The sequence below is a fragment of the Furipterus horrens genome, unplaced genomic scaffold (genome assembly GCF_987537825.1).
Source record: "Furipterus horrens unplaced genomic scaffold, mFurHor1.1.pri manual_scaffold_11, whole genome shotgun sequence".
Lineage (NCBI taxonomy): Eukaryota > Metazoa > Chordata > Mammalia > Chiroptera > Furipteridae > Furipterus > Furipterus horrens.
In genome coordinates, this window is record NW_028327181.1 from 64,902,674 (window position 1) to 65,183,806 (window position 281,133).

The 281,133-nt window shown below is 45.5% G+C and overlaps 13 protein-coding genes and 1 non-coding gene across 23 annotated transcripts; 8 read left to right on the forward strand and 6 right to left on the reverse strand.

The window, feature by feature from the left end:
- The first annotated feature begins 1,178 nt into the window (after window positions 1-1,178).
- LOC149998077 (DNA repair protein RAD51 homolog 4-like) lies at window positions 1,179-3,083 on the forward strand. The gene is made up of 4 exons (XM_090257543.1): window positions 1,179-1,435; window positions 1,744-1,805; window positions 1,993-2,111; window positions 3,002-3,083. Exons 1-4 carry the CDS (start codon window positions 1,354-1,356, stop codon window positions 3,081-3,083), a joined length of 345 nt encoding a protein of 114 aa, XP_090113669.1. The 5' UTR covers window positions 1,179-1,353.
- A 444-nt stretch (window positions 3,084-3,527) lies between these two features.
- On the reverse strand, window positions 3,528-7,898 carry LOC149998078 (protein unc-45 homolog B-like). Its single transcript, XM_090257544.1, has 5 exons — window positions 7,790-7,898; window positions 7,271-7,444; window positions 6,713-6,749; window positions 4,976-5,151; window positions 3,528-3,674 (listed from the first exon to the last, which is right to left on the reverse strand). The coding sequence occupies exons 2-5, from the start codon at window positions 7,442-7,444 to the stop codon at window positions 3,528-3,530; spliced, it is 534 nt and encodes a 177-aa protein (XP_090113670.1). The 5' UTR covers window positions 7,790-7,898.
- Window positions 7,899-11,578: 3,680 nt separating this feature from the next.
- On the forward strand, window positions 11,579-20,790 carry LOC149998079 (notchless protein homolog 1-like). Its single transcript, XM_090257545.1, has 13 exons — window positions 11,579-11,599; window positions 11,731-11,880; window positions 12,822-13,039; window positions 13,875-13,954; window positions 14,756-14,832; window positions 14,977-15,074; window positions 15,397-15,589; window positions 16,074-16,209; window positions 16,374-16,420; window positions 17,553-17,755; window positions 19,480-19,639; window positions 19,747-19,817; window positions 20,418-20,790. Exons 1-13 carry the CDS (start codon window positions 11,579-11,581, stop codon window positions 20,428-20,430), a joined length of 1,467 nt encoding a protein of 488 aa, XP_090113671.1. The 3' UTR covers window positions 20,431-20,790.
- A 2,082-nt stretch (window positions 20,791-22,872) lies between these two features.
- Window positions 22,873-29,234, reverse strand: LOC149998080 (fibronectin type III domain-containing protein 8-like). Its single transcript, XM_090290898.1, has 4 exons — window positions 29,080-29,234; window positions 25,509-25,878; window positions 23,582-23,818; window positions 22,873-23,025 (listed from the first exon to the last, which is right to left on the reverse strand). The coding sequence occupies exons 1-4, from the start codon at window positions 29,232-29,234 to the stop codon at window positions 22,873-22,875; spliced, it is 915 nt and encodes a 304-aa protein (XP_090147024.1).
- Window positions 29,235-30,683: 1,449 nt separating this feature from the next.
- LOC149998081 (DNA repair protein RAD51 homolog 4-like) lies at window positions 30,684-32,588 on the forward strand. Its single transcript, XM_090257546.1, has 4 exons — window positions 30,684-30,940; window positions 31,249-31,310; window positions 31,498-31,616; window positions 32,507-32,588. The coding sequence occupies exons 1-4, from the start codon at window positions 30,859-30,861 to the stop codon at window positions 32,586-32,588; spliced, it is 345 nt and encodes a 114-aa protein (XP_090113672.1). The 5' UTR covers window positions 30,684-30,858.
- Window positions 32,589-33,032: 444 nt separating this feature from the next.
- LOC149998082 (protein unc-45 homolog B-like) lies at window positions 33,033-37,402 on the reverse strand. Its single transcript, XM_090257547.1, has 5 exons — window positions 37,294-37,402; window positions 36,775-36,948; window positions 36,217-36,253; window positions 34,481-34,656; window positions 33,033-33,179 (listed from the first exon to the last, which is right to left on the reverse strand). The coding sequence occupies exons 2-5, from the start codon at window positions 36,946-36,948 to the stop codon at window positions 33,033-33,035; spliced, it is 534 nt and encodes a 177-aa protein (XP_090113673.1). The 5' UTR covers window positions 37,294-37,402.
- Window positions 37,403-41,084: 3,682 nt separating this feature from the next.
- On the forward strand, window positions 41,085-50,288 carry LOC149998083 (notchless protein homolog 1-like). The gene is made up of 13 exons (XM_090257548.1): window positions 41,085-41,105; window positions 41,237-41,386; window positions 42,328-42,545; window positions 43,373-43,452; window positions 44,254-44,330; window positions 44,475-44,572; window positions 44,895-45,087; window positions 45,572-45,707; window positions 45,872-45,918; window positions 47,051-47,253; window positions 48,978-49,137; window positions 49,245-49,315; window positions 49,916-50,288. The coding sequence occupies exons 1-13, from the start codon at window positions 41,085-41,087 to the stop codon at window positions 49,926-49,928; spliced, it is 1,467 nt and encodes a 488-aa protein (XP_090113674.1). The 3' UTR covers window positions 49,929-50,288.
- A 2,082-nt stretch (window positions 50,289-52,370) lies between these two features.
- LOC149998084 (fibronectin type III domain-containing protein 8-like) lies at window positions 52,371-58,733 on the reverse strand. The gene is made up of 4 exons (XM_090290893.1): window positions 58,579-58,733; window positions 55,007-55,376; window positions 53,080-53,316; window positions 52,371-52,523 (listed from the first exon to the last, which is right to left on the reverse strand). Exons 1-4 carry the CDS (start codon window positions 58,731-58,733, stop codon window positions 52,371-52,373), a joined length of 915 nt encoding a protein of 304 aa, XP_090147019.1.
- Window positions 58,734-60,182: 1,449 nt separating this feature from the next.
- Window positions 60,183-77,670, forward strand: RAD51D (RAD51 paralog D). Of its 2 annotated transcripts, none has more exons than XM_090290862.1 (10): window positions 60,183-60,439; window positions 60,748-60,809; window positions 60,997-61,115; window positions 67,967-68,048; window positions 68,287-68,421; window positions 68,947-69,042; window positions 74,945-75,035; window positions 75,164-75,234; window positions 76,466-76,630; window positions 77,081-77,670. In XM_090290862.1, the coding sequence occupies exons 1-10, from the start codon at window positions 60,358-60,360 to the stop codon at window positions 77,162-77,164; spliced, it is 987 nt and encodes a 328-aa protein (XP_090146988.1). In that variant the 5' UTR covers window positions 60,183-60,357; the 3' UTR covers window positions 77,165-77,670. The 2 variants fall into 2 exon arrangements, with proteins under 2 accessions (XP_090146988.1, XP_090146989.1); XM_090290863.1 differs by lacking the exon at window positions 77,081-77,670 and adding an exon at window positions 76,220-76,328 and having other exon boundaries at window positions 76,466-76,624.
- Window positions 77,671-82,449: 4,779 nt separating this feature from the next.
- Window positions 82,450-148,458, forward strand: RFFL (ring finger and FYVE like domain containing E3 ubiquitin protein ligase). 4 transcript variants are annotated; one of them, XM_090291244.1, is made up of 7 exons: window positions 82,450-82,655; window positions 130,948-131,135; window positions 138,842-139,252; window positions 142,702-142,785; window positions 143,757-143,967; window positions 145,143-145,166; window positions 147,689-148,458. In XM_090291244.1, the coding sequence occupies exons 2-7, from the start codon at window positions 130,956-130,958 to the stop codon at window positions 147,868-147,870; spliced, it is 1,092 nt and encodes a 363-aa protein (XP_090147370.1). In that variant the 5' UTR covers window positions 82,450-82,655; window positions 130,948-130,955; the 3' UTR covers window positions 147,871-148,458. The 4 variants fall into 4 exon arrangements, with proteins under 4 accessions (XP_090147370.1, XP_090147371.1, XP_090147369.1 ...); XM_090291245.1 differs by lacking the exon at window positions 82,450-82,655 and adding an exon at window positions 83,401-83,600; XM_090291243.1 differs by lacking the exon at window positions 82,450-82,655 and adding an exon at window positions 104,270-104,415.
- Window positions 148,459-152,953: 4,495 nt separating this feature from the next.
- On the reverse strand, window positions 152,954-172,558 carry LIG3 (DNA ligase 3). 5 transcript variants are annotated; one of them, XM_090291248.1, is made up of 20 exons: window positions 172,443-172,558; window positions 169,809-170,359; window positions 168,128-168,271; window positions 165,896-166,093; window positions 165,078-165,229; window positions 164,226-164,392; window positions 164,049-164,126; window positions 163,777-163,945; window positions 162,128-162,283; window positions 160,026-160,157; window positions 159,532-159,611; window positions 158,420-158,507; window positions 157,976-158,053; window positions 157,544-157,667; window positions 156,787-156,929; window positions 156,381-156,455; window positions 155,825-155,971; window positions 155,215-155,410; window positions 154,721-154,845; window positions 152,954-153,432 (listed from the first exon to the last, which is right to left on the reverse strand). In XM_090291248.1, the coding sequence occupies exons 2-20, from the start codon at window positions 170,353-170,355 to the stop codon at window positions 153,196-153,198; spliced, it is 3,036 nt and encodes a 1,011-aa protein (XP_090147374.1). In that variant the 5' UTR covers window positions 170,356-170,359; window positions 172,443-172,558; the 3' UTR covers window positions 152,954-153,195. The 5 variants fall into 5 exon arrangements, with proteins under 5 accessions (XP_090147374.1, XP_090147375.1, XP_090147373.1 ...); XM_090291249.1 differs by lacking the exon at window positions 172,443-172,558 and adding an exon at window positions 171,425-171,472 and having other exon boundaries at window positions 165,995-166,093; XM_090291247.1 differs by lacking the exon at window positions 172,443-172,558 and adding an exon at window positions 171,425-171,472.
- A 784-nt stretch (window positions 172,559-173,342) lies between these two features.
- Window positions 173,343-173,444, forward strand: LOC149998088 (U6 spliceosomal RNA). Its single transcript, XR_016507271.1, has one exon. It is a non-coding gene; the product is annotated as a U6 spliceosomal RNA (small nuclear RNA).
- A 10,645-nt stretch (window positions 173,445-184,089) lies between these two features.
- Window positions 184,090-185,424, reverse strand: ZNF830 (zinc finger protein 830). Its single transcript, XM_090291642.1, has one exon. It carries the CDS (start codon window positions 185,392-185,394, stop codon window positions 184,291-184,293), a length of 1,104 nt encoding a protein of 367 aa, XP_090147768.1. The 5' UTR covers window positions 185,395-185,424; the 3' UTR covers window positions 184,090-184,290.
- A 65-nt stretch (window positions 185,425-185,489) lies between these two features.
- Window positions 185,490-209,517, forward strand: CCT6B (chaperonin containing TCP1 subunit 6B). Of its 2 annotated transcripts, XM_090291252.1 has the most exons (14): window positions 185,490-185,708; window positions 187,423-187,486; window positions 188,045-188,179; window positions 192,881-193,054; window positions 194,657-194,760; window positions 198,553-198,663; window positions 198,815-198,974; window positions 200,418-200,500; window positions 200,854-200,950; window positions 201,249-201,396; window positions 205,918-206,051; window positions 207,355-207,457; window positions 208,761-208,833; window positions 209,347-209,517. In XM_090291252.1, the coding sequence occupies exons 1-14, from the start codon at window positions 185,572-185,574 to the stop codon at window positions 209,417-209,419; spliced, it is 1,596 nt and encodes a 531-aa protein (XP_090147378.1). In that variant the 5' UTR covers window positions 185,490-185,571; the 3' UTR covers window positions 209,420-209,517. The 2 variants fall into 2 exon arrangements, with proteins under 2 accessions (XP_090147378.1, XP_090147379.1); XM_090291253.1 differs by lacking the exon at window positions 188,045-188,179.
- Window positions 209,518-281,133: the final 71,616 nt, after the last annotated feature.

The following is a 281,133-nucleotide window of genomic DNA, read 5'->3' on the forward strand; positions in this document are numbered from 1 at the left end:
TGGTGCCCTTTGGCGCTGCTCTGGGAAGGAGGAGAGGATGGTGGGAAGAAGGCACTGGAATGGGTTTCCAGGAGTGGGAGACTGAGGATGCTGAGGCACCATGTCCTGCAATTGTATGCGGCAAAGCCCCACTGTGTCCAGTCTGTAAGTATAGGGAAAGCATGGCTCACATATACCCAGGTCTTACTGCGAACATTCTAAATGTGCCACACTTTTACCCCAAGTGTCCCCATGTGTTGCGTGACAAAGGAGGGTGCTGCAAAGGGATACAGAGATGAACCAGACATTATTTCTGTTCTCAAGGAAACCACTCTACTGTAGGAAAACATACACATTACTTTCGGGGTGGGAAGAGAGGCTGTTAAAGCAGTACTGGCTTTGCATTTAGTTGTGGATTTGTCTGATTTAAGTCCTGTTCTGCCCTTACAGACTCTGTCATCTTTGGCACATGATTTTCCTCCCCTGAGAGCCTCAGCTTCCTCATCTGTGAAACAGGAATAAAAATAGCACTTACCTAATTGCATTGTGAGAAGATAACCCCGTAAGATTGTTACGTTTCTTCCAGAGGATGAGGCAAAGGAAAGGATATTTAAGATACCAAATTCTATATTTTGTGTCCCATATACTCAGCGTTTTTGTTTGTTTTTTAAAATGTTATTGGCCCTGGCTGAGTAGCTCAGTTGGTTAGAGTATCCGCCCTATATGCCAGGGTTGCAGGTTCGATCCCTGTTCAGGACACTATAATAGTCAATCAATAAATGTACAAATTAAGTGGAACAACAAAAATTGATGCCCCGCTCTCCCTCCCTAAAATCAATCAATAAAAAAATGTTATTCATAACAAATGTAAAGTACAGAGAAGCAGTTGCCCTCCATGTGTTCTGTTGTTCTTAGCACCCATCATATAATCTGTAGTATCCTATCTGGTTGATTGGATTCCTCTTTATTGCCTTGCCCTGAGCATGGGGACGATCAGTCTTCTGGAATTTTCTGGCGTTTAGAACAGAGGCTCATGATTAGGTCTGCCTGCTTGTTTGGCTAAGTGGTTAGAGGCTAACGCGCACTCGGAGCGCACGTGGCGCCGGCGGCCTGTTTCCTCCTCAACCAAAGGGTCTCATAAGGTCGTGCAGCCGTCCCTCGCGGCCAGCAGATGGCGCTGCCAGCCCGGCTCTGGAACCTGGAAGCCGGAAGCAGTAGCCAGGCCCGGACTGGCGGGCCCTGGGCGCGGGAGATCCGGCGTGGGGCCACACCCTCCGCGCCGCCTGCCCCCACTCCAGAAAGGGGCGCCGAGCGGCATCTGGAGAGGGCGCTGCGGCTGTCCACGGAACGCGCGGCCCCTGGTCCCCAGGGGACATGGGTGTGCTCAGGGCCGGCCTTTGCCCAGGCCTCACCCAGGACATGATCCAGCTTCTGAAGAGCCACGGAATCAAGACAGGTGACCGCGTGCGCGTGCCACAGAGCTGGTGACACCGGGGAGCCCGGCCCCACGGCCCTGGCATACCCGGGAGGGGCCACTTCCTCCCTCCTCTGCTCCCCACCCTCGGGATGGTGGGCGTGGTCAAGCCAAACCCCAAGCAGGGCAGAACCCCCGAACTGAGTGCCTGGCAGCACGCCAGGCTCCGCGGCTCTGTTAGATGGCCTGCCCCAAGGTAGAATTATCACCCCATTTTACAGATGGGGGAAAAGCCAAGCATGGGAAGTCCCGCCCTTCCTGCCAATCAACCACACCTGTTTTGTTTTCAGTGGTGGACCTGGTTTCCGCAGACTTGGAAGAGGTAGCCCAGAAATGTGGCTTGTCTTATAAGGTGAGCGGATGATCTCGTTCCAAACCTGAGCAAAGGGTTCCCAGAAATTGATAAGGGGGGCTGGTGGCATATGGGACTCTGGGATGCCCTCTCCCTTGCCCGGTCATTGCTCATTCCTGAGTACTCTGGTCCGCTTTGGGTTGAAGTGCCCTGGCTCCATCCTGAGTTGCCCCCACTCCTTCGCCAGGCCCTGGTTGCCTTGAGGCGGGTGCTGCTGGCTCAGTTCTCAGCTTTCCCCTTCAATGGCGCTGACCTCTATGAGGAACTGAAGACCTCCACTGCCATCCTGTCTACTGGCATTGAAAGGTTTGTATGAATGTGTACTTTGGGAAGAAGAGGAGAGGCAAGAGGACATGCGTGCTTCCTGCTCGGCCGTTGATGCTTGAGCCTAGGGAGGGCAGGGTTTTTCAAGCGGGGGTGAGGGCAGTAGGGACTGATGGTCAGGACTTCTGAGTTCTCTTACCTCACAACAGGGTTTCTCGACCTCACAACAGGGTTTCTCGACCTCACACTCCTAACATTTGGGATGCATAATTATTTGATGGTGGGGCGTGGGCATGTCTTGAAGGATGTTTGGCTGCGTTACCTCACCTCTATCCTCTAGATGCCAGTAGCACCTCCCTCCCAGTTAACAGTGTCTCCAGACATTGCCAAATGACCCCTGAGGGACAAAATTGCCCCAGGTTAATAACCCTGTTCTGTAACACAAGATGTCAGTATTTTATTATTATTCAGCAGTTGAGAGCAACCCTTCTCTGGCTCTACGTCCTCATTCACTTACGGACAGGACAAGAAAGAACACTCAGGACTAACATTTATTGAGTGCCTAGTATGTGCCAGCCATTGACTAGGTTATATAATCTCTTCAGTGAGCCCTTTGAGTTAGTGATGATTAACCCCTTGAGTTTAGCCCAAGAGGAGCAAGGGGTGGATTTGGGGCTCAAGCCCTGCAGTACTAGACTCATGCCCCATACTCTGCAGCAGAAGGGGACAAGGGAGCTTTCATAAAGGAGTAGTTCTATTCTGCCGTGTTGTTTGGAGAGGGAGAGAGTTAAAGACAACAGCCACTTTCTGGCTGAGGGAGTCTGACTTCCTTCCTGTCCTATTTCTGTGGAATTTGATGCAGAATTCCTCCACCACAAAGGTCTTTGGATTGGTTTGGCCCTTGCTGCGTTCACAACATATTCTCTTGGCAGGGTTCACACAGCGTGGTGCGTGCTCCTCCTGGTTGGGGATCTGAGTCTGGTAGCCATCAAGCACCGGCTGAGTGCCTACTGATTGCCAAATACGTGCAGTTGGTAGGTGTATGAGTGAGGCAAGGATCCTACACTTAAAGGCGTGTGGGGTAGACAGAAGAGCAGGTGAACCCAGTGTACGAACCTGTGGAGACAGCATAAGGAGGGAGTGATGAACAGGAAGCTGACTTGGCCTTTGGGCTTGGGGAGCTAATAAACCAACATACTCAGAGGAAGCATTCACGGAGCAGTCAGCTGGTAAAAAATTTTAAATATACACGGAATCCAACCCTGCTACAAAACTCTCCTCAGTGGCCTTATCCTGAACGGTTCCCTTCTTACAGTTCATGTGGTTTTCTCAAGTGCTTGACCTTTGGCCTCTTATTGTACATGTTCCCCAAGTGGATGCCCCTCCATCCCTCTCCCCTCTTCCATTCCTGCTTCCCAAACTGTCCAGAGACTGGGGCGGGGCCTGAATGGGGAGTGGTTACACCCCGGGCCCAGAGCGTGTCCTCTGTTGGTCGGCTGCTTGCCCAACACTAACCTTCTCCAGTTTATCAGCTTCACTGTTTTCGTCCAGGAGGATCTCAAACATCTTCTGTACCCTCGAGTCTGTGGAGAACTGCACACGGAGCTAAGGAAGGAGGAGGGAGGAGTGGGGAAGGGAGCAGGCAGAAGTCCACATTTAGTCAGCTCCACGTGAAGTTCATCTCAGTAATATTAGGGTATCTACTCTGGGCCCTCACACTGCCATTCATTCATTCATTCATTCAACAAACGTTTACTGAACAACTACTAGGTGCCAGACACTGCTGTAGATGTTTAGATGCTAGGGATAGAATGGCAAACAAAATCAAGTCCTTGCCCTACAAAGCTTACAGTCAAGTTACATTCCTTATCCCAGTTGGTCATTGCAAGTCTTGGAAGGCAAAGGGATCATCTCCCCAATTTTGGAATCTAGAAAACAGTTAGCTACTAGACATTTAAATACGGGTTAAAACATAAATAGGCCTCCAGGATCAGAAACTGGAAGCAGCTTAAAGTAGCTCCTTAAGCAATTGAAATTACTATGTTTAGATGTGCATCCCTCACAATACCCATCCCAGCCTCAAGGCTCTGAAGCTTTCTTAAAATGACCAAACCGATCATCATCCCCCACCTCACCATCTCTGTCTGTACCTCCCACTACTTTGTTGTGCTGGTCTACACTCCCTCCTATGTCCTTCCAGGCCTTCAGGGAAGGGAGGGGTCTCTCATGCACCTCCCAGTCTTTGACCCTCTTGGGTTGTATTTCCCCAGCCCTGAGTCCGCACTCCAGACAGTGGTCCCACCTTGGGGCTGCCCCAGGCACATAGGAGTTACTGAGTCTTAGAGCCAGAAGCTGAGTGATCAGTTACCCTCCTGCTCCAATAGAGAGGAAACTGACACCCTGGGGGGTCCCTCAGAAAATTGGGAGCTAAGGCAGGACTAGGGTGCAGAATTCCTCACTTCTGGTCCAAGTTCTCCCCACTTTACTCCATTTTCCTAGAAGAGATTTCCTGTTCCTACTGGCTCCTGACTCTCCTCTATCCGCCACCAATAACACCCCCACCCCATTCCTAGGTATCTCACGCTGCCTTTATCCTCCTAGAAAGAGAGGGAGAGGTGAAGACACATTAAGTTGCAATTTTAACAAAAACCTCTATCTGGAACGTAAAAGGCCCCAGCTCTGGTCTGGCTGGCTCCAACACTTACACAAGCATTACAGCATCTCTGTTCCCTCACAGAGAGGTGCACCTGCTCCCCCGTTCTGCGGTACCTGCCTATGCCACTTGCTCACTCCATCCAAGGGAGTGGAGGTAGGACTAGCCTTGCCCTAATGTCCTGCACCTCTACCATGTCCTTGCTAGGAATGGGGGGAGGTAGCCAAGGCTTGTGGGAAGGGGTCTGGCTGACCTTCTCCTGGATGCTTGTATTGAGCTTCCTCAGTGTCTCCTGGAAGTTCTGGTTCCGTGGCTCGAGGGTGGCACAGCGCTGCACATCCTTGAAGGCCTGGTCCAACTTCCCCAGGTGCTCCAGTGCCTGGCATCGCCGATACAGGGCCTTGATGTCCGAGGAGTTGATGTCAATGGCTAGGGGGGACAACAGGCAGGGCCTTAGGGGGCTGGGCTGCAGATCACCTTCCTTCCCCTCCTGCCGCTGCCCCCAATCTCTTCCTTGGAGATTACCCACCCATGTGGACTATCTGGTTCAAGGCTCCCCTTTGTTAAGGAAAGAGGAAAAATCATTGTCTCAAGGTTGGAAGGGAGTTTAAGGGTCACCTTGCCCAATCCCTGATGCTCTAGAATCTGCTACACTGATCCCTGCCAAGTGTGCATCCACCTGGTGCTTGCATACCTCCAGTAGTGGGGAGCTCCCTCATAACGCCCTTCCCCTTTCCTACCTGAAATATGTCCCTCTGTAACTTTGCCCTTTCATCTTAAGTCCAGCTCTGGAACCCCCAAGATGAAATCCAATCTTTCTTCCTCGTGACAGTTTTTGCTTTTTAGGAATTTGAAGGCAGCTCTCCTCCGTCCCACCTGGGAGTTGCTTTTTCTGAGCTAATTATTGCCACTTTCCTTGGCTGCTCATCACAGGGTGTATTTCCAGTCCCCTCTCCAGCTGGTTCCCTCCCTCCTGAACTCATTTCAGGCTATTTGTTTCTCCTAAAAGAATGGCAACTGGATCAAAACCCAAACACAGACCTGCAGCCAAGAGAAGTCTTCCCATTTTAATCATGCTCTTAAGCCAATGTTGACTTATGGTTTTTTTTTTTTTTTGTTTTTTTTTTTTTATGTTTACTTCTCCTAGTGTCCGTGGAACAGGCTGGTGACTCCCTCTTCCCCAGAAGAAGCCCAGCCCCCATGGAGTAGACTGGGCTGATGGACTTGGTCCTGGGGATCCCCCATGAGAATATCCAAATTTACAACAAGGGGTGTGTGCATCATGACCATGGCAAAGATTTTCAGAAGCAATCTCTTTTTTAAAAACATAAATTGCTCATTTATTGTATTCTATTCTGGTTCTTATGTAAAATGCCATTTCCTATAAAACTATTGTTATTTTTATTGTTGTTTCATTACAGTTGTCCCAATTTTTCCCCTGTTACTCTCCACTGCCCCACCCATCCCCCCCCATCCCCCTCTCCCACAGTCAGTCCCCATCCTGTAGTCTATGTCTATGAGTCATTTATATAATACATGTTCCTTGACTAGACCATCCCCTTTCTTCCCCCGCTTCTCCTTCTTCCCTCTCCCCCTCCCCTCTGGTCACTGTCAGTCTGTTCCTTGTTTCCATGCCTCTGGTTCTATTTTGCTCATTTATTTGTTTTGTTCACTAAGTTCCTGTTATAGATGAGATTATATGGTATTTGTTTCTCACTGCCTGGCTTATTTCACTTAGCATAATACTCTCCAGTTCCATCCATGCTGTCACAAAAGGCAGGAGTTCCCTCTTTCTTTCTGATCAGAAGCAATCTCTTAAGAAAAGAAACTTAACATGGAACTCCATTTGCAAAAATGTGACTTAGGGGTGGAAGGCACACCTGAAGCCCCGCCTACGATGCCTAGGTTGGCATTTACACAATTTGTAACTCCCCTTAGACAAAACAGGGATGCTGAGGCAGGTGGGGCAAAGGAGGAAGGGGTGGCTCACCTCTCGAGGCATCTGAAGCTGCCTGAACATAGCTCTCCTGAGAAAGAGAAGGAGACTTAGTTAATGGGGGCCCATTGCAGAGACAGCCTGAGAGGGTCCCCACGGGCATTAGAGGGCACCTGATGGGAGCTGCTGGCCATCAGGGACCCAGAGGAGGGTCCCTGGCTGGTTATGGAAAAGTGAGTGAGATTTGGATTTGAATCTGGGCTCTGCTACTAACAACCTGGGAGATCTCGGACAACTTATTGAACCCTCTGAGCCTTGGGGTTCTTATCTGCAGTATGAACATGACAGCCGCTGCCTCAGCAGGCTGTTATTGAGATGCTACAACATAACATAAAAAGCCCCTGGCTTGATGCAGGTTCCCATTACGCTGGTTTCCATCTGGGGGGAGTTCTGTCTCCCAGGGTAGTGGGTCTAGGAAAGCAGTGAGAGGCGCCCTTCTCCAGCCTGAGGGGCCTTGGGGAGGGGGCTGGGACGATGGAAGACGGATGATGCCTATCAGGAAGGGGAGGCTGCACCCCAGCCCAGCCCTCAACCTCCTGCCCCGCCCCAAACCATTTTCAGGCCACAGGCCGCCCGGTTGCGATAGAGTGTGGCCTTCAGGGCCTTATCCTTGGTCAGCTTCAGGGCCTGGCTGTAGCTCTTTGTCGCGGCCTTGTAGTCCTGGAGCTGGAAGTGCCGGTTCCCTTCCTCCTTCAGCTGCACAGCTTCAGCCTCCGCCTCTGCCATCTGTCGGGACAGGGCAGCTCTGTCTGGCCAGCCACTCACTCCAGACCCAGGGCTGGACTCCCAGCTTGAGGTCTGGAGCTCCAGGGTGAAGGTGAGTGTTCTTACCTGGAAGGGACCTGCGCCCAGCACCCCCAAATCCATTACCCAAAAGGATATTACGGCATGTGCTTGGAGTATAGCCCAAGTTGAGAGGGGCCTCAGGGTCCCTGTGCCTCCCTCTCTGTCCCTCTCTGCTGGGCAGATGAAGCCACCAGGCCAAAGGCCTGAACTCTCAGTGCAGACCTTAAAAGTTCTTGTTGGCTCCCCTTCTCCCTCCCAGTCCCAGGAACATTCCAACTGGCTTACTTTCTCCCAAAGACAATGTGCTTGGGCTGTTCTCCGGTGATGTGAGGTTGCTCCTCTGAGCTCCGGTGTGAACCCCCAGCCAGTCAGCCTCCCTCTGCCCCTCCCAGCCCCAACCCAGGAGACTATCGCCCCTGCCAGTGGCTCCAGACTATATTTGGCCACAGGGGCAGGTGCTCCTGGAGTCTGTCATTGATACTCAGGGCCCTCCCCATCCCCAGACTGGATAGTCAAGTACCACGTGGAGATGCTGACTAACCTCTGCCCCAGCACTCTGCACAGGGGCAGTTCTGGGGGCTCAGGCACTCATACGCTGAAGAGTGAGAGAAAAATCCAGAAGGTACGGGAACCCCCCAGCAGATCTCCTTCCCTAGGCACAGCTATAATGTCCCTTCTCCACCTCCATCCTGGATAAACAACCCTCTCTCCCTCCCCCAACCACAGCTATTTTGGGAGCAGAGTGACAGCTGAGGGGCTGACAGACTTGGATGCAGAGAGCAGCTGCCCACAACTGCCCTCTCCCTGTGGCATTCGCTTGTTAAAAATGTCCTTGCTTTACAGAAAGACCAGCAGACTTGTTAACTCAGTTTAATGGAATTGGGTCTGTTTTGATCCACATGTATTCTGTTCCTCCCCATTTGTAGTGAGTGGATACACTCAGCCTACCTCTCCTGTCCGACTGGGAACTCCCTGAGAATGGGCTCTGTATATCCTACCCCCTCCAGACTGTAGCCTTCTCCTAGGGCATGAGCTGGGTCAGCCTGGGAATTCCTGGAGACCAAGGACTGTGCCCCTTATCTGACTGGGAACTCTCCTCGGACAGCTGAGTCTCCCTCATCAGAAAAGGGTCTTTCTGGGATAAGAACTACGGGTTCACCACTAGAAAGCATCTCCCGGGGGGGGGGGGGGGACAAGAAATGTTTCTCAGGAACTGAGGGTTCCTGAGGTAAACTTATGAGGTTGTCCTGAGATGGACAACTCTCTCGCCTTTCAGTGTCTCCAAGCCTGGGCTGTGCGCTTCCTCTCCGAGGGCAAGCATGGCATCTCATGCATCTTGACTTCCCCTGGGGCAGAGCCTGGCAGAGGCAGTGCCCAGCGTGTGTTTCCTGATTGCATAAATAGATGAATGTGTGGTGTCTACATGCTGATGCTTTGATTCACTTACTACCATGGTGCCCCCTCCCATGTGTCTTCAAACTTGCCTACCCAGGCTGAGAAAGACACTAAAGAAAAAGCATAGGTGGGTTACCGACACCAGATTCTGCTCCTGGCTCTGTGACTTCGAACACACAGCTATGACTTTGGACAAGTTCTACTGCCCTACTGAACACAAGGCCCAGCCCTGATGCATGTTTGTCTAATGTATGTTTGTTGACTACATGAATGGATGGATCGATGGATGGATGGATAGATTGATTCCCTGAGGTCATAGTGTCCCAAATCCTGGGCCTCTTTATGGGGCAAGTTCTCTGTAGCAATGAGGTAATATGATAAAGGATTCTGCCACTGGCAGAGAACTGCAGTTCTGTGATTTTAGGTCCAATGAATCCCAGATTCTAATCTTGATTCATTCATTCCACAGGTATTTCTTAAGCATCTACTGAGGGCCAGGAACTGTGAACGATCATGAAAACAGAGAACACTCATGAGGACAAGGATCTGTGTCTATTTTGTTCATTTACATATGCCAAGTGCCTATAATAGTGTGTGGTATGTAGTAGGTGCTCAACAATATTGAATAAATGAATAAAATAGTTCCATAAATCTGCAACTTCAAATATGAGAAATACCTGGACATTTTGAAAACATGTAATAGGGGAACCTGACATCGTTTTAGAGAAGGTTCCCCTAAGTAAAAGATTAAAGAAGTTAATGCATTGAGAGCTCCTAGAACAATGCCCAGTAGAGAGTAAGTGCTCAGTATACTTGTTAAATGAATGAATGAATAAATATTTAAGGAACGACCTGAAGAGTGAGAAACTTGTATTAGTTTGCTAGAGCTGCCATAACAAAATACCACAGACGAGGGGGCTTAAACATTAGAAATTTACTTTCTCACAATTCTGGAAGATAAAAGTCTAAGATCAAGGTGTCATCAGGGTTGATTTATGATGCAACTTCTCTTCCTGGCATGTAGACAGCCAGCTTCTCACTGTGTCTTTACCTGGCCACTTCTCTGAATGAGTGCAAAACAAGAGACCTCTGGTGTCTTCTCTTCTTATAAGGACACCAGTCCTACGGGATCAGGGTCCCATCCTTATGACCTCCCTTAACCTTTACTACTTCCTTATAGGCCTTATCTTCAAATACAGTCACACAGAGGGTCAGGGCTTCAACATATGAATTGGGGAGGGTGGTACACAATTTAGTCCATAACATTTCCAGACAGGGAAAACTGCATGTGCAAAAGCACTGATGCAGAAAGGGTCATGCCTTGGAAGAACTAACAAAAAGCCAGAAGGATCTGATCTTAAAGAGATAAGAATGGCTGGAGAGGTAAGGCAGGCTGAATGGACCCTTATGAGGAGTTTGAAATTTTTTTTTTCTTGCATGTGATGGGAACCACTGCAGGGTTTTAGGTGGAGAGAAACTGACCAGATTTTTGGTTTGAAATCATCACCCTGGTTGCAGTGTAGAGAATGCATGGGAGGAGGCAAGAATAAAAACAGGGAGGCAAGTGAAGAGGTGGTGTAGGGAACCATGGTGACTCAGAGCACAGTGTGGCAGTGGAGATGGGGAGCACTGATTTAAGACAGGTTACCCAGGCAGAACTGACAGAGCCTGAGACTGCCTGGGTGTGAGGGCTTGAGGGGCGAGGGGGAGGAGGGCTGACAAGGAAAATCCCAGGTTTCTGGTAAGAGCACTCCTGTTCTTTGTTATCTGCTTCAGTTCCTCATCTGTACTATGGGGAGAAAAGGGTTGTTGTGAAGATTAAGAGTACAGCACTTAGAACAATGCTTGACACGTTGCTATCATTGTTATTGCATTACAGTGTTGAGAACGGTAGACATTTTCTGCTTTTGTTCTCATCAAATATTTTTAATTGATTTAATCCATTTTAAAAAGAAAGATAAGGGGAAGAGGGTAGGGGAAGGTTGAAGAGGGTAAAGGAAGTCAACAATATGGTGATGGAAGGAGACTAAACTTTGGGTGGTGAGCACACAATACAATATACAGATGATGTATTATAATGTACACTTGAAACTTATATAATCTTATTAACCAAAGTCATCCCAATAAATTTTTTTTTTTTTTAAATAATGACTTATTTCCGGGTCAGTAAAGTTACAGAAAATTTTTATTCTATTTTATTTTTTATCCATGTATTCTAATTTTTCTAAATAAACGTGTAATAAAAATACAATAAAAGTCATTTTTTCAAATAAAAAATAATAATAATTTTTGCCCTCAACCCAATAGCCTTTGGCTTTGTAAGTAATCCCCTACAGGGATTACTGCTGCCTGGAGCCTATTTAGTCTCTGTCATTTTCTACCTCTGTGGTCTTGGAGAAAATCACAGCTTAAAACCTCGATTTCCCCATACATAAAATGGGCAAGAATCCCCGTTCTAACGAGACAAAAGTTTCTTTGCATCTTGCAAGGCACCGAGCTGTCCAAGGGGAGGTTGTAGAGATGGGTACTATGTGAGGCCATTCCCAAGGCCGAAGGCCTGGCGCGGCGTGACACTTTCCCTCCGCAACACCAGAAGGCAATGTCGCGGGCTGCGGCACCACCCGATCACGGGGGCGGCGCTCTGTCCCCACAGAGTCTTTCTCCACGTGGGAACGCGGGATGGCGGCGGCGGCGGCGGTGGTGGGTGTGCGGGAAAGGGGGCGAGGGCGTCGCGGCAGGGCGCTGGGGCCCGGGGGCCACGATGCGGGAGGGAGGCGGAAATGGAGACCCTTCTGTCCGAGCCGTGTGGCTGACGCCCGCGGTGCTTGTTGGCTCAGGACGAGGCGGCGGCGCGCGACGTGCAGCGGCTGCTAGTGCAGTTCCAGGATGAGGGCGGGCAGCTGCTGGGGTCCCCGTTCGACGTACCGGTGGACATCACTCCGGACAAGCTGCAGCTCATATGCAACGCGCTGCTGGCCCAGGTGAGCAGTGGCCGGTGCCGCCCGGGTCGGGCCCACGGTGGGTCGGGAGACCAAAAGGGCCCCCACCATGCGCCGACACTGGGTAATACACGCGGGTGCGAATCCATGGAGTGCCACTTACCCGGGGGCGGGTCAGAAAGACGCATCAGTGTGAGAGCGCTTTTCACGCCGACCATCGCGGTCCGCAAGCCCTGGGTGCTCTGTCAAATGATTCCTCGCCACAGCCCCTGATTAATTATCGTCATGTTACAGTGTGCCGGGAGGCATTAAGTTATTCGCAGGATGCTACGCAGTAGCTGTTGAATTTGGAATTGGAACCCTAATCTGTCAAAATCAAAGCCCATGTTCTTTTAACTCCTAGTCCGGTGCTTTGGAAGTGTTGCCTTCTGTCGGGGTGGGAGGTGCTTAAAAATGCTGTACTTGGGCTCCACCCCCAGACTTACTATACCAGACCCTGGGGTGAAGCAGAGAATGCATTTCCAAACAGCTTTTTGGATGCTTCTTAACACATTATACAGCATGGTGTGGTGGTTTGAAAAACACTGCTTAATGGTATATACTCATCTTGGACTTAAGTGTTCTTTTTAAAGAACACTAAAGAATCTGAATTAGTCATTAGCAATAGGAGGTTGGGCTAATTACTTGGTTGCTCAGAGCCTCGGGTTTTTTTTTTCATCTGTCAGGTGGGAATATTAATGCCTACCCCCAGGGTTATTGTAGGATGCAGATAAAGGATTTGAAAGTGATATGTAAGCAACTTGCTCTTCAAGGATTAAAAAGGTCGGCCTCGATGGGGAATGATGGGGTGGGTATAACTCAAGCAGGATGGCTGAAAAGAAGGAAGCTTTATCTCCCACAGCTCAGTGAGGGGAGCCTCGCTGGTGCAGGTGGCCCCTGCCCATCTTTTGATGGGGGGGTTGCCCTTTGCCATTGCCCTTCAGGAGGATCCCCTGCCACTGGCATTCTATGTCCACGATGCCGAGATTGTCTCCTCACTGGGGAGGACGCTGGAGTCACAGGCGGTGGAGACGGAGAAAGTTCTTGACATCATTTACCAGCCACAGGCTATCTTCAGGGTCCGCGCTGTGACCCGCTGCACCAGCTCCTTGGAGGGTCACAGTGAGGCAGTCATTTCTGTGGCCTTCAGCCCCACAGGAAAGTAAGGACAGCTGCAGAATTGTGGAGGGGAGTGTGGGGGTGCAGCGTCTGGCTGGAGTGAGGAGGGTACTCCCAAATCATGATCACTGTGACCCATGCTCTAGGCTCAGGTCGAAAGTAAGGGACTTTTCGAGTGAGGTTTAGTCCACAAAGATCAAGGACACCTGCCTTGGAAGAGTCCTTCCTGAACTTGATCTCAGAAGATCTGAGCTGCTAGTTCAACTCTGCCCCTTCTAGCTGTGTGACCTAGGCAAGTCACTTAACCTTTCTGAGTTTTCTTCATCTTCTGTGAAACTGGGACTTTATTTATTTATTTATTTATTTATTTATTTATTTATTTATTTATTTATTTTTAGGGGAAGGGGAAGGGAGGGAGAGAATCATCAATGTGCAAGAGAATCATTGATCAACTAACTGTCTCTCGGATGCTCCCCACCAGGGGACCTGGCCCACAACCCAAGGCATGCGCCCTGACCTGGAATCAAACCAGTGACCTTTTGGTTTGTGGGATGATGCCCAACCCACTGAGCCACACCAGTCAGGGCAGAAACTGTGTTTCTTTGCTTCTCACAGTCCTATGGGCGTAATCAGAAGCTTTACATCTGATTATAGCTGTGGCTGTTCCTTTTAGGAAGGAAGAGAAGAGAAATGGCCTCCTGGGGTCTTCTCCCAGATCACATCAGTGTTACATTTCTTTTCAGGGGAGAGAGAAAAGTCCAGCCCCAGATTCTATTCCCACAAGACAGTTGAAAGGCAGCAGACATGGGCAGTGTTTCAGGGTGAGCCCTACCCCTTGTCCCCACTGCAGAGGTCAGGCAGCGTCTCTTCTTCCCCAGGTACCTGGCCAGTGGCTCCGGAGACACAACTGTGCGCTTCTGGGACCTCAGCACTGAGACACCGCATTTCACATGTCAGGGTCAGTATGCAGTTAGCCATTTAGGGAGTCTTAATGGTGGGTGGGTGATTGACTCATCTCTTTAATTCCTGAGGAGGCCTGGAGCAGATTCCAGCTCCTTCACCTCCCTTTAGTGGCTGCCTGTTCCTAGGTAGAGACTGTACTCTTGAGCCTCGCCAACCATTTATGAACAAGAAGACTAGACCAAAGATTTGAGTGTGGGGTTGTGGGAAGGGACTGACTGGCTAATAGCAAGGAGAACCTGGCTTAAATCCAGCCTATGCCATAGTGGTTCTCAAACTTAAACGTGCATCAGAATCACCTGGGCTTTTGTTAAAATACAGACTGCTGGGTCCCACCCCGAAAGTTTTTGTCTCTCTAGGTCTGGGGTGTTGCCTGAGAATTTGTTTGAAGTTCCTAGGTGGTGTTGGTGCTGCTGGCCAGGGGGCCACACACTAGCTGGGCAAGGACCTTGGGGTGGGGCGTGGATGCTCCCTTTGTAAGCTTCTGTTTTCTCTTCTGGAAAATGGGGGTGATAATTTGTTCTTGACTTCAGACCTTAAAGCTATTGAGAGATTTCTGCGGATGACTTGAAAACACTTTGTACCACATGCCACATAGGGATCATTAGAGGCAGTATGTTATCTGTGCATCAAAAGGCATGGCTTTAGCACTTGCAGTGTATTCTCCCTCTGCCTAGGAAGCCTTATCCCTCCTTTTGTTCAATTGTTTATTCAGCAGCTAGTTTAGAAGTACTTACCATGTGCCAGGCATTGCTAGGAACTGGGGATAAAAAACAGATGTTCCTCCTTTCTTTCTTAGGACACAGACACTGGGTCCTTAGCATATCCTGGTCCCCAGACGGTAAGAAGCTGGCTTCAGGCTGCAAGAATGGCCAGGTAGATGGTGGTCAGGGTAACTAGACAGGGACTCTGGGGTTACCTTTGGGGAGCTGGGTCAGAATCAGGTTCTGGGTCTTCAGGGAGGGTGGGTGAGACAGGGAAAGGTTGGGGAGGGTTATTCCGTGAACTTCTGTCTTTCAGATTCTCCTGTGGGACCCAAGCACAGGGAAGCAGGTGGGTAGGACCCTCGCTGGACATAGCAAGTGGATCACAGGCCTGAGCTGGGAGCCCCTCCATATGTAAGTGACATTGACAGCTGGGGTAATGAAGAACAAGGGGTTCAGAGCTGTCCCCCACCCCACTTAATGCAGAGGGGGCAAGGTGAGCGGTCTGACAGTGACTATGAGGCAGGAAGTGGGGAAGGTCATTGCACCTACGTTGCTGCTCAGGCGGGGGCTGTTCATCACGGGGCCTGAGAGCCACCCAGAGGTGCAGCTGGATCTTGAGGTCAGGAATCTATAGACATTGTCCCTGACTCTTGAACTGGGAACGGGGAGGTGCCGTGGGGAGACAGGCATTACCAGGTCAGAAGTGAGGTCCCATCTCCCACCCCCTCTCCAGGAACCCCGAGTGCCGCTATGTGGCCAGCAGCTCCAAGGATGGCAGCGTGCGGATCTGGGACACGACCTCCGGCCGCTGTGAGAGCATCCTCACCGGGCACACCCAGTCCGTCACCTGTCTTCGGTGGGGAGGAGATGGGCTGCTCTACTCTGCCTCGCAGGACCGCACCATCAAAGTCTGGAGGGCTCACGATGTAAGCACTGGGAGCGTTCGGGAGCCAGTCTGGGGAAACCAGGCATCCAGCACTAGGAGGAACACTGACCGGTGTTCCCTGGGCATGTTCTGGGAGCCAGATCGGGGACACGTTTTGGGGACAGGGGGTCCTGTGATTGGTGCTGCACTGTAGGGGAGGTTCCAGGGTCCATCAGCATTGGCAGGCTCTGGAAATTCCAGCTGTCGGAAGCCTCTAGCTTTATTGAACCTGCCATATTCCAAACTTTATTATACTGGAGCCTGTCTATTCTGATATACTTCCTTCCATGAAACATATTTTCAGAAACATTGATCTGAACTAGTGCCCTCTTTTTACAAATGAGGAGAGATGTAAGGTCATAAGGGTGGTGTGATTAAGGTCACACTGAATCAGGGGCCTGGCTCTGAGTCTCCTGGGGCTAATCTGGGGGTGCAGGTTCCCCAGGTTGGAGAGTGGTGTGTGTCTGACCTCTGTCCTCCCCTAGGGCGTGCTTTGCCGGACTCTGCAAGGCCATGGCCACTGGGTGAATACCATGGCCCTCAGCACTGACTATGCCCTGCGCACAGGGGCCTTTGAGCCAGCCGAGGCCTCCGTTAATGCTCAAGACGTCCAAGGGTCCTGTGAGTGAATAGGAGGTCGAGGGGAGAGCTGCTTGGTAAAGAGCCAGTTCTGTAGCTTAACGTGTGAGAGTCGGACCTAAGCCGGGGGCTTTGCTGTTTGTGTTGGGTTTTCTAATCAGCCCCGTTCCTCATCTCCTTTTCTCCCCTCCGGTGCGTGGACACAGTGCAGGAGTTAAAGGAGAGGGCGCTGAGCCGGTACAACCTGGTGCGGGTGAGTATGTGCCAGCGAGTCCAGCTCTGTACTCTCCCTTGTCTAGTCCCTGCAGCGCTGCGGACAGTCAGCCCCGCTGCCTTCCAGCCCCGCCTGAGAAAGCCCCTTTTCTGGAAAGTTGTTCTTGAAAATCCTAGTTTATACTCCTAAGATCTTAATGTGCCAGAGATCACTTTTATTTCATTTTGTTGTAGTTACTTCTCTATATAGCGTTCCCAAGGTAACTCTCTTTTTTATTTTATTTAGTTTAAGTAACACACTCACATGATCTAAGGTTCAAAGAACACAAAAAAGTAGATAGTGAAATATCTCTCATCTCTGTTGCACATTCATTCATTCCTTCTGGAAACATCTAGTGCCATGAGTATCTTGTTTCTCCTTCCAGAAACTTCATATATACGTGTGTGTGTGTGTGTGCGCGCACACACACTGTATACCATACAGTCATGTGCTACATAATGACATCTCAGTCAACGATGGACCACATATACAAGGGTGGCCCCATAAAATTATAATGAAAAATTCCTGTTGCCTAGCGATGTAGCTGTCCTAACATCCCATCGCACTGCATTATTGTATTGCAGGGTACCCTTTATACTTATAAAGAAGTTTGCTGTAAACCGTGTGCCATGTTATGCTAGCAGCAGCCTCATATGCCTCACGTGTCTGTGATCGCGTCCTTTTCTCTTGCGCTTGATTTACTCTCGTGCTCTCTTGTACGGTAACGTGCTGTGTGGGCTTCTCACCTAGGAGCAATAGGCTGCTCCGCAGAACCTAGCTGGGTCGTAGGCTGTACCCCTTAGGTTGTGTAAGTGCGCTCAGCGAAGTCACAATGACAAAATCGCCAAATGACGCATTTCTTAGAGCACATTCCTGTCATTCAGTGGCACAAACCCACGTGTAAAGTCCATCCCCTTTTTAACATACCATTCTGTCCCTTGCTTCTTCATGTAATTACATATCTTAGAAATTGTCCTGTGTTCATAGTTTCCTTTTGGGGGAGGTAACTCATGAGGTAGTGGCTGGGCCAGGCCTTGTCGCTCATGTTGAGTAATCAGTAGCGTGTTTGCAGCCGAGGTCGGACTCCCCCGCCTGAGACCATACCCAACAGTGTGTGTTCTGCCTCCCCTAGGGCCAGGGCCCGGAGAGGCTGGTGTCTGGCTCAGACGACTTCACCTTATTCCTGTGGTCCCCAGCAGAGGACAAGAAGCCCCTCACACGGATGACGGGACACCAGGCCCTCATCAACCAGGTGCTCTTCTCCCCTGACTCCCGCGTGGTCGCCAGTGCCTCCTTCGACAAGTCCATCAAGCTGTGGGATGGCAGGACGGGCAAGTGAGTGGGGTTGTGGGGAGGGGGCAGAAGGCCACTGTTTCTCTGGAGAGAGCTTGGCTCTGCCGCTTACTAGCTGTGTGGTCTGCGCAAGTGTTTGGGTTTTCTGAGCCTCTGTTTCCTCTTCTGTAATAAGAAGACACCTTAGCCTGTCAGTCTTGTTACAAGATTTGCATGAGATGGCATATTTAGCAGCAGCATTAGTAGGCATGGAGAACGTTAGTTTATTTCACGTCTAAGGAGAGACGGTCCTCAAGCTGGTCTTTCTCAAAGTGTGGCCCACAGACTAGCGGCGGTGGCAGCAGCATCTGGGAGTGCGATAGAAATTCAGAACCTCGGGGCTCACCCAGACCATGTGAATCAGAATCTGCCTTTTAAAAATTTTTATAGTTGACATACAATATTATATTAGTTTCAGGTGTACAACATAGAGATTAAACATTTAGTTACTTTACAAAGTGATCGCCCCAGTAAGTCTAGTACCATCTGACCCCGTGCATGGTTGCCACGGTATCATTGACTCTATTCCCATTGTTGCGCTTTCATCCCCGTGGCTCTTCTGTAACTACCAGTCTGTGCTTCCTAATCCCTTCACCTTTTTCACCCTTCCTGCCAGCCCTCCTTCAGTCTGCCGACCATCGATTTGTTCTCTGTATATATGAGTTTGTTTTTGTTGGTTTGTTGATTTATTTTGACTTTTAAATTCCACATATATGTGAAATGTTATCTTTCTCTGACTTATTTCACTTAGCACAATACCTTCTCGGTCCATCCGTGTTGTCACAGATGGCAAGATTTCATTCTTTTTTATGGCAAATTAATATTCCGTTATATCCATGTGCCACATTTTCTTTATCTATTCACCTATGAGTAGACACTTAGGTTGCTTCCATATCTTGGCTATTGTAAATAATGCTACAGTGAACATGGAGATGAATGTATCTTTTTGAATTAGTGTTCCGGATTTCTTTGGATAAATACTCAGTGGAAATGGTGGGTCATACAGTAGTTTTATTTTTAGTTTTATGAGGAATGGCCATATTGTTTTCCATAGTTATTGCACCAATTTACACTCCCACCAACAGTGCGTGAGGGTTCCCATTTCTCCGCATCCTCACCAACACATGTTGTTTGTTGATTTATTGATGATAACCACAGAATCTGCATTTTAGTAAGGTCACCAGGTGATTCTGCTTGTCATTAAGTCCAAGAGGCACTGGTGTAATGAGGCACAGTGCCCTCGGGGTTAATTAGGTTGGAGGAGCGGCAAAGGCAGGGGCAAGAAGGAGCAAGGGAAACTCTTGGCACCTATGTTTGAACTCATTTTCTTTTTAAGGTAAGACACCTGTGTTTCAGAGATGCCTAATAACTTGTCCCAGTAGACGCAGCCACGCCACCTGTCAGCAGGCGACTGTCATATTGGGAGGATGTCAGGCAGACGGGCTAAGCAGGTGGCTGCATTGGACTCTAAGACATGCAGAGTTGAGTGGGTGTGGGGGCCTGGCAAGAGGCACCCTAGAAGCAACTCATTTGGAGAAGTTTTAATACGCATAATGGGCAGTAATGATTAAATTGGCCTGGGATAGGACCCGGTGGTGGGATTTTGTAAAAGTTCCCAGGTAATTCTAACATGAAGCCGAGGTTGAAAATCACTGCTATAGGGGCATAGAGGACCCTTCAGACATGTTTGAAGATCTAATCTCCATCACCATCTTCCCTTGGCCCAGGTACCTGGCTTCCCTGCGTGGCCACGTGGCTGCTGTGTACCAGATTGCGTGGTCAGCCGACAGCCGGCTCCTGGTCAGTGGCAGCAGTGACAGCACGTTGAAGGTGTGGGACGTGAAGGCCCAGAAGCTGGCCACAGACTTGCCAGGCCACGCGGATGAGGTATGGCTGCCTGTCGTGGGCAAGGAGTGGGTATGGAATTGAAGCCTGGCCCTTCTCCTTCACCCTCCTCGTTACCCCACTTTTCCTCGTCTTCCTCCCCGGTTTAGGTATATGCTGTCGACTGGAGTCCAGATGGCCAGAGGGTGGCAAGTGGCGGGAAGGACAAATGCCTCCGGATGTGAGTTTGGGGGAAGTGGTGGTTGATGTACTTGGCCCCGCTGCCCTGGAGGGGTCACTTTTTGTGACTTTCCCTTCTGGCATAGAATTCTGGGGGCTCGCCGGGTGCCCAAACTTTCCTGAGATGGTGTGTGAAGCCAGGTTCTCAGTGGGCAGTGGGAGGACTATGGGAATTGCAGGGATTGTGGGAGACCCTGACAGTTCTGAGGCCACCCTCCAGAGGACGAGGCCAGGGTCATTCCAGTGCCAGGCAATAGGCTTTTGGTTAGCACTGGGCTTGGGAGTTCCTAAGACCTGGTTCAAATCCTGGTTCTGCCTTTCAGTATAGTCTTGGAGAGCTTGGTTACTTGGAATGCGAGGCATTGTGTACTTGTAGAACTGTCACTGTTCGTCATTGGACAATGTTGGTGGGCATCCCAGGAGGCCAGGCCCTGGTCTGAGGCCCTGGTGAGGCCGGCGGTGGGTGGGCGCCTACTCTGACTGAGACAGTAGCCAGGCTGTGTATGACTGTGGGGAAACCACAGGTTCTCCCCATAGTGGGCCCCTGGGATTACATGACAGCCTCCCTTTCCTGCATTTTGTTCCCTCCCCTTCTCCACAGATGGAGGAGATGAGAATCCCCACAGCTCTCTCTGACGCCCACCTGAACTCAGCCTGTGTCAGCTGCTGCCCCGACAGACCAAGGGCCAGGGTGGTGACCTGGAAAGCAAGTGTGGCTTCCTGGTCCTGCACAGATGCCAGCGGGGCTCCTGCCCAGAGCAGGAGATCGGAGGGCACAGGAAGTTACGTGGAGCTCAGCCCTTGGCCATCACTCTGTATCATGCTGGTGCCATCAGGGTTGGCGGGCGGCCAGGCAGCGATTGGCCCCTGCTGCTGCCCCTGCCTCCTTGCCCTGATGTCAGCTTTATTCAGGGTCAGACCCCAGATTCTGTGACCAAATAAATTATATTTTGTGTGTTTCTGTTACAATCCTTTTTCTAGAATCTGGGCTGAGTCATTTGTTTAGCCTCCTCTGCACTGGGCTACACCAAAAGGATACTGGCCGGGAAGCCGCCTTGCCTCTCTCCACCCTGTGCCTACAAGTGAGAGGCCAGTTGAGGCTGGGGAGTGAAGTGTTGTATGTGTTCAGAGATGCTGAGGTAATTCCAGCAGACAGAATTATTGGACGAACGGAGGGGCTGCTGCACACTCAGGCAAGTCAGCCAAGAGCAGAGCAGAAGACCGTCCTTTTATTGGGTTTAGACATGATACTAAAAATAGATCAATGGGAACAGACTCAAGGTAAAGAATGTTAGAAATTTATAGAACACAATGGTTATCTATAAAAATTCAAACAGGATAACATATGGTTTAAGCTTTAAGTTCTTGAAACTAAACAAAGGTATAAATCCTTAGGTCTGATTTCAAGCAAGATGTTATCTATAAGGCAAGGAGATGGGAGTACTCAGCAAGGTCTCTTTGGTCTCAGTATACACCACGGCTCAGTGGCCTGAAACAGCTTGCAGCTGCAGGCGTCAGCAAGGCCAGCTTGCTTATCTGAGTCACAGGACACCTGGACAGAGAGGCATGGGAACATGTCCTTTCTCAGAGGCCTGATTTCCTCCAAAGGGAGGCTGGCGAGGCTGGCTGAAGCCCCTATCGTTGCGGCCAGAGAGGATAGTGTAAGGCTGTGCTCTGATGTGGTTGCACTAGCCACATGTGGCTATTTCCGTTAACTAGCACTCCATACAGTTAGAAATGCTGTTCTCAGTCACGCCAGCTGAAAACACAGACAACATTGTCACCATCACCGAGTTCTGCTGGCTCGTGCTGCTCTAGGGGTGCCTTCCTCGGCCTCTCAGCACACTTTTTGAGGCCTTGCCATACACTGAACACTGGCAGGTGCTCGGGGTGCATCTGGGAAGGCGACGGCTGTCCGGATGACTTAACAGCATGCGGTGGTGAGAGCTCTAGCAGAAGTGTGTGTGTTGTGACGTGGGAAGAGGGTTCCCTGTCCCGTGAGGATGTCCACAGACCCTTGACCAAGATGTGGCACTCCATGCGTTCTGCTTCACCTTCTCTTCCAGTGCTGAGGTGGATCAACTCAGGTTGCACTTTATTTTTTAATTGATTTTAGAACAAAGGAGAGAGAACATCAATTTGTTGTTTCACTTACTTATGCGTTTATTGGTCGCTTCTGGTATGAGCCTTGACTGGGGATCGAACCCGGTATCTTGGCATATTGGGATGATGCTCAAACCAACAGAGCTACCCAGCCAGGACTGGGTTGAACTTCTAAACCTCCCTTGTATGGCTGCTCAGGGCCACAGCACTTCTAGTCTTGTGTTCTCACCCTCCCCTCCCCACCCCCATCTGCGTTTACAGTTTTACTTGTCACCAGCGGTGGTTCTCAGCTTCCACCTTGCATGTCTGCAGGGAGGCTGCAGGAGGCTGCGGGAGGCAGCAGTTGCTGGGCCCCTATCTGTGCGGGTCCTTTTTCTGTGTGCTCTCCCATGACCGTCAGAGTAACCACACAGCCATACCTGGTATGATCTCATGTTCCCATAGTTTCGATGAGGAAATGGCCCAGGAAGCTTAAATGGTTTGCCTGTGCCCTCACATCCAAGAAGAGCCAAAATTAAGTGGACCCTGCCCCAAAGCTTGTGTAATTTGCACTATGTCCCACCAGAGCTCAAGTCTGATGCTGACAGTGTGTGGGCTGCCACTACTGTCCAACGTCGCTGTTTGTCCTAGCGTGTGTTTTAGTCTGAGTACCATTCTCTTCCTCCCACGGGGGAGAGAGGGTGATGCTGGCAGAATCAGGCAGTAGGTGGGGGTGGCATCTCATTGCCCCACACCCCTGTTTTCCATCCCCCACTCCCCCCGGAATCTTGGTTCTGGCAGAAGCTAGGAAGGCAGACGCCAACGGCCCAGCTGAGGCTGTGCACAGCATGAGGCAGAATTTAGGGGGTCTCAGTGACCTGCAGTTCTTTAATGAGGGACCTGGACTTAGCCCATATCTGGGGAGGGGGTGCCTAGCAGCTGCTCTGGCCTGCAATGTCTTGGACCCCTCCTCCTCAGTAGGGAGATAAGTGTTCCAGATCTTCCAGCCTCCGCATCTCATCTGGCCGGATGGTCACTGTTTTTCGCTGGGGTTTCTTGCGCCGCACGGTGATCTGGATTGGGTTGTTCTCAGGAAAGCTGCTCAGGTCATTGGCAACGGTTGCAAACTGAAATGACACAAGAAAACCCCTCAGACTTCCTTCTCACACCTGACCTCTCTGTCATTGCCGCCTCCTGGTTTGTTTGCTAAATGGGATCTTAGCTGGCTGTACCAACCTACCCATCAACACCAGAAACAGGTACCAGGAGGTATGATTCAAACCTGTGATGCTTCCAACCACAGGGCTGCATACTCAGGCTGCTCCCCCACCCTGTGCCTCTACCTACCCCCAGGCTGCTCCCCTCTTTGTCCCCCTTCAGCCTCTTCCCTGTTTCCATCGATGCCCTTTGCTTCCCCACCTATTCACAATTTTTGGTACCAAGTTGAAAGATGAATATTATAATGATGCTAATGAGTAAGTTAGTTCGTCCCAGTGGGTACCAGAGTGGCTTAATCCTTAAGCCTCCCAGAAGAGAGCAGCCTGGGATTGCTATGTATTTGTGCAGGTGGGAGGAAAGCAAGCAGGGAGATGAGTTGTGGCGGTATGGGGTGGCCCGGCCTCCAGAGCCCCTGGTGCAGGCTTCTCTCCCTGATCCCCTGGGCCCCCTTCTCCCAGGGCTCACTTTGTAGGGCTTGCACCACTTCCCCACCCCCGCTATGTTGACAGCACGGACGATGAGGCAGTAACTGGTGTTAGGCTTCAGCTCCATCAGCTTGACAGTGGTGCCCAAGATCTTGTGGAAGAACCATGGAAGAATCTTTGTCGTGGGAGGCTCATTATCATTTCTCTCGACTACCTCCTGCAGCAAGAGCTGGTAGAAACTGACTGGCTGCTTGCTCAAGGCATAGGTCCAGGAAATCTAGAAGAGAATCCCGGAGGCTTCCTCAGTCCTGGCCCGGCCTGTCCTCCCCTCACCTCGACACCCTGCCCTACCCCACATGGGTGGGAATGCCCATATCCATCCCCTGCCCCCTCCTCCTAGTCCCCCACCCAACCCCCACTCCCATGCCCTGTCCCTGCTGGAGCTGAGGCAAGTCTGATGGAGGTGTCAGGTACTCCAACCGAAAGCGGAATTGCCAGCCTGCAGCATACACTACTCTCCCTGCACAGCCCCACCCACGTTGGAGTGTGCCTTCATTCTGTTTCTTCTAGACCAGTGATTTTCAGCAGGTGTATGGCAAGAATTTTTAAAACATGTAATATCTGACTCTAAATAGTCAACTAGTGTGCCACAGCCGATGCATGTTTTAAATATTCTCGTGGCACACCAGCTGAAAATCGCTGTTCTAGACTATGTCAGTTGAGAGGGACCTTGGAGATTATCTCACCCACCTCACTCACTGCAAGTGGGGTTAAAGGTTCAGAGAGGGTAAGTGGCTGGCCCAGGGTCGCATAAGCAATTAAGTGACAGGGATCAAAGAATAGCTCTGGAGTCTATAGACTATAATAGTGGTTGCCAAGCAAGCCTGACTAAGGATCCAAGGGAGTTTTAATAACATGGCAGATCCCTGGCCTGCTGTCTCCTGTCTGGTCTCCCATGTCCTGTTTCTCCTCCATCTGGACCAGAAGTTTTCAAACTGGTGTATATCAGAATACCCTAGAGACCTTGTTAAAACACAGATTGCTGGCCCCTGCCCCGACAGTTTCCGATTCAGTAGGCCTAAGTTGAGGGTGGGGTGACAGGGGGAACAAAAATGTAAATTTCTAACAAGTTGTCCTCTGATGCTGGCACTGCTGGTGGTCTGGGAAGACACATGGCTCTAGGCCCTCCAACAGTCGGGCTCCCAGATTTATCTTCCTAAAACTCAGCTCAAATTGCATCCATCACCAGATAAAAAGCTCTGAAAAAAGCTGTTTCCTACTGCTTACAGGAAACTCTTATTACGTAGCCTAAAATTGGAGAACTTCGGGAAAATGACCCCAGACTAACTTCCCCGTCCATTACCCTAATACCACTCTAGGACAGTGCTGCTCAGCATGTGGTCCGGGGCCATCAGTGCCACCTGGGAATTTTTTAGCAGTACAAATTCTCAGGCCCCATCCCCCAGACCTACTCCTGAATCAAAACCTCTAGAGATGGGATCTGGAAATCTTGTTTTGAACAAGATGATCAGATCTACAGACACATGAATGTGTGAAAAGCCCTGGGTTGGGGCCTGGGTGTTTCCTCCCCCTCTTTCCCACGTATGAGCCTTTGTTAGTATCAGCTCCTCCAGGGAACACCTTCCCCCCATCTCCAGATGTTTAAATCCTACCTCTATGCCCCAGCTCAAATGTTACCAAGAGCCACCCAGCTAATTCCTGTACCTTGAAGTAATGTTTCTTTCCCTCTGACTCCCTGGTGGTGCTTGATCTGAACTCTTCCTACAGCAATGAGCCCTTTCTAGCTTACGCTGGAGTTTCTTCCAAATATGCCCTCTCTCCTAACCCATGAGTTTGAGGTCAGGATGTAGGTGGTAGGCATCTTCACATTCCCCACAGAGCTCAGCCCAGGGCACACTGGGCGTGACCAGTAAGCCTTTGCCAAATGCGTGAAGAAGAAAACGCACCACTGCCGTGTAGTCGCTGACTGTGTGTTCACAGATGAAGGGCGCCTCTGGCACATCTATGACCACGGAGGACTTCGAGGATGTCGAGGAGGTGTCTGTGTCCTGCTCAGGGTTGTCAAGGTCCAGCAGGCCCCCAGGGGCTATTTGGGACTTAGATTGGTGGAGGCAGAGGGCCAGGTCCTCCTTTTCTGTATTCTTGGCCACTGGGGAGATGCTGAGTTTGTTCAGCTCGCCTTCCGGCAGCCCTGCAAAGAAGCTGCTGTTGGGCTGGGTCACAGCCAATTTGATGGGATTTAACAAGGTGGATGAAATGGGGGAGATGCTGGTGTAATCGGAGCTGCATTCAGATTCCTTCCCTGGCATCTGCTTCCTGGAGGATGAGGGGAGACAGGTGGGTCAGATGGGGGAGGTCACCCCAGCCAGCCCATACAGCCTAGAAGCTCCCGGAGGCCAGGCGTTGGGCCCCCAGCTGCTTCTGAATAGCTCAGAACATCCTCACTGCTGCGCAGCAGTGCATCTACCCACCAGAGCACTTGTTAGTGGGAAATGCAGATTGCTGGTACCCTGTCCTTCATTTGGGTGGGCCTGGGGAAGCTGCTAAAGTTAATAGGATGCTCAGACAATCCTGATACAGGTGTACTAAGAACCACAATTTGAGAAACACTGCTAAAACTTTGTCCTCCCTCCAAAGTGGGGTGCCAATGCCCCAGGGAATGACCACAATGATTTACTAGAGTATAGAAAAGTATCTAAAACTAATAATAAATTAAGCTTTACTAATATTTATTCACTATTTAATATTTATTTATTTTTAAATATCTTACTTATTTTTAGAGAGAGGGGAATGGAGCGAAAGAGGGAGAGAAACATCAATGTGTGAGAGAAACATTGGTTGCCTCTCACATGCCCCCAAGTGGGGACCCGGCCCACAACTGAGGTGTGTGCCCTGAAGGGGAATCCAACTGACATCCTTTTGGTTTGCAGTCCCATGCTCAATCTGCTGAAACACATCAGCCAGAGCTTCACTATTTAATATTTAATGTAATTACTAATGTAGTTACTTAGAATTTATAACATTTAACAATGTTAATATGTGTAGCATGTAAAATTAACAGATAAATATACATATCTTGGAATGAATGCTGAAAACTTTTTTCTTCCATTCTAATTTTTTAAAATCATAAACTATTTTAGACGAATCCAAGATATCAAGAATAATATATTAAGCTTTTAATGAGTCATCACCCAGCTTCAGAACTAAAGCCTCGTCAGTATGATTAAAGCCCCTGAACAATTCTTCCCTCCACCTACTGCTCTCACTCAGAGGTGGCCAGGACAGGAAATGTAAAATTGTGTTTATTCTCCTCGTGTCTTTACACGTTTGTTACATATGTATGTTATTCTTAAGCAAGATCTACTTTGCACATTTTAAAACTTTACATAAATAGCGCCATTTAGTACATTTCTACGGACAGTTTGCTTTTTCACGCAACCTTGTTTATTTCAATCCATCTGCATTATATGTGTACCTCTGCGGATATATGTATCATTACTAACTTTTTGCTATTACAAAGAAAAACCTTGCACATGTTTCCCCACTACTAAATTTTTTTTTTACCAGTGAAGTGCAGAACCCCCCAAAATTGGCTTTCAAATCTTTAAAAAATTTTTTTACCTGACACAAAGTAAGAAATACATATTATATGGCAACCTAGTGTACTCATACATATATATCAAACTAAAACACACTGCACAGACTAGTACTTATTCTGTGTGTGATGTGCTCTGGAATTTTTTATTCTGTTTAAATGCATTTTTATGATACTGGTCTCCACCAACTAGAAGGAGTTCCTGACCCATTAATGGATGGGTCACAACCCACAGTTTGAAGAGCACTTGTCTGGAGACAGCAGTCAAGGTCACATGGTAGGTTGATGGCAGAGTCGGAACTAGAACCCAGATCTCCTGGCCTAAGGGCTGCCCTGCGCTATGCAGCTCCCAGCTGCCCCTGGCACTTTCTGGCTCCTCTCCTCTGTATCCTATCCCGTCTCCCTCAGCTGCTCTGGCCAAGTCCAGCAACCAACACACCCCTCTGAATCCCTTACTCCAGGGCAGGCTCTGGTTTCATGGTTGGTTGATGGGTCAAATTTCTCCTCCCTGAGCTCCAGCCCCATTGACCCCCTCATGAGAAGTCCTCATCAGCCCAAACCTCCAATGCCAGCCCTTGGTCGACATTTAGAATAAATGATTCCCCCACCAAGGTCATTCGTAGGCTGAAGAGTCTGAGTATTGATGCGATTTATACTTCAACTTGTCCTAATGAATCTGTTTTCAAAACACCAGTGCTGAAGTGGGTGTGGAAGGCAGCTAGGCATTGGCTATATACTGGACATATTCTCTTCTGATGTTTACAGTAGTCCTGCTGGATGGGTGTTAGCCACAATTTCCAAATGAGGGACTGACTGAGGAGTCACTGATCTTAATTAACTTGTCCACAGCCATATATCTAAGTGGTAGAACTTGAATTTGAACTTAGACTCATAGTCTTAGACTTTCCCACTGTAGCATGAAGTTTCATGTAAGCATTTATCATTTTAGCTATACCTGCTACTTACAGGTCCCTTAGGAAATGGATACCATATCCCTTTCATATAATCAGGACCAGCTACATAGTTTTTGGGTCCCCTTCAAAAATTATTAAGAATTTCAAAAGAGTGACAGTGAGCATTAAACTAAGGACAGGGCCCTTCTAAGTATGGGCTGTTGTGACTGTAAAGGTCACACACCACAAAACTGCCTTGCAGATAATTTCTTCAGCCTATGTCAACCTCCTCCACCACCCCTTCACTGGCTAACTCCTTCCATTCCTATGACATTCAGCTCACATATCACCTCCTCCAAGAAGCCTCCCTTAACTGCACCGTCTCCCAAGTTATACTAAGCCTCTTCCATTTTCTCAAGGTGTCCTGTCATAGCATAGACCATGCTGTATTATTCTTGATTCTTGACACACACATACACCAGGCTGGGAGGTCTTGAAGGCAAACACTGTGCTTTTTATTGGTACATTCCAGAACTTAACACTGGGCCAGACACCTTGCAGGAGGCCAACAAGTTTTGTGGAATGAATTAAAGGGAACCCAGAATCACTGAGGAGCAGTAAACCTCAGTCTGAACACAGATGGGCTATTGGGGGGGGGAGGGGGGACATAATCAGGAAGGGGAAGACACCAAAAGGGAGGATTAAAAGACAGGAGCCATGGGGAGTGTGGAAGGGGGCATGGGTGTTTGGGGGAAGGGGTGAGGAACCTAACTACACTAAGGAGATGAGAAACACTGTCAATAAGTCTCTGACTAATCCTGGAAGTCCTCCTGGAGTGGGAGGCCTACATTTCTCCAAGAACTGATTTGGGGTCCGGAATCCATGATGCAACCTGCACACATGCTCTTCCCAGGAAATCTGAGGCCCAGGTTGTGATAGGTCCAGGAAGTCCCTCTCCCCACCCCAAGCTCCAGCTCCACCCCTAGCTCGAGGCTTAGAAAGGAGGAAAGGACCAGATTTGTGTCTTACGGTAAATTGATGGTATCTTCCTCCATGAAGTTAATCAAACCGCCCCTTGAGGAAAGTGGGAGTCCTTTGGTAGCAACTGTCCTGTTCATAGACTTGGAGCTTGGAAAGGGCTTTGAGATTTCATTGAAAACATTGAGGGTTTTCTTTTTCATCATGGCTGGCACCATGCAGGACAACCAAGCTGACAGGAAGTAGAGAGAAACTGGAGACAGCAGACACACCCTTAATTTAGCTGGGATGGGGGTGCAATGAGCTGACTTCATAATCATCGCAGAGTGTAACAATTGGGGATGCTGTTGCCTAGGGCCAGGACCGGGGTCTGGAGTGGGATAGAACCAAGAAACGGACTCTATCACCCTTCCATCTCTGATGCTCTGTGGTTCGGCAGCCCTGCCCTTCTCTGAAGATCAAAATGCCTACCACCTGTGGTGCCCTTTGGCGCTGCTCTGGGAAGGAGGAGAGGATGGTGGGAAGAAGGCACTGGAATGGGTTTCCAGGAGTGGGAGACTGAGGATGCTGAGGCACCATGTCCTGCAATTGTATGCGGCAAAGCCCCACTGTGTCCAGTCTGTAAGTATAGGGAAAGCATGGCTCACATATACCCAGGTCTTACTGCGAACATTCTAAATGTGCCACACTTTTACCCCAAGTGTCCCCATGTGTTGCGTGACAAAGGAGGGTGCTGCAAAGGGATACAGAGATGAACCAGACATTATTTCTGTTCTCAAGGAAACCACTCTACTGTAGGAAAACATACACATTACTTTCGGGGTGGGAAGAGAGGCTGTTAAAGCAGTACTGGCTTTGCATTTAGTTGTGGATTTGTCTGATTTAAGTCCTGTTCTGCCCTTACAGACTCTGTCATCTTTGGCACATGATTTTCCTCCCCTGAGAGCCTCAGCTTCCTCATCTGTGAAACAGGAATAAAAATAGCACTTACCTAATTGCATTGTGAGAAGATAACCCCGTAAGATTGTTACGTTTCTTCCAGAGGATGAGGCAAAGGAAAGGATATTTAAGATACCAAATTCTATATTTTGTGTCCCATATACTCAGCGTTTTTGTTTGTTTTTTAAAATGTTATTGGCCCTGGCTGAGTAGCTCAGTTGGTTAGAGTATCCGCCCTATATGCCAGGGTTGCAGGTTCGATCCCTGTTCAGGACACTATAATAGTCAATCAATAAATGTACAAATTAAGTGGAACAACAAAAATTGATGCCCCGCTCTCCCTCCCTAAAATCAATCAATAAAAAAATGTTATTCATAACAAATGTAAAGTACAGAGAAGCAGTTGCCCTCCATGTGTTCTGTTGTTCTTAGCACCCATCATATAATCTGTAGTATCCTATCTGGTTGATTGGATTCCTCTTTATTGCCTTGCCCTGAGCATGGGGACGATCAGTCTTCTGGAATTTTCTGGCGTTTAGAACAGAGGCTCATGATTAGGTCTGCCTGCTTGTTTGGCTAAGTGGTTAGAGGCTAACGCGCACTCGGAGCGCACGTGGCGCCGGCGGCCTGTTTCCTCCTCAACCAAAGGGTCTCATAAGGTCGTGCAGCCGTCCCTCGCGGCCAGCAGATGGCGCTGCCAGCCCGGCTCTGGAACCTGGAAGCCGGAAGCAGTAGCCAGGCCCGGACTGGCGGGCCCTGGGCGCGGGAGATCCGGCGTGGGGCCACACCCTCCGCGCCGCCTGCCCCCACTCCAGAAAGGGGCGCCGAGCGGCATCTGGAGAGGGCGCTGCGGCTGTCCACGGAACGCGCGGCCCCTGGTCCCCAGGGGACATGGGTGTGCTCAGGGCCGGCCTTTGCCCAGGCCTCACCCAGGACATGATCCAGCTTCTGAAGAGCCACGGAATCAAGACAGGTGACCGCGTGCGCGTGCCACAGAGCTGGTGACACCGGGGAGCCCGGCCCCACGGCCCTGGCATACCCGGGAGGGGCCACTTCCTCCCTCCTCTGCTCCCCACCCTCGGGATGGTGGGCGTGGTCAAGCCAAACCCCAAGCAGGGCAGAACCCCCGAACTGAGTGCCTGGCAGCACGCCAGGCTCCGCGGCTCTGTTAGATGGCCTGCCCCAAGGTAGAATTATCACCCCATTTTACAGATGGGGGAAAAGCCAAGCATGGGAAGTCCCGCCCTTCCTGCCAATCAACCACACCTGTTTTGTTTTCAGTGGTGGACCTGGTTTCCGCAGACTTGGAAGAGGTAGCCCAGAAATGTGGCTTGTCTTATAAGGTGAGCGGATGATCTCGTTCCAAACCTGAGCAAAGGGTTCCCAGAAATTGATAAGGGGGGCTGGTGGCATATGGGACTCTGGGATGCCCTCTCCCTTGCCCGGTCATTGCTCATTCCTGAGTACTCTGGTCCGCTTTGGGTTGAAGTGCCCTGGCTCCATCCTGAGTTGCCCCCACTCCTTCGCCAGGCCCTGGTTGCCTTGAGGCGGGTGCTGCTGGCTCAGTTCTCAGCTTTCCCCTTCAATGGCGCTGACCTCTATGAGGAACTGAAGACCTCCACTGCCATCCTGTCTACTGGCATTGAAAGGTTTGTATGAATGTGTACTTTGGGAAGAAGAGGAGAGGCAAGAGGACATGCGTGCTTCCTGCTCGGCCGTTGATGCTTGAGCCTAGGGAGGGCAGGGTTTTTCAAGCGGGGGTGAGGGCAGTAGGGACTGGTGGTCAGGACTTCTGAGTTCTCTTACCTCACAACAGGGTTTCTCGACCTCACAACAGGGTTTCTCGACCTCACACTCCTAACATTTGGGATGCATAATTATTTGATGGTGGGGCGTGGGCATGTCTTGAAGGATGTTTGGCTGCGTTACCTCACCTCTATCCTCTAGATGCCAGTAGCACCTCCCTCCCAGTTAACAGTGTCTCCAGACATTGCCAAATGACCCCTGAGGGACAAAATTGCCCCAGGTTAATAACCCTGTTCTGTAACACAAGATGTCAGTATTTTATTATTATTCAGCAGTTGAGAGCAACCCTTCTCTGGCTCTACGTCCTCATTCACTTACGGACAGGACAAGAAAGAACACTCAGGACTAACATTTATTGAGTGCCTAGTATGTGCCAGCCATTGACTAGGTTATATAATCTCTTCAGTGAGCCCTTTGAGTTAGTGATGATTAACCCCTTGAGTTTAGCCCAAGAGGAGCAAGGGGTGGATTTGGGGCTCAAGCCCTGCAGTACTAGACTCATGCCCCATACTCTGCAGCAGAAGGGGACAAGGGAGCTTTCATAAAGGAGTAGTTCTATTCTGCCGTGTTGTTTGGAGAGGGAGAGAGTTAAAGACAACAGCCACTTTCTGGCTGAGGGAGTCTGACTTCCTTCCTGTCCTATTTCTGTGGAATTTGATGCAGAATTCCTCCACCACAAAGGTCTTTGGATTGGTTTGGCCCTTGCTGCGTTCACAACATATTCTCTTGGCAGGGTTCACACAGCGTGGTGCGTGCTCCTCCTGGTTGGGGATCTGAGTCTGGTAGCCATCAAGCACCGGCTGAGTGCCTACTGATTGCCAAATACGTGCAGTTGGTAGGTGTATGAGTGAGGCAAGGATCCTACACTTAAAGGCGTGTGGGGTAGACAGAAGAGCAGGTGAACCCAGTGTACGAACCTGTGGAGACAGCATAAGGAGGGAGTGATGAACAGGAAGCTGACTTGGCCTTTGGGCTTGGGGAGCTAATAAACCAACATACTCAGAGGAAGCATTCACGGAGCAGTCAGCTGGTAAAAAATTTTAAATATACACGGAATCCAACCCTGCTACAAAACTCTCCTCAGTGGCCTTATCCTGAACGGTTCCCTTCTTACAGTTCATGTGGTTTTCTCAAGTGCTTGACCTTTGGCCTCTTATTGTACATGTTCCCCAAGTGGATGCCCCTCCATCCCTCTCCCCTCTTCCATTCCTGCTTCCCAAACTGTCCAGAGACTGGGGCGGGGCCTGAATGGGGAGTGGTTACACCCCGGGCCCAGAGCGTGTCCTCTGTTGGTCGGCTGCTTGCCCAACACTAACCTTCTCCAGTTTATCAGCTTCACTGTTTTCGTCCAGGAGGATCTCAAACATCTTCTGTACCCTCGAGTCTGTGGAGAACTGCACACGGAGCTAAGGAAGGAGGAGGGAGGAGTGGGGAAGGGAGCAGGCAGAAGTCCACATTTAGTCAGCTCCACGTGAAGTTCATCTCAGTAATATTAGGGTATCTACTCTGGGCCCTCACACTGCCATTCATTCATTCATTCATTCAACAAACGTTTACTGAACAACTACTAGGTGCCAGACACTGCTGTAGATGTTTAGATGCTAGGGATAGAATGGCAAACAAAATCAAGTCCTTGCCCTACAAAGCTTACAGTCAAGTTACATTCCTTATCCCAGTTGGTCATTGCAAGTCTTGGAAGGCAAAGGGATCATCTCCCCAATTTTGGAATCTAGAAAACAGTTAGCTACTAGACATTTAAATACGGGTTAAAACATAAATAGGCCTCCAGGATCAGAAACTGGAAGCAGCTTAAAGTAGCTCCTTAAGCAATTGAAATTACTATGTTTAGATGTGCATCCCTCACAATACCCATCCCAGCCTCAAGGCTCTGAAGCTTTCTTAAAATGACCAAACCGATCATCATCCCCCACCTCACCATCTCTGTCTGTACCTCCCACTACTTTGTTGTGCTGGTCTACACTCCCTCCTATGTCCTTCCAGGCCTTCAGGGAAGGGAGGGGTCTCTCATGCACCTCCCAGTCTTTGACCCTCTTGGGTTGTATTTCCCCAGCCCTGAGTCCGCACTCCAGACAGTGGTCCCACCTTGGGGCTGCCCCAGGCACATAGGAGTTACTGAGTCTTAGAGCCAGAAGCTGAGTGATCAGTTACCCTCCTGCTCCAATAGAGAGGAAACTGACACCCTGGGGGGTCCCTCAGAAAATTGGGAGCTAAGGCAGGACTAGGGTGCAGAATTCCTCACTTCTGGTCCAAGTTCTCCCCACTTTACTCCATTTTCCTAGAAGAGATTTCCTGTTCCTACTGGCTCCTGACTCTCCTCTATCCGCCACCAATAACACCCCCACCCCATTCCTAGGTATCTCACGCTGCCTTTATCCTCCTAGAAAGAGAGGGAGAGGTGAAGACACATTAAGTTGCAATTTTAACAAAAACCTCTATCTGGAACGTAAAAGGCCCCAGCTCTGGTCTGGCTGGCTCCAACACTTACACAAGCATTACAGCATCTCTGTTCCCTCACAGAGAGGTGCACCTGCTCCCCCGTTCTGCGGTACCTGCCTATGCCACTTGCTCACTCCATCCAAGGGAGTGGAGGTAGGACTAGCCTTGCCCTAATGTCCTGCACCTCTACCATGTCCTTGCTAGGAATGGGGGGAGGTAGCCAAGGCTTGTGGGAAGGGGTCTGGCTGACCTTCTCCTGGATGCTTGTATTGAGCTTCCTCAGTGTCTCCTGGAAGTTCTGGTTCCGTGGCTCGAGGGTGGCACAGCGCTGCACATCCTTGAAGGCCTGGTCCAACTTCCCCAGGTGCTCCAGTGCCTGGCATCGCCGATACAGGGCCTTGATGTCCGAGGAGTTGATGTCAATGGCTAGGGGGGACAACAGGCAGGGCCTTAGGGGGCTGGGCTGCAGATCACCTTCCTTCCCCTCCTGCCGCTGCCCCCAATCTCTTCCTTGGAGATTACCCACCCATGTGGACTATCTGGTTCAAGGCTCCCCTTTGTTAAGGAAAGAGGAAAAATCATTGTCTCAAGGTTGGAAGGGAGTTTAAGGGTCACCTTGCCCAATCCCTGATGCTCTAGAATCTGCTACACTGATCCCTGCCAAGTGTGCATCCACCTGGTGCTTGCATACCTCCAGTAGTGGGGAGCTCCCTCATAACGCCCTTCCCCTTTCCTACCTGAAATATGTCCCTCTGTAACTTTGCCCTTTCATCTTAAGTCCAGCTCTGGAACCCCCAAGATGAAATCCAATCTTTCTTCCTCGTGACAGTTTTTGCTTTTTAGGAATTTGAAGGCAGCTCTCCTCCGTCCCACCTGGGAGTTGCTTTTTCTGAGCTAATTATTGCCACTTTCCTTGGCTGCTCATCACAGGGTGTATTTCCAGTCCCCTCTCCAGCTGGTTCCCTCCCTCCTGAACTCATTTCAGGCTATTTGTTTCTCCTAAAAGAATGGCAACTGGATCAAAACCCAAACACAGACCTGCAGCCAAGAGAAGTCTTCCCATTTTAATCATGCTCTTAAGCCAATGTTGACTTATGGTTTTTTTTTTTTTTTTTTTTTTTTTTTTTATGTTTACTTCTCCTAGTGTCCGTGGAACAGGCTGGTGACTCCCTCTTCCCCAGAAGAAGCCCAGCCCCCATGGAGTAGACTGGGCTGATGGACTTGGTCCTGGGGATCCCCCATGAGAATATCCAAATTTACAACAAGGGGTGTGTGCATCATGACCATGGCAAAGATTTTCAGAAGCAATCTCTTTTTTAAAAACATAAATTGCTCATTTATTGTATTCTATTCTGGTTCTTATGTAAAATGCCATTTCCTATAAAACTATTGTTATTTTTATTGTTGTTTCATTACAGTTGTCCCAATTTTTCCCCTGTTACTCTCCACTGCCCCACCCATCCCCCCCATCCCCCTCTCCCACAGTCAGTCCCCATCCTGTAGTCTATGTCTATGAGTCATTTATATAATACATGTTCCTTGACTAGACCATCCCCTTTCTTCCCCCGCTTCTCCTTCTTCCCTCTCCCCCTCCCCTCTGGTCACTGTCAGTCTGTTCCTTGTTTCCATGCCTCTGGTTCTATTTTGCTCATTTATTTGTTTTGTTCACTAAGTTCCTGTTATAGATGAGATTATATGGTATTTGTTTCTCACTGCCTGGCTTATTTCACTTAGCATAATACTCTCCAGTTCCATCCATGCTGTCACAAAAGGCAGGAGTTCCCTCTTTCTTTCTGATCAGAAGCAATCTCTTAAGAAAAGAAACTTAACATGGAACTCCATTTGCAAAAATGTGACTTAGGGGTGGAAGGCACACCTGAAGCCCCGCCTACGATGCCTAGGTTGGCATTTACACAATTTGTAACTCCCCTTAGACAAAACAGGGATGCTGAGGCAGGTGGGGCAAAGGAGGAAGGGGTGGCTCACCTCTCGAGGCATCTGAAGCTGCCTGAACATAGCTCTCCTGAGAAAGAGAAGGAGACTTAGTTAATGGGGGCCCATTGCAGAGACAGCCTGAGAGGGTCCCCACGGGCATTAGAGGGCACCTGATGGGAGCTGCTGGCCATCAGGGACCCAGAGGAGGGTCCCTGGCTGGTTATGGAAAAGTGAGTGAGATTTGGATTTGAATCTGGGCTCTGCTACTAACAACCTGGGAGATCTCGGACAACTTATTGAACCCTCTGAGCCTTGGGGTTCTTATCTGCAGTATGAACATGACAGCCGCTGCCTCAGCAGGCTGTTATTGAGATGCTACAACATAACATAAAAAGCCCCTGGCTTGATGCAGGTTCCCATTACGCTGGTTTCCATCTGGGGGGAGTTCTGTCTCCCAGGGTAGTGGGTCTAGGAAAGCAGTGAGAGGCGCCCTTCTCCAGCCTGAGGGGCCTTGGGGAGGGGGCTGGGACGATGGAAGACGGATGATGCCTATCAGGAAGGGGAGGCTGCACCCCAGCCCAGCCCTCAACCTCCTGCCCCGCCCCAAACCATTTTCAGGCCACAGGCCGCCCGGTTGCGATAGAGTGTGGCCTTCAGGGCCTTATCCTTGGTCAGCTTCAGGGCCTGGCTGTAGCTCTTTGTCGCGGCCTTGTAGTCCTGGAGCTGGAAGTGCCGGTTCCCTTCCTCCTTCAGCTGCACAGCTTCAGCCTCCGCCTCTGCCATCTGTCGGGACAGGGCAGCTCTGTCTGGCCAGCCACTCACTCCAGACCCAGGGCTGGACTCCCAGCTTGAGGTCTGGAGCTCCAGGGTGAAGGTGAGTGTTCTTACCTGGAAGGGACCTGCGCCCAGCACCCCCAAATCCATTACCCAAAAGGATATTACGGCATGTGCTTGGAGTATAGCCCAAGTTGAGAGGGGCCTCAGGGTCCCTGTGCCTCCCTCTCTGTCCCTCTCTGCTGGGCAGATGAAGCCACCAGGCCAAAGGCCTGAACTCTCAGTGCAGACCTTAAAAGTTCTTGTTGGCTCCCCTTCTCCCTCCCAGTCCCAGGAACATTCCAACTGGCTTACTTTCTCCCAAAGACAATGTGCTTGGGCTGTTCTCCGGTGATGTGAGGTTGCTCCTCTGAGCTCCGGTGTGAACCCCCAGCCAGTCAGCCTCCCTCTGCCCCTCCCAGCCCCAACCCAGGAGACTATCGCCCCTGCCAGTGGCTCCAGACTATATTTGGCCACAGGGGCAGGTGCTCCTGGAGTCTGTCATTGATACTCAGGGCCCTCCCCATCCCCAGACTGGATAGTCAAGTACCACGTGGAGATGCTGACTAACCTCTGCCCCAGCACTCTGCACAGGGGCAGTTCTGGGGGCTCAGGCACTCATACGCTGAAGAGTGAGAGAAAAATCCAGAAGGTACGGGAACCCCCCAGCAGATCTCCTTCCCTAGGCACAGCTATAATGTCCCTTCTCCACCTCCATCCTGGATAAACAACCCTCTCTCCCTCCCCCAACCACAGCTATTTTGGGAGCAGAGTGACAGCTGAGGGGCTGACAGACTTGGATGCAGAGAGCAGCTGCCCACAACTCCCCTCTCCCTGTGGCATTCGCTTGTTAAAAATGTCCTTGCTTTACAGAAAGACCAGCAGACTTGTTAACTCAGTTTAATGGAATTGGGTCTGTTTTGATCCACATGTATTCTGTTCCTCCCCATTTGTAGTGAGTGGATACACTCAGCCTACCTCTCCTGTCCGACTGGGAACTCCCTGAGAATGGGCTCTGTATATCCTACCCCCTCCAGACTGTAGCCTTCTCCTAGGGCATGAGCTGGGTCAGCCTGGGAATTCCTGGAGACCAAGGACTGTGCCCCTTATCTGACTGGGAACTCTCCTCGGACAGCTGAGTCTCCCTCATCAGAAAAGGGTCTTTCTGGGATAAGAACTACGGGTTCACCACTAGAAAGCATCTCCCGGGGTGGGGGGGGGGGGACAAGAAATGTTTCTCAGGAACTGAGGGTTCCTGAGGTAAACTTATGAGGTTGTCCTGAGATGGACAACTCTCTCGCCTTTCAGTGTCTCCAAGCCTGGGCTGTGCGCTTCCTCTCCGAGGGCAAGCATGGCATCTCATGCATCTTGACTTCCCCTGGGGCAGAGCCTGGCAGAGGCAGTGCCCAGCGTGTGTTTCCTGATTGCATAAATAGATGAATGTGTGGTGTCTACATGCTGATGCTTTGATTCACTTACTACCATGGTGCCCCCTCCCATGTGTCTTCAAACTTGCCTACCCAGGCTGAGAAAGACACTAAAGAAAAAGCATAGGTGGGTTACCGACACCAGATTCTGCTCCTGGCTCTGTGACTTCGAACACACAGCTATGACTTTGGACAAGTTCTACTGCCCTACTGAACACAAGGCCCAGCCCTGATGCATGTTTGTCTAATGTATGTTTGTTGACTACATGAATGGATGGATCGATGGATGGATGGATAGATTGATTCCCTGAGGTCATAGTGTCCCAAATCCTGGGCCTCTTTATGGGGCAAGTTCTCTGTAGCAATGAGGTAATATGATAAAGGATTCTGCCACTGGCAGAGAACTGCAGTTCTGTGATTTTAGGTCCAATGAATCCCAGATTCTAATCTTGATTCATTCATTCCACAGGTATTTCTTAAGCATCTACTGAGGGCCAGGAACTGTGAACGATCATGAAAACAGAGAACACTCATGAGGACAAGGATCTGTGTCTATTTTGTTCATTTACATATGCCAAGTGCCTATAATAGTGTGTGGTATGTAGTAGGTGCTCAACAATATTGAATAAATGAATAAAATAGTTCCATAAATCTGCAACTTCAAATATGAGAAATACCTGGACATTTTGAAAACATGTAATAGGGGAACCTGACATCGTTTTAGAGAAGGTTCCCCTAAGTAAAAGATTAAAGAAGTTAATGCATTGAGAGCTCCTAGAACAATGCCCAGTAGAGAGTAAGTGCTCAGTATACTTGTTAAATGAATGAATGAATAAATATTTAAGGAACGACCTGAAGAGTGAGAAACTTGTATTAGTTTGCTAGAGCTGCCATAACAAAATACCACAGACGAGGGGGCTTAAACATTAGAAATTTACTTTCTCACAATTCTGGAAGATAAAAGTCTAAGATCAAGGTGTCATCAGGGTTGATTTATGATGCAACTTCTCTTCCTGGCATGTAGACAGCCAGCTTCTCACTGTGTCTTTACCTGGCCACTTCTCTGAATGAGTGCAAAACAAGAGACCTCTGGTGTCTTCTCTTCTTATAAGGACACCAGTCCTACGGGATCAGGGTCCCATCCTTATGACCTCCCTTAACCTTTACTACTTCCTTATAGGCCTTATCTTCAAATACAGTCACACAGAGGGTCAGGGCTTCAACATATGAATTGGGGAGGGTGGTACACAATTTAGTCCATAACATTTCCAGACAGGGAAAACTGCATGTGCAAAAGCACTGATGCAGAAAGGGTCATGCCTTGGAAGAACTAACAAAAAGCCAGAAGGATCTGATCTTAAAGAGATAAGAATGGCTGGAGAGGTAAGGCAGGCTGAATGGACCCTTATGAGGAGTTTGAAATTTTTTTTTTCTTGCATGTGATGGGAACCACTGCAGGGTTTTAGGTGGAGAGAAACTGACCAGATTTTTGGTTTGAAATCATCACCCTGGTTGCAGTGTAGAGAATGCATGGGAGGAGGCAAGAATAAAAACAGGGAGGCAAGTGAAGAGGTGGTGTAGGGAACCATGGTGACTCAGAGCACAGTGTGGCAGTGGAGATGGGGAGCACTGATTTAAGACAGGTTACCCAGGCAGAACTGACAGAGCCTGAGACTGCCTGGGTGTGAGGGCTTGAGGGGCGAGGGGGAGGAGGGCTGACAAGGAAAATCCCAGGTTTCTGGTAAGAGCACTCCTGTTCTTTGTTATCTGCTTCAGTTCCTCATCTGTACTATGGGGAGAAAAGGGTTGTTGTGAAGATTAAGAGTACAGCACTTAGAACAATGCTTGACACGTTGCTATCATTGTTATTGCATTACAGTGTTGAGAACGGTAGACATTTTCTGCTTTTGTTCTCATCAAATATTTTTAATTGATTTAATCCATTTTAAAAAGAATGATAAGGGGAAGAGGGTAGGGGAAGGTTGAAGAGGGTAAAGGAAGTCAACAATATGGTGATGGAAGGAGACTAAACTTTGGGTGGTGAGCACACAATACAATATACAGATGATGTATTATAATGTACACTTGAAACTTATATAATCTTATTAACCAAAGTCATCCCAATAAATTTTTTTTTTTTTTAAATAATGACTTATTTCCGGGTCGGTAAAGTTACAGAAAATTTTTATTCTATTTTATTTTTTATCCATGTATTCTAATTTTTCTAAATAAACGTGTAATAAAAATACAATAAAAGTCATTTTTTCAAATAAAAAATAATAATAATTTTTGCCCTCAACCCAATAGCCTTTGGCTTTGTAAGTAATCCCCTACAGGGATTACTGCTGCCTGGAGCCTATTTAGTCTCTGTCATTTTCTACCTCTGTGGTCTTGGAGAAAATCACAGCTTAAAACCTCGATTTCCCCATACATAAAATGGGCAAGAATCCCCGTTCTAACGAGACAAAAGTTTCTTTGCATCTTGCAAGGCACCGAGCTGTCCAAGGGGAGGTTGTAGAGATGGGTACTATGTGAGGCCATTCCCAAGGCCGAAGGCCTGGCGCGGCGTGACACTTTCCCTCCGCAACACCAGAGGGCAATGTCGCGGGCTGCGGCACCACCCGATCACGGGGGCGGCGCTCTGTCCCCACAGAGTCTTTCTCCACGTGGGAACGCGGGATGGCGGCGGCGGCGGCGGTGGTGGGTGTGCGGGAAAGGGGGCGAGGGCGTCGCGGCAGGGCGCTGGGGCCCGGGGGCCACGATGCGGGAGGGAGGCGGAAATGGAGACCCTTCTGTCCGAGCCGTGTGGCTGACGCCCGCGGTGCTTGTTGGCTCAGGACGAGGCGGCGGCGCGCGACGTGCAGCGGCTGCTAGTGCAGTTCCAGGATGAGGGCGGGCAGCTGCTGGGGTCCCCGTTCGACGTACCGGTGGACATCACTCCGGACAAGCTGCAGCTCATATGCAACGCGCTGCTGGCCCAGGTGAGCAGTGGCCGGTGCCGCCCGGGTCGGGCCCACGGTGGGTCGGGAGACCAAAAGGGCCCCCACCATGCGCCGACACTGGGTAATACACGCGGGTGCGAATCCATGGAGTGCCACTTACCCGGGGGCGGGTCAGAAAGACGCATCAGTGTGAGAGCGCTTTTCACGCCGACCATCGCGGTCCGCAAGCCCTGGGTGCTCTGTCAAATGATTCCTCGCCACAGCCCCTGATTAATTATCGTCATGTTACAGTGTGCCGGGAGGCATTAAGTTATTCGCAGGATGCTACGCAGTAGCTGTTGAATTTGGAATTGGAACCCTAATCTGTCAAAATCAAAGCCCATGTTCTTTTAACTCCTAGTCCGGTGCTTTGGAAGTGTTGCCTTCTGTCGGGGTGGGAGGTGCTTAAAAATGCTGTACTTGGGCTCCACCCCCAGACTTACTATACCAGACCCTGGGGTGAAGCAGAGAATGCATTTCCAAACAGCTTTTTGGATGCTTCTTAACACATTATACAGCATGGTGTGGTGGTTTGAAAAACACTGCTTAATGGTATATACTCATCTTGGACTTAAGTGTTCTTTTTAAAGAACACTAAAGAATCTGAATTAGTCATTAGCAATAGGAGGTTGGGCTAATTACTTGGTTGCTCAGAGCCTCGGGTTTTTTTTTTCATCTGTCAGGTGGGAATATTAATGCCTACCCCCAGGGTTATTGTAGGATGCAGATAAAGGATTTGAAAGTGATATGTAAGCAACTTGCTCTTCAAGGATTAAAAAGGTCGGCCTCGATGGGGAATGATGGGGTGGGTATAACTCAAGCAGGATGGCTGAAAAGAAGGAAGCTTTATCTCCCACAGCTCAGTGAGGGGAGCCTCGCTGGTGCAGGTGGCCCCTGCCCATCTTTTGATGGGGGGGTTGCCCTTTGCCATTGCCCTTCAGGAGGATCCCCTGCCACTGGCATTCTATGTCCACGATGCCGAGATTGTCTCCTCACTGGGGAGGACGCTGGAGTCACAGGCGGTGGAGACGGAGAAAGTTCTTGACATCATTTACCAGCCACAGGCTATCTTCAGGGTCCGCGCTGTGACCCGCTGCACCAGCTCCTTGGAGGGTCACAGTGAGGCAGTCATTTCTGTGGCCTTCAGCCCCACAGGAAAGTAAGGACAGCTGCAGAATTGTGGAGGGGAGTGTGGGGGTGCAGCGTCTGGCTGGAGTGAGGAGGGTACTCCCAAATCATGATCACTGTGACCCATGCTCTAGGCTCAGGTCGAAAGTAAGGGACTTTTCGAGTGAGGTTTAGTCCACAAAGATCAAGGACACCTGCCTTGGAAGAGTCCTTCCTGAACTTGATCTCAGAAGATCTGAGCTGCAAGTTCAACTCTGCCCCTTCTAGCTGTGTGACCTAGGCAAGTCACTTAACCTTTCTGAGTTTTCTTCATCTTCTGTGAAACTGGGACTTTATTTATTTATTTATTTATTTATTTATTTATTTATTTATTTTTAGGGGAAGGGGAAGGGAGGGAGAGAATCATCAATGTGCAAGAGAATCATTGATCAACTAACTGTCTCTCGGATGCTCCCCACCAGGGGACCTGGCCCACAACCCAAGGCATGCGCCCTGACCTGGAATCAAACCAGTGACCTTTTGGTTTGTGGGATGATGCCCAACCCACTGAGCCACACCAGTCAGGGCAGAAACTGTGTTTCTTTGCTTCTCACAGTCCTATGGGCGTAATCAGAAGCTTTACATCTGATTATAGCTGTGGCTGTTCCTTTTAGGAAGGAAGAGAAGAGAAATGGCCTCCTGGGGTCTTCTCCCAGATCACATCAGTGTTACATTTCTTTTCAGGGGAGAGAGAAAAGTCCAGCCCCAGATTCTATTCCCACAAGACAGTTGAAAGGCAGCAGACATGGGCAGTGTTTCAGGGTGAGCCCTACCCCTTGTCCCCACTGCAGAGGTCAGGCAGCGTCTCTTCTTCCCCAGGTACCTGGCCAGTGGCTCCGGAGACACAACTGTGCGCTTCTGGGACCTCAGCACTGAGACACCGCATTTCACATGTCAGGGTCAGTATGCAGTTAGCCATTTAGGGAGTCTTAATGGTGGGTGGGTGATTGACTCATCTCTTTAATTCCTGAGGAGGCCTGGAGCAGATTCCAGCTCCTTCACCTCCCTTTAGTGGCTGCCTGTTCCTAGGTAGAGACTGTACTCTTGAGCCTCGCCAACCATTTATGAACAAGAAGACTAGACCAAAGATTTGAGTGTGGGGTTGTGGGAAGGGACTGACTGGCTAATAGCAAGGAGAACCTGGCTTAAATCCAGCCTATGCCATAGTGGTTCTCAAACTTAAACGTGCATCAGAATCACCTGGGCTTTTGTTAAAATACAGACTGCTGGGTCCCACCCCGAAAGTTTTTGTCTCTCTAGGTCTGGGGTGTTGCCTGAGAATTTGTTTGAAGTTCCTAGGTGGTGTTGGTGCTGCTGGCCAGGGGGCCACACACTAGCTGGGCAAGGACCTTGGGGTGGGGCGTGGATGCTCCCTTTGTAAGCTTCTGTTTTCTCTTCTGGAAAATGGGGGTGATAATTTGTTCTTGACTTCAGACCTTAAAGCTATTGAGAGATTTCTGCGGATGACTTGAAAACACTTTGTACCACATGCCACATAGGGATCATTAGAGGCAGTATGTTATCTGTGCATCAAAAGGCATGGCTTTAGCACTTGCAGTGTATTCTCCCTCTGCCTAGGAAACCTTATCCCTCCTTTTGTTCAATTGTTTATTCAGCAGCTAGTTTAGAAGTACTTACCATGTGCCAGGCATTGCTAGGAACTGGGGATAAAAAACAGATGTTCCTCCTTTCTTTCTTAGGACACAGACACTGGGTCCTTAGCATATCCTGGTCCCCAGACGGTAAGAAGCTGGCTTCAGGCTGCAAGAATGGCCAGGTAGATGGTGGTCAGGGTAACTAGACAGGGACTCTGGGGTTACCTTTGGGGAGCTGGGTCAGAATCAGGTTCTGGGTCTTCAGGGAGGGTGGGTGAGACAGGGAAAGGTTGGGGAGGGTTATTCCGTGAACTTCTGTCTTTCAGATTCTCCTGTGGGACCCAAGCACAGGGAAGCAGGTGGGTAGGACCCTCGCTGGACATAGCAAGTGGATCACAGGCCTGAGCTGGGAGCCCCTCCATATGTAAGTGACATTGACAGCTGGGGTAATGAAGAACAAGGGGTTCAGAGCTGTCCCCCACCCCACTTAATGCAGAGGGGGCAAGGTGAGCGGTCTGACAGTGACTATGAGGCAGGAAGTGGGGAAGGTCATTGCACCTACGTTGCTGCTCAGGCGGGGGCTGTTCATCACGGGGCCTGAGAGCCACCCAGAGGTGCAGCTGGATCTTGAGGTCAGGAATCTATAGACATTGTCCCTGACTCTTGAACTGGGAACGGGGAGGTGCCGTGGGGAGACAGGCATTACCAGGTCAGAAGTGAGGTCCCATCTCCCACCCCCTCTCCAGGAACCCCGAGTGCCGCTATGTGGCCAGCAGCTCCAAGGATGGCAGCGTGCGGATCTGGGACACGACCTCCGGCCGCTGTGAGAGCATCCTCACCGGGCACACCCAGTCCGTCACCTGTCTTCGGTGGGGAGGAGATGGGCTGCTCTACTCTGCCTCGCAGGACCGCACCATCAAAGTCTGGAGGGCTCACGATGTAAGCACTGGGAGCGTTCGGGAGCCAGTCTGGGGAAACCAGGCATCCAGCACTAGGAGGAACACTGACCGGTGTTCCCTGGGCATGTTCTGGGAGCCAGATCGGGGACACGTTTTGGGGACAGGGGGTCCTGTGATTGGTGCTGCACTGTAGGGGAGGTTCCAGGGTCCATCAGCATTGGCAGGCTCTGGAAATTCCAGCTGTCGGAAGCCTCTAGCTTTATTGAACCTGCCATATTCCAAACTTTATTATACTGGAGCCTGTCTATTCTGATATACTTCCTTCCATGAAACATATTTTCAGAAACATTGATCTGAACTAGTGCCCTCTTTTTACAAATGAGGAGAGATGTAAGGTCATAAGGGTGGTGTGATTAAGGTCACACTGAATCAGGGGCCTGGCTCTGAGTCTCCTGGGGCTAATCTGGGGGTGCAGGTTCCCCAGGTTGGAGAGTGGTGTGTGTCTGACCTCTGTCCTCCCCTAGGGCGTGCTTTGCCGGACTCTGCAAGGCCATGGCCACTGGGTGAATACCATGGCCCTCAGCACTGACTATGCCCTGCGCACAGGGGCCTTTGAGCCAGCCGAGGCCTCTGTTAATGCTCAAGACGTCCAAGGGTCCTGTGAGTGAATAGGAGGTCGAGGGGAGAGCTGCTTGGTAAAGAGCCAGTTCTGTAGCTTAACGTGTGAGAGTCGGACCTAAGCCGGGGGCTTTGCTGTTTGTGTTGGGTTTTCTAATCAGCCCCGTTCCTCATCTCCTTTTCTCCCCTCCGGTGCGTGGACACAGTGCAGGAGTTAAAGGAGAGGGCGCTGAGCCGGTACAACCTGGTGCGGGTGAGTATGTGCCAGCGAGTCCAGCTCTGTACTCTCCCTTGTCTAGTCCCTGCAGCGCTGCGGACAGTCAGCCCCGCTGCCTTCCAGCCCCGCCTGAGAAAGCCCCTTTTCTGGAAAGTTGTTCTTGAAAATCCTAGTTTATACTCCTAAGATCTTAATGTGCCAGAGATCACTTTTATTTCATTTTGTTGTAGTTACTTCTCTATATAGCGTTCCCAAGGTAACTCTCTTTTTTATTTTATTTAGTTTAAGTAACACACTCACATGATCTAAGGTTCAAAGAACACAAAAAAGTAGATAGTGAAATATCTCTCATCTCTGTTGCACATTCATTCATTCCTTCTGGAAACATCTAGTGCCATGAGTATCTTGTTTCTCCTTCCAGAAACTTCATATATACGTGTGTGTGTGTGTGTGCGCGCACACACACTGTATACCATACAGTCATGTGCTACATAATGACATCTCAGTCAACGATGGACCACATATACAAGGGTGGCCCCATAAAATTATAATGAAAAATTCCTGTTGCCTAGCGATGTAGCTGTCCTAACATCCCATCGCACTGCATTATTGTATTGCAGGGTACCCTTTATACTTATAAAGAAGTTTGCTGTAAACCGTGTGCCATGTTATGCTAGCAGCAGCCTCATATGCCTCACGTGTCTGTGATCGCGTCCTTTTCTCTTGCGCTTGATTTACTCTCGTGCTCTCTTGTACGGTAACGTGCTGTGTGGGCTTCTCACCTAGGAGCAATAGGCTGCTCCGCAGAACCTAGCTGGGTCGTAGGCTGTACCCCTTAGGTTGTGTAAGTGCGCTCAGCGAAGTCACAATGACAAAATCGCCAAATGACGCATTTCTTAGAGCACATTCCTGTCATTCAGTGGCACAAACCCACGTGTAAAGTCCATCCCCTTTTTAACATACCATTCTGTCCCTTGCTTCTTCATGTAATTACATATCTTAGAAATTGTCCTGTGTTCATAGTTTCCTTTTGGGGGAGGTAACTCATGAGGTAGTGGCTGGGCCAGGCCTTGTCGCTCATGTTGAGTAATCAGTAGCGTGTTTGCAGCCGAGGTCGGACTCCCCCGCCTGAGACCATACCCAACAGTGTGTGTTCTGCCTCCCCTAGGGCCAGGGCCCGGAGAGGCTGGTGTCTGGCTCAGACGACTTCACCTTATTCCTGTGGTCCCCAGCAGAGGACAAGAAGCCCCTCACACGGATGACGGGACACCAGGCCCTCATCAACCAGGTGCTCTTCTCCCCTGACTCCCGCGTGGTCGCCAGTGCCTCCTTCGACAAGTCCATCAAGCTGTGGGATGGCAGGACGGGCAAGTGAGTGGGGTTGTGGGGAGGGGGCAGAAGGCCACTGTTTCTCTGGAGAGAGCTTGGCTCTGCCGCTTACTAGCTGTGTGGTCTGCGCAAGTGTTTGGGTTTTCTGAGCCTCTGTTTCCTCTTCTGTAATAAGAAGACACCTTAGCCTGTCAGTCTTGTTACAAGATTTGCATGAGATGGCATATTTAGCAGCAGCATTAGTAGGCATGGAGAACGTTAGTTTATTTCACGTCTAAGGAGAGACGGTCCTCAAGCTGGTCTTTCTCAAAGTGTGGCCCACAGACTAGCGGCGGTGGCAGCAGCATCTGGGAGTGCGATAGAAATTCAGAACCTCGGGGCTCACCCAGACCATGTGAATCAGAATCTGCCTTTTAAAAATTTTTATAGTTGACATACAATATTATATTAGTTTCAGGTGTACAACATAGAGATTAAACATTTAGTTACTTTACAAAGTGATCGCCCCAGTAAGTCTAGTACCATCTGACCCCGTGCATGGTTGCCACGGTATCATTGACTCTATTCCCATTGTTGCGCTTTCATCCCCGTGGCTCTTCTGTAACTACCAGTCTGTGCTTCCTAATCCCTTCACCTTTTTCACCCTTCCTGCCAGCCCTCCTTCAGTCTGCCGACCATCGATTTGTTCTCTGTATATATGAGTTTGTTTTTGTTGGTTTGTTGATTTATTTTGACTTTTAAATTCCACATATATGTGAAATGTTATCTTTCTCTGACTTATTTCACTTAGCACAATACCTTCTCGGTCCATCCGTGTTGTCACAGATGGCAAGATTTCATTCTTTTTTATGGCAAATTAATATTCCGTTATATCCATGTGCCACATTTTCTTTATCTATTCACCTATGAGTAGACACTTAGGTTGCTTCCATATCTTGGCTATTGTAAATAATGCTACAGTGAACATGGAGATGAATGTATCTTTTTGAATTAGTGTTCCGGATTTCTTTGGATAAATACTCAGTGGAAATGGTGGGTCATACAGTAGTTTTATTTTTAGTTTTATGAGGAATGGCCATATTGTTTTCCATAGTTATTGCACCAATTTACACTCCCACCAACAGTGCGTGAGGGTTCCCATTTCTCCGCATCCTCACCAACACATGTTGTTTGTTGATTTATTGATGATAACCACAGAATCTGCATTTTAGTAAGGTCACCAGGTGATTCTGCTTGTCATTAAGTCCAAGAGGCACTGGTGTAATGAGGCACAGTGCCCTCGGGGTTAATTAGGTTGGAGGAGCGGCAAAGGCAGGGGCAAGAAGGAGCAAGGGAAACTCTTGGCACCTATGTTTGAACTCATTTTCTTTTTAAGGTAAGACACCTGTGTTTCAGAGATGCCTAATAACTTGTCCCAGTAGACGCAGCCACGCCACCTGTCAGCAGGCGACTGTCATATTGGGAGGATGTCAGGCAGACGGGCTAAGCAGGTGGCTGCATTGGACTCTAAGACATGCAGAGTTGAGTGGGTGTGGGGGCCTGGCAAGAGGCACCCTAGAAGCAACTCATTTGGAGAAGTTTTAATACGCATAATGGGCAGTAATGATTAAATTGGCCTGGGATAGGACCCGGTGGTGGGATTTTGTAAAAGTTCCCAGGTAATTCTAACATGAAGCCGAGGTTGAAAATCACTGCTATAGGGGCATAGAGGACCCTTCAGACATGTTTGAAGATCTAATCTCCATCACCATCTTCCCTTGGCCCAGGTACCTGGCTTCCCTGCGTGGCCACGTGGCTGCTGTGTACCAGATTGCGTGGTCAGCCGACAGCCGGCTCCTGGTCAGTGGCAGCAGTGACAGCACGTTGAAGGTGTGGGACGTGAAGGCCCAGAAGCTGGCCACAGACTTGCCAGGCCACGCGGATGAGGTATGGCTGCCTGTCGTGGGCAAGGAGTGGGTATGGAATTGAAGCCTGGCCCTTCTCCTTCACCCTCCTCGTTACCCCACTTTTCCTCGTCTTCCTCCCCGGTTTAGGTATATGCTGTCGACTGGAGTCCAGATGGCCAGAGGGTGGCAAGTGGCGGGAAGGACAAATGCCTCCGGATGTGAGTTTGGGGGAAGTGGTGGTTGATGTACTTGGCCCCGCTGCCCTGGAGGGGTCACTTTTTGTGACTTTCCCTTCTGGCATAGAATTCTGGGGGCTCGCCGGGTGCCCAAACTTTCCTGAGATGGTGTGTGAAGCCAGGTTCTCAGTGGGCAGTGGGAGGACTATGGGAATTGCAGGGATTGTGGGAGACCCTGACAGTTCTGAGGCCACCCTCCAGAGGACGAGGCCAGGGTCATTCCAGTGCCAGGCAATAGGCTTTTGGTTAGCACTGGGCTTGGGAGTTCCTAAGACCTGGTTCAAATCCTGGTTCTGCCTTTCAGTATAGTCTTGGAGAGCTTGGTTACTTGGAATGCGAGGCATTGTGTACTTGTAGAACTGTCACTGTTCGTCATTGGACAATGTTGGTGGGCATCCCAGGAGGCCAGGCCCTGGTCTGAGGCCCTGGTGAGGCCGGCGGTGGGTGGGCGCCTACTCTGACTGAGACAGTAGCCAGGCTGTGTATGACTGTGGGGAAACCACAGGTTCTCCCCATAGTGGGCCCCTGGGATTACATGACAGCCTCCCTTTCCTGCATTTTGTTCCCTCCCCTTCTCCACAGATGGAGGAGATGAGAATCCCCACAGCTCTCTCTGACGCCCACCTGAACTCAGCCTGTGTCAGCTGCTGCCCCGACAGACCAAGGGCCAGGGTGGTGACCTGGAAAGCAAGTGTGGCTTCCTGGTCCTGCACAGATGCCAGCGGGGCTCCTGCCCAGAGCAGGAGATCGGAGGGCACAGGAAGTTACGTGGAGCTCAGCCCTTGGCCATCACTCTGTATCATGCTGGTGCCATCAGGGTTGGCGGGCGGCCAGGCAGCGATTGGCCCCTGCTGCTGCCCCTGCCTCCTTGCCCTGATGTCAGCTTTATTCAGGGTCAGACCCCAGATTCTGTGACCAAATAAATTATATTTTGTGTGTTTCTGTTACAATCCTTTTTCTAGAATCTGGGCTGAGTCATTTGTTTAGCCTCCTCTGCACTGGGCTACACCAAAAGGATACTGGCCGGGAAGCCGCCTTGCCTCTCTCCACCCTGTGCCTACAAGTGAGAGGCCAGTTGAGGCTGGGGAGTGAAGTGTTGTATGTGTTCAGAGATGCTGAGGTAATTCCAGCAGACAGAATTATTGGACGAACGGAGGGGCTGCTGCACACTCAGGCAAGTCAGCCAAGAGCAGAGCAGAAGACCGTCCTTTTATTGGGTTTAGACATGATACTAAAAATAGATCAATGGGAACAGACTCAAGGTAAAGAATGTTAGAAATTTATAGAACACAATGGTTATCTATAAAAATTCAAACAGGATAACATATGGTTTAAGCTTTAAGTTCTTGAAACTAAACAAAGGTATAAATCCTTAGGTCTGATTTCAAGCAAGATGTTATCTATAAGGCAAGGAGATGGGAGTACTCAGCAAGGTCTCTTTGGTCTCAGTATACACCACGGCTCAGTGGCCTGAAACAGCTTGCAGCTGCAGGCGTCAGCAAGGCCAGCTTGCTTATCTGAGTCACAGGACACCTGGACAGAGAGGCATGGGAACATGTCCTTTCTCAGAGGCCTGATTTCCTCCAAAGGGAGGCTGGCGAGGCTGGCTGAAGCCCCTATCGTTGCGGCCAGAGAGGATAGTGTAAGGCTGTGCTCTGATGTGGTTGCACTAGCCACATGTGGCTATTTCCGTTAACTAGCACTCCATACAGTTAGAAATGCTGTTCTCAGTCACGCCAGCTGAAAACACAGACAACATTGTCACCATCACCGAGTTCTGCTGGCTCGTGCTGCTCTAGGGGTGCCTTCCTCGGCCTCTCAGCACACTTTTTGAGGCCTTGCCATACACTGAACACTGGCAGGTGCTCGGGGTGCATCTGGGAAGGCGACGGCTGTCCGGATGACTTAACAGCATGCGGTGGTGAGAGCTCTAGCAGAAGTGTGTGTGTTGTGACGTGGGAAGAGGGTTCCCTGTCCCGTGAGGATGTCCACAGACCCTTGACCAAGATGTGGCACTCCATGCGTTCTGCTTCACCTTCTCTTCCAGTGCTGAGGTGGATCAACTCAGGTTGCACTTTATTTTTTAATTGATTTTAGAACAAAGGAGAGAGAACATCAATTTGTTGTTTCACTTACTTATGCGTTTATTGGTCGCTTCTGGTATGAGCCTTGACTGGGGATCGAACCCAGTATCTTGGCATATTGGGATGATGCTCAAACCAACAGAGCTACCCAGCCAGGACTGGGTTGAACTTCTAAACCTCCCTTGTATGGCTGCTCAGGGCCACAGCACTTCTAGTCTTGTGTTCTCACCCTCCCCTCCCCACCCCCATCTGCGTTTACAGTTTTACTTGTCACCAGCGGTGGTTCTCAGCTTCCACCTTGCATGTCTGCAGGGAGGCTGCAGGAGGCTGCGGGAGGCAGCAGTTGCTGGGCCCCTATCTGTGCGGGTCCTTTTTCTGTGTGCTCTCCCATGACCGTCAGAGTAACCACACAGCCATACCTGGTATGATCTCATGTTCCCATAGTTTCGATGAGGAAATGGCCCAGGAAGCTTAAATGGTTTGCCTGTGCCCTCACATCCAAGAAGAGCCAAAATTAAGTGGACCCTGCCCCAAAGCTTGTGTAATTTGCACTATGTCCCACCAGAGCTCAAGTCTGATGCTGACAGTGTGTGGGCTGCCACTACTGTCCAACGTCGCTGTTTGTCCTAGCGTGTGTTTTAGTCTGAGTACCATTCTCTTCCTCCCACGGGGGAGAGAGGGTGATGCTGGCAGAATCAGGCAGTAGGTGGGGGTGGCATCTCATTGCCCCACACCCCTGTTTTCCATCCCCCACTCCCCCCGGAATCTTGGTTCTGGCAGAAGCTAGGAAGGCAGACGCCAACGGCCCAGCTGAGGCTGTGCACAGCATGAGGCAGAATTTAGGGGGTCTCAGTGACCTGCAGTTCTTTAATGAGGGACCTGGACTTAGCCCATATCTGGGGAGGGGGTGCCTAGCAGCTGCTCTGGCCTGCAATGTCTTGGACCCCTCCTCCTCAGTAGGGAGATAAGTGTTCCAGATCTTCCAGCCTCCGCATCTCATCTGGCCGGATGGTCACTGTTTTTCGCTGGGGTTTCTTGCGCCGCACGGTGATCTGGATTGGGTTGTTCTCAGGAAAGCTGCTCAGGTCATTGGCAACGGTTGCAAACTGAAATGACACAAGAAAACCCCTCAGACTTCCTTCTCACACCTGACCTCTCTGTCATTGCCGCCTCCTGGTTTGTTTGCTAAATGGGATCTTAGCTGGCTGTACCAACCTACCCATCAACACCAGAAACAGGTACCAGGAGGTATGATTCAAACCTGTGATGCTTCCAACCACAGGGCTGCATACTCAGGCTGCTCCCCCACCCTGTGCCTCTACCTACCCCCAGGCTGCTCCCCTCTTTGTCCCCCTTCAGCCTCTTCCCTGTTTCCATCGATGCCCTTTGCTTCCCCACCTATTCACAATTTTTGGTACCAAGTTGAAAGATGAATATTATAATGATGCTAATGAGTAAGTTAGTTCGTCCCAGTGGGTACCAGAGTGGCTTAATCCTTAAGCCTCCCAGAAGAGAGCAGCCTGGGATTGCTATGTATTTGTGCAGGTGGGAGGAAAGCAAGCAGGGAGATGAGTTGTGGCGGTATGGGGTGGCCCGGCCTCCAGAGCCCCTGGTGCAGGCTTCTCTCCCTGATCCCCTGGGCCCCCTTCTCCCAGGGCTCACTTTGTAGGGCTTGCACCACTTCCCCACCCCCGCTATGTTGACAGCACGGACGATGAGGCAGTAACTGGTGTTAGGCTTCAGCTCCATCAGCTTGACAGTGGTGCCCAAGATCTTGTGGAAGAACCATGGAAGAATCTTTGTCGTGGGAGGCTCATTATCATTTCTCTCGACTACCTCCTGCAGCAAGAGCTGGTAGAAACTGACTGGCTGCTTGCTCAAGGCATAGGTCCAGGAAATCTAGAAGAGAATCCCGGAGGCTTCCTCAGTCCTGGCCCGGCCTGTCCTCCCCTCACCTCGACACCCTGCCCTACCCCACATGGGTGGGAATGCCCATATCCATCCCCTGCCCCCTCCTCCTAGTCCCCCACCCAACCCCCACTCCCATGCCCTGTCCCTGCTGGAGCTGAGGCAAGTCTGATGGAGGTGTCAGGTACTCCAACCGAAAGCGGAATTGCCAGCCTGCAGCATACGCTACTCTCCCTGCACAGCCCCACCCACGTTGGAGTGTGCCTTCATTCTGTTTCTTCTAGACCAGTGATTTTCAGCAGGTGTATGGCAAGAATTTTTAAAACATGTAATATCTGACTCTAAATAGTCAACTAGTGTGCCACAGCCGATGCATGTTTTAAATATTCTCGTGGCACACCAGCTGAAAATCGCTGTTCTAGACTATGTCAGTTGAGAGGGACCTTGGAGATTATCTCACCCACCTCACTCACTGCAAGTGGGGTTAAAGGTTCAGAGAGGGTAAGTGGCTGGCCCAGGGTCGCATAAGCAATTAAGTGACAGGGATCAAAGAATAGCTCTGGAGTCTATAGACTATAATAGTGGTTGCCAAGCAAGCCTGACTAAGGATCCAAGGGAGTTTTAATAACATGGCAGATCCCTGGCCTGCTGTCTCCTGTCTGGTCTCCCATTTCCTGTTTCTCCTCCATCTGGACCAGAAGTTTTCAAACTGGTGTATATCAGAATACCCTAGAGACCTTGTTAAAACACAGATTGCTGGCCCCTGCCCCGACAGTTTCCGATTCAGTAGGCCTAAGTTGAGGGTGGGGTGACAGGGGGAACAAAAATGTAAATTTCTAACAAGTTGTCCTCTGATGCTGGCACTGCTGGTGGTCTGGGAAGACACATGGCTCTAGGCCCTCCAACAGTCGGGCTCCCAGATTTATCTTCCTAAAACTCAGCTCAAATTGCATCCATCACCAGATAAAAAGCTCTGAAAAAAGCTGTTTCCTACTGCTTACAGGAAACTCTTATTACGTAGCCTAAAATTGGAGAACTTCGGGAAAATGACCCCAGACTAACTTCCCCGTCCATTACCCTAATACCACTCTAGGACAGTGCTGCTCAGCATGTGGTCCGGGGCCATCAGTGCCACCTGGGAATTTTTTAGCAGTACAAATTCTCAGGCCCCATCCCCCAGACCTACTCCTGAATCAAAACCTCTAGAGATGGGATCTGGAAATCTTGTTTTGAACAAGATGATCAGATCTACAGACACATGAATGTGTGAAAAGCCCTGGGTTGGGGCCTGGGTGTTTCCTCCCCCTCTTTCCCACGTATGAGCCTTTGTTAGTATCAGCTCCTCCAGGGAACACCTTCCCCCCATCTCCAGATGTTTAAATCCTACCTCTATGCCCCAGCTCAAATGTTACCAAGAGCCACCCAGCTAATTCCTGTACCTTGAAGTAATGTTTCTTTCCCTCTGACTCCCTGGTGGTGCTTGATCTGAACTCTTCCTACAGCAATGAGCCCTTTCTAGCTTACGCTGGAGTTTCTTCCAAATATGCCCTCTCTCCTAACCCATGAGTTTGAGGTCAGGATGTAGGTGGTAGGCATCTTCACATTCCCCACAGAGCTCAGCCCAGGGCACACTGGGCGTGACCAGTAAGCCTTTGCCAAATGCGTGAAGAAGAAAACGCACCACTGCCGTGTAGTCGCTGACTGTGTGTTCACAGATGAAGGGCGCCTCTGGCACATCTATGACCACGGAGGACTTCGAGGATGTCGAGGAGGTGTCTGTGTCCTGCTCAGGGTTGTCAAGGTCCAGCAGGCTCCCAGGGGCTATTTGGGACTTAGATTGGTGGAGGCAGAGGGCCAGGTCCTCCTTTTCTGTATTCTTGGCCACTGGGGAGATGCTGAGTTTGTTCAGCTCGCCTTCCGGCAGCCCTGCAAAGAAGCTGCTGTTGGGCTGGGTCACAGCCAATTTGATGGGATTTAACAAGGTGGATGAAATGGGGGAGATGCTGGTGTAATCGGAGCTGCATTCAGATTCCTTCCCTGGCATCTGCTTCCTGGAGGATGAGGGGAGACAGGTGGGTCAGATGGGGGAGGTCACCCCAGCCAGCCCATACAGCCTAGAAGCTCCCGGAGGCCAGGCGTTGGGCCCCCAGCTGCTTCTGAATAGCTCAGAACATCCTCACTGCTGCGCAGCAGTGCATCTACCCACCAGAGCACTTGTTAGTGGGAAATGCAGATTGCTGGTACCCTGTCCTTCATTTGGGTGGGCCTGGGGAAGCTGCTAAAGTTAATAGGATGCTCAGACAATCCTGATACAGGTGTACTAAGAACCACAATTTGAGAAACACTGCTAAAACTTTGTCCTCCCTCCAAAGTGGGGTGCCAATGCCCCAGGGAATGACCACAATGATTTACTAGAGTATAGAAAAGTATCTAAAACTAATAATAAATTAAGCTTTACTAATATTTATTCACTATTTAATATTTATTTATTTTTAAATATCTTACTTATTTTTAGAGAGAGGGGAATGGAGCGAAAGAGGGAGAGAAACATCAATGTGTGAGAGAAACATTGGTTGCCTCTCACATGCCCCCAAGTGGGGACCCGGCCCACAACTGAGGTGTGTGCCCTGAAGGGGAATCCAACTGACATCCTTTTGGTTTGCAGTCCCATGCTCAATCTGCTGAAACACATCAGCCAGAGCTTCACTATTTAATATTTAATGTAATTACTAATGTAGTTACTTAGAATTTATAACATTTAACAATGTTAATATGTGTAGCATGTAAAATTAACAGATAAATATACATATCTTGGAATGAATGCTGAAAACTTTTTTCTTCCATTCTAATTTTTTAAAATCATAAACTATTTTAGACGAATCCAAGATATCAAGAATAATATATTAAGCTTTTAATGAGTCATCACCCAGCTTCAGAACTAAAGCCTCGTCAGTATGATTAAAGCCCCTGAACAATTCTTCCCTCCACCTACTGCTCTCACTCAGAGGTGGCCAGGACAGGAAATGTAAAATTGTGTTTATTCTCCTCGTGTCTTTACACGTTTGTTACATATGTATGTTATTCTTAAGCAAGATCTACTTTGCACATTTTAAAACTTTACATAAATAGCGCCATTTAGTACATTTCTACGGACAGTTTGCTTTTTCACGCAACCTTGTTTATTTCAATCCATCTGCATTATATGTGTACCTCTGCGGATATATGTATCATTACTAACTTTTTGCTATTACAAAGAAAAACCTTGCACATGTTTCCCCACTACTAAATTTTTTTTTTACCAGTGAAGTGCAGAACCCCCCAAAATTGGCTTTCAAATCTTTAAAAAATTTTTTTACCTGACACAAAGTAAGAAATACATATTATATGGCAACCTAGTGTACTCATACATATATATCAAACTAAAACACACTGCACAGACTAGTACTTATTCTGTGTGTGATGTGCTCTGGAATTTTTTATTCTGTTTAAATGCATTTTTATGATACTGGTCTCCACCAACTAGAAGGAGTTCCTGACCCATTAATGGATGGGTCACAACCCACAGTTTGAAGAGCACTTGTCTGGAGACAGCAGTCAAGGTCACATGGTAGGTTGATGGCAGAGTCGGAACTAGAACCCAGATCTCCTGGCCTAAGGGCTGCCCTGCGCTATGCAGCTCCCAGCTGCCCCTGGCACTTTCTGGCTCCTCTCCTCTGTATCCTATCCCGTCTCCCTCAGCTGCTCTGGCCAAGTCCAGCAACCAACACACCCCTCTGAATCCCTTACTCCAGGGCAGGCTCTGGTTTCATGGTTGGTTGATGGGTCAAATTTCTCCTCCCTGAGCTCCAGCCCCATTGACCCCCTCATGAGAAGTCCTCATCAGCCCAAACCTCCAATGCCAGCCCTTGGTCGACATTTAGAATAAATGATTCCCCCACCAAGGTCATTCGTAGGCTGAAGAGTCTGAGTATTGATGCGATTTATACTTCAACTTGTCCTAATGAATCTGTTTTCAAAACACCAGTGCTGAAGTGGGTGTGGAAGGCAGCTAGGCATTGGCTATATACTGGACATATTCTCTTCTGATGTTTACAGTAGTCCTGCTGGATGGGTGTTAGCCACAATTTCCAAATGAGGGACTGACTGAGGAGTCACTGATCTTAATTAACTTGTCCACAGCCATATATCTAAGTGGTAGAACTTGAATTTGAACTTAGACTCATAGTCTTAGACTTTCCCACTGTAGCATGAAGTTTCATGTAAGCATTTATCATTTTAGCTATACCTGCTACTTACAGGTCCCTTAGGAAATGGATACCATATCCCTTTCATATAATCAGGACCAGCTACATAGTTTTTGGGTCCCCTTCAAAAATTATTAAGAATTTCAAAAGAGTGACAGTGAGCATTAAACTAAGGACAGGGCCCTTCTAAGTATGGGCTGTTGTGACTGTAAAGGTCACACACCACAAAACTGCCTTGCAGATAATTTCTTCAGCCTATGTCAACCTCCTCCACCACCCCTTCACTGGCTAACTCCTTCCATTCCTATGACATTCAGCTCACATATCACCTCCTCCAAGAAGCCTCCCTTAACTGCACCGTCTCCCAAGTTATACTAAGCCTCTTCCATTTTCTCAAGGTGTCCTGTCATAGCATAGACCATGCTGTATTATTCTTGATTCTTGACACACACATACACCAGGCTGGGAGGTCTTGAAGGCAAACACTGTGCTTTTTATTGGTACATTCCAGAACTTAACACTGGGCCAGACACCTTGCAGGAGGCCAACAAGTTTTGTGGAATGAATTAAAGGGAACCCAGAATCACTGAGGAGCAGTAAACCTCAGTCTGAACACAGATGGGCTATTGGGGGGGGGGAGGGGGGACATAATCAGGAAGGGGAAGACACCAAAAGGGAGGATTAAAAGACAGGAGCCATGGGGAGTGTGGAAGGGGGCATGGGTGTTTGGGGGAAGGGGTGAGGAACCTAACTACACTAAGGAGATGAGAAACACTGTCAATAAGTCTCTGACTAATCCTGGAAGTCCTCCTGGAGTGGGAGGCCTACATTTCTCCAAGAACTGATTTGGGGTCCGGAATCCATGATGCAACCTGCACACATGCTCTTCCCAGGAAATCTGAGGCCCAGGTTGTGATAGGTCCAGGAAGTCCCTCTCCCCACCCCAAGCTCCAGCTCCACCCCTAGCTCGAGGCTTAGAAAGGAGGAAAGGACCAGATTTGTGTCTTACGGTAAATTGATGGTATCTTCCTCCATGAAGTTAATCAAACCGCCCCTTGAGGAAAGTGGGAGTCCTTTGGTAGCAACTGTCCTGTTCATAGACTTGGAGCTTGGAAAGAGCTTTGAGATTTCATTGAAAACATTGAGGGTTTTCTTTTTCATCATGGCTGGCACCATGCAGGACAACCAAGCTGACAGGAAGTAGAGAGAAACTGGAGACAGCAGACACACCCTTAATTTAGCTGGGATGGGGGTGCAATGAGCTGACTTCATAATCATCGCAGAGTGTAACAATTGGGGATGCTGTTGCCTAGGGCCAGGACCGGGGTCTGGAGTGGGATAGAACCAAGAAACGGACTCTATCACCCTTCCATCTCTGATGCTCTGTGGTTCGGCAGCCCTGCCCTTCTCTGAAGATCAAAATGCCTACCACCTGTGGTGCCCTTTGGCGCTGCTCTGGGAAGGAGGAGAGGATGGTGGGAAGAAGGCACTGGAATGGGTTTCCAGGAGTGGGAGACTGAGGATGCTGAGGCACCATGTCCTGCAATTGTATGCGGCAAAGCCCCACTGTGTCCAGTCTGTAAGTATAGGGAAAGCATGGCTCACATATACCCAGGTCTTACTGCGAACATTCTAAATGTGCCACACTTTTACCCCAAGTGTCCCCATGTGTTGCGTGACAAAGGAGGGTGCTGCAAAGGGATACAGAGATGAACCAGACATTATTTCTGTTCTCAAGGAAACCACTCTACTGTAGGAAAACATACACATTACTTTCGGGGTGGGAAGAGAGGCTGTTAAAGCAGTACTGGCTTTGCATTTAGTTGTGGATTTGTCTGATTTAAGTCCTGTTCTGCCCTTACAGACTCTGTCATCTTTGGCACATGATTTTCCTCCCCTGAGAGCCTCAGCTTCCTCATCTGTGAAACAGGAATAAAAATAGCACTTACCTAATTGCATTGTGAGAAGATAACCCCGTAAGATTGTTACGTTTCTTCCAGAGGATGAGGCAAAGGAAAGGATATTTAAGATACCAAATTCTATATTTTGTGTCCCATATACTCAGCGTTTTTGTTTGTTTTTTAAAATGTTATTGGCCCTGGCTGAGTAGCTCAGTTGGTTAGAGTATCCGCCCTATATGCCAGGGTTGCAGGTTCGATCCCTGTTCAGGACACTATAATAGTCAATCAATAAATGTACAAATTAAGTGGAACAACAAAAATTGATGCCCCGCTCTCCCTCCCTAAAATCAATCAATAAAAAAATGTTATTCATAACAAATGTAAAGTACAGAGAAGCAGTTGCCCTCCATGTGTTCTGTTGTTCTTAGCACCCATCATATAATCTGTAGTATCCTATCTGGTTGATTGGATTCCTCTTTATTGCCTTGCCCTGAGCATGGGGACGATCAGTCTTCTGGAATTTTCTGGCGTTTAGAACAGAGGCTCATGATTAGGTCTGCCTGCTTGTTTGGCTAAGTGGTTAGAGGCTAACGCGCACTCGGAGCGCACGTGGCGCCGGCGGCCTGTTTCCTCCTCAACCAAAGGGTCTCATAAGGTCGTGCAGCCGTCCCTCGCGGCCAGCAGATGGCGCTGCCAGCCCGGCTCTGGAACCTGGAAGCCGGAAGCAGTAGCCAGGCCCGGACTGGCGGGCCCTGGGCGCGGGAGATCCGGCGTGGGGCCACACCCTCCGCGCCGCCTGCCCCCACTCCAGAAAGGGGCGCCGAGCGGCATCTGGAGAGGGCGCTGCGGCTGTCCACGGAACGCGCGGCCCCTGGTCCCCAGGGGACATGGGTGTGCTCAGGGCCGGCCTTTGCCCAGGCCTCACCCAGGACATGATCCAGCTTCTGAAGAGCCACGGAATCAAGACAGGTGACCGCGTGCGCGTGCCACAGAGCTGGTGACACCGGGGAGCCCGGCCCCACGGCCCTGGCATACCCGGGAGGGGCCACTTCCTCCCTCCTCTGCTCCCCACCCTCGGGATGGTGGGCGTGGTCAAGCCAAACCCCAAGCAGGGCAGAACCCCCGAACTGAGTGCCTGGCAGCACGCCAGGCTCCGCGGCTCTGTTAGATGGCCTGCCCCAAGGTAGAATTATCACCCCATTTTACAGATGGGGGAAAAGCCAAGCATGGGAAGTCCCGCCCTTCCTGCCAATCAACCACACCTGTTTTGTTTTCAGTGGTGGACCTGGTTTCCGCAGACTTGGAAGAGGTAGCCCAGAAATGTGGCTTGTCTTATAAGGTGAGCGGATGATCTCGTTCCAAACCTGAGCAAAGGGTTCCCAGAAATTGATAAGGGGGGCTGGTGGCATATGGGACTCTGGGATGCCCTCTCCCTTGCCCGGTCATTGCTCATTCCTGAGTACTCTGGTCCGCTTTGGGTTGAAGTGCCCTGGCTCCATCCTGAGTTGCCCCCACTCCTTCGCCAGGCCCTGGTTGCCTTGAGGCGGGTGCTGCTGGCTCAGTTCTCAGCTTTCCCCTTCAATGGCGCTGACCTCTATGAGGAACTGAAGACCTCCACTGCCATCCTGTCTACTGGCATTGAAAGGTTTGTATGAATGTGTACTTTGGGAAGAAGAGGAGAGGCAAGAGGACATGCGTGCTTCCTGCTCGGCCGTTGATGCTTGAGCCTAGGGAGGGCAGGGTTTTTCAAGCGGGGGTGAGGGCAGTAGGGACTGATGGTCAGGACTTCTGAGTTCTCTTACCTCACAACAGGGTTTCTCGACCTCACAACAGGGTTTCTCGACCTCACACTCCTAACATTTGGGATGCATAATTATTTGATGGTGGGGCGTGGGCATGTCTTGAAGGATGTTTGGCTGCGTTACCTCACCTCTATCCTCTAGATGCCAGTAGCACCTCCCTCCCAGTTAACAGTGTCTCCAGACATTGCCAAATGACCCCTGAGGGACAAAATTGCCCCAGGTTAATAACCCTGTTCTGTAACACAAGATGTCAGTATTTTATTATTATTCAGCAGTTGAGAGCAACCCTTCTCTGGCTCTACGTCCTCATTCACTTACGGACAGGACAAGAAAGAACACTCAGGACTAACATTTATTGAGTGCCTAGTATGTGCCAGCCATTGACTAGGTTATATAATCTCTTCAGTGAGCCCTTTGAGTTAGTGATGATTAACCCCTTGAGTTTAGCCCAAGAGGAGCAAGGGGTGGATTTGGGGCTCAAGCCCTGCAGTACTAGACTCATGCCCCATACTCTGCAGCAGAAGGGGACAAGGGAGCTTTCATAAAGGAGTAGTTCTATTCTGCCGTGTTGTTTGGAGAGGGAGAGAGTTAAAGACAACAGCCACTTTCTGGCTGAGGGAGTCTGACTTCCTTCCTGTCCTATTTCTGTGGAATTTGATGCAGAATTCCTCCACCACAAAGGTCTTTGGATTGGTTTGGCCCTTGCTGCGTTCACAACATATTCTCTTGGCAGGGTTCACACAGCGTGGTGCGTGCTCCTCCTGGTTGGGGATCTGAGTCTGGTAGCCATCAAGCACCGGCTGAGTGCCTACTGATTGCCAAATACGTGCAGTTGGTAGGTGTATGAGTGAGGCAAGGATCCTACACTTAAAGGCGTGTGGGGTAGACAGAAGAGCAGGTGAACCCAGTGTACGAACCTGTGGAGACAGCATAAGGAGGGAGTGATGAACAGGAAGCTGACTTGGCCTTTGGGCTTGGGGAGCTAATAAACCAACATACTCAGAGGAAGCATTCACGGAGCAGTCAGCTGGTAAACTGGCAGAATTGCAACTGCACTGGGTCTCTGCAAGGGGGGATCAGAGTGGTTCAGGAAAGTTCTGTGGAGGAGGCAGGCCTTGGGCATTGAGGAGAGCGTGGGCTTTCTCTGGGTGCTCATCAAGAACCGGGCACTGTGCTTGAATCTCACGGAGTATTTTTTAATTTGTTCTTCACAACCACCAATGAGCATATTACAATGAAAACCACCGTTCTACAGGTGAGAAAACTGGGACTCTGGTTAAGTGGCTTGCTCGAGATCATGCAGAGCAGGCATTGGAAGTCACAACTGTCACACATCTAATCTAAAAACCTAACTAACTAGCCTGCCCTGTTTCCTCCCTCGCCATATCGGGAAAGTAGAGCTGCAGGCAGTGCGGTAGAGGTGTGCAAGGTGGAAGGACCAGGAGGGCCGGCAGGAGAGAGGCCAAGGAGAGGTATGGTGGTGGTGGGGTGTGTGGGTCAGATCCAAGGCAGGTGACAGTGGGAGACGTGTTGAAGAGGAGATGTGACAAGGCCTTACTACCAGGTGGGATATAGGTGTGAAGAATCAAAGATGACTCCCTAGGTTTCTGCCTTCCTCATGATGGGCTGTGAAAAGTTAATGGATATAACTTTAAATTTTTTTAAATTAATTTTTAGAGAGAGAGAGAGGAAGTGGGGAGGGGAGAGAGAGATTGATTTGTTGTTTCACTTATTTATGCATTCATTGGTTGATTCTTGTATGTGCCATGACCAGGGATCAAACCTGCAACCTTGGCATATTGGGACGATGCTCGAACCAACTGAGCTACCCAGCCAGGGCTGGATGTGACTTTTAAAAGGCAAAGGGGAGGGAAGCTCTTTAGTCAAAAATGTGGGAAATGCTCCACTGACCCAAATTAAAGAGGGCCTTTGTCGTGGGCCTTCTCAGAGCCTTTAGTGCTGATGTGCAGCGTGGATCTTTATGAAGGACAATAAAGCATGTAGCGGACCTTAGAAGAAGCTCTGTTGACTGGGGAAATGGGTGGTTCCTTGAGGGCCAGAGCAGTGTCTTGTTTGTCTCTGTATCTCCCTCCTGTTAGCATAAGGCCTTCAGGAAATGTGGGGCATTCAGGCAATGAATGGCTGAAAGAATGACTAAAAACCAAATCAGAGGGAAAGGTGGAGGATAAGTCCCAGCAATCATTTGTATTCGAAACAAGTGGTAAAACCCTGGTGTTCTGCTCCACAAGGCAGGCTGAGGTCTCTCTCCAGGTGGACTTGCCCCGTTAGAGGTGATTGGCAGGAAAGTCCTCCAGGTGGTGGGAGACGTGGACCAAAACACAGGTGAGAAGACGGGGAGGTAGATTTGGGAATTTCTTATGCAGGGTGATCCTCACAGCTAAGAATGTGCTTGATTCTTGACTGGAGAGTCGCGACCAGTGGTTTAGAATCTGCACATTAAAATCATCTGGGAAGCTCAAGAAATATTTATGCCTGGGTCCCATCTGACTTAACTGCCCTAAGCCAGTGGCTCCCAAACTTGTTCTCACATTAGAATAACCTGGGAATTTTTTTTTAATGGATAAACTTTTATGACAGATCTGATTTTTAGCAGAGCATTATAAAAAATGTTTGAATAACATTTAGTGTTTTTCTGATTATAAAAATAATGCATACTCATAACAGACAATTTGCAACACACTGAAACAAAGAAAAAATAAAAACCATCTCAGTCAATAATTTCAGCCTTTTTGTGTTCATACATATATTTATAAGATTCTTGTTGAATAGTGTACACATTATTATCCCTTTTTGCTTAACATTCTCTCCAATGTCTTAACATTTCCCCAATGTCTTTAAAAAGTTTTCAAATCATTTTAATGGTCATATAATATTATGTAATATGTATGAACCACAATTTACCCATAATTATTCACCCTGTCACCAATGTGGAAATTTCCAACTTTTCTCCCATAATTCATTCTTTCAAGAATATCTGTTAAGTGCTTACTTTAAACATACCGTGGCCCAAGCCTCCACAGACAATAGAATCACACTCTCTAGTGTGTCCCAGGCATTAGTATTTTTTGAAGCTCCCAGGTGACTCCAGAGTGCAGGCAAGGCTGATAACCTGCTTTTTTTTAAAACTCCTTTGATGATTTTAATAGGCAGGCAAAATTGAGAATCACTGGCCTAATGGTTTTCCAAGTGAGTATGCATCCAAATGACCTGGAAGCTTTGTTGGAACTCAGATACTGTCTCCACCCCCAGGTGGGGCCTGAGAGTTTACATTTCTAACCAGGTCCCAGTAGATGTTGCTGGTCTGGGGGGCACTGCTGTAATGGGACTGGGGTTCTCTGATCTCAGTGGGAGGAAGGGGATCCAGGTGTTGTGGAGGCTGGATGCCTTTTCAAACAGGTGCTTATTAAGCAGATAGGGTGAACACAGTTGTCCCAAGAAGATACAGGTCTGCAGTGGTAACCAGAGTGTTTTGACTGGCCGGGGCCTGTGGTTGTAATCACAGGGTCCCTTGAATTGAAATAGTTTGGGTGCTTACTAAGGTGCTACTTGGCATAAACAGATGGGATCATGGGAGGTCTTCAAGAACTATTTCAGCCCTGGCTGGTATGGCTCAGTGGATTGAGCTCTGGCCTGCGAACCAAAGGGTTGCTGGTTCGACTCCCAGTCAGGGCACATGCCTGGGTTGTGGGCCAGGTCCCCAGTTGGGAGCATGTGAGAGGCAACCACATATTGCTGTTTCTCTCCATCTTCTCTCTCTCTCCCCCTCTCTCTAAAAGTAAATAAATAAAATATTTTAAAAAATTTTTTTAAAAAAAGAACTATTTCAGAGGGCTGGCACCTGTGAAGGTGAGTGCAGGGTTAGATAAAGGATGCTGTGTTCAGGACGTGGAGGCATCATTATAGGCTCTGGTGTAGGAGGAGGATCTTCACTGTTGGTTGGACAGGGCGTGCAGGGTAGTTAGTTATCTGTTTCATGGTGGTTCAAGGCCAGAACTTGGATTAGGAATTGGCTGTGTCTTGAGTTTTATCCCAAGGCTTCCATAGCCAGAGTGCTGACAATAATAGGAATGAAATAGCACTGTTCTATCGCTCATTTCTCTTAGAACATTTATTGTACGTCTCCTGTGTTTCAGGCACTGTGCCAATGTTGGAGATGTAATAGTGAACAAGGCCTAGTTCTTGCCCCAGGGGGCTCTGGGCCGAATGGGGAAGTCAGACAAAAACAAGCAAATAGAAAATAATTCCAAACTCCTAGAATTAATAAGTGAATTCAGCAAGGTTGCAGGACATAAGAGTAACAAGTAAAAATTAATTGCATTTCTGTGTACTCAAAATGAAAATGAAAAGCACAGTTCCATTTAAAATTACTCCCGAGAAGATGGAATACCTAGGTCTAAATCTAACAAAGTAGGTATAGGATTTGTATGCTGCAACTTAAAAACTGCTGATGGAAGAAATCAAAGAGGACCCAAATAAATGGACGGACATGCGGCATTTGTGGATCGGGAGACTGAACATAGCAAAGATATCAGTTCTCCCCAAAATGATCGCTAGATTTAATGCAGTTCCTACTAAAAATCCCAGCAAGGTTGTTTGTAGAAATAGGCTTATTCTAATAATTTTATGGAAGAGCCAATGGCCTAGAATAGCTAAAACAATTTTGAAAAAGAATAAAAGTGGAGGAATCACTCGACCAAACATTAAGGCTTACTATATAGCTGCAGTAATCAAGACAAACGTGGCATTGGCAAAGAGATAGACATGCAGATCGATGGAGTGGAATAGAGAACCAGAAATAGACCCCAGATATGTCCAACTGAGTTTTGACAAAGATGCAAAAACACTTCAGTGGAGGAGAAATACAGTCTTTTAAATAAATGGTGCCAGAGCTATTGAACAACATAGGTAATAAATAAACCCAAAATTGAAAATGGATCATGGACTTAAATGTAAAGCTTAAAACTATCAATCTTTTAGAACAAAACAGGAGAAAATCTTTAGGAACTAGGACTAGCCAAAGACTTGACATGAAATTATGAGCAGTAAGATTCATAATTTTTTACATAAAAAAGTCAAAATTAAAAACTAATCAAAACTAAAAACTTTTACTCTGCAAAAGAGGGTGAAAAAGACAAGCTATAAAGCGGGGAAAATATTTTAAAGCCACATATTCAACAAAGGACTTGCATCTAGACTATATAGAGAACTTTTAAACCTCAATAGTAACACAAACAATCTAATTAGAAAATGGGCAAAAGGCATGGACAGACATTTTACCAAAGAGGACATACAGGCGGCAAATAATCATATAAAAGGGTGTTCAACGTCATTATTCATTGGGGAGATGCAATTTAAAACCACAATGAGATATTACTACACACCTACCAGAATGGCTAAAATAAAAAATGATGATAATACCAAATGCTGGTAAGGATGTGGAGAAACTGGATTACTCATACATTGCTAGTGGAAAAGTAAAATGGCATAGCCGCTCTGGAAAATAGTGGTTTCGTATAAAATTAATATGTACTTACTATCCCAGCCATGTATTCTTGGGCATTTATTCCAGAGAAATAAAAACTTAGGTTTACACAAAAACCTGTACGCAAATGATCATAGCAGCTTTATTTATAATTGTCCCAAACTGGAAACAGCTAAAATGTTCTCCAGTGGGTGAATTATTAAATAAACTTGGTACATCCATGCCATGGAATACTACTTGGCGATAACACGGAACAAACTGTCAATATACATATGTTGGACGGATCTCAATGGAATGGTGCTGAGTGAAAAAAGCAATCACAGGTTACATATTTTATGATTCTATGTATACAGTAGTCTCTCTATATCGTGGTTCACTTATCGCAGTCTCACTGTATTGCGGGATTTTAAAAATATTTAATTATTTATCGTGGATTTTTTGCTATATCGTGGGATTTTGCGGTACTGCATACATATGTTGTTAAAGTTACGTAGGTTTAAGAGTATAGAATAAATGTAAGGTTCCTACTTTGTGGGGGGGGTCTAGAACGTAATACCCGCAATAAGTGAGGGAATACTGTATAACATTCTTGAAATAACATAAGAGAGATGGAGAACAGGTTAGTGGTTGCCTGGGGGAGGGGGAGGGATGTGGTTATAAGAGGGTAGCACAAGGGAGCCTTGATTGTGGTGGTTACATCATCATAAGTGTAGACGTGTGATAAAATGGCATGAAACTGTACACACAGATGCACACAAAAGTGACACTGTGAAACCTGAGTAAGCTCTACGGACCACATCAATGTCAGTTTATGACAGTGTACCAGCGTACAATTCATCTTATTATGCAAGATGCTACCATTAGGGAAAACTAGGTGAAGGGTACATGGGACCTCCCTGTAGGTTTTTTTTTTGCAACTTCCTGTGAATCTATGATTATTTCAAAGTAAAAATAATGATAAATAATGGGAAATACTATCAAGGAAACCCACAAGAGCTGAGCTGGAGAATGAAAGGAAGACCTGATGGGGCTGCAAAGACCTCTGTGGAGAGTTGGTTTTTAAGCCCCTGAGAATGTCTCCGGACAGAACAGTGCTTGGAAGGAATGTCTTGTTTTTCTTTTTGGCTACTATTTTCCTCCCGTCTCTCCAGTCCCCTGGGTTGATTCTCTTCCTTCCTCTTCTGCCATCAGCCTAGACAGACTGCTTGATGCTGGCCTCTATACTGGAGAAGTGACTGAAATCGTAGGAGTCCCAGGTAGCGGCAAAACCCAGGTACCATGAGCAGCCAGTACCAGGAGGATTGAGGGAGGTGGGTGTATGGTCCTGGATCCCTGGGGAAGCTTCTGCCAGAACCTTGTGGTTCAGAGCTTGGAAGGGAGATGAATGGTGAGAAGTGGACCTTGAACTTGGCCACTTCCTGTCACTGGGATCTAAACTAGATTTGGTGGGAAGCTCACATTCTGGGCAGTCTTTGAGGGATCAGGTTCACCCAATACCTCATCTCTAACAGGTGTGTCTGTGTGTGGCTGCAAATGTGGCCCATAGCCTGCAGCAGAATGTCCTGTACATTGATTCCAACGGAGGGCTGACAGCCTCCCGCATCCTCCAGCTACTTCAGGCGAGAACCCCAGATGAGGAGGAGCAGGTGAGGAGCAGGAGTGTGGGACTCCTTTGAAGCTGGGACACGAAGACCCCATTATCCCTTATATTGTAAGGATTTTGGCCATTTAGATGAATAGTCCTTTCTGGATTTGAAACTTGCTGTTCCATTAATACTTCCTGTATTCTTCAAGCCTTCCTGTTATGACATTGTCCCAGCTCGGATGCTACCCACACTATCCTCCCAGGGAACCCATCTCCTTGCATACCTTAATTCAGGGCTGGCAAACACCCAGCATCAGTGATTCTATCCCACTTCTTGCTCATAGCAGACACCACTAACCTGTCCATTCACTCCTTCCCACTGTGCTCTGACTTGGCTTTGCAGTTCTGCACCCAGGCAGCCACCGCTGTTGAGAACTGGCCCATTAGACAAAGCCTGTTTGCCATCCTGGACCTGAGTCCTTCTATCCAGAAGCCTTTTCCTGCTCAGCCTCAAAATCCCCCTTCACCTAGTTCGACCCTGCTCCCTCTTATCCAAAGCCCCCTCTTCTCTTTCCCACCCCTTCAGGCAGGAGCTCTCTGGAGAATCCAGGTAGTGCGTGCCTTTGACATCTTCCAGATGTTGGATGTCCTGCAGGATCTCCGAGGTGCTGTAGCCCAGCAGGTGAGTCTGCTGTTCTGCCCCTCCCTGCTTCATCCAACTTGCCTGGTGCTATCTGTGTGTGGGCAGGTGTCCTACAACAGACTCTTTGGAGATGCAGATGTGCAATCTGGTGACTCCAGCTGTGCTTGCCACTCCCAGGATGGGATTCTGAATGCTTAATTCATTCCTGAGTGCCTCCTTGTTTACATACTCATCTTGCCTACTAAACAATAAGGCCCTTGAGTGCAAGGAGCATGTCAATTCCATCTCTGCATTTCCCCATTGGATCAATTTTCAGCTGCAAGTAATAGAGTATGGCTAACAGACAATTAAACTTTGAGGACATTTAATTATCTCAGATGAGTCTGGAGCTTGGCAGGGCCACGTTATTAGGACTCTAGGTTGGTGTGTCTGATTCTCTTGCTCTTCCCTCTTGTGATTGCAAAGTGGCTGCTATTGCTGTAAGCCTCATGTTTTTTATACGTCCACATCCATATTCAGGGCAGCGGAAATAAATATTGGGTTGGCCAAAAAGTCTGTTTAGTTTTTTCCATAAAATAAAAGACACATTTTTCATTTTCACCAGTAACTTTATTGATTTGGATATTTTTTAGTATGTTGGCTATCTCCCACTATTGGCTTCTAGTAGAGGCCAGGGGTGCTGCTAAACATCTTCCAATGCATAAGGCAGCCAGCCCCACAGCAAAGAATTATTTGGCCAAAATGTCAGTAGTACCAAGAAACTTTGCAAACCATTTTTGACATATTTGATCAGTCACAGCACCTTCCCCATACACTGCACAAATCTTTTTTGTGTGTTTCAGTTGCATGTTTACCTTTCTTAAAATAATAAAGCATAATATGCCCAAAATGTTGCATATCTTCTTCCATCTTCAATATTAAAATGGGTGCACAAAAATTCACCAATTTTGATGTTTTTTTAAATGCCTGCTGATAGGACAGCTGCCACAATACAGTCTAACAAAATTGTTTTGAATAAAGTTAAAGATAACTAAGCACTACTAGAGCCATCATATGGAAAAAAACGAACTTTTTGGCCAACCCAATACTTCTTAATCCCTTCACTTTTTCTACCAATCCCTGCAACCCTCCACCCCCCATCTAGTAACCGTCAAAATGTTCTCTGTATCTATGAGTCTGTTTTTGATCTGCTTGTTTGTTTATTTTGTGTTTTAAATTCCACATATGAGTGAAATCATATGACGTTTGTCTTTCTCTGTCCGCCCGTGTTGTTGCATATGGCAAGATTTCATTCTTTTTCTTTTTAATGGCTGAGTCATATTTAATTGTATATATGCACAGCTTCTTTATCCATTCCTCTGTTGATGGACACTTAGGTTGCTTCCATATCTTAGCTATCATGAATAATGCTGCAGTGGATATATTATGCATAAGTCTTTTCGATTTAGTGTTTTGGGTTTCTTCAATTGCTGGGTCCTTCATTGTCTCTTGTTACAGCCTTTGTTTTAAAGTCTATTTTATCTGGGATAAGTATTGCTCCCCAAGCTTTTCTGTTTTGTTTTGTTTTCATTTTCATGAAATAATTTTTTCCATCTCTTTACTTTCAGTCTGTGTATGTCTTTCTATCTGATGTGAGTCTCTCATAGACAGCATATGTAAGGGTCTTGTTTTGTTATCCATTTAGCCACCATCAGTCTTTTTTTTTTTTTTTACTGTTCTTTTAGAGAGGGGAAGGGAGGGAGAAAGAGAGGGCGAGAAACATCAATTGACTGCCTCTTGCATGCCCTCAACTGGGGACCCGGCCCGCATCCCAGGCATGTGTCCTGACTGGGAATTGAACTGGCAACCCTTTGGTTCACAGGCCAGTACTCAGTCCACTGAGCCACACCAGCCAGGGCTAGCCTTTTGATTGGACCATTTAACCCATTTGCATTTAAAATAATTATTAATAGATATGCATTTATTGCCATTTTATTCATATTTTTTAAAAAAATTAATTAATTTATTTAGAGAGAGGAGAAGGGAGGAAGAGAGAGGGAGAGAAACATAGAAGTGTGAGATAAACGTTGATTGGTTGCCTCTTGAGTGCCCCCAACTGGGGATCTGACCTGCGACCCTGACTGGGAATTGGACCGTAGACCTTTTGGTTTGTGGGATGACACCCAACCCACTGAGCCACACCAGTCAGGGCTTATTATTCGTATTTTTTATCTTTTTTCCTTTTTTTAAAATCCTCACCCAAGGATATGTTAATTGATTTTAGAGAGAGAGGTAGGGAGAAAGAGAGAGAGAGAGAAGTCAATATGAGAGAGAAACATTGATCAGTTGCCTCCTATACATAGCCACCAGACCTGGGATCGAGCCTGCAACATAGATCTGTGCCCTGACCGGGAATCGAACCCACAACCTTTTCATGTATGGGATGATGCTTCAACAACTAAGCCACCAGGCTAGGGCTTATTAATATATATATTTTTCTTCTTAAAGAATACCCTTTAACATTTCTTATAATACTGGTTTGGTGGTGATGGACACTGTTAGCTTTTTCTGTCTTTTTTTAACTATATTTTATTGATTATGCTGTTACAGTTGTCCTGATTTTTTCCCCACTTTGCTGTCCATCCACCCAGCACCCTCTATTTTCTCAGACTGTCCCCCCACCATTTTCATGTCCATGGGTCATGTGTATAAGTTCTTTGTCTACTTCATTTCCTATGCTGTACTTTACATCCCCATGGCTATTCTGTAACTACCTATTTGTATTCTTAATCCCCTCACCTCTTCACTCATTCCCCCACACTCCCCTACAATCTGACAACCATCAAAATGCTCTCTGTATCCATTATTCTGTTTCTGTTCTTCTTGTTTCCTTTGTTTTTTAGATTCAATTTTTGATAGATTTGTATTTTTTGCCATTTTATTATTCATGGTTTTGATCTTCTTTTTCTTAAATAAGTCCGTTTAACATTTCATTTAATAATGGTTTGGTGATGAATTCCTTTAATTTTTTCTTGTTTGGGAAGCTCTTTATCTGCCCTTCTATTCTAAATGATAGCTTTGCTGGGTAGAGCAATCTTGGCTATAGGTCCCTGCTTTTCATGACTTTGAATATTTCATGCCAATCCCTTCTAGCCTGCAAAGTTTCTTTTGAGAAATCAGCTGACAGTTTCGGATAAGTAACTTATTTTCTCTTGCTGCTTTTAAGATTCTCTCTTTGTCTTTAACCTTTGGCATTTTAATTATGATGTGTCTTGGAGTGGGCTTCTTTGCATCCATCTTGTTTGGGACTCCCTATGCTTCCTGGTCTTGCATGTCTACTTCCTTCACCAAATTAGGGAAGTTTTCTTTCATTATTTTTTCAAACAAATTTCCAATTTCTTGCTCCTTCTCTTCTTCTGGCACCCCTGTGATGCAAATGTTGGACCGCTTGAAGTTATCCCAGAGGCTGCTTGTCTTTCCTCATTTTTTGGATTCTTTTTTTCTTCTTGTTGTGACTGGTTGTTTTTTGCTTCCTTATGTTCCAAATCATTGATTTCATTCTCGGCCTCTTCTATTCTACTGTTGTTTCCCTGTAGATTGTTCTTTATATCAATTAGTGTGCCCTTTGTTTCCAACTAGATCTTTTTTATGCTGTTGAGGTCCTCACCAAGTTCGTTGAGCATCCTTATAACCAGTGTTTTGAACTTTGCATCTGATAGATGGCTTATCTCCATTTTGTTTAGCTCTTTTTCTGGAGTTTTGATCTGCTCTTTCATCTGGGCCATATTCTTTGTCTCCTCATTTTGGCAGCCTCCCTGTGTTTGTTTCTATGTATTAGGTAGAGCTGCTTTGACTCTGTGTCGTGGTGGTGTGGCCTAATGTAGTAGGTGTCCTATAGAATCCAGTAGCATAGCCTCCCCTGTCACCCAAGCTGGGTTCTCAAGTTGTGCCCTTTGTGTGGGCTGAGTATACCCTCCTCTTGTAGTTGAGTCTTGGTTGCTGTTGGCAGATCAATAGGAGGGATTTATCCAGGCCAGTCAGCTGTAAGAATTGTCTGTGACCACTTACCACCAACCTCTGTTCTTCATGGAGGATCAGCTGTGCTGGGTCAGGGTGGTGGTGCTCTGATGTGGTCTGTAGCTTTGCACTCCGTGTGCTGGCCCTGGGGTTTCCTGGGTAATGCAGGCCAACGTCAGCCCCACCTGTGTTCTACCGGGGGCCACGCTACCTGAGCTGTAAAGCTATCTGAGATGGCTGCTACTTGTGTTGGGCTTGGAGATTCCCAGGCAAAACCAAGCTGTGAATCCAGGCTGGCTGCTGCTAGTCCTGGGCGTGGGGCTCACTGAGGCCAGCTGTTCCTTGTTTGAGAGGATTTAGGAAGTTGTGAAGCATAAGCCAAGACCAGCCATTCATACGGAAAAGCAGCTTGGGTGGGTCCATAAGTAGGGTGGGGCATAGTCTCTAGGGTTCTCTAAGGTGGGTCAAACAGTGTGAGCCAGGTTGATGGAGTCTCAGATACGGCACCATCTTGTTGGCTCTGTGAGAATGGTTTAGAAAAGGGACAATGGCCTCTGCTTGCCTTGATGCCAGACACTTCAGTTTCTCCCTGTGTACCACTGGTGCCTTTCAAGCTGCTACCTCAGTGCTGGAGCTCAGAGGGAGTGAGTCTGAGTAGGTGAGTCCATGTGTGGGTTCTTTAATAGGAATTGCTTGGGGCTCCAGCGGTTTCTTCCAGTGACTCAGTCCCCGCTGGTTTTTGCAGCCAGTAGTCGTGGGGACTTATCTTCCTGGCACTGGAACCCTGGGCTGGGAGGGCTTGGTGTGGGGCTGGGGCTCTTTGCCCCTGAGATATACCTCCTGAATTTTTATCTACCACATGTGGTTGAGGGATCAGCCTGTGCCCCTCCTACCAGTCTGGATGGATGTGGTTTCTTTAATTCTGTAGTTGTTAGACTTCCATTCAACTCAGTCTATGATGGTTCTGAATGATGGTTGTTCTGTATTTTAGTTGTAATTTTGTTGTGGTTGTGCAAAGAGGCAAGCTGTGTGTGCCTACACTGCCATCTTGACTGAAAAGTCTAACTTTTTCTTGTCTGGGAAGCCCTCTATTTGTCCTTCTATCCTAAATAATAGCTGGTAGGTAGAGTAATCTTGGTGTAGGTCCTTGCATTTCATCACTTTGAATATTTTGTGCCAGTCCTTCTGGCCTGCAAAATTTCTGTTGAAAAAGTAGCTTACAGTCTTATGGGAGCTCCCTTGTAGGTAACTAACGGCTTTTCTCTTGCTGCTTTTATATTTTCTCTTTGTCTTCAATCTTTGTCATTTTAATTATGATGCATCTTGGTGTGGACCTCTTTGGGTTTATCTTATGTATATATATTTCTTTTACCATGTTAAGGAAGTTTTCTGTCATAATTTTTTCAAATACATTTTCAATTCAATTCCTTGTTCTCTTCTCCTTTTGGTACCTGCATGATGCAAATGTTGGTACACTTGGAATTGCATCTCTCACACATCAATGTTTCTCTCCCTCTCTTTTTCCTTCCCTTCCCCTCTCTCTAAAAATAAATAAATAAAATCTTAAAAAGAAAACAGAAACAAGAAGGGAAAAGAAGGGCCTGACAAGATGGTGGGGGCTGGCCATAAGGAGAAAGATTGCCACGAAGAAAATTCCTGACCAGGGGGCCACAACCCTCTGAACAGGGAATTCTCAAGTTTACAGTAATAACTTTAGGGTATGTGGGATCTTCTGTAATTTAAACCCTCTCAACCCAGGTATTCAGTAAAATCTAATATACATACAAATAGGATTAGAGAAAAAGACGTGGGTGAAATTTAGTGATGCCTGTGCAGCTGTATTTGGTCAGGGAAGGTTCTTACCAGTTTCTGGGAGGAGTAAGCTTGTCCTGTAATGGGAGCCCCAAGAGGTTCACATTGCACCTGCTTCTCCCCAACCCCTTAGGTGAGCGATTCTTCAGGGACTGTGAAGGTGGTAATTGTGGACTCTGTCACAGCTGTGGTCTCCTCACTTCTGGGAGGTCAGCAGAGGGAAGGTGAGTGATGTATGTGGCAGAGCCCAGGGTCAGGGGTGTGATCTTGTGTCCCAGCTCTGGAGTCCAGTCTCCTGCCAGCCCAGTGCCTGCGGCCCTGCTGCCCTCCTCCTCTGCTTCTCCTCCTCCAGGCTTGGCCTTGATGATGCAGCTGGCCCAAGAGCTAAAGACCCTGGCCCGGGACCTTGGCGTGGCAGTGGTGGTGAGGAGTGGGCTGGGCCAGCTGTGCTTGTTTTACCTCTGACCCCTGGGCTTTACCAAGGGGGAAGAGGGACACGATTTCTGGCTGTAGCTAGAAATTTGTTCCCTTTTAATGGCAGCTTCTTTATTTCCCTTAAAGGGCAGTTTCTGAACCCCCAAAGTGGCCTTTTAGAAAAGGGTCACAGCCCAACTTCCCTGGGTCATCTAGAGCTCTGGACTGTGAGGGGACCGGTCCATAAAGAGCCGAGGGATCGGGGCAGTCTTGTTCCTCTTTTTACTTTATTTAGGTAAATTCACATAGAATGACTTTCTTCTTGTTTGAAGTTTGCTTACCATTGTGTCCTATCTTGTTACCCACAGCAATCAAGACAAAGAATATTTATTTTTCACCCCAAAAACCCCAGCTCCAGACAACCACTGATCTTTTTTTCAGCTTCATAGAAAAGGATCCTTTTGCTTTTAAAATTATTGCTGCTTATGGAGTAATTTCTTAAAAGTCTGCATGCTTTTCCTAAAAAGGGTAAAAAAATAGTTAAATGTGAGTCAATCTCTACCTCTGCAGAAAACATTTTTACGTATGTCCATAGAATCTTTTTTCTCTGCATATATACATGTACTTTTAACCAACTTTCCCACTAAACTGTAACTTTGTTTAAAAAATATAATTTACCATTTCATTCCATTTCCCACGTCTTTAAAGATTCTTTAAGAATGCCATTTTTAGCAGTTATATATTATCTTGTTTAATACCTATGTTACAGGGTTTTCTTACCTATGACTAGCCTGGGCAGAGTGGAGCTGACCAACCAGATTAGGAACCCCTTTCCAAAACTCCCCCCAGCCCCATATACACAGATGCACCCCCTGATACGAAGGGCTGGATGGACATGGTCTCAGGATGCCCAGCTGCTGGGTTGGGGGGTATAGGCTTGAGCCCACCACTGGCATCCCTTCAGGAAAGTGCAGACAGCAATGCTTATTCCCAGACACATGCCCCACCACCTTTGCTGGAGTCGAGCCTGAGACATCGTGGTTTAGTGGGAAAAGCTGTGCACAAGTCAGGAACCCAGGGCTCTAGTTCAAGACAGGCTGTGGGTAAGTTATGGAGCCTTGGCGAAGGTGTTTCTCTGCACTAGGCCTCAGCATTCCCATCTGTAAAACGAAGCAGTGGGAACAGATGTCTTCTCTACTAGCATTTTGGGTCTGTAAGTCTTCGGTTCTTTCTGCCGCAGGTGACCAACCACATGACCCGAGACAGGGACAGTGGGAAGCTCAAACCTGCCCTGGGCCGCTCCTGGAGCTTTGTGCCAAGCACCCGGATTGTCCTGGCTATGGGTGAAGGAGCAGGAGCTCGAGGCAGTCAGCGCACAGTGTGTCTGACCAAATCTCCCCGTCTGGTGAGCCAGTCCCCGGGGAAAATGAAACTAATAGTAATCATACTAATAAGTAAAAATAAAACTAATAATAATAAAACTAAGCTGTGGCTGGGTAGCTCAGTTGGTTAGAGCGTCATCCAGATACGCCAAGGTTGTGAGTTCTAGCCCCAGTCAGGGCATAAACAAGGAGCAACAAATGAATGCATAGATAGATGGACCAACAAAGCAATGTCTCTCTCTCTCTGTCTTTCTCTCCCTCTCTCCCTCTCTCTTCCCCTCTCCTTCTAAAAATTAATACATTAGAATAATAATAAAAAGCCTGAAAAAATAATCTGGGCCCATGAGGGTGGTTTCTATGTCCATAGATGTCTTATAGAGAAATTACTGGATGCTGAGGCCTGGCAACCAAAGAGACTACCCACTTGGGTCGCTTAACTCAAAAACTTACCTTTCCCTCCTGCCTTCTTCCAGCCAACAGGTTTCCAGGAGACCATAGATATCGGGACCTGGGGGACTGTGGAGCAGAACCCACCGTTACAGGGAGATCAGATATGACTGTGCTGTTGATCAGGAAGGGGAGAGGCATCGAGGCCCCTGACTCCCGTGCAGGACTGCTGCCTGTTCACTGCACGTGGGACTGCAGGAGAAGCTCTCGGGCTGGGCAGAAGAGACATCTCGGTTCCCTCTGCTTCTCTGTCTGTGGAAACATACAGGGCTGCTGGCGAGAGAGGATGCTGTGGGGGAAGGACCCAGAAATTTATGCTGGAGCCAAATTTTCTTCCCTTGTTTCTACCATGTATGTTTCTAGGGGGAGCCAAGTTCACCCTGGCTTGGGGCATCCCTGAAGAAGCACACGAGTGACTGGATGGATAATAACCCTGTGCATCACTGGTGTACCTACACTCAATTCTAGCACAGTGACTGAACTGTGAAGCTTGCCTTTGCTTCTTCTCTTTTTTTTTTTTTTGCCTTTGTTTTTTCATCTGTAAAATGAGGCCCTCTTCCCCTTAGCTCTCTCTGTCTTTGAGTTACTGAGTTGAAGTAAACTTGTAAATGTAAAACTCTTCTTCTATCTCTGTCCTGCTCTTAAAAATATATAAAGGAAATTCCCCGAGCCCAAGATCCACCTAATTTACCCCCCGAAGGTTGTTTTTCAGTTTCTCCCAGTGAGGCCCCAAAGAACAGTTACTTGTCTTTCACTCTTGCTGGTTTGGTTTCACACACCTGCATGCATTCCCAGGACTAGGTGACACAGGGAGCTCCCTGCAGGCCCAGGGGCATAATCTAAGGAAGGGAGGACAGGACTTGCCCTGCTCCTGGGGAATCCAGCCACTTGTTTAATATGCATGGTACCCTTTGGGGCCTCTCCACAGGATAGAGTAACCAGAGGTGCTGAACCATGGCCTTGCCTGTAAACAGACAGAGGAGAATTTGCTCAGTAAATAGAGCCAGCTGGGAAAATTGATGCTGGTATAAATAATACATGGCAAATCTAGTCTTCATGCAGAAATTCATTGCCAGTGGCTCCGAGATGCAATGTAATTACCCTTTGATTCCTGCCAGCTGTACCACAGCCTAGTGCCCTAGTGTATGAAACAACCCCCCTGTCTGTTACCAGCACTGTGGCCATCCTTCTGAGGGCTGTAACCCTGGCTGGGGGGCGAGGAGGACACCAGGTAAGGGAAAATAAAAGGCAAAGAGAAATGATCAGGTTTACTGAACACATTTTTCTAAAGGAAGGTTGCCTTTCTCAGTTAGCCTGTTGTATAATTAATTAGTTGTGTGTTGGCTGCAGGAAAAGGGGTCAGAATTATAGATGGATGATGTGACATTTAAAGATGATAAACGCAGCAGGGAGAGAAGCAAGAAGCAATGGAGCACTGGAAATGCATGGCACACTGACTCGAGGGCGTCTGCTTCAGTGGGGCCGGGGTTGGTGAGCCTGACTGGGAAACTTGGTGCTGTTACACTCACAGAATGCCCCAGGAGAAACTCACCTTCAGTACCCTTGTACTGTGAATGTTGGCACATCTCTGCAACCATGGTAGGAAACAATACGTTAAGCTAGGAAGGGCAAATCCCTGCCACTCTTACTATTTGGGTATCCTGAGCCGATGAAGACATCACCTACTAGTCATTCTTTTTTGTGGAGCTCATGGTCTTTTCTCCACACAGCCCTCCAATCAATTGGTCTTGGCATTCAGCATGGAGCTGGTTGCTGTCTCTGCCTTGGGGAGATCTGCCATGTTTCCAGGTGCTTAGTTCCTGACTGAGGACCCTAGAACAATGTGATTTGAGAGGCTCAACCTGTCATTTAACAGGGAAGGGAATTGAAGCCTAGGCCCTGGCAGGGTAGTTCAGTTGGTTAGAACATTGTCTCAGTACACCAAGGTTGCAGGTTCCATCCCCGGTCAGGGCACATACAAGAAACAACCAATGAGTGCATAAGTAAGTGGAACAACAAATCGATGTTTCTCTTTTCACCTTCCTCTCTAAAAAATCAACTAAAAAAAAGAAGAAACTGAGGCCCAAAGAAGAGTAATGACAGTCCCAAGTAGTAGAACAGTGCTGGAACCCAGAACTCCTGATTCCTAGGTTAGGACTCTCTGTCCCCACGTTGCCTTTTTTCCAATCTGCACAGTTCTATTCCCACTGGGGCACTTCAGTTGAAGGCACCACAGCCCTCATCCAAGTGGCCTCTCTGACCATGGAAAGGCACCCCATTCACTGCTATGACAGACCACCCAATGATATTACTGCAGGACCTGGCCCCTCACACTTGGCTTCCTCCTGGGGCCTTGCTCTTACTTAGACTAGGGTTTTATCGCCCTGCGTACTGCTACTTCACCTGCTCTGGTCACACCGCACTGGACAGTTCCCCAGGCCGGCTCTTCTACCCAAGTGCCTTTTACTCCCTTAGGTGCTGCCTTTGCCCACCCCCACTCCCCACTGTGGCTCGTGCACCCACCCTGACATCCTCCCTTTCTTATGCCTCAACAGTGGTCCAGATGATTCAGGATTTTGGAATCAAGATCTAGGTTCAAAGCCCTTCTGGACCCTTTATGGCTGAGTCACTTAAGGTAATATCTCTGTCTTAGGGGTTAAAATCTATGTTGCAGGGGAATTACATTTTCATTATTGGTAAAATATATGTCTCAGGGAAGTTAAACAGATGATTGATGTAAGGTACCTTTCACAGGCACATAGTAGGTGCTTGGTCACCATTAATTCTTCCGGCTCTTGCCAGAACAAACAAATATCAGGGCACTAGGACTAACAAGCCATGCTGCTGCTAAAAAGAAATAATATGACTTATTTTTTCACTACTGCTTGGGGAAAGGCATGTGCTTCATAAATATGTATTGGAAAGTACTTAGCAAATGAGTAGAAATAATAAAAATATGTCAAAGTAAACAACTCCTATAAATATGTCAGTTGGTAGACAAATTAGTGTTTTATTACTCCTAAATACTATTGCTTGCAGAAAAGGATTTCAGATTACTAGCACAATGGGTACATTATTGAGTGCCTCTGTGGAAGGGCACGATAAAGATGAAAAATAGTGATGGTGATAATGCTAAAGGTGGAGGAAGGAGGAGTGTGGGTAAACGCGGCTCTGAGATCGCCTTGCTTCAGTGATGTGCACATTATTGAGCGGCATTCCTCTGTTCTGGCTGTAATATGGGCCATAGGGCCCAGAAAAAATGACTTCCACAGGATGTCGTGAATCCAGACTCCAATTATTGGGTTCAACAGTGGATTAAACACTCTCCCTTTAGGAAGTGAGCACTCATTTTGTAAACTTTAAAATTACAAAAGACATCTCTCTTTGGTCCTACCTCATCCTTGTTTTGAACCTATTAACTTTCTATGACTATAATTAACAAGGAGAGGTTGGGTGGAGAATGTTCTTTCTCAATTGCAGATCACACATCTATTTCAGAAATAAGAGAGGATGCACAAGGTCCAGGCATCTTAAGAGACAAGGAACCAGAGGGGACAAGAGGAGACAATAAATGCCTTCATGGGGGGAAATGAAGCCCTGAAGAGAAGCGGGGAGGACAGGGAATTGCATCAAGGAAAGCTAACAAAATAGCCAGGTAGGAAAAAGACGGGCACATTTATTTCCAGTGCAGGAGGCCTCTAGAAGGCCAGTCATTCCATGCTTAATGGAAAGATCCAGTTTCAAATTCCAGGTCGGTCTTTTTCTGTGTGACTTTCAGTGAGTACTTAATCTGCAGATCTTCACGGGTATAAGACTACTCAGTTTGCTGGGTTGTTGGGAAGATTGGAAATAATACTTGTAAAGTGACAATCTGCATGTGTAACTATTTTTACTTCATTTTTCCTTGTGATATTCCTTATTTTAAAATGCAAAAGACAAAACAAGACAAATTGCTCAGAAGAACTCTGAGAGGTCTCCATAGGAACCTAAAGCATAAGAAAATTAAGTGTCAATAGACACCAGTCTAAAGGATTAGAATTTATATTATTTTCATGACTAGGCATTTTCTTAGCCTATGCTGGCTAATGACTCCCCATGCAACCCTGGTGCTTTACAGTTTACTAAACCTTCTAGTGTGTTATCTCATTTAAATCCTCATACCAACCTGCATTTCGGGGGTGAGAAAATCAGTTCAGAAAGGTTAAGTACCCCACTGAAAGGTGCACAGCTGATGAATGGTAAGGATGGGCTCCGCAGCACCCAGCCATTTCATTCTTCCACTGCTTTCCTCTGAACACTTTCCTCACCTTCCTGAAGTGAAAGTAAGCTAGTCCTGGGGGTGTAGACCGGGAAATGCTAGATGAGGGAGGTCCTACATAGTGAGTGGGACAGGCATGGGTTTTGACATTGACAAGAACAACAATTCTGAAATGTTTTAAATTAAATGACAGTGGGCTGGAGAGTAGGAGAGACAGAGCAGTTAGCCTGTTAATAGCTGGGGGCCAGGTGACAGACGGCTCACATTCCTGAATGTGTGCTGCAGTTTTGAATCAACATCCAGGTGGCTACCAGCTCACTACTAGATGAGTCATCGGATCTTGCGCAAGAACTTTCAGGGCTATTGCCTGTAACCAGTCAAAAGTAGTAAATGTTTCTTTTAGACAGTGCTGCTATCATGGAACTGCCCCCGTGGCTTCACCTTATCCCATTCCCTTATCTGTAGCCAATGTAAATACCTTCCAAACAACTTCCATTTTTCTCTCCAGTACATGATAGAGAAAAGAGCCCTGTCCACTCCAGGACAGCGGACATGGTGCCTTTTCCAACCAGTGCTGCTGCTGCTGGTTTAGATTTCTTGCCCTAGGACCTGGTCCTTTCTGGCCCAATAAATTCGTTCTTTTAAAAAAGCTTTCAGCCATGGAAGTTTTTTGTTTAACAATGTCCTACAGGTCTGGCTAATAATAGCGCCCAGCTATGGGACACTGACTAGGCTAGTGAGCTCTGATGGGCCTCACTTTACTCCATTGTAATTTGGGAACCCTCACCTGCTTATAGCATTGTGAGGCAACTTTCAAACTTTTTATTATGAAGCGAGTTCATAGATGTTAAGGGACTCGCCCAAGGTCACCAAGCTGGACCCTTCACCTCCTGGCGCAGAGTTCGGTGATCAACGCTAGGAGGAAAGCGAACACCCTGACACCCGTAACCGACGCCTTGCCTCCGCTCCGGCCCAGCCGGCCCCTCCGCCGGCGGCCTCGGCTCCGCCAGGGGGCGCGCACACAGGCCGCGCGCACCTGGCCCCTCTCTATGGTGGCTCGGGCGCGGCGGGAGCGGAGGCGCACTCCCGAGAGGGGGCAGGTCCCGCTGGGGGTGGGGCCACTCGAGGGGCGGGAGCAGCCCCACCAGCTGGCCGGGGATGGGTAGGGGGGGCCAACTTCCTGGGGCAGCGGGTGAAGATGTCGCGACCGCCCCCCGGCACCCCTCAGCCCCGGAGACGCTGGCGCGGCGGAGTCTGGAGCCCCCCTGCCTGAGGCGTCCGCAGCCTGAATCCGGCCCCTCTCCTCCCCTCCCAGGTGCGGGCCGGACAGGCGGCCGCGGCAGGTGAGGAGGCGGCGGCGGCGCTGGCCCGTGGGGTGCCTGGCCTGTGGTGTGGTCCAAGGGGAGGCCGGGGTGGGGACGCTGCTCGGCCTCGGGTCTCGCCAGGCTCTGTGGTCTGGGGGCGCCTCCTCTGTGCCGGGCGCGGCCTGGGGCTCTCCCTGCCCTACACGGGATGGGGGAAGCCCCTCTATCGCTAGAAGTCTCATTCAGTGTAGTCTGCACCTGTCCCATTAGAAGTCCCCCTCAAAGAAAGCATTCCCCCTGTGGGGGCAGGAACAGGGGCCGTGTGACCTCAGATCTCCCCAAACACCGTCCAGACCGGCAGGTCCAGGTAGCTTGCGGGGAAGGAGACTGCTTTCCACGGAGTAAACTGAATCAGGTGCTCGGTGGCCTGCTTCCCCCACTGGAGGAAATGAGCCCTGCGGGCTTCTTGGAAGAAGAGGCAGGCAGCTGGAGTCTGGAAGCTTGATGGAGAAGTTTGGGCATGTGCTCTTCCCCTCCGGGTCCGTTGTTCCTTCTTTTGCGAGTTGTCCTCTGCGCGTTTGAGATGATGTGTGGGAGACCGCCGGGGCCAAGACAGAGGGAAGTGGGGCTGCCCTTCAGCTGGCTGCCCAGGAGACATTTGACCAGGCTCGGGGCAGCAGGGCCAGAGCGGGGAGCCAGAGCCGCGCAGGCGTCTGTCTGTCCGCTCGGCTTGGTTTCGGACTGGCAGAGGATGAAAACAGTGCATCTTCTCCTTTTCGCTGGTGTGTCACTCGTTCTAGGGAGAAAAAAACTGCTTGTGGAACCCAGGAAGCGCGTACCGCTATCCTCCCAGCCTATCCCAGGGAAGGGACCCTGTTAGCTTGGAAGTAGGGCTTGACCCACAACTGTCACTTTGCACCCTGGCAAAAGGCCAGTGACGTAATGGACCAACATCCCAGGCGCCCGTGGCCTTCTAAGAAAGCAGTAAGTCCTAGATGCATCCATTTTACAGGTGGCGTGGAGGACGGAGACGACCTCCGTCACCCCTTGGGCTGGGCTGCTACATCTGTTTGGAGGAGCCTTGGGGTGTTCCCAGGAACGGTTCAGGTTGCTGAAATGTGCTCAAGGCTGTCCATGTATTGCACCGCTTTTCTGGGACTCGAAGGAGGCAGGAGACAGGGTGCGGTTCTGAGTTTGCATACAGAGCCGGAGGGCGGGGAGCTGGCAGCAGTACTTTTCTGTTCAGGGGATTTCAGGTTGGGCAGCGTATTTATTCTTTTTTCCTGATTGTATTCTCTTTCATGGCCAAGGAAGTAGAGAATGGTGTGCGTATCTGAAACTTGGTCATTTTTCCTAATAATTCTGGACTTAAGAGTACAATTCAAAAATCACAGTTTATTTAGAGGTGTTAAGTTTGAAAGTTTGAAAATTGTGTATAACAGTTGCAGATTGATGTGTCAGGGTTACCTAATAACTTGACTGTGCTTGAAGAAAATTCCCGTGTAATCTAGGACACCCCCCTTTTTAATGTCTGTATCTAATTATGAAGACCAATTCACTAAAAACTTTCATACTGATCAGGTAGGCAGCTGGACTGTTTACACTGGGATCAACAGTTGTAAATTTCTAAGTTGACTTAATTTCGTCGGCTGTCCGTCTCGAGAGACGATGGTGTAGCTTCTTAAGAGTCTATCTGCACCGCCGAGAATGGCTGTGCAGTCCAACTCGGGAGTGACACGGTATCTGTCTCCTCCCATGTTGAATCGACATCTTGTGATGATGCTGGAGTGTCCTCTCCAGTGAAGCTGAAGCTACAGAGCCTGGGCAGGGTGATATGGAGGGTCTGCTGTTGCCCATGCAGCAGACCCCCCCTCTCTTCGCAGCTGAAGGGTCCAAGGGAAAGACAGAGTCAATACAGCTTGGCTTCAGGTGCGCCGCAGGAGTTGCCGGTGTTGACTACAACGTCAAACCGCCTTAGGGACTCCGGCTCCCGATTTTCTGTCGGGGTTTACTCCCTTAGCCTTTCCCCTGAAGAGGTATGCCGCAAGGCAGCGGAGGTTTTTTGGAATCAGAGTTTTCCTTCTCTGATGTGCCCTGACTGGAAGATCGAACCAGCGACACTTAGCTCGCAGGCCGACGCTCAATCCACTGAGCCAAACCAGCCAGGGCTGTGACTTAATTTAACCGGTTGCTAAAATAATACACACAAAATGAGAGAGCCCGTCTTAGAATGCTTAAAGTTAATGTGTTCAAACTTTCCCACAGCCCACGGCAGTTAACATAACTCTGCTTTGCACCATCTAACAAGAAAGGGTTTTTAAAATAGTAGTGGAAAAGGCATTTTTAGTTACCAGCGTTTAAGAAGACAAAACAGCAAAAATAACAAGAAAGGGCAGTTTTCTCTCATTATATGGTCATTGTGATGTTTAGTACAGCCACACCCATCTATAAGAGAGTTGTGCCTCGGACTGTCTGAAAGCACCTGCGGAAACCTGAGGTGTATTAGAGGGACTAATTCCAACTTGGTTTTTTTTTTTTTTTTTTTAATCCATAGTAGAATCTTTAATAATGTTGCTATGGTTTTAATGGTAGATGAGGGACATCAAACTTGTACTAACCATAGTGTATGTTTTGGGCAGAAAGATTAACCTCTGCACCTTGGAGTCTCAGAATCCCTGAAATTCAGAACTAAGGTATAATTTAGAGTTTAATGATTTAAAATACATCGTTTAAATTGCTGCTGAAGTCTCAAGGGATGAGCTGCCTCACCATCATTATTATTGTTTGGAATGGTTACTGGTTATTATTTTTGTTTGGTTACTGCTTGTTGGTAGTAGTTACCTGTGCTTACGTAAGAAAGATTTTGGCAATTGTAAGGACAATATTTTTATATCAAAATGCACAAACTCCCATTTCTTCAGTAGGAAAATGGTCTGGTCACTTTCTTGTTTTGACTGTTATTCATGGAGTTTTAAAAGCCTAAAACCAATTGGGCTCTTAATAGGATATCCTATTATATCTCACGTTCTGAATTGGAGCTAAGCAGTTAGTTAAGAGAATCCTACTTATGTTTTTGAACATTTTCCTTTTTCAAAGCAAGCGTAAAATCTACATTTCCTCTGGGGGGAAACTAGCTCTTTGAATCTCACAGAAAAACAAAAGTTGTTTTTCCCAGCTTTCTACCAATATAAAATCTCAGCTTTTCTTTTCTTTCTGGTTTTGTCAGTACTGTAGGATGAACTGGAGGCATTGAGAGAGCCTGGAGTCTCCTGAATCTTCAAAAGAAGGTTACATTGTATTCAGTGCAGCTTTGAGCATGTTTTATTGCAAGGAATTCCCAAAAGTCAGCGGCCCTTGTATGATTGGTACCCAGCGGTTTGCAGCTGAGGCACTGAGGGGTTCCTTAAAAATACAGAGTTTCTAGTCCCACCTCCTGGAGATTTTGATTGAGTGGGTAAAATCTACATTTTAAAAACTTCTGGCATCAGTCCCAAAAGCTCCCCCGGTGATTCTGATTAGTAGCAGGTTTGGGAGCCACTATTGTATTGCTTTGGAATTCTTTATAAATTGGTCGTCCCTTTAAAAGCGCCCTGCTATTCAGGATGTTTGATTTTCTAGAATAGCCCATTTCCTAGTCATGACAGATAACAAGGGACTTCTATAACTTTTATGTAAATTACTTTACTGAGAGGCTCCCCTTTGCTCTATTATCTCTCTGGAGTCATGAGGGAGGGTTGGTGAAAGGAGCTTCCTTTATTTCCTGGGTGGACAAATGAATGATAATGTGGAAACAACCGGAAGTCAATCTAGTTACAATTGCTGTTGGATTGGAGAGCTGCCTGGGAATTCTCTGTATGTAGCGTTTAAAAATAAGACAACTTTCCAGATATTTCTACATAGTTGAAGCACTTATTGAAAGTAAGAAGATGTTAATAGTAAATAAAATTAGTCACAGGTACTTTGCTGAGTTCATGGAAAGAAGAAAAATAGCTGAAATACAGAACCACCTGAATTAAAACAGAATTGGGGAACTAAATATGTTAGGAAATTAAACTTTGGAGGAACCTCACAATTTAGGAAATAGACAACTGTGGTTTGGAACCCCAGCTCCTCCATCTCCTGACCGAGCTCCCTTAGACGTGTTACTTAACCTCTGAGCTTCACTGTTTTCATCTACCAGGTTCAAATCACCTGGTAGGATTGTTATGTGGATTAAAAGAGAAAAAATACCTTCTCTGTACATTGTAGGCAATTTTTATTCTGTAGGCTTAAGATGTCTTTCTAAATCCAACCTTCTCTGTGAGAATGAATATTTACTCAGACAGCTTTTTTTTTTTTTAATTAAAAATTTTTTTTCAATTAAAATTTACATTCAGCCCTGGCGAGTATGGCTCAGTGGCTTGAACGCCTACCTGTGAAACGAAAGGTTGCTGGTTTGATTTCTGGTCAGGGCATATGCCTGGGTTGCCAACCAGGTCCCCAGTTGGGGGTGTGCAAGAGGCAACTGATGGATGTTTCTCTCTCACACACTGATGTTTCTCTCCCTCCCTTCACCTCTCTCTAAGAATAAATAAATAAAATCTTAAAAAATAAGATTTACACTCAATATTATTTTGTATTAGTTTAAGGTGGATAGCATAGTGATTAGACAGTCATACACTCTACAAAGTGTTCCCCCCTCCAATATTTCCAGTACTCATCTGGCACCATACGTAATTACAATATTATTGACTGTATTCCCCATGCTGTACTTGACAACCCTGTGACTACTCTGTAACTACTAGTTTGTACCTCTTAATCCCTTCACCTTTTTCATCCAGCTCCGCAACCCACCCCTGCCCTCTGGCAACCATCAGGCTGTTCTCTATATCGTGAGTCTTTCAATTTTGTTTATTCGTTTATTTTGTTCTTTCAGTTCCACATACAAGTGAAATCATATGGTATTTGTCTTTCAGTCAGCTCTTTTAGAAGATGTATGGAAAAGTGAGGACTAGAGTTGAGAATTAGAGAATATGGGTAAGAAGAATGAGTCATAGGACACTTAAAATATATTTTTTAGAAGGTGAGAAGGGCAGGCTTATATCCAGAGTTATTGTCTGCGGGAATAACTTAACACTTATCTACATTCTCCCTTATGTGTCCGAGTGTAGCCGGGGAGCTCAGTTCAGGCCAGGAGGTTCTGAGGGTGGCCCCGTTAGAGGTAGCAGCTGACAATCCTTTTTTTCTTCATTTTCCTTTCTCCCTTTTGGTCTCTTGCTTCTTTTCCCTCTCTCTCCTCCTTTTCCTTCTTTCAAATTGTCCTTTCGACTTGCCAGTCATGACGCAGCTATCAAAGGCCAGGGCCCTGGAACTTGAGGCTGAGAGGTTGCTTGTTGCTAACACCTGTCCCCCAGCTAAATGGATTGGCTCTTTTGTGGGCTGGATGTTAACGAAGTTGATTAGTGCAATACTGGTTTGAAGGATCTGTTAATGATACAGCATATGTAAATTATGGAGTGACTTAAAGACATTTTAGAGATTTATTTCTTATACTATGCATTTTTATATTGAATTATGATGGTTGAATTTTTACATCCAAACCATGAATCTGTTTATTGCCAGACTAATTTCTGTCATATTGATTGGGAGTCATTTATATGCTAAAGAAGTTCTACCCTTAGGGCCTTTGTTTTGTTCCCCAAATGTCTTAACTATTGTATAATACAATTAAAGTTTTGTTCCCTGCACTGCTGACATAATTAGTCTAATTTCTGCTCCTTATATATTTTTGTTGGCAGCTGGGAAATTAAAATACTAGATGTTGCAAAGAACTGCTGTTTGGGGGGTGATTTCACTGTCAGTTGAATGGATGTTGGCCCCAGGGTACATTTTAAAAATGTCTTATTCAACTTTCCTATAATAGTCTTTCTCTGTATAGAATTAATGTATTAAGACACATAATTGGCTATTTGAGTATTCAAAAGAGACAGTGTTTGGCCTTTACCCTGTGGTTATATTTTTTTCCTACAGCTCTTGAGGAAATTATGTAATTTTTGGGAACCCCTAACTATATTACAGTTACATGAGCACATGAACTTTTGCAAAGACTGGGGAATGGAGTGGTTTTCTGAGATAAGCTGTGTTATTTAATTCCCTCCCCAAATCGCTGCTCTATTCTTTAGATCATAGCATTTGCAGACTTGATAGGAAAGTGGAAAGGCTGTAATGCCTGGCAAATCCAGCTCACAATTTTTCCATGATACATTTCATAGAAAGGGCTCTAGTCTTCAGGAACAAAAGTTGCTTTCAAGGAGACTTTACATTTAGTTACTGTAATCTGCATTTAATTTACTACAGGATTTTGGACAGATTCTCACCAGGCTGCTGATTTCATGGAGTTGTGACCTACACAAGTTTTTATCTGTTGAGGCTGCTAGCCTTTTTTTCCCCTTTAATGAAAAGTGACCTTGGTCTGGTAATTTCTTCAGTGTCCTCTCTTACAGAATGATAGAGCAAAACCTTGTTCTCTCAGCAGCCTTTTTCAGTGGCTACCACTCGTGCTGAATTTGAATTTAGAAGAGAATCCCATTGAGCAAGAATTACCTGACTTATAAAATCTGTTCCTTTCCAATGCTACAGGTTAGTCTATGTTTCCTAGTTTAACATTTACATGCCTTTTCTAGAATTGCATATGAAAATATGGTTTCTTTATCCCTGGGTTGCGGTGTGGTCAGGGCTCCCTGGGACAGCCCTTTGTTCCCACCAGGCCGGTTCTAAGAAGAGGGGAAGCCCACCCCCAATTGAACTATTTGGAGCCAAAATGATTCTCTTTAAAGAAATGCTGCCTAGTCATCCTGAAAGTCAGGAAGTCTGGCCAATGGAGCCTGTGCTGGCCTCTGAGCAGGTAAATGTAACTGGTTAGTAATCCGAACCACTGTTATTTGTAACTGCTGGATTATGTTAAGAATTGAGGATGGGGGTGGGGAGGAGCTTTTCTGAAGTAAATGGATGGTCCTTGCCCACCTTATTCTCTGCTTGTTTCACTCTTTCCATTTGCTTTGGAAAATCTTTCTGTCTTTGTCCTGGTCTCTTGGTCTTTCGATCTCTCTGTCTCTGTCTCTTATCTTTCTCTCTCTCTCTCTCTCTCTCTCTCTCTCTCACACGCACACAAATCAGTGTATTTTATCCTTAATTATAAGCGCGTTGTCCCCCCAGCATTTTCTTTCAATTTAACTATATATATCGTCGTCGTTGGCAGCTGTCCGTCTTGAGAGACGATGGTGTAGCTTCTTAAGAGTCTATCTGCACCGCCGAGAATGGCTGTGCAGTCCGACTCGGGAGTGACACGGTATCTGTCTCCTCCCGTGTTGAATCGACATCTTGCGATGACGCTGGAGTGTCCTCTCCAGTGAAGCTGAAGCTACAGAGCCTGGGCAGGGTGATATGGAGGGTCTGCTATTGCCCATGCAGCAGACCCCCCCTCTCTTCGCAGCTGAAGGGTCCAAGGGAAAGACGGAGTCAATACAGCTTGGCTTCAGGTGCGCCGCAGGAGTTGCCGGTGTTGACTACAACGTCAAACCGCCTTAGGGACTCCGGCTCCCGATTTTCTGTCGGGGTTTACTCCCCTAGCCTTTCCCCTGAAGAGGTATGCCGCAAGGCAGCGGAGGTTTTTTGGAGTCAGAGTTTTCCTTCTCTGATGTGCCGACTGGAAGATCGAACCAGCGACACTTAGCTCGCAGGCCGATGCTTAATCCACTGAGCCAAACCAGCCAGGGACCAACTATATATATACATATATATATATATAAATAAACTTTCATGATTAAGATGTCTGCGTGAGAAATAACGAAGCCTTACCCCTCCACCAACTACCAACCTTTTCCCATGTCTTGAGTGAGTGGGCCCATAGCCAATTAATTATACCCTTTGTGACCAGGCTAACTTATTTTTTTACATGGAGCGGAGGAAGATTCACTAGAGCATAAGCCTTTATTTGAAAATGCTGGACAAAAGGAGTGTTCTAATTTGGGGAAAGAGGGCAGAATGTTTTTTAGGGCTTTAGCAGGAGTAGTCAGCCGAAGTTCAGCTAGTCTGAAGAATCCTTAGTCAATGATTTTCTGGAAGAGGGAGAGATTATTTTTACAGATTACCAATCATTGTTTGGGCAATTTAGATTTTATAGAGATGGAGAGGAACAGTTAGGGGCTAAGATTTTGTGCATGGGGCACCAGGTAGGAAGGAATAACCAAAGTGACTAACTAGGACTAGTCCCGTCCACAGTGGAAAGTCCCTAGTCCTTCAGGTTCTCTCACATTTGTTTTATCTCTTTTGGGTGGGACTACATTCAGGTACCATTTGTGGTCATTTCCCATATACTGATGGAAGACTGTGCCTGATCTTTTTCTGTCAGAACGGAAGTTTACCTTAGCCAGTGTTTGCGACAGAGCAGGTAGGGAGAGCCATGTCATAATATTCCCAGAGAACTTGTCAAACAGGCACTCCACCTTTCCTACACCCTCCCTGTAAGGGTAGACTCGGCGCTCCAGGTGACTCTGAATTATCATGCCAACGCCCCCTTGATAAAGCTGTTTCCCAGCTCTATTGACACAGTTGTAAACCAGCAGCTTGAATAGTGACGGTAAATCAGCTGATTAACGGGGATATGGAAATGATAGTCCTGCAGCTATAACAGAACCTACGGGCTGCCCCGATTGAAACAGAACCCACGGGCTGTTCAGTTATGAGGGGCCTGATTGCCCGCCACCAAAAGCATAACTCTCGATACCAGAGTTCGGTGAAAATAAAAAGAATTGTTTATTTAATGATTATATAGATTTAAATTATTTGTGGATTTCTGCCATTAAGTCTGATTTTCCTTAAAACACCCACAAACACATAGTTCTGACTCCCCTGTACCAAACCAGGTTGGTTTTAGAAAAGGTTTCCTACTTTCCAGACACAGTTCAGTTTTACCGGCAGCTCCCGATCAATCATTCGAGCCTGACTGGGGACATTTTGCCTGTGTTGCGGGGCCCTCCAGCTCTTAATGCAGAACCACGTGGAGTTCCCAGCCTCCTTGTAAACCGCATGATGTTCTCCAAAATGGCTGCCGCCTTATTTTTAAATCCCCGACTCTGTCCTGTGACGCAGTGAGCAGGGTGACTAATTGCGGCCACTTGTAGAATTTTATGTAGGCCCTGTAAGCTTTTCGTCACTATTTTATGGTTATAGCCCCTCCCATCTCCTTGGGTACCCTGCTCTGTAACACAGCTTCACCTCCAGATGATCTTCATCAGATTCCTAATCTCCATTTATTAAAAAAATTTTCATACAGCACATCAACATCTTGTGTATAACGAAAACTAATATTAAAAACAAAAATATGTGGACAGTTATACCTAATTTGGTTTTTGAGATACTGTACAGACTAGCCATACTTGCACTGTTATTTGAGGGAACACTTGCAAATGGCAGTTTTGTCTCTTATCTTTTTAGAAACAACAATTATAAAAATAGGCCATGAGTTTTGTTTAGGAAAGGTTGGCACAAAATTCAAGAGTTCTGACTGTCATATTAGGAAAGCAGTTTTTGATGCTTTTAAATGTTATGTGTATTTTAATATATGCATTTGATTTTCTCAACCAAACAGTATTTTTAAATGGGGAAAAGTTGAAATTTGCTCTTATATATTATAAATATTATAAAAGCATATTAAAATGTGTTCTGTTTTAATATACTTAAAAACATTTTTTACCTAAAATAATTTCTTTATCAGGGATTACATACAAATGGTGACTTTTTTTAATTCCTAAAGGCATAAGTAAGATTACATTTTACTGCAATAGATGTCAAATTTTAGTGGGTGTAGGAATCTCCTGGGAGCTTATAAAAAAGACAAATTCCTAGTTCCTAGCCAAGACCTGTAGAATCTGTGTTTGAGACTGAAACTGGGATTTTGATGTAGCTTATCTGCAGACCAAACATGGAGAAAGTATTACTATAAGAAGGAACCACACATTAAAAACAATTGTAACACTGGGTTGGCCAAAAAAAGTCCATTTAGTTTTTTCCGTAAAATACAAGACACATTTTTCATTTTCACCAGTAACTATTGATTTGTGTATTTTAAGTATGTTGGCTGTCTCCCATATGGTATAATGTTGATTGTTTTCAATTAATGTCTTGATTTGATTGCTGTCAAATTCAACTGGTCTACCTGACCATGGGGCATCGTCCAGCAAGAAATCTCTAGCCCAAAACTTTGCAGACCACTTTGGACACTTTCCATCAGTTACAGCATCATCTCCATTACACTACACAGGTCTTTTTTTGTGTTTCAGTTGCATTTCTACCTTTTGTGAATTAATAAAGCATAATATGCCAAAAATACTGCGTATTTTCTTCAATACTAAAATGGCTACACAAAAATTCACCAGTTTTGATAAGGTTTTTTAAAAAATGCATGGTGATATTACAGCTGTCAGAATACAATCTAACAAAATTGTTTTGAGTGAAGTTAAAGACAACTGAGCACTACTAGAGCCATCTTATGTGAAAAAACCAAATGAACTTTTTGGCCAACCTAGTAATTAATAAGGTTGAAAAACATGGATATTAGTGGGTTGCCTTTATTTTGCAGACACTCAGATTCCCCCAGGATTTCTAGCTAGTTAGTTGGCTCTTGGAGACAAGCAATGAGGTCTTTTAACTTCTAATTTAGTACTCTTCCCATTAGATTATACCATGGTATCTCTGTATTAGTTTCTGTAATTACCTTCAAATCAGAAGCTATAGAATAGTGAGGGCAAGGGTGCTTTGATAACTTCAGAGCAATAAATGACTGAATTGGTTCTTAATAGTCTGAAAAATTAGTGCTTTTCAGACTATTTGTGGAAGGACCAGCTTTGTAAAGATTTTTCCAATCTATTGCCAACTAATGTAAAAAGTACAAAAAAAATAAATCACCATAGAAATGCTTTTGGAGCTCACAGCAGTGTCAAAAGTGCTATAAAAGTTTCTACATACTTAATATGATTTTTTGTTAGCATGGACCTCTCTGGAGGGTCTGCAGCTGTACACTTTAAATAGTGCTGTTCTAGGTGGTTCTGAGGATATCTTGGGAGCTGGATATCAGTTTCTTCCTTGTGCTACCTGTAACTGAAGCAATCACCTGAGAATTCCCATTCCTTCTTGGGAAGAGAAGTGCCATCACTTGATGATTTGCTAGATCAGAACCACAATTTTAATATTTGGGGATTAGGTGAGAGACACTTATCTTTAATATGTTGAAGAAAAAATTGATAATGCCTGAATTGGGAGATGTTTACTTCTTTTAATTAATCTTATTGTCTTGTAACTTTACTCATAGTTCATAAAGAAGCCTAAAGGTGGGAGACAGAAAATAAAATTTGGGTGTGTGTAGTTTCTTTGAGGCACTTCAGTTTGTATTTGATTTTTAGAAGCCTTTTATAAGCAGTTTAGAAATGAACATTTATTAGTTTGTGTGGCTATAATGTCAAAATGAGTTTTGATTTGGAGCAGGGAGAAAAATCTCTTGCATGCATTGCATCCTGGTTTAATTGCTTAGTTGGATAAAATGTCAAACTTGATAGATTCTTGGAGCTAGTATTTTGGTGGTTAAACAATAATGAAACTGTTCGGATGTTTGCAAGGAACACAGCTCCCTGTGTCTGGACTTTGCACTGGGGAGTTTCAATTGTTTGGAAGCACTACTAGTTAGAAAGGGCAGCTCTGTGGCTCCTAGCACAGCTGTCTAAATTACTAGCTATATGTTGGGGCTTTTGGACAAGCATTGTTTAACACTTTTGGAAACAATTTGTTTCTGATTCCAAAATGTCTGTGGTTGCTCCCCGAATAGCTGGGAAACCTAGAAATGGAGAATGGTGTTGTACGTGTCTAGGTTATTCAAGTCAGGCCTTTTTTCTTTAAGCGTCTCTAGAACTCTATCTTTCTAAGTGGGGCAGGTTGGGATGGGGACTGTTATGGGACTGTTGACTACCAGAGCCTTTTTTTCCCTAGGTAGTGACTATTCAGTAGGATAGCATGTTGTCAGGCTGTGTGCCAACCTACAGAGGACTTTGGTTTTTATAAATTTGTTTCGGAAAGAAGGATGGGAAACATGAGTGAGGGTATAGGTGTTTTTGAAAGTCTCCATGCTTGCTATGGGAAGTCTTGAATTTTCACTTTGAACATTATAGTTGGTGATGGATGTTATAAAACCGTCTTTACAAAACAGTCACCTTCCCTGTTGAAATCATATGTTGTTAACAGAGCTTGGGAAGCATTAAGTGTGCTCGGCAGGATTTATTTTACTCATTGCACTGTGTAAAATGGTACTTTCTTTCTGGATGAAATTTTATGTATTCTTTAGTGGGAGTCAGGGGAAGGCTTATTCGTGTATGAGGATTTTGTGTAAGACTGATCAAAAGACCGATATTTATTTTGCTGTGTGATACTTCTCTTTGTGTTATTATTTTACCCACACAAAACTTACCAGCAGTTAATGTGTGCTTACCATGTGCCAGGGACTATGTGAACTCATTGAATCCTTGCAACAATTCTGAGTTATAGGGTACTATTATCTGACTTCTACAGATGAGAAAGTGCTGCGTGAGGAGTTGAACAGTGGGTCTAAGGCCACATAGTGTTTGCATCCAAATAGTCTGGCTGTAAAGGCCCAGCTCTCAACACCTGGCACAGCTGCCTCACACTCCATCAGTGCGTCTGTTATGATTACTTTTCACAGTAGATCTTTAGAAATAGGTTCCATTTTATATAACATGGGCTTAACATTATTTTATACATGGGCCTTCTTGTGTGGAATGTGATTTTAAAATTATATTAGCAATACTTGGTACTTGTTTTACTAGTTTTAGTTCTGTTAGCACTGAAGCATTGTTTTAGAGTTTGTTCCTAATTCTGAAATTACAATTGTATTTCTTATATAAACTAGTCACCCTTAAAAGTGCATTGAGTTAGAGGAGAATTTATTGGTGGTTTTTGTTTTCTTTCTTTTTTCCTTCTCTTCTTTTTTTCTTTTTCTTTTGGAGTTTCTTGCTTTTTGCCAATTTGTCAATAGGCCTTCTCAGTAAATTGACTTCTACAGAAGATATGTATCTGTTGGTGCCTCATGGGGCCTTATGTTGTAAGTTATAGTGAAATAAATGGTGATAGACTGACTGCTTTTAGCCCTTATTAGTAAGCATCGAAAGTAAAACTTGGTTATCTGGGCCGGAGACACGTGTCCTGCTTTCAGTACTTGTGAGGCCCTGTGAGGGCTGGGTTGAAGAATTACAGAGGAAGCATCATTTAAATTTTTCCACTTACCTCTCTCTCACATTTTGAAGACAGCTGAGAAAAATTATTTGTAGTAAGAAACCCATCACTTATGAGGTGCCCTACCTGGTAACTCGTCTTTCACAATTAATTTGTCTAAATGGTGCAGTTGTTAGATGCTTTTGATTCAAGAACACTTCTGACTGAATGCTGAGCTGAAATGGCAGTGAGAGGTCATTCTGCATGGGTTACTTCTGCTGCCTGTGGCTCACTGTTCATGGCTGTAGGGGAGCCCAGATCGAAATACTGGAGGGACAAGGCACAAGTGGTTAGGCCAGGAACTAATCTGAGATTAAAGGTTTTTTTTTCCATAGGAGGAACTGTAAGGTAATATGAAATGTGCTTTGCTTTACAAAGTTTCCACCTTCCTTAGTTCTCCATAGTGTTTGGACGCTGAATGAATAATTGCATTTTTAGAGTCACACATGTCCCTCTCTTCCCGTTATCCCTAATGCTTGGCAACCTATAATCTGTTCTCTATCTCTGTAGTTTTGTCATTTCTGAAATGTTATGGAAATGGCATCATAATGGTATGTGACCTTGTGAAATGAGCATTGTTTCACTTGTCGCGGGGCCCTCCATCCACGTAGCTGAGTGTAGCAATGATCCGTTCCTCTTTATTTGCGAAGCAGTATTCCCTGGCATGGATGGGCCACAGTTTAACCATTCCCCTACTGAAGGGCATTCTGGTTGTTTCCAGTTTTTGGTTACTAAAGATAAAGCTGTTAAGAACATTTGTGTGGATATAAGTTTTAACCCTCTCTGTTAAGTGCCCAGGAGTGCAATTTCTGCATCTTATGGTAAGTGTATTTAGTTTTTTAAAGAAATTGCCAAACTGTTTTCTAGAGTGGTTATACCATTTAACAGTCCCACCAGCAATGTGTGAGATTGAGTTTCTCTGTATCCTTGCCAGCATTTGATATTGTACCATTTTTTATTTTAGTTTTTCTAATAGGTAGCATATCTGGTTTTTAAGTTTAGTACATCAGCTTACTTAGTAAAACTGATCTGACTGACAAAGAGCAAAGATTTTTGAGTATATTGTTCAGTGGTCTGTTGACTTGCTTTTTAATTTTCTTGCTGTGCTTTCCTTGAGAGGGGAGACGAAGCTGCGGTTCATCCCGCAGCGCCAGTTCTGCTTACCAAACGTGGCCCACTAGGCACTCACGTTCCAAGCCCGGCTCCACGCCAGAGGAAAGCAAGAAGTGAGCACCGGCCTCTCCCTTTATCTGGCAGGACCTAGCACAGCCCTGCTTCTAGCAGAGCGCTGTCAGCGATGGCGAATGAACAAATTGTGAGAAACGCTCACAATAAAAACTGGGACACAGGACTTGAGCAGTAAAGTGAGGCCTTTATTCACGCGTCTGCAGAGCCGGGCGCACCCCCACAGCCAGGAGAATGTGCCCGCCAAGTAGACAAAGGAAACTGGTTTTATAGTCTTAGCTTCCCCACCCTGAAATTGCCACCCTAAAGTGATTATCTTCCTTGCCCTAAAGTGAGAGCGATTAGCTTCCCCTCCCTAACTCAATTAGCTTCCCCTCCCCTCTCCTTCTTCCCCGTTTCTCCATTACTGGTTACTCCGGAGTTACGATCTAACACGGTTATCTAAATGCCCCTTCTGTGGTTTGTAGATATGCCAGTGCTGTCAGCTCCCCTCTCAGAGGCTCTTTAATTTCACTTGCCCTTTGTTATTGCTGATTTTGTACTGGTTTGGGAGTCACTATGTCCTTGTTTCTTACAAAATGAACAAACAATGCTATCCCCAGACTAGGATTTTAAAAAAATCTTCCCTCAAGGATATGTTTAGTGATTTGAGAGAGAGAGAGAGAGAGAGAGAGATCAGCTGCCCCCTGCAGGTGCCCCGACTGGGGATGGAACCATCAACCTAGGTATGTGCCCTGACTGGGAATTGAACCTGCAATCTTTTTGGTGCACAAGAGGATACTTCAACCAACTGAGCTACCCTCCAGGTTCCAAACTATTATTCCTGGTCAGGGCACACTCCTGGGTTGTGGGTTCGGTCCCAATCAGGGTATGTAGGGGAGGCAACTGACTGATGTTCCTCTCTCACATTGATGCTTCTCTCCCTCTCTTTCTCCCTTCCTTACCCTCTCTCAAAAAATAAATAAATAAAATCTTTAAAAAATACTAAAATAGCACAAAAGTATGTATACAAAACAGAATTAACTACTATTAAGTGGTTTTAGACATTTGAACTATATGTGTTTTGTACCTTTCCATGCATATATGGGGTTGGTAATAGTAGGTTAACGGTTGTATGGAAAATAATACAATAATTGATTAATAATAATACAAGAATAAACTCTGTTTTGTGCACTCACAGCTTTAAACCACTTTTGCCTACTCCCGTATGTATGTATGTACTCTGTGTAGATATTTGTGTGTACGTGTATTCATTCACCTCTGGTTCTGCAGTGCCTCCCCGCCCCCCTGTCCCTGGGACAGAGCTTTGGGCTCGCTCCTTCCTTTAACTTTTTTGTTTGTTTTTCTTATAAAAGGGATGAGAGAAATACCTTTGAAAGATCTAATTGAAATATATTTTATTCCTATTACAGGGGTTTGGTTTGAAATAAGGTTGTAGCTTTATTTGCAAGTCGTCGGCAGCCGTCCGTCTCGAGAGACGATGGTGTAGCTTCTTAAGAGTCTATCTGCACCGCCGAGAATGGTTGTGCAGTCCGACTCGGGAGTGACACGGTATCTGTCTCCTCCCGTGTTGAATCGACATCTTACGATGACGCTGGAGTGTCCTCTCCAGTGAAGCTGAAGCTACAGAGCCTGGGCAAGGTGATATGGAGGGTCTGCTGTTGCCCATGCAGCAGACCCCCCCTCTCTTCGCAGCTGAAGGGTCCAAGGGAAAGACGGAGTCAATACAGCTTGGCTTCAGGTGCGCCGCAGGAGTTGCCGGTGTTGACTACAACGTCAAACCGCCTTAGGGACTCCGGCTCCGGATTTTCTGTCGGGGTTTACTCCCTTAGCCTTTCCCCTGAAGAGGTATGCCGCAAGGCAGCGGAGGTTTTTTGGAATCAGAGTTTTCCTTCTCTGATGTGCCCTGACTGGTAGATCGAACCAGCGACACTTAGCTCGCAGGCCGACGCTCAATCCACTGAGCCAAACCAGCCAGGGGTATTTGCAAGTAAATTAGTGGAATTCTGGATGTTAGTATATATCTCCATTAAAAAGAATAATGCAAGTCTGATTTTATGATGTGATCTCTTGCAGAACCTTGAGGGAAGCAAGAACTGAGCACGGTAATCTTTAGAGAATGTGCAGTCCTTTGGGTATTTGTGCATCAGCTGCTTAGTCAGGTAGAATGTTTTCTTAAGTGCTTCTGAAGTACACAGTTCAGTCTTTATATTGAAATCTTTCTGTCTTCTCTCCCTCTTGCATTACTTTGATTACCTTGATGGGACATTCAAGCTGTGCAGTCTTATCCTTTTATTTCCATAGCCTGTAGAAGCCAGTTTAAAGATTAACTGTAGGTGAACAGGTAACCTTATCTACTTGGCGAGACATCACCTGTCAAGATGAAACGCATGTCAACAAAGGCCTCCTAGACTTGAGGACCTGAATGAAGGTAACTTAATCTTGTGGCATTTTTAGTAGAAACCAGGGTGAAAATTTAGGAAGTTGGACTTACTGGAGGCAGGACATGAGTATGGGTGAGGGATTGGAGAGAGAGAATGAGAATATGAATGTGTGTGTATATTTGGGAGGAGAAGAATCCAGAGCTATATAGTATATAGTAAAGAATAATTAGGAATTCAGAAAGTATCGTAAGTGGAATTACAGAGTCTTTGTTTGAGAGGGCTGTTACTGAGGAATAGGACCGGAGCTTGCAAGTCACTTTCTCATGAAGCTGTTGGAGTTGTTATGTGATGGAGTTTGATGGCAGGGGCCTTTTCCCTGCCCTTTTTCTGTATTAAGCAACTCAGGAAAAAAAAGGGAGAAATAGCTCTGTATAGAAAATTACACCCATCAAATGGTTCTAAGATTTCTGTTGCCAGATGTCTAAAGTGAGCTGCCCAAGATAGCAGTTTGGTCACAGTGCTGACTTCTTTTCTCCCGTTCTTGTCATCAGGCCCTCAGACTTTCCTGACAGCTTGGATTTTTCCTTTCCCTGCAGGCTTCCTAGGCCCTCATGCCAGACATTTGGGAATGTAGTATTTCACTGTAGCTGAGGTAGGCAGTTGCTATACCCTTGACATTGGATACCTTTCTGAACTCTGAAGTATTACACCACAGTGGGTAATAAAGTGCGCACACTTCCATTGTAGAAGAGTCTGGTAACTGCATCAGTGGGGACAGACCCGGTTCATGTGTCTTCATGAAGCTTCGGGGTCGTTTTGCAGCAAAGTGCTGCAGAGCGGTTGTGCCTCACCAGTGCCAGCTCCCATATCTGAACGTGAAAGTAGCTCGTTAAAGATTAAGGGACTGCCTGATCCTTCTGGCCCCGAGATGGAATGATTCCTGCCATGGCGACAGTCTTTGTCTCCCAGGAGAGGCCATTTTATACAGCAAGTTTGTGCTTCCAAACGTTACAGTAAGCCTGCAGTGGCCGATGCCATGGCGATAAGGTGACGTTTGGGTGCTCTCAAGACATACGAGCTATATAGCATCCTGTGGTTTGAATTTGTAGGCAAAATGGCCTCATCAGGAATTCAAAAGCCTCTACTTTTCAACCCCTGTCTTTGGGGAGGTCTCCTTTGTTATATTTGACTATTCTGTTGAGTCAAGTACACTTGAGTTTTCAGAGCCGTAAAAATTCCATGAAGCCCCTAGTACTGCATCCGAGGTGTGAGAATGTCTCAGTATAACGCGACTGGCGGTGACAGCTAAAATCCTTAAAAGCAGTATGGATGGACCTGGAGAACATTATGCTAAGTGAAATACACCAGTCAGCGGAAGATGGATACTGTATGATTTCAGTCATATGTAGACTCTAATGAACAAAATAAACAAACAAGGAAAATGGGGACAGACTCATAGATGGAGAGAGCAGGATGATAGTTAATTGCGGGGAGGAGGGATTGATCAAAAAGGAAAAAGGACTCATGGGCATGGACAACAGTGTGGTGATTGCTGTGGGGAGCGGGGGGTATAAGGGGACTAAATGGTTATGGAAAAAAATGTAATAAAGATTGTTTAGAAGGAACATCAAAAGATAAAAATAAAATCCTTAAAAGTAGTGAGAATAATTGTCTCTGGAGGCATTTTACTGAGAATTTTGCTTAGAGAACATAGCTATGACCTGTCTCTCAAAACATGATCCAAGGCCTGTTGGCATCACAGTCACTTGGGACAGGAAGATGTTTACTAAAAATTCTGGCTCTGGAGGCTCCCTCCGCTTCTGCGAATTCGGTGTCTGGAACTGGGATGGGCAATGATCATTTTCAGTAAGGACTCCTGTTGATTCTTAAGTACTCTTAGTGTTGATTCTTGAATATCCTAAAATTTACTTCATTTTTCATGTTAAAATTATGTGATTTATTAGATGACAGATGTTTGATTGACATGCATATTGTCTTTTTTGAAGATGAGGTGCACTAGTTAAAAAAAACAGTGGTTAAAAGATTCCAGAACACCAAAGATTAGAATTTGGCAATGTCCCTAATTTTCAACATGGAGAGACCACCACTTTTTTGGGTTTATCAGTTCACTATCTGTGAATCAGAAAAAGTATGTGGATATAGTTAAGATTAATTTTGTTATAAAGAAGAAATTGCAGTATTATGTAGGATGTTGGGAAAGGGACAGTAGATAGGTGTTGAGAGGAGAGAGTTGGAAGGGGACAAGATTAAAGTAGTTTATAAATGGTAAAAAAAAATTTAAAGTTCAACTGAATTTTAAATTACCAAGTAGTACTTGGCTATATGCTTGTTGTTAAAAACAATTCAAATACTGATAAAGCTAAAAATACCTATTATTGCAGTTATGTGTATCTTCTCATATCTTTTTGTATGTATTTGGTAATTTGTTATGGATTTGGAAAACTACAGAATCTTGAGAAATGAATATTTTTAATTCGTGTGTCACCTGCTTTATAATATTAATGTATATCACAGAAAACACCAAATGTGGGCTATCAATGACATTACATATTCCTGTTCACGTAAAACAATGGGTATGGATGTATGCAAATTATATATATACACAGTTACATACACAAACACATACATACACACACACCTCTAACATATCTTTTGTGACTACCCATAAAAAGTAAACCTCTAGCTTTAGGTGGTAAATTACTTGTGTAACTTTTAAGATAATGTATCAAAAGGACTTAAGTGCAAAGTCACAATTATTTTTTAAATTTCTCACATATTTTTATATTCTCATAGTTTTCATTTAACCTCAAGTGGCTGAAATCACTATTTCAAATTTAGCATTTTTTTTTAAAGCTCTAAATATGTAATTCTCAGCCTTTTTCAGTTTAAAAGAAGAAACTAGGATGGAGTATGGTTATATTTTGGGGAAAATGATTGGAACTGTACAGATTCCCAAACAGAGAAATGATAATCTATTGCTAGCTCATTTCACTTACTAAATGGTATTTATCTTAGCAGAATCAGGAAGTTCTGATGTCCAGTACTGATGTTCTAAAAGGCCCTTGTGTCTCTGCCTGTATAATTTACATGTATTTCCTGGGCACAGTCCGGATTTTCCTTATTTACTGGTACGGAAAGAGTCAGAAGCTTCTAACATGACTATATTTTTTTCCTTTTGGAGGTTCTGTATTCATCTGTATACTGTGTGTGCCTTGAGAGTTGCTCCGTGTTGCAATGTTTGTGACTTATCACCCATTACAGCAATATTTTTTAAAGTGTGGTCAATGAGATAGTGGCTGTTAACTGTTGTAAAGGTATTTTAGCATTTGAATAGGACTAATTAACAGACACTTTAAACACAGCCACTTTCTTTTTAAATTTTTAAATTTATTGTATTTTTTTCCCCCAACACAGACATTTTCTGAAAAGGAAAACACTGAAGATGAAGAACTAAAAGAGGGAACATAAAAAGTAAAATAAATAAAAGAAGGAACATAAAACCTTATACAAGCCCAGTGTGGCTCTCCTACTGTAATAATATAATTAATGGGAATTAAGTGAGTTAGATAAATAACTTCTCTTTTAGACTTGCCCCTTGAAAAGGAATAAAATTAAGTAGCATAGTTTTTTAAACCCAAATTATGATGATCTACATGTATATTTTAATTGACCTAATAACATCATTGAATGACCATTGAGTTGGCAGCTATGTCCAGTTTGTACATATGAGAACTGCCTCGAAGGATGGATGAGGCTAGATGTGGAAGCCTCGAATGACTAGGCTGAGAAATAGCTGACGACCATGAGAAATTTTGAGCAGTGAAGAGGATCTGATGTGAACTTTCGTTTTTTTTGTCAAATGAAAACACATAGAAAACAAGGCCTTAGTTTCTTTTTTGTTTTCCTTGTAGAGCACCAATGTCAATTCTAGCCTGTCAGGGCAAATACAATAATAATTAATTGCTGTTGATGATCCAGTCGTTCTGGAATTGATTTTTAAAAATAAGCTGGCCAATAAATGAGAACCAACATAAATTTAGGGATTTTTTTCTTTTAAAAGTGGGCGTTATTGCAATTTTCACAGATGCCTATATTCCTTAAGCATCTAGTAGGTAGGATGGTGGATAGTTTAGTTTTAGTATAGAGAATGTGACAGTTGATGAAACAAAAAACCTCCAGTATTTCTGTCTTAATTAGAGAACTTGAGTTGTCTAATGAAATAGAAAGGTCAGAGAAGGCCTAGTGGGGGAAAAAAGAACAGCGAGCCTGGTGAGAGCAGACAGGAACTCACCCTAACGATTTAATCAGCCTCTGATGACTGAGCGAGTTCCCCTAGTCTTCTGACCCAGGTGTTCTAATTTGTAAATGCAAAGTGATTTCTTTATCAGTCTCTTGGGGGAAATCTTCAGTGCTGTGACCCAGCTACCGTCAGTAATCTTGCTGTCCTGAGCCCCAGCTGTTCTCAGATGAAATTTCAGAAAGTGACTACTGGAGCTTTCTTGGTAAAGGTTCCAGAGTTCGCCCAGTGGCCAGCATTAGGGGAATGAAGTTTACCTGTCCGTCCCCAGTAATCAGCACTCAATTTTTAAAAAAAAATCTGTGGCGCACCTCTTCTTTTCCAGGTTGTAGTTGATGGTGGTTGGCTCAGGCTGAGTTGTTTGGGAAATGTGTTTTGCCCAGCATGAGTCAGCACTGCCCTGGGTAAACTGCCTGCTCTGTTGCAATCTTGCTTACCAAAGATATGTCCCCAGGCGGCACCATTCACTTTGCCTGAAAGCCACTGCTGTTGGCTCCTGAGATGATCTCATCTGAATATGGCTCCAAGGACCTCAGCAGCAGGAACTGGAGGCAGCTTGCTTTCTGCTGTGGCAATGTTTTGAAACAGGCAAAATCAGGTAACCCCGGATTCTTTCTCTTAGTGGAAAATTCTTAGTATGCAAAAGTGAATCACCACCTTATCTTTGGCTATCATAGAGTTAATTCTTCAACTCTTTGGGGCTTAAGGAGAGAGAATTTCATTCATTTGGCATCTTGGATGTGGTTTTAGACCTAATTAGACTGTTTATTATGTAAACCTCAGAGAAGTCAAACAGATTTACAGCTTTATCCATTTTTGCTCTTGTTTTCTGTTCTTTTTTGTCTTGTGAGAAATAATTTAGTCAAACTATCTTTTAAAAAATATTTATTAATTTGAGAGAAAGAGAAACATCAACTTCTTGTTTCACTTATTGATGCACTCATTGGTTGATTCTTATATGTGCCCTGACTGTAGAGCAAACCTTGACGTATCAGGACGAAGCTCTAACCAAGTGATCTACCCGGTTTGGGTGAAACTAAACTATTGCTAAAGGAAGAGAGAGGCTAACATTTTGCTCATCTATCTAATAATCATGAGTATTGAATTTTAGAGAATACTTTGTTTACCGGTGAGTTTCCATATTTCTTTCTGAGGTATTATGAAGAACCTACTCTCATCCCTAATTCTGTTGAGGCTACTGTCCTAGCCCCCTCCTCTTCGCATCTAAACTTTTTAAGTCTTCAGCCTCAATACTAGGTAATTGCCCTCTTCATAGTTTTCTTCTGCTCCTTACAATTACCCCAAATATCCATGTTCTCTTTTGCCTCAGGCCTTTGCACAAATAAGCCTTCTCTGAATTGCCTTGCTCCAAATTAACCCTAGCAAACAGGCACGAGCCTAGAAGTCACTTCTTTCATGAAGTCTCTTTATTCACCAAGACTGAATTGGTACTCAGGAGAACCCTGCGTTTACTCTGATCATAGGATAGATTGAGAATCTGTTTTTTGTTAGAATTATATTGATGGTGTTCGGCACATAGTAGGTTTTCAGTTAGGATGGAATGAGGAAGAGCCTGTATACTCCCACAACTCTGATCCTCTTAGCAACCCTTTATTTTGCTTCTACCCCCATTATCCTGCTCACGTTTTCCTGAAGGTCGCCAGTAAACTCCTAATTACAGAACCCAATGCCCTAGTTTCAGCCTTCATTTTACTTAATCTCTGCCAAGCACTTAGCACTATAGAATCATTCTTCTCTTCTCCAACAACCCTCTTCGTTTGGCTTTGAGGCCACCTTGTCTTTTCTGAGTTTCCAGAGTATCCTATTATTCTCATTCTCTTTTGATTATCCCATAAATGTTGATGATTCAAGGTTCTGCGTTGAGTATGTTTTGATTCTTCCCCCAGCCCATATGCATCCAGACTGGGGATTAAACCTGAAAGTGAAACCAGAAAAGCTGGTACTCATGCTGCTTGTCAACTACAAGACACAATAAGCAAAGACCGGGATTGAATCTTTGTGGGGGCTTTATTCAGATGGTTGGGATCTGAGAAGACAGTGGGTGTGTACCCGAACAGATTGTCTTAAATCCCATTATAAACAGCCCCTTTTTATAAGGAGAAGAAACTGTGTAGGTAAGGAGATTGGAATTCAGGGAAAAGGTTAATCAGATAAAAGCTGCAGCTTTCTTTTGTCTGTCTCCTGGGTGGTGGACTTTGTGTCCTGGGCGGTGGTCATCTGACCTTGGAGTCCAATGGCTCAGATACTGTCTTGATTGCTTGCAGTCCTCCTGAGTCACAAAGGTGGAACTGTTTATGGTCCCCTGGAATCAAGGTGGGTCATACATCCAGTTCCTGAAACAGTAGCTTTTTACATACATTGATTACTAAGCTTATTAAGCTGTTACCTGAAACTAAAATTTTCCAACATTTGAGTTCCCCCATCACAACTAGGTATGTGCCCTGACTGGGAGTTAAACCTACAACCTTTTGGTGTATGGGATGATGCTCCAACCAACTGAGCCATCTGGCCAGGGCCAGGGCCCTATTTCCAACTTCACAAATCTTGACAAACTTTGTCTAACTTGACAAACCTACCAGGATGTTCAAAAAGCCTTTCAATTTAACACATAGGTAAAAGCTCATTATCTCCCCTACCCAGTGTCTGTTATCTGCTGCTAGTGCTGTGTGTTTGAACTCTGTTAATTATACCCACCAGATCTTCTGTTTACTCTTTTTATGCCTCACATCCTCTAAATGTGCTAAATCTACGGTTACTAAACCCTTTTGATTACTACTGTAGTGGAATACTGATTGATGTGTCTTTTCTTAATTCCCACCGTTATTGTCTAAGTTCACCAGAGGTCAAAAACTAGACATTTTGTTTAATGAGCCCAATGGCTAAACATTCTTTGTGCGAATACTTTTAGGCAGGGCCTATACTCTTCAAAGGTTACAGATACCACAGGTCTCGCAGATCTTACACACTGAAGATTTTACTCACTTTTCCCCTACGAATTTGAGTTTCTAACTCCTGGTTCAGTCCTTATCAAAGCTTGACCGGGCTTTTGCCTCTCCATAGGTCTTTCTCAGCTCCACCTTCATCTTGTTACCAGTTATTTTCCTGAAGGCCAAATCTAGCTTTTTTATGCCCAGGTTTTCCAAGTGGCATTGGGTCCTTATTTCCTGCTTAACTTTGATTGGTAAAGTCCTTCACAATATGACCCTATCCTACCTATCTTATCTCTATTACTGTTTTTTCTAGTTCCTGGTTATACAGTGTCCTTTCCGGACTCTTGTTGGTTTCCTAGTGGCTTCCCCTTCTCTGACTGGCAAAGTATTCATCCCCTAGGAGACTGAATTCATATGTTTCACCTTCTCTGATGTTCTCATGTAGAGTTTTGTTTCTTTTTATTTACTTATTTATTGATTGATTTTTAGAGCAAGAGATGGGGGACAGGAGACTTCAATTTGCTGTTTCACTTATTTACTCATTCCCTGGTTGATTCTTGTATGTACCCTGACTGGGGATCGAACCCGTAACCTTAGTGTAGTGGGATGATGCTCTAACCAAAGGAGCTACCCAGTCAGGGCTTATTCTTATTTAGACTTCTGCAGCACTGTGTGACCCTTCCATTAGTCTGTTGATTTCTTTGACTGGACCTGGTCCCTGAAGTAGTTCCATCAGAGAGTGGCTGAAGTGGATCTCCAAAGTCAAATCACTAGTTCATATGTCTTGATTACTCTTGGCAGTATGTCTTATAAGATGGCGTGTTTTTGGTTACTGTTTGATGAACTTGAGCCCTTGGTATATGTCACTTGAAACCATAAGGTAACCATTCAAAGTTAAGTTTGAAGATTTATTTAGGCTTTGCTGAAACCAAGTTCTATAATGTCACCTAACATTTTTATAGTATCAGTACTTTACAAAATTATTCCCTTGTATCATTTTATTTGATACCTACAATACCCTGTGTTGGGTAGCTTTATTATCCCTATTTACTGGTGGTTATAAAGCTACTTCTGACATCAAAACAAATTCAGGTAAGACTCACAGAGAACATGTGTTTTTACATTGCGTTTAGCAACTGGTTTGTTTCTCTGTAGTTACATATACCTTATTGGGTTCTACAGCAAAGGTAGCTTTGCTCAGTATGCAAGTGCTAAAGATCTTGGCTTTTACAAGGCCCCTTTTTCTTGAGGTGGAAGGAGGAGATACCCAGAGCCTGCCTGACTTATGGAAAGGCCTTGACGATGTTAAGAGACCTTGATTGAAATTAATAGTGTGCCCACTCTAACCTCTCAAGCTTTTCTGTTGTGCTTCAAATGTGTAGAATTTGTTAAAACCTAATGCAAAAGTGGAGTGTCAAACCAAGTTGATGAGTGAAGGGAGTCATCACAAAATAGAGTAAGTTGAGTGTTAAGAGCAGAAAGATTTCACAGTGATTCTAGTAAGTGATTAAGTTTGTAGGGTAGTTCACAATTCCGGGGGTGCTAATCGGCCATATTTGGGGCTATGTGGAATTTGATTATAGAAAGATGAACCATAAGGGCTAGAAAATAAACTCTGTTTAGATACTGGTATCTAATTTTGGTCCCCAAATACTTAAGAGAGGATAAAGAGGATTAAAAAGTCTTAAAGAATAAGTCATTATTAAAAGTTTTTTTAAGAAGGAAAGGTTTTAGCCTGGAGAAGGAAAAGCTAAGGGATGGATTGATTACTATCTTCAAGTTCAAGAATAGTTTCTGCCAGGGGGATTTTGATTAATTGTTCTTCCTATACTTCAAAGACTTAAAAGGAAATGGGTTTAAATTGAAGAAGGAATAATTTTAATGAATATGAGGAAGAGTTTGATCTTCAAAGTTGAGAAACATTTGAATGACTGCTTAAAGTGTTGAATTTCTGACTGTTTGACTCATCTATTACTGAGTAACAAATTGCTCCAAAACTTAGTGGCTTCAAATGACAGCCATTTTATTGCTCATAATTTTGTGGGTAATTCGGTTAGCACATCGTCAAAGGAGTGTTTCTTGATGCTTCACTTATTTTCTTCTCATAGTTTCTAGCACTTTTTTCCTTCATAGTATTTTTTAGTTTATAATTAAATATTTGTTATGATTATTTGACGGATGTGTATTAGACAAAATATGTTTGCTTTGCTTTGCAGTATCTAACATAGTGCCTGCCTCATAAAAGGTACTCAGTATTTGTTGGATGAATAAGTGGCTGATTGAATGCATCAATGAATGAAGTGATAGTTTAATTCAGGTTGAAAGGGTGATTAGAATTTTGGACAGGTGGAGCAAATGAATGGGAAAATCATGGTTCTGAAGCAGATTGCGTGGATTATAGTGCTCATATAATTTCAGAATATTGGAGGAACTGGTTTGGGAAGGGATGAATAGCTTTGTTTTGAGTGTACTTGGTATGCTAAACTTGGGGTCAGGCTATGTAGCAGGCCTTTAGAAATGAGGTACTGAAATTGAAGGGTGAGGTTGACTCCAGATATTTAGATTTGGAGTTATTTGAATGAAGACTGTGGAATCTATTCACTCAGCAAATTGGAGCTTCCATTGTGTGCTAGTCAAATGCATTGTAGGGAAGGTGAACTGAAGTCTTGACTGCTAAGGAACCAGCATCTTGAAAAGAGCTGTGGAGAATGTTCCTGGGTGAAAAGGAACCACAGTGTGTAGGTTTGGGGGCAATAAATAATTTATAATTTTTGAGGAACTGAAAGCAAACCACCAAGAGCTTTGAGTGAGGTGAAGACCGAGGGAGAGCAGCATGAGGTAAAGTGAGGAAGGTGGGCAGGGCCCATGTGGGGAGTCTGGGCTGTAGAAAGAAACATGGTGAGAAACCATTGAAGGCTTTAAAGGAGGAGGGTAACAAGCAGAGTATATATTTAAAAAAATGTTTTTTATTCTTTATTCTGTTACAGTTGTCCCAATTTTTATCCCTAGAGTATATATATATATATATATATATATATATATATATTATAAATAAAAGTTTGCCCTGACTACTGTGTAGAGAATAGAATGTCAAAGAGGGGACTGCTAGGAAGGTGTTTGCTATAGTTCTTGAGAAAGGAAGTGGCCTATAAGGCAGGGTATGGCAGCGGACATGGTGAGAATGGGATATTTTCAGGATGTATTTAAAACACAGAACCAATAGAATTCACTAGAGAAGGAAAAGAAGAATGGTTAGTACAGAGCCCAGGGGGATATTAGGGGGCAAAAGGAGGAACCAGGGAAGGACGGGGAGGAAGACGGGTCTTTGAAGTCAAAGGAGAGTCAAGCTGCTGTGCTCTCAGTGGGAACTGAAGGGGCAGAAGAAGCCTGTGAGAAAGGCTGAAGGAAGAACAGGGATAGGTCATTGGTGTTCGGGGAGGTCAGGATAGTTAAGGACTTAGGAAAAAGCCATGCATTTAGCCATCAGACTATTATAGGTGACCTTGGAGAAAGGGCTTTCAGTAGAGTGGAGTGGAGTGGAGTTAGTGAACAAGTGTGGGATGTGAAAGTGAAACAGTATGGTACTCCCTCACTTATCATGGGTATTACGTTCTAGACACCCCCACCCCTGCGATAGGTGAAAATCCGCAAAGTAGGAACTTTGCATTTATTTTAGTATTTATATGTATTTTAAGGCTTTATAAACGCTTCCCACACACTTATAAACCGTTCCCAGTCCCTTACTAACCTTTTCCACACTTTTATAAACACCACTTATGTTCTGAAACATATTCTACACTCTTAAACATACGTAACTTTAACAACATATGTATACAGTACTGCAAAATTCCGCGATGTAGCGAAAAATCCGCAATAAATAATTAAATATAATATTTTAAACAATCCCGTGATACAGTGAAGTCGCGTTAAGTGAACCGCGATATGGAGAGGGACTACTGTACCAGCTACTCTGTTAGGGAAGTTGGGAATTAAAGAGAAAGGGAGGTGGAGCAGAGAGTTCACTTTGTGCAAACTTGCACAGAGAAGTATGTGTGAAGGCAGGTTTTCCAAAACTGAAATGGGCCAATATTAACTGAGCATCTACTATGTGCCAGTCATTGTGCTAGGATCTATTCCAAGTGTATTCTGTCTATCTTTGTCTGTGAACACTTTGCCTAATAGTGTAGTGACCTCCAAAATGAATTTCCAAATTCTAGGGGTAGGTAAGACCTTCCTTTGGACTATGGGAAGGAAATCTTAGAAGTAAGTGTTTATATATTTTTATCTTACCCTTTGAAATTTCTTTTTAGTGTTGTATTTTTGATAGAACACAGTGTATTTGTATAGTAGTACTCATCTAATTTGCTGTTACATGTAGATATATTGGAGATGTGCTGATTTAAAAAAAATTAAACTGATGGTCAAAAATGATGGATTCCGTTGGTCTCGTGAGTAAAGTGGAGTTTTTGAGATGGATAGAAAAGAAGAGGCAGGGAGAAGGATGGGAAATCAACATGCAAAATAGTTTGCACATTGCTTTAAACAACTTAACCCTGTGAAGTCTTTTCCCCCATTTTACAGACAATAAACTGAGGACTGGAGAATTTAACTTGCCCACCAGCCCAAGGTCAGACAACTAGTTAGATGGTAGAATTGGAATTTGAAAACTAGTCACCTTTGAAAGCCTTATCACTTCACTTATTCTTTTCCCTCTTTATCTGCTTAATGGTTTTTCATCGTTTTCCATCTAATTCTCACAATGATTCTTCTATAAGGAACATACTGAAATCCTCATCTTGCAGTTGAGGAATCTGAGGCACAGACGAAACAATCAGTGCAAGGCCACGTGTCTAGTATATGGTAACCACTAGGCTCCTGACTTCAGTGTTCTTTCCACTGTACCATCGTTGCCTCAGAAGAAGCAGGTGGAACTTGGTTGTTTTGGTCAAGGAGGTGAGAAGGTTTCTAGTTATCTGACAAAGGAGTGGAAGGAGGGGATAGGGGTTGCAAGGTTACTTAGACTAAGTAGAAAACAGTAATAGTTCCCATTTTTGGAGCACTTTGGTGTTGTTAGGGGTTTGCATTTAGGTACTCAGCTTTACAGATATGGAGAATGAAGTTTAGGTAAGTCAAGCACCCATGACCAAGGTCACACAGGAAGACTGAGTTCTGACTCCAGGTCCCATGTCTGTAAACCCTGCACAACAAGAGTTCTCTTTGGAAAGTTGATGTGGAGACATCAGCTAGAGGTGACTAACAGATTTCTAAGCCCAATGATTGCTTGGTCCCAGTGTGTGAATTTGTTGGGGACCCCGTAAGTAAAGTCTTCTAACTGTTCTGTAATACTTGGTAGTTCAGTTGGAGTTGGGGAGTGAAGGGGAAGAAAAACATAGAATAAGAGTTAAATAAATTAGAAAAGGGCCCTAGGGTACAGGAATGGCAGATAGCAATGGATTGTGTTTGTAAGAAAATTTGTTTGAAGTTCATTCTTTCAGTAAATTTATTGTGGTTCTGCTTGATGCAAGGTATATTGGGATATGGAGGAAAGAATGCAAAGATGAATCAGATGGGATCTTTGACCTCTAGAAAGGTTAGAGAGGGAGATAATGTGCTTCATCATAGCACGTGATCGAAGGGTTTGAGAGAGGTGGAAGGCTGAGCAGTATTAACCCATGTCGGCTTGTTGTAGATTGAGAGTGGCATTATGTAGGGCTGGCTGGTGGGTGCCATCTAGCTTCTCGGGAAGACTGCTGAGGATTTTGGTCGCTATGCTTTAGGTCTGGTTCTCAGGTCACAAAGTGTATTTTGTCTTGCACCTGAAAATGATCAGTCTTTTGGAGACATGATTCTATTTAGACTTGAGTGACTTGTGCCCAGAAAGGAGTGTCAATTTATTATTTTAGAGTGAGGGATTCCTTTCCTGTTATTAGGACTCTAGATTTTACCAGGATATTGGTTTTCAAGAGCAAGAGATCTAAGAAGTGAAATTTAATGACATCAAGCTTGCTTTGTGAAGTTGGAATAATATGATAAAATAGTTTGTGGGGAAGGATACAGTTACAAAAAGCTAAGATTATTGATTGCTTACTGTATGCCAGGTATTGTACTAAGTGCTTTGCATATAGTAGGACATTTAATTCTCCCAGTAGTCCTCCCGAAAAGTAGGCACAATTACCCTCAGTTTACACACGAGGAAACCAAGGCTGTCTCCACGCTGGTAAGAGACTGCACTGAGATGGGAACCAAGTCCTCAGAGCCCATACCCCTAACTGCTGCTGTGTGCTGTTCCCTGTAAAGCTTCATAAAGAGCCTTACCTCACTGCACAGAAGATGGTGTGTCCCCTAACCCCAGTGTTTCTCTGCACTGGCGCTGGGTGATTCTGGAGTTAAAATGGCCTCCTCTATATCCTCTTCTTCGTCATCCCCCTCCCCCCCCGCCCACCCCCAATTTTCTTTGTTGACCACAGTTTGATGTGGTCACATTCTTTGGTTAAATATATTAACACTATCATGCAAACCATTTTGTCTTCCTCTCTTCATATTTTTTAAAAACGTTTATTTTCAGAGAGAAGGGACGAGAGGGAGAAAGAGAGACATCAATGTGGTTGCCTCTTGCACGTCCCCAACTGGGGACCCAGGCGTGTGCCCTGCCGGTGCCCTTTTGGTTTGCAGGCCGGTGCTCAGTCCACTGAGCCACACCAGCCAGGGCTCTTCTTATTTTTGGTTTGGAAGACAATGTATCTCCTTAGAGGGACTTTACATATTTGCACACATTGTTTTTGTGTTGATTTTATTATCTTAATTTTATGGATTAAGTTATAGATTTCTCCATCTCCTAACTTGTCAACCTTGACCCGTTTCTCCCTTCCTTTTCTGTTGAATTTAAATTGAAATTCTGAGTCCGATTTTGAAATGCTTAGTCTGGCTCCAATACAGTTCCTCGATTTAGCCATGGCTCTCCGGATCACTAGTTGTTCCTGTTAACATCCCTCCTTTTGTGCCCTCTCATGTCTCAAATCAAATCCAGTTATTCATTGCACCTGTATGTCCTTAATGTCCTTCTTGGTTGTCCGTGGTTTTGTTGTGTTTTTGACTTTGATTGTCATTCTTTCTATGAAGCCTTCATGACTGATCTCTCCTTGGGAGTAATCACACCCTCCTTTGAGTCTCGTAGCAAAGGATTCTTTTATGTCTCCTTCATGGCACAATACACTTTGTGCCATACATTTCAGTTGTTTGTGAACATGCCTTTATCTCTTACTAGACTGTTGCCTCGTTGTGCAGATCTATCTGGTTGACCTTTGTATTTCCTCTTGTGTCTAGTTCAGTTCCCTTGCACATAGTGGGCATTTGATAGCTGCTGAATGAATGAATGAATGAATAAGCAGAATTTCAGATTTAATTTTCTGTTCATTGCTTTAGATTTCTTACCCCTTCTTTGCTTTTCTTCCTTTTCTTTTAAACTTGCTGTGTTTTCCCTTGCACTGACTCACAGAGCTTGTCCTCACCACTCCCTTTTCTTACCCAGATTTTGCCTCATTTTTTCATTAGCAGTCACTGTGGGAGAGCCACATGCTGCTGGTCAGATTTTCTCCATCCTTTTGCGGCTCTGTTCTCTCTAGGAATCATATGACCGGTGTGATTGCATTAAGATCCTAATAAAAAGACCATGTGTAAACAACAGTTGCTAAGGTTTGCTAATCCACTGGTTTTGAGTGGGAAACTTTATGATCCACATTTCAAGGGAAAGGGAAAAATATCATTGGGTACTTGGGAGGTAGTAGATGAATGCATGTATTTACACTGTGGCATGTGAGATGTTAGAGGCATCCCGTTTGACCAGAGAAATAATGCAGAAAGCCACAGAAGCTTCTGTTGAGTCTGAACTTTTTCTACAGCTGGAAGAAACATTAGAGATTGGTATAGCCCAGCCCTCTATTTTCCAGATGAGAAAACAGACCCACAGAGGCTAAATGACAAATCCATAAAAACTGGGATATTTGTTGTCTAGTGTTTAATCCCAGTGCCGAATGTGACTGGGGTGAACCATTAGCTCTTTGAAAGCAATGGAAACTTCACTTGAGATGAAGGCTTCAGGTCTCTAAAACTGAAGGCTTTTGCAGTGCTGAAAAGTAGACTCAGGTTGGTAGCAGGATGGATTGGGCACAGAGTTCACCGGAAGAGCCTTTTTAACTGTCGCAATCACTCGGGGTGGTTCACTTCTGGGAATTGGCTCAGTGGGGACTGGCTGGCAGAAATCTGTTCCTTCTACATTTGAAAAGAGGCCAACATTTAATAATAAAAATATATCTAATTTTTCTTGCTCTTTTTCCCAGCCCTCATATTCTAAATTTTATTTTTCCAGACTTAATTTTCTTATCTCAGCACTTTCTGTGTTTTTATTGTTTACCCCAGCTCAGATGTCAGTACAAAGCATGGGAAATCCAGAAACTGCCTTAGAGGCCCATGGTCGGTGTTTGGTGCTTTGTGGGTGACTCTTTTACCTGACGTGTACAATAATGTGTTTTATTGTCATGGAAGTGCTGTCCAGTGAACAAGTTGTTGACAAATGTGAAAGTTTACCTGTTTGTGGCCAGGGAACAGCATCGTAAAGAGCCCAGAACAGGAAGTCAAGTGCAAACAGGATGTGCTTGTCTTGACTGTAACTTGTGTGCCTGTGTTTTGAAACTTGCTGTGGTTAAAAAGACTTCAAATATTTGAGTGTGGTTGAAGAATTCTGTTTCTGGTTTGAAAAGGAGCTACGGCAACTAGTCCTTTCTGCTCTTGCCTGTATACAGGTTCACGTCTTTCTTTTAGGGCTCAGCCTCCCTTTTTTCCTGACGCATGATGGTTTTTCTAAGCCTTCACCATTATTACACCCATATGTTTTATAAAATGAAACCACTGAATTGACTGCTGATCTGGTTACTTTTGGTAGCTGTGGGATTCAAGCTGTGTTTGGCTATTAAAAAAAACAAAACCAATAGACGATCTTAGCCTAGAATTCACCAGCCTTTTAAATTATAGAATCCTTTTGTTGGATTCCAGGATTTCTAGCACATCTTTTGAGTGTTTCCTAAGTTCCTGAGCCTAGGTAGTTCACAAATTACTACTATTTTAGTCTTTGAATTGAAAATTTCCTTGAGGGTTGAAGGCTGGATCTACTCCTAACTGCTGAACTGGTTTACCCTTAGGCAAGGCAAGTTTTTGGAGCAGAGATTAAACTAGTAATTTGCTTGCAAGTCATTCAGCTGGTAAACTCTTAGGAACCCCTATTTTCTGAACCCCCTCCCATTCCTCATTGTTTCCCACTGTGAAATCTGCTTTATTATGTTCATTGGGCTGGATTGACTATGGAATAACTATCTGTGGGGAGTAATCTTGGGATCTTTGTGGGTTATTTTAACTGCTCGAGTTATTTCAAACAGGTCCCTCTGATGGTCTCCAACCATAAGCTAATGAATATGGGGCAGATAAAGGTCTGGGTCCTGGGTCCTTGCCACATTGCAAAGAATGCTATTTTTTCACTCTTAATTCCAGTAGTGAATGGGTAAAGTAGTAGTAGCACATCTCAGTATTGGTGAGGATAGCATATCAGCACAGGTGTTTTTATTTTATTTTATTTTTTAACAAGTGTCTTTTCTCAGGAAAAAGGAGTGGAAAAGATGCGCCAGTCTGCACTTTGTCGTGGAACATCTCGGCAGAGTAAAAGCTGGAGACCGTGTTAAGCACGTGTGTTGACAAAGGGGGCATGGGGAGAAGACTGAGGTTTTCTTGGTGGTCACCAGGCAAACTAGAAATCTTCTGTGTAGGCTTCTTGGGATGGGAACTGGACATCATACAGCGCGGCAGGAGCAGAAAACATTTTAGAAAGTCAGCATCATTTTCTGATAGACATCAGACATCACACCAAGCCAAAGGTCTATGGGAGGAAAGGGGTGGGTAGTCTGAATTCACCCTGGATAGATCACTAAATTCCATGTAACTTCATTTCAGTGCAGTCAGTTATGGAACACCGGATGAGAGGCAGAGGTATATTTGTTCAATTCTCTGAGTTTGGTCAAGAAGGGTTGAGGAGCTAAGGGAGAACGCTTAGATTGGCTGGACTGTGGGAAAAGTGACAGACTCCTTAGCAGGGGAGTAGAATTGGGAGGAAGTGTAACAGCCCAGGGCTGTATCGAGGATAAACCACTTCTGACCAGATGAGAAAATGAAGAGCCGATGGGAGAGGCCTGGAGTCATTTAGTTCTGGGAATATCATTGGAAAACTCTGTTGAGTCTGATTAAAGTTATCAGCATGTCTAACAAAACGGTGGATAGTGGGTAGAGCAGATACATTTTGTCACTTTAAAGAACCATGAAAAAAGATGTTCTTGAAATTATTTATAGACAACTTTTCTTGAGCATCCATTATCTTCTAGGCTTTAGATACTGCCAGAATCTAGAGCCTTTGTTCATTCTCTGCATCACAGTGTATTTGGCTACAGCAACTTTTGCAGTGCACTGTGGAAAGGTAAAATGCCTAATACAGATTCTAGACAGGATGCCTGTCTTAAAGTGCTACCTTTCCCTAGGGCATAGGAGTGCCAGAAATCCTCTCACCTGGTCCCTGGCTTTGTGACATTTTTTATCCTGGTTACCCATTAGTTGGTCACTGATATCTTGTGAAAGCAGATACTTCAGTCAGAAGGCCCAGAAAAGCTTATCTGGTAAGTCCTGTTTCCTGCACAAGAGAGCACGAGGGGATCAGAGTCTCTATTTTTATTTATTTATTTTAAATATTTTGATTTACTTATTGTTTTTCTATTACAGTTGTCCCACCTTCCCCCCCCCATTGCTCCCCCCCCACCAGCCCACCCCTTCTCCCACAGGAGTCTCTTTATTCTTGATGAATTTGTCATCAGTTTTGATGGAAGAAGGATCCTGTGGTAATTCAACTGCAGGTCCTTTTATTCTGTTTTCAGTGTTGTTAGAAGATTTTACTCTGAACTGCTCTCTTTTCTTGATTGACTCACCCTTTGGGGCAAAATGCCTGTGCTGAAATGAAATGTGTAGGTTTCTCTGCTGCAGTGCTCAATCTGTCGTCTCTCCTAAACTTTACACTAAGAAGCAGCCATTTAATTGGTCAGACCCCGAGGGTGATATTTTGGCTCAACTCCATTGGTTACAATTTTCCCTGAACTTCATAGCAGATGCTGAGGTCCCTCTGCAGATATTTGTCATAGACTAGTTGAAACCAGGGAGTTCCCAAGAACATTTATAACTTGTGATTATTATGTATGTTTTTCAGTTGTTTACAGCAGTTACCACTTCAGGAAAAAGCTCATTTATTACTAGTGGCAAGTGAAATTTCTCTCCTTTCCTTCCCCTTATTCATGTTGTCATTTTTAACACTTTGTGCTCCAAGACCCTCTGCTGTTCTGTTCCGTGCATCCTTTTGTCCTGTTTCCCTTTCCACTGTGCTTGTGCTGTGCGTGTCAAGAGCTCTGCTTAGGCCTGGGTGCGTCTGGTTGAGGTCTCTCTCTGATTTCTAGCATTTCTTTTCTCTGTTATTTTACTTCACCATTTGTTTTTTGTGCATTTTTATTTATATTCTTTGCAATTCTCATCACAGCATTTTTCCAAGCCCAAGCCCCTTGAGAGCCCTGAAGCCTTCTGGAAGTGTTTTGATATAGGGAAGGCGGGGAGCCAAGGAGCCCATGAGCCTTTTCATGTGGGAAAGGGGTGGAAATGATGGTGTTGTTGCTCATCTTCGAGGTTCTCCCTTTCTGGTTTTCTAATGCTATATTAACTGTCAATTTAAATATTTTCTGTTAATTTTAGAAGGTAGTCTATTACCTTTCATATTTTTCAAGTATTCTTAGCAGACATTTAAAAATTGTTTTCTGCCCTGGCCGGTTGGCTCAGTGGATTGAGCGTCAGCCTGGAAACCAAAGAGTTACCGGTTTGGTTCCCAGACAGGGCACATGCCTGGGTTGCGGGCCAGGTCCCCAGCTGGGGACGTGCGAGAGGCAACTACACATTGATTTCTTCCCCCCTTCCCCTCTCTCTAAAAATAAATAAATAATCTTTAAAAAAAAAAAATGTCTTCAGCATGTATGAGGTAGTCATTACTATTAGGCTTTTCCTTACAGATATTTGTGTGGTTATATGGGTATAAATCCCTTAATTGGCTCATCATTCTGGAATCATGATTATGAATTTTTCAAGCATGAATTTCTGCCCCCCACCCCTACCCCAAAGAAAACCTCTACTGCTGTTACCATTAGTAATACTTCAACAAATACTGGGTGATCACATTACCTGGCATTAAGGCTGTGACTAACATTGCAGAATAGACTCACTCTTGTTTCCTGTTTCACTTTCCACACACCACCCATGGTCAGGCAGTTGCTAAATACAGTGCGACTTGAATGCTCATTCCCTCAGAATGTACAAAATCACCATGCAATGCAGAGACCCTGCCTGTGTTTGTTCCTCTTGGAATCTGCAGCAACTGGAAGAGGGTTTGGCTGACAGTATTGCTAAATAACATAGATAATCAGATGAATGAATTAAAGTTATCAGGAGGTGTACTAGATGCACAGAAAGAGTGAGAGGTTTCCCTGAGGAAATAAATGCCATGTGTGGAGCAGGTTGGGACCAGTGGTGAAGGCTGAGAAAATAGCTTGAGAGAGGTTCCTAAAGGCAAAATGAGCTTGGCGTTTGAGGGACTGAAAGAATCATAGGGTGGCTGGTGCTAAGAGCACGGAGAGGGAGGTCCTGACCTCTTAAGGATTTACGTTCATTATTATTTAATGGTTACCAGTGAAAAATTTATTAAAAAGAAGGTAATAGAGCATTAGTTGACACAGTTAAGTCAAAAACCCCCACTCAGGCTCTGACTGGTGTGGCTCAGTTGGTTGGAGAGTTGTCCTGCAGAGCAGAAGGTTGCAGGTTCAATTCCCACGCAGGGCACATATCTGGGTTGCTGGTTCAGTCCCAATCTGGGAATGTACGAGGGGCAACTGATCAGTGTTTCTCTCTCACATCTACGTTTCTCTCCCTCTCTTTTTCCATCCCTTCCCCTCTCTCTAAAAAAAAAAAAAATTAAAAAAAAAATAAATAAATAAATAAATAAATAAAAAATAATAAATAATAAATAATAAATAATAAATAATAAATAAATAAATAAAAAATAATAAATAATAAATAAAAAAAAAAAAAAAAAAAAAAAAAAAAACAAACTCAGCTGGAACAAAGCTGGGCCAGAATAGAAAACAGACACAGCTTAAATATCAATTTAATGACTTTCTTTTTAGAAAATTGGGGTCTATGTATAGCACTACTACCCTGAAGTTGTAGTAAGTAGGAAATGCAGATGACTTAGTGGATGTATAAATTAAAATGTTAGATTCCCAGGAATGGTTTTCCTGTCTGCTGTACCTTTTACAAAATCCTCAAGTGTTGAAGGGTTAGCTTGGTGAGTAGGTGTCCCTTGAAGAAAGTAGAAACTAGTATTAAGTATTTCTTCCCTGCTAGCCACTTAAGGTGATACATCTGTTGTCTTCTCCCTCAGTCAGTCCATTAATCTTGCTCTCCCATTGCACAGGTCCTTGAATTTCTAGTACTAAGTGTAGGAGTATGGATGGTTAAAGAAGATCCCCTCTTTCTGTAGGACTACAAATTAAGGAACATGGACTTAACATCCTTTCACTCTTTAGCTGTGTGACCTTAGTCCAGTTATCCAACCCTCTTCATTTACAAAATGAGCATTTAAATTTTGATGTTTGCAGGATTATTGTATTAAATGAGACAATGGATGCACACATCACAGTCACCTGGTACATGTTAGGTGTTTTGTAGTGTACTTTTTCCTTAAAAAAAAAAAAAGTTTCTAGGATAATCTGAGAAAGGACTTCTGGACCCTTAGGTCTGAATAACTCCCCCGATTTTCCTCTTGTCTGCTGCTTGAAATAACAGCACAAGAGATTCTCTCTCATCTAAAGCTTCTAAAGCTTTGATCACTTTTATTAAAGTATTACTGGGGAAGTGGAGAGAGGAGGCTCAGCTTGATAGCTAGTGTCTTTGAAATCTTTACCACGTCAGTGTGAATAGAGAGGCTCTAGAAGCTGGTTTGGAGAGAGGCAAATATTTAACTCTAGTCCCATGCCTTTATGATAATGCCTGTCATTTACTGAATGTGTCATACTGCCTTCCTCTCTTTCTGTAAGATTGAAAGCTTGGTAACTTGCCTAGTACTACTTGCCTCATACCTTGGACAGTAAAGGTAAGCTCTCTCTTTATACTGAGCACCTACCAGATCTATCCAGAAGAAGTCCAGCCATTGTTAATATTACAAGAACGGTTTGTGCGACATTGATGTAACCTGGCAGCCAAGGAGAGTGGACTGGAATGCGCATGTGTGAACAATGGCAACTTCACTGTACTAGTCAGTGGGGGCGGTAGATGCTGTTGCGTGAGCATGTGTACTAAGTGAGTAGAGCAACGGATCTGCATCAAATTTTGCAGTAAGCTTGAACATTCCTCTGGGGAAACTATTTGGATGATTCAGAAGGCCACGGCTACTGGTTGATTGGTAGCTTCACATGACAACGTGCCCGCTCATGTATCATGGCATTTCATGCAGTTTTTTTGTGAAACAGCAAATCACCCAGGTAACTTAGTTTGGTGCCCTGCAACTTCTGGCTTTTCCCAAAACTAAAATCATCTTTGAAAGGAAAGAGATTTTAGACCGTTGATGAGATTCAGAAAAATATGATGGGGCAGCTGATGGTGATTGAAAGAACTGTATGAGGTCCCAAGGTGCCTACACTGAAGGGGGCTGAGATGTCATTGTCCCATGTACAGTGTTTCTTGTATCTTGTATCTTTTTCAATAAATGTCTCCATTTTTCATATTACATGGCTGGATACCTTCTAGACAGACCTTTTACTCTGTCTCCAGCCTGTGAAGTTTACGTATGTTCATTCCTGTTATACTGAAGCTCAGAGAGGCAACTTTCTCAAGCTCATTCAGTTGCTCTGTGTTAGAGCCAGGATTTAAGCTCAGATCTGTCTGACTGAGTCTAAAACCAAAGTAAAATATTTGGGAACTTTTTTTTTTTTTACTGCCCTGTTTTCTAAAAATTTAGCCCTAAAATTAAATTCTTATCTAGGAAACATGCATTATCCATTACCCACATCCAGAGGACTGCCTTGGAGGGTGGAAAAGTCCACTGGGTTTCAGAGCCTTCGGGAATGCCTTCCTCTGCTGTGTTCCAGCCTGGTGAATTGTGAAATATCCGTTTCTGTCCAGCCCTGTACCACTTCAGCAGGGCTGTTGATATAATTTAGGCCGTGGGTTCTAAAGTCCCACGTTGTACGTGTCTCCTCTGTGACTCAGGTGTTCTAAATTCTTTATTCTCAAATAAATAGCTCAGAAATAATCTCAGTGTCACGAAGAACAGGCTTCCTCAGCCCGCACCCACAAGTGAGGCCAGCCTGTAACGTGGTCTCCTCTGTGGGTGGCTTGCTTACAAATGCAGCAGCCTGCCTGTTTGGTGCTCACTGTGCTGTCACCAGCTTTGTGAGTCTTCCCCTTCTGAGGTAGACGCCTCAGGCAGGTTTACTGGAAAATTCCAACTGTAATTCTGAGATTCCGTTTTGAAGTAAATAGTTTCAAGGGAGTTCAAGTTTCTTTTTAGATTAGCTGATTTTTAAAAGTAAGCAGCCTTCCAAGTTGAGGGATGATTTTAAATTTCAGGTGAGTTCTCAGAAGAATGACTGATTCTTGAGTGTGTGGGTGATGTGATCAGCTGTGCCAGAGCCCCTACCCAGCCCAGTCCCTTGGGTGGTAGGAACCTGAAGCTTTGGGTGAGCAGAGAGAGAGGGATATTGGGCTTTCCAGCTAGTTGTCACCTTTTGAGCATCTAGGCCAGTGGATCTCAACCTTCCTAATGCCGCGACCCTTTAATACAGTCCCTCATGTTGTGGTGACCCCCAACCATAAAATTATTTTCGTTGCTACTTCATAACTGTAATTTTGCTTCTGTTATGAATCGTAATGTAAATATCTGATATGCAGGATGTATTTTCATTGTTACAAATGGAACATAATTAAAGCATAGTGATTAATCACAAAAACAATATGTAATTATATATGTGTTTTCCGATGGTCTTCGGCGACCCCTGTGAAAGGGTTGTTCAACCCCCAAAGGGGTCGCGACCCACAGGTTGAGAACCGCTGATCTAGGCTGATGCCAGTTTAGAATTGTAACTTAAAAACCAAAAAACAAACAAAAAACCAAACGTAACTTACTTTAATGTGCTATTTATGGAGCACTTAACTATAGGTTAGGCACTTTATAAACGTTACTGCTCCTCCGTACAATTACCTTCCGACCGGGGAGGTATTTTCTCTCCTATGCAGGTGAGGAAACAGACTTAAAAAGCTTAAGTAACCTGCCCAAGGTCAGCTACCCTTTGTTTTTGATAAAGGACTTTTTCTTTTTCATAGTCACTTTATGTTACTATAAATATTGATAAAATGCTTTGGGCCCTCAGGAGAGAGAACTAGTACCTGCTTCATCGTCTGTATTGATAAAATACTGTCCGCTCCTTTGGCCCCCGTCTGTTCATTCCGCAGAATGTTTGGGGGTCTCCAGTGGAGCGGCAGTGCGCCAGATGGTGCGGGTAAGAGAGTCAAGACAGAGGAGGTTCCTACCCTCAGACTGTGAACAGATCCATGTAACTACAGGTTGTGACAGAAGGAAACTAAAAGGGCGACGAGGGAGCGTGTGTGACTGAGGAGGACTCCTCTAACCAGGTAATATTTGAGTCGAGACCTGAAGGATGACAAGAAGCAGGGAGAACGAGAGCAGAGACCCTGAGGCAGGAAGGAGCTGTCACTGAAGGACTGAGAGGATACCGTGGCTTCAAGTTCAGTGAGTGATGAGGAAGGCCAGTAGCAGGACGTGCATTGGAGAAGTAGGCAGGGGCTGAGGGCACACGCGGGGTCTTCTACTCATGTCAGGGGTTCGAAAGTTTATTCTAAAATGCAGTGGGAGTCCATTAAAAAGCTTCTAGTGTGTGATCTGAGGAGAGGAGGGATGTGGATGATGCTGTGGAGAAAGAATTGGAGAGGGACAAGCACTGCGGCTGGGACTCTACTTAGGAGGCTGTTCTAGAAATATAGCAGAGCACCAAGTCTCTGCCTCCATGGTTTTTTAAATTTCAGTTAGGTGGTACAGTTAACAACTATGCAAATAATAGTAGCTAGTACCGAGTATCATTTTTGAGATTAGAAAGTGCCATTTAAACTGAGGGGTGAACGACAAGAAGGAGCCAAGAATGAGATGTTCTGGAGAGGAGGCCAGGCAGAAGGAACAAATAGCAAATTCAGAGGGACTAAGGAGGGAAATGCGGGTAATAGATGAGACATGGGGATTTAGATGGAGAAGGGGAATTTATGAATCTCCAGCTTAAGGAAGAGTATTTAAAGCCACCAATTGGGGTCTCCTTGGGATGGCAAGGGCAGCAAAGACAGCCTAGGTTCTCCCAACATTTAAGAACAGAGGGAGGGGGAAGAATCAGCACCGAAGCTTTGAGGTAGGAGGGAAACCAAGGGTACAGAGTTCTGGAAACTAGGAAACGATTAGAGTGTTCTAGGGAGGAGGGAAGAAGGGTCGGTGTGTCCAGCGCTGCTGGGAGGTTGAGAAAGATGGAGATAGAGCAGTAGCACTTGGAATGCCTTGGGGATCTTGCAGAGAGATCAGGCGGAATGGTTAGGGCATGCTAGACTGGAGAAGTCTGGAGAGTGAATTAAGAGGTTGAGGAAGTGGAGCCAGATATTTGGAGAAATTCTGGTGTAGAGGAGAGCAGAGAAAAGGGCCTTTACTGAGGAGCCGGGGAACATGGGGTCAAAATGGTTTTCTTTGTTGTTTTTTACAAATTACAGATATTATTGGATGCTTTAAAAGCCTCTCGTATAAACTTCTGACTGAAATATAACTAGAGAAGTTCAGAAATTGTAAGTTAGGATTTGATGAATTAATAAGCTTCACTGTCTAAGCAACTTATGTTCAAATCCTGACTTCCTTCCCTTTAGCTATGACCTTTTACAAGTCATTTAACTTCTCTGCACCTTGGTGTTTTCACCTGAGATGGGAAGAACTAATCTGCCTCACCCAAATTGTGAGGATCACATGAAATAACGCTAGGTAGTACCTAGCTCAGTGCCTGGCAGATAAGCATTCTTCCAATGAATGGCTACTTTCTTCTTTACTTATTAAAATATGTAATTATCAATTATTTCAGAGAGGCATAGCTAAGCCATGTTGATAGGCTTTTCATAGCATTTCCATTCAAAGCTATTGCAGTTATACTTTAATTGCTTTTTAAGGATAATACACAAGACAAAGCAAAGCCCATTCTGTGTTAGTGTTCCATTATGTGCGCTACTTTTCTTTATGCACTTACTGCACAGATGCTTTTAATAATTGCTGGAATATGGTCGTGACAGTAGGCATCCCAGTCTCAGTATACTGGAGGTGATTCTGAAAGGCTTGCCATCCAGCCGTTTTCTGATTTGTCATGTCAGAAAGGTACTACTTTGAGGGTTGGGGGCATGTTCATTGGGTATTTTTAAAGTATTTTTATATAGTAGATTCACCGGAAGTATGTTAATTCCAGAATGTTGCTGTGTCTGCATTGGTGTGAAGCCTGTTGTTGCAGAAGTACCTTGGCACACAGACCAGTTAATTAAAATCACAACAGATTGGATGAGAACCCTGGGGACTTGGCTTGACTGCCGTAGATTTGGGTGATTAGCAAGGTGGTTTTGGAATTGCACTGCATGCTAGCACTAATTTTACTGGGGCACTGACATTCTGACCCCTCTATGCCATGGGTCAGACTCTTCTCTCCTCCATGGGAAAGCCCATGACAACCACTGATCCACCTAAAATTATTTGACTTGGTCAGATGAGCAAGTGAAGAAATCTCATTATCTCCCCTCGTCTACAGTGCTGACTGTACTCACGCTGCGTGGGTTCTCTTACCTTGGGGTTAACACTGTAATTTTCCTGTTCAGTAGGGCTCAGTCTCCCAAGAAATACCAGCATACTTATCAAGCTGACAAATCCCTACGCGCTAGCCAGCATTCTTGCCTCGTATCACAGGATTCTTCCACAGGGAACAGTAAACTTTCTCGGTCACCCCAGCCCTGTGTCTCTCATCCTTCTTCCCTGTAGGCAAAGTGGACGTTTTCAAACAAACTCAGTAGGAGAGCAGTCAGAGACTCTGTTTGGGGATTAAATCTCCAAGTGCCTTTTTTCTGAAGAAGGTGAGGGGAATTGGAGAAGGAATTTTCAGTCACTCAGTGAAGATTTGATAATGTTTTTTCAAGATCAGAAGATTTGCAGATCAGAGAGGGCAGTTTTTCAAAGTTCTCAACATAAGGAGAATTGTTTATACTCCTCACAATTGGTTCCACCTTCAGTCCTTTAAGTAACATCATCAGATGCCAGGTATGTGCATCTGTTTAGGTCTGAGGAATGAAAAAATAGTCCCAAGAGGAAAGTGTTTAGTTTGTATGACAATGTTAAAATTATGAACTCTTTCCTTTCACTTCCTGAAATAACCCCAAATATAGTTATTATTCAGGCTTAGGGCTTTCCAGTTTGGCAAGGGAGTCCTTTTAACTGACCGCATTAGGAAATGTGTCTTTTTGGTATTTAAATATATGTCAAAGAGTAAGACCCTAGTCTGCTGACTTTGGTGAGCAGGCTCTGTTAGAGCGAGCAGGTGTGAGGTCCTTCGGCACTGGCAATCTTCCCAACTAGCCCTTTCCATAATAACCCTTCCCCGCATACACGTATCCCCAGGATAGGAAGACTGTTCCTCACCTAAGCGTGGGGCCTATGGAATGACAGTGGCAAATTTCAAGTCTTCTTGCCAGCCGAGTCCTTGTTCCAGGAGCCAAATACTTGAACAGGCCAAGGGCTTTTCTTTCAGAGCTCTCCAGAGGAGGCAGTTAAGATTAGAAACAAAGTTGGGAGAATGAAAATAGGGCACATTGTCTCAACTCCCAGCTAAGGAAGAGCTTTCTTAGCTTTTGTATCAGGATGAGGTACTGGGCGGAAGTCCCCTGGGCTCAGGGACGTTGTCAGAATCACTTTTGGTAACCCTGGTGCCCAGCACATAGCTGGTGCTTCCTAAGTGCTTATGAAGCACATGAGTTGAAACTATACAGCTGGCCCGCTTCCCAGTATTTTCCTATGGTCTATGCCTTACCAAGTGGGTCTCCCCATTGTAGCAAAGTCCTTATCTCTTAGGAAAGAACAGCAATGCGTATATTCCTAGTGTGGAAGAAAAGTCTGTTTCTTCTGGTTAAATACCATCCCTACCCCATCCCTATTCCTTTTTATTTCATTCTTTCACCTTTCTCTGCTAATGCTGTTAGCTTATCTTTGGTTGTATCTGTCTTCACTTCTGTTCCACTGTCTGGTGAAAGAGAAGACCTTTTTCCTGCCCAGAAGTAGTCTACTCAGAATCTCTGTATCACTAGGTCACTTTTCTTTCTACTCCTGGCCATTACTCCCATTATTTATTGCTAGCTTCCTTCTTCTCTAATCCCTTAGTCTTTGGGGGTTTCCTCTGCAGTCTTTAAATATGTCTACATTTCTCTTAGTGACCTGGATCCTCTTCGACTACTGCCTTCTCTCCTATTCACATTCAAAAGTTTCTTAAAGAAGAATTTATCCTTAGAGTCTTGGCTAATCCTTACTTCGTATTCACTTTCCAACTTACAGTTAACTTCCTAAACTGCTCAGGTAAAGAAGCATACCCACATTTTCCTAAAACCAGATCCATAGGGCATTTTGCATTTTTAATTGTAGTCTCTCTGGGTCATTTGATAGCGTGGATAATTTCTTCTTGAATCTCCTGACACTTTTAGTTTTCCACCTTTGAGCATTCTTCCTTTCTAAGTTCTGGTGGTTGATTTTCTTCTGCTTGCCCTTTAGGTCAGGTCTTCCCGAGGGTTCTCCCAGACCTACCTCTCTTCTGACCCAGACTCTCTGTCAGTCTTCTGTTCCACCTTGGGTTTACATACTTGCAGAAGTTTGAAGATTCCCAAACCTTCATCTTTAACTGAGATCAAACCCCTTTGTGCTGTGTATACCATCAGCATTTCCCACAGGTCTAAAACCAAATCCTCATCTTCACCTGCCTCCCTCCTTCACACACAGACAATGCCTCCTCCCGGGGGCTTTATCCCAGTTAATGATTCCATTGTCTATCCTGTTGTGTAAATCAGAGACCCTGGGATTTATCCAAGACTGTTTTATTTCTATCTTCCCCCCACCTCTTCAGTTCATTGACACAGACGGCTAATTTTGGCAAATATCTTGGGGCAAGCCCAGGAAGCTAAATGGTAATTGTGGTGAAAATGTCTGGTTTTGCTTTTTGCCTGTGTCTTCCCAGAGAAACCGTGGTTAGAGAGTTGTTATCCTAGTAGCAACAACTAATGTTATTTAGTGCTTCACAGACAGAATGTTCAGATGAGAAAAATGAAGTACTGAAAGGTTATGACTTGTTAGAGGCAGGTCGTCGGCAGCCGTCCGTCTCGAGAGACGATGGTGTAGCTTCTTAAGAGTCCATCTGCACCGCCAAGAATGGCTGTGCAGTCCGACTCGGGAGTGACATGGTAGTATCTGTCTCCTCCCGTGTTGAATCGACATCTTGCGATGACGCTGAAGCTACAGAGCCTGGGCAGGGTGATATGGAGGGTCTGCTGTTGCCCATGCAGCAGACCCCCCCCCTCTTCGCAGCTGAAGGGTCCAAGGGAAAGACAGAGTCAATACAGCTTGGCTTCAGGTGCGCCGCAGGAGTTGCCGGTGTTGACTACAACGTCAAACCGCCTTAGGGACTCCGGCTCCGGATTTTCTGTCAGGGTTTACTCCCTTAGCCTTTCCCCTGAAGAGGTATGCCGCAAGGCAGCGGAGGTTTTTTGGAGTCAGAGTTTTCCTTCTCTGATGTACCCTGACTGGAAGATCGAACCAGCGACACTTAGCTCGCAGGCCGACGCTCAATCCACTGAGCTAAACCAGCCAGGGCTAGAGGCAGGTAACGTAACCCATAAGTAGTAAAACAGGACTTGGGACCTACGTTTTACTCAGATCCAATGTTCTTTGTATTATTACACACTGTTTCAGATGCCCCTACAACAGATGATTTAAAGAAAACAGAATCCCTCCTTCAGAGGGCTACCACTGCTCTGTTGTCTCCACTCTCTTACCAAGAAAGAACTCACTTAATTAACTGCTCTTTACTTCATTGCTCTATGTGAACTGTTAATTGCCAGTATGGCAGACTACACCCTTGTCTTCTGGAAACTTCATCTCCACTCAAGTAATAGTCAGAAATGTTTTTGATGTGTAGGAAATGGAACAAGTGTGTGCTTAGTTGAGATTCAAATACTGTATGTGATTCATTCATTCACTGGTCCTTGTTGAGCCACGTATCTGCTGGGTGCTGTATGACTGTAACGGTCCCCGTTCACAAGGGGGTCACAGGCAAGGGGGGGGGGCAGGTGTTACTCGGACCTGCCTATGAAAGTGAATGAATTATATTGCATGGATAGATATTGGCAGCCTTGTTGGGAAGCTAAAAAGGTCCTGGAATAGTCAGAGCCCTAGGTTCTATCTGTGCGAACCAGGAAGTTACTCTCTCCTGTGCCTCTTTCTTTTCCTTTATAAAATGACCGAGGCTGAAACTGTTGTCTTCTTAGTATCTTCCAGCTTATCACATCTTTTCTCTATGATTTAACAAAGACATTTTCAACAAGTTAGGAGGCAGAGCAGAAAGTATTCTTTTGTGTGACCTGACTGTTGAGTAATAACACGAAGTGTCCCATTTATTATCTCTGTAAACAGCAAGTTCAGGCCCAAAATGTCCACATTAACTGCCTTGGTCTACTGACAAAAGCACACTCTTACTTTATCACGGCAATATTTAGCATTTTGGTGGACTGTCTTACAACTTTTGGGTAATTCTGACATTTGAGAGGTTAGCACCTTTTTGTTTTGGGATCTTAAAAAAAATCATCAGTCCCCTTGCCCCCCAGTGCTTGTATTTGGTATATAAAATAGAAATAATGATCCTGAACTTTTTAAAAACAGATTATTTATTGATAGGGAGAAAGAGAGGGAGAGAAACATAAACTGGTTGCCTCTCGCTCGCCCGCAGCACACCCGCCACCGGGGACCAGGCCCGTCACTAAGGCATGTGTGCCCTGACTCGGAATTGAACGGGTGACCTTTCAGTTTGCCATGTGACGCCCAACCAACTGAGCCATGCAGGCCAGGGCCCAAACTTTTAAATGAACTGACAGAGGCACTGATTCAGGAAGGAGGCTGAATTTTACTTGTTGAGTGCCTGCTATGTGCATAACACTGTTAGGGAAGGTACAGATGTGAAAAAGAAGTGGCCGCTGCTCTCAAGGAATTTGTGGTTTAGTGGTAGAACACAAAGGGTGAGCGTGCGTGTGCAGCCAGCTGTTAGAGGTGCTGAGGTGGGAGTTTGTGTAGGTTTGCAGGTCCAAGTGTAAGAGTAGTTAGCTCTGCTGGCTGGTGGGGGTGGGGCTGGAACGGGGTGTGGCTGACAGCACAGTCCAAAGACACGCATTTTCTGAATCTCAGCTTTCTGTGTGGTATAAGCTGTGTGACCTGGACTTCTTTTAACCTTGGTTGCCTCACCTATATACAGGAAACACTACCGCCTCACATGGTCAATGTGAGTGTGGAATTATGCAGTATGTGTGTGCATGATCAAGTTCTGCGTATGAGCTCGAAGGGCAAGATTATGCTCCTGAATAAAGTGGATGTTAGGCCACTTGCAAAAGATCTTACTTGAAGTTAGATCTCAGATTAAACCCAAACAGGGATCAGCAACCTTTCAAAGGTAGTGTGTCCGCTTGGTAGCCCGTGCTGCCCTGGCAGATTAGGTGTCCGCAGTCGCCTCTTACGGGCAAAGGCAGCTGTGGTGGTGGAGGAGGTGGCAGGAAACCTGTGGCACAACAGGTTCTCACCTTGACTGCGGCAGCAGGAGGGGGTCTCAGCTCACCTGCGCCCTCATGAACGGGAACGCAATAGAGGTATGTCTTCATTCTGACCTTTTTCCTTTCCTCCCTTTTTCCAGATTTTATCATGTGGGCAACCTGCTGCAACTGGTTCTGCCTGGATGGACAGCCTGAGGAGGCCCCACCACAGCAGGGAGCCAGGGCGCAGGCCTATTCCAACCCTGGGTACAGCTCCTTTCCTTCTCCAACAGGCTTAGAACCAAGCTGCAAGGCCTGTGGGGCCCACTTCGCAAACATGGCCAGGAAGGTAAGTGTTGGCTTCTCAGCCTGCTACAGGCTCCGGCCCTTCTTCCTCTTGTGCCTTCTGCCTTGCCTTTGCTTATGCACTGCCAGCAACCCGGGCCTGTTCCTTTCACAAAAGTAATAAAGGAAAGACTAACCAAGCAAAATCAAAGCGTGGCAGCATAGATTTGGAGCTGGCTAGACCTGAGCTTAGATATTGGCTGTGCCACGTACTAGCTGTATGACTTAACCTTTCTTGAGATTCATTTCCGCATCTCACAGTGTTGTGAGAGTGACATGAAATAAGCTACAAAGGGTGTCCAGTACTCTGCCTGGAATGTAGCAGGCACTCTGTTATTTACTTTGTTAGCTGCTATCACAGAGAGCCTGACTGCAGATTGACGTGTTCATTTTATTGAAAGCAATGTCAAGGACGTCTCGGGTACATCAAGACCCTAACAACACAGACTGGAGCTTATGTACTGTGGCGATTTCATTTGAAATGCATGGTGGCCATGTTTTCCAGATTAGCGAGCAGGAAGGACACTTACTGGCTGGGTAATGGTGTGTGGGTGTGGGCCCTTCCTCTGTCAGCTCCCAGAGGCAGCGTGTTCTCTTCTGGTCAGGTGCCGCTAGGACTGATGGTGAACTCTCACCTGGAGAAGGAACTCCTGCATTCTGCATTCTTCTGTAGAATGAGAGTTTTGCAGCCCAGAATGGTGATGTTAAGATGGTGATAATAGGAAATTTGAGAGGAAAAAAATCATTTTTATACCATCTGCTATATGCCAGGGACTGTTTTAAGCAATTTAGATTTGTTTCATTTAATCCTCACAATAACTTTGTGATGTAGATTTTAGGGTCCCTTAACTTTCATTTTATGAGAAACTAAGGCATAGAGTTTAACAGTTAAATGGAAACTGTATGTGTCAAGTTCCTGACAAATGGCATAAGAGACATTAAAGTACTCATTCTCTCACTTCTCCTTAGATAGCATCTCAGGATCACATAGCTATTAAATGGCAGAGTCAGGATTCAAACCCAGATCTTTGACTTAAAAGCTCTCCCAGAAGACATTCAGCATGTCAGAATTTCTGCAGCTTACCCTGTTGACCCACCTTTCCCTTTTCATCTGTGAGATGGTGGAGGGTTGGCATTTTACCCTGTGGGTTGTATTTTGCCTGCACTTCACTGTAGTGCAGCAGAGGTGGGCACATGGCAGAGCTTTGTTGTGATTTGCTTGGCTGCCCCGGGCACTGTGAGAACTCAACCAGAGAGGCTGCTGCAGACGGTCAGGGAGGGCCAGGGAGCGGTGGCTTGGAGGGCAGAGGTGCCCCTCCTTTTATACTTAGACTGGAAAATTCAGTCAATAGGCAATAGATTGGGACTGAAGGGGAGAAGAGAAGGAACATGCTGCCACATGGCCTCAGTCTTCTCAGTGATGGAGATGGTGTTGTGGAGTTAGGATCTGAGTTAAAATGGAAGGAGGGCTTTTGGGTGATTGTCACATGACCAGCACTGAAGCTGGCATTTCAAGTACCTTATCTTCATTGAATCCTTACAACGGCCTACGAAATCTGCGCTATTTATTATATGTTCCTATTTTGTAGATGAAGAAATTGTTCGCTTTACCTAAGGTAGTGGTTTCAAGAACTCCTCAGGCACGTCAAGGGTATGTTGGGTAGCCAGAGACCTTGATGTTTTCACAGTTACACAGGGAGACATGTTAGGAGCAACTGCTGGCAGAAGTGGTGAAGTAATTGGGAAGAAGGAATAGGGAAAACGCTTGTTTAAACGAGCAGCATAAATTTGTAATAGGCTTATTTGAACCTTCAAAACTATTGTTTTCAACAATTTCAAAAATTGTCATAGTTCTTTAAGTATACAACTTACAGAGTCAAGTTGTTCAACAAAGTTTGTTACAAACAATGGGAGCCCCGTTTTCGTTTTGCTCACCTCAGAGCAACTCCTTTCAATTCTTTCGGCTGATTCTTTTGGTAGTTACCTCCACATTACCGATGTGTGTGTCCACACTTATTGTTGACGCTTGAACAATGTGGGGGCTAGGAGCACTGACCGCCCCCGCCCCGCACAGTCATAAATCCATGTATAACTTTTGACTCCCCGAAAACTTAGCTATAGTTTCTCAGTATTCACAGGGGATTGTGGACGTGCCCCCCCCCTCCCACCTTTTTTTTAATTGTCAGTTATACTCTATGGAGTGGAAATGGAGCAAGAAAGAGCAAAGAAGACAGTGGTGGTGATTCAAGCTCAGGGATCAGCATGTCAGGAATGTTGAAAACTTGGGAGAACAAGGGGATCTAGTGAGTTCTTGACATATCTCAGCCGGAGGAGAAAACGTGAATGAGCGAGGAAGCCCCCCTCAAGAAAGGAGAATGACGGTTAGGTGAGGAAGGGGAGGTGCTTTATTTTCCTTTATAGTGGTTGTCACTGCCTGACGTAAATATGTTTGGATTGCCTGTCTTCTCAGATGCTACATAGGAACAGAGATTTGGTCAATTTTGTTCACAGGTTTTTATTCCCAGTGTTTAGAACAGTGACCGACACATCATAGGTAGGCAATAAAAATTCTTAAATGAATGAACGAATGAATGGACAATTGAGTGGAGAACAATTTTGAAAAGAGGAAGCAGACCAGAGAGCGTCTATTTCCCTTATAGTACTTGGTGGCTGATAATTCCATGCTGACGAGTTTCGTTGAGGGCCCCCTCCTGTACCAGCAGCCTGCAGCAGCCAGAGGTTCTAGATTTGTGAGGACGGAGCTGAGGGGGACCCAGGCCTTTTCCTCAGCATGCTTGCTGTCTGGTTAATGGATCATCCTAGCTGATAATTCTGAGAAGCAGTAGCTAAAGTGAAGGCACCGGATGTGGGGCAAGTCCAAGGCTTATCTGGGAATAGTGAGTGACCTATTTGGCCAGAGAGCAGGGAACTTTGGGATTTAGGGTAGAATGAAGTTGGGATTAGGTGGTGAAGGGCCACGACTGCCATAGTAAGGCACTTGATACCACCAGAAAACAAGGAACCATCAGAAAGATTTTAAACAAAGGAATGACCTCTTCAGTCCTGTTGGGTAGTAGATGGGGTGTCATTTGTGGTAGGAGCAGCACTTAGGAAGCTCTTGCACACTTGACATTGGGTGGGAAATTATCAGAGTCTGGTCTAGGCTGGTGCCTGAGACGGATTGCTATAGCTGCCATTTATGACCAACTCTTAGTGAGGTAGTGGCTGTTAACCTATTTTACAGATGAAACTGAGTTACTTGGCCACTGAGATAAGAGTATGCGTAGCATACGAAGACAGATGAAATGTAGTGGGAGAAGGTCAAATTGAAGATGATAGGATATTGCCATGGGTCTCTAGGAGCATGGTACTTGAAGAAAATAAGGAACTTTCCATCTGTTTATGGGAAAATAAATTATTGAATATCTATTGTGTGTCAGGCATTGCCTGGGATAGGATGGCAGAGATGAAGTCGTGGTCCCTGCTTAACAGAGAGCTTGTAGTCTGACAGGGAGTTGGGGGCAAATAACATCACCATACAAAGAGATAAGAAGAACACTTCTATAGCAAGAAGGGCTTTTGTGGAGGGAAAGCCAAGCTCCAGTTCAGGTAGGTAAAGATGGTTATCGGTACAGTATTTTCTTGCTACAAAAGTACAATAATTTTGTGTAATTCACGATGGGTTTTTGTGAATATTATGGATGTTTTTCTTCTGTTAGAATTTTTCATTTGTAATTTTATGCTTAAGTGGATCAGCAGTCTCCTCCGAAGGACTTGGCATTTAACAGCCACAGGCTTTTTAACACATTGCTTTCGGTGGCGGGTGGCGAGAATTCTTGTCATTTCTAAAAGGCATTTAAATACCCCGGTATGCAACGTGTTAAAGTGTCTTTTCTAAAAGTGGTTGAATTGAAATGATTACATGGATCCTACTATCTTTTTTTCTCTTTTCTTCATTGTGGTCAGTATTTTATGAATGCTCCCTTGGTACTAGGCACAGATCACATTCAGGACTGTACGGAGGGAACATAAGTAAGATGTGTTTCCTGCCTTCCTAGAGTTTCCAGTCTTACAGAGAAATGGCAGGCTGTTTTTGCTACAAGCCTCATATCCCATCGGTATTGGCAGCGCCTACCCGTGCTTTAACAGCAGCCCTGACAACTGTGTAGCGAGTTTGGTGTTCGGCCTCTTTAGTTGGACCGATTAGGGAAGAGGAGGAGGAATTTGCTTTTGGAAACATGGAAGAGGTAGTTCATATCTCAGAGCAGAAAGAGAGGGGTTGGTTCTTAGGTACTGGCAAAAGCTCAGACGAAACCAGGGGAAAGAATAAAAGATGACTGTGTTACCTATTTGCGAGTATATCCCCTTATGCTAAGGTTTAACATACATTCTCATGTGATATGTCCACTAGTCCTTTGAATGGCTGGCCACCTGACTTTACAGGGGGGGAACTTTTTTTGCACAAGTTCCCTTAGCTAGGAAGTGGCCAGCCATGACTTAACCCTGATATGTCATTCCTCTGGCTGCCCTTTTTCCTCTCAGTGGGCTGCAGGGAGACATGTCTATAGCAAGGATGGTGAGGAAGAGGGGCTGGTAGGGTGAGAAACTGGGCTTCACCTGTGCTAGGGAATATGGGTGGGGAGGGGATAGGAATAAGCGAAGGGCAGAATCGGAAAGGAGAGCAACCTTTCCTTTTTTGATGCTGGATGCTTGCGTGTGACTCTTGGCATTTATGCAGGAATGTTGGCTCCACTAATTCATCTTTCACGCTACCTTGTTATTCAGTTGGTTTGCATCATTTGCTGGAATTTGTACCTGCCTGATTCCTTTGCTCATTCTGCCCACGTTTGTTGACAGCCGGTTTTCCTTTTCCTTTGTTCTCTCCTGCCTCTGCAAACTGGGATTTAGCCCCGAGCACTGTCTTTCTCCTTTAGAATGTGTTTCAGATGCAGGCTGACTTCAGAGTCCTTCTTGGGGGGCAGGTGGGCATAGAAGCTGGGTTGCTGTCTTTGCATTCTGGTCTTGTACCCAATAAACTACACACATTTGAAGAAAGAATAGTGTTGTTTAGATCTGGGTGATTGAGTAACTCGGGGCTTTTTAATTGTGTCAGGCTAGGTCTTGTCAAACTACACTGACTTAAGCAATGTTCCACGTCAGGACCCACAGCGTTATGGCATTGAAGACTCTTCATTTCACTATCAGGCATCCTAAACACATTTTATTTTCCAGTAGAAAAACTCCAGATATGAATGAACCCTCAAAACCCCAAAACATCCTTTTTCTACCTGAGTGGCTTTTGGTCCCAGAACTGTTATGATGCTTGTGCAGCCGTGTGTCCTTTGAAGACAGTCCCCGAACGTTTTCTTGTCTGGTGTCATTGCGTAGAAAATAAGGGAGCTTGATATGCCTCCCAAGTATATTTATATTCAAAACTGGGCGGTAAACATTATGCCCGTTTCCCTTTACTATGTGAATGACACTTAGACAAAACTAAATGTGGCTCTCAGTTATGCTGGGTTGTACTTCAGCCCCACACAGAGTCTGTGATTTTGACTGCGAGAGTCAGTCTCTTGGGCATTCTTGCTGGCTTGAATAGCTTTCTATACTTAGAAAAGAGGGAGCAAAAATATTTAGGTTAATACTTAAGTCACCATAGGATGAAAAGTTTTATTTCTTTAAGCGCTTAGTGAGTGTGTCCCCCAGGATCACCCCAGTGTGCTCAGGAGTTAGCTCTCTCGTGGGAGTGTGACCTGCTCTTGGCTGCAGCAGAGCTCAGTCACATGTCACTGTGCTCACTCAGCCTGTGGGGCAAGAGGCTAGGGATTGCTTCCTGTGAGTTGAGCAAGACGTCATGTATTGTGCCCTGACTGGTGTGGGTGTTATCGTCCCACAAACCAAGAGGTTGCTGCTTAGATTCAGGTCAGGGTCAGGGTACATGCCTGAGTTGCGGGCCAGGTCCCCAGATGGGGGTGTACAAGAGGCAACTGGTAGATGTGTGTCTCTCTCTCTCTCTTTCTCCCTCCCTTCCCTTCTATCTAAAAATAAATTTTTAAAAAAATCTTAAAAGAGAAAAAAAAAGACATAATGTATTGTGTTGTCTGCAATAGTGGGAGTCGCTGCTGCCAGGCAGTACCAGCTTGCCTAGCAGGCCCTCTTGTTGCCCTTCTGAGACACTCTGTACTTTCACAAACAAGAGCTCCATCATGCTCAGAGGGCCTCCTATAGCTGTCTAAATATTGTTCTTGGATGTGTTCTTCTGCACCACTGAATTCCCAGCACTCTTGAGTGGGCCTCCAGGGTTGGGGGCGGGCACCAACCTCTGGGTGGGGCACTGGGTTAGGAGTTTGGAGATGGAAAGCCAGGCCCCTGACTCAGCAGTGCTGTCAGCTTGATTGGGACCGAATTAGGCAACATGGCCTGGTGGAAAGAGCATGATTGTGGGCATTAAACTCAGACCTTGAGAACGAATCCTAGCTCTGCTGTTTACTGCCTGCCCTTGAGTGTGATGTTTACAACTCTAGGCTTCGGTTGCTTTATCTGTGAAACTAGGAGGTACATGAATACCTACTTGGCGGGCTTGCTTTGAGAATTAAATGACAAGCTAGGCCTTGACTCGTGTGGCTCAGTGGATTGAGCGCCGGCCTGCAAACCTAAAGGTCACTGGTTTAATTCCCAGTCAGGGCACATGCCTGGGTTGCAGGCCAGATCCCCCAGTTGGAGACGTGTGAGAGGCACTTGTCCATGTTTTTCTTGTACATGACATTTCTCTCCCTCTCTTTCTCCCTCCCTTCCCCTCTCTCTAAAAATAAAGAAGTAAAATCTTTAAAAGAAAATGACAGACTAGGTATAGTTCTAGCACATAGTGATCCCTCAATAAATTTAATTAGTAATACTGATAGCAGCCACCACCACAACAACTTTTATACATTTGCTTTCTTTTTTTTTTTTTTTTTTTTACTGTGTGGTTGCCTCTCACTCGTGCCCCTAACTGGGGACCTGACGTGCGACCTAGTAATGTGCCCTGACTGGGAATCGAAACAGCGACACTTGGCTCGCAGGCCAATGCTCAATCCACTGAGCCACGCAGCCAGGGCTTACATTTGCTTTCTTATTTCAGCAATAAAGGACAGAGCATCAGTTCAGGATTTGAATCCTACCTCTCATCATTAGCTCGTTATTTCCTAGCCATTATAATTAAAACAGTTACACTTACTGTGGACTCCTGTGTGAACTGTGTTAAATGCATTATCTGTTCACATTACAACAATCCTATGAGGTAGATACTGCTATCACCCCCATTCTGTAGATGAGGAAACTGAGGGCCAGGGAGGCTAAGTTACACACCCAAGGTGATACCATAAGAGATGGAGGAGGCAGACAATAAAAATGTAGGGATTTTTTATTCCAGACCTGGTAGTCTTAATAGCTTCCATTTCCCTATCAGTAAGATAAATAAAGCCTCACGTGGGATAATAAATGTTGTATCCTGTACATGGATACACAGATGTATACAGAGGGTCTGCCACCTCTGGTGGCTTTTAACCTGAAATTTGCAAGTTGGCTTACATCCTTAGGTATAGGACATAGAGAGAGCTTAGTTAAAGAGTGATTGGTGGTCTTGCTAGGCTTGGCAGCCCTAAGCTCCCACCCCACTCTGATTTATTCTCACAATCTGATGTGGTTTCCTTTGCCTCTTGCTCTATGCAGCAGACCTGCCTGGACTGCAAGAAAAATTTCTGCATGACCTGTTCGAGCCAAGTGGGGAATGGGCCCCGCCTCTGCCTTCTATGCCAACGATTCCAAGCAACAGCCTTTCAGCGGGAGGAGCTCATGAAGATGAAGGTGAAGGACCTGAGGGACTATCTCAACCTTCATGACATCTCTACTGAAATGTGCCGGGAAAAAGAGGAGCTAGTGTTCTTGGTGCTTGGCCAGCAGCCTGTCATCTCCCAGGAGGGCAGGACTCGTGCCCCCACCTTTTCCCCAGACTTCCCTGAGCAGCAGGCCTTCCTGACCCAGCCGCACCCCAGCACAATACCTCCTACCTCATCCAGCCTCCCTTCTTCATCCACACAAGCCACTTCTGTTCCCTCAGCCCAGGCTCAGGAAAACCAGCAGGTATGGCGCTGTTGCAGGTTCTGCCAGGTTGAGGGCTCATTTACCCTCCTGCCTGTGTTGTGGGAGTGGGTTGTGAGCTTAAGTGTCTTAATCATGTGAAACCTTTCTGCCTACAGATGCATGAGTGATATTTCCTTGACATCACACTCAGGTTTTGGCTTTTTTTAGAGATGATAACGCATGGTACTGGGTTGTTTTTATTCTTTATTTTGTGTCTGTGTGTGTGTGTTAATCTTCCCCTGAGGATATGTTTATTGATTTGAGGGTGGGGGCTTGGAGGGTGGGAAGAGAAAGAAAGGAGGGAAGGAAGATCGATGCGAGAGAGAAACATTGATTGGTTGCTTCCTGTGTGTGCCCTGCCTGGGAATCAAACCCACAACCTAAGTAGGTGCCTTAACCGGGGCTTGAACCCACAACCCTTTGGTGCATGGGACAATGCTGCAACTAACTGAGCCACCCGGCCAGGGCTGTGTTTTTGTTTACTACATACATATATCCCAGTTAGACATTAAAAAATTTCATTGTTCCAGAAATATGTTTTTAAAAATATATTTTATTTATTTCTAGAGAAAGAGGAAGGGAAGGAAAAGAGAGGGAGAGAAATAACGCTGTGAGAGAGAAACAGTGATGGGTTGCCTCTTGCACGTGCCCTGACCTGGGACCGAACCCGTAACCCAGGTGTATGCGCTGACCAGGAGTCGAACCAGCAACCTTCAGCTCTGTGGGATGACACCCAACCAACTGAGCCACACCAGTCAGGGCCCAGAAATATTTTGAGAAAATTCATTTAACTCTCCAAATTTAGTTCCATTAAGTTGCCCTCCCACTTGGTCACCTTGGTTGTGGTCTTTCTTAGCTGGATGGGGATCTCAGTTCCTTAGTAATCATCCCAAGGCACATAGGGAAAAAACAACGTGTAGAGGGAAGGGAGAGTAAGGAAGCATAGTGATCACGACAAGGACACTGCTTCTTTTGCCAGTCACTGTTTGGGCAGGGGAGTGGTTGGCATCGTATTGAAAGTAAGCTGCCTTATCATCATCATCCCAGCGGGGCCTAGGAAAGGTCAGCAGAGAGCAGCACGTGGACTGAATTGTGAACCAGGCATGGGAAGTAAAAAACGAAGAAGTAATAGCCTCTGTCCTCAGAAAGCCTAGGGGGACGGCAGACCCGCAAACCACTATGGGGCGAGAGTGCGGCCAGCGGACTAAAGCCTTGTGTAGGGAGGGGTGGTGCCTTGTGGGTGTACTTAAGTGCCTCAATGGGGGGTGAGGACCTAGCAGAGCCACCCAGTTTCCACATCGTTTGTCACTGGCTCTTTGGTCACCTGGGTGGACTTTGAGCCTTCACCAGTGAAATGAGGTTGGTAATCCCAGGCCAGTTTCGTACTCGCCAGCGTGTTGGGAGCACTGACTGGTGTGCTGTTATGTCCGAAGAGCTCTGAGCTGCTCAGAGCTGGCATAGTACTCGCATGGTCAGTTCCCTCCCAGATGTGGATGGTTGCTGCCTCTGCTTGACGATCACCTGATTCAGCTCTGATGGGCACTGAGGCATAAAGGCCACTGTGACAGCAAACTTCACCTGCAGTTCATTCCCTTGCTGGCTTGAGCATGCTTTCTTTCCACCTGCAGTTTAACTCTTTCCTGAGCTCTGGCCCTCAGTCTGCGGGACAGGTTTTATCTCCTGCTGTGACTTCTTCCTTTGCTTGGTTGAACACTCCTCTCTGTTCCTGGGCAGCTAGGAGACTTAACTGAGGAAATTGCTTTTCTCTAAAGAATCTTCAGGTGGTTTTTTTTTTTTTTTTTTTTTTTTTTTTTTTTTTTTTTTATGAAAGGAGTAGGTTTTAAGCTTCCTGTCTTAACCAGAAACCAGATCTAATTGGGTGCTTCTCTGATCTCTGAGGTTTTCAGAGGGGCTTCAGGTCAGCTACACATTCCTTTTTCTGGTGAGATGTACATTTTGCAAGCCAGAAAACAGAAAGGGGGGAAGCTAGTTAAGTACCTTGTGCAAGGCCACCTGACAGTGCCATGAAGTGAGCTGTAGCTGGAATGCAAGTCTCTTAGTGCTGCTATGCCAGGGCTCTTCCCTTTTCGTTGGTGCCCTGGTTGCTAGGGGAGGAAGTGTGTGAAATAAGCAAAACTGGACAGATCCTAGTTGTAGACTCTGATTTAGCCTGTGGACAAAAGACAACATGCTTTGCAACATGAGATCCAGTTTCTCTTTCTAAGAAAAAAAGGGCCTACAAAAGCTCTCTGTTTAGGAACGGGTTAGGCCTTGAAAGATTTTTTTGTAATTCCAAGTCCATACCACATCTGTGTAAAGCTAAGAAAACGAGAGGTGTTTATAAAGACGTTATTGTGGGTGCCTCCCCATACCTGTTAGGCTGTACATGTGATCTTGTTCTCACTTGGCATTTTGGGGGTGGGTGGCTATTTCTACTTTCATTCCTGCTGTAGCTGCTTGCCTCTTCTGACTTAGCTCCATGTGTGTGTTCTCATCAGGGATGGGCGGCTGGGCCAGTGGGCAACTGGTGTCCTAGGCTGTTCGTTTACAGGTGCTTCAGAGACACTACCGGCCAAGGCCTGTGCGCTCAGACACCCGTCTGCTCCGGGCTCACAGGAGGCCCTTTGCCTCGGGGAAGCAGTGGGTGTAGAGGATCTAGTTAAGGGATTTGTGGCTTAAATGGTGATGGGAATTGGCAAAATGTGAAGGAGTTCACACCTAGGAGGAACGTTTTGAGAGGTTAGAATTCTAAGTAGAATGAAATTTTTTAAGCATTGGCATTTATCTTATGTAGTCTTAGGCTAGTAGACTCTAAGATGCTTTAAAATAAATTTTGGACCAGGTTTCAAAGCAGCTCTTACTAAGAATATGCCCTGCTGGTTGGGCACGTTTCCAGAAGGAGAGTGGTGACTGGCCAGAGAGAGGGGCTAGGGCAGTGAGGGCTTGGAAGTTTTGTTTCAGCTGGGCCCGTTGAGGAAGCCAAGCAGATACAGTGTGGAGGACATGATAGGAACAGTCTGGAAGAAAATGGTGGGCATTGGTCCAAGGGGCCGAATCAAGGATGGTGGGTGGAAGTTACAGGAAGGGCGGTTTAGGGTCAGGGTCAAGAAAAACTTCAGTGACAGAGAGCGGTCTCCTGCAGTGGACATGTGATCTTCCTTTCATGTGGTGTGTCCAGCTGAGGGTAAACTGACGGTGAGTGAGCTACTGTCACCTGATGGTGGGCAGAATTAACGCGCTCTTGTTCTAGAGCTGAAATCTGTTAGCATAGTTTCTCTGCCTAATAAGGTCGGTATTAGAGAGCAGGCTTTTGTCATGCTGTTGTGCAGGACTCCAGATTGCTGGGGGAGATAGGAGTGCATTTGGGACGTGCTGAGAGCTCAGAAGGGCCAGTGCTATGCAAATTGCTGGGATGTTTCTGGATGTGATGACACTTTCTCTTCCCACAGGCCAATGGCCATGTGTCTCAGGACCAAGGAGAAGCCGTCTACCCGGAGAGCACAACCAGAGCGCCTGCTGAGGATGAGACCCAGGTGGGGCTCTTTGGGGTCTGGGCCTTTGCCTTTGCTCTTCTCCTGGTGTTCTTAGGTGTTTATTAGGAACCTCTCAACAGACTCTGAAGTGGAGAGGAAGGAATCAGTCTGTGATGATGGTCCTGAAATTCTGTCTTCAGGGGTGGAGTTTAGTGGTAGTACTTTTTGGAACCTATTAGTTCGTTAGTGTAGAGTTGTGAAGTCACAGTGCTTACTGGGGAGCCTCATGGCCCATTAGTTTCCGGTCTCTAGACTTTGTGAGAGCTGCCAGAGTGCAGGTCCTGGGGCTGTTGCGCAGAGCTTGCTGCTCTGCTTCTAGCACACAGTAGCCATTGTCAGGGGAAGGAGGCCAGATCATCAGGAGGAAAGCTGAGAAGGGGGTTCAGGCCTCAGTCATGGTGGGTGGGGCCAGTCCGGAGGGCACAACATCAGGGCCCTGGAGCTGTGGTCAAGGTCACCTGCAGAGCAGTGCTTGCCAGGGAGGTCTTCCTCTTCGTGGGAAAGCAGAACGCTCTGTACTGCAAAGCGAGGAAGGCCAGCACCGGGCGTGGTGGTTTCTTGTGCTGCCACACCGAACCTTCACAGGAGCCCTGCTGCTAGCACTGCCATCTGCTTCATGAGGGCACACGGGCTCAGAGAGGGGAGCATCTGGCCGGATAGTATTTAACATTAGTCAGTGGAGGAGTTAAGATTCAAAATTAGGGTCATCTGACTCAAATTGCTGGTTCTCTTATATCCACTGCTTGGTTTGTGGCTGGTTACGCCTGAGCACAGAGCTTGGGTCAGGAAGAGATGGGATTCTTATTTTGCGATGCAGAGCACCATGCCAGGTACTCTCCCTGCCTTTGTTCCTGCTTCTCTTCTTGAGGTCAGTTACGAAAAGTACGGTGTGGTGAGTGCTTTGGGGTCCTCGGAGAGAGAGTGTGAGGAGTTAAGACCTGAACGAACCAATCTCATCTTTGCCTTTTTAGTCCGTCGACTCAGAGGACAGCTTCGTCCCGGGCCGGAGGGCTTCCCTGTCTGACTTGACCGACCTGGAAGACATTGAAGGTCTGACTGTGCGGCAGCTGAAAGAGATCCTGGCTCGTAACTTCGTCAACTACAAGGGCTGCTGCGAGAAGTGGGAGCTGATGGAGAGGGTGACGCGGCTGTACAAGGATCAGAAAGGCCTCCAGCACCTGGGTGAGGACCTGGCGTGTGGCAGCCGCACAGATTCCGGAGCTCTTGCTCTCACTCCAAAGCACGACAGCATCTTCCAAGGAGAAGGAGCCCCTGTACTCCTTGCGCCGTCTAGTGAAAGCCGTCGTTCGGAGCCGAGTGCCGGGACTGGGCTAGGCGTCGTGTACTTTTATTTAATCCTCAGAGCAGCCCGTGAAGTAGCATTAGTCATCCCCCGTCTGTTGTAGAACCCAGGTTTGAGGAGCTCCTGCTCTGCGTCCATGGCCTTCCCACTGTGTGTCACCGCCACCATACTCACTGCTACCTCCAACAAGACTTACTTAAACAGTAGGGGGATGAGGAAGCAGATCTTGGCACGCGTGGCGTGAGGACGGTGTCTGTTATGCCAGCACTCGGGCTTTTCCTTGTATTCGTTTCCCAAAGCATTCTCGTGCTGTCGTTTTCAGGTAATTCCCAGTAAAATACCGAGGTTTATGGTCAAACGAGTTTGGGAAAGAATACTTTCCATTATGTCCCCCTGTTTCTGATCGATGGTAGACACTGTATTAGTAAAGGCAGAAAGTCCTGCAGAAGAGAAGGGTGTTGAGCTGTTTCAAACTCTGAATTTCCTGAAATGATTTCACTTAGCACCCCCTCCCCTCCCTACCCTTCCCCAACTGATTTAGTTCCTGCAGACCAGCATTTAGATTCCTTACTAACAGTGGAAGTCAGATATCAGGCTCTGGTCTCCCAGTAGCTCAAAGTCATCAGTTAGGGGGCATCTGAACGGTCACCTGATGAGACTCATTCTTTCCTTTGGGATTGTCCCCCAGAATCTCCCTGGAGTTGTGAGTACACAGGAACGGGAGGTGGCTCCCCCTGGGAACGTCATCCGGAGGCCCTGGCAGACTGCAGCAGTACTCCCTCTTTAATGCTAGCCTCAGGGTGCTGGGCTTATTATCAGTCCTACTTGGCAGTTTTGTTCACCCACACCAGTGGGCTACCTTTTCTAAGGCTAGACTGACATACCAGCAGGAGCTCTCTGTCTGTTCTCAGCATGTGGAGTAAGCGAGGAGGGCGGGTGTCTGGGCTCTCGGCCGTCCTGGTTCCCAGCAGGGAGACAGTCCGAGGTCAGGGCAGCTGCAGACTTTCCTCAAACCATCACAAATTTAGACAACTTTTTTCTCTTTCTTTTCTAGTATGTGGTGCCGAAGACCAAAACGGTATGTAATTGTTTCTGTTTGGGAATGGGCTCAGGCTCAGCTTTTCTGTCCTCCCCTCCTTCAACCCCAATCCCTACTACCAGTCTAAGGATTCTGAGCATATCAGCCTTGGACAAGGGTGTGGAGGAAAACTCACTGAGAACCAGGGCTTCTCGGGTCCTTAGACGTTCTCACTCTCCCCTCCCTGAGAAGGGACAAAAGGGGCAGCACACCTGGGGGCAGACTGATCTCCACGTCCTGGGGTTGCCAGAGCTCAGAAGCCAGCATCTGTAAAATACTGAATAAAGCGAGTGGTGGCACATGTCCCACTTGGTTCATTTTTCATACTCCTGGTCCTAAGGCACTTCTTCCCCTCCAGTGTCCACTCAGTTCCGGTCTGTGTGCGCTTTCAGGGAAATCACTTGGGGTGTTTAACAGCTTGTGGTACCAACCAAGAAGAAAGGGTGGTGACCTGAGAGAGCCTTGTTTGTACAAGGCTGGGCAGTGGCTAGAGCTGCTCTGGAGACAGATCAGGAAAGGTCCCACATGGTACTCTCTAGGCACAAGATGCATAACTCACCTCAGCTGCCACGCACCCACCTGTGTGTTAAAGACCATCACTGACCCTTTGGGTGGTCCCAGAAAAGCACTGTAGGAATCTGACTGGATCTGGACAGTATTCTGAAATGCTATGCTATACCTTTTTGAAAGCCTCAAGGCTATGTGGTTATGAGCTCTCCCCGAAAAGAGAATGTTCTCAGAGTAGTGTAGGAGTTTGCAAAGCATTTTTAAACTTTCAGAAGACTCCAAATTTGTTATTTAGTAAAATGGCCTTTTGCTCAGAATGAGATAGAATCTTTTGGCTGATAAATGAGCAGGGGTTGAGTTCTTTTCAGTTCCAAACCATTTGGAGTTCTAGATCCACTCCTCACCTTGATGCCAAGATCGTGCTAATCCACTTGGGTGTCTTCCTTTCCTTTTCTGATTCCCTGGGAGAACATTGGCATCTGAGTTGATGAGTTTCTTGTTATTCCTGAGAGAAGTAATCATTAATGAAATTGTGTAAATTATTCCTGCTCACTTTAGGTATTTGTATAGCTTAGTCCTTTCCAAACCTTCCCTGTTGCGGCTGGCAGCTCCGCAGAGGGGTGGGTAGGCTTCAGGACCTTTCACAGCCAGCTTACCTCAGGTGTTTCCTGACTTTGAATATAGTCCAGGAAATAGGAAAAGAAAGTGCAACAGAATATGGAGAATTCCCCTGTGGAATGGTAGTGGTGACCGGTACAGTCCAGTTCCCTATGTATGGCTACCTGGTTCAGGCTGCTGTTTAAAACATGCTAGCTGGGATGGCAGGGTTTTTGGACATGAAGGTTTTTCTGTTTGTGCAGCTAAACTAGGATACTGGTCATGCCCACTGTATGTCACCCCTGAAGAGAGTGAGCTGTTATTAAGAACTCTGTGCACTGAGCAATACTATCTTGATAGTTGCTGCCCTTAGGCTACTTGCCCAGAAAGCCCTCTGCCTGGATTTGAATCCTGGCTTCTCTGCTTAGCCGCCGTGTGCCGTAGGCAAGCCACATAACTCTTTGGTTTCCGTTGCCTTATCTATAAGATGAACAGTAAGAGCATATAATTCATAGTTTTTGTGAGGATTCAATGAGGTAAAATATGCAAAGCTCTGAGGACCCTGCTGGTACCTGAAAGCATTCAGTAAGTGTGAGCTGTTATCATTCCCTTGGGAGATGTTCACTTATTCGACATTTAGAGAACACCTACCACATGGCTGGCTGGTGTTTTAGGGACTCAAAGATGAATATCCGATCTCAGAGCACACGGCAGATGCTAAGTATATAATTGTAGAAATTGTATGAATTTGTTGAATAAAGGAACTCATGGTGTAGTGGGGGAGATGAGTAGGTGGACTCAAAGATTCCAGTCCAGGGTGGTAAGCAGTCATGGAGGTATGGGTCTAGTTCTCTGGGGTTAGCACAGAAGAGGGAGCTGTCTAATGTTGTTGAGCTCTCCCACCAGGAAGTTTCTGAGGAAGCCCTGGGGATGTTGGTGGGATAGCAAGGGGAGCCCCTGGTCCTTGGCTTTATTAAATTGGAGATATGTTCAAAGATAAACCTTGCGGTCCTTAATCACGCATTACAGTTAAATTTATATCTAAACTTGTCTGACCCATTTTTATCTTTTCAGCATGTTCTGCCTCGGGGGATAATGAGTCCCTAAGTGCCATTCACTCACTGTATTACAGTGGCAACCGTCTGAAAATTATTTCTTTTAAGCTTTGAAGACTTTTCCCCTATTCAATTCTCATATTCTGGGATATGTTTAATATACAGGTGCTTTATTCTTCAAATCTATAACCTGACCTGTAGAGGTGCAGATTAAGGAAGCAACTGGAATTGGTTACTGGGAAAATGTTTTCCTGGAGTTATATTTTTGGGGGAAGTATGTGGATTTGGGGGTTTGTTCACAGTACCTGTTTCTCCCACCTCCATACACTCACACCGCCCCCTTTCTGCCTTGTATTTGTGCAGGGGGAGCGATGCCGGCCAGCGTGGAGGAGAACCTGTGTAGGATCTGCATGGACTCACCCATTGACTGTGTCCTGCTAGAGTGTGGCCACATGGTAACCTGCACCAAGTGTGGCAAGCGCATGAATGAGTGTCCCATCTGCCGGCAGTATGTGATCCGAGCCGTGCACGTCTTCAGATCCTGAGGGCTTGGTACCGGCTTCTTCAGTGCCTTACAGGGACACAGTGTGAGGTGTCTGGGCTCAGGGTTAGCCAGCTTGCAGAGGGGCAGGCTGAAGAGAAATCTGCAGTGTTCCCAAGACCAGGCCAAGCAAAGACGCTGTGTCACCTCGGACCATGCCTGCCCTGCCACGGAGGTATACCTCTTGGCTGGCAGAGCCCGCCGCAGTGAGAACTGGTATATACGACTGCTTGGGCAAGTCCCTGTTTCCATAATCTTGGGTGATGATGGTAACTGATGGAGAGAGAACTTTCCAGAACTTGGATATCTTCCTCCTTTCCTCCTGTACCCCACCCAGTTCCCTGAGCTGCTTGCCTGTGTTTCAATCAGAAGTCCTGGTAGAAATGGTTCTCTTCTTCCACAGCACATTTGGATTTATTTCTGGTTTCACTGGCTTTTGTGCTCTAACCTACCTTTGCTAAAGTTGCTTGCTACATCACCTAAAATCCATTTGTTTCTTCAGACCAAAAAGATGTTAGCCTTACCAGACCAATAACGTTCCTCCTTAGGACAGAATTTGGACCAGTAAACTTACCTCTGGTGAGAAATGAAACACAGATGCTATTCAGAGTCATTAAGAGTTGCTTCCCTCAGTGCTGGGATTAGAAACTATCAGTCTCCTAACCTGACCTTGGAAGTCAACAAAGCACCCGGTTCCCAGCGGCTGGGAAGTTTCAGTGTCTGCGTGCGAGAAAGGGTGCATGGATCATCTCTGCTGTTGTCTTGGGGCCTGACTTAGCGCCATCCTTAACTTTAGTTTATGAGAAAAGGAAAAGTTTTGGGTGGAAACAATGGATTTTTGCTTAACTTTGACTTCTCCAACAGACAAAAGTTTTAAACCCCTTTCCCCTGAGAATGAAGTCTCTCTGTTTCTCATGGAGGTTTAGACATGATCTCACTCAAGGCATTGAGACTTAGGCAAAAAACCTGGCTCTTCCTTCCCTAGCCAGCTTCTCCTAAGTTCCCAGAGACCAAATGTGTAAGACAGAGCTCCTAAGAGGTACCAGAAGGTGCTGGATGAGGCTGGTTTCAACCCTTGAGCAGACAGCTGGAAGTCTTGATTCCCTGGGTTGGTGGGACTCCATCTCCTATTTCCTTTGTGATTTGGAGATAGGTGAGGAAGACACATTCTCTAGGCTCTTTAGGAAAGATTGTGCAATGAGTAGGGCGTGTTCTTGAGCCTTCTTCGCGTCTCCAAATCACTGGGAGAGCCAAAGGGCTAAAGAAAAGTTTGCTGGGGTGGCTTGGTCAAGCAGAAACATACATCTTTCCGAGGAGCTGTGTGTGCTGCCATTACCATTGGATGAACCATATGCAAACCCTGAACACCTGAGGGCCTTGGCAGGATCCCCCTCCCCCACCCCCCATGCAGCCAAGATAACCCCATCATGACTCTGGAAAGCAATGGGAAACCTCTTAAGAGGACCTGTTTATTGGCACAGACATACTTAGGCTTTCCCTCCATTCAAGTACTAGTCCTGCTTTGGGGAAATCAAATTTCATCAAGTAGTTTGTCAGCTAAACACTAGGCCACTTACCTCAACGTTATACCAAGTCCTGAATGATTCGATTCCTTTGTAGGAACTAGGGGAATTGAGGTTTCCCTGTGAAGACATGTTTCTGCTGGACAGTAAATACTATAGTTTACAATGCCTACTGGTTTAGCAAAAGATTCAGCTGCTCCTCAATTCCACTGTGAAACAGGTCTGTGTATACGCAACTCAGTTAAGATCTAGCAATAACTTCAGAGTAGAAGCTTGCTCTTTTCCTACTTAAAATTTGCTTTCTCTGCTGAGGCCTTACCTCCCCCTACTTCCTAATTTCCCTCCTTGACATTAAAAATAATACCCTAATGGTTGGTTAGTAACCTCATTAAGAATTAGAACTACTATCATTTATTCATTTTGGAGAAAGAACTTGCCTTTAAGTCTTCTAACCTCTTTGGTGAAGGTTTTCATTTGAGAAAAAAGGTGTCAAGCATCCCTGAATTTTTTTTTTCTTTTTAATCTTTATTACACCAAAAGAAAAAAAAAGGTTGGGAATTCCAAGATCCCATTGCAGTTACTATCTAACCAAGGTAGAAAACTTGATTTTTATCTTTGAATGCTCCTTCCTGCCCATCATGGATCTTTGGTCTTAATTATCATGGAAACATCTAATTCTTCCAATTATTCCTTGGCTTTTGCCATGATTGTTCAGAAACTTCAATTGAGACTTTAAAAAAAGACTTGGAGAGCTGACTGTTTAATAATGTTGGAATATTTGGATCCAAAGTAGAAAGAATAAGTGTACAGGAATTAGTGCTCAATATATATTGTATAAATTTGTTGAAAAATTTTGGATGTGAATGTGTTACTTCAAGTGGCTTATATTGATTCTCTCAGACTGACTTGGGTGTTAAACCCAAATGTGTATTTTTTTGTCTCACAGCTCTGCTTTATCATTTTGTAATAAAGTTTCAGTATAGATGCCTGTCTGATCTAGTGTGAGGCTGCCAGAGGTCTGATAGTAAAGATTGACAAAAGTTGATAAACCACAGGCTAAGCCCAGGCGTGTGTGCACAGCTATGCTATTGAGTTATTTTTGGACATGCGTGGGTCATGTCATGTGGCTTTGGTCAAGATAACCATGTTCAACAGATGAAACTGAAGCTTAGTGTTGTGACTAAGATCTCACTAGTATGTGGGAGAGGCCATGGAACAGCCTAGAAGAGGATGGGAGCTGGGTAGAAAAAGGACTAACTGTAAGACTGAATAGATAGAAGCACTGAGTTCAGACATTGACAATGATTTGGTAAGAGGCCTTAGAGATGTGTGTAGAGAGGAGTCTGAGGATAGCTAGTGGCCGAGATAGATGGTAGCTTTTGGATACCGCTGTGGCAGTTGGAGTGACTCGGAGGTTGGCCCAGCCTTGTGCAGACTGCTCTGTGCACAGGCCCACACACACCTCCTAAGTGCCCAGGGGAGGGGATGCCTGAGAATGCAGCCTTTGGGAGAGCTAGATTATGTGCAGATCTACCCTTTGACTGAGGAGAGACTTCTCTAAAGTGAATAAAGGCTGAGCCTGAGCCTCAGCCCTTTGTCCTCATTGTTCTGGGCCACTGACCCGAGTACCCAGGAGAACCGGTATGTTGCCAAGCAACCGCACTTTAACAAAGGCTCAAGTTCTGTGGAAATACACTGAAGGATACCAAGATTTTATATATGACATAATCTTAGCAGCCAAGAATGCATCAGAAACACTAAAAGGAAATGGGCAAACCCCCTTGAACAGTGAATTGAAGGGAGCACTCGGCAAAGCACTCCCCTTTGCTGTGAGGTTGCACCTCGAGTGTAAACGCCCAGTAAGGACAGGTGGGGCTGGATCTAAATCATTCAGGCCAAAGGACAGTGTAAGTGGCTTTTGGCAGAACACCGAAGGGAGGGCTTTGTTCTGCTGCTCTGTCCAGTTGCGTGCCCTTAGAAGGCTGGAGAAGGGGGTGGAAATTTATGTAGGTCAGTGCTCAACAGAGCAGCTTGTCTCCATTGACGATAGAATAAAAAAGGTGTCTTATTCTCAGTACTGAAGCCAGACTGAATGGTGCCTATTCAAAACCACCCAGTGTTCTGAGCTAGAGACAGGGCAGTACATCCTCCTCCTCCCCTTTTCTCCCAACACATTTTAACCTGCAGGTGGAAACCCAGGTCAATCAGGTTAAAGTTGGCCTCCAAGCTGACTGGCAAGCAGCCTCCCAGCAGAGTATATTATTATACCTTAGTTGAGCATACCATAGGGCTCTGGTGGGAGGTAGTGGTCCTCGATCTTATAGGCCCAGACACTCAAGATTATATTCCAGAAGTTGTCACATTTACCTAACTCGGAAGGACAATTTGTTGGTAAGAAATCAAGAGAACTAACCCTTGGGAGTCAGCAGGCCTGAGAACGTGGGAGCCAGTGTATTACCAGATGGCCAGCTGAAGAGCCCGCATTTCAGGCCCAAGGGTGACCTGTGACATTCAGACGGAGGCCGGGGAAGTGGCCTGACAGAGTTGGTTAGAAACCAGGCTTCTCCCTGGGTAGTGTCTGAATATGCATGTCATTGTTGATTTTCCCAACTCTGCTAGGCAGTGCTAAGTGCTTTACAGAACTTACCTTGAGTTCATTTAACCTTCACAGCAACCCTATGAATTAGGTTCAATTCCTATCCCCATTCCTTTTGGAGGAACAGAGGCTTAGGTGTTGAGTAACTTGTGTAAGGTTATAGTTATTAAATTTCAGTACTTGGATTTGAACCAGGTCTATCTATACCTGCACTATCCAATGTCATAGCCACTAGCGATCACTTAAATTTGAGTTAGAATAAAGCTTCAGTTCCTCAGTTGCGTTAGCCACATTTCAGATGCTCAGCGGCCAGATGTTGGCTAGCTTGTACTGTAAGATGCGCATGATATTCCCATTGCTGCAAAAAGTTCTATTGAACAGCACTCGTCTGCACTAAATTGTTTTCTTTTTATTCAAGTAAATCAGCCTTGGGGTGGCACAGGAAGGAGCCTTTCTTTGTAACCAGACTGTGTAGATTTGTCCAGTTTTACTTCCAAATTTCTGGGGAGGCAGGTCCTCCCGGAGCCTTATGTCCCCCAGAGGAGTAGCCCAAGCAGTCTCCCTTTTCTGCATCAAGACCCCACTGTCCTCCCTTCAGAGCAGACCCACACCCTGTGACAGGAGACCACAATCAAGTCATGAAATTCATTTTGTGTTCTTCCAAATGAGGCTTCATTCCTGGGGAAAAGGGCCAGGCTGAATGAATACAAGGTTTGCCAAATAAAAGCATTTGGAGGGAGGGCAGTCTCTGAAATACAACTTTAAAATGCATCTGGAAGTATAAGGGGCAGGTGAGGAGGGGAGAAGACCACCACTGGGGTGGGCTTTGTGGAGTACCTTCAGTATAGCCCAGCCTCACTTCACTCCGTAATCACTACGGAAACTACAGGAGGTGGAAGGGGGGCGGGGGGAGGACAGAGGTAACTGCAAGGTATTTTATTTAAAAAAAGGAATAAAAGCTTCTTTTTAAAGAAAACAAAAATGACAAAACCAGCACCCAGATCTGGAAGATCTATATAAACCAGCAGGAGAAAATGACTTGACTGGTGGAACCCAGGGCACCTGACTCCTGGTTGGGGAGAGACCAGTCGCGGTGGTGGGTTTTGGAAGACGCACTGCTTGGAGGAGAGTCAGCCCCCACCGGGTTCTCTGCCCCAGCCACAGCCTGTGGGGGAAGGGCAGGCCAGGGGGGAGAGGGAAGGCAGCAATCCTAGCAGGGAGCTACTAGTCTCCGTTTCCGAATACATGCCCAAATCCACTCTGGGGAGACCTGCTGGGCCTCAGGGTTCCTGTCCCTGCTACCCAGCACATGTGTGGCTGAGGCCATGTCAAATTCCTGTACCAGGTCCCCATCGAATGCCACAAAGTAGCGTCTGAGACGGCTGAAGTCTGGTGTGGAGGGCGGCAGGTAGAGCCGCACCCCAGTGAAGATGTCCAGCAGCAGCACCTGCAAATGCACAGGGGTCAGGGTGGGGTTGGAAGTGGGGCCAATTCTGTGCTGGGGGAGCAGGTGGGTCTCCAAGTAGATGAGTGTAAACCAGAGAGTAAGTAGGGTTAGAATAAGAGCTGGAGTCCTGGCTGATGTGGCTCAGTGGACTGAGCACTGGCCTGTGAACCAGAGTCTCTAGTTCGATTCCCAGTCAGGGCACATGCCTGGGCTGTTGGCCAGATCCCCAGTTGGGGGCGTGCGAGAAGCAAACACACATTGATGTTTCTTTCCCTCTTCCTTCCCCTAAAAATAAATAAAACCTTTAAAAAAAAGAATAAGCTGGAGGTATAGGGACTCCAGCTAGCAGTTGGGGCATGAATAAAGTTTACTGGAGAAAAGGCACAGGCTTAAAAACCCCCCATCCTCCAGTTACTTCAGATTAGACAGGACTGATAACTCCCATCCCTGCCTAGGGGGAAGAGGGGAGGGGTCCCAGCACTGGCGACCTGGAGAAGGGAAAAGTGCATGTCTCCAAGAACCATTCAGTGGCTAAGGGGCAGTGATGTTGCTCAATCAAGCAGTCTACTGTGCACAAACAGACTGGGGGGCGAGGAGCCCAGGCCATTACTGTGGATGGCTTCAAGGGGTTCAGGTAGGGAAAGGGGCAAAGTGTCTACAGGTCTGCTGGGGACCGGGTTCAGGACCTGAGCTGCAAGACATCTGTGTTTACTCCTGGCTGGTGGGGTGTGGGGTGGCGTGATCGCACTTCCTAGTGACCAAATGTTTACTTTTCTAACTGCCCTTTGGCCAGCAGCTCCCCCAGGATTGAGCCTAGTCACTGGCCTCAATAGGTGCTTGGTAGCTGTGGTCAAAGACTGACAAGGATACAAAAGGGAAAAGGCTTCTCAGGTGAGGGGACAGTTACTAAGCCAGTTTGTGCCCTCCTGCCCTCACTTGGCGAGCCCTGCTCCCGTCCTGAGCACAGACTCACACTGCTGTGCTCGCACACCCACACTGGGCTTTCACCCCTTTAATGTAAATTGTGCCTTGGGATCAGCAGTTGGGTGGGTCCCTGCAGCCTCTCCTGGCTAGGCTGGGCTGTCTACCTCCTGCCTGCAGACATAGCTCTCCTTCCTCTCTGCTCACTGGCCAGCCGCCTCTGCAAGGCAATGAGAGAGCACAGGGTAGAGCAGCTGCAGGAGGGAAGGGGGTTTAAGGCCATTAGTTCCCCAAACACCTTTGCTCTTCTCAAAGTTCAAGTGCAGAGTGTTGGGAACATGAGGCCTGGATGCACTCCTTTGCTTACCCTCATCTTTGCTTGGCATGGTGTCTCATCAGAAGCCTTCCGCTTCTCTCCCACTTTCACAGAAGTCTTCATGACCAGCTTCTCTCCCACTTTCACAGGCGAAGGCTTTGCAGTTAGCTTGTGACCTGCAGGAGAGAGCTCGGGGTAAGAACTAAGGGTAGGGGGAGCTGACACTGGTCCCTGAAATCAGGGCAGCAAAGAGAGGGTCAGGCCTTGCTCTGCTATGAGCGTGGGTGAGAAGGGGAGCTCAGAGGTAGTTAATCCCCAGGTCAGATGTGCTCTCCTGGGGTCCTGTCATCAGGTTTACTGAGCAGATGGAGAGTGCCCAACAGAATGGCTTCTGGCTCATGGCTGGACACACAACAGGAATGCAGTCAATGTCAGCTGCTTGGACAGAGAATCACATGATCTGACAGCTGGAATGGGAGACTAGTTCCTGTCCTTTGATCTCTCCCCCACCCTGCACTCATCATCCCAGCCCCCTCCCTTCTTACCACCTTTGCTGCTGGAGTGACTCAGTTTCCCTCCAGCCTTGGCACTGGTAGAAGGCTGCTTGGGAGAGGCCTTTTGAGACATAGCAGGCCCCGAGGTGCCCTCATTCTCTCCGCTGCTGCCCCCTGTGGTGGAGCTCCCCTCATCTCCAGCTACCACAGTGAAGTCGGCCCTCTCCTTGGACAGCTGGTACAGTTCCTGTGGAGGGGGAGGGCAATGGCAGGTGGTATCATACCCTTCCCAGCCACTGGCCTCAGAGGCGGTCTGTGCAGTCTGTTAGGCACATGTGGCTGGGGGACAAAAAAGGAAGGACAAATAAGGAAAAGAAGCTGGCTTCCTTGGTGTTTTTCTAAGCTTTGGCCGTTTCCTTGATTCTTTGGTACAGATCGTAGCCTGTGGCCCAGCCCTCAGCAGGAGGCTGTGAGAGCCGGAGCTCCCACCCCAGGGCCCGGGACCCAGCGGGGCCTGATGTCTAGAGCTGTCGCTCCTGGCCCTGCGGCAGACAGGTCTCCCTAACTGTCCTCCTTGCCCTGTCTCAGTGGACAGGGGAAGGGAAGACAGGACATGTGAGCAGGCCAGGACAGTAGAGTAGAGGACTCATGCAGCTGGCACCTTGAGTTGGGGGAGGTTAGTGGCAGATTTCCAGTCCTTATCATCCCGGATTCGGGTGCAGCGTGGGAATCGGATGGAGATGCCATCGGCTGTGTGAGCCTCCGATTTGGAGAATTCAGCCCCTGTGATCTCCCACACGGCAGCTTTCTGTTGGGAGTAAGTCAGGTCACTTACTGGTTGAGAGGCAAACATCTCCCAACCAGCTAGAAGCAAGAGAGAACAGTGGAAACCAAATCAGCATTGGCTAACGGGGAGGAGATGGTTTGAGTCTCACTGTGGCTGCTGATGCCATGTGACCTTAGGGAAGTACTGTTGCTTTGTTGGGCCTCAGTTTCTCTTACTGCAAGAAGGGTCACTTCTAGAGCAGACCCTCTGTGACTAGGGACAGGTAGTCTCTTTCCCTCTCTGTTGAAGATGATGACTCATTATTGATGGGTGCCTGTCACTTGGCTGAACAGTCCAGATCCCTGTCTCTGGGTGGACTGTCAATGAGTTGAGATGGCATCTCTGTGGCCCTCCAGAATTCTGAAGCTAAAGGACCGCTAAAGGTTGATACCTTTGGGTCTGGGACGATGAAGTCAGGATAGTAGATCTTGTTGATTTTCAGCCAGCTGGGCATCTTGCTCGGATCCTGGAGGAAAAGATGCTGTGCTGGGCCACCCCGCCCTACCAGACCTAAGCCTCTCTTGATCACGGGGCTACAGGACGAGGTGGCCCAGCTCAGAAGGCTGACCCTCACCCCATGGGGTCTCCCTGCCCACAGAGGGGATGGCCCAAGGCACGCAGCCCAGTTTCCGCACGGTGGGCACTCAGAGACTTTGAAGGCCTGATACAGCTCCCATGGTGAAGCAGCAGCTCTCCCTTCTGCAGAGACGGGTGAACGATGCCTGCCGTCCCCCAAGCGCAGGCTGTCTCAGTAACGATGGCCAGCGCAGAGGCCGGGGCCAGCCAGGTCTCCTCACCTTGCTGATCTTCACCATGTCCAGCTCCTTCTGCAGGCGGGCGAGTGTAGCGTCATCGTGGCCTCCCGAACACTTGGTGACTGTGCACCACTTCTGGCTGCTTGGGTCGTAGCAGCCCATGAGGAAGATGGACATCATGCCACCTGGGAGGGGGGATGGGCTCAGTTACGGTAGAGAAAGCCATCTCTGCCAGCCACACTGGTCCCGTGAGAGGCAGCCTGCTGGAGAGAGAAGGGCCTGGGCCTGGGCCTCTGTGTGCCAGAGCGCACCTCTTGGGTCTACCTCCTACTGGCTGTGCAAGTTTAACCTTTATGAGCCCCGATTCCCTCTTCAGCAAATCGGGGATAACCACACATCATTTGTTGGGCTCTGGTGAGGAGTAAAAGGAGTTGGACAGTGCCTGGGACCGAGTAGACAGCCTGAAAGGACTAGTTCCTCAGACCCTGGCTTTCCCTCCAGGCAGGAAATGGAGCAGTTCCTAAAGGAGAAAGCTACCAGGCCCTGACTAGTTGGTGAATTTCTTTGTGTCAGGCCAGCACAGGGTGTTCTTGCCTGACTTCTCTCTGCCCAAGTCTTCAGCTCTCATATGTTGCTGACTGCCTGAGGTGACACAGACCAGGTTGGGGGCCCCTGATCCCAGAACTTTGGAAGTCACGACTGGCCTTGCTGGCAGATCAAGCCAGTAAAAAGGCCAGCCTGTACCTTGAATGGTGCCTTTCAAAGCAGCATCATCCCAGGGGCCAGAGGCCACCCTTACCTTTGCTCCCTTGCCCATAGAAGGCCCCAAGGACCACCAGGTCAGCCGTGTCAGCCATGGCCCCCTCATTCAAATAGTCTTTCTTCACTTTCAGCCAATGCCGCTTTCCAGGCTCATATGTACCCTGAGGGGAAGCAAGAGAGACATGAACAAGAATGACAACTCCAGGAGGGTGGGATTTACCTCTTCCCACAATATACCGCTTTCCCATGCCCATCCCACTCTAGGCAAGAGCCCTTAGGCTCCCAGCACCACAGAAGGCATACACCAACCCATTTTCTAGATACAGCATAGAGCTGTCCAAACCCTGGAAAGAGGCCCCCTCAGCGCCCATCCCCAAACACCTCAGGCCACCACTGCCATCTCCTGGCCAGAGCTGGACAGGCTCAGTGGACGGGCTCAGTCTACAGGAGCAAGCAAAGACCATCTTACCTGCACATCCTTCAGCACCAGCCCTTCCAACCCCTCTCGGATCACTCGGTTTATCATGTCCACCAAGTCTGAAGCTTTCTGATAACAGGAGAGATGTTGAGAATAGAGAGGGTGTGGGACTTGAGAGGGTGCCAAGAGCGTGAGGGTTCCTTTCCGCACACTAGTAAAATGCCCACTGGAAGCACCCTGACTGAATACAAACAACGGGCTTGCAAAGCAGGGACCCTCCCAAGCAGAGAGCTGCTGTGGCTTTGGGACACAGGGAGCCCAGGTAGATGTTTCATGCCTTGCCCTCCTAGGTGGAGACTAGCACACAACACATACACATCAGCAGCCCCCCTAAGAAAATAGTCAAGACTCATTCTCAGTCATATCTGGCCCAAGGGGTTCTCTACCCTGCTCTCAAGACTCTAGGATGCTGTTTATGGGAGGGTCTTCACTCACTGCAACTCGCTTCATTTCTGAGAACATGATCCGGTTGGGAATTTCAACCATGTTATCATGAAGAAACTTCCGCCGCTCACACAGAGGCCTAAGGGGTACGCAAGAGCTGAGGTCAGGTCAGGATCCCCTCCCCCTCAAGCCCCCCACGCATTAGGAGTTCTAAAGAGGGAAGGGACACGATGATATACTGCTTCATGAGAGGGCTCGTCATGGCTCAGAGCCCGTATCTACCACTGCTGCCCATCAAGGGCTCCAAGGGCTCCATCGTGACCAAAGATGGACAATGGTGACTGTGGCATAGGGCCACTTCCTCCTTGTAGTTCCCGTTTCTCCTTTACTGAGTCATGGGGTGACTGGCCTCTAGACAGAACAGATTGTATGAATCCTGGTCCCACCTGAAAAGTGGCTTGACTCTTGTTTTTTATCCCTGGCACCCTGCCTCATCCCAGGCCCAAGGCTGGCTGGTTCTTGAGCCAGCAGGCCTGTAGGCCTCAGGACCGAAAACCCAAACCCCAACTCCTATCCCCAAATTCTTTCTCCCTTCCACTTCCTTTCCTTTCCACACTCAAAGATCTGGGCCAGTGTGGGAGGGGTAGTAGCAGGGATACACTTTCTCAGTGTGGAAGAGGCCAGTGCTCGTTTCTTGGGCCTAAGAATTGGGAGGTGGCTAAGTCAAGACTGCTGATTCTCCCTAAGACGGTCCTGCCTGTAGTTCCCCCATAACCATGAGCTTCCTGCTGTCAGCCTCTTCTGAAAGCAAAACCTCTGAGCTGAAACCCATCTGCCTTATGTCCCCGTGGGTGCTGTTGGAGAAATAAACTGAAACCCTACTGTGCTCACAGTTTATTTATTGTCACCAGTCTGTTTTGCTGTAGCAGAGAAATGTGAGGGTTGTGTGTGACTTAAGCTCTCAGAGATGAGAACCAGTCACTACATCTTTTCCTACTCTGTCACCTGTGTAGCGGGTGCGCTCTCAGCTCCCTCCTGCTGCTGCCCCTGGCCCTGCCCAGCTCCTGGGCACAAAGGGGCATATGATCTAGTCCCTTCCCCACCCTCCTTTCCAATCTGAACCCCCCACCTGCCCACCCAGGAACCAAAAATAGATTCCCCACCTGTCCATCAAGCTGACATCATTGAAGTAGATACAATCAAAAACAAACAGGCAGACGTTAGCATCCTGGAAGGCAGCTTTCTGGAAGGGAAAAGGAGGTAGTAGGTACATGAGGGAAAAAATAAGAGGGCACAAAAAATGGGTAATACCAGTCTACTTCTGGAGACCCTCTGAAGCACCTGATAGAAAAGTCCCATTTGGGTTTTGAAGCCCCTGGTCCATGAGGGTACTTAGCAGATGGTCCTGAATAGAAATCAACCCAATTATAGTTAGTTCCCAATACTAGCTCCTTTTTATGCAGAAAATATAAAACAAAAACACACATAAACTCTGGGTTAATTCAAAAACAGTTCAGAAATGAAGAATACGCCCATCCCTAAGTGAGCGACTGATTCCTCCCCTTTCTGACCAGACCGATGCACACACACACACACACACACACACACACGTATGCACACATGCACTCATTCTTGCACATCTGCCCTGAGCCACTACCTTGTGCACTCCCAGAGTCCCAAAGGGGAGTGGTTTGCCTGTCTTGTTGTCGATCAGGAGCACCTCAGAGTCCAAGATCATGCTGTGGCCCCCAGGGAAAGCCTGGGGGATGTAGTCCTTAAAGTGGGCCACCTGGAGACAGAAGGGTCGCTTAGGTGAAGGAGAAACAGGCAGCAGGGACCTGAAGCCAAGCCACAGGGAGCAAACCCAGGCCCCAGCAGGGACACAGGACACCAACATGTGGAAGCCCAGCTAATGTGCAAAACAGACCTAGGCCTTGTCAGCCACCTGAACAAGAGGAATAGGGTGCATTTCAGAACCTCCGTCCAAACCCAGGGAGAGGTTGGCCCGTGTTGAGTCCCTTTCTACAGGCTACAGAGGAGAGTTTGGAGGAAAAGGAAGAAAGAGAGAATACATGGGGGCTGGTCAACATGGAAAGGAGGGAGGAGAGGTGGGAAGGCAGAGATCTGTGGGGAAAAACAGACTGGATGGAAAAAAGATAGAAAGAAGGAATGACCCCCCTTAGGAACAGCAAGCAAACATGAGAAGTCTCTGGGTGGGAGTTCTGAACCCACTGCAATCTTCAAAATGAGTAAGAAAGGATGTTTGGAATGGACGTTTCCTGATCGAGGCAGAGCCTGGTCTCTGACAGTACCAGACAGGGAGAAGTCCCACTGCGGTCGTGGCAGCCCCCACTGGCTGATGCCGGCCACGGGGTCCAGAAAGCAGGACTGTGGTCCAGTGCTCCCCTGGGCAGGGCGCACAGGCCACAGATACACGTGATGTGTAGACCGGGGACAGGAACGGCCTGCACATCCACCCCACCGTTTCCATCCCCTTAGGAGCCAAAACCGCGGGAGAAATAAGGAATGCATGAAACTGGTGAGGGAGAGCAGGGAAGGGGCTCTAGTTCTGAACACTGTGCTCCAACTTCTTCCTGGGTAACAGGAGGAGCCCATTGAGCCACCTCTCCAAGAGCAGTTTCATAACAGTGTTTTTTTTTTTTTAAGTTTTATTTATTTATTTATTTAGAGGGGAAGGTAGGGAGAAAGAGAGGGAGAGAAACATACATATGCAAGAGAAGCATTGATCGGTGGTTTTTCATACACGCCCTGCCCGGGGACAGAACTTACAACCCAGGCATGTGCCCTGACTGGGGATTGAACTGTGACTTTTCAGTTTACGGGACAAAGCCCAACCAACTGAGCCACACCAGAGGGCCCTCAGCAGTTCTACTGTACACCCCAGTGCAAGTGAGCCCGCACTGATGCTCTACAGGGAAGCCACTGCTTGGCTGTCCTCTGGGACACCTGAAATAAAGAGCCTGACTGCTCAGTGATCCAGTAGGAAGGCCAGGCTGAGGCAAGGATGGGAACCACACACCACGACCTCTTCACCCCAGGGGCTCTGAGCTAGAAAGGAAGGGGTAACAAGGAAGTTCATATACTCACAAGCTACTGGCACCAGATGTTCCAGCTGCTTTTCTTTGATGATACCCCTCCTAGAGGCCCTGAGGGCTGAGGAGGGCTGAGGAATGAGGTTCTCAATGCCCCAATACAGGGCAGCATTCTAGGTGGGCTCCCAGACGCCCACCATGTGGCTTTGTTTACCATGTAAGCTGATGGAGGGCCAGAGCTTTTCTTTTTTTTACTGCTATATGTCTACCACCTAGAATACTGCCTAGCACAGATGAAGCACTTGATAAATGTTTGTTGAACCAATTCATGAATGACAACCCAGCGGCCCCTCTGTACATGAGCCATGACTTACCTTAGCGGGGAGCACATGGAAACGGAAACACAAAAGACAAGCACTACCAGTCACATGCAGATAAGCTCACTGTCCCAGTGTCCCTGTGCGCAGAGGAAGCGTCACTGCCTCTGGGGCTCTGTGCTGACCTACCCCGGTCTGGGCTCTTGGGCTGTGCCTCCTGAGCCACCCGTCAGTATTAGCAAGAGTCCAAAAATGAATAAATGAACTCACTCATTCACTCAACAAATGCAAAACCTACTGCGCGCCAGAGCTGGAATGGCTATGGAATGCTGGTGCTGAGGTTCTTAGAGCAGAAGGGAAAGAGTCCTGGTAGGAAGGAAGGCCGTTACCTTGTGAGGTAGGACAGGCTTGAGACTGCGGCTGAAGTAGCTGAAGTGGTCTCCGTCCTTATGCACCTGCACTCGCTCCCCATCGTATTTGATTTCAGAGAACATGCCATTAGGACACTTCTTCATGGCGTGCTCAATGGACTTGCAGGCCTCGGCCTGGGGGTGGGGAAAGAAAGGCCTGGAGATTTACAGGGGCTCTTCCAGTGAGGGGCTGCTCAGCAGGGACAGCCCAAGGGCCTTGGGCATACCCTCAGGGCAGGACCCTGAGGAGGTTATGGGAATGGAAAGGCTGGGCAGCGTCCTATCTGGAGGTGACACAGGAGCTTACGTTTTGAGGAGAGTGAATGCAGTTCCCTGTAGAGCTAATGAAATTCCCCTGAAAGAGCATTTCATATTTTCCCCAATAATTTAAGATCTTGCAGGGCCTCTCGCTTATTAGTAAACACATTGGCTATCTTAGCACAGGAGGTACCTAGAGGTAAGATTACTGTCACTGGTGACAGTAAGGCTGGCAGGGTGGCAATAACCAAGCATCCCTAGGAAAGGGCTTGACACAGGAGTGCTTATCAGACACCTGTGCCAACCTGACTCCAACAACTATGGGTACCACCTGGGGGGTATTTATATATCAAACCGTATTCATAATTTCATGTCATCCTCAGTGTGGCATCTTATAGGACAGATATTGTTTTCATTTTATGAATGAGAAAACTGAAGTTCAAAGGAGTTAAGCCCTCACTTAAAATTATGTAGCTGGTAAATGGCAGGAATGATGTTTGAATCTAGGCCCAACTCCAAAGGTTGTGTGGTTAACTGCTAAGCTATGTAACCCATGCCACTCTTTAAATGACAGGTTGTAGAAAAGACTCCAGAAGAATTCTTATGAAAGTCAGGAAGGCCACTACTGCACAGGACCAGGGTCCTGGCCCTAGGATGGACATCTCACTATTTCGGTGCTGGCTGTCCCACACTCCTAGGCAGGAAAGAACACTTCCCTACCCCAAACATAAAACCCTAAAACCAGGGCTTCAGTGTAACACACCAGTTTCATGAAAAGCACCACACATCGCTGGAACAACCCAGAAGCTCTTGTAGTAAGCATGCAGCACACGTGGAGGGGAAACCAAGGCCAGAGGCCCAAGGTGAGCTGTCAGAGTTGGTCTTCACACCTTAAGCTTCCTCCTTCCAGAAGAGAATGACGTCCAAGTCACCCTGTCACAGGAAGCCTGGTTCTGCCACCAACTCTCAGAGCTACTTTGGGACAGGTCACAGAACCTCAGGAGCTACTTACACATCATCTGTCTTCAGGAAAGATGATAGAAAAACCATTTTTGGAAGATGCTTCAGAAGGTTTCATACATCATTCACACAAGAAAACTAAACACCAAGAGAGGCTAAGTAACTCATCTAAAGTTCTGTAGCTGGTTGGTGGCACAGGTGGGCCTAGAGTTCAGGTAGTTCCACTAGATCATGCTGTCTTCTCTTTTGCCTTTACCTCCCCATTGAGAAACACCCTCTGCATCTCCACTCTTCCTTCCCCAATGTCCTGTAATCAACTTGCAAGGGCTGTCAGCACTCACACACTCTCAGATCTCACATGGAAGGAGAGGACACCTGGAGAGAAGACAGGGCCAGAGCAGCATCCTTACCAGCATGGGCTGTACTGGCGTCATCAGTGAGGCCTGGACGCTTAGAGTTAGTCTCCTGCCTGGCTCCTTCTCCACCTCCTGCTTGTTGCGGAGGACCCGTTCCACCACGTCCTGCAAGTTGCGTGAGGCTTTGAAGGCTTCATAGGCATTGGGGTCAAGGGCGTCTAACCTGCCAATGGAGACAGGAGCATGGAAACAAAAACCACTGCCTTAGACCTTATTGCTTTGGATAGCAGTTTGTCCTCACGGAGAGGATGGGAGCTGGTACTTACACGTGCTTTGCGCCTGAGTTCATCTTCAGATCATGCTTGATCAACCTGATGATGCACTTAAGGTCATTGGCTGTACACCTAGGGGATGAGGCACATTCAACTTGCCCTCTGAAGAGCTCTGAACCCCCAAATCTTTCCATCTCCCCAAGTCCACCCCTCACTGGGCAGCTCCCCAACCTGGAGGCAATGTCCTGCAGAGCCTGTTGCTGCTCATCCTCCTTGGTAAGCTTGGAGAGCCGCAGGAGGAATTCGTCCACCTCCTGGATGGTAAGAAGGCTCTTGGCAGCTGGGGGGAAAGACTTGCTCTGCTCAAAGAAGATTCTGATTGTCTCTGACACGTCACCCTGTCTCCAAAAACCAAAATGCCACTGCTGCAACCCCAAAATGGCCAAGTGTGTCCCCTGCTCTCCCAGGGCTGGAATCAGATTTCAATCATTGCTCCTATCCCCAGCTCACACATACGGGACCTCCCTTCTCGGAGATCCTATCCCACCCACAGTTCCTGGAAAAGAGTGCCTCCATTCACCAAAGGGTGTGGCCACCTGCCTTAGCTGAGAAGTGACACAAGGACTAATTCAGGGCTGAGCCAATTTCATTCCTGTTAGAATTTGAACTCGGAGACAAATATGATCATCGGATAATGGGGGTGCTTAGACAGAAACTTTCTATGGTGCCATGGCTGGAATTGTAAGCAAACCAAAGCTGAATGGTAAGCCCAAATTATAGGGGGCAAAAGTAATAAAAAAAATAGGGTCCAGAAAGAGCCCCAGGAGAGAGAGCAGGAAGCCTCAAATCCTGACCCTCGAGAGCTAGGCTTCCGTGGCTTAGCAGTAATGTGATTTTAATCCACGGAACCTTATGAAAGTAACAGCTGTAGCCTCACCTTCAGTTCCTCTCACAATGGGGACTTACTGAAATGGGTTTCAGTTCCCTAAAACGGCATGCACCCCAGCCAGAAAAAAGAGCCTGCAGGTGCTTGGCTTGGCAGCACCCTGCCTGGACTGCCGCCCACCCTCCCCTTCCTCTGACCTGCTCTAGGTCTCGGGCCATATCATCTGAGTTGCAGTTAAAAATGCGGCTGAAAAGCTTCACAATCTGCTTATCATTCAAGTTGTAAACACTCTTAATAACACCCGGCAGCAGCAGCTTCACTGTTAGGTACACGTCACCGTGGAAACCATCTGGAGACAGAAAAAAGGAACCCTTCTTGAGAAATGGAGCTTAAACAAATAAATACAAAAATGCAAGAACTGAAAGAGATGTCTATCTACATCGCTGCCTGTGCTGCTACAGTGCCCTGCGCAATCATGACAGCAGTAGAGAGTCGGTGTTTGGTGGCTGGTGGTTTATATGTCTGCCTCCCCTAATTCAGGTCCTGGATGCACTCCTGTAGGGCAGAGCCATGGCTCCCATTTTATTGTCCCCAGTGATGGGCACATTATAGACATTCAGTGGTGACTTGTTAGATGAATGAAAGGAGCAGAGCTGGAAGACTATTTCAGGCTGTGCATATGATTCACAAAAACCTAATCAAACACGCAGGACAGCGTTTTCCTCTTGGTCAAATGGGATAGATTCTTCTGGCCTCCTGGGGGCAGAATAAGGGCAGAGGAAGAAAGATGCCAATGTGCTTGGAGCAGAATTGGCCATATGCTTTGCTGGGGCCCAGTACAAAAGGAAAATAAGGGACTCTTTTCAAAATTATTAAGAATTTCAAGCCAGCAATAGCAGAGCATTAAACCAAGTACGGGGCTCCATGCAGCTGTCCAGAGCACAGGCCCATGAATCCGGCGATGGCTCTGAGCTCTTTAGAGGAAAACTGCCCCCAAGGGTGCTGCAGTCCCCACCTCCTGCTGAGCCTTTCCGAAGGAAGTCCTGGATGATCTGGGTCTTTGTGTTGTAGCTAGGATTTTCAGCCACCATGGTGCATAACTTCCGAAACTCACGTAACAGACAGTCCTTGTGCTTGGGGTCACATTTGCTTGAGGACAGACTTGTCTTACGGGTAGGGCTTGAGCAGGCTTCCCCAGAGTTGTTGGGTTTAGCTGTGGGGGCGGGAGGAGGAAGAGAAATAGCAGAGATGATTCGTTTTGGCTTCCTGAGAAGGAAGGGAAACTAACAGGCCCTCTGTGGGGGCTCTATATGTAGCTCCACCTAATCCCCAAGATAGCTCTTTGGGATAGATATGTTACACACATCTTCCAGGTAGAGAAATGAAGGTCAAGTAATTCCCCCCAATCTCACAGCTATTAATGGTAAAGAAACAGTGGCCTCACACCCAAGCAGAAGACGAGGTAATGAGCATCTCTGAGTGTTTCACAGAGGAACAAAGGCCACCTCCATGCCAAGACTGGTCGGGAGGATCTCAGAGCAATTATAAAGCTGACCCCACAGGAGCTGGGATGAGGAAGGGGTAAGAAATCAAAGGACACGTTGGTCAATGTGAAACCACTGCTATGGCACACTGTCAGAGCTGGAAGAAGCCATAATGATTATCTAGCTCTATCTCTTCTTACTGAGAGGAGACCTAGGCCTGAGAAGAGATGTTTCTAGCCCTTTGCCACTCCCACTCACCTCCATTACCACTTTCTTTTCTTCCTTCATGGCTGTCAACGAGCAGGGCTTCTCTCCAGACACCCCCAAATAACTGCACAACTCTTACGTCCATGTGACAATTTATAAAGCAAATTTCACTCTGCAAGCTTGCAGCAGAGCCAACAGCAAGCAGGCTGCTGATGTAAGCTCCTCATCTGGACTTTGTAAATTATAAATGCTAAAGAGGCTTTTTAGTGGACAGAATCTCCAAAGCACTGATGTTCAGCGAGTTGCAAGAACCAGAACGTGTTTCACTCAACTGCTCTCAAATTCCCTCCCCACAGTCCTTCTAGAAACATGTTGTCCTTATTGTCACCTGGACTCTTCTGTACTCTATCTTTAACCCACCATTAAACAAACAAACAAACAAAAAAATCTCAGAATTTTAAATTAATAAGAATCCCATATAATCAGGCACCATTTTTACAACCGTTATCTCCTTCAGTCTCGTGAGAATACTGTGGGATGAAGAAGGCAGGTGTTGCCATTCCCACTTCACAGATGAGGCCACAGAGGCTCAGAGGGGCAGTGACTTGTTCCCCTGAACAAGCCATCAGGTCACAGTGCTGGAACCAGGACCCAGGTCTCCTGACCTCAAGTCTAGGCTTCTTTCACTCACATAAAGCTACCACCCTAAGCAGTTTCTGAGCCCATGTGTTTTGTCCTCATTCTCTTTACCTGAGTTAGTCACAGCATGTTTCCAAATACAGACACAACAGGATGGAGGGTAAAAGAGCTCAGGTGTTGGAGTTAAACAGACTCCAGTGTAAATACTAATTCCATAATGAACCCGAACATCAACTTTCTCACTCATAAAATAGACCGGATAAAAGTACTTCCCAAGGTTAACTGAAGAACAAACAAAACTGCATATGTACAAGCCCCTACCTAGCCCAATGCTATTTGTTACACAAGGCATGTCTGACGCCCGCCTTCTCCCATACTTTCATCTCTGGTTTGGGCAAGTTTAGGGATGCAATTTCTCAAAATTCTTTCATTATCAAAAAAAACCCCAAGGAAGTAAAGGGCAGGTTATAATAATCTGTCTGACCCAGGTACTATTTCAAAGAGAAAAGTATTGACAAAACAAACATCTTTTTGCTACAACAGAGATTAAAGTATTCAAAGAGCCCTAGCAGGGTGGCTCAGTTGGTTGGAGCGCTGTTCTGTAGACCAAAAGGCTATGGGTTCGCTTTTCCGGTCAGGGTGTGTATGGGAGGCAACTGATTGGTGTTTCTCTCTGTCTCTCTTTCCTTCCTTCTCTCTAAAATCAATAAAAACATTTCCTCAAGTGAAGATTTAAAAGAAATGCTATACAGGTGGAGCACTGAGAATTAGCCATTATCTGCCTCTGCTCAGACAGAAACAAATTATTAATGAGACTAGAGAGCACAGAATTTTCACTCTTATCCACAGTCCGAAATAGGATGCCAAATTAAAAAAGGAGGACCGTAACAGCTGAAGTAGCCCCTAACCTATCTTACCTGAAAAGCCAGAAAATTTCCGGGGATTGTTATTGGTAACAAATGAAGCACCTTTCACTGGAGATGTCACCTGGCCAGTGGTTGTCAGCCTAGCCTGCACAACGGCTTTCTTCTTTGGTGTTCCTGCTGCCTTAGAAGACAGATCTGTAGGACCCCAAAAGAAAGGAAAAGATTCTTCAGTGAAAGGTCTCCGAGAAGGCTTCCAAAGGGTCCATCAGCTGCTCCCACAGCCTTGCTTGGTAAGTTAGTACCATGGTAAGTTACCCGAGGTACCTGCTAATATGGTACTGGGAAATAGAATGTTCTAGGGACAAAAGACCCAGTCACCATTTATTAGTCAACTTCAATTTCCATCACTACTTTCTACCTCTTATCCCACATACAATAATCCCCAGATTATTTGGGGGAAATCAGAAATTATATCTCAACAGACAGACCTTAGGAACCCAGCTCCATGGAATTAACAGAGCAGGTCAGTTTGTCAGACAGGAAAGCTTCCAGCTGCTGAGTTATTTGAGCTATGGGACAATTTAACTCTACCGTGTATTTCCCTTCCTCTGAATGAGATGGGTCAAGAAAGAACAAGGCTGAGGCCAGCGGCTAAGGCTGGGTAGGGGAAGATGGAGAGCTTGAGAAAGGAATATATGACAAGTAGTTTTCTCTCCCGGGTGTCTTTTTCCTTTCAAGAAACAAGGATAGACATTCATTTTTAGAGCCACTGTAAGAGTCCTCCTACGGTGACAAAAACTATACTTAATTGAAGATACGACTCGTTAAAGATGAGGACACCGATGATCATAAAGGACTAATGGGAATTGGAAGTATCCGTATAAGATTTCTAAAGTAGGCATAAATATAAATATGCATGTATATGTGCTCATATACTATATATATCTGTGAATGTATGTATGTGTGTTTTGTGTATATACATATATTTTCTAGTTCTAGCCTGCCGGAAGGGCTTAAAAGCAAAGACACCTCATGGCAACAAGGACACGTAGCATTCAGATTTTGGTTTCTTATGCCATTCCTTATGGACAGGAACCAGGACTTTTCAAAGAAATGGCTGATTCCAGGGCAGGGAGGGGATATATAGAAGGTAAGTCTAATAGCATACTACTAGGCCAGAGAGTAAGGGAGTACTTTAGAACACTTTGAAAAACAAGATGGGGGTATTTAGGACATAGAAACCAGCTCAAAGGGTCTCCGAACTGGCCAAGTATGGGACATTAAAGTACCAAATTAATAAAGTACAGTAAAAATATAAACCACCAAGAAAAAGAAGTAATCTATGAGTCCAAACAGATAAGTTGATAGATCAATAAATATTTTGCTCTTCAAAAATGTCAATGTAACAAAAAAAAGACTATGGAACTATTCCAGAGGCCAAAGAGATATGACTATTAAATGAAACACCTGATCTTAATATAGGGATTCTATATTGGAGGGGGTACATAAACACAAATGGTAAAACAAAAGAGAAATGTTAACAAAAAGTAAATCTGGGTAAAGGAAACATAAGTGTTCTTTGTACTATTTTTATTCTTGCAACTCTTTTGTGAGTTTAAAATTATTTCCAAATAAAAAGTTAAAAGAAGAAAAAGCAGCACTGAACTCTACTCTCCTTATCACTGTTTTTCTCAGCACCAGTAAGATGAGAAAGCAGTATTCTTCACCCCACCTGCAATGTGCTGGCTTATCTGCTCCTTCTCATTATCTTCCAGCTCTTCCCAGCCTTCCAGCTCTGTGAGGTCTTCAATTCTTTTTGTGGCAGCCCGGGCCCGCTCCAGTTTCTCAAACATGCATTTTATGTGGTACCACTCTTTCATATCACCCCCCGATTCTGAGAAGGGATTGGGTACCACTTTGCCGATGCGGCATACGCCCTTCACAATCTTTTCCTTGCATTTTTTGCAGCCAGCTGTGCCACGCTTAGCATAGTCCACACAGAACCGTTGCTCAGCCATCTCACAGGGCTCACTGCAGAGTCCCACATGCGACCCTGGCAAGAAGACAAGGCAGGTGGCACGTGGTCTTAGATTGCCTTTTTGGAATGACAGAATGGGCTTTCTTATCTGGAGGAGGCAGCGCCCATGGAGCCGATCTGTTTCTGACCACTGGCTGAACTGTTTTATGTCTGGCCAGAGATGTTCTCGGAACAGGCACGGTTCTTTTCGGCTGAGTGCACGGAAGGTTGGTGGGAAGAGGATCTTGAAAACCAAAGTCATACAGCTGCACAAACAGTGAGAGGCAGAAAAGGTGAGATATAAATGAGGAGCGAGGCTTTCAATTTCCTCAAAGGCCAAGGTATTCTATAGTCCCTGCTAACTAACATAGTCACTTTCTAACATAGTAACGTTTTAATGACTACAGATGAAGAAGAGTTCCAATGCAGGAAAATTCAAAAGGGTGTACAATTATCTAATGTATGCATATATAATTAGTAAATCACAATCAAGAGAACCCAAATTAACATAAAGGCTTTTCTCAGGCCATCAGTAATACCAGATACTCAAAATGATGACCCTTCAGTATTACAAGACCTGAAGTTCTTTTTAATTGCCAACAAAAATTCCATTATGTCCATGAAAATTTTAATGGGAAGTATACATACATGCTATCCTTGGCAACCAATTAAGCCACACTACAGATCTGTGATTTAATTAGAAGTGCTATTTTGAGAAATGTGATTTCTGATTTATCCCAAATAATCTGGAGAACCAGACTGCTTGGGCTCAAATGCTGGCTCATCAGCTGTGTGACCTTGGTAGATTACTTAACCGCTCTATTCCTCAATTTCCTCAACTGTAAAATGTGGATGAAAATTGTATGGAACTCAAGGGGTTGCCATTCAAAGAGTCAAGGCTTTAGAACAGAGCTGAGCACACAGCAGAGGCTCAACAAATGTTAGCTCTTACAATCAGCGAAGCAGCTATCCTGCAAGCAGAGGCTCCCTATGAGCCCTGAGCCTGTTTGTATTTCAGCAGCTTCAATCAGGGAATGCTGAAATACCTGGATGGCGAGAAGCAAAGGAACTGATCAATCAATCCCAGGGGAAACAGGGATCACACGTGCATGGTATCCCCCCACCTTCTTAGGCTCCTATTTTCTGAAGTGGCTTCCTAGTTCCGATTTACTTCGGCCTGCACACCGCTTTGTGTGAAGTTGCTGTTGGGCTACACAGAATGAAAAGCAGGCTTCCCTCAGTGTACTGCAACACGATGCAGAGGCCAACAGGTGCACGGGAATCCGGGATGGGCGTGCAAGGGTGACCCTACAGTTTAGGGACTACGTTACCTTTGAGAAATTCCTGGGTCGCCGTTTTGTTTTCTTATTTCTGGAACAGGGAAAATCATATCTACCTCACGGAATGGTTGGGGAAATTAAAATGAGTTTATGGATGGGCTGCTGTGTTGTGTGGCTCTGAACTCCTTGAAAATGTATACAAAAGGTGCGTATTCATAAACGTACCCCTCCTCCCCCCCAGGATTGGTGTATGATTTCCATGAAATTTCACAAGGGGCTCTATAACCCCCATTAGTTTAAGAACCGCAAAGACGAAGTATATGAAAGTATGGCAGGCCCATGGGAGGAGCTCAGAACAAACTGGGTTTCCACATCTTCCTCAGAAGAACGATTTGCGAAGCGGGGCCCCTCCATCCCCACCGACTTCAGGATCCCCCGCAGCGCCCTGCCCTCAGCCGGCCTGGCCGCGAGGAAGCACGGTGCTGCTCGAAGGAAACCCGTGGGTCCCACAGTCCTCGCGGCCGCTGCCCTGCTCTTCGGCAAAGGCAGTCGATAGGGAAGCCGTTGAGGCCTGAACGCGGCCCCGGCCGCCTCGGCTCAGTGAGCTGCACCGGGCCGGGAAGTGAAAGCCCTGCAGCCGCTTTTCCTGGAGGGCCTTCCCGCGATGCTTTCGGGGGGCAGTGGGCAGGGGCAGCTGCTGGGTGAGCACTGAAACGCCGGGGGGCGGGGGGAGCGGGGAAGCGAGTCCCTCGGCCTGAGGACACAGCCCAGAGCCGGGCAAAGAGATGCTACGGGTACAGAAAGGCTCCAGTGTGCAGAGCCGGCCGGGGCCAGAGCAGTCCCCGCGGGGGGAACCTCCTTGGCGTGGACCCGTGAGGGTCCGAGGGAGTCGGGAGCCAACCCCCACAGGATCCCGGGGGGCCGCCACGTCACGGAGGGTGTGCCCCTGGGCTCCGCGGGCGGGCGGGCGGGGGAGGAGCCGGTGGGGCTGGCTCCCCGGCCGCGCCAAGCACCGGGGCCCCGGGCCGTCTCCCTCCCCACTGCCTGGATCCGCCGAGCCCCTTCTCACCTGCCTTCCCAGCGCCGGCGCTCACCGCAGGCCTCGGACCAGGAGCGCCCACAGGCCAAGCTCAACCACCACCGTTGTACCCTGTCTCTTTAAATCCGGGTCCTAGAGCCGGCCTCAACGCGCAGGCGCAAAGATCTTGGCCCTTGCTCCGCCAGGCGTCCCCGCCCCCGCCTGCCACGGCCACGTGGGCGATGGTAAGGTTCGGACCAGTGTGGCTCTGGGCTCTGTGTGGCGGGGGTACGCGCGCGGGGAAGTGGTTCGCGACCTGTGATGGGGCCGGGGAAAGCAGAAGGTACGGGACGTGGTGGCGCCCGGGGGCGCAGCCCGGCCTGAATTTGTGAGGACTTCTGATTTGCTGATAATACGAGAGAATTTTCAGTCCTTAAAGATACCGGTTGGGAAACTATATAGTAATGAGCAACAATCACGTCATTCATCCTCCTTTTCTGTATGCCCTCTGTCTTGTTTCCACACACTGCCCAGCGCCTAGTAAGTGTCCTACAAATAATACTGAATTGAAAAGAGGCACTAGACAGAGATATAAAATGTAAAGGAGTGATGAGGAGAGTAATCTCGATTGTGTGTCGTTTAAAGTGTATTAATCTCTTTTAAACCTCAGGTCAACTTTTTGAGAGATCAGGATAGCTCTTTTTACAAAAGAGTAGCAGGCTCAGAGGAGGTAAGTGAACTTGTTCAGGATCCAAGAAAGGCAAGCTACTGGGCATTGTTAAAGAGGTAAACCAGGATGAGATCCTGAGGGAATTCTGTGTTAGGTGAAAAAGAGCTTGGCCTTTATTACCTAGGGAATGGAGAGCCATGGAGAGCTGTATGAAGTAGTAACTACTGTTGAAGCTGGGTAGGGGAGAGACTGAACTAAAGGAACTAATTAAAAAGTTCTTGGTGCTGGCTTTGGCAGCATGTACGAATTGGAACAATACACAGAAGATTAGGTGGCCCTTGTGCAAGGATGACATGCAAATTCGTGAAGTGGTCCATAATTTTAAAGGAAAAATTTTTTTTTCTTTTTATTATACCTGGAGGCTCAAGTACTAACTGACAGTTGAGTGATCCTGAACATTTCTCTGTCATTGCATTTACTGTATAGAATTAAGATGTTGGACCCTGGCCGGTGTGGTTCAGTGGATTGAGCACCGGCCTGTAAACCAAGGGGTCGCTGGTTTGATTCACAGTCAGGGCACGTGTGGGCCAGGTCCCCAGTTGGGGGCATGTGAGAGGCAACTGCACATTGATGTTTCTCTCTCCCTCTCTTTGTCCCTCCCTTCCCATCTCTCTAAAAATAAATAAAATTAAAAAGAAAAAGATGTTTGATACTAACTAAACATTGTGGTAATTATTTCACAATTTTGTAAGTCAAACCATTATGCTGTATACCAACTTACGCAGTGATGTATTCAATGATATCTTAATAGAACATGGGGGAAAAAGGTTCTTGTGACTGAGGAAGGTGGCCTGAACAAGTTCATTTAGTTGGGGTGAAGGGAAAGGTGCATTTTTTGATGAACATTTAGATTTTAAATGATCTTCTAGACAAAGTGCTCACTTACCTAAAGATGAAATGAGGAAAACTTGAGTGAACAGGTAGATAATGGTGCCATCAACTGAAACAGGAAGTAAGAGGAGAGGAGGAGGCACTAAAAGTGAAAGGATGAGTTTTGTTTTGGATATTTTGTTTGGTTAGCAGAGGCCAACTCCGATTCCATTGTCTGAAGTAGGGTAGAGCCTCTAATGTGTCACAGAATGAACAAGGTCTTGGGATTGCAAGGTCACTGGCGGCTCAAGTCCTGACTCTGGCAATTGAGCCATCCTGAGCATACCTCTATCACTGCATTCACTGTGTTGTTTTGAAAATCCCCATGACTGATCTTTTTCCTTAGCCCTGTGCTGTCACTTGCTGTCATCACTAGCCACATGTGGCTCTTGAGCTCTTGAAACGTACTCCGCTGAATAGAGATGTGCTGTAAGGGTAAAGTCCACACAGATTTCAAAGATGTGTTCAAACAAAAAAAGACTGCAAAATATCTCATCAGTAATTTATTTATGTTGATTACATGTTGAAGTGATTATTTTGTATGTGTTAGGTTAAATAAAAGTGTATTATTAGAATTTATTTCAACTTTATCTTTTTTGAAAATGTGGTGACTAAAACATACAAAACCACATACTTAGCTCACAGTATATTTCTATTGAACAGCATTGCCCTAGACTTCAAACCTGTTTGTGGAAAGTGGCATCTGTATCTTAAGCACCTTCTTATCTTCAGTGCCTAGAGTAGTATTGGGCACATAGTAGACACTCAGCAAATATTTATGAATAAATGAATGAAACCCGTGAGTGAATGGAATGAATGAATGAAGCTCTGAAAGTGCTAAGCTCCCTCAGAAGGATGTTCATTGCATCTTGTCTTTGTGTTTGACATAAATGTGCCAAAAAGACTCAGGTTCTAACTGTTTTGCCTAATTAGCTCTCTTTCACTCAGGTCCCTGAGGCAAAACATAACTAGATAGCAGTTGCATTTCATTACAGAAGTGGGAGCTGCTTCATAAGAGAATGAGCTAATGTGTGGTGGGAACCACACAGGCTTACATTTGAATTATGATCTACCATTGGCTATGCAACCTTCATCTGTTCTCTTAACTTCTCTGGGCCTCAGTTTTTGTGGTAAAATGACAAATGAGATGATTTATATTAGCTTGCAAACTGCTTGGCACTTAGGGTTATTTCAGTAAGTGTACATTCCCTCTACTCCCCAGCCTGGATACATTCATTCCACTGCAGAGTTTTATCACTCAGTTGGTCATCATCAGTCAATTATTTATTGAGTGCCTACTCTGTGTTAGGCACTATAATAGGAACTGGAGCACAGCAGTGAAACAAAACACAAAAGTCCTTACCCTCGTGAACCTAACAGGTCAGTGTGGGAGATAACGCAATAAACAGTGCGTAAAATGCATAGTATGTAAGATGATGTGGGGGCTATGGAGAAAAAGAAAGAGGAAGATAGGAGGTCCCAGGCAGGGCAGAATGGGGTTGCAGTTTTAAATACAGTGGTCAGGAAGGCCTCACCAACAAAGTGACAATTGAGTCAAGACTGGAAGGAATGAAGGAGAGAGCCATGTGGAGTTCTAAGGCAGCAGAAGCAGCAAGTAAAGCCCAGGATGTACTCTGTTGCATTGGGAGATAGCAAGTGTGTGGCTAGAGTAGCTGGGGTCAAGGTTGAGAAAAGTTGGAGATGAAGTTAGCAGGGTATCCCAACACAAATCCTGAAGGGTCTTGTAAACTACTCTAAAGATGTTGGCTTTTATTGGGTGTCTGTGGGTAGGCTCTGGGGTGTCCTTGAACCTCCTGAAATTTTTATGTAAGTATTTGTGTGTAAGTGTATTTTTGAAGGGAGAGTTTGATTGGATGGAGTCTCAGGATCCAAATCAAAAACTACCTTGGTGGCAAATAAGTAGGATGCCTCCTGCCAGTTCCTAGTTATTCAAAGTTCCAAGGTGTTTTAAGTCCTTCCCTCAGACCTTGATCCCAAATCCTCCAGGGCACTGATCCTGTCTGTGAGCCTGTCAGAGCTTCTGCCATCCCTTTTAAGAACGTAGCCTGACCTGTCAGTTTAGACTTTCAGGGCTGTTAAGGAAAAAAAAAAAAAAATCACAGGGAAATGGATAGATTCTGTTCTTTTTTTTTTTTACCGTACTATGGAAGCTTGGCAGCCATAGGCAGGAATAGGGAAAAGGCTTCACACCTTCAGAGAGACAATGTGGGGCATTTGTGAGGCTAGTTTGCACTCAGTGGATTCCTTCTTCAATAAACTCTGGTCGATGAGTCATGTAAATCTCGGCACTGAGAGCCGATTTTACGGTTTGGTTTGCTTAGTAGTCACACAATTAAAATAAGTTGTAAAAAACAGTGGTGGTGTTTGCCAGGATAAATATTAAAGGGAAACAGCTGTGGTAAGATGTAATCATTCAGATCAGCCCATGGCATTCCTAATAAAGGCTATGGAGGCTTGTTCTTAGGCAGAGGGGCTTCTTGGCCTCTCCTTTGAATGAATACCTTGGTGCCGCAGCTGCCAGTTTGAAGTAGGACAGAGCAAAGAGGAGTCCATTGGTCAAGTGTGCCTTTGGGAATAGCTGACCTATGACACAGGGATGGGCTTCTAGGGCAGGGATGAGGATACGGAGTGCGAAAGACTCAAAGTTGCTACCATCTTTCCTGAACTTCTAGGTTGGGTTTTCTGATGTGAAGTCCCAGTGGTCGTTTTTTAGGAGGCAAGTTAATAATTTTCAAAGGGCAAATGTATTTTACAAAGGGATGAGTCTATTTGGGAAGCAAACTTAAGTTCTGTCTCTTCCACTGGACCCTGGGCTGGTTGATAGGTAGCATTTGATGACAGTTGGTTTTCTAGCTTTAATATGGTGGCAGAGGTTGAAGACAAAGTTGAACACTTCCTTCCTCTCTTGCTCCTGGTGCCATTTCCTTTATACCAGGAAAGCCCTTAGCCTTCTCTCCTCTGGGAGCTTCCACCCAAGCCCTCTTACCAAAGCCTTCCAGCCATGCCTTCAGCTCTAGGCTTGGTCTTGGTCATTGTAAAGGAAAAACTCTTGTTTCCACTTCCATTAAACACAGCACTCTCTGAATACTACTTAACTTCTGACATCAGACATGGGGTTTTCTACACCAAGCAGTTCTGTGGCAAGCTGCGTGTCCTACAATATAATTAAATTCTGATACTATCTACCTGGAGTTACTATCAGACTCCATAGGTTAAGAGCTCAGTTGCACAAGACTGCCCCTTCCCAGCACTTGAGACTATAATCAAGTACAGGATGTTGTTACCGGTTCTGACCGATGGACTATATAGATCAGAGGTTCCCACAGCAGCCTCCTCCGGTTCTACTAATTTGCTAGAAAAGCTCACAGAATTCAGGGAAACAGTATACTTAGTAGATTACCAGTTTATTATGAAAGGATGTAACTCAGGAACAAGCAGATGGAAGAGATGCAGATGGCAGGGTATGTGGGAAGGGGAAAGCACCTCCGTGTTCACCAACCCAGAAGCTCTCGAACCCCATCCTTTTGGGTTTTTATGGAGGCGCCATCACAAAGATTAATCATCACATGATTGTTGAAATCATTAGCCATTGGAGATAGAACTCAATCTCCAGCTCCCTTCCCTCCCAGAGGAGTAGGGGCTGAAAGCTGTAACCCTGTAATCACACAGTTGGCTCCACAGGCAATCAGCACCCATCCTTAGGAGCTTTCCAACTGTCACCTAATTAACATAAACTCCACTGTGATTGAAAGGGCTTGTTTTAAATAACAAATGACACCTTTATCACCCTGACCACTAATCATTTAGGAAATTCCAAGGGTTTTAGGACCTCTTTGACAGAAACCAGAGGAAGGTCAAGATATATACAGGTATATTTTATTATAAATCACAATATCAGTTATGCACCGGTGAGAGGGTTGTAAGGGAGTACCCAGATAGCAAAATATCCTGAGAAGATAAAATTAAGACTCAGAGAATAAACTGAGTAGGTAGATATCAAATGGCTAGTGAGTGGGAAAAGTCAGACTCTAGACTTCATCAACTCTATTTAATAATAGTAAATAATTGGGTCCTGCCCAAGTTCGTATACTGTTACATACAACCAGATTGTAGTTTTCTTGAAGATAGGCCATATCTTCATTCACTTATTCAACTAGTATTATCTGAGTGTCTGTACTAAAGCCACTTGCATTCATTTAACTCATTTAATCCTCTCAGTAGTCCCAGAAGACAGAAACCATTACTCTTCCTGTTTTGTAGGTGGAGAACTGAGGGTGAAGTTAAGTACCCAAAGTCACATAGTTAAAAAGTGGTGGACCACAGGGCACAGTGTAACTGTTGTTTCCCAGTTGGAATGTCTGGGAATTGAAGCCATTATTCTTGTTTCCATCAGAGACTACTAAGGAGTTAAATTTATTACTGGTGAAACGGGAAAGCAAGGCAGTGTAGAGTCTGATAAAATTTAAAAAAATATGGCTTCCCAACCCAGGTCAAGTCTCTGAACAGCACCCTTGAACTTGACAGTAAATGTCTCTAATCTTAATTCTTGCTGTTTTGGGGAACCCTCTCCCATTTTCCACATTTTAGTAGAATATTGGACTGGGAATTGACTTACATCTTGTTAGGTTTGTGCCCGGAAGGAGGGAGGAGTCAGGTGGACCAGTTAGTTCAAAGCCTTTATTGAAGGATGTTCAAGCAGGCGGCTGAGTCCGAGCTGACTGCAGCACCAAGGGAAGGGGTAGAGGGATTTTTAGGAGCTTGGAGCAGACCCTCAGGGGGATGGGTCACCCTGCTGGTGGTTCCAGAGTCCAGAGTATAGGTGTTTGCGAAAGAACGATGTCCTCTGATTAGGGATGGCTGTCAGGAGCCTTATGCCGTTGTTTCTGGGAAATAATTAAGGCAGAGGGGAAGGGGCAATAGGGGTATAACTAGTTCTCAGCAGGATGCTCGCTATGCCTTAGTTGCCTTTGTTAATAGGGAACCTCGTGATGGGGTGTATGGCCCGTGATGCAGACCCTCTTTGTTTCAGCACAGGTGGCGGCTCAGGTCCTGCGTGACGCAGGCCATGGTTCCTGAGAACCTAGTGACCGCTGGCCATGGCCTGTTTTGCAAGGCCTGACGCAGGTGGCAGGTTATGGGGCAGGCAACATCAACATCTAGCCCTAACACATCTTACTCCTACTTTAGCAATGAACTTGCTGAGTGACCTTGGACAAGATGTCCAAATGGAGGTGATAATTGTTTTACTCATCTGGGAATGTTGAGACTTGAAAATGTGAGGTAATGTTAAATAATAATGGCATTGTTGCCTTGAACAAGTTCCTTCACTTCTGAGCATGTTTCCTCATCTGTAAAACGAAGATATTATATACCTTACAAGATTGCTGTGAGGATGGGATGGTGTATGTCAAGTCTCAGCACTCTGCCAGACACATGTCGGAATCCAGTAAATGGTAACTATTATTAATAACCCGACAGCCTAGCTTGGTCAACAGTCTTATAACCACACTTGGCAGAACAACAAACAAACAACACACACACACACACAATGAAAACAGTAACCACCACCACCAAGCACCCGATCAGTGTGGTCCTGTGAACTACCCTAAAGGTGACCGCTGGCTCCCCAGCGTGCTTGTAGCCTGCCAAATGCTGTTAGTAAAACGAGGTGCAGCCAGATGGAACTGCTTTCCTCTGAGACTGGGAGTGCGTTCAGTGGAGGGTGGCTGGTGCAGACACTCTGAAATAGCTTTGACTGCCAAGTGACAGGCAAAATGAGCCAAACAAAATGGTGATGGCAGAAAAGGGCACTGAGGACTGAGCGCAACTGAGAGCAGCTGGGAGGCAGTACTTGCTGACTCTGATCCCACACTGCCATTGATTCACTTTATTCCTCCTTTTCGCCACTTACGATGCCTCTAGGCAATCAGGACTGCCCTATAGTTCCTGCTGACAAATGGACATCCCTCTTTTCTTGTCTAATGCCATGAAGAACTTTTTTTTAAAATCCTTACCCAAAGATGTGGTTTATTGATATGAGAAAGAGAGGGAGAGGGAGGGAGGAGGAGGGGGAAGAGAGAGAACAGCACCCTGACTAGGGTAGAACATGCAACCTAGGTGTGTGCCCTGACCAGGAATGGAACCTGCAACCTTTTGGTGTTTGAGATGCTGCTCCAACCGAGCCACCCAACCAGGGTGCAACACTTAATTAAAAAAAAATTTTTTTAAAAAGCTTATTTTTAGAGAGAGGGCTGAAGGAAGGATGAAAGAGAAACATATAAACATGTGGCTGTCTCTCGCACGCCCCTAAATGGGGACCTGGCCCAAAACCCAGGCGTGTTCCCTGCCTGGGAATTGAACCTGCAACCTTTCAGTTCACAGGCTGGTACTCAATTCACTGAGCCATACCAGCCAGGGCACAACACTTTAAAACCCCTTTCATATGTCATTTCACTCTCACCACACCCTGTAACATTTTACAGTAAATTAAACTAAGGTTCAGAGAGGACTTGCCCAAGATCACTAGCCATTAAAAAGTAGAATGGGCTCCACCCTGGCTGGTGTGGCTCAGTGGGTTGAGCACCAGCCTGTGAACCAAAAGGTCATAGGTTCAATTACTGGTCAGAGCATATGCCTGGGTTGTGGGCCAGGTCCTGTCCCTAGTTGGGGGTGTATGAAAGGCAACTGGTCCATGTTTCTCTCCCTGCTTTCCCCTTTAAAAAATAAATAAAATCTTTAAAAAAAAAAAAAAAGAGTGGGAACTTTAACCTGCCTTCTTTTCTCTTGCCAATTCCCTTGTTCTTTTTGTTACTCCATACTAATCTAGTGGTTGTTACTATTAAAGGTTTAGGTCTAAATTGTTTATTTTTCCTGCAACTTTAATTCTAGTCTCTTATTTTGTTCCTTGGAATGTAAAAAGTAGTCATTACTTCCATCAGTAAATGAAATATATGTGAAAGCATTTTGTAGATTTTAAGGTACTGGGCAAATGTACATTTGAAGGCTAGTTAGGAAATCAGCAGTTTTCTTCTCCAAGGTAGGAGGACTGTATTAAATTGGTAAGTAGGTGAGAGGATTATTTTTGTAGCATTTACAATAATTTTAATATATTGCTGGCTGAATTATGAGGTTCTCTAAAAGGAGAACAAGAGACTGGAGAAATCCTTGGGACTAATTCTTACAATTTGGGAACACTGGTAGCATTCAGTCTAATGCCAAAACCTACTTGACCCAGCTCAAAGAGGTGTAAAGGAGCTCTCCAATGTATGGGGGATCAGGAAGGATCCACTAACTCCTGAAGCTGTTTATTTGGATCTCCAATCTAACAAGGGTTCACTTGATTTGGGTCAGGGCCCTGTCACTCATGCTCTGGGATACAGAGCACTGGGAGACTTTTTTTTTTTTAAATTTCATTTATTTTCAGAGGGTGGGTGAGGGAGGGAGAAACATCGGCATGCGAGAGGAAAAAAACATCAATTTGTTGCTTCTTGAACGCCCCGAACTGGGAACCTGGTCTGCAACCCAGGCATGTGCCCTGACCGGGAATCGAACCTGCCACCTTTCAGTTTGCAGGATGACACCCAGCCTACTGAGCCACACTAGTTAGGGCTGGGAGCAGATTTTGAGAGCTTTTTGGACTTCCTAAAAACCTCAATGGGGTGTAAGTGTGTAGTAAGATAGAGGGCAGTACTTAAGCTCTTTAACCGTGTTACAATTGAGGACTAAACAACCTCAAGGATATGCAATTGTTAACTCAGAGAAAGATCCAACTCTTTAGAGCATGGCAGTCAAGGTCCCTCACAATGGTTCATAATCTAGCTTTTTAAGAACTCACATTGTCAGGAATGAACACTGCTCTAGTTAAATTGTTCTGCCCACTACCCTCTGAGCATGTTTTATTTTTCCAGTTCTATACCTTTCTCTTTAAATCTGCACTACTATTGGTAGCCACTAGTCACATATGGCTAGTGAGTACTTGAAATGTGGCCATTCTAAACTGATTTGCAGTTAGATATATCCAGATTAAAAAAATGTAGAACCTCAAAATGTAAAATGTTTCACTAATATTTAAATATTAGTTACATATTGAAACATACATATTTTGGATATACTGGATTAAATTCATTAAAAATAATTTCACATTTTTTACTTTTCCATGCGGCTACTAGAAAATTTAAAAAATGTATGTGGCTTGCAGTATATTTTTAAATGGACAGTGCTGCTCTCAATCATTAGCCTAGCCTCTTAAGCCAACATAGAATTGGACCTGCCCTTTCAAGCCCATCTTTGTACTTTTTCATCTTATGAAATAATAAAGCAATGAATGACACAAAACTCTGAGTGTAGTTTCTTTCATACAGTTCAGGCAAGCATGCCCTCTGTATGTTATCAAGCTGAAGCTGCTATCACCAGTCAATCAACTGACAGCACAAGAAAGCAAAGACTTTTTGCCATAGACAAGATAATATTCTCAGTAAGTGTTAGATGATTTCTTTTAGGCATCCACACTAAAAAATACCCTTCAATTCCATCTTTACCTCTCCTATTTTTCTTCTACTTCTAGTCACTAAAATGTTAGCTTTTCCTGTGAAATTCTTTCAATTCTATTTCTTTTCTCTTAATCCATACCTAATCAGTCTTGGTTACCCTGTTTTTAAAATCTAGTTTCCAAGTAAGTCTACCAGCTTCCTTTCTCCCATGTTCATTCCATTCTATTTAGAACATATATTCCATGCTATATAGTATATACTGCAACTAAAGTCATCTGCCCTTTTTTTTAAGATACATATTTTTGCTCAAGAACTTTTCCTACATTGCCTAGAGAAGAAGTCTTTCATCTAGTATTCAAGGGTTTTTCAAACCTAATCTCTTGGTACTCTCCTCCATAAAATCTGAGCTTTAGGGAAGCTAGACTGAGTTTATGTAAATCACTTAAAATCCTGCCTCACCTATATTGTAAGGACTATATAAATCCTGGTTATTATTAGTACTCACTTTTATTTGAATATGCTGTATGCATTTCTATCTCCACAGCACTGCTAATTCCTTTTTCCTATTTGAATACCTCTATCTACAAAGGAAGAAGTAACAATTTAAACTAACAATGAATAGCACAAGCTATTTGTTACTCATGGAGAAAAACTGTATTGCAGGTCCCTGAATAATGTTGTTGTTTGCTCAGTATTCTTTTGTTATAACAGTTGTGGTGAAATGCCATACGAATTTGACTCATTTATATTAATTACCTATGATAAAATTGGTTTCAAAGTTAAGTAATTTCGCTGCGCTTCCAAGAACCTATTAATGACCTTAAGTGAGGACTTACTGTATGTTCTTCCTACAATAGACAAACCAGTAACTCTGAACCCTAATTTGCCACAAAATGTAATAAAATTTAAGACTGGACAGAACATAAATAACCGGTAGCATTTCTTTTATACAATACACAGTAACCTATGGAATGTTATTTAAAAAATAAAAAGCTTGAAAAAATATAAATAGCTTCTGGATTTATGGCAGTGGCTCTCCAACTTCGGTGTAATTAGAATTGGGAAGCTTTCAAAATGCAAATGCCTGGGCCCCACTTCAGATTTATTGAATCTAACTGGGGCTTGGGCACATGAATTTTTAATAAGCTTCATAGTTGATTCATGTGCATCTTTTAAAAAGATATTTAAGTGATTTTCATGTTCACCTATACCCAAGAATCATTGGTTTAATCAAGAGAAACTTTGGGTTTAGGAGGCTGGTCATGTTTGGCATATATTTTTCACCATGTTCTCCTACAGCATGTTTTTGAAAGAGAAACAATACAGAGAACTGACTAACTCTGAATACCTTATGAATCGATGAGCAGTGTTCTTAGAGACAAAAACCCAAAGCTTCCCCACCCTCGTTTGATCTAGGGGGGTCAGGAAAAAAAGGCACATAAATCCCAATATATTTGGTATTCATCTAAAAGCTTGTCTCTTGGTTTCCTATTTATAGATTTCAAAACTGAACCACGTAAATATGTATTAACTATGTACAATATTTACAGCTATTTTCCAACCCCAAATCATAATTTAAACCCATAAATATGTGAAAAAGTTGGCATTTTAATACAATACTTACAAAACTTCAAAATAACTTTACCTCAAAAATATTTTACACCAAAGTGCTATTTTCACAGGCTTATATTGTACCACAACAACCGAGTCCAGGTATGGAGTAACCGATATCTTCCGGAGTGACAGCACGTTATACAATCGCAGTGTTAGAAACACGGTACTTGAAAACTTATAATAAAGCCCCTTTCACCCTCCAATCCTGAGACAACAAATCCTGTAGTTCTCCCTCATCGTCGCTGTCAACATTCTCCTCGTCCTTTTTCTGCAGTTCTTTTATGGTCAGGACCTCTTTCAGCTTATTTTTTAATTCATCCTGGCGATTCCGCAGGTTTTCCACCCGACGGTAACATTCTATCTGCTCATCGATCTCCCCAATCTGCCGGTCCAGCCGTCCCTCCTCATCCTCTTCAGCAACTATAGCTTCGGAAATAGTGTTGACCTGTCGCATGGCTTTTTGAAATTCGTCCCACTCTTTGTCCATCTGATCCTTTGGGGCATCAACCTTTCGTACCCTGGCATCTATCTCAGGGTCGTCAAAAAAACCTTCTGGTAATGCTTCCGCAGTGTTTTCTTTCCTTTCCACTACTTTTTCATGTATTTCTGCTTTCTCAATGGACCCTGAATGAGGAATTAAAGGGGCCTTGGGAGGATTTGTATTCGAGAAATCGCCTGGCAGCACACTACTTGTTGCCTCCCGCGGGGAGGAAAGTAAGTGTTCCTTGCCCTGTACTTCGGGCGGCTGCTTGCCGGCGTCCCCCTCTCGTCTTTCTCCTACCTCCTCTTCCTCCTCATCTTCATAATCAGGAAGTAAACCAAGTCCCGAAGCCTTACCGAGGGTCGCTCTAGCGGACTCCTTTCCTGCTTTGTCAACGCTGGTGAGCAAAGCGGACGTGGAGGGCTGTACCTGAGGCACCTCGGAGGCCTTCGCTCGTTTAGCATCTTGGCTATCGGCGTCCAGCGCCTTCCTCTTGGCGGGTTGAGGCACTGCGCTGGCGGACGGCCCCGGGGTGGCTTCCTTCGCGCCTTTCAGCTCGGCCACTTTTTCTCGGTGCTGCTTTCCCAGGACGTGAGTCTGCCACAGCAGCTCGCTCTTAACCGGGGTGTTACACAGGGCACAACTCAGCTGCCCCAAACGGTTGTACTTGGCAAATGGAGATTCTATACGTTTCCTGTTGGTGCTCAGACGCTGCTTCTCCTTCATCAACCGCCGCAGCTCGTCCTGACTCACCACTCGCTTCCCGGCCGAAGACCGAGCCGAAGCGGAGGACGCCATCTCTGCGCCTTCCCCACGGCGCTTCTGGCTTCCAGCTCGGCGATGCCTGATAACGTCACTTCCTGTCTGGGCGAGGATTGGTTGAGGCTCCGGAGCGTGGGCCTTGGCGCCGGGTTTTACTTAGAACCGCGGTTCTAGCTGTTTTCGCTGGTTAGGTGGTTTTTCAACTGTTCTGCTATGACCGCGATAAAGGCATTAAACTCCAAGGCGGAGGTGGCGAGGGCCCAGGCAGCCTTGGCGGTCAATACATGCGCCGCCCGAGGGCTGCAGGATGTGTTACGGACCAACTTGGGTCCTAAGGGCACCATGAAAATGTGAGACAGCGGTTGGAGCGGCGGTTAGGGCGCCGGGGGTTTGTTAGGTGTAGTAACAGGCAAACGTTCCTCCAAGAGCCATGTGAACAAACTTGTGGGCCTGGTTTCCCTCATTTTCATCACTGCCCTTAGGTCATCTCTAGCCCGGTGGAGGAAAGCCTCCCCAAGGAAAAGGCCCCACGAATGAAGGCGCTTTTATTCCTTATCCCGCTCTACCTGCTCCACCCGCCCCACCAAACTGTTCGTTAAGGTTCATCTGCAGGTATAAAGTTAATGTAGTATTTCTTACGAAACGTAAGCCATCTAAGTCCCCTGCCCTTTAAGACTATATGTCTATATACCATGCCTTTCGTTTTGGTTTTGTTTAGTAGTGTGTTGTCGTGGAAAGGGCATGGGCTTTGGAGCCTAGCAGGCATGGGTTCAAATCCAAGTCCCTGCACTAGCTGTGAGTCCTTAGCAAGTTACTTGGACGTTCTGTGCCTAAGGTTCTTAATATCTGTTCACCCTTTCAATATGTATTTATTTAGCGCCATTATATTCTTTAGGAGAGAGTGAGGGAAAGAGACTAGTGAGAGCAAAAAGGCGTAAGAGGGATACAGTCGCAGAGGAATGAGCAAGATAAATTTACAGTAAGAGGGTGCTTATTATGTACTAACTGGGATGCTGAGAACACAGAGAAGGCCAAGATAATATTTCAGTTTTGGTAGTAATGAATGTGATATATGCATATATACTATATAATATGTATTATACATTTTAAAGTATGTGGCTTGCATTATATTTTTAAACTATATAACATGATTATACCGAGGAAAGGGATTAATTAGTGGGAGAAGGAAAAGACTCAAATAACAGTTGACTTTTGATCATAGTCTTGAAAGGTGAGTTAGAGTTCACTAGTTGAAGTAGTGAGTAAAGTCTTATAGATAGAGCAATTTCAAGAACAAGAAAGTCAATTGGTGTAAATACAACAGAAATAAAAACAAACAATGTATTAAAGGAACCACAAGATTTCATTTGGTAGATGAGACATTTGAAATAGATATAAGCCAGATTGGGAAAGATCAATTATGTCATTGCTAACTAGTTTGGATTTTTCCCTTGAAAATGATGGAGAACATGAAAACCATTGAAGGAGTTTTGACCAGAGAACTGACTGAAGTCTTACTGCCTTTTAGAAAGATAAATGGAGGGTAAATTCAAATTCAGAGCATCTGGATGCTAAATAGTCCAGACTGCAGATGGTGATGATAGTGGAAATGGATAGGAGGGAGTAGTTTGAAGAGGCTTTTAGGTTGTAGGATTGACAGAATTTGATGATCTAATAAATATGAGGGTTGAAGAAAGAAACTAAATTGAGCAAATGAATGGTAATATTTCATCAAAATAAAAAACCTGCAAGAAATTCACAAACTTGAGACTTGTAGACCTCCAAGTACTCGTCTTGACCAAACCACTGTCATAACTCACCAGCTACTCTTACTGTTAACTTGTTAATGTTCCTTTTGGAATGAAATTGCCATAGCAGTCCATCTGGGGGAAAGTGATTCTGTGGGCTGCAAATGGTGGTACTTACTGTGATATCTCCCCACGGTACAATGGACATTTTCCAAGCCCGCTTCTCTATATTAAGAGTAATGGAGTGGCAAGCACTAGAAGTGTCTTGTTTGATTCTTGCCATATAATGTTAATAACATCAATGTTTTCTGAACAGGCTTGTTTCTGGTGCAGGTGACATCAAACTCACCAAAGATGGCAATGTGCTGCTTCATGAGATGGTGAGGTGATGCTGCTGACTTTAATAAACCGTAATAAGACTTAATTGTGAATTTAATACAATTTGTATATCTTTAAACCAAGGCTGTCAACTAAATATTACAACCACGAGGTGTATTTGTTGGATTACACTGCAAAAAAGTTTTTTTGCTGTTTTCAAATCTTTGTATAGTTCAAGTAATAGCTTAGGGATACTTCCAAATTAATTGCATTTTTAAAAGACACTGCATTATGTTCTTCATAATCATGGAAAAGTAAAAAAATTCTTCACAATTTTAGTAATCCATCTTCGAGAGTGAAGGATTTAATAATCTGATTTTGGAAATGTCATTGCATTCTGAAGCAAAGATTTTTTTAAATGTTCAAATCTCATTAGATCTCAACTTTTAACTTTTGGTCTTGACATTTATTAACTATTGATAATACGAAACTTATGAACTTGTAGAATGAAGCTTATTTTATTTCTTAATTTTACTATTGGTGCTTAGGTTGTCTTGTTTTCGATGGACTAGTTCTTACTCTTATTCTCTCTTTTTAAATCTGTTGCTTGATTTTTCCAGCAAATTCAACATCCAACAGCTTCACTGATAGCAAAAGTAGCAACAGCCCAGGATGATATTACAGGAGATGGTACTACTTCAAATGTTCTAATTATTGGGGAGTTACTAAAACAAGCTGATCTTTACGTTTCCGAGGTATTAGAATTTCATAGAATTCACATTTATGTGGCACTTTATTTTGAATGTAAAGTTAATATTTTTACACTAATAAAATTTTAATTTTGGAGGGCAAAGGTTAATATTTATGCAAATATTTTTGATGTTATAAATGAAAATAATGATGAAATTTTTTTTGCCAAACCAATGCCTTTTATTGGCATTAGATACCTCTTTTTAAAATGAAAAAAATTTCCCTGGCTGTTGTGGCTCAGTGGGTTGAGTGCTGGCCTGGGAACCAAAAGTTGCTGGTTCAATTCTCAGTCAGGGGACACGCCTGGGTTGCGGAATAGGTCTCAAGTAGGGGGCGTGTGAGAGGCACACATCGATGTTTCTTTCTCTCTCTCTCCCCCTCTCTAAAAATAAATAAATAAAATCTAAAAAAGTAAAATAAAATAATGACAAAAAATAAAATGAAAAATTTAAGATATTTAAAAAGGTAAAAAATTAGCATGTACCCATGACTAATTGCCTAAGAAAGAAAACATCACTGATAAAACCAAATTATGGTTTTTAAAAAATAACTGGAAAAAACATTATTTTAAAAATTAAATTTATTGAGGTGAGATTGGTTAATACATTGTATGTTTCAAGTGTACAGTTCTCTAATACGTCATCTATCTATTGCATGTGTGCTCACCACCCAAAGTCTAGTCTTCTTCTGTCACTATATATTTCGCCCCCCTTTTACCCTCCTCATCCTCTCTGTACCCCACTTCCCCTCTGGTAACCACCATACTGTTGTCTATGTCTGTGGGTTTTTTTGTTTTGCTTTGTTTGTTGCTTTCTGTTTTATATCTCACATATGATTGAAGTCATATGGTTGTTGTCCTTTTCCATCTGACTTATTTAGTATGATAACTCTCAAGATCCATCCATGTGGTTGCAAATGGCAGTATTTTATCCGTTCTTATGGCCGAGTAGTATTCATTGTCTATATCTACCACACCTTCTTTTCCAGTCACCACTGTGTTATTTTCAAGTCTTGGCTACTGTGAATAATGCTGCAGTGAACATAGGGGTACATATATATTTAAGAATAAATGTTTTTATGTTTTTGGGGTAGATACCTAGAAGAGGGATTGCTGGGTCATATGGGAGATCTATTCTTAATTTTTTGAGGAACCTCCATATTATTTTCCATAGTGTCTATACAGGTTTACGTTCTCATCACATCTTTTTTTCCATGTGTTTTCTAACACTTGTTATTTCTTGTTTTATTGATAATAGCCATTCTAACAGGTGTGAGGTGGTATCTCACTGTTTTGATTTGCATTTCCCTATAGCTAGCAAAGTTGAGCCTCTTTTCATGGCCATTTGTATGTCTTCTTGGGAAAAATGTTCCGGTCCTCTGCCCATTTTTAATTGGATTGTTTGTTTTTTTGTTGTTCAGTTGTATGAGTTCTTTATATATTTTGAATGTTAGCCCCTTATCGGAGATATTGTTTGCAAATATCTTCTCCCATTTGGTTAGTTGCCTTTTTGTTTTGTTGTGGTTTCTTTTCCTGTGCAGAAGCTTTTTAGATATAGTCCCATTTATTTATTTTTGCTTTTACTTCCCTTGCCTTTGGGGTCAGGTTCATAAAAGCCTCTCTGAGTCAAAGGTTTGTAAGTTTAGTGCCTACGTTTTCTTCTACATGTTTTATTGTTTCAAATCTTATATTTAAGTGTTCAATCCATTTTGAGTTAATTTTTGTGTATGGCGTCACATAGCAGTCTAGTTTCATTCTTTTGCGTATGGCTTTCCAGTTTTCCTAACACTATTTATTGAAGAGGCTTTGCTTCTGGAGAAAAATTATTGAAGACTTTCTACATTGTGAATTTGCCTACCTTTCTAGTTTTATTTTCCTTTATAAACTGTCTGCTGTGGCCAGATACCTCCATACACTAGCCTCTGAAATCATTATAGTAATTTCTAGTTCTGTGCCTTTGTTCAGTGTATTCTTGGCTTTACTTATCTGTCTTCTCTAATTAAGTATTTGAATTTTCCTCTTTCAAGGAGCATTTCAGCAAAAACATAACCTGGTCAAAGTGCTAAAATTATTACTTCTTTGTGTTTCATTTAGTATTGGGAATTGCCTATCAATTTAGTATTTTCAGCATATTTCAGTAAGGATGCTTTTGCCTGTTAGCAGTAAACACCTGACTAAAAGTCACTTAAACAAGAAAGAAATTATCTGCCAACAGAACACAGAGAAATAGGCCAGGCTTCCAGGGCCAGTTGTTTAAAAAAATTCAGTCAGTTATCAAATACCCATGTCCTTTCTGTTTCTTAGCTCTTCTACTTATAATGCTGTTTCATCATAAGGCTTATTTTCATCCTGACTGTAAGACTGTCAGAGGAAATCTTCCCTTAGTAACAACTCAGCAGGAGAGGGTAAGAGAATACCGCTCTCCCAACTATAGAACACAAGTCCTTACTTTATGTGATTGGGCCAACTTTGGTCTATGTCATCCCAAACCGGTAACCATTTTTAGGGGAATGGACTTAATCTAATCAGGATCCACCCCTTAAACTAGGGATAGGGTCAGCTTCCTCTGAATCACCGGAGGAAGAGGGATAGCTAAACAAAATTAGGGTCCGGTTAGGAAGAAAGAAGTTCAGGAAGGGGGAGACGCTGACAGACATTGACATAATTATGAAACGGTGTGGCCATACAGCAGTAGAGCTAGGCATAGGTCATAATAGAAACACTGAAGGAGGGATGTCCTAAACTAGCCTGAGGTAGTCACGAAGCACTTTCTGAAGGAAATAAGACCTTGGCTAAATCTTTCAGGTGAGAAAGAGTGAGCCAGATGAAAGAGCGAGAATAAGGAGAATGGCATTCCAGGCAGAAGGAACAACGGGAGCAGAGGCACAGAGAAGACGAGCAGCATGATACGTGTATAGAGCTACAAGAAGTTTGGTGTTGGGGGAGCTTCAAGTGATGTGGACAGTAGTGAACAGGCTGGAGAAGTTGGCGGGAGCCAGATCATGGAAGGCATATAGTACACTAACCAAGAAGAATACTATTCATATTAACATACTACTGAGTGATATGGTCAGAATAGCATTTTAAATGTTTGAGGAACAGTTTTAAGGGAGCCAAGACTGGAGATTTTCAGAGTAGTCTGGGTGAGGAATTGTAAGGTCCTAGACAGAGGAAATGTTTTGAAAATGGTTAATAACAGGCTCTGGAGTTAGGCCTGTGGGTTTCAATCCTGGCTCCACCTCTTATTTGCCTACTGATCTAAGGCAAATTACATTATCCCTTTAAGCTTCAATTTCCTCATCTGTGAAACAGGAATAATAATAGCAACTCATACTTCATAGTGCTGAGAGGACTGAATTAAATTATACATGTAAAGCTCTTTAGAATAGTGCCTGACACAAATGCTCAATAAATGTCAGCTTTCAGAAATTGTTACAAGACTGATATAAAGGAATGGAGGTAATAAATTAGACCTAGTTCCAGCCTCAATAAGTTTGTATATTACTTTTCAGAATAAACATACTGTTTTTTCCAACAAATATTTTTGTTATAATGTCAGACCTGTAGAAAAGTTGCAAGAATATTCCAAAGAATAACATTTTTCTCTCTCAGATAAGTAAATAAGTGTATATATGTATTTATACATGTGGTAATGTACATATTTTTTTTTCTGAATGGTATAAAAATAAGTTACAGAGGCCCTGGCCAGGTAGCTCAGTTGGTTAGAGCATTGTTCCAATATGCCAAATTTGGCAGGTTCAATCCCTGGTCAGGGTACATACAGGAATCAACCAATGAATGTATTTGTAAATAAGTGGAACAACAAATCAGTCTCTCTCTCTCTTCTTTCCTCTCTCTAGAATAAATAAATAAATCTTAAAAAAAAAGAATATGTTATAGATATGACAATCTAAATATTTAAGTGTATATTTCCTAAAACCAGGGAATTCTCTTATATAATTCAGTATAATGATTAAAAATAGGAAATTAATATTAACACTGACACATTGATACAGGATTTTATTCAAATTTCATCATTTGCCCCAATAGTGTCCTTTATAGAAGAAGAAAACCTAGGTTCATGCATTACATTCATTTTTCATGTCTCTTTAGTCTCCTTTAAGCTGAGCCATGTTTGTGTTTCATGATAGTGTTATTTTTAGAGTACAGGCCAGTTGTTTTGTAGAAAGTCCCTCAATTTGGATTTGTTTGTTGCCTCAGATTAGACTCAGGTTATAAACTTTTGGCAGGAATGCCATGTAAGAGCTGTAATGTTCTGCATTCATTGTATCATAATCATGTGTCTATTTGCCCCATTACTGTGATGTTAACTTGGAACATTTAATGCAGGTAATGTCTGTCTGCCAGTTTTCTCTAAGTCGGTGATGGTTCTTTTCCTCTGCATTAAATGGACTTCTTTTGTGCCTGCTCTAAGGGGCACCACATGATAACACTATCATAATTTTTGGAAATAAAAAGAACTTATGTAGTTTTTTTGTACTGGACTTAGAATTTTTCTGTAAGTTTGAGATTGTTTTAAATGTGAAGCAATGAAAAACTACTTTTATAAATTCTATACATACTCATATTTAGTGGCATTGGTATGAGTAATACTACTTTTTTTAGACATACCTACCAATAGGAGAGGGTGGTTACTTTCCTTTGGATGACTTACTTTATAATTTATAGTTTTATGTTGTTTTAATAGGGTCTGCACCCTAGAATAATAATTGAAGGATTTGAAGCTGCAAAAAAAAAAGCACTTGAAGTTTTAGAAGAAATTAAAATTGAAAAAGAGATGAAAAGAGACATCCTCTTAGATGTGGCTAGAACATCTCTACAAACTAAAGTTCATGCTAAACTGGCTGATGTGTTAACAGAGGTATGTGATTAAATTTTTGTATTCAGAAAAGTATAGCCTGCTACATGACATTTTTCTTTTTTCTATAAGGTAATCAACTATTGCTTGTGGTTCTTTTGAATGTAAAATAAAATATAAAATATGGAAGACAAATATTTATAGGCTCGCTTACTGACTAGATTTGATTGGTCAGAACAGTAGGTATAGTTTTGTTCAAAAGTATCACATGGAGTGATGTATTGGTCTCTTAAACCTAGAGATCCGCACTTGCTATGTGAGGTGCACCTTGGGAAATTGTTTTGGCAGTGTGCTTTGTAGTTAAAGTTACCACTTTAATGAAGCATGATTGATCTTATAATACTCATATCTGGTAATTACATAATTTGTTTTGATTACTTCTAAACATAGAGTGTATGTAATATAAGGACAAGATTAGGTACTTTGGGAAGACTTTTTATCAGAGGGCTATAATTTGGTGATATCATTGCTTCATAGCATTGCAGTTTCTGAAACTTGAATATATTAATGTATCAGGAGTGATGAGTCCATAACCAAATTCACAAGACATATAGATCGGAATGCTATCATGATAATTTATTTAGAGAAATATAAATACCAAATGGACTGGAATGCCTGAGTTGTTTCTGGTCAATTCTTCTTACCAATAGGAAAACCTAGTTGGGAAATCAGATTAAAATCAGACAATTTCTTACCGAGTAGAGTCCAAATAAAGATCCTGCCGTATTTTCTGCTTTTGGAATACATTTATCAAGTGTCTGAGAATCTTAATGCTCTCTGGTTAGGCCTCCACTCTCCTTTGGAGTTGTGGAAACACTGATTCTTTCACTATCCAATATTTTTTTGTCATTATCCCCTAGTAGACTCCAAAACCAAACATTCTGTTACATCAAGTAAACTTTTATAAGATACTTCTTTTTTTGGCTTTATTTATATCTTAGGCTGGTTATACTCTAGCATTTAATTTCTGTAGTCATTTTTATATTACTTTCTGAGCTAAGTAATAGGGTATATTGTGTTATGCTTCTCAAATTGCATATCCCTGGGGATATTTGGCAGAATAAGTGAGACACATCTTTCTGAAGTGTCAATTTTTACTTTACATTTTTTTGGGGGGAAAGCATTTTTTTCACATTAAAACATACATGTATATATAATGGTATGACATAGAAAGTTTTCATGATAAAACAAGTCTTAAAAATTTCATATTGCTATGGTCAGCGAATTTGAGCTCTACCCTTATGTTACATGTCCTTCTTTTCTCTTAAGGCGTCTGTTGGTGGAAAAAGTTGAGCAGTGTTGGTATAGTAGAAAGAGCAGTGGCCTGGCAGTTCCAGAGACCTGAATTCTAGTCCTGGTCCTGCTTTTGCCGTTTAGACCTTGTTTTAAGACCGTAACTTCTTCAAGTCTTGTATTGGTTTTCTTATCTGCAAAATAAAGGGTTTGGACCTGAAGAACTCTTAAGTCCCTTAGGTTATAATTACTAGTGTCCACGACCAACTGGCACTTTTTGGCCTTGCTTAGTCTGGTGATAGGTTACTTGGGCCAGTGGTTTTTTTTTTAGTAAACCAAATAATTTACTGTTCTCATTCACTTCTTTTTCAGGCTGTGGTGGATTCTGTTTTGGCTATAAGAAGACCGGGCTATCCTATTGATCTCTTCATGGTAGAAATCATGGAGATGAAGCACAAGTCAGAAACAGATACAAAGTAAATTACATAAACTTGGGCAATAGATAGATTCTAGAATATTTGGTTATCTTCAGATATTCTTTCATTAATTTCATTGGTTGTTCATTCACCATATGTTAATTGCATACTTGCCAGAGCCAGTCACGGTTTTAGGTGCAAGGAATGAAAAGTAAACAAAACAGAATTTCTTTAAGAAGCTTAAACAGCTAGTTGGAGATAGTAGACAAATAAATGATAATAAATGCTGTGAAGAGGCTAGAGTAACTGTGTGTGTGAGCATGTGTGTGATTTTAGAGTGACATGAAACTAAACTAGAGAACTAAGAAGGTCTCTGTAGAAATAAGGGAGCTAGCCATGTGAATACCTGGAAGAAGAGTCTTCTAGGCAGAGGGAATAATAGTTGAAAAGGCTCTGAGGCGGAAATGTGCTGGAGGGTTACATTGTGTCAGAGCAGTCACAGGGAGTAATAGGAGATGAGGTCAGAGAGGTAGGGGAAGCCATGCAGTTAACATTGCCTGAATGTGTGTGTACTCAGGGTATGTAGCTTCTTGTTGATTTTGGACTTAACTCATTTTAAATTTTCTGTCATGGAAAAGCCTAAACATATATAACAGTAAAGAGAATAGAATAGTGAACTCCTACATACCTGTCACTCATCTTTATCCAATTTCAGTATATAGCTAATTTTATTTCCCTTTATATACTCCTTTTTCCTTTCCCCTGCCCCAAACTGAAATCAGTAAATACTTTATATATATATATATATATATATATATATATATATATAGTGTATTTTATTGATTATGTTGTTTATATGTATATATTTTTACTTATTTATAGAAGTTCTATTTGGCTCTTTCTTAAATTTGCCATATCACTGTTTATGGTTTCCTATTCCCTGCATATCTTCTCAGACTTACATTTTATTTCTTTAAACATATAGTTTATGTCTGATAATTATAATATTCAAAGTCTGTCTTGTCTATTTATGGTGTTCATTGTAGTTTGCTGGTTCTCACTCATCATACTTTGTTTCTGTATGTGCCATTCATTGTGTTTGAAAAAGTATTTGTAGAAATAACTTTTAACCTAGGATGAAGGTGCTTTTCTGAACAGAGGATTTAAATTTGCTGCTGCAACGATTCCAGAGACTACTTTAAATTAAATCTACAGCTTGAGGCTTTTTGGGGAGTATCTAGTTGTTGTGGATTCTAACTGCAAGTCCATGTGAGGACTTCTTGCTTCTAGTTCATCCTTCTGGTTTATACCCTGAGTATATAGCCCATTGGGGCTCCCACTTAATGTGATGAGGGCCTTCTATTAGACTCTGTACCTTGGATGAACTCTGAACTTCTAATTCTGTCCCCTTCTCCTTGTGCAGAGAATACACTGTAGAATAGGGTGGGAGGCGCAAGGACAGAAGCAGGAGACCAATTGGTAATCTGTTGTGATATAGGTGAGAAATGAAAATGGTTTAGATCAGGATATACTTAGAAGGGGCAAGAGGATTTCTTGATGGTTTGACATGAACTATGACAGAGACAAAGGAGTCAGGGATGTCTCTTGGGTTTCTGCATGAGCAGCCGGAAAAGTGGAGGTGCTATTTCCTGGGATGGGGAAGATTGGGAGGAGCAGGTTTGGGGACATAAATCAAGAGTTCAGTTTGGAGAGTGTTGTATTTTGGATGCTCATTAGGGATCTGTGTGAAGTTGAGTAGAGAGTTGGAGAGATGTGTCTGGAGTTCAGAATAATGGCCTGGACTGGAGATACGTGTTTGGAAGTCATCAGTGAATGGATGACGAAAGCTCTGAGAGTTGATGGGATCATCTGGGAAGTAAATGTAGATAGAGAAAAAAAGGGTATTTAAGGTTTGGGAACTGTGGGAAACTCCACTGTTTAGAATTAAAAAGATAAGGAGCATTCAGCAAAGGAGACTGAGAAGGGGTCAGTGAGACAGAAGGAAAGCCAAGAGAGAGGTGTCCTGGAAACTAAGAGGAGAAAGTATTTCAAGAAGGAGAGAATAATCAGCTGTGTCATATGCTGCTGAAAGTTTGAGCAACTTGTTGTAAACTGAGAACTGACCATTAGATTTGGAGAACGTTTGTGGGTGGTGTTTCTTGTTTTTTGTTTTTGGTAGCTTTAATGAAAGTTGGTTTAGTAAAGGGCTCGGTGTGAAAGTCAGATCGAAGGTGGGCTCAAGAGAGAATGGTTTGGGAAGAAGTGCGGATGCGAATGTAGACAACTCAGAGGAGTTAAGCTATAAAAGGGAGCAGAGAAATGGGGCAGCAGCTAGAAGGGAATATGAGAATGGGGTTCAAAGTAAAGAATCCTTTGTTTTAAAGATGGGAATTATTATGGCCAGTTTGCATCCTGAGGAGCATGCTCCCGCAGGCAGGAAGACTTGATGGAGGGGATTAGGGAACAATGCAGGAGCAGAAAGGGGAGACGGAGTATATATAGTAGGCAGTGGAGGGGTTAACCTTAGAAGCGTAGACAGCTCCTTCCTAATCACAGGAGGTTCAGCTTCAAGTGCAGGCGGGTTGGTACAGGTAGTGTACCAGGGAGTGGACAGGTAGTTTCTTTTTCTTAAAGAAACGAGGTCATTTGCTGAGAGTGAGGAGGGGGGAAGAATGAAGAATATTGAACATGTGGTTTGTTTGTTTCTTCCTAAATAAAATATCTTTATGTTAAGTTAGGAGTTAAGAGTAATCTAGTTAGATTACAACTTTGAAAACTTCCTTATAATTATATTTATTTAAAATTATTTTTAATGCATAACAAATATTGGTTATAAAAGATTCATAAGTAGAAATACCATTCCCTAATTGGGCATAAATAAATTTTAAAGAGTTATAAAGATACTTACTCTTGAAAGAACAGTTAGAAAACAGGAAAAAAAGACCTCCCAACATTAGCTATACTTTTATATTCCTAACCACTCAAGCATAATCCTACTTTTTAAGTTTCCTTTCATTTTTTTTCTTTTCAATGCCAGGGTACTATTTAAAAAAAATCCTGATCTGAGGATATGTTTATTGATTTTGGAGAGAGAGGAAGAGAGAGAGAGGGTGAGGGAGAGAGAGAGAGGGAGAGAGAAAGAGAGAGAGAGAGAGAGAGAGAGAGAGAGAGAGAGAGAGAAACATCGATGAGAGAGAGAAACATGGATAGGTTGCCTCCTGTACGTGCTCCAACCAACCAGGTATCAAACCTGCAACCTAGGTATGTGCCCTGACCAGGAATTGAACCTGCAACTATTTGGTATATGGGATGATGCTCCAACCAACTTAGCCACCTGGCCAGGGCAAGGTGCTTATTTATTTATTTTTAAGAACAGTTATTATCATGTTTTATATGCCTTTTGTCATCAAGTGTTTATCAGCTACCCCTGTAAATATTTTTCTGTGTTATTACATAGTTTTCATGACTGTGAAATAGTTGGGCCATTGTTTGCTGAATGATACTTTATTGTTGGACATTTAGGTTAACATTTTAGTTGTTTCATATAAGTATTTTGAACAACTGTTCCTAAGAAACTCATTACCTTTTATTACTTGATCAGCTGTGTCATTTGTGTGAGCCACATAATTGAGAAGATAATTCTGGGTTGATTTCACTGAGACTTAACAGTCACAGTGTGTCAGAGTAGGTTATCATTTCTAATTCTCCTAATTATGTGTTAGGATTAAAGTTGGTGCAAGGAAACAGTATGTGCCCTGACAGTTCTGTTACAACTTTAAGAGTATAATTCTAATTTTATACCAAATTTTAGAGTGTGTATTCAAAGAAAGAAACATTAAATATTTTTAATAGGTTGATAAGAGGATTAGTTTTGGATCATGGTGCCCGTCATCCAGAAATGAAGAAGCGAGTAGAAGATGCATTTATCCTTACTTGCAATGTATCGCTAGAATATGAAAAAACGTATGTATGTCATTTACTCTATAACTTTTGAAATTGTTTTTTTCTAAAAGTGTTTTTAAATTTTTCTTCCCTCCCAAACGTTTAGTGTAAACTCCTACCTTTTCCTCTTCCTCGCACTGCCATTACTAGCTTGTTTTTATTAATCTTTTAGAGAGGTAAGCTCTGGTTTCTTTTATAAGACTGCAGAAGAAAAAGAGACATTGGTAAAAGCTGAAAGGAAATTTATTGACGATAGAGTACAAAAAATAATAGACCTGAAAGACAAAGTCTGTGCTCAGTCCAGCAGAGGATTTGTTGTCATTAATCAAAAGGTGAGAAAAAGGTTTAGATTTTAACTATTTGTAAGTGTTCTTCATTGTTTTTTAAAGTGTGGTCTATGGACCCCCAGGAGTCCCTAATACCATTTTAGCAAGTTTGTGAGGTCAAGACTACTTTTGTAATATTAATTAGAATGCTTTCTATATTGTGCTGACATTTGCAATGATGATGCAAAAGCCATGGCAGGCAAAACGGCTGGTGCCTTACCACAAATCAGAGCGGCAGCACCGAACGCTACCGGTAGCCTTCATACTCTCCATCGCCACACCACCACACACTGGCAGTTTCAGGGGAAAAGGGCAGTTTCATTTAAGAATGTCTTAACGAAGTGGTAAAACTTACTAATTGTATTAAATTTTGATCCTTAAATAATTCTGTGTGATGAAGTATGAAGTATGCACAAAACACACGTGGTATGTGTAATTGAGTTTTAAGCTAAACTAGCCACTTTTTAAATGCAATGCCATTTTTACTTGAAAGAATGACTGGCAGACAAACTGTATTTAGACATGGGTATTTGGTAGGTTTTTCTAAAAAATGAATATAGCAATCTTGTCACTTCAAGGAAAACAACTGACAGTATTTGTTGCCAATGATAACATCAGAATTTTGGAAAACTTGTATCTGCCACTGTGAGCTTGACAGCTTTCCAATATTTAAAAGGTTTTTCTGATAAGATTAGTGATGATATTAGCAAAGGTGATATTTTTGATATTGTATAACCGTGAAATGTGTCAACATTTGGAAGCTCTGCCTAACTTAGTGAACCATTATTTTTTAAATGCCTAAAAAATGCATGATTTTACAAAATATGCTCAACTAAATAATCAATTCAAAGTGGAAGATGGACAAATGGATTTTAATGTGAGACAGTATGGAAAGCTTATTGATATGGTTTCATATTCCACATTGAAACTAACCACTTGTTGAGTTTTCATAACAAAGAAGAGTATCCACACTTATTTGAAAAGGCTAACAAAATATTCCTCCTTTTTCCGATTCATATGTCTGTGAAGCCAGGTTTTCTTCTTGTATTTTAGCCACAACAACATATTTCACCACATTGAATGCAGAAGCAGATATGAGAATCAAGCTGTCTTCTGTTAAAACAGACATTAAAAAGATTTGCAGAAATGTAAAACAATGCCACTACTCTCACTGTATTTTTTGTTTGTTTAGGAAAATATCATAAGTTTTCATTTAAAAATGTTATCTATGTTAACATAAATGGGCTTCTTATTATATTAAATGGATTAACATTTTTAAAGTTCCTCAATTTTAATTTATAATATGATAAATATTATAGATACAGCTCATGTAAACAAAAACTCTTTGGGCTCTTAATTTTTAAAAGTGTGAAACAGTGCTGAGATCGAAAAGTTTTAGAACTGTTGGCTTAAAACATGCTTGTAACTTTGGTGTTAATTTGATTATAGGGAATTGATCCACTTTCCTTAGATACACTTGCAAAACATGGTATAGTAGCTCTTCGCAGAGCAAAAAGAAGAAATATGGAAAGGTAAGCTTGCAGATAGTTATATGTCCTAAGTTTATTAAGAGATTAAATTGAAATTATCCCATGTGTATTCCTTTTAGTTTGTATGTAAACATTGTTGAGCAGAATAGTAGCATGCAAATTTCAAATTTTGTTTTTAATTTCAGTAAATAATGGAACTGTTTAAAAATTAAGATTAACCTATCTCAGAACTTTCTTGAAATACAAGGGAGGTTTTCATCTTCTTAAAATACATTTTAAAACTAATATAATATAATGACATTGTAGTCTTCCATGTTAGGTATCTTTTCACCTTTAAGAAATTAGTCTTGATGTTTTCCATAACCAAAGCTATGTTGACATATATGTAATTTCAGACTCTCTCTTGCTTGTGGTGGAATAGCTGTGAATTCTCTTGAAGACCTCAGTGTAGATTGTTTGGGACATGCTGGTCTTGTACATGAATATACATTGGTGAGTATTTCTGGGGACAGTGGTTATAAAGTGAACAGTAAAACTTTAAAAAAAATACTAAACCTTTTTATTTATGTTTTACATTTTGCGGTCTGAATAATCCACAGGATAGTTTTTACAAACTATTTACCTAGATGTTTGTTAAGAGTTCAAATATAACTTAAGTACTTTTAACATGTATTTAGTTATGCTTGACAAGAAAAATTCCCATGAAGATTGGATTCTAGTGTAAATTAAAGCTCTTAACTGCATAATGACATTACATATTAAAGTTATATCTTTTTGTATCATCCTTTAGGGTGAAGAAAAGTTCACTTTTATTGAGGACTGTGTTAACCCTCGCTCCATCACCTTGTTGGTTAAGGGCCCAAATAAGCACACTCTCACCCAAATCAAGGATGCTGTGAGGGATGGACTTCGTGCCATCAAAAATGCCATCGAAGACGGTAAGTTCTTTTTTGTGATGGATAGGAACCTTTCATATTTTTAAAGTGGTAATAAATCTATGATGGTATGTATGATATTTTAAAAGTTATTAGTGATAACTATTCTTTCACTTCACTTTGGACAATTTATAGTTTGGATTGTGAAGCTTTTTCCCTTTGGGATAGTCTTAATAGTATGCTGCTTTTTAAATTATCTTCTGTTTATGAAATGAAAAAGCACTCAATTTAATGCTATAATGTAATTTTTATTTTTAAAACTGTTAAAAAGCTTTCATTGCTTGGAACTCAGTCCATTACCTGAGGTGCAGTATAAAGTATGTGATTGTCTAATCACTATGCTGATACAAAATAATACTGAATGTAAACTGTAGTTGAAAAAATTTAAAAAAAGAAAGATTGGGAAAGAATATTAGTATTTATTATTTATTGATAATTTATAATCAGCTTCCTTCTGGAAGGAGTTGGAATAGATAAACAGTAAAAACACATGTTTAAAATAGAATAATAAGCACATGAAAAGATGCTCAACATCACTGGTCATTAGGGAAATGAAAATCAAAACCATAAACAGATACTACTTCACATTAGGATGGCTGTTGTCAAAGAGCTGGACAATAAGAAATGTTGGAGCCGTCATATGTACAGTTGCTGTGGGAACTGGTGAAAATAGTTAGGGAGTTCCTCAAAAAGTTTAACATAGAGTTACTGTATGACCAGCAAATCAACTATCAGATATGCACAGGAGAGTTGAAACCATATGTCCACACAAAAAAACTTGTACACGAATGTTCACAGCAGCACTATTCATAATAACCAAATAGTAGAATCAATCCAAATATCCATTAGGTAGCGAATAGATAAATAAAATGTGGTATATCCGTACAATGGAGTATTATTCAACCACAAAAAGGGATAAATACTGAGATGTGCTACAGCCTCATGACTTTGAAAACATTATGATAAGAGTCTGGACACAAAAGGCTGTATATTATATGATTCCATTGATATGAAATTTCCAGGAGAGGCAAAGCCATACAGACAAAAAATAGGTTTGTGGTTGTCAGGGGCTAGGGAAGAGGGAAATAGGGAATGACTGCTAATGGATACAGGTTTTTTTGTTTTTGTTTTTAAATGTTTTGGAATTAGATAGGGGTGAAGATTGCATAGCCATGTAAATATACTAAAAACTACAGAACAGTATAACGTTAAAAGGCTGAATTTTATTGTATGTGAATTATACCTCAAAAAATAGAGTAATAAACTTTATAAACAATAGGCCAGATTTATCTGATAAGTAAAAACATAGATGTGAAATAATGGTAGAATGAAAGCTGAAATGGAAAATTAGAACTTAGGAAAAAAGCATATAAATACTCTATAGCAAACATAATAGTCACTATAAATATTTAAGCTTCCAGAATATAAAAGAAACAGTTATATAGGTTTCATTATTGAAAAGGAGGAAACACATTCATTCCTACGTTGAAAAAATATGGACTTTCTATAAGGGCCACTGCCTCTTTTTTGTAGTCATTTTTGATAAAAGCTAGCAGCGTTTTTACAAGGTCAACATACATGATTTAGGCATGTAGTCTTTGGTAGTTCCACCTGATTCTTAGAATTTAGAATACACACAAAAAATAAGTTGACTACTTTTAAAAAATGCCTTCAAACACTTAGTTTATAATAAATGATTTCATTGAGGTATAGTCGACATATAATGAACTACATTTATTTAAAGTATATGCCCATGAAACTATCCCCTCTATCAAGGTAATGAACATATTTATCATTTTAAAAAGTTACTTCATTGCTCCTTGGTAATCCTTCCCTTCTGCCCCTCCCCTTGTCACCCTATCCTCAGGCAAACACCAGTCTACTTTCTGTTGCTATAGATTAGTTTGCATTTTCTAGAATTTCATGTGAATGGAATAATACATTCATCTGTTGATGGACATTTGGTTGTTTACAGTTCTTGACAATTACAAGTAAAGCTACTATGAACATTTGAGTACAAGTCTTTGTATGGATGTATGCTCTCATTTCTCTTGGGTAAATACCTAGGAATGCAGTGGCTACGGAAGGCATAAGCTTAATATTTTAGAAACTGCCAATCTGTTTTCCAAGAACCATTTTACATTACCACCAGCAGTGTAAGAGTGTTTTAGTTGTTGGCATACTTACTCATACTCATTTTAATTTTAGTCATTCTAAAATTAAAAAAATAACTGTGCTTTTAATTAGCATTTTTCTAATAATCATTAATGTTGAGCATCTTTTCGTGTGCTTTTTAAATTTTTGCCCTTAAAGAAAAATGAAGTTGTGTTCTTACTGTTGAATTTGAGAGTTCTTTTTTATTCTGGACACAGATACTTTTTCAGATATATGATCTGCAAATATTTTCTTCTCTGTGACTTGTTCTGTTTTTCTCTCAGCAGTGTCTTTAATTTTTAAATTTTATTTATTTATTTTTAGAAAGAGGGGAAGGGAGGGACAAAGAGAGGGAAAGAAACATCAATGTGTGGTTGCACCTTGCGCATCCCCAACTGGGGACCTGGCCCACAACCCAGGCATGTGCCCTGACTAGGAATCGAACCTGCAACCCTTTGGTTCGCAGGCCGGTGCTCAGTCACTGAGCCACATGAACCAGGGCTCCATTTGTTCAAAAGACTATTCTTTCACCCACTGAGTTGCCTTTGCATCTTTGTTGAAAATCAGTTGTCCATATTTGTGTGGGTGTGTTTTTTCTGGGTTCTTTATTCTGTTCCATTGATCTGTTTGTCTTTCTCAATGTTACTATCATATTGTCTTGATTATATGCCCCTTCAGTCTTGAAATCAGTAGAGTTAATCCTTCCATTCTGTTTTTTTTTCGAGTTATTTGGTCTTTTGCATTTTCATAGGAATTTTAGAATCAGCTTCACAGTTTCTACCAAAAAGGCTGCTGAGATTTTGATTGGAATTTCACTGAATCTATAGATCAGTTTGGGAATAATTGATATCTTAACAATAGTGAGTCATGGTATAATTTCTGTTTATTTGAGCCTTCTTGAATCTATTTAAGTAGTATTTTATAATTTTTAGTATATAAGTCTTGCTCATCTTTTTTTTTTCAGATTTAGCCTATATCATTTTTTAAATTCTATTTTACATGGTATTTATAAAATTTCAATTTCTGATTGTTAGTTGTTAACATATAGAAACTTTGCCAATTCCTGATCTAAGTTTTCAAGTTGAATGGCATAAAGTTGCCCATAATATTCCCTTATTATTCTTTTAATATCTATAGAATCTGTAGTGATATTACCTTTTTCATTTCTGACATTGGTCATTTTTGTTTCATTGATTTTCACTCTGATCTTTACTATTTTCTTCTTACATCAGGTTTAATTTGCCCTTTTTTTTAGTTTATTAAGGTTGAAGCTGAGGCCATTGGTTTGAGACCCTTTTTATTTTCTAATATAGGTGTTTAGTAATGCACGTTTCTCTTCAGGTACCACTTTAGTAGCATCCCACACATTTTGATATATTGTATTTTCTCAGGAGAATGAGGTCAGGAAAGTTTTCAAGTTTAGGGATAATGTTCTATTTTTAAGCTGGGTGGTAGGTAGATGGGTATGTTCATGTGTACATTTATTCTTTATATCTTATACATATAAATATTTTTGTGTGTATTTAGTATTTAATAAGGAACTTTTAAAAAGTGTCAGTGGGAGGTGAGGATGTCATCGCCATTGGGTAGACAATTCTTTTGAGCAGTTACGTTGTACAGTGAAGCAGAGAAAGTGGATAGTAATTAAAAAATGATGTGGGATAAAAGGAGAGATATCTGTATGTGTGTTGTTCTGTTTTAAAGATGGGTGATTTCAAAGCAAGTTTTTGTGAAAGGAGGAGTCATGAACTTTATAAAACCATACAAACAGGTATAAATGTCATATCCTGATACAAAAATGTGTTTAACTAGAGCGGTTGCCTTAGAATAATAAGAACAGGTAGTTTTCTTTTTTTCTCAGAGAGCAGTTTGAATTCTGCTCCAGTACAGAAAACAAACGCTTCATTGAGTCCCAAGAATGCCTACCAAAAACTGTGGCCTAATTATCTTGCCCCCTAAAAATGTTCAAATTAGGTATTACACTTAGTTACCTGCCACTGTAAGTTATAAATAACTGCATTTAAAATGTAGTCATAAAGGAATATGGTGAAGGTCGAAGAAATGTCTGCTTTCATTTGCCAGAGGATAAACGATGAAATAAGCTGTTTGTAGCCAGTTGTCTGTACCATGCTTAATTATTTAATGCTGTTTAACTTCAGGATGCTTCATAAGGCATCTGAGCAATCACTGGGCTGCGCAACTTCTTTTACTTCTGTATATATTTAAATATATTTTAGATATGGACAAGATAATAAAACACACTCGAATAGCTAGTTGCAAGGTAATAAAACACACTTGAATAGCTAGTTGCATTTTTATCCTGTGTTTCTGTACGGCGTGTTTTGCCATTCATTCCTTCTCCTCTAATAGGTTGTGTGGTTCCAGGAGCGGGTGCAGCTGAAGTGGCAATGGCTGAAGCCCTTACTACGTACAAGCACAGTGTAAAAGGAAGAGCTCGTTTTGGAGTCCAGGCTTTTGCTGATGCCTTACTCATTATTCCTAAGGTACAACTATTCTAATGGCCAGAGAACAGCTGGTGAGACATCAGGTGTTTATAAATTGCTCATACTGTCTAACAGTGAACAGAGTAGAAGACAGATATTTATTTGCATTTCCTTACTTATTTTTGTCTGAGATGTTTTACAGCCAAGGCAGGGAAACTTTTGGAATAACAGCTTCAGAATCCTTGTAGGAGTTTAATGAAATAGCCAAATATCCCCTTGCTAAATTTTTTGAATTCCGAAAGTTGAAGTAACTCCAAAATTTTTCTTTAAAAATGCTTCTTGATTAACTTATTATGAAGAAAAAGTTTAGAATTTAAGATTTACTTAGATTTTAGTGTAGACCTTTCTTTAATTGGTGGTATTCAAAGTATTATCTCTTTAATTTGTGCAAATGAGAACTTCTGTCTGTTTAACACTCCCAAATACTAGCTTGCATTTCACTGTCATTGTAATTCCTAGAAAAGAAGAGAAACCAGATTTTTTTCATGTTTCAGCAGAAGGACAGAGAAGTGCCATTTCTTTCCCTTTGCCTTGATCTGGTTGTGAACCACTCAGAAGCACAGAAAAACTGTTTCAGATATGCTATTACCATGAATTAAAACATTGTTAGCAATGCCAGCGAAGTCTCTTTGATAATTACTTTAAAATTATTTATAATTTGTAGAATCTTTGTGATTCAGAAACCTATTTCTTTCTTTCCTCAAAGCAACAAACTCAGTAAGTAATGATCTTACAGTTGACACAAACTGGTAAACCTACTATACACTTTTCATACCTTTTACCTGTCAGCTGTTGGTTTGGGACCACTTGCAAATAAATAAACCTGATTTGGAGTGCAGGTATCTCCATCCCCGTTGTGACTCTCCTCATGCTGATGAGAGGCTCAAAGATGCTGCAAATATGTCGGCTTCCCTTTGCAAGTGCCCAGAAAAGAACTGGAAGACAGGTGGCTGGAGGGACTAGAGGAAACAAGGATACCATTTTATTTCCTTTCATGTTTTTGTTTTAAAAATCTTTTGCAAGGAGGAAAATTAATTTAATGGGGTAAGGGCAGGGGACCTCTAATGCCCTCCTCAGAATTTAGTGTGATGTACATAGGAAAAATGTTTAAGTAAGTATAAAAAAATGCTAGATATGCAAAATAATAATTTTAGATTAAGAATAGATTCTTCGAAAGGAGGTGATTAGTATATTATGAATGTGTTTTCACAAGACTAGAAAGCAGTGCCTTTTTTATATTTGATATTCAAATATATGTGAAGGTATTTCACACATACATTTATTATACTTTTGATTTCTAAAGGTTCTTGCTCAGAATTCTGGTTTTGACCTGCAGGAAACACTAGTAAAAATTCAGGCTGCGCATTTAGAATCAAAACAACCTGTTGGCATCGATTTGAATACAGGTAAGAAAGGGAAGAAAAATTGGCTGCTTAGTAAAGAAAGAGGTTATACTACAGTAATCCAGAACTTAGAGTAAGTAGGGGGAGATTGTGGTGATGTTAATATTTAAAATTTGGGTGCCTTTTAGTTTACTTTTGAACTTTTTATAGTATTCATCCATTTAAGAAATTGTCATTGAGTGCTTGTTATTTGACTCCTGGGATTCACACAGAACAAAACAGGCAAAAATCCCTGCCCTTGTGAGCTTATGTTGTAGTGGGGAAGGATAGACAATAAAAAAGTACCTTAATAATAAGTTATTTTTAGCATTTTTAAAAGTAATAAATTCTATGAAAAATAAAATAACGGTATAAGGATGATTGTGAATGCTAGCTCAGGGGGGTGGGGAGTGGGTTTCAATTTAAAGAGGATGATCAGGGCAGGCCTCATTATGAATAAGCCTGTTGAAAAAAAAGAAGCGGGGAAGTTAGCCATGTGGGGCACTTGGGGAAAGGTACCAGGCAGAGGGAAAGACCCAGTGGAAAAGTCACCGTTTGCTAATTTTGAGGAGGAGGAGGAAGGAGGTGAGGGAGGTAGTAGGAGGTAAGATTATACAGGCATATGGGTCAGTCTAAGGACTTTGGCTTTTACTGTGGTGGAATAGGAAGGAATTTTGAGCAGAAGTGTGACATGAACTAATTATGTTTAAAAGAATCACTGGCTACTCTGTGCAGAGGAGTTAATTGAATGACTGGAAGGTTAGAATTGCCATTGGAGAAGACTGTGGGCAAGCAGGTTTTAGTGGGGGATGGTGATCAGCACTGAGTTTTGGCAAATTAAGTGTGAAGCACCTGTAGACTCCCAAGTTAAATAGGCAGTTGGACGTATGAGTCTGGAACCCAAGAAGGAGGTCTGGGTTGGAAATAAAAGCTTGAGAGTGTATGGTTTAGATCCAGGAGGCTGGATGGGATCACCTACAGTGAGTGTAGAGGGAAGAATGAAGGACTGAGCCCTTGGGTACTCTTAACAGTAAGAGCTCAGGGAGGAAAAGGAAGAACCAGCAAAGCAGACAGAAGAGGAGCCGGGTGAGTGTGCTGTCCTGGAAAACAGGTAAAGGGAGAATGGTCAGGAGGGTGTGATCGATTGTGTTAAGTGCTGCTGATAGATGAGGCCTGAGGATCGACCTTTGGATTTCACAAAATTTAGGTCATTGGTGACCGTGATGGCAGTAGTTTTGGCGGTATATTAAATATTTTTAGAATATACAACAAATATTAACAACATAACAACATTGTAGTATTAGAATAGTTTGTGTTTACTTTGTAGGTGAGCCAATGGTAGCAGCAGATGCAGGAGTTTGGGATAATTACTGTGTGAAAAAACAGCTTCTTCACTCTTGGTAAGTTTGTATTAATAAAAGAAAGACTTTTGGGGACATAATTGATAAATTTTATTCTGTTATTTTTGCCACCCTATAGTGGAAAAACGGTTAAGCGTATGAAAAGGCATGGTATCCAGTTATTAAGACTGGCTTCTGTCATTTTACAATCCCTTTAATGGTTTAGTTCTGGTGGTGTAAGTTATAGGAGATGTTACTCTTACTGTTTATTTGGGGGGAAAGGAGAAGAAAAGACTTTACTGAAATAGTACCACTTGCATAATAGGAAGAATCAAATGATGTGCTAAAAATGAGGTCAGTTTTGCTGGAAAATACAATCAGGCTTCTACTCTATCAGCAGAAGAATTGAAATTATTATATAAGGGTGCTGTTTGTATTTATAATAGCTCTGTCTCATAAAATCTCACAGCAACATCATTGAAAAACAAAGTACATTTAATAGCTGAAGATTGCTAGGGGGGAAAATAAGAGTGAGCTGGTAGGTTTTACTCACCCTGTCATCTTTTTCTTCAGCACAGTGATTGCTGTGAACATTCTCCTGGTTGATGAAATCATGCGGGCTGGTATGTCTTCTCTCAAAGGGTGACTGAGTTCAAAATCAACTCTTCTAGAAGCTGAGATTGAACACATCTTACATCCAACTACCATTGTATAGCCTGAGCCATTCTTAATTTTACACAATAAATACAGTTTATATTCGTTGGTCTTAGTCTTAAAAATATTTTTTGAAGGTATAAAGAACACAAGAATTAAAAAAAAGATTTTACATTATTTATTTTTAGAGAGGGGAAGGGGAAGGAGAAAGGGAGAGATGGAAACATGGACGTGAGAGAGAAACATTGATGGGTTGCCTCTCGCACACACCCCGACTGGGGCTGGCCTGCCACCCAGGCATGTACCCCGACTAGGAATTGAACCAGTCACCTTTTGCTTTTTGAAGTGAAGCTCAATCAACTGAGCCACACCAGTCAGGGCCACAAGAAATATTTTTAAAATCAAGGGATAATAATGAAAATGTTTTCCCTTAAGAGTTCTAACTCTCCACCCTTTATTGTATGTGTGATATTATGATGTAATAAGATATATACTTTGTGTGCCCGATGCTTCAAAAAGAGAGACCAGTGTTCAATAGACCAAAGCCTTGAAGTAAGGAAATGTTTATTGATCAAGGTCTAACTCAAGGAGATGGGAGACTAATTCTCAAATCCATCTTAAGAGACTGGATTCAGGCGTCTTCTATTGTTAAGGGAAGGGAGGAGGGGCGAGGCAAGGGGTGGATGCAGGCTGTAAAGTTGGCATCGAAAGAGGTCCAAGGAAGAGAGAGACATTTCTCCGTCCCTTTGTTCTGGTTGGTCTGTTGATCTTCTGCTGATCTGCGTCTGGTTGTGGAGACTCCTGTGAATCTTTAAAAAATAGTCATTACTTCGTGCTTCTTTGAGGGCTAGAGGGCTGCCAAAGCCTCAAGCAGAATTCCTCTAATTAGCATATCTATTTCAGAAGCTTGAGCCCACAGGCCACCAGAGAGAAGAAGCATTTCAGTCACAATTGGGGTTGATAGGAGGTGCTATTACTACATTTTTTTGTTGTAATATTTGGTCTTAGTTCTCAATTCCTTACATAAGATCTTCTAAGACCCTGGGATCTCTGGAATTAATGAGAGTGTCTTTTTGTATGCTAATGAGGTGACTCTTGATGGACCCCTAGATAGCTTCAGGATGGGGGCTGGTCGTCAGAGGAACCAAGCTATGACTAGAGGGTTAGAACTTTCTGCTTTCTTCCAGGGAAGGGAGAAGGACTGGAGACTGACTTACTAATCAATCATGCCTACATGATGACGCCTCCATAAAAATTCCTGAACTATAGTGTTCAGAGAGCATGTGCTGGAAGGGTGGTGTCCTCCAGCCTTCCTGGGGACAGAAGCTCCAGTGTTCAGGACCCTCTGGACCTCGTTTTATGTACCTCCTTATCTGGCTTTTCATCTATATATATCCTTTATAATATCCATTATAATAAATGATTAATATAAGTTTAGTGTCACCCCGAGTTCCATGAGCTGTTATAGCAAGTTATTGAACATGAGGGAAGGAGTCACGGAACCTGGTTTATAGCCAAGTTGGAAAGAAGTATGAGTAACATGGGGACTCTGAACTGTCCTTTGAAGTGAGTGGTAGTCCTGTGGGACTGAACCCTTAATCTGTGGGGTCTGCACTAAGTCTAGGTAGTTAGCATCACAATTGAATTGTAGGACACCCAGCTAATATCTGGGGAGTTGGAGAACTGGTTGGTGTGGGAAAACCCCCACACATTTAGTGTCAAAAGTGTTGTGAGTAGAAGAAACAGTTTTTCTTTGGTAAGCTATTGAAGTTTACATAAAACATAATTCTTGGACGTTTTGGACAACGTTAATGAACAAAATAATGGAGGACAGGCTTTAGAGGACCCAAGTCAATTCCTAATTTATCAGAGGTTATAAATGTAACAAGACAAAATGTTTTATTCTCTCTGAGGATTCCTTCAGTAACTTCCTGCTGCCGTTCTTTCCTTTTATAAATAGGACATCACTTTTTGAGTATTGCTTTAGGTTTCATGGATACCTGACAGTTTATTTTATATATAGTTTATTATATTTTACCTGGCTTTTTGGTATATATGATTAACAACTTATGCTACTGTGCTAGCTCTGGTAACTCTCTTCCTGGACGGTTAGATAGAGCAGGACTCATCTGGAAAGGTGGTGATTGTTGGCACCAACACTGGAAATAATTGTTTTTGGCTTCAAATGCAGCTGTTCCATATCAATATTATAACAATATCTTTCTTATTTGAAACACTAGAATTGATCTGTTGTACTTTTTACTGTTATTAGTCTGCTTGTAATTCTTTCCATGGATTCAGATTGATAAGAGATGAAAATATGGCAGGTGCATGAATGGAACTTTGGCCTGGTTAGTGCAGACAGGAGCCAGTTTGTTTAACCATTTAATGCTTTAGTTGAAAAGCTATAATTTTATGGCCTTCCCCCGGCCACCACATAATATGTTTGTCAGCAGCTTTCCAAGTTAATAACCATGCTTCTGAACTATAATTTTCTATGGTTACATGACATTTCATTATATGACTTATTTTGCAAGGTAGTTAACTAATTCTATATTCAGTTTTTTCCATTGCAAACAAACATTTCCTTTTTTAGCCTCTATCCTGATTTTATAGGCTAAGCCTTTTAAAACAGGCATATCATGCATATTGCCAGACCTTTCCTGTGTAAAATGTTTAAACTATGAAACATTTTCGATAAACTGAAAGGACAGAAAAAATATAATAAACATCTTTGTACCCTCCACCTAGCTTAAACAAATGGTAACGTTTGTCATGCTTGCTTCAGATTTTCTTTAAAGAAATTAAAGAGCACAGGTGTTGTTAAATTGCCACCCTCCCCCAGGCGTTTCCCGAAGTATTCTTTTCCCAGCCTTTCTCTCCTAGAGGTAGTCTTGGATCTTTGATGTGTATTATCCCATGCACTTAAAAAAGCTTTTTAGTATATATGCATATGCCTGTAAAAATGTAAAATGTATTTTTTTGGGGGGTTTTGAAAATGTATAAAAAACATGTACTTTTGCTGCTTTTATTTCCTTCTAAACATAGAGTCTTGAGGTTTACCATTCATTCATTTTAGCTGTTTTTGAGTATTCCAGTATCTTTCTATACTGTATTTATTCATCGGTGGATCTTTTGGTTATTAATTTTACATCATTTTATTTATTTATACCATGTTATTGACTATATTACCTATTCTGTACTTTACATCCCTGTAACTATTTGTAACTACCAATTTGTACCTCTTAATCCCTCACCTTTTCTACCCATCTCCCCAGCCCCTCCTCCCACTGGCTACTGTCAAAATGCTCTCTGTATCTATGAGTCTTTCTCTGTTCTGTTCTGTTTGTTTATTTTGTTTTTTAGAGTCCACATATAAATGAATCATATGACCTTTGTTTTCCTTTGTTTGACTTATTTCACTCAGCACAATACCCTTCATGTCCATCCATGTTGTTGCAGATGGCAAGATTTCATCATTTAAAGTAATTGTTGATAGATATTTATTTATTGCCATTTTATTATTCATACTTTTGATTTTTTTCTTCTTGAATAAGACCCTTTAATATTTCTTGTAATATTGGTCTGGTGGTGATGAACTCCTTTAGCTTTTTTTGTGTATGGTGTGTGTTGATCTAATTTTTTCCTCATATTGCTAACCAAGTGTTCTCATACCCACTGATCTGTGATCTCACCTCTATCGTACACCGAATTCTACTGCATTCCACTGGATTGATCACATTTTCTTTATTCGGGTTTGTTTCTGGTTTAAATATTGTTCTGTTGGTTTGGTATATTGTTATTACATCAATATCACATTGTTTTAATTCTAAAAACTTTATACAAAGACTTGATATGTGGTAGGATGATTCCCCCAACCCTGTTTTTATTTACTTCAAAATTGTTTTGGCTAATTCTGGATATCATTTTATCTCTCTTTTATATAAATTTTAGGATCAGCTTGTTGAGTTACATGTTTTCTTAAGAATTGCAGCGATTTTATAGATTATTTTAGGTAGAAATGACTATATATAGATATTCATATATATATATGTATTTATTCCTCCCACTCATAAATATTTTATATCACTTCATTTATGTCTTACTGAGTACCTCAGTTTCTTTTTAGTAGTAAATGGTTTGTTTTCCTAAAACTTTAAACATTTCCTGTAAAAATGCAATACATCTTTGGTTAGATTTATTTCTATATATCTTGATTTAGAAGCTATTAGGAATAGGATTTTTTAATAAAACTTATTTTAAAAATTATTTGTTGCTGTACTATAGACCCTCTAATGGAATTTTATATATTGACTTTTGTATTCTACAGCCTTGCTGAACTCTCTTACAGTGCAGTGTTTTGTCTGTGGCTTATTTTAGAATACATGGGTTGATAATAGTTTAGTTCTTTTTTCTTGTACTACCTCTACTGTTTTCCTATTTTACTGAGTTGGCTATGATTTTGTGTATAGTATTGAGTAGAAGCAATGATGGCAGTCACCTTTGTCCTGTTCTTGCCTTTAAAGGGGATGTTTCTAGTATTTTACTGTTTTTTTTCTCTTTTTTTTCTAGTGAAATGTTGGCAGATAGCTACATAAGGTTGCTTGCACTTTTCTCTTTCTGTTTTGCTAAGAGTTTTTTAAAAAAGTTGTGATTGTTGAATTTTATCAAATGCTTTTCTTCATACGTTGAGATTTTTTCTTTAGTCTGTTAATGTGATGACCTACTTTAATATTTTCTAATGTTAAATTATTCTTGCCTTCCAGAGCTGGGACTATAAAAGTGAAGATCTTATTTGTTTTGCTTGTGTTTTCCTTATTATGAATGCATAAGAATGATAGTTGATTAACAATTTGTGTGTAAGTCAGTCTAAAAATCTTCTTCAATAACTATATAATAAAATAAAATGTATGTGTGGTAAGAAAGCATTATGTTATGGTTGAAGTGACAGCATTTTTCTTTCTCAGTATATAAAGTAATGGTGTATCTTATCAGTGACATTTTCAGTTTGATAAAATATATTAATTCTTTATATTCAATACATTGCTGGACTAGATGCTAATATTTATTTAGTTTTTTGCATGAGTTTGTAAGTGGGATTGGTCTTACAATTTTACTCGTTCTATTATCCTTGTGTAATTTTAGTCAGTGACATCCTAGCCTTATAGAATGAATTGGGGGGAGGGGCATTAATCTCTTTTTCTTTTCTTTGGAGCAGTTTGAGTCAGTAAGATGATGGGTTATATCTTCCTTACAGCTTCATCTTGGCCTCATACTTTTTAAATAGGAGAGATAGATTTATGACTACTGATTCATTTTTCTGCATTGCTTAGATCTTGAGGTTTCTATTCCTTTTTGAGTCTTTTTTGATAATTTATATTTTTCTAGAAGCCCTCTATAAAATGCTGCTTTTCCCCTTAAATTCAAAGTTTTGTATTACTCTAGTGATGCTGCCTCTTTTTGGTATGGTGGGGCTGATGGGGTGGGGGTTGAGAGAGGATAATATATCTCTAGTGTATCTTTTCGCATCCTTTTATGTTTGTTTTTAGGTTTTACATATGTCTTTAAAAACAGTCTATAGTTAGATTTTTATTATTTTTAAAAATCCAGTCAAACATTTCTTTTAACTGGCAAATTTAATTTTTTAATGAGTCCCGATGTAGAGAATTTATTTCTACCATATAATTTTGATAATTTGTTTAGCCCTCTTTTTTATGCTTTTTCTCCTTTCACTACTTTCTATTGGATTGATGCAATAATAAAATTTAGTCCATTACCCCTCTTTTTTATCTGCTAGTTTGGAAATGGTTTATTTTATTACTATTTAAAAATTTTTTTTTTCAGATTTAATGTGTTTTATTGATTAAAATATTACATTTGTGCCAATTTCCCTTCCCTCTGCTCCCCTCCACCCGGTGGCCCCCCTCCCTCCAGTTGTCCCCCCCTTTTAGATTATGTCCATTAGTTGTGCATACAGTTCCTCCCAACCTCTCTCCGTCTATTTCATTCCCTCCTACCTTGATCCCCAATTCCTATATCATCTCCCTCCCTTTCCCCATTCCCCCTCCCTGTTGACCTCCCCCCAATATGCTTCCCGTACCCACAGTTCCTTTTCCACTCTCGTTGCCTATTTAGTTTGCCTTTGTTTCATCTCCCTAGCTTCTGTTTTTTTAAACCAGTCCCTTTAACATCTCATATAACAGTGGTTTGGATCTAATGAACTCTTTCAGTTTTATTTTGTCCTGGAAACACTTTCTCTGTCCTTCTATTCTGAATGACAATTTCGCTGGATAGAGTATTCGTGGTTGTAGGTTTTGGATTTTCATTACTTTGTATATTTCTTGCCAGTCCCTTCTTGCCTGTAGGGTCTCCCTTGAGAAGTCAGCTGATAGTCTAATTGGGACCCCTTTGTACATAATTCTTTTCTTCTCTCTTGCTGCTTTTAAGATTCTCTCTTTATCTTTAATTTTTGACATTTTGATTATAATGTGTCTTGGAGTGGTTCTCCCTGGGTCCAGTCTCTTGGGAACTCTCCTTGCTTCCTGGACCTGCAAGTCTATTCCCTTCCCCAAGTCTGGGAAGTTCTCCTTTATTATATTTTCACTCAATTTTTCAAGTTCTAGTTCATCTTCCTCATTCTCTGGCAAACCAATGATTCTTATGTTGGGCCTTTTATAGCTGTCCCAGAGGTTTCTGATCCTCTCATTGTTGCTTCCCATTTCCTCTCTCTGCATTGGTTGACTGCTTGTTCCTTCTCCATATTCCAGTTTGTTGAAATGAACTCTGGATTTTTTCTCACCTTCTATCTCGTATGCGGTTTTGTTCCTTTCGTTATGAAATTTTTTCGCTTCTTTCTTATCTTTTTCCTGCTCTTTTGTGAATTCTGTAAGCCACCTGATAACAATGGCCCAGAACTGAGCCTCTGACAGGTTTCTTATCTGTTCATCTGTCAGGTTCTCTATCTGCTGTCTGGTGAGTTGTGTCACCGGTATTTCTATAGTTGTCTGCCTCATTTTGACAGATGCGTTTTGTTTTCTTGGGCCGGTTGTCGGGGGCAGTGCCTGTGTACTCGTAATGACCCAGCGACCGGCGGGCGCCGTTTGGCGTCACAAATCAGCGACCGGCGTCTGCATGTCCGCGACCTATTTCGCAGCCCTGTGGTGCTTTCTTTGGGGGCGGGGGTCCAAGATGGATTCACACAGTTATTCAGCTAGGAGACCGGGATCCGTCCTCCCGTCCCCCTGGGCCTCACTGTTCAAGGCGATGCGGCGGCCGCTCTCCCCAGCGCCGGAGTCGCGCACCGCCAGGGGCTTGCGCAGCCGGGACTCCTCGCCGCCCGCCGCTCCGGGTGCGACCGCAAACAGCACTGCCCTCTTTAACTCTTACCTGCCCAAATGGCACCGCTGGTTTATAACTTCATATGTTGGACTTCCGTGTAGTTTTATTTTCTGGAATTTCTAGTTATCCTTTGTTTTGAAGTAGTTGTATTCCTCTCTAGTTGTAGAGGGAGACCTAGCGTGTCCGTCTAAGCCTCCATCTTGGCCGGAAGTCTATTTTAAAATTTTTAACTTGCATACTTAATATAGTTAATTACTCTCTGCTCCTCCCTAACAATAATCTTTAAAACAGTTTAAAGATAATCATTCTCTTTTGTTTTATGTTTTCTTCAATATTTTAGTTTCATTTTAAGTTTTACATCCCCTAAATTAGTCATAATAATAATTATTATTGTTTTATATAGCTAGTTTCTGTTTACATTTTCCATATGTTTATCCATTTGTTCATCATTCTTTCTTGCTACTGTCTTCTTCTAACTGGGTTCGCTTTCTTTCTCAAGTCTATCTTCAGTCCTAGTGCATAGTAATAATCTGCGTTTTGCTTCCCTCAAAAAGTCTTACCTGCGCCCTACTGAGTGGTCATTTAGCTAGGTAGAGAATTCTAAGATAACTGTTATTTTCTCTTAGCACTTTGAAATATCATTCTATTGTTTTCTACTTTTGTATATACTTTGTAATTTTGACAGTAGTATTGCCCAATTCCCCTGCATGGGGGCGGGGCAGTGTATACCAGTTTGTACTCTCATCAACAATTTATAGAGCATAGGACCCATTTCTACCTTTTAAAAAACTCAGGTAATATAAACTACTTTTCTGCACCTGAGCATGGTTCAGCTTTTGGGCTGAACAGAGCAAGTTTCCTGACTGCTCCACTTGGCCGGTGGGTAGAGTTTGTCTAACATCATGGAGAGGCGCCTTTTCAAGGCTCCTGCGTCACGTAGGGGCCTAGTGTCAGCGCCTTCCTCAGTGTGGCTGTTCCTGTGTGGGCGCTAAAAGCTGACACTAGATCAGATCTTATGTCTAGTTCCTTATTTTCCCAGTCTTCTACAGTTCACCTGGGGAGTTTATCGTTCTGTTTTGTTTTCCTCTTGAGGAAAATCTTCCTCTCTCTCTTTCAAGTTCAGCCATGTAATTTTTTTTGGTATTTATTGGTTTATTTAAATTGCATAAAATGTACATTACATAAAGTTTACCTTTTAAGCGTTGAAAGCGTACAGTTTAGTGGCCTGAAGTACATGCATGTTGCTGTGCAACGATTACCACCTTCTGTTTCAAGAACTTTTTTTCTTTCAAAACTGAAACTTTTACTTATTAAACAATAACACCCCATTCGCCTCTCCCTGCATTTTCTGGCAACTGACATTCTGTTTTCTGTTTCTGTGAGTTTGACTACTGAGTAGAAGCATAATATTTGCCCTTTTGTGACTGGCTTATTTTACTTAGCATAACAACTTCAAGATTCATCCATGTTATGGCAAGTATTTGAATTTCCTTCCTTTTTAAGACTGGGTAATATTCCATTGTATGTATAAGAACCACATTTTGTTTCTGTATTCATCTGTTGATGGGTACTTGGGTCGCTTCTACTTTTTGTCAATTGTGAATAATGCTGCTATGAACCTGTGTATATAAATATCTGTTTGTGTCCCTGCTTTTACTTTTTAAAAATATATACCCAGAATTGGAATTGTTATAACATATGGTAATCTGTGTTAAATTTTTAAAGAAACCACCATACATATAATTTATATACCTATTGGCAGTGCATAAAGGTTCTAATTTCTCTGCATCCTTACCAACACTTATTGTGTGTGAGTATGTGTGTGTGTGTTTTATAATAGCTATTCAAATGAGTGTGAAGTAATATTTCATCATGAGCCATGTAGTTTCAAATATGCTGCATTTTATCTGGTATTTTTCTGTGTTTAGGAATTGAGGGTGAAGTGGAGGGTTTTCCACATTAGCTAAATCTACCATGTGCCGTAACTGCCAGATTATTTTTTTAAATTCTCATCTGAGGACATTTTTTTTCTTGCTCTTTTATTTTTATTTTTTAGAGAGAAGGAGGAAGGGAGAGAGAGAAACACTGGTGTGAAAGAGAGGCATCAACTGATTGCCTTCCCTACGTGCCCAGACCGGGGATTGTACATGCCCTGACGGGGCATCGAACCTGCAACCTTTTGGTCACAGGATAATGCTCCAATCTACTGAGCCACTCTAGCCAGGGGCAGACCTATCTATTTTTAATGTAAATTGTTTAATTTTTTTTCTTTTGAAGAGTAGCCAATTTTTAAGTATGTAAAAACTTCATGACAGCTCCCTTAAAAATAAAAAAATACTTTATCTTAAGTTTGTTTAATAAATCTCTCAGTTTCGGTTAATGTATCATGAGTCAAGAATCCTTATTCCTCTGTCTGCTATTCTCCTAACAGTCTGTTTCTTACCTGCCCTTTTAAATTAGTCCTTTCCATATAATAACTGTTTCTTTGAGATCATTTTATTGGTGCCATCACTATCGTTTTATGTTTTGATTTTGTCTGATAGTCATACATTACTGCCCTTCCAGTCTCCTACAATACTACTACAATCTCAGGGTTTTGGCTTGTGAACATAATTCACTTTAATATCTCTAAGTATGAAGGCCTTGTAACAATTCATTCACTCTTCTTTACAGCTGCCTGTATAATTGTCAAAGAGATCTAGGGAAATAAGGATACGGTCATTAAGGACATCACCACTGACTCTATAAATAGTCTTGCTTTCCTAATCCTATTCTAGATTGTGTCTTTAAGCTTATTAACGAGGAAATCAAGTGCCTCAGGAATTAGATTTAATCTTCAATCATACTTTTCCTGGCCAGATATTCAGGCTATATAGGAAAGGCATAGGGGTGAGAAATGGGAGGATCAGTGATTTAGTGTTTCAGAAATCATTGGTGTAGTGTTTTGGTGCAAAACAAACGTATGCTGCTACACTATTTATGAAGGTTGCCTTGCAACATAGACTTGATTATTGATTCTTGACTGCACTGCTGTTTAGTTATTTCATAAATATTAGCCTTTCTTTAGAAAGGAGATTTGGTGCCCAGAGTTGGAGCCTTTACTGAGGGGCATATGTTTGAGGACAGAGAGAGAAGGGAAATACCAGGGTGCAGATATTTTCCCAGAGACCACAGAATGGTTTTCCCACGACCTGACTTGCCATCTTCTCCATGCTCAGCAGAGTCCTTGGCACTACAGAACTGAGTTGAGCTGATGACAGTTGCCATGAGCAATGACCACAGTTTCTTTCCTTCTGAGACTTTCTCAACATTTCTCAATCGCTTAGTCCAAGAATCTGCTGGCATAGCCCTGTGTCTGCTCATTGCCTGGGCCAGGATGTAGCCAAGTGTCTTGTTGGACAAATAGCCTGTGGGCCTGAATCTGGCTCCTGTCCATGCCTTGGAGATTAATCTAGATGTGGAGGTTGAGCAACAGGTTTGGGCCATATGCTTGCCTGGCAGGTGCTTCACAAAAGCTCAAGATTTATAAAGTGAGGCTTCGAAAGCAGTGAGCTTAAAATGGTCTTTCCTATTGCCTCTTGCTTCTGCAGCCCTGGAGCTGTATAAAGGGTCAGTTTGTTACGTAGTGTTTGTCAGTGGGGGTGCTGTTGACACAATGAGGCACCATTCACTGTGTAGGCTGTTCTGTCCATTGTAGGATAGTTAACATTCCTGGCACCCAGCCCTGAAGGCCAGTGCACCCCCATTCCTTGAGACAGCCAGGAATGCCACAGCATTTTGAGATGTCCTCTGGAAGATGGTACCCCTGAAGGAAACTTTGTTCAGAAATCCACTCACTTTTATATTATTGTTTGTATTACCTGGTTCTTTGTCTTCACTAAACTTCAGCCTCAAGAAGTGTTCTGTTCTACCTCCAGCCCACTACGGGTCAGAGAATGTGATGGGCTCTCCTGGGGCAAGGGAAGCCCCTGCTGTCATGGAGTCGTCTTTGTGGAGTGGGGTTGTGCTGGCAGTTAAGGATGCTGGCTCTGGAGCCATAGTGCATGGGGTCACATTCCCTCTCTGACATCTCTTAGCTGTGTGACCTTAGCCTATGTTAGAGGATTGTTGGGAGGGTAACTTAGTATGTGAAATTGCTTCACACAGTGCTTGGTCCCTACTTTGTGCTCAACGAGCATTTAGCTATTATTATTTTTATTATCATTATGGTATGCATCAGAGGTTAGGGGCACAGTCTGTGACAGAAGTCGAGGAAAATCAACTAGTGACAATAACCCTGCAAGCTCCTGGCTCAAGCTGGGGAGCTAAAGAAGTGTCAACAGTGCTTGGATTGTGGGACCAGGGCTGATCTGCCTGGAGGCCGATTGGATGCTTGAGACTGTGCCAATGAGTGCGTGCTTGCCTGTCCTCACCTTTGACACACTCGTAGTGTCTGCCCCTGATGGAACTTGTGCAGTTTTGATGGGGTGGGGGGCAGCTAATGTTGCTGCAAAGTCTAAAGGCTTGTAAAAGCCATTTTCCCTACAGTGTAGGGAAAACATTTCTGCTTAAGCACTGCATGACGTGAACTGAAAGGCCTTTTCTGTCACTCCGAATTAAACTCCTCAGAGATTCAGGCGTGACCTTACATACACATGTGGGTAAGCTAAAGGAGTATGGTTTTAGGGCACTCAGGATATCCTGACTGTCAAACCTTCCTCCCTCCTGTGGCTAAAATTCCAACATTAGCATTTAATTTTTTAAAAGTATGTTTTATTGAGTGTGCTGTTACAGTTGTCCCAATTTTTTCCCCTTTTGCCCCCCTCTGCCCGGTACCCTCATTCGCTCCAGCAACCCCGCCCCTTAGTTCATGTCTGGCCTGCATCTGGGATCGCTCCCCAGGTGTCCCTCCTGGCTTTTATGTGGGACTGGGCCGCAGCACCTGCCGGGCCACCGCTGCCCTGCCTGCGCCACACCATGTTCTCTCCACCCCGGCTCCCTGTCTCTGCCCCTCCACCTGTCTGGATGAATGTTTCTTCTTCAAATCCTTGGTGGTGGACTTACATATAGTTCAATTTTCTGGCAGTTCTGGTTGTTTTTTTGTTTTGAGGTTGTAATTCTTCCTATGGTTGTGTGAGGAGGTAAAGCATGTCTACCTACGCCTCCATCTTGGCCAGGAGTCAGCATTTAACTTTTTTGTATGAAGCGCTATTTGCTGGGATTTTGTTTTAAAAGCAAGTGTGCAGAAAAGAGTTAACATAGAAGCACTGACTCCTACCCTTTGAAAAGACCGTTTGCAAGGCTGATCCTTGGTGGTATCTGGTAAGTTGGAGTTTGGGAATGTTCCCACTACCCTAAGTGATAAAAGTGGCTCACTGTGCCTAAGCTAAGCTGGCGACAATATGGTTTATGTTAAATATTTACTTTCCTTTTGGAAATCTGGAATTGGGGTATGTGTCAGGCATAGGGTGTTTACGTGATCTGCCTCTCAATAAAAACCCTGGGCACTGAGTCTCTTAACGAGCTCCCCTGGTCAGACGCATCTCACGCGTGCTGTCTCAGTTTGTTCCTGGGCAAAGTAAGAGCATCCTGTCTGACTCCACTGAGAGGGGCCCCAGAAAACTTGCACTTGGTTTCCTCTGGACTTAGTCCCACGCACCTTTCCCAGTGCTGATTTTACTTTTTATCTTCTCTGTAGTAAATTATCACCATGAGTATGACTATATGCTGGGTCCTTTGAGACTTCTAGTGAATCATCGAACTGGGGGTGGTCTTGGGGATCTCCAACACAGTATTATTATTATTATTTTTTTTAATTTTAATTTTTTGGTTTTTCAATTACAGTTGTCCCATTTTTCCCCCATTTCTGTCCCCCACCCAACCCACCCCTTCTTCCACAATCATATCCCTCCCCGTTGTCCATGTCCATGAGTCATTTATACATGTTCCTTGACTAAACCCTTCCCTTACTTATCCCCTTTCTCTCCCTACCCCCTCTCCCCATTGACTGCTATTCTGCTCTTTGTTCTGTTTAATTCTTTTGCTTGTGTTGTTATTTAGTTTCCTGTATTAGCTGATATCATATGGTATTTTTCTTTCTTTGCCTGGCTTATTTCACTAAGCATAATTCTCTCTAGTTCCATCCATGTTGTTGCAAATGGCAGGAGTTCCTTCTTTCTTTCTGCTACATAGTATTCCATTGTGTAAATGTACCACAGTTTTTTGATCCACTCGTCTACAGATGGGCACTTAGGCTGTTTCCAGCACTTGGCTATTGTAAACAGTGCTGCAATGAACATAGGGGTGCATAAGTTCTTTTGAATTAGGGTTTTAGGATTTTTCAGGTATAGTCCTAGTAGTGGAATCGCTGGTTCAAAAGGTAGTTCCATTTTTAATCTTTTGAGGTAATTCCATACTGTTTTCCATAGTGGCTGCACCAGTCTGCATTCCCACCAACAGTGCAGTAGGGTTCCCGTTTCTCCACATCCTCACCAGCACTTGTTGCTTGTTGATTTGTTAATGATGGCAGTTCTGACAGGTATGAGGTGGTATCTCATTGTGGTTTTTATTTCATCTCCCTGATGGCTAATGATGTTGAGCATTTTTTCATGTGTCTATAGACCTTCTGTATGTCCTCTTCGGAGAAGTGTTTGTTCAGGTCCTTTGCCCATTTTTTAATTGGGTTGTTTGTTTTCTTGATGTTGAGTCGTATAAGCTCTTTATATATTTTGGAAATCAGTCCCCTGTCTGTGATGTCATTGGCAAATATGTTTTCCCATATGGTTGGTTTCCTTTTCATCTTGCTGATGTTTTCTTTTGCTGAGCAGAAACTCTTTAGTTTGATGTAGTCCCATTTGTTTATTTTTTCCTTTATTTCTCTTGCCTTAGGAGATGTATCCGTGAAGATATTGTTATGTTTAGTGAATCCTTGAACTGGGGGTGGTCTTGGGGATCTCCAACACAGTATTATTTTTGATATCACAAGAAAACTACAGAACAATATCTAAGCAAAAATCCTCAATGAAATATTAGCAAGCCAGATCCAACATCATATAAAAAGATTATACACTATGACCAAGTAGGATTTATTTCAAGAATGAAAGGTTGTTTTAACATCCAAAAATCAATTAGGTACTTCCAGTCAAATGGCAGCATAGGTAAACACAGCTACCCTCCTTGTACAACCACATCAAAATTACAAATAAAATATAAAACAACCATCACTCAGAAGTCTGACAACTATGGAATTAAAGAAACCACATCCATCCAGACTGGTAGGAAGGGTGCAGATGTGAAACAGACTGGTCCCACACCCACGTGTGGTGGGTAAAAATTTGGGAGGAATATCTCAGGAGTGAGGAGCCCCAGCCCCACACCAGGCCCCCAAGCTCAAGGTGCCAGTGCCAGGAAGATAAGTCCCCACAACTTCTGGCTACGAAAACCATAACATAAGGAAGGAAAAACAACCAATGAGAACAAGAAGAAGAAAGAATTTAAAAAAAATGCAGATAGTGTAAGCAGCCTCTGGGACAACTTCAAGAGGTCCAACATTCACATCACAGGTGTCCCAGAAGGAGAAGAGAAAGAGCAAGAAATCGGAAATCTATTTGAAAAAATAAAGAAAACGTCCCTAATTTGGTGAAGGAAATAGACATGCAGGTCCAGGAAGCACAGAGAGTCCCAGACAAGATGAATGCAAAGAAACACATCATAATTAAAATGCCAAAGGTTAAAGGAAAAGAGAGAATCTGAAAAGCAGCAAGAAGATAGAAACTGGTTACCTACAGGGGAGTTCCCATAAGACTGTCAGCTGATTTCTCAAAAGAAACTTTGCAGGCTAGAAGGGATTGTCAAGAAATATTCAAAGTCATAAAAAGCAGGGACCTACAGGCAAGATTGCTCTACACAGCAAAGCTATCATTTAGAATTGAAGGGCAGATAAAGAGCTTTCCAGACAAGAAAAAGCTAAAGGAGTTCATCATCACCAAGCCATTGTTAGATGAAATGTTAAAGGGACTTATTTAAAAAAAAGAAGATCAAAACTATAAACCATAAAATGGCAATTAATACATATCTATCAACAATTGAATCTAAAAAGCAAAATAAGCAAACAAGAAGATCAGAGACAGAATGGTGGATACTGATAGTGTTTTGATGGTTGCCAGATGGGAGGGGGGTGTGGGGGAATGGGTGAAGAGGTGAGGGGATTAAGAAGCACAGATAGGTAGTTATATAATAGCCATGGGGATGTAAACTACAGCATAGGAAATGGAGTAGCCAAAGAACTTATACGCATGACCTGTGGGCAGGGACAGTGGTTGGGGATGGCCTGAAGAAGTGGTGGGATGCTGGGTGGAGGAGGGCAAAGAGGGAAAAACCGTGACAACTGTAACAGCATAATCAATAAAACGTAATTAAAAAAACCCAAAATCAATTAATGTAATATACATTAGTATAATAAAGGATGAAAACCACACAATCATCTCAATAGATACACACAAAAATTATTTACAAAATTTATGATACAGTTCAATAAACTTGGAGTAGAAGGCAGCTTCCCTTAACCTGATGAAAGGCATGAAGAAAAAACCCACAGGAAGCATTGTACTTGATGGTGAAAGCCTGAATGCTTTCCCTGTAGGATCAGGAGCAAAACAAGATTGTTTACTCACCTCTGTGATTCAACATTGAGTACTAGGCAGAGGTTTTAGCTAGTGCTGTCAAAGGAGAAAATGAAACGTTGGAAAGGAAGAAGTATTGTAGAACTGTTTATTTACAAATACCGTTATCTGGTATCTAGAAAAATGTAAGGAATTAATAAACACAAATTTTCGCTAGAGAAAAGTACAGTGTGAAGTTTGCATGGGAATGAATTTCGGGACTTCCTTCTGGGAGTCTGGAAAGAGCCTGGCACCGCGGGACGTGGACAGAGGAGATGTTAAATGGGAAATTAAAAATCTGTCTGCTGCCTGCCATGTGGTTAATTTATCTGCTAGAGAGCACAGGCAAGGAGGAAGACAATCTGCTCTGATGTGCGTCCCTAAGATAAGAACGAGATGAAGATTTTGTTGGCTGTTTTGTACGCTCCTGGAAAGCCTGCACCTTCTCATGAATTGCTGAGAATAAACAAGGCTCTTCCAAAGGGGTGGGAGGAGCAGGAATTTTGGAATTAGATTCAAGTTCGAATCCTCCTTTGCTTTCTTAGCTGTGGGGTTTGGGGCAAACTGTCAGCCTCAGTGTCCAAATGGAGATGATGGTCATGACTCCTGTTATCTATGAAGACATGCATTTCACTGCGAGCGACTGAGATTAGGAGGAATAATAGTAAGTTAAGCATTATAGAAGTTTATTTCTTGCTCATATTCAGAAGCAGGAAGATCAAGGCTTCCTCGGCATCATCTGACACCCAGGACCCTAATTTATTTTTTGTTCTGCTATTCTGAGCACATGATTTTCATTCTTAGTCTCCTTTATGATCCATGATGTCTGTTTTAACTTCAGCCATTATGTCTGAGTTCCAAGCAGGAGAAAGGGCCCAAAGGGCCCACTGCAGGAGTCTCTTCCATTTTTGCAGTTTTTTCAGAAGTCCTTCTCAATGATTTCCTCTATGTTTTGTTAAATACAGCTTAGTCTTATGCTTACACCTAATTGCAATAGAGGATTTAAAATGTTGTCTTTAGCAGGTACTTTGGCACTCAAGATCAAATCAGGATTCTCATGCTGCAGAGGTAGGAAATCATGTCACTCGATAGGCAAAGCAGTCTCAGCCACATGACCCTGCTGAGCCGATGGAAGGGCTCAGTCTTGCAGAGCATGGACATACCATGCACAGAGCAGGAGCTCAGGGGTCCTTCCCCACTCCTCCCACCGGCTCTCTCACATGCTTTAAGCAGGAGTAAATGAATGTGCCTTTTGGGGCTGGCTGAGTATAGAATGTAGGTGACAGGGGCAGTAACCAAGGGATCTTTCCAAGGCTAGTGACTTTTCTATGTTTATTTAAAAAAATATTTTATTTATTTTTAGAGAGAGGGGCAGGGAGGGAGAAAGTGGAGGAGAGAAACATGGATGTGAGAAAGAAACATTGATCAGTCCCCTTTTGTACACGTCCTGACCAGGGACCCAATTCTCAATCCAGGCATGTGCCCTGCCTGGGAATTGAACTGGCAACCTTTGCTTTGCAGAATGATGCCCAACTAACCGAAGCTCACCATTCAGGGCAACTTTCCTATGTTTGAATACTTGATTCAGTGCCTGCCACTTCATTCGTTGCCCATAAGTGCTTTTTGAATGAATGAAAAAGCATGGGATTTGGAGTCAGGCAAACATTGTATTTATCACATCCTAATAAGGTTACTTAACCCCTTGAGTCTCAGTGGTTAATGAATTGGGAGCAATGATAGCATCTACTTTAGTCATTTGAAAGGATCAAGCAGGAAAGCATTTTGTAAACTTCTCAAGTACCAAATGGATGACCATTGAATTATATGGAGAGAAAAAATAGTATGGGACGCAAACATTGTTCCCTGAGCTTCCCTCCCCCCTGCTCAGTCTGCTTCTCTTCACGTCATCTTCGTCCAGGTTCCTGTCCCAAGCGTCCTACGGAGCTATGACATTGGATGCTGAAGCCAGCCTGCCTGGGTTGAGTCTCAGCTCTGTCACTTAACTGGTAGACTCTAAGTAATTATCTACCTGCCATGTGCCTCAGTTTCCTCATTTATAAAGGGGGGATCATAACAGTACTCACCCTCATAGGGTTGTTAGGAAGCTGGAGAGATTTAGTATGAAGTTTGAAGGACAGTGTCTGGCACGTGGTGTTAGCTGCTGTCACTGTTCGGCATTCTCCTCCTCTCCGCCTCTTTGTCTACATTCTTGTTCTTTTCTCCCGCGCCGTTGAAATTCAGGAACAATGAAGCGCCTGGTCCTCACTCCTCACAGCCACCCAGTCAGCCTTCCCTCGCCACCCCGCTTCTCTTCGGTGGTGTCCCAGGGAATGACAAGTAGTTTGCTACCCACTTGTCCTCGTGGAACCTTAGGTAGCAGCAGAGCACAGGCTTGGGGCTACGGTGCTGCTGCGGTGGGAATGGGAGGAAAACTGTGAGAAGCGTCCCCTGTATCTCTGGCCCGGCCCCACCCATCTCAATGGCCTAAGAGGCCCTCCATTGTGTCACTCATGCCCTTCTCTCCAGCCACATTGGGCTCCCTGCTGTCCAGCTTGTTTCTGTCCAGCTTGTTTCTGTCTTGGGGACTTTGCTTTCCTCTCAGCCTAGGACACTTTCCCCAGATCCTGACGCGCCTTACTTCCTCACTTAGTTTACATTTCCCTTTTTAAAAATTACCCTCCCATGTTCGGTGTCCTCTGCTTTATTTTTCTTCAGAGCACTCATCACCACCTGAGATTTAAAGAATAAAATTCGGACTTGTTAATTGTTCATCTCCCCTGAACTAAAATGGAGGATGCTTTCTGTCCCCAGCTGAATCGTCCGTGTCTAGAACAGTCCCTGGCACATGATGGGGTCTCCAGGGGCTTTTGTTGATTGAGTGAATGCTGGTTAATGCTGACCTTGGGACACTTTCTCTGACCATTTTTCCCTTGTTGAGCCCAGCAGGTGAGGGTGAACCTGAGTGGGATAGGGTAGGGGAAGCTGCTTGTCACCTGCTGGGCTTCAACAGCAAGGATTGGGGTGTTGTTCTGGGACCCTCTCTTGGCTGATCCCCACTTTTTCCTCTCCTGGTCCTAGGTCATCTGCTCACGTAATTAAAGAAGATAATTACATCAGTTTACAAAGCAACTTCGTATACATTATCTCCTTAATTTTTCAGTGATCATACTTAATTCTGGGAGGCAAAGTCCACTTGATTCGAACTCTAGCAGAGTTGATTGCAGGTAAAACTGGCCGCTTTGTGACTCTGAAGAGCAGTGAGGCCTCTGGCCTTGGAGACCAGACCACCTCTTGGCAGGAGAGTTTTTGGTAGGTGTTCAAGCCCTGGTGGCTGAATTACATGGATTTTACGATCCTTTCAAGCCTACACGTTTATGATTCTTCAATTCTTATCCTCCCCATGAGTATACTAGGCTCAGAGATGTTGAAAGACTTGCTCAAGGTGGAGATCTGGGGAAAGGGAGCATTTGGATGTGAGATACAGAAAATATCCTAAAGCAGGGTCCACAGAGGCCCTTAGACCCATCTGATTTGTACAGAGAGGCTTGCCCTTCTGGACCCCAGTGCCCATGTGGCGGCACAGGGCTCAGGATCCGGGGTACAAGCTGCCTCATCCTCAGGGCTGGCCCGGGGCTCCCTGCCAGCCCGGCTGTGGCGGAGACAGGGCGGAAGGCTCCCTTCTCCAGCTCAGGCAGCCAGCATCTCCTGGGCTGGCACTGGCTCAGGCCAGGTCCGCTCCCCTCCTCCCCAGCCCCTACATTTTGCTGCAGGCTATTAAGGGCCCCCATCTGCACATCTCTCATTAATTAAAAATGCTACAAACCATCTGTTTGAGAGGAAGCTTCAGAGAGGGGCTGCTTGCCTGAGGCAGCATTCTTTCATACCTCTCAACTTTAATTGAAAACTTATTTTTAGAATAAAACCCGGACTCATAAACCCTTCTTGCTGCTGGTGGCAGTGAGGCTGGAGGGGGTGAACCTAGTGAGCCCACAGGTGACCAAGGCTCTGGAGTCAGGGACAGTGCTGTTGGGCAGAGTTGAGGAAGATTGCTTTAGCCAGCTTGTCAGAGAGGGTGAGGGCACAGAGGCTGTGGGGCACAGGGCGAGGGGGCACACACAGAGGCTGGCAGCTAGAGGCACAGGGCAGAGGCGCGGGGTGGCCCAGCACAGAGGAGTACCCTGTAGGCCTGGAGTAGCCAGGGGGCCCAGGTTCTCTCCTAACTACGATGACTTGGTGTGGGCCAGGGTCACTCCCCCAACTCAGTAACTTCCCCTCCTTGGGATACTGGAGTCAGGATGGGCTCTTGCTTTCTACAATGAATGGGAAGTTTCAGAGATGAGAATATACTTGGGGACACAGGCCCGCTACTGAAGGCCCCCCTACAGGGAGTGGGGCAGACCCTTGGTCTTCATCCTGGTTCTGCCTTTGTCCCCACCCTGCCCATAGCCCTGGGAATATTTTAAAAGTTTTGTGGTTGCTGTCACTTATGAGGTGAAGACAGAGGGTGGTGAAGATTTCAGCCAAGGCCTGGCACCCTGGGTGCTCTGCCCCATGGCAGGATTTCTTAGAGATGGGCAGGGCAGCTCCATGGCAACTGAAAAGATAGCAATTCTTCTCCCCCTCACTAATGACATTCAACTACTCCCTCGCCAGTACAGAACAGCAAGTGTCATCCCTCCCTGGTTTCCAGAGGAGGAAACTGAAGGCTAGAAATAGAAGGTGATTTGCCCATGGTCACACAGCAATTAGAGCCGGAGCTGGTTCCAGAACACAGGCTTTTTGGCACCAAAGCCAATCCTTTTTCTGTTCCACCTCACTGCCTCTTCTGGTTCTCCCGCTCCTCTGGGGCTTGGAGAGGAGGGGATGACGGAGGCAGGGCCAGTGCAGTCTGAACCTTATAGCAAGCTGCCCCAGCTGGCCTTCGATTTTCCTGAGGGTGACTGTGGGCCAGCCAGAAGCAGCTAATTCATATCTGTCCCCGGTGCCTACTGCAAAGCCTTCTATAGGCCCTCAATTATGTGTATTGAGTGAATGAATGGATGAGGGAAAGGAGGAAGGAGGGAAGCTCGTCCCTTCTAAGGCAAGCTGTTCTGCCAGCCTCTGAGACTCAGAAATCAGAGTAATTCAAGCCAGTAGAAACCATCCAGTGATTCCAGACTAGCCGAACCTGCTCGTTTTAAAGAAGAGGCCCGGACAGGAAGTGACAGGCCTGAGGTCACAAGCCCACTGTAGGAGAGTCCGGCCTGGAATCCAGGTCTCCTGACTTTTACTCTTTCCTCTTGCCCTGGGCAGGGATCAAGGACAGGAAGATCTGAGCCACTTAGAATGGACTTCACGTCAAGTCACGCCAGCTTCTACCTAATCTCCCCAAATCAATTTGCAGAACTTCCATTAATACTGTCAGGAAATCTGCAAGCTGTTTAAAGCCCAGGCACCACAGTAACTGCCTGCATAATGGCTACCTGGGGGAAGGCAGACATTAACAGCATAATTGAAGATTAGCGTGGCCTTGGGCAGTTCAACAAAATTTACTTTTCTCAGCAGCTGCTGGTGGAAGAACTTCAAACTGGAAGAGCCTCACACTCACTAAGGGGTCGGCCAGGTGGCTCTGTACCTTTCTTATTAACAGTCTGCTTGCCCCCAGGAGTCGGGTCTTCTGGGAGAGGGACAGTGGAGCAGCAACTTATTTGCCAGGTAGAGGAAGTCTGCTTCAAAGTCATACTGTAGAGCAGGGCTTCTCAAGCGGTAGTGGGCAGCCACCTCACTGGGCTTTCGTGAATGCAGGTTCTGGTTTAGGAAGGATGGGTCTGAGGCTCTGGGTTTCTAAGCAGCTCCCAGGTGACACCGAAGCTGCTAGTTCTTAGAACACACAGTGAGTGGCAAAGCTGCAGAGGGAAGTCTGGAGGTGGGGACGGGAGCTGTGGCTCAAACACGAGGGGCACAGGAAGAAGAGGCCCGCCCCCAGGCGGTTTCAGTGCCCTTTCCGGGCCAGCCTGGACAGGGCGCTCTTTCTTCCTCATGCAGGGGTGTGTGGCACAGGGATCAAGACAGGCAGCTCTGAAATTCCAGCCGCCCAGTTCAGAACCCCGTCTTCAGCATCCAGCGCCCAGAGATGAAGACAATAACACACTGTTGGCGCACAGTCTGTGCTCCGGGATTTGTGTCCCTTCATTGCTTAAGGTCTTCACCAACTAAAGAGATAACAGTACTTTACAGAGTAGTTGTAAGGACTAAATGAGATCATTCATTTAAAGCATCAGTGCTGAGAATGTAGGTCGTGCTCTGTGTCAAGACAGTTTATATGCACAGAAAAAATATTCGGAAGATACTTTGGTTTTTGAAAGGAATATTTAATTTATAAATCTAGTTCTTACGTTTTAAGATTTATCTTATAATTTTTCTTTGTATAAGCCTACTAAAATTTAGCAGTATTTCAGGGAAATTTTGGATGATGATTGTTTCATTTACAAAGTTAATCAACCACCTTCAAATATTTAAAATGTCACTTGATAAATTTACTATATTTTATTTTAATTTTAAGTACTATGCTTTATTCCTTCTTGGTAAACCTTACCAAGTCGTTAAGTAATTCTTATAAATCCAGGAGAATCTTAATTATCTTAAATGTTCTAACGCTGAAGATAAATTTAATCTGATTTTTAAAAATCAAAATCACAAGTCTAACTAAATCATTAAATTAAATTTTAGATTGGAATTGAAGGTTGACTTGCTACTCAGAGAGGCCAAATTCTCAAACATTACAAGTACTTAAGGTACCAATATGCACAGACCCTTTAACCTCTAAAATCTTTCGTCCTTTGGGTTTGAGTTTCTCAAAGAGTTCTATATTTGAGGATGAAAGGTCTTCACCAACTAAAGAGATAATTATACCTTCCCGGTAGTTTTGGGAGTCGCCTTCTCAGACTGTTCAGGTTGCATAATCATTGGTGTAATAGGCCACAGTGCTGACCGGATTCTTATCACTGGGATTGACAGAACCCACTAAGCTCCATGTTTAGATGCTCAGTCGGGGACTCTGTAAATTAAAGAAGGAAGTGGGTACACGGTCTGTGCCCCAGGATTCGTGTCCCTTCATTGCTTAATTCTTCAGTTCACTACAGAAATCAGCAGCCTCCTCCTAGGCCACCACAACACATGATCAGACTTTGCATTTTCTGGCCTCTTGAAATACTGAAATATCCTCCTGTCTCCAGGCTTCAAACACCTTTGACCTTGAGGAGATGCTGCAGTTCTGTTTTTGTTTTTCTGTTTCTTAGTCATGCTTCCACAGTTATAACATGGCTTCCCTTGGAATTCTAGTTCTCTCTTGTAGTTTGGTTTAACTTTGTGGTCACAACTCACAGGGTTGTGACTTATCACTCTGATAAGTCAGTGTTATTATTGACACTGATCACCTTAAAATGAACATGAAATGATTCTGTACAGACTCCTGGGACATCCAAGAGAATGCCACATGGTGACCCTTAGGCTTCTCAGGTCCTCATGACCCCTGGTTACTCCTTTTTTGGACATTTACAGTACAAAAGAATGAACAATGGCATGGATCAGGCCAGAGGCCTTGGGCAAGTAGCTCCACCTTTCTGAGCCTCAGTTTACTCATCTGTATAATGGGGTTGTAGTATTTCGCTTGATAGTGTTGTCAGAAGGAGCTAATGGGATGGACAATAGAGCACAGCACCTGGTACATTGTTAAGTGCTACAAAAGTTATGTCCTTGTTACTTTTCTTTCAATTCACTTAAAAATAGCAGCTGATTACTTATCTATCTATCTATCTATCTATCTATCTATCTATCTCCTTAATTACAGGGTAAGAGCAAATCTAAGCCAACAGACTAGATTTTGTAAAAAAAACCAACCATGTCTACTCTCTCCTATGGCTGTCCCATTGAGTGAGAACATCTGCCTGAGGGCAGGGGCTCTCTCAGCACAGACCTAGCAATGTGTGTGGATTGGCTGAGGTCTCCTGGGGTTATAACTATCTGGTTTTGGCCCTGGCTGGTTTGGCTCAGTGGATTGAGCGTCGGCCTGCGAGCTAAGTGTCGCTGGTTCGATCTTCCAGTCAGGGCACATCAGAGAAGGAAAACTCTGATTCCAAAAAACCTCCGCTGCCTTGCGGCATACCTCTTCAGGGGAAAGGCTAAGGGAGTAAACCCCGACAGAAAATCCGGAGCCGGAGTCCCTAAGGCGGTTTGACGTTGTAGTCAACACCGGCAACTCCTGCGGCGCACCTGAAGCCAAGCTGTATTGACTCCGTCTTTCCCTTGGATCCTTCAGCTGCGAAGAGAGGGCGGGTCTGCTGCATGGGCAACAGCAGACCCTCCATATCACCCTGCCCAGGCTCTGTAGCTTCAGCTCCACTGGAGAGGACACTCCAGCGTCATCGCAAGATGTCGATTCAACACGGGAGGAGACAGATACCGTGTCACTCCCAAGTCGGACTGCACAGCCATTCTCGGCGGTGCAGATAGACTCTTAAGAAGCTACACCATCGTCTCTCGAGACGGACGGCTGCCGACGACGAAAGGGGCTACAAGGAAGTCGTGCTCTTACTTCGCACCTCTCCCCAGTGTTGACCTCTTTTTTATTGGGGAGGTAGTTAGCTGGGGCAGCTGGCAGCCCACCTGTGTCTGCCTTGTACACGAGTGAGGGGATGGGGCTCAATGGCCTTCAATGAAGTCCCTGGTTCTACTCAGGGCCTCTTGTCATCATACACATGCAAGGGGCATTCACCTGACCTGCTGTCCCAGCCCTTGCCTGGGTTTTTTAGTCATTAAGGGGCCATGGAGAGATGCAGTAGGAAGGAGACGGGGTGACCTGGTTCTGTCATTGCTGGCTGTGCCACCCGGAGCTAGTTTCCCTCTCTGAAAATAAGAAGAAGGACAGAAAAGTGGGCCTCACATGGGCTGGCTGGGTCCCATGACCTAGCCCATGGCCTCCTAGGCTCCAAATCCCAATTTTGTCCTTGTCTTCAGAGAGGTTTTGCCTTTGGGGCCGATTCACACTGACAGATATTATACCTATAAGAAGCAGATGCCTACCAGCTAGGATGCTGCACTGTGGTTTATACAGAGACATACCGCTGCCAGGTAGATGAATGCCCACCTTAGCGAGGCTGACACAACAGGGACCCGGGCCCAAATGTGGGCTCTGCTCCTTACTTGCTATGTGAATCTCTCCAAGTTGGACCTCAGTTTCCTCTTTTGTAAAATGGGAAGAATAATAATACCTACCCAACACAGTTGTATGAGGAATAATGAACTATTGTATGTTAAATGCTTAGCTCTGTTTGGTATTTAGAAAACACATCACAAAGCATTATCTGCTATTATTAGTTAGTCCTAGTTAAGCAGGGCTTTCACCCACCACTTGAGTAGTTTATCTAAGAAACGAGGAATGGTCCAATGCCCTTAGCCAAAATGTTCCCTCCCAGAAGGGGAGCTGGGATGGGCACCGGCAAGGCTTGCTTCCGGGGGAGCCCAAACTTCACAGGCTTCAAACACAACACAATGACTGGGTTTCTACTCAGTTACAGTTGTGATCTCGTCTTGCCTCCTCGAGGGTCCTCCTTAAAGGAAGGGAGGGGTGACTCGGCTACTCCCAGACTCCTCACTCACATGATCAGCACCAGTCTCTAGGCTGGGTCCCACTGGTGGTGACATTAATTATAATAACGATATGAACAGCGACACTTGCTAAGCACTTAACAGCAGGTGATTGTTCAAAGGGCTTCATATACATGCATGACACAATAACCTCGGAGGCATGTTTCGTTATTATCCCTGGTTTACGTAGGAGGAAACGGAGGCCCAGACAGGTTAAGTAACTTTGTTCAAGGTCTCATATTTGGCTAATTATCCTGTGGGTGTGAGATTTATTATGTAACAATGATATTCTTGTCAACAAGTCCTGTGGCATGTGTGGAAAGGTAACGGTAGGATGCGTTCCTGAAAGTGCAAAAACTGGGTCAAATTTTGCCAAATTGCCCTTCATATACATCTTGTCAGTTCATATCCCCACCAGCAAAGTGTGGGACTTCCTGTTTCTCCAAAAGAGTATTATCAAGCTTTAAAATTAAACTTTTTTTTCACAAGCTTTATGAAACTATGTAATGGATAATTTTTACTCAGAGACAGATGAAAAGCCATAGGTGTCCTGCTCAGGATATTATCATGTGTTTGAGAGCTATTTTTGCTTTCCTTTTCTGTGATCATCTGGCCATGTTCTTTATCCATTTTTAAAACTGGGTCTTTGGTATTTTTAAATTTATTTCCAGTTCTTTTTTTAAGAAATTAGGCCTTTTCCTGAAATATGTATTAAAGTATATATTCCTTGACCTTATCATTGTCTTTTAATTTGTTTATAATTTTTTCACGTAAAATAAACAATTTTATACATTTATGCATCTTTTATGGTTTCTGGGTTTTGTGTCCTACTTAGAAAGGTATTTTGCCTACTTTAAGATTAATATTTTTTTTTTTAGTACATGGTTTAGTACATTGTTTATGTTTAAATCTGAGATCCAGCTGGAATTTATTTTGGTGTGTGGAGTGAGGTAAAGATCTAACTTAAAGTTTTTCCCGGATGGCTATTTCTTAAATATGAAACATGGAAGTCCTTTGTATTTGAAATCAAACCCAGCCTAATCAGAGCTGTGAGTTGTTTGGGTTCTCGCAGACCCTAGGACCCTCAATAATCCTGGGTCACCCTGAGCACTGAGAAGCGTTAGTAATGTACCTGTCCATACAGTCATGCCCCAGGACCTAGTTGAGGGACAGGCACTTGCTACAGGAATTTTTCTGGGCGTAGACAAATGATGAATCGATTAAACACCCATAGGAACTAATGATAGTTAACATTTACTGAATGCTTACCACAGGCCAGGCAATGTTTTAAGTTATGTTGGGGATATTGACTCATTTAATCCTCCCAGCACCACTAGGAACTATTATTATTCCCATGTTCCTGACTGAGGTTTGGAGAGAAGTAACTTCCCCAGGCTCCAGCTGCAGAGGGGTGCCCCTAACATAGGCTCTCCTGCCTTTCATAGGGTGTGAGCAATGACAGCACCCAAGGGACTGTGCCCAGAGCGTCCCAACCCAATGCAGCGGGGTGAGTGGCGGAGGCCTGTCCTCTCGCCCCCTCTCGCACCCTGGAGCCTTCTGGGACCGGGGAGGAGTCAGCGCATGAAAAGGAAATAAACCTTCTCTTTGGAAAGCAGAAATTTGTTTTGGGAAAACAAAAAGTCCTTTATGTTTTTCATAATGCAGATGACAGAAAGGGTATAAGATTTTCATATTGCTTAAACAAGGGTATGTATTTAAAAGTATATATTAAGAAACATTGATTCAAACCAACTTGAAGATGAAAATTTAAGGTCTAATGAGGTGCCCAGGGTCTCTGGGTGGTGACTGGGGAGCATGCCAGCTTTAGAGTCAGGCAGGGGAGAGGTTCCATGTCATGTCCTGCTACAATGTCCCCTTTCAGAGTGGGAGGGCGAGGAATAAATGAGATTTTGTAAATGAAGTGGCCCGGCTTGTGATGCACTGTGGGCTCTGTTACTTTTGTTCCTGTTTATTTGAAGCAGAGCCTGTCCTTCAGCCTGTCCCAGGACTCACTGTGGGGTGCTCCGTCTGACCTTGACTGAAGAGGTGTGGCTGAGCGAACCTTCAGGGACTGGCTCCCTGGTTCTCTGTTCTGTCTCCTGCTCTTGCTCTGCCCTCTGCCCTCTGTAAGACCCCTGCTCCTAGTAAAGATGGGGAGTGCCTCCCTCCTCTGCAGGGGTGGAAGGACAGATGAGTGGGGGGTGGCTGGGGACCTGACTGGGCTTAGGAGCTGCAGCTTCTGTTTGCAAACATAAATTGCAGCAAATTTGTCATCTCTGGAGAGAAATTGTGTTTGGCAATTTCAATGTTTTTCGCGCTTTGATGCTCCCGTCTGTTTAAGGGGAGAGGAGAGGGCTCAGAGGGAATCAAACTGGGCCTCCGTGAGAGGGAATGAAGGTGAAAAGTGAGCAGGAAAAGCAACCAGGATGCTGTGGTCGCTGTGATGTTTCGAAAAGGCTCCTCTCCTAATACTGGTGGGGTGGGTGTGCACTCTGGGGCTGAGGTCTGTTGTGTGGGCTCTCCCCCAGCCCTGGTTGTGGCTGGGTGTGGTCTGGGCACCCCACTGCTGTGTTTACAAAAACATCGTCAGGCTTGGACCAGGGGCCAGCTGGCAGAAGTTCAGGCTGGTCGTGGTCCCTGGCTGGTGGCCTTGCCCACAGGTGGCGGCTTAGGCCAGATGCTCTAGGAAAGTAATGCATCAGGCTTTAAAGTCCTTAAGTCCAGTAGTTAATCTTCCCTCCCTTGATAGCTAAGAAACACTTCTCGTAATGACACTTACTCTGTGCCTGGTGCTACTTTAAGGTCTTAGGTCTATTAACTCATTCTTTACAGCAATTCTATTATTTTCCTCATTTTATAGATGGGAAACCTTAGACACAGAGAGGTTAAGTGACTGGCCCAGGGTCGAACAGGGAAGTGGTAGCAAGAACTCAAGTCTCTTAACTCTTAGTTCTGAATTTGTTCCCAAGTGTCATCTGAAGTTAGTTCAATGCTGACCCTCCAAGACCAGGTGTTGGAAAAGTAGCCAGGGTGTTCTAAATCAAGGAGAATTGTTGGGTCTACCTGGCTAACTGGGGGAGCTTCCTGGAGCATTAGAGGTTTCTGGAGCAGTTGGAAAGATCTGAGAGGTTTACCCCTGTTGGTGTGGTGGGTACCCCTCTCATATGACACTGTATAGACAAAAGGTGGGCTGGTGGGGGCTGGTTAGGCAATTCAGCAATCTGGGAGGCCTGTCTGAGGAAGAAGAGGAAGAGACGTCAGTGGGCAGAGCATTAGTGCCTGGGTTTCTTCATTCATTTATCTACTCACTCACCAAACATTTCAGAAGCCTCTTCTTCATGGCAGGGTGACGGGGATATAGAAATGAATGAGACCCAGTTCTGGCCCTAGAGCTGATCATAGGCTTTGCAAAATAGGCTTGTAATCAAGTCAATTCTAGTACTATGTTATAAGGTTTTGATAGTTAGAGCTATCAGGGGACCTTGAGTTCAGAGGAGGGGCATCCAGCCCAGATCGGGAATGGAGGGACACTGAGGGAAGGCTTCCTAGAAGAGCTGACTGCTGAGCTGAGGTACAATGAGAAACAGCACTTCTGTCAGAGGTCCCCAAGTTGGCACTGCAGAAAGCCCTGGAGAGCTTTTAAAAATGCTGGTGCCAGGGGCCTTCCCAGACTCATTGAATCAGAATCTCCGCTGGTTATTCTAATATGCAGCCAACAAGACGAACCGCTGAATTGAAGGAAGAAAGGAGGAGCTGTTGGAGAAGGGGATACCAGGGTGTGACAAGGATGGCTTGGAGGCCAAAGGCCGGAGTGTCCAGGGGGCTGCAGGCGCTGGGGAGCAGTGGGTCCTGGGTCAGTGCCCGAAGAGTTGTGAGGGCTGCAGGTTTGGGGGAGCAGGCACACACCCAACAACCCGGGCCTTGGCGGTCCTGGGAAGGGACTCTTCATGCTGCCAACCCTCCCCCGGCCCTGCAGCTGGGGTGCTGGCTGGACAGGAATTCAGCTGACACTTGTGTTCCCATCACTGCTTCTCCGTGGAGTGGGCAGCCACACTGTCAGCTGTGTGCCAAGCCTGCTGCCAGGGGTGGTGGTGGGTCAGTAATCAAGAGCCTTTGGCGCTCAGAGGCAGCTTTGGGCTGCAAGGAGGCCATGGAGGCCTCAGGGATGGAAGGACATTGCCTTCCAGAGACCCTAGAACTTAGAGGAAACTTGGGAGGGGTCTGATGGCAGCCCAGAGCCCAGGGTAACTGGGACGTAGAGGCCACGCCCCGGGAGGGCGAAGGCGGGAAAGGGCTCACTGACTGGTTATGCCCTGGTCCAGGCAGGCGCTCTCACGTGGCAGCGGCACCGTGAGTGCTGTGCTCTCTGCAAAGGCCTCTCCTTGAGCAGAGGCTGCCTCACAGGCTGCTGGCCCAGCCCTGAGGCCCCAGTGTCTTGGGGTCAGACAGACCTAAATTTTGCCCCCATGGCTGCCACACATCTGCTGTCTGACTGTGGGCCGCTGGGCCTTGGCTGCTTTGCTGGCACTGAGGATTGTAATCCTTGATGGGCTTTGTGGGTTTTTCCAGTTGTGCCTTCTGAAAAGCGATCTCAGATGGCTGAGAGTAGCCTCTCTCCCTTCCCCCTTCCCAGGGCAGGGCTGTGGGCCCCTTCTAGGTCCTGACCCTGCCTGGCGCAGGCTGGCTGTCCCTCCCCTCCACATGACACAGCTCATCATCAAGGTCTCAGCAACGCTTTCTACATTCTCCTGGCCTGGAAGTGGGTCCAGAGGACGTGTGAAGTATGATTTCCGGGTGAGGGCGGCTCATGCCTGGAGAAGGTAATGGGGAGTTATGGGGGGCACTGCTGAGAGCACCTTAGGAAGGATTCTGGAGAGATACTTGTTGCTAGGTGACCAGCAGGGGCTGGTCAGGAGAGGTGGGTGGGACTGCTATGGAAAACCAGGGGCTTTTTACAGTTAGCTTCTCAGCAAATTCCTTCCACTTCTAAGGTCCTCCTGCTTCCCCTTCTCCCTCTCCTCTGTCTCCTCTGACCCAGTGCCATCAAAGTCAAGTGTGTACAGGAATGGGACAGAGTTCCAGGTTGTTGGCTTGGTGCTTTTATTTTCTTCTTCTTCATTAATATTTGCAGTATGTATCGTGTATGTATATGTTTGAGTGGGTGTGTGTTTGTGCATGTGAGTGTGTGTGCATGTGTGCACACACGTGTATATGTGTGAATATAAGAAGATAGTTCCCAGAGGGGTGGCATGGCAACCGTTTCCGCATTACTGCACGCTCATCTTGTGCCAAGTACTTGCTGTATTCTTTTACCTAATTTCCACCATCTCCCTGAATCCTCACAGCCACCATGGGAAGTAAGCAATTATGCCCTTGTGTCACAGATAACAAACAGGTTCAGAGAGCTTAAGTGGGTTTGCCTGAGGGGCCCCAGCCAAGGAGTGGGAGAGTCAGGCTGTGCATTTGAGAACCAAGTAGAGTTCTGTAGAGACAAGGTTCCCTAGCTCAGTGAAGCCACTCCCAGCCTCAGGAGAAAGGCAGGTGCAGGGGAGGCACCCTCAGGCGCCCACCTGAGGTCTGTTCTCTCATTTGTTGCTGACGACTCACTCTTTGACTCTCAACCTTCTGTGGGCCTCATCATCCTAACCTGTGAGTGGTGCTGTTGAATTGATGCCTTGTGGCTGTTCCTTAGGAATGGATCGTGTCCCCAGCCATGGCCTGATTCCTGTAGACAGAGGTGGGGTGGGGGGCTCAGGTGGACTCTCTTAGCCAAGGTCAGGCAGCTCTGGTGGGTTCCCAGGACAGGGCCCCAAACAGAGGCAGAAGCCCACCCCTCCTCTCCCCCAGGTGGTCCCTGGGCTCAAGCAGACAGGTGTAGAGTATGGTTGATGCACGGGGACTGAGAGCTGGGGCTTGGAGGGGGGCCAGACCCTGTGCTGAGGGGCTGAGGTGCGGCCAGGGAGCTGACTTGTCCACGAGAGACTGGAGAAACCACTGGTGACGTCACCAATCCTTGAGCACATCTTCTTGCTGCTGCTTCTGATGAGGGGTCAAGGGCTCTGTCCCTGGAATCCAGGCCCTGAAACATGGTGGGTATGACTCTTTGGATAGGGAGACTCAAGATTGGAGGCACCTTCAGGCAGCCCCTCAGATGGCTTCAGAATTCCCTGCAAAATGTCAGGGTTCCCACTCTGGACAATGATCGGTTGGTGGCATCTGGTGACCAATAATTCTGACTCAGCACAGACTTACTATGTTCTGGGAGCTTTTACGCATGCTGCCTTATTTGAGTGTAATTGCATCCCTGTGGCGGGTATCATTAATCCCTGCTCTACAGACAAGGATGGAGGCACAGAAATGGTAAGTCGTTTTCCAAGAATCGTTGATAATTTGGCTGAGATGGTTTGCAACCCATTCAAGGCCATCCTTACTTTTGATGTGTATGGAGCACTGGATATGTGCCTAGCTTTGTGTTAACACCTTCTGAAGCAATATCTTATTTAAATCCTTTCAATTACCAATTGAGGCAAGAATTATTCATCCTCCTTTACAGATGAAGAAACTGTGGCTCAGAGAGGAAGGGGCACAGCAGGGATTCAAACCAGGCCAAGCTAAGAAGAAGCTGCCCCGTCAAGGCCTTGGCCCGGCCAGTGGGGTGGGCCACGCTAGCCCCTGCTCTCGCCAGCTTTGAAGTGCTGGTTAGTGGTGTTTCCGTTGGCGAGGGTGCATGTTCCCTCGCTGCAGACATGTTCCAATTAGGTGAAAGAGCAGTGAGGATAATGTCTTTATGGAAATGGGGCTCTGGGCTGAAGGCAGCAGAGACATTTGTCTTCAGGAGAAGCTCGCTCTGTTCTCCGCTTTGCTGCTCTTGGCTTGAAGATTTCCCTGGGGGCTACCCCCTCCCCACTGGCTCCCATTCAATACTTGCTCTGCCCACTTCTCCATTCCAGTCGGCCCTGAGAGCACAATGGTGTGTCTGCTCCCTCATCTTCCCCACCCCAGACCAACCAGGACTGGAGCATTTGGAGCTGGGTGGGCTTCACTTGCAGCAGGAGGAATTCTGGTTGGATCCTAGGAAGCACTTCCAGACAATTAAGGATTGTGGGAGGGCTCATATAGGATGGTTTTTAAGGCCCAGAGCCAGCAGTAGGGACAGTGAAAAGGGCCAAGGTGGAGGGCTGGTGGTACATGCCCTCTAACCTTATGCTTGGGGAGCGTTCTGACTCAGGTTATCTCTGCCTCCTGGTTCCACATCTATTATACATGCTGGGTTTAGAAGTCCTCCCACCCCCACCCCCACCCCATTCTGACCCTGCTCCTGATATCCTTTGAACAGATTTCTTCCAGCCTCAGGGTTTGGGGGTGAGGTTCAGGATCCCAGAGACAATCCAGCAAAGAGACTCTGACTCCCCCAAACACCCCCACCTCCTCGGTGCTTAGATTTCGGGAATTTTGAGCGAAGCAACCTCCTCCCCTGACTGCCTGTTGGGGGCAGCCTTACCCCACGCACCCTCCGCAGAACCCCGTGGAGCCCTTTGGCTCTAGGTTAGGAGGGGGCTCAGGGAGGGAGAGGCAGGAGAGCGCAGTCCCGCCTTCTTTCCCCTGGGCCCGTGGAAGGGGAGAGGAGGGAAATGGTGGCTTGAGGATAGCTTGAGGGGCACAGCTGGGTATGTGGGTGGAAGCATCTGGGGGTTCTGAGGGCCACCTCGGGCTGATCCAGGGTAAGGTCCTCACCCTTATTCCAGAGCTCTCCAGTGCTGGACTGTGGCCACACGAGGCCCCCCTCTGCAGGGCCCTGGTGGGCTCCCTGGATAGGCAGCTTGGATGTGGCAATGGGGAGCTCGGCAGCTGGCTACCCGGGCGGGGAGGGGTGGAAACCCTGTGGCAGGAAGTATAAGGCAGGGAGCGTCCAGCCTCTGGTCACCTCACTGCCCGTCTCCCAGGGTGCTCAGGGAGGCAGGGGGTTTGGGCTCAGGAAGACAAGGCTGGGCTGGAGTGGAAGTAATAGGGAGAGGGGAACGAGAAGACATGGCTCAAATCCCTGCTGGCAGGGAGACCTTGGGCTTTCTGGTCCTCAGTCCCCGATGTGCCATCAGGGATGAGGATGCCTGTTCCCGGGTGCTGCTGAATTAAGCGAGAGGTGAGGACACTGCTTGGCACATGGTCGGTGCTCACGCAGGGGCAGCTCCCACTGGCCGTCTCCTGGTCCCCTTTCTTCCCCTCACACTGCAGAGGCAGCATGGCCCAATGGCTAGAGCAGAGCCTAGTGCTAGACTGTCCTGCTCCACAGCCTGCCACAGCCGCGTGCGAGCTGGTGTCCTCAGGCAACGTAGCTCACCTCCCTGCGCCTCACTTTTCTGGTCTGTAAAATGGGGTAATAATAGCCCCCACTTCAGAGGGTTGGTCTGAGGATAAAATGTGTTAGCATACATCCAGCGCTTAGAGTGGTACCTGCTGCCTGTGAGCACTCTGTGACAGTGTGGACCATTGTCATTACTGTCACAATCTCATACACCTACACTACCCTGGGCTCCTTACAAAGCTTCCCCTCCAGTGAGCTGTTGGAATTCCCAAAGCAGCCTCTGAGATGGGGCCCCCAGAAGTCTCACCCATTTTACAGGTGAGCACGTGGGGGTTCATAAGATGAGGTGACTTGCTTAAGGTCACACCAACTCCTTTTAAAAGTGACTCTTAAGATCTTTTCAGTGTGTGCGTGGCCCTGAGTACCTCACTGCTCGCTTGCAGCCTGGGGCCCCCAGCGAGCCCGGCCCTGAGCCCAGGACAGTGAGAGTGGCCCCTGCCTCTCCAGGTTGCCCAGCGGGGACACCATGGAGCCTGTGGGTTTGGTGAAATAAAGGAAGTTGGTTCAAGCTCCCTGTTCATTGAGAGGACTGGGGGCCTGGGTGGCAGGAGCAAGGGGAGGGCAGGAGAAGGGGTACCTGCCGCCTGAGTTGGGAGTGTCAGGTGCCTCAGAGGCCCTGGGCTTCCCTTTAATTATCATTTGCAGGAGGTGGGCGCCCAGGGCAAGGCTTTCATCTAACAGGTGAGGCTTATTTCCTGGAGCCCGAGGATTGACTCTGTAATTGACCAGGATGTTTTACCTTTGATGGTGTCCCCTGGCAGTTTGATCCAAGCATGCAGGGGCAGGGGGCGGTGCTGTCAGTCTCAGCCAAGCCTCCGGTCCCCTCAGGGGTGGGCTCACATAGAGACTCCGGCCCAAACAACAAGGGGGCACTGTGGGCGGAGGTGGGGTACGAATGCCCAAGGGGCAGCGTGGCGTACAGGAGAGCCTGCACTCCCCCCCAACCCCCCAGAGAAAGGGCACATCGCTTCTCCACCCAGACCTTACTGAGTGCCTACTGTGTGCGGACAGTGCGTGAGTCACACTGAGCGAGATTCTGCCCTGCTGTCAAGGAGCTCAGCCTGCTGAGTCCACACTTACAACAGGGTGACGGGGGTGGTCAAAGGAGGTGTGTTGTGGTGAGCACTGAGCAGGGAATGGTGGCCTGGGAGGTGGCTCCGGGGGTGACGGTGGGTGAAGCCATCCACATTTGCACTGTGCACTGAAGCACAAGAATGGTTGGGGCAGGTGGGCGCAGTGGTTTCTGAACAAACAGCGTTTACGAAGGCTGCAGGTAGTGCCGGCAACTCCCAACTTCCAAGGACATTCAGAAAGCCTCCAGCTACGGCGAAGGGACGCATCCCAGAGTTGGGGGGGCATGTTCAGGGGATGCCACCTTTCTTTCAGGATGCAGCAGGAGGCCAGTTTTGACAGGACTGGTGACGGGGTGGGAAGCTTGGGAGGCGACTCTTCTGTTTGCTGGAAGGAGGTTTATTTAAACAAAACAAACAGGAGGGTGAGGGTGGAGGAGGAAAGCAAGACTGGTCTTGGCTCTCTCTTTCCTCCTGTGCTGGGCTCAGAGGGTTAAGGGGACATACCCAGCCCTGGGGATGAGGGTGGGGAAGATGCTGAAGGGAAACTCACCCCACGTGGCAGAGGGGCACCTGCCAGCCCGAGGCCACAGCCTGGTGTTCAGGGTAGTGAAGGACCCACTCGCTGAGCTTGGAGGGCCTTTTAATTAGTCTTACAAGAGGCCTCCACCTCTGCAAGATTCCCCAGGAAGGAAGAGGGTGGAGGGGAGGAGGGTCCAGCCATTCAGAGAATTTCCCCAAATCCTCATGCCTGCAGCTTTTGCCTGGGCCCTGCTATTTCTTCTTGTTTCTCCTGGAACAGAGACCCCCAAGACCAGAGCTGTGGGGAGGGGGGAATGGTATGGGTGGGGTGCCTACCTGCCAATTGCGGGTGCTGGATGTTTGTGTGGAGGGGATGCTGGGTGGCAGAACGCATGAGGACAGGGTGCCATACACTTTCTGGTTTGGCCACTTACCAGCTGGGTGAAACTGAGCATGTCCATCAGGCCTCTGAGCCTCGGTATTGGGATCTGCAAAATGGGGCAGTAATTCTTACCACGCGGAGTCATTCTAAGGATGATGTCTAGGAGAAATGTCAGATGAGGAGTTGGCCTTGGAGAGGTCTGTTAGCAGGTGGGTGGTTACCAGATAAAGCCATCAGCCTTTGGAGTCAATGCCTCAGTTTTAAAATATGCAAAATTGGGTTAATAGTGCTTACCTTACAAGGCTGTATGAAGATTAAATGAATTACATGTAATTGTTTGGCTCATAGTGCTTAATAAATATAAGCCATTATTACTGGTTTTATTACTGTTGGTTAGCTATTGAGGCAAGCTCTCAAGCCCAAGGATTTGGTCACAGATATCAGAATGGGGCTCTAGAATGGGACTTGGCCTCAAGAAGGAGGGTAGAGGCCACAGAAACCATCAACTGGAACCTGGGCCCAGGTTAAAGTTGGAAACTCCAAGTGGTGCAGAGACCTGGACATATTATCATGTCTGAGGTGTGTATGTACAGGTCTGGCCTATAGATCACCGTAACACTCTCTGCATACCCCAGCGCATTTCCTGCTCACCTTAGCCTCTAGCCGGAAGGGCCTGATTAAGGTGCCCACGCCAGGGGCACCTGCATCCCAGGCACCTCCACACTGGTCTCCCATGTGGCCAGGCTCAGTGAGGGGCAGGCCGAGCCCTGAGGGGACAGGTGATGTCATCCCATCAGGGCTTTTGAGGCTTTTTCCCACTCGAGGCTGCTCCCTTTCTCACAGAAAGCACTGTGCTGGGAGAGGCCTCTGGGGCTGCTAGTCATGACTGGGGAGGGAGACAGCAGCCTCCAGGCCAGCTGAGGCTCTGCTCTAGCTGGCAAGTGCAGTAACAGCCCTTCTTACTCCAAGCATCTATTTGCATTCATTGATTCATGGGAGAGTAAGACTTAGTTGGTGGGAAACCCAAACCCTTAACTCTGTCCACAATTGGGGTGACATATTCACAGCAGGGTCTGCTGGGCCTGCAGAACACAGGAGGCTGGGGGACTGTTGGAGCCCTGAGAATTCATCACAGGAGCCTGAAGTGGTCTGGCCTTGAGGTTTGGCGGCTGTAGCATGCCTGGGGACTGGAGAGGAAGTAGTCCTGGGAACAGGCGTGTGGCTGGTCCTCAAACCCATCTGAACCCAGTGACATTGGTAGACTGAGTAGCCCCAGAAAGAAAAAAACTGTTTGTGTGCGCGCGTGCATGCGTGAACATCATTTCATTTACTCTCTACCCTTTGGGGCCCAAGCAACACTGGGGTAGGACTCCCCTGCCAGCACCTGAATGTAAGCTGGATTTAGAGAACTGTCTCCGCACCCTGCAAGGGAATGCTGAGTTCTTAGTACAGTGCCTGCTAAAAGTTGGTGCTCAAATATATTTGGTACAAGTAATAAGATTAAAAAAAACCTACTTCATTTAGTGAAGGGTTTTGTAATAGCAAATTTGCAGAGCAATTGAGAGTGGAAACCCGGACTTAATCATGAGTGAGATACCCCTTAGGAGAGTGCTTGCAAAGGATTGAAATCCCTGAGTGGGCAGATAGGTGCTTGGGGCTAGCAATATTTGGGTGTTTTTAGTGCCATTCATCCCCACAGGCAGGTGAAGAAACGGCTAGTTCAATGTTTTCTGAATGAAGGAAAGAGTGGCTTGTCAGCAGGAGAGACAGGATCTAAGTGGATGACATGGAAGTCACTTAGCAATGCTGGTAAAAGCATGACACTTATATGACTCACATGTTCATTAACTTTTCCTTTCTCTTTCCGGCTAGGCTTAATTGATGCACCAGCTCAAACATGTCCACATGGTTCTTGATATCTGGGGGCATGGTCCCCCAGTGAGGAAGGATCAGCAGGCCACCAGTGTCCAGACTACGGGAATTGTCTCTGAGGAAGACTTGACAGTCCAGACAGGCCAGAGAAAGGTTATTTCCTATCCAAGAGGCGGGTTAAGATCTGTTGAGGCCCCGGGCGCAGAAGAAAATATTGGGCCCCTTAAAAAAAGTGAGAGACAGGGAAAATAAAAACATTTATTAATATGCACAGAAAACGATTTTTAAAACCGTAAATGAAACAAATGCATATCCACAAACTAACTTGCGGGGCCCTTCAGAAGTCGGGGCCCAGAGTGTGCGCCCCGTGCGCCTGCCGTTAAATCCGTCTCTGTCCTATCCTCCTTTCTCATGTTCTGGTACCCAGTGCCTTCCTGGTCTCCTCCCTCTCCTTTCAAAGTCAGGGCTGCTGGGCATCTTGGCTCAGAGTTGCCCACGCGAAGGCCCACCCTTTTGGGCCCACTGGCTCAGCAAGTCACAGCTCTGAGTTCCTCCCTGACTTTTCCCTGTTCAGATTTCCTGCCTCACCTTACGCCAGAGGAAGCCGAGTGTCAGTGTTACCGCCTCCTGGCCATGCGGTCATGGCTGTGGGCTTCAGGGCTACTGTTGCCCAGAAGGACCCCTGGGCTGTCCTTCTGCTGGGACGGGAAGCCCGCACAGTGGAGGGGAGTGCCTAAGATGCGCCAAGTGCGGGGCGAGCAACTGTGCTCACAGCCCCGCAGCAGACACTGGCCGCGTGCGCTCCATGAGTCAGGCACCCTGCTCAGCACTTTGCACGCACTGTCCCGTCAAACTCCACAGCAACCCTAGGGGCAGGGACTGGTTCTGTTCTCATTTCACAGGTGAGGAGACTGAAGTTCAGAGAGGCCACATGACTTACTCAAGGCCACACAGTTCCAAGGAGCCAAGCTGGGATTTGAGTACAAATAGTCTAATGCCCAAATCTGCACAAAGTGCCGCTCTGCTGAAACATGCTAGTACATTTATCCTTACAATGACCCCATGTACAGATGGGGAAACTAAGGCCTTGAGTGACTCATTCCAGATCATGCAGCTAGTGAACAGCAGAGCCAAGATTTGAATCCAATGCATGCTGATTTGGAATCTACATTCTTTCTACCACCTGCCCGGAGACTGAGGGACAAGCTGACATTCTAGACACCCTTACAAAAGGAGGGATGGAAGAGACACTTGCAGGTCCCGGGAGCCTTAGTCTGTGTATGTGGGTGGGTGAGTGGACAACGGGGAGCCCAGCCTGGTGGATCCAGGGTTCTTGGAATTCCCTGAGGATGAACTTCAGTCCATATGTCTGTGATACAGATTCAATCTAATGCCACCACTATCTAATGATTCAGAACTGACAAAGGAGAAAAACAAACGCTTCCTCTCTGAGCTGTTGCTTACCATTAAGAGTTTATTCCTAAGTAGCAGAATAATCATAACACATAGCACCCATGTGGGGCTGATTAGCTTTGCTGTCAGTTTTATTTCAGTACAACGTGAAAGGCTGTTCATGACTTGGGATGCAGCGATAACAGCCGCTTATACCTGAAAAGTAGAAGTAGAGGAACCTGTAGGGCCCAGGAGCATCGGATGATGAGTTTGGTGCTTTAAGAGCATGTTAATCAACAGAGACCATTTGTGCAGCCCCTTGCAGTGTGTAAAGCCACGGCTTTCTTCCCGTGGGGGCGATGGTCAATAGTTTTGGCCATTCCCAGAGGGTGGGGAGGAAGGGGAGTAGGACAGACAGTGTTCAGTTTACATAGAAGCTGTGAATATGGGGGTAGGAGGGCATGCATTTCATTTTTAAGACAAATTAAAACACCCGATCTTGTCTCATGCCTGAACCTGTATAATACTAATCTGATGTGTTTTTAAACAAAATGCTTACTGGAGGCTGGGCAATGTTCCAAGTGATTAGAGAGCAAACTTATCAAGTAGAGAAAATCAGTTACCTCATTTTACAGATGAGGAAAGTGAAGCTGGGAGAGGCGAAGTGAGCTGCCCCAGTAGTAGAGCTAGAAAGGGAAGGAGCTGGTGTGGAGTCGGGCAGTCTGATTCTGGAGCCTGTGCCTTTCTTGCTAGGCCGTTCTTCAGGAGAGCATCTCTCGGTGACCCTGCCCCCCACCCAACACACACAAGGGCCCGGCTTCTTTGGAGTCTCCAGGGGATGGCAAAAGTTACAGACTCTAGAGGGAGGAGGTCTGGCTTGTCCCAGGTTATGTTACCCAGTGTCTCTAAGCTGCATTTTCCTCATCTCTTAAGATAATGTTTCTTGATCCACCTCACAAGGTGGTTATGGGTAACTCCTTGTCAGTTGTGAAGGGCTGCTTGCCCACTCGTGGCTGAGGGGTTGTGGTGAGCAGGGAGAGGGGAACCCACCCAGGAAGAGACAGGTTGGGGCTAAGTGGGGAGCCAGCCACTGAGACCTGTGGCCCAGGCTCAGGACCTTTGCACATGCCGATCCCTCTGCTGGGAGAGCTCTCCCCTCCCCTTTCCCCCTGATTGGGTCTTTTAAAACTCAGCTCTCAGCTTTAATGTTATCTTCTCAGAGAGACTCTCCTCTCCCATCCCTGGTAGACTGGCTTGAGCCCTACCTCTGTCAGCCCTGGGTGCTTTGCCTGGCTCCATTGCATCCCAAACCTGCCTCCAACCCAGCCCTACCTGTGTATGAATTATTCAGGTGGAGGCTAAGGGCTCATTATGGGGACAAATGTTCCAGCAAAAGCTGTCTGGCTGGAGAAGAGAGAGAGAGAGAGAGAGAGAGAGAGAGAGAGAGAGAGAGAGAGAGAGAGAGAGAGAGAGAGAAGAGTGGCATTTACTGTCAGAAAGTGATTTCCCATGGTAATTAAATGCTCACATGTGTACATGTGTGTATGTGTGCATGCATATGTGTGTGTTGGGGAGATGTATTTTATCACTGTCCCCCTGCCAGGGTCTAACCTAGCCTGTGTCACACCAAAGCTGGGGGTCTAAACAGAGCACCATCCCTCCCTGACATGGGGGAGGAGGGATGGTGTCGATCGATGTTTTTGATTAAAATAAAAAATTAAAATGAATCAGGGCCTCAGTGAGGTTTCATGAGAAATGGTCAGAGCAGCGGGATCGAAGGGAGCTGATACAGATGCATTTAAACTCTCAGTTGGGGGTGGATCGTTTCCATAAACCCACGGGGCACTGAGACGCCCCCGCCCCCCCAGCCCACTGTGTTTGCGGGCTCAGGTGCGGTGGGGGCCGCTTCTCAGGCTCAGAGAGGAAAGGGATGGACAAGGGCTCAGGGTGAGAGGCTGCCTGTCTGGTGGGGGCCTGTGGGGTGCGGCGGAATTGTGGGAGGGGCCCCTCCTCTTCTGCAGCACACACTCGGCCTCTGTCCCCACAGGAGTTGAGTCTGCCTCTGGGTGACGCTTGGTTGGACAAACTCTAACCTGGCCTGTGCTGCAGACATGCTACGTGGCCCGGAGCCAGTACTTTTGTTTCTCTGAACTTGGGTCTTAAGTCTGGAAAATCAGGTGAAGCTCTGGAGAGAGATGGTAGTGATGGTTGTGCCACGCTGCTAATGTATTTAATGCCACTGAACTGCATGTACACTTAAACATGGTTAAAATGGTAAATGTCTAAATGGCTATTTTACTATAAAAAAAAAAAAACAAACCCTAAAAAATATTCAGGTGAATCTAAAGTTTGCTTCCAGCCTTAATGCTCTGTGGATTGATGATCCTGGATTCAAAGAAGTACCAGGGAACTTATCATTATTTCAAGAACAGGCTGTGTGACCTCTGCCAAGTCAGTTTCCCTCTCTGATTCCACTTCCTTTGGTGGTGGCAGAGTGGATTCTCCAGACCTAGCCAGTTGCTTTCCCTCTTTTCTGTAAGTTTCCTGCTGTGTCCCTGAAATTTTCCCCTTGCCAGGGCTGGGCCCTCCCCGCTCCCCCCCCACCTCTCCCTCTTTGGGGCCTCCGCCATCACTTGTCTTGGCCTCTGGTGGCTTCTATTAAGCGCTGAGGGGGACCTCTGCTTGGCTGTTTACTGGGCTATTGGAAACTTCATGGATAATTAGGAACACAAATCAAACAGGAGGCTGGAAGCTCTGGATTTATGAACAAAATGAGCCAAACCTGACAATTCATGAGCAGTTCAGAATGGCAGCATGGCGGGGCAGGGTGAGGCCAGTGGACTGGTCTGAAGGGCTGGGGGCACAGCTGGGGGAGGCGAGGGTGAGAGTGGGGCGGGAGGAAGTGTGCGGGCCCTGGGCCTCAGCACTCAGACCGCTAGCTTTGTGGGAAGTTTTCTGCGTCCTGGACAAGTGGGGCAAGTGGAGTCCAGGAGGGGCAGGGACTCCTAAGCCTTCAGAACCAGAGGGAGGGGGGCCAGTCCACAAATCCTATTTTGGTCTCCCTGTGGTTTGTGGCTTGGCTGGGTACCAAGGGGAAGGGAGGTGAGGGCAGAGGGGTGAGGCACATTCTCCACCTTTGGGGGTGGGGCATGACAGTGGAATTGAGAAGCTTGATTGGCCTTCCAGAGTGATAGGAAGAGATAGAGAGAAAGACCCTCACTTGTCCAAGAGGCCTCTTTTTGAGCCTTTTCCAAGGTCTTCCAGGGGGAACCCTCAGTCTTAGGGTGGTGAGATACTCCATATAACACCAATCCTAGAGGCCCAGAGGGACATCCCAAAGGCCATCCCTAAGGTCAAAGGGTGGGGGTTTGCTACTTTTTCTTAATCTCATCTGGGGCCCTACTGAAGTTGTGGTTAGATGTGTGCATTCTAGTCACTTAAACGAGCGGGTTGTCCCTTAGAATATAGCGGAAAGATTTCCCCAGAACCTGTGTCATGCAGTGCAAACATTCCCATTTTCAGAACTGAAGGGGGTGAAATGTCCAGGGGCTTAAAGACCCCTGAGGTAGGGCCAGGGATGTACTGTTGACTTGGGAATCATTAGTTAGAGTCAACAAATAGATATGGAGCTCAGACTACATACCAAATTCTGTTCCAGGCACTTTCATATGCATTATTTCCTTCGGTTCTGTATTAACAATGGGAGGAAGATGGTGTTACCCTCTTTTGGAAGATGAGAAAACGGAGGTTCAGAGAGGTAAAGGAACTGTTCGAGGTCACACGCTGGGAGGGGTGGCTCTCGGACAAAAACCCAGGCCTATCTGATTTCAGAGTCAGAGCTTCCCCTGAAAAGTGATTTCTTATCCTAGGCCGTTAAAGCCACAATGTCACCTCACCATTGGTCTCCATTGATTTCTCTTTAAGCATGACCACCTTTTTCTATTTTTCCATATGTCTAGTAATTCTGGATTGAATCCTGGAAGAGACTCTGGATTCTATTGTATTCCTCTAAAGAGTGTTGATATCTTGTTTTTAATTTGGCTGAAATCAAAGTTCAAACTCTGTGTCCCCTCTGAAGGGTGGCAGCTGAAATCTCAATTCAGTTCTTTTAATCTTAGCTGAGCTTTTTGGAGTCTTCCCTGTGTATGTATGTGAAAGGATCAGCCAGAGATTTGGGCAGAGTTAACACAGAGGAGTTGGGGTTACTCTCCGCGACTTTCTCCCTTCTGGGGTTGCTGCCATCACTTTTCAGCTGCTGTGTTCACCCACATTTTCTCTGAGTCTTTAAGCCACCAAGGTTTGGGGTTTCCTTGAAATTTAGCTATCCCGTAAGAGACTGACTATGGTCTACATTTAGGAGAAATGCTTTATACACATCAAATATACCCATTGTAGTTTTTCCAAGTGTTAATTCCCCTCTGATTTCTGCCTGATTTTTGCCTTACTAGTGCCTGTAGGTAGTTTTAAAATATTTTATCCAGAGTTAATGGTTGTTATCTGCAGCGGACAGGTCTGAGAGTAGCCACTTGACCATGGTTGAAAGCCTTGTTCCATTGCTGAGCATGTGCTTCCTCTTCTGGCTCTTACTAGGCAGGGTCCGTCCCTAAAGCCAGGTCTAGCAGAGTCGCCAGGAAACTGGCCTTCAACTCGTAATAGGAGTCACGTATACCGAGACAATGACATGTTGTAACTGGCTCCTGGGAAGGCCGTGAAACTGTGTCCATGTCAGTCTTCCGGGTGGCTTTGCCTCATGTGCGTGTTCCCTCGAACATTACCTTCCTTGGGAAGGATTGTGTCGCGCCTGTGAGGGGCACGCGTCAGGTCACGCGGGGAGGTAGAAGGGCAGGTTTTGTCCTCCCAAGCCACTTTGGACAGAGTCTCCATTGGGAGGAGAAGGGGGGTCAGGAGGGAGAAGGAGGCAGATTCTCCAACTTGCCAATGTCACCCAAGTGTATACCTCTTTAAAATCTGCCTTAGGGAGCTTGTCAGATGGCCGCAGCCTGCTCAGGTTCCCCTAGGCACCGCTGGAACTGCGGCTGTGTGCCAGGGGCTGGGGAGAACTGGCTCTTCCCCAAAGTTTCTTTTCTCTTTTGTTGGCGATATCAGAAAGGCCAGACCATAGTGGCAAATCCATGTGCTTTTAAAAATGTTCCTGCTTTGTAGGGGTTGAATTCCTCCCCGTTTGCTTCCTAAAAAATTCTCTTGTGTGTCAGAGAGATGAAGCCAGGAGAGAAACGTCTCTTTGATGGCTGAGAATTATTGTTTTAAAGGCTTTATTTAAGCTGCTCTCAACAGAACTCAAACATCTGGCTTGTGGCGCCCGTGTGCTAACTTCCAGCTGAACAGAATGCATGGAGATGGCAGGCTCCCAGGCCGGGTGGGGGTGTGTTGGGGGGAAGCAGGGAGAAGGCAAAGCCTGCGGTGGCCGCTCTCTGTGCTGCGCCTCCTCCGTGGGGCAGGTGCAGAGGAAGAAGAGCATGTCTGTAGGCTAGAGGTATTCTGCTAAGGTGACTATCCATTCCCATTGCTCAGGGTTTAAAATCTAAGAGAGCCAGAAATTGAGCCTAAGAGAAGCAGGGGTGGGAGCAGAGAGGGTTGTATGAATCCAAGACATATTCTGTGCCAGGTATTTTCATATCCATTGTCGGGTTCCGTTCTTATAAACGCTCCGCAAGGTAGAGGTTGATGTCTTTTCATTCCAGATAAGAAACCTGAGATTGTAACTTGCTGACATTTACCCCAATGGCAAGTGGCAGGGGCAGGAGTCAATCTCTAGGCTGGTGCCCCTAGAGTCTGGGTTTCTTCCATTATCTCTGGCTGCTTCTCACAGGAGCCCTGAGACCTGGCTTCTAAGAGCAACGTGTCCTCCTCTCCTAACATGGGCAGGGCTGTCCTCAGACTGGCGGGGAGAGTGGGAGGGAACTCTCTGCAGGTGACTTCCCTGATGATGCAAAGGCACCACACACTGCTCCAGGCTGGAATTCTGGCCTTTCCCACTGAGATCTGTGGATGCTGAGCAAGTTCTTACTATCTCTGCACCTTAGATGTCTCAGGTAAAGATAAGACACCTTACCGTAGGGTGTGTAAATGTGTGTAAGAGCCCATAGCTCTGTGTCTGGCACAGAAGAGGTGCTCAGCAAGTGTTGCTGGTCGCTCTTTTCCTTGTTTGTAGCTGGGAGAGGTCCAGGGCCTGGCCCTGCAGCCAGAAGCTGAGATGCAGAGAGCCCCAGGAAAGGAAGCAGACACCTTGAGGGGCCCCAGCTTTTTAAATTGACTTGGTGGAGGAGGCCAGTGTCTAACCTGGTAAGGGAACCTGGGAGAGACAATGGGAGGCTCAATGTAGGGTTGTCCACCCGTGTCTCTTACCTGACGGGCCCTAGAACCTAGAGGTCTACCTGCTGGAAAGATCCCTCAGAAATCATCATGTTTACTTTCACATTTTATAAACAGGGAAATGGAGGCCAGAGGATGGAAGGGCCTTGGCCAAAGCTCCATAGCACGTAGGAGGCAGAGCTGCTGCTTGGCCTCAGTTCTTCAGCTCTGAAGGCAGGGCGGCATGGGGGAGGGGGAAGACAGAGGGGCACAGCCTGAGGATGGCAGGGCTGCAGTCCCCCAGAAACTGAAGCTCCTGGGGCCCAGGGACTCTTACCTAAAGGTAGGTGTCAGGGTGGGGGTAGGAGAGAATTCTGGAGCGGCTCCCACTCCTGCTGGTGTACCTCTGATCTCTCTGCGGGCATCCGTTCTCCTGCTCTCTGATCACTGCATGGGTGGTACCTGTCCGTTTGTATTTCACACCAAGGGGTTCAGCACAGCCAGGCGATTAGGATGCCCAAGATCCCAATGTCTTGTGGCTGCCTCTAAATGCACTTGGGAAAGCTTTCTTTTTTCCTAGGGTGTCAGTGTTTTCAGGTGTAAGATGGAGGCAAGAATCTGCCGTGGAAGATAGGAGTGATGGAGAAATCCCTAAATGATGCTTTGGAGGCCCTAGAAGTTAAACCAGATAAATATAAGACATCCCTATCATGATTCAGCCATTTGATCTTTTCCTCTCCACTCTCCTTTCCCTTTCCTTCCCTACTCTCTCCCTCCCTTTCATGACATTTGTTGAACATCTAAGACTGGTGTAGCGGCAAAAGGCAAGACTGGGAGGTGGGACTGGGCAATGGAAAGAGTGAGTATGTTTGGATAATTTCTTGAGACTCTCCCAAACTAGGGGAGACATAGGAAAAAATGAAAAGAAACAGAGACAAGATAAAAGTGGCCTTTAGGTCAGAGCCAAGCCCCAGGAGGGGCCATAGGAGGGGAGTTTAGGGAGATATTTGATCCTCACTCTGCTGAGAACCAAGCTGAACTTGGAGAGTCCTCAGCCAGGGATGGGCAGTTCTGTTCTTGGCCATCAAAACAAGATACCTCAGTACTTTTGTCCAGATTTGCTCCAAGGAACCCAGATAGTAATGGCTGCTCTAGGTACTGCCTGCTGGGATCCTCCATGAGGCGGCAAGGTCTATGACCCGAGCCCGGGGAAGCAGCCTGTCCTGTTCAGATTTGGCCAGAGTGTTTTCGTGCCTTAGATCGCAAGGCAGCCTGTCCCAGTGGGGCTGCCCCTGGGTTCCTCCAGCACCTGGGCCACTCTTCCCTTGGTGCGCTGTTCCCACCGTGGGGCTTTCGGAAGAGTGGAGCTCAAACCTTTATCAGAGAGAAAATAACTGAGCCTGGGGAGGTGAAGTGACTTGGACAAAGTCACCCCCTGTGCCAGCGACAGTGCTGGGGTTAGTATTTGTGAACTGCTCTTTGGAAGGCAAGTCTTTAATGGTGATCTGATTTGTGTTGCCTTATGTGAGGTGTTTTTTTTTTTTTTTTTTTAATTAAAAAGACAAAATTCAAAGACAAGAAGAATACACTCAAGGCTGGATGGACTTGCACACAAATAAAGGATTTGACTGGAAAACTGGTCATAAAATAGTAATAATCGAAAGATGGGTTTGGAGTATATCTTCCTAGGCAGGATGTTGGACTGCCAGGTCCTTTCTGAAACTCTGGAACTATCACGTTGTTTCAGCAGAATGGGCAGAAGAAATAGTTGCTGTGAGACCCATCTGTGGCTGCCTTTGTGTTCTTGGGCTTGGGTAAGACTTCTCTAATGGGTGAGTCCCATTCTTAAACGGGAAACTCAACCTTGAGTTTGGCCCCCTTGACTAATGTTCATTGTGGTATAGACAGAGACTGGACAGAGGGCCCAGATGTGAGCCCTATGAGGTCACCATTGTCTGATTTTTGTCACCCTGGTCAAGTTATACATGGTGCCTCAATTTCCTCGTCTTTAGACCAGAGACAGTAGTTTCTGCCCTTTCCCAGAGTGATCTAGAGAAAAACACTTTATCTTCCAGTTTCTCAGCTCAGTGCTTTTTATAGCATAGGTGCCTGATACATATTTGTTGAAGGAATGACTATTTATTAGAGTAAAATGAAGTGATGAATGGGAAATATTAGAGTGGTGCATGAAATACTTTGTAAGAATCTCTTAATACCACCGGGTGAGCTTCTGGTCTCTGGTGAGTGGGTGGTCCCACACCAAGAGGTCCTTTTTCTACAGACCACACTGTATAGAAACTCTCCAGGGTGGAGAACTGCTTTTCTGTGCGTCGTGGCCCTTTGAGGCAGGCTTGCTGAGCAGGGCTTCAGGTGTCTGCATCTGTGACAGGGTAGTGGTATTTCATTGCCAGGGCCGGATGCTGTGGCCATTCCTGACTCCCATAGATGGGGATAGGAGTAAGCCTTCTCCCAGGGCTTGGGAACCTGTACCAGTTCAGGCAGGACCCCAGGAGCCACTGACTTCCTCCGGCTCTCAAAAGGAGCTTTGGTGTCTGTAGACCTGGGATTGAATCAGCTCTCTCAGTTACTATTATGTGTTCTTGGGAAAGTTGCTAAAAATCTTCTTTTTTCACATGTAGAACAAAAATAATAAATTGGACTTCATCAAAATTAAAGGCCTTTAAAAAAAGATTTTATGTATTTTTAGAGAAAGGGGAAGGGAGGGGGAGAGAGAGAGAAAGAGAGAGAGAGAGAGAGAGAGAGAGAGAGAGAAAGAGAGAGAGAGAGAGCTGCAACCCAGGCCTGTGCCCAGACCTAGAATCCAACGGGCGACCTTTTGCTTTGCAGGGTGAAGACCAACCAACTGAGCCACACCAGTCAGGGCTCAAAATTAAAAACCTCTGTGCTTCAGGAGACTATCAAGAAAATGAATCCCAGTCAGGGCACGTGACTAGGTTGCACATCAGGTCCCCAGTTGGGGGCACGAGTGAGAGGCAACCACACAGTGATGTTTCTCTCCCTCTCTTTCTCCTTTCCCCTCTCACTAAAAATGAAATAAATAAATAAATACATAAATTATTAAAAAAAAAAGAAAATGAAAAGACAACCTATGGGATGGGAAAAAATATTGTCAAGTTATATAACTGATAAAGGTAAAGATAATGGTATGTAGAATATAAGAAAAGCTCTTACAACTCAATAATAAAAAGACAAATAACCCAATTAAAAATGGGCAAAGGATTTGAATAAACATTTCTCCAAAGAAGATGTACAAATGGCTAGTAAGCACATGAAGAGATGCTCAATATCATCAGCTATTAGGGAAATGCAAATTAAAACCACAATAAGATACCACTTCACAATAGTAGGATGACTATGACTATAATTAATAACAAGTGTTGGTGAGGATGTGGAGAAGTTGAAGCCCTCATACACTGGTGGTGAGAATATAAAATGGTGCAGGCACTTTGGAAAAGAGTTTGGCACTTCTTTAGAAAGTTAAACGTAAGTTACCACATGATCCTGTAATTCCACTCCTATGTATCTGCACAAGAGAAATGAAAACATATGTCCACACATATTCATGATATCCAAAAAGTAGAAACAAACTAAATGGCCATCAACTGATGAATGGATAAACAAAATGTGGTGCATCCATGCAAAGAAATATCCATAAAAGGAAATGAAGTATTGATACAGGTTACATCATGGATTAACCTTGAAAACATTATGTTAAATTAAAAAAGCCAGTCATAAAAGACTACATATTGTATGATCCATTTAGATGAAATATCTAGAGAGGCAAATCTATAAATATAGAAAGTGGATAAGTGGTTGTCTAGGGGTAGGGGGGTGGGGGGTTGGGGGAGTAGGGTGTGGGTCTTTTTGGGGCGTGATAAAATATTCTAAAATTGATTGTTATGATGGTTGTACAACTCTGAGAATATACCAAAAACCATTCAATTGTGTACTCTTTTTAACTTTTTTATTTTTTATTAAGTAATTATTTATTTATTCGTTTGTTTATTTATTTATTTTTAGAGAGAGTGGAAAGGAGAAAGTGAGGGAGAGAAGCATCACTGTGTGGTTGCCTCTCACTTGCGCCCCCAACTGGGGACCTGATGTGCAACCTAGTAATGTGCCCTGACTGGGAATCGAACCAGTGACACTTGGCTTGCAGGCCGACGCTCAATCCACTGAGCCACAGCAGCCAGGGCTTCAATTGTGTACTTTAATGAGTGAATCATATAGTATGTGAATTATATCTCAAGAAAGTTGTTACCAAATAGAAATGTGGCTATTAATAGGTCTATTTCTCAGTTTTGTTGTGAGGGTCAGTACAATAAAGCAGAACATCTAGTATATAATGAGCTCCCAGTAAATGATAATTATTTCATTATTAACATTATCACTGGACCACTGGAGATTGTAGGTGTTAAGGGACAAAATCACTAGCACAGTTCCTGACACATAACTGGTGACTGAAATATTAGTGCCATCTTGTTCCTTTACTGGCATATCGGAGAGGTGCAGGGAGACTCCCACTGAGTCCAGGACTTGGGAGGGATCGCTCTGATGACCCTCTGGAAGGGATCTTCACAGCTCCAGTTGGGAAACTTACATGGGAAGCAGCCAGTGGGGGTTTGATCTGGCCCTGCCACAGGGTTTATTAAAACCACAGACCTTCATGTTTCTCTGGAGAAACTCAAAGGGGCATTTGTGCTTCTTTCCCAGTCTGTCAAGCTGTCCCAGTTTCACTCCTCTTGTCCCCCACTTCTCACTCAGATAGGGACTCAGCAATTTTTTCTCTTTGTTCTGGGATTGCCCAGTAAGGAGATGAATTATTGTTTTTATTAATGGACCCCTGAGAATTTTCAATATGAATCCTTTCTTGTAGCCTAAGTCTCTCCTCCCAATTTATCTTTGTAGTGCAGATTAGCTACTTGTACGGATATTTTTACATGATTTTGCTCCCAGGAGGGGTGGGGAAGACAGGGCTGAGCTGGGGGCTGTAGTGGGAGGCTTTGGAGCAGTGGTGCTAGTTTTAGTGGTTTTAGTTCTATCCCCCAGCTCTGGTTTAGGATGGACAGAGTCCTGTCACTCACCCTCCTTCTCCCATTCTCCGGCGCCAAATGGTAGGCGCAGGTGTAGCTGGAGGGGTGTTAATTCCTTTATTTCTAGTACAGAGTGGGAGTTTCAGGGTCCTTGTTTCACATGGGGCATGTGTGCAATTGAGAGAGAGAGAGAGAGAGAGAGAGAGAGAGAGAGAGAGAGAGAGAGAGAAGGAGAGAGAGAGAGAGAGAGAGAGAGAGAGAGAGAGAGAGAGAGAGAGAGAGAGAGGGATTGATGCTGTAGTATATTGTGCTGCCCAGCTTCCCCTTCTGTGCTGAGTCATTTTTACCCCCAGCTAATGGCTCTCCATTGACTTGTTCTCTGGCATAGCTCCAGCCACAGAAGGGCTGCCTCACCCAAGGCCTCATCCCCTCCCAGATACCTCTGTATCCAACGACTGCTCACTGTGGGGAGGGAGCCCCTTCTTCAGAGCAGGACAGCCTGATTGAGGTGAATGACTGGAGAGCCATTCCCACGCCAGAGCTGTCTCTGGGATCAGGGGAAGTCTTGGCTGTAATTGCATTGCAGTTCATCCCCTCCCTCTGTGCATTTCTCCTGCCTTCACCCTCAGGGTTGATCCGGGGGAACTCCCATAAATTTCTTGAGTGTGAATTTCTGTTTCAGAGTTTGTCTCCCAAGAGAATCTGACCGTAGATAATAAGAAAGAGATTGAGAAGAAAGAAGATGTGAAAAGCAGGACTAACGGAGGAAAAAAGATGGAATCTTCGAAGATACGGGTCTGTGTCTGGCACTCCAGCTAAAGCTAATGATTCATCTCCCCATTGCAGTGCAGAGGGCCCTATCGGGAGGGAGAATGAGCCACATAAAGGGCAGGTCTGCCTTAACAACTAGAAGGGCAGATCCATGGAGTAAGAATAATGGGGAAACAAGATAGAATACTTGGAAATAAAAAATATTATTGCTGAAATAAAATTCAATACCAGGTTTGGAAGGTAAAGGTAAGGAAAGTTCTCAGAAAGTAAAACAAAAAAGGAAAAAGGGCAAGAAAAATGAGAGAGAAAAAGAAGAGGCCAGAGAAGCGTTCCAGGAGGTCTAACACCTGAGTGGTAGAAATTCCAAGACAGAGAAAACAGAGGGGTGAAGGTGATCAAGAAACAATGCAAGATAATGTCCTCAAGCCAGGGCACCTGAAGCGACCTAGTCACAGGCCCACTAATACTAGGCAATGGGATTGCCGTATGAAAAAGAAATGAACCTTAATCTGGATCACGTACCGTACACAACAATTAATTCAAGATCTACTGTAGATCTAAATGTGAAACATTTAGAAAAGTTAAACAGTGAAATTTCAAGAAAAAACAAAACAAAACATTCCACGAAGTATACCTTCATGTCTTTCCAATGGGCAAAGATTTCTTAAATAGAATACAAAAACCACTATCTATAAAAGAAAGTATTTCTAAGTTTAAGCTCTCTTAAAGTTAAAAACTCCTCTTCAGTATAAAAATGATATTAAGAGAGTGAGAAAACAGATCAAAGACTTGGATAACTATTTGTAATACACATACCAACAAAGAGGATACATCTAGAATGCATATAGAAATCCTACAAATCCATAAAGTAAGAAACTTTTGCTTTTAAGAATGAGCAAAAGACTTACAGAATCAGTCAATAAAACAAAATAAGTCAATAAAAAAGTACAAATGGTCAGTAAACATAGTCAAAGGTGCTCAATAGGATTAGTCATTGGGGGAATGCTAATTAAAACCACAACAAAAGACCACTATACCCCTATTAGAACTCCAGAAATAAGAGATCTGAAGATACTGGTGAGAATGTGGAGCAACTAGAACTCTCAGACATTGCCACTGGTAGTTTAAATTTGTAAAACCACTTTGGAAAGCTCTTTGGCAGCACCTACAAAAGCTAATTATATGTCTACTCTGTGGTCCAACAGTTCCACCTTTAAATGAAAACTGAAGGACCATGAATACTTATTTCCACCAATAGACATATACATGAATGTTACAGAGGCATTGTTCATAATAGTTCAGAACTGGGGGCTATTCCAAATGTCCATCACTTTTTGTATAAATTGTGATATAGGTACACAATAGAATATTATACATGAGTGAAAAAGAACCATCAACCTCTAAATGGAAGAGACATAGTGTTAAGCAAAAGAAGCCAGACACAGAGGGTGCATACTGTAAAAGCCCATTTATATGAAACTCAAAAAGGCAAAACTAGTCTATAGTGAGAACATTTGTGTAGTTTACAACATGTAAGTTACAAAGTGCCATGTAAGTTCCAATTAAACAAAATAAGAAGGGGCCTATTCAGTGCCCAACACAATAAATGAAAAGAGGCCACACCAATTTTATACATCATTGTGAGTCAGAAGAGTAACATGAGAAAAGAATATTATAAAGATTTCAAGAAGGAAATCAGGTCACTTACAAAGCAATAGGAATCAGACTGGCATCAGACTTTCCTCTGCAACATAAGATACCTTCAAAATTCTGAAGGAAAGGATTTTCAATCTAGAATTTCCACATCCAGCCAAACTGTCATTCAAGTTGTGAGGACTCCGCAAATTTATCTCCTGTAAATGCTTTTGAAGGGAGCAACTTGGCAATGGGTTACAATGTGTTAGAGAGTAAACTAGGGAAAAGGGAAGACAAGAAGTTGTACTCAGAAGAGCAGGGCAGAGCTCCAGGGCAGAACTCCAGGGCCGGAGAGCAGCTAGACCAGACTGGAGCAAGAGGACAGAGGGTCCCAGTGGGTGAGGGTTGTGGGGTGCCCCCTTGTGAAAAGGGAGACTGGATAGAATGTGCTTTACAAAGACTTTGAAAGAAAATTGGGAATGTGATAAAGACAACTAGGACATATGAATAAAAAAAGGCAGCTTGAGACTTATAAACACACACACACGCATGCGCGTGCACACACACACACAGCTGTACATGAAAGAAAACTGTAGTCATAGTACACTACTTGGCCTTGCTGTGAAGAGTCTTTACCAAAGCACGCTAATGTCAATACTTTTTAGTGGCTTTCAACTCTCAGAATCAATCTGAAAGATCTATTTTAGTTACAGAGTAAATGTAAATATTATCAACTTACCAACATAAAAACATGGATGACAGAGGTTAGGAGGTGAAAGTTGGGGAAGTGAGGTGAAGGGAAAGATAGAAGTATTAATATCTTTTTTTTCCCAGAGTGCAGATTCTCTTTTTGCAAAGTACAACCTGAGTAGATAGATGATCACAGAGGTAACCCATGGAAGAACTAAAAATAGAGATATGGCAGGAGGGGGTGCAGGTGGTGTGAGGGAGATAAATCCTCTTCTATTACAGTAGTAAATCAATAGATTGTGTCTAAAATTGATGAAACAAGAAATATCAGCAGAAACATATTATTTAGAAAAATGGAGGTAAATATAAGAAGAGACATTTTTAAAAGTTAGGCATGGCTGCCTAAGGGGAACAGAACGGGAGCAGTTTAGCAGGATACTGTATTTAACCTTGTGCTTATATTACTTCAAATAAAACCAGGTTTTTGTTTTTTTAAAAAAGACAGACACGGGTCAGATCCAGGAGGACAGTCAAGTCTGTAAGGCGTCCTGGGGTGTCCCCAACCCAGATCAGGGCCTGTGGTCACGCTTTGACACCTGGGGACTGAACTCCTTCAGTCTGTATAGGAGCAGGGATTTGGGAACTTTGAAATGTCACAAATCCTTGCCAAGCCTTCTCTGTGATAAACTCCATCCCTCCCCTTCTCCCCCCTCAAAAATATAATTTTCAATAAATAGCAAGCTCATAAATAATATGGGGCACCGTGGCTCCTAATGAAACAGTGACAAATGTTGTATCTTCATGAGATCAGGAGAAATAAAAAAGGGGAGCATGGGGAGGAGCCTGGAGCCCCCAGAGCTCATGAGATTTTATTAAAATTATTTGTTTCATGCAGCCCATTAAAGTGACTCTATTGCGAAGTAATTAAACATCATTCAGAGACGTGGCTGCTTTATTAGGATGTAGCACCTAAGCTTCTGTGAGTGACGGGCGGGTTTCAAGTCTGCCCGAGGAAAGTGGCAAAGGGGCTGGCCTGGGTCCTCGCTCTGGCTCCCGGGCTGGGGAGCTGTACCGTCTGGAGGAGTCTCTGCTGCCACTTAGGTCTCGGTCTCTTCATCTGCAAAATGGGAGAGTTGGACTGGATCCGTGGTCCCAGTCTGTGTCGGGTGGTGGACAGATTTCTCTCCTTCCACAAAATGCACAGCCACGCATGCAGTTTGTAAATAATTTCAGAGGTCCCTGGCTCTCTGACACCCATCTGTAGTCCTCTACGTCCTTTTTACTTGGATACCCGAGGACTCTTCTTTTCCTTCTCTATGACTTACAGCCTACGACAACAGGCTCTAGTTTTAATCAGTTAGGCACTCTAACAGGGTGAAGCAGAGCTCTTCAAGAACGTCCTCATCCTCCACAGGGACCACCTGTCACCAAGTACGTGCTGGTGGTACCTGCAGGCTGCCCTGACTTGCAAATGTGACCAGCCAGCAGGCCAGTGCTGGCCCAGCACTTGTTCCCATCAGATGCCCTTGGAGGAGCCCAGCTCCTTAGGACTCCACGCCCGTGCTTCTGAGGGAGCAGCGCTCGCCTTGCTCCTGAAGCTGTGCCTTGAAGGGGAGCTCCGTGTGGCGCACTCTCAGGGATCCAGGTCCGTGATCTGCAGGTTCCCTGGTTATCCCGGGCCCCGAATGCTCTCTGTTACTCTGCCTCTGCAGTCCAGCTAAGCAAAGAATTTCTTCTGCTTCACAAGCCAATCTTTCCTGCCACCAGACTGGGAAGGCCCACATTGGGTAGTATCCCCACATTGTGTCCTGATCCACCTGTCTCCTGTGTCTGCCTGGCTGCTCAGCTGCCCGACGCGCCTCTCCCAGCCTCCCAGTCTATCAATAGCACTTAGAGGAAAAATAGCCATCATTTCTTGAGCACCTTTTCCATGCTTGGTGCTGAGTACAGTATCCCCATCCTTATGGTGACACAGAAGGAACATGATACTTAGAGAGGTTAAGGAATGTGGCCAAGGACATGCAGCTTGCAGTCTGTGGTCGGCAGACTTACAAGACGGCCTCGTGTAATCCTCTCCCCTTCCATGTGGGCTGGACCTGGGGACTTGATTCTAACCCACAGCATATGGCAAAGACGATAGGATGTCATGGTTATTATGATGTTTCCAGAGCTTGTGACTTCCTCCCTGCTAGCACTCTCTGTGCTCCTGGTTTGCACAGTTGGATGAAGCAAGCTGCCCTGTGGAAGAGGCCACTGTAGCAAAGCATTGAGGCTCTTCATTGCAACAGCCTGTGAGAACCTGCATCCTGCCAGTAGCCACGTGAATGAGCTTGGGAGTGGATTCTTCCCCAATCAGAGCATCAGGTGAGACTGCAGATGCTGGGCTGGCACCTCGATGGCAGCCTGGTGAGAAGCCATGGCTTGCAGAGGACCCAGCTAGGCTGTACCCAAATGCCTGACCCACAGAACCTGTGAGATAATAAATGTGTAGTTTTGAGCTGCTAAGGCCTGGGGTATTGCTGTTCAGCAGCAGGTAACTGACGTGACGCCGCACTGGGCCGTGAAGTGAGGTCGGTCTTGTGCTAATGCTCTGGGTTGGTTCTATTGTACCGGCTGCCTCTCTCCGCCTTTGCCCTGCAGCCCCGTGTGGAGGAGCTATTTGCTGGCGGTTGGCAGGCCCCGTAGCACCTCAGCTTCCAGATCCAGGGCTGGAGTGGGGGATTATGCAGGACTCAGGGGACAATGAAATAACTCAGCCTGGAGGGATGGTTAGTAGGAGGGCACTGGATCAGGGGCCAGGAGATTTAGTTTTCATCTGAGCTCTCTCTTAACGACCTTTGTGACCTGGGACGAGCCTTCCACTCTTCTCTGTGTGTCCACGAGCTTGGTGGATGAGAACACCATTAAGTTCATCGCCACCTGGCTCTTCTGAGCTCGAGGTGGATCCTCTGGTTGCAGGAGGCACTTTGGAGCCCCCCACCTCCAGGGTGAGTGTGACCTCAGTGGGAGGGTCTTGAGGGTTGGACAGAGGCCGTGAGACCTGCTCTGTTTGCCTTTGGGGAGGGGGCAGTTGTGACTCGAGTTCCTGGTGGGAGTCCTGCCTTGGTCCCCGAAATTCCTATCTAATTACCACTTCCTGGGCGTCTTTCAGTGACTTGTGGGAGGAAGCCCCCTGGAGTGGAGGCTTTGTTCCCAGAGCAAAGGGCAGGGCCAGTGGAACTGTGCGTGGTGTTGAAAGGGGTGCTAAATCATTGGGCTTCAATAGGGGGCATTTATTACGTGCAAGGGGCGTGATAAATGGGGGCCCATCCTTTTTATTTCAGCTCCCCAGCCCTGGTGATTTATGCAGCTGCACTTACGGTCCTGGGAGGTTAAAACAGAAAAGTTATTTAACTTCTTTTTTCCTTTTCCTCCCTTGCCCTTTTCCATGTCTAGGCGAGGGGCAAGGGTGAGAAGACTTTTTTTATCATCTCCTATATGACAGCTGTGGGTGCTCACGTAGGCTTCTCTGCTGTCTTTGAGCTGCTAAAGTCCCTGGGCTCAGGAAGACAGAGGCAGAAATGCGGAGGGCGGCCTAAGGGCTCAGGATTGTTGTTGGAATCCTGGCTCCACTACTTAAGAGAGCCAGTAACCTCAGGCAAGTTACTTGCTTAACCCATCTGAGCCTCAGTTTCCTCGTAGAGTTGTAAGTACTGAGTGTGACAGTATGTGAGAGGATTAGCATAGTGCTGGCACAGGGAAAGAGGTCACTCAGTGCTGGTGATGATGACTGCTCACAGTCCAGAGGTGTGGCTAGCCTTTTGTCTGCTGACCTTTAACTCTGCTTCTTTGTGTTACCAGCTGTCTCTCTGGCGAGTTCTGTCGCTCCTCTGAAGGTGGCACTTTGGTTCCAATTCGACCTTGGTTTCCTGTTGCTTCTTGAATGTGTTCTTTAGTCCTTTCTTGGAGGCAGCAGAGATGGGAGGTGGAGGAGGGGGAGAGAAGAGAGTACATTCTGGAACCCAGACGGAGGAGGTCTGGCTTCTAAAGCCCATCTTTGTAAAACTGTTTATAATTCACCACTGGTTTTCATTTTCATCACCTTCTCTGCCACCCCAACCCCTACAGAATGGGGTTGTCAGCATGTGTAAGGTTTTATTCTCACTTGACAAAGAGAAAAACCAAGACTCAGAGAGATAAAGTGACTTGCCCAGGGTCACACAACTAGAAAGTAGAGCTGACTTCAAATCCTGATATTCAGACCCTGTCTAGGACTTTAACCACTTTCCCAGGGCTTCAGGCTCCAGGTGACCCTGGGTGAGCCCCCCTCTCTGGCCCCCAGTTCTTTTGCCTGGAAATGAGGTGCTGGACCCAGATCATCCTTGACGGCCCTGATGACCTGGGTTTTTCTTGTCCCAGGTAGAGCCCAGGTCTGTCTGGTCCTCAGAGAGGAGGAACAACTTTTCGAAATTCCTCTGGCTCAGTTGCTGATGGAAAATTTCTGCCTGTGCTTTGCTGTGCCTTTTGGAGTCTTGGGCCCTGGAAGCTGAGTGTTGTACTTAATTATTCACAAACCCATATATCCTCTGTCAGCAAGAAATCCACTTCGACAGGCGAGAAATGCCACAAATTGTTTATTACTCTTTGCTTGAAATTTGGAAAGGGAAGCAAGGTTTGGGGGGCATCTCTAGCTCCTGAAGGCAAACCCCTGTTCATTTTTGGGTGTAAATGCTGTGTTAGGGGCAGGGTAGCCCATGAGTCGGGGGGGGGAAGCAGGCCCGTGACCCAGGTCCCCATTCTCTCATACACCTGCTGAGTGGCTTTTGGAGAGCTATCATCTCCATGGAGCTTCGGCTTTCTCATCCGAAAAGTGGGTGCGCAGGCGCCCTGTTCCATAAGCACAGTGGGGTTGTGAGGACCACTCAGGACCTGAGAGAATTCCTGAATCCATGGAGTTAAATAACGTTGGTGATGGGATTCATCAGGTCCCTTTTCTGACCTGGGGGCCAGGCTGGGTGTGGAGTGTAGAAAGCAGCAGGAGAACTGACCGAGATTGCTCATCTCCGAAGTGTTCAGGGAATCAGGATGCTCGGCCACCTCCCCCAGGACTTCCAAGATTTCTTCTTGTGTGGGCTCTTAGTGGTCTTTGGCTCAAGATGGTAGGAATTCACCATCAACTCTCCAGGCCGGACAGAAAGTGAGGAGAAAAATAGGCATCTGCTACACGCTGGTCACTGGGCTGTGGACTTTGTCTGGGTGTATCTGTTCTCTTTCTGCAGCTTTGTGGGTTATGGAACATTTTGTCCATTTTACAGATAAAAAATACCCTGAGACTTAGCAAAAATGTCACTTGTACTGGGTCACATAGTGGTGAGTCACAGAACAAGGATTTGAACTAAAGTATGTGTGCTCCCTAGTGCCCCTTCCCATCACATCAGGGGCATCATCAGGAAAGTCAGCTTTCCAGATAGAAAACACGGAACTGTCCTCCCAGAGCATGGCTCTCTGCACGGATGCTGCTCTGTCAGAGTGGGCTGATGGTCCTTGGCCAGTCATCCCTGTCTTGGTCCCTTGTCTCTGCAGTTGGCCATGGGTCAGGTCATAGGTCTGGGAGCCAGAGCTCTAGGAGGTGGTGTGTGCATACCATGCAGCCTCTCACCATTGTAGAAACCTCTGCTATATATTTCCCCTTCAGGCCAGCAGACTTCTGGCCATGTGAGGCAAGACCAAGACAGGGAGACCAGTTAGGTGACTACTGTATTTGTCCAGGCACGTGGCGACAGGGGTTCAGGCTGGGGCCTGAGCAGGAAGGCAGATGCTGCCGGTGCTCTGCCCACACCCCCTTGGCACTCACCATTTCCATGTACACAGACCCAGTGGCTGCCCACTGCCCCCTGACAACCCAGAGTTAGCCCTAAGGCTTCCCCTGGCTATGGAACCCGCTCAGCCATCTTAGCAGGGAGGAGGAACTTCCTCCACTAGTGACTGATGGGAACGGGTGGGGATAAACCCTGGCTCCCTCACTCACTGGGCAGGATTACCCTGAGTCATGCTCTGTATAGTTCCCAGAGTCCCTTGGTTGTCCTCTGTGGTGGCCTGCTCATAACACACTCTGTATTGGCTTCATTCCTTTCCCATTCCCCTGCTGATGCTTCCTGGGATCACCTCCTAAATAAACACCGTGCACTCCGATGCTTGCCCCAGGCTCTGCTTCTGGGGGAGCCCGACCTCAGACGCATACCCATGAAGGCAGTGGAAGGTACAGCCAGCCAGATCCGGGCTGAGGTCTGATGCCACCGTGTAATTACAATGCAATCCTGGGCAAGTCGCTCAACCCTGTGAGTGTCTGGCCTTTCCTGTGAGCTGGGGGTAGTGATAACGCTGTGGAGGTTTTGAGAATTAAATGAGCAGGTGCTCCCGACTCATGGTAGATACAGAATAAATGGGAGCTATGATCTAATTGTGAAAAATTGGAAAACAACCCAAATATCCAGTTATGAGCTCAGTGTCAGCAGGTATGGGAAGAAGGAGTTGAACAGGGAGGGCTGGGGGTGGGCAGCTCTTTAAGACAAGTCTGAGAGGGCCAGATGTGAGAGTGGAGGAAGAGGACATCTACCTGGACACTTGGATCCAGGTGCCATTGGCCTTTGCGGGGATTTGGCTCCAGGAGGCACGCTTTCGATGTCCCAGATATGCTGGTAAGTCGGGTGGGAGAGCTGAGGTGCCACACGGGTTGATAATCCCCAAGGAGTTTCCCCTGACATTGTGAGCATCCCTGGCCCCAGGGTTCTGGGTCCCTGAGACTTAGGTTTGTCCAGCCTCGAGTCCACCTGTGGTGGACCTGAACCCCAACACTTAGTCACAGAGCCTCATCTGATGATTGCTCACCCCCCTTCTGTGCCCAAGCTTCACTGGGAAGTATTTATTACATGTCAGTGTGATAAATGAAAAGTCATATTTTACTGTGAATTATCCCCAGCCCATGCAAAGCCAGATCTATAGCCTGGAGAGTTATTAAGTGCTTACCACAAAATGCTATAAAAACCTCATCATTTTCCCCGAGGGCCTCTCCCACCAGGGAATGGGGAGAGAAGGAGACCGGGGAGAAGAAGGGGCAGCTGTCTCAGTTGTGGGAGGGGGCAGGTTGGATTGCTGTGCTCAGGGAAAGCACCCTGGGTTGGGATCCTGGGGTTCCTGGCTTCCTGTTTTGTCTGGGACCTCAGGCAAGGTTCTGGGAGGCCTCAGTTTCCCTTTTTGTAGGCAAGTGGGCATGGGGAGCAGTGGTTTTGGAAGCTGTGAGCTGCAGTCACCTCTGATATGGCCAATAACATAACGTTTAGTACTATAATGAAATAAAGCCAAAGACAAAATGGGTGACTCACATTTCATGGAACTGCTGAATTAATTGTATGCTGTGGAGAGGTCATATAGTTTAATTTTTTGTCTGATTAGGACCCTGCATATCAGCCAGGATCCCAGCAGGAAACAGATGGCTTACTCATAGGAGGATGATTCCAGGACGGTTTTAAAAAAGGAACAGTTTACAGAGGTGCGGGCAGGGTGTAGGGAAACCACAAGGGGCAGTGCAGAACCTCGGGCTTAGTAACAGCTATTCCCAGGCTGTGCCCCTCCTCGGGCCGTGAGGGTGGGAAGGGAGGGGAAACCAGAAGTCAGGGGTGGCCAGGGCTGTGTGGTGCAGACTGCCCAAGGGAGGCTGTGACCTTCAGTCCCGAGGTCCTGAGGCCCAGGGTGGCTCTGTAGGGAGGGAGTCTGGGAAATATGTATTCTTCTCTCTCCTATGCCCTGCTAGGGCTCTCGCTGGCCAACCCAAGCAGAGGGCCGAGGGAGTGGGGCCAGTGTCAAGGTCCGTGCTGGCCAGCCTCCCCTGGGCAGGAGCAGGCTGCGGATGGAGAGCGGGCCTGAGAGGCAAACCAAGGGACCCAGCCCGCCCGCCCTCGTGGCCCCTCTGCTTGAATATTTCAGGACTGGGAGCTTGTCGCCTCCCAGAGCAATGGGTCGGTCCCACTGCTGGGCAGCCCCAGTTACTGGAGAATTCTCCCTCTGAGTGAGCCTAAGTCTGCTTCCCTATAAATCCTCCCCACTTAACAGCAAGTACAGTAGTTATTAGGCTGCATAACAAAGGTAAATGGTAAACAGTCAGTGTGACTACAGTTAGTATTGGTTGTTCACTTTGTATGACATACCCATGTTTGTATAGCTTTTAATCTTTATCTTCGTTGACTCTCCTGTGTCTGTGAACAACAGTGATGGTTGCACTAATTCTGTGTACCACTAAGTGCTCACTGGACATCCGTGTCACCTTGATGAGCTCTCTGAAAGACTAATAGAATGGGTTCGATATTTCTATTTGCAGAGCTCCCTGTGGTCTGGTAAACTTCCGCTTTGCTGTCTGCATTTTCTCCTGGGCCCTCTGCCTGAGGGGCTCATCCAGCATGGCAGACTGGATACCCACTTCCTCCAAAGCAGGGGGCGCAGCACAGGGGAAGGGGACCTTTTCCAGAGCCCGGCATGCCTGCTGGTCACACCTGCAGACAGTGTCCTTCAGACTCTGGTCTGTGAGGCCTGGGGGAAGGCTTGGTGAATGCCTTCACCAATTTCTTTGTAGCTAGGCAACTTCTCCCCAGCCACTGCCCCTAAAACCCTACTTTCATTGACTCAGAGGGTCTCAGGGATGAGAGGGACCTCAGAGGTCTGATTCTCTTTCTGGTGCATAGCCCTGGAGAGCAGGCCAGGATGGTGGCCTGGCTTCTGTTGGAATACCTCCAGGACAGGAACCTCACTACCTGTAAAGGCAGGCTATGGATGTTTTAGGAGTTCTGCTAGTTATCTAGTCAGGGCGAGTGCTGTCTGTACTGCAGAGGCCGAGAGGGAAACGGACAGGGCGGAAAGGAAAACCCAGGCTGTCCTCACCGCGCTTCTGCTCAGTCTCTCCTAGTCTTGCTTTCAGAGAAGGCCAGGAAGCCCGGCTCACCTTCTACTTCCTCCCAGCCTGAGGCTCCTCGAATTTCCCTTCTTCCCATCAGATCAAGAGCTCCACAGGCCCCCCCCCCCCCCCCCCCCCGCCTCAGCAAACTCTACTGCTATGCTTGGGGTGCAGCCCGTGGTGGGAACCGGGACTGACCCCCTAGGCTGCCCCTCCCATCACCCCGGGCTCCTGCCCGGTGCCAGGACCACTTCTGTCCTTAAGGCCTGTCTTCCTCTCAAAAGGTCCGTGCTTAGACACCATCCCTCCTCTTCTGACCCCTGTTAGGCAGCTGTGGGTTTCCAGACCAGACCCTTCACTTCTCGGGGCTGGTGAGACCTCTGGACCCTGAGGACACTGGGGGTACAGAGGAGGGAGGGCATAGGACCTCACAAGCTAATCTTCATAATAGGTCCTTTGTCCTGTCAGGGAAGCACCCTCTCCCTTCCCTCCCCTCATCCTGCCTGAGCTCCCCGATCCTCGCCCACTCCTGTCCTGCCTGAGCTGTCTCACCCTCCATCCTCCCTGCGCCCTGCGCTCAGGTGCTTGGCCCATTCTTCTTCCATCTATAGTCACTCTACCAAAACCCTTGATTTATTTACCTTATTCTAAAAAAGAACCTTAAAAAAAACCCCAAACAGATAATGCCTATTATTGTAGAAGAATTAGAAAATATAGATAAGTGTAAAAGATATAAAAGTCATCCACAGCCCTGGCCGGTGGCTCCGTTGGTTGGACCGTCATCCCATACACCAAAAGGTTGTGAGTTCAATCCCCAGTCAGAACACATACAGGAGACACCTGATCAATCTTTCTCTCTCACATCAATCTTTCTCTCTCACATCAATCTTTCTCTCTGTCTCTCTCTCCTTCTCTGTTCCCTACCTCTCTCTCTAAAATTAATAAACATATTCTTGGGTGAGAACTAAAAAACAAAAAGTCATCCACAATCTACTGCCCTGAAGATATTCCACTGTTGAAAATTTGGGTGTATATTCTTCTAGACATATATAAGAATCTTCCCTCCTTTGCCAAAATGGCATCATACCATACATATTATTTTGAAACTTGCCTTTTCACTCAAAATACCTACTTGTCACTCATCCTTCATCCTCCATCAGTGCTGCTGTTTGGAGTCCAGCCTGGGTTCTGCTGCTCTCTTGGGGCCATGGCTGGTGTTTTGGCAGAAAGTAGGGGTCAAGTACTATTGGGATTTTCAGTTAACAGAGTTTCTCATTTCCCCTTTCCTAAATGTTTCCAAGTCCGAATTGCCCTGATTTTCAAAGGCTCAGGTCAGAAGCCATCTCCTCCAGCAAGACCTCCCTCCCTTGGAAGCCCACAGTATTTTGTCTTTACTATTCTGGCTCTGCTACTTACTAGCTGCGTGACCTGGGGCAAACTACTGAATGTCTCTGAGTCTCAGCTTCTTTATCTGTAAAACGGCAATGATCCTAGTATCTACCTCACAGGGTTTTGCCTGGTAAACAGCAGGTGCTTTGTAACTGTTGCTTGTTAGTATTACTACAAACCTTAGCTTCTCCGCTAGCCTACAGGCTCCCTGAGAGCAGAGCCTGCACTTTCTCAGTCCCCTGGCCTCCCCTGGGCTCCCCATTCTCAGCACCTCCTGTGGGGCTTGGCTCCTGCTTCGCATGCATCATTTGTTTCTTAAATGAGTCCAAACCCAAATCCCGATGTGCCGACAAGAAAATCAAAGTCCAAAGAGGGTCCATGGCTTACCAGGGTCATAAAGGAAGTTGGTGATGAGGCCCAGGGGCCTAGCCTTTCAGGCCACCGCCCTTCCCATCGAATCTTCTCTACCTGCCGGCCTCTGCTCTGACACATCCTGTCTCCTTCCAACAGTGGCTGTGCACAGCTATTTGAGGATATCCTGTCTAAAGGATCTGGTGGCTACAGAGCTCCTCCCAAGTGCCTGACCCTGTGGTTCCAAGAGGCTAGGGGCCCCTCCTCACCCCAGCATTTTCTGGTTTCCCTGCTCCTTAAACTTCTAGTCCTCCCCAACGCCAGCCCTCTGTAGGTGTGGGAATGGGATGGAGCCCTTGCCCCTTCCTCCTACTCCAGCTCCCTGGCGCTCGTCTCCACCTCTGCACCCGGCTCCTGGCAGCTAAGGGTTATCATTATGGGATGCAATTAGATGCGCACTTCATCACACAGGGTGGTCATGAGTCAGGCATCTGGGGGGTTGGGAGCCCAGCAGGCTTGGGCGCAGCATGGCATGGCACAGCTGGGTAGCAGGGAGCCTAGCCCAGAGGTTCCTGAACTTATGAAGGAGATGTGGGGTGTCTGACTGCTGGCCTGCCAGGTGTCTGGTTCAGAGCCGAGGGGAAGAAGGGGTGGCTGGGCCCTGAGAACCGCCTGGGAGCAGGGCAGATGGTGTGTCACGGGAGGGCGCAGGGACCTGTCTCAGCACACCTGGGGCAGTGACTGCTCATCTAGCTCCTTGAAGGGGAGCCCCAGCCAGGCGGTTTCCTGGGACTCTGAGCCTGATTCCAGCAGCCCCCATCAGTGGAATAATCCCATGGAAAGAACATGTGCTTCGGAATTTGAGCCTTGGCCTTTGGGCCCTGTCGCTTGCTTGTGATATGATCTTGGGCAGGCCATCTGACCTCTGTGAACCTCAGTTTTCTCATCTGTAAAATGGGGATAAAATAGTACTTATTTCATAGGGCTGAGGGGATTACATGCAGTTATTTGTGTGCCGAGCAAAACCTCAGCAAACTTTAGTTTCCTCCCACGTCCTTTCCACCTTTTGGCACTTCCCCTCCTTCCCAACAGAAGGTCCAAAGGAAATCCCACCTGCCAGGTCCTCAGTCCCCTGTCTACACCCTGTCCAGCAAGGTTTCCCCAGAAACCCGCCCCTGAGCCAGACTAGGGTTCTTGAGTTCAGCCCCTTTCTCTGCCTGCACTCCCTCCAGGGGCCAGGCTGCTGTCTTCTTGCTCATTCTCCCACAGAATTAAAGGTTCTTCCCTGAAGCAGAGGCCCAGTTTGGGGAGAGTGTTGGCTCCCGTCCTGGGCCTTGGGCAGAGCAGACTAGTATCTGGAGGTGGAGAAAGTGCTCTGAGAGGGCTCCTATTAGTCCAGCTCCTCTTTGTGGTGTAGACCCCCCAAACAAAATATACAGATGTGATCAGTATTAGGTGGCCAAGTCCCTCCCTTTAAAGCTGGAAAGAGTCAGGCCAGAGAGGCAGTGACCTGCCTGGGGTGAAATAGCTCAGAGGTGGCTGAGCTGGGACCTGGAATTAGTTTTCCCACCTCCTTGCCCGGAGTCCCTGCTGCTTCTTCGTCCAGTACCCTGTGTGTGTCTCCTGTTGGTCTCCAAACCCTGGGAGGGTTGGGAAGTAGACTCTCAGCCTTGACCTTGACCCCTTGGTCTAGGGGATTTTGGCATCCAGGGTTGTGCCTAGGGTCCGGTTGGGGAGGGGGCTGTGGACTGAAGTGGGTTTGGGTTCTATGAGGGCCACCAGATTTGAGGCTGATGGCTTTTCAAAGATGGTAGAGGATTTCCTGGGCATCCTAAGTCCTTCCTTAACTGGAGCACTTCAGGTGCTTTCTAGGTTCAGCAAGGGCAGAGGAGGTGGGGCAAGGGAAGGGAAGGGTGGGAGTTTGGGGAGGAGGGTGCTTAGCGGTTCCTAAGTCCAGTGGAGCCTGGCTGATATTAGTGTCTCGTTCTGTGTCTAGTCCCAGTTCAGAAACCATGACAAATGGCACCACCTCCTTTGCTGTGCTCAGGTTGGAGAAGCAGAGATTTCCAGGGCATAGATTTAGCTTAATCCCCGCTGCCCCCTGCTTCAGGGGCTGGGAGGGGGTTCTGTTTCTCCATCTTCATCCTGGGATCCACCAGCATTAACCTAGAGCAGGGGCTACCCTATAAGGAGACTTAGCAATCACTAAGGGCATTGGCAGAAAACTAGATGTTTGTCTTGGATGAACTTGTGCATCATGGAAGCTTTGTGTTTTAGAGTTCAGTGCTGTTTTTATTTTGAATCACATGTGATGGGTGTCGGTCGGGCAGTGCCATAATCTTTTCAGTGCTCACTTGGCGCTTTCAAAGGTCTTCCTCTGGCTCTAAGCAGACCCATGTGAGGATCACTTGAAAGCTATAGACTCTCCTTCCAGAAAATTGCAAATATGTATAAACTTTTTGCATGTACTTTCAGACTTCATGATGTCTGCCTTGTTTAGAACCCTTGCTTTAGAAGTTTAGAGGGGGTAGTTATGTGGCTTCCCATGCTTCCTAAAGCAGAGTGAATTGACCGGCTCAAGAGTTAGGGGGCATGCCCTCTGTTCTTTGGATTGATGAGGGAGATGTGTCCTGCAGTGGCCGTGAGGGTATGGGGGTGTGTGGGGGGGAAGCTCCTGGTCTGAGGGGGGAGGCGATCAGCACTGGGCCAGTGTTCACGGAATGAAGAGAAATACACAATTATGGAAGGACCAAAACGCACTGGTGGCCGAGAAAGGGCCAGAGCTTGAGTTGAAGGGTGGGAAATAGATGAGCCTAATCTGGGACAACTTCCTGGAGAAGGGGTTGAGGCTGATCCCAAGCGAGGTAAGGCGTAGGGAAGTCAAAAAGAAGTGGTCGGATGGGTGTCTGTCAGTGCGCGCACCCAGGGGCTGGTGCCTACAGGATCCAGCTGAGTTGCCCCCAAGGGCATGACGCAGCAACACATCTGCCCTGGCTTACAGCATTCACCTTGAGGAACATCTGCTTGTTTTCTCCCCTGACAAAGGAAAACAGTGTCAAACATAAACCCTGGAATGGCTTGGATGGGTTTTCCCACTCCCCTCTCCCTGATTGCAGGGCCTGAGTGTGTAGGCAATGGGATGTCTTGTGTTTATCACAGCCAAGCAGAGCTCAGGATGGCAGGCCTGACAGCCTGCTTATGTGGAGGTGATATACGGAGCTTTGGGAGAGGGCTCCAGAAGGGAAACCTGGCATTTGTCCTTCAAACACAAAGTCATGCTCTTTATTTATTTATTTGCAGCGTGGGGATAGCAGGCTTGTAAACTCCGCTGTGGGCGCATGAAGCAGAGGCTCCGGGAGAGAGGAGGCTGGGGGCCTGCTCACCTGCATCCCCAACAATAAGCAGCCAGTGGCTCCCCTGGTGGATCAGGCCTTGATGGCCGAGCAGACAGGTGACCCCATTCTCTTGGTCCCCATCCCCACCCCAGGACCGTTTTGTAGCTTTAAGAGTCCTGTGACTCTGGAACTCTGTGCTGCTGCAGACTCATGATCAATGCTAGGGTCTTTGATTTAGGATTGGAACAATGCTGAATTATTTTCTAACTCAAGGAGTTTGTGATTTTGTGTGTGTGTGTGTGTGTGTGTGTAAATGAATCATGAGTTCTGTAGGATCTGTTTGCCCTGTATAGAGAGAAAGGATCATGCCCAGGTGTTTATGCAACACTCACAGGCTGGAGTGGCCTCCAGGAGAAGGGAAAGGGAAGCTTTGGGGTGTATATCTGCTGCTGGGAAGGAGGCAAACCCAACTGTCTTAGTTCTTCTTCATTATCCTCTTGATAGGAGGGCCTGAGACTAAGACCCACACCCAAACACCTTCTTCTCATTTCTGAAATTCACTACGTGGTTCTTCTATCACTAGACCCAGTTTCTTCTTTGTAATTTACCCTGTGAGACCCCCTCTCTGGGTACCTGAGAGTGTCTGGTCTCTCACTCTCTCCCCTGGTTCCCCACCATTGTGACTGCTCACAGAGTTCTGTGGTTTTAAACTCCCCGTGTGAAGGGTCATGGGGAGCATAGTGAGGGGGCTTTGGGAAGAGCACTCATCTCATTGTTAGAAAGCACACTCCCTTTTACTACAGTACCCCTCTTTAACTCTTTTCTTATTCAGTACTGTGAAGCAGTTACCTCCCTAATCTTTTATTAAAACACACACACACCTGTCATTTGAATGCTTTTGGGAAAATAACTATACGAAGCAAGAGAGGCCAGGTTATGCTGTGGTAACCAGAGCCCAAAAATATTAATAGCCTAACGCAACTAGGGTTTACCTCTTGTCTCTGCAAGTTCCGCTGGGTGTGACCTCCAAGTGACATTTGGCAATTTGGGCTGCTTCCATCTCAGCTCAGTTCCACCGTCTCCCCCCTACAAGGTGTTCTTGGTCATAACACAGAAGAGACGGCAGGGTGGTCACATACTGTAGCTCTTCTGTGCTTCACCCTGGAAATCACACACGTCACTCTGCCCACAGCCTGTTGTCCAGAATTAGTCATATGACTTTGTTTAACTGCATGGAAACTGGGAAGTGTGGGCTTCCAGATAGAATGTTTGGTGAGCACCACTTTTGTACCCTCAGGCAGCCTCTGATGCCCCAGGGAACTGGGGCAGAACTGCCTGGGCCCTCAAAGAAGAACCGACCATAGAATAATCAAAGTATAGTAGGGTAGGCAGGAGCTGGAAGGACCCTAGTGAGCATCTAGACCTTCCTCCTCCTTGCCCTCATTTTATAGATAATAGAAGTGCATCCAGAGACATGTCAGGGGCTAAGTCATGGCCACACAGTAAGATGTGGGTCGGGCTGGCCCCAATCAGGGCTCCCAGGGCCTCCTACTTCAGCACTTCTATCCCTACACCCTTTTGTGGCCTAATCCTGAGGGGACACTGAGGAGGGCAGGTGGGGACCTGGGAGCTCTGTGGGGCTGTGCAGCTCAGGGTTCTAGCGCCAGGTCCTGGCCAGCCTCCATTGCCTGACTCCATTTATCCTGGTCATGGTGGCCGATTAGCACGCACATTATGCTGCCTTAACAACTACTTTAGATGCGGCCAACACAGGCCTCGTGTGGCAGCTGCTGTGGGCGGCAGCTGTAATTAGCAGAGAAATCAGGGGGGAAGGACAAATGTGAGGCTTTTATAGTCAAGCAAACCTCAGACTTGTTTGTTTGTTTATTTATTTATTTTTAGAGAGAGGGGAAAGGAGAAAGAACGGGAGAGAAACATCACTGTGTAGTTGCCTCTCACTTGCGCCCCCAATTGGGGACCTGACATGCAACCTAGTCATGTGCCCTGACTGGGAATCGAACCAGCGACACTTGGCTCGTAGGCCGAAGCTCAATCCCCTAAGCAAACCTCAGAATTGAAATAACTCTGCTAATTGTGCTTTGTGTGCTTATTCACATGACCTCAGCTAGTAAATAGTGGCCCCTACTGAGAGTTTCTCTCCCCATTGCCTTTGGGGGCTGATAAGAAGAATGAAAACAGCTAACCCTTTTATTGACCACCTACTTTATGCCAGACACTATTCTGACTGCTTTATATGTATCAACTCATTTCATTCTCCTAGATGTGAGGAAACTGAGGCACTGGGTGGTGGGGTTTCTGGCCCAGGGTCCTGCAGCAGTAATGGAGCCAGCTTTGAGGCTCCTGGCACCCTGGAGATCCGAGGGGAGTGTGGAGAGAATTCTGAGGAGTCTGAACTTGGATGTGAAAAAGTTACATCTTTATTTTCACTAACCTTTAACTGCAACGAAATGTTTCCCTTATTGCAAAAACTTGGGCAACAAACCATAATAAAATTAGCCATACTCTGGATTTGTCACCAATAGAAATTACAGGCATTTTCCTTTATTACAGTTGGTTTTATAAAAAGGTTTTGTTTATTTATTTTTAGAGAGAGGAAAAGGGAGGGAGAAGGAGAGGGAGAGAAACATCGATGTGAGAGAGAAACATGGATCGGTTGCCTCTCATTCGTGCCTCGACCTGGGGACTGAACCTGTAACCCAGGCATGTGCCCTGACCAGGAATTGATCTCGTGACCTTTTGGTGTGCGGGCTGACACCCAACCAACTGAGCCACACCGGTCAGGGATATTACAGTTGCTTTAATATCTTGAAAAACAGTGTTTTCAGCTCTCCTTCATGCCACTAGGTCTTGTCATTTAAGGCATTGATAAAGAAGTGCATTACTGTAACTCACATTTATTAAAAAAACATCTTTTGATAATAACTACTTTATTATAACTGGTTTTCTTTGCAATTCTGTATACAGATACCCCTTGATCTATGACAATGGGGTTACATCCCAATAAACCCATCATAAGTTGAAAATATCATAAGTCAAAAATGCATTTAATGCATCTAACCTACCGAATATCACAGCTTAGCCTAGCCTACTATAAACATGCTCAGAACACTTACATTAGCCTACAGTTGGGCACTGTCATCTACACAAGGAACACACTGTAGAATATTCATTGTTTACCCCGGCGATTGCGTGGCTGACTGGGAGCTGCGGGTCAATGCTGCCACCCACCACTATCACGAGAGAGTACGGTGTTGAATATCCTTAGCCCATGAAAAAAATCAAAATTAAAAATTCCAAGTGTGGTTTCTACTAAATGTACCTTGCTTTCACACCACATTAAAGTAAAAAAAAAAAAAAAAAAAAAAGGAAAGCAAGAAAAAGTAAAGTGAACCATCATAGATCAGGGATTGGCTATACTTTATTTTACGTTTTTGAAGGGAGGATCTTGTAGGCTTCACCAAAGGCCATGGCACACAAAAGGTCACCAAGTCCTCTGAGAGGGTCTCTCTGAGCCTCACTCCCTTCCCTTGAAACCATTTTACCTGAAGGTGCGTGAGTGAGGCCCTAGCTGATGATCTCTGTACTTTATATGGAGCTACTGGCAATTCCTTGAGTGTGCCAAGTACTCTCTCTTTTCTGCACCTTTGCGCAAGCTGGTCCCCCTGCCTGGTCAGCTGCACCTCCATCCCCACCCCACCCCTTCACCTGGCTCCTCGGATTGGCTTCAGACAGCTGACGTGCAGCGCCTCCTCCTCCCACTGGATTCCCTTGGCCTCTATTTTCTTCCCCAGAGAAGCTCCAGGGTGGTATTTATCACATTAGACTGGTGTAAGGAAACGTTAACTGTGACACAGCCCTTTGGACAGGCAGGTTTTGGAACACGGAGGTGTGGCCAGAACTTGCTTGGTTCTGGGATACGAGGGCATCTACTCTGCTTTCTTCTTCGGATAAGGATGTGGTCCTGTTAGTGCTGGATTAGCTTTTTTTTTTTTTTTTTAATATGCTTTATTGATTATGCTGTTAC

What these genes read in the sequence shown, in the direction of transcription:
- LOC149998077 (XM_090257543.1), top strand. Translation starts at nt 1,354, where the DNA reads ATGGGTGTGCTCAGGGCCGGCCTTTGCCCAGGCCTCACCCAGGACATG. An exon ending in GAGCCACGGAATCAAGACAG is followed by an intron (nt 1,436 to 1,743) that starts GTGACCGCGTGC and finishes TTTTGTTTTCAG; the next exon opens with TGGTGGACCTGGTTTCCGCA. An exon ending in CTGTCTACTGGCATTGAAAG is followed by an intron (nt 2,112 to 3,001) that starts GTTTGTATGAAT and finishes TTCTCTTGGCAG; the next exon opens with GGTTCACACAGCGTGGTGCG.
- CCT6B (XM_090291252.1), top strand. Translation starts at nt 185,572, where the DNA reads ATGACCGCGATAAAGGCATTAAACTCCAAGGCGGAGGTGGCGAGGGCC. An exon ending in TGGCTGATGTGTTAACAGAG is followed by an intron (nt 193,055 to 194,656) that starts GTATGTGATTAA and finishes CTTCTTTTTCAG; the next exon opens with GCTGTGGTGGATTCTGTTTT. An exon ending in TTGTTGTCATTAATCAAAAG is followed by an intron (nt 198,975 to 200,417) that starts GTGAGAAAAAGG and finishes ATTTGATTATAG; the next exon opens with GGAATTGATCCACTTTCCTT.
- LOC149998079 (XM_090257545.1), top strand. Translation starts at nt 11,579, where the DNA reads ATGGCGGCGGCGGCGGCGGTG. An exon ending in GCCTTCAGCCCCACAGGAAA is followed by an intron (nt 13,040 to 13,874) that starts GTAAGGACAGCT and finishes CTTCTTCCCCAG; the next exon opens with GTACCTGGCCAGTGGCTCCG. An exon ending in CAGGCTGCAAGAATGGCCAG is followed by an intron (nt 14,833 to 14,976) that starts GTAGATGGTGGT and finishes TCTGTCTTTCAG; the next exon opens with ATTCTCCTGTGGGACCCAAG.
- LOC149998080 (XM_090290898.1), bottom strand. Translation starts at nt 29,234, where the DNA reads ATGATGAAAAAGAAAACCCTCAATGTTTTCAATGAAATCTCAAAGCCC. An exon ending in GAAGATACCATCAATTTACC is followed by an intron (nt 25,879 to 29,079) that starts GTAAGACACAAA and finishes CTCATCCTCCAG; the next exon opens with GAAGCAGATGCCAGGGAAGG. An exon ending in TCAGCGACTACACGGCAGTG is followed by an intron (nt 23,819 to 25,508) that starts GTGCGTTTTCTT and finishes ATTCTCTTCTAG; the next exon opens with ATTTCCTGGACCTATGCCTT.
- RFFL (XM_090291243.1), top strand. Translation starts at nt 104,319, where the DNA reads ATGATCTCATCTGAATATGGCTCCAAGGACCTCAGCAGCAGGAACTGG. An exon ending in TTTGAAACAGGCAAAATCAG is followed by an intron (nt 104,416 to 130,947) that starts GTAACCCCGGAT and finishes CCCTTTTTCCAG; the next exon opens with ATTTTATCATGTGGGCAACC. An exon ending in TCGCAAACATGGCCAGGAAG is followed by an intron (nt 131,136 to 138,841) that starts GTAAGTGTTGGC and finishes TGCTCTATGCAG; the next exon opens with CAGACCTGCCTGGACTGCAA.
- RAD51D (XM_090290862.1), top strand. Translation starts at nt 60,358, where the DNA reads ATGGGTGTGCTCAGGGCCGGCCTTTGCCCAGGCCTCACCCAGGACATG. An exon ending in GAGGTGCTGTAGCCCAGCAG is followed by an intron (nt 69,043 to 74,944) that starts GTGAGTCTGCTG and finishes CCAACCCCTTAG; the next exon opens with GTGAGCGATTCTTCAGGGAC. An exon ending in GGGAGGTCAGCAGAGGGAAG is followed by an intron (nt 75,036 to 75,163) that starts GTGAGTGATGTA and finishes CTCCTCCTCCAG; the next exon opens with GCTTGGCCTTGATGATGCAG.
- LOC149998083 (XM_090257548.1), top strand. Translation starts at nt 41,085, where the DNA reads ATGGCGGCGGCGGCGGCGGTG. An exon ending in CAGGCTGCAAGAATGGCCAG is followed by an intron (nt 44,331 to 44,474) that starts GTAGATGGTGGT and finishes TCTGTCTTTCAG; the next exon opens with ATTCTCCTGTGGGACCCAAG. An exon ending in TGGGATGGCAGGACGGGCAA is followed by an intron (nt 47,254 to 48,977) that starts GTGAGTGGGGTT and finishes CCCTTGGCCCAG; the next exon opens with GTACCTGGCTTCCCTGCGTG.
- LOC149998082 (XM_090257547.1), bottom strand. Translation starts at nt 36,948, where the DNA reads ATGGCAGAGGCGGAGGCTGAAGCTGTGCAGCTGAAGGAGGAAGGGAAC. An exon ending in CGGCCTGTGGCCTGAAAATG is followed by an intron (nt 36,254 to 36,774) that starts GTTTGGGGCGGG and finishes TCTCTTTCTCAG; the next exon opens with GAGAGCTATGTTCAGGCAGC. An exon ending in AGCTTCAGATGCCTCGAGAG is followed by an intron (nt 34,657 to 36,216) that starts GTGAGCCACCCC and finishes TGTCCCCCCTAG; the next exon opens with CCATTGACATCAACTCCTCG.
- ZNF830 (XM_090291642.1), bottom strand. Translation starts at nt 185,394, where the DNA reads ATGGCGTCCTCCGCTTCGGCTCGGTCTTCGGCCGGGAAGCGAGTGGTG.
- LOC149998084 (XM_090290893.1), bottom strand. Translation starts at nt 58,733, where the DNA reads ATGATGAAAAAGAAAACCCTCAATGTTTTCAATGAAATCTCAAAGCTC. An exon ending in TCAGCGACTACACGGCAGTG is followed by an intron (nt 53,317 to 55,006) that starts GTGCGTTTTCTT and finishes ATTCTCTTCTAG; the next exon opens with ATTTCCTGGACCTATGCCTT. An exon ending in AGTGGTGCAAGCCCTACAAA is followed by an intron (nt 52,524 to 53,079) that starts GTGAGCCCTGGG and finishes GTGTCATTTCAG; the next exon opens with TTTGCAACCGTTGCCAATGA.
- LIG3 (XM_090291248.1), bottom strand. Translation starts at nt 170,355, where the DNA reads ATGACTTTGGTTTTCAAGATCCTCTTCCCACCAACCTTCCGTGCACTC. An exon ending in TGGTGCTGAAGGATGTGCAG is followed by an intron (nt 157,668 to 157,975) that starts GTAAGATGGTCT and finishes GCTTCCCCTCAG; the next exon opens with GGTACATATGAGCCTGGAAA. An exon ending in TCATCGTCCCAGACCCAAAG is followed by an intron (nt 155,972 to 156,380) that starts GTATCAACCTTT and finishes TACTCCCAACAG; the next exon opens with AAAGCTGCCGTGTGGGAGAT.
- LOC149998078 (XM_090257544.1), bottom strand. Translation starts at nt 7,444, where the DNA reads ATGGCAGAGGCGGAGGCTGAAGCTGTGCAGCTGAAGGAGGAAGGGAAC. An exon ending in AGCTTCAGATGCCTCGAGAG is followed by an intron (nt 5,152 to 6,712) that starts GTGAGCCACCCC and finishes TGTCCCCCCTAG; the next exon opens with CCATTGACATCAACTCCTCG. An exon ending in ATACAAGCATCCAGGAGAAG is followed by an intron (nt 3,675 to 4,975) that starts GTCAGCCAGACC and finishes CTCCTTCCTTAG; the next exon opens with CTCCGTGTGCAGTTCTCCAC.
- LOC149998081 (XM_090257546.1), top strand. Translation starts at nt 30,859, where the DNA reads ATGGGTGTGCTCAGGGCCGGCCTTTGCCCAGGCCTCACCCAGGACATG. An exon ending in AATGTGGCTTGTCTTATAAG is followed by an intron (nt 31,311 to 31,497) that starts GTGAGCGGATGA and finishes CTCCTTCGCCAG; the next exon opens with GCCCTGGTTGCCTTGAGGCG. An exon ending in CTGTCTACTGGCATTGAAAG is followed by an intron (nt 31,617 to 32,506) that starts GTTTGTATGAAT and finishes TTCTCTTGGCAG; the next exon opens with GGTTCACACAGCGTGGTGCG.